This window comes from Triturus cristatus, chromosome 7, assembly GCF_964204655.1.
Source record: "Triturus cristatus chromosome 7, aTriCri1.1, whole genome shotgun sequence".
NCBI lineage: Eukaryota > Metazoa > Chordata > Amphibia > Caudata > Salamandridae > Triturus > Triturus cristatus.
Window position 1 is genome coordinate 779,567,142 of NC_140590.1, and position 288,358 is coordinate 779,855,499.

The following is a 288,358-nucleotide window of genomic DNA, read 5'->3' on the forward strand; positions in this document are numbered from 1 at the left end:
TTTTTGTTAATTCTGAAGTGTGTTGAAACAAATACTTTAATATGATCAAAACAAATCATTACACTAGGTGATGTCATTTCCACACATTATCGTTTGTGCGCTGTATAGTTTTATTAGTAAAACTTTATGTCTGTGCAAATGTAATGGTAATTTCAATTGAAAATGTGTTGTCCGTAATAGCAGTGTACTACCACACCATGCTTACTCCACTCTACTCTGCACCACGCCACTGCACTCCACCCCAATCTGCACAACTCCACTCTAGCCACTGCACTCTATACCACTTCACTATATATCTCTCTACTCTATACCACTGCACTCTTCGCCATTGCACTCAACCACTCCAGTTTAGGCCACTCCGCTCTCCTCTGCACAACTCCACTCTACCCCTCTCTGCAACACTGCACTCTATACCAATTCACTGTCCAGCACTCTAATCTACACCACTTTACGCCATTACTCTACGCCACTGCACTATACCTGCACCAATCCACTCTATGCCACTTCACTCTACTCTAAAACAATCTACTCTACGCCAGTCTACTCAAAACCATAGCACTCTATGCCATTGCACTCTACGTCACTGCACCCTACTCTGCTCTTCTATAGTCTACACCACTTCCCTCTAGGCCACTCCACTCGCCACTCCACTCTACTCTGCACAACTCGACTCTACGCCACTCCACTTTAATCCACTTGGCAACATTGCACTGTACACCGCTGCACTCCATGCCAATGTACCCTACCCTGAACCACTCCACTCTAAGCCCCTACACTCTATGCCAATCCACTGTACGCCACTCTGATCTACTTTGCACCACTGCATTCTATACCACTTTACTCCATTACTCTACACCACTCTTCTCTACGCCACTGCACATTAACCTGCCCTACTGCACTCTATGCCACTTCACTCTATCCTGCACAACTCCACTCTATGCCACTTCACTCTACTCTGAAACAATCTACTCTACGCCACTGCACTCTACATCACACTACTCCACTCTGCACCACTCTACTCTGAACGACTGCACTGTACGTCATTGCACTCTGCTCCACTGTAGTCTACACCACTACTCTACGCCACGGCATTCTACATCACTCCAGTCTATGCCAAAACACTCTATGCCAATGCACTCCACTATGTACCACTCCACTCTATGCCAATTCACTGCACGCCACTCTAAACTACTCTGTACCACTGCACTCTACATCACTTTACACCATTACTCTACACCATTCTGTTCTACGCCACTGCACTCTACCATACACCACTCCACTCTATGCCACTTCACTCGACTCTGAAACAATCTACTCCATGCCACTCTACTCCACTCTGTGCCACTCTACGCCAATGCACTCTATGCAACTTCCCTCTATGCCACTGCACTCTACTCTGCACCACTGTAGTCTACGCCACTGCCAAGTGAAGAGTAGGATTTCCTTTGGTAGCTACACAGTTCACATCACTTGTATTCAATCACTCAATACAATAAATGTCACAACCAATCTCACTCCAGGGAGTCTTGCTACAGGCCCAAACAGTGCACCAAAGATATGTCAATAGAAGAAAATGTACAACATTTTTATTAAAAAGAGATTTTCTTTAAAAAGAGCTCTTTTTGATAACACAAAAAGCTAAATTTAAAAACAATTTTTTTTCTTCAAAAAGTACATTTCTGTTATGACAATAAGCAGAACAGGAGTTTTTACTACCAAATACAAAATCAACACAGAGAATGAGAGAAAAGAAAGACAGTACACTGTCATAAAAGACACATTTGTGTGAAAATATATACAGACTGGAACTCGATATATTGACACTTGTTGGATATCTATGGTTCCAGCCCCCTACACGAATTGTGTGTCAGAGGCGTCTAGGCTTTTCGATGGTGTTATCCAAATTGATACCATCTTTATCAAGACATGAATCAAACTCTCATAGCTTAGACATATAGTTGATCTTAATCGTAATCACATACATTAAAACAAATATAAATATATGTCAGCCACTGCTCCCTATCGCACTCTACCCTACACCAGTGCATTCTACATCAATGTACTCTACGCCACTCTACTCTGCAACAGTGCATTCTCTGCCACTCTAATTTGCACTACTGCACACTGTCACTTCACTCTGCAGCACTCAATGCCACCCCACTCTACGCCACTGCACTCTGTCACTCTACTCTGCACCACTCTACGCCACTGCACTCTATGTCACTTTACTCTACTCCACTGTATTCTATGCCATTGTATTCTACGTCACTGCATGCCACTCTACTCTGCACCACTCCATTCTCTACCACTGCACAATACGCCACCGCACTCTACTATGCACCACTCTAATCTACGCCACTGCATTCTATGCTGCTGAATTCTATGCCACTGCACTCTACGCCACTATACTCTGCAGCACTCAACGTCAATGCATTCTACACCAGTCCACCCTACTCTAAGCCACTCCACTTGCCTCCACTGTACGCCACTCTACTCTTCGCCACTGTAGTCTATACCATTGCACTCTATGCTGCACCACTGTACTCAACAACACTGCACTCTATGCCACTCTATTTATGCCACTGCACTGCACGCAAATGCACTCTACACCACTGCAATCTGACACAATACTCTGCAACACTGCACTCTATACTACTCTATTAAGCACTACTGCATTCTATGCCAATGCACTCTTCTCCACATTATTTTGCATCACTCTACGCGACAGTACTATACTCTACTGTCCACCACTCTAAACCACTGCCTTCTGTGCCACTTTACTCTGCACCACTGCACTCAACATCACTGTCCTCTACATCACTCCACTCTACTTCACTGCACTCTACAATGCAACACTCTAATCTACGCCACTGTATTCTATGGCGCTGCATTGTACACCGCTGAATTGACACTATACTCTGCAACACTCTACGTCAATACACTCTACACCAGTCAACTCTACTCTACGCCACTCCACTGTACGTCACTCTTGCGATTCCACTGTACGCCATGACACGACATTCCATGCCACTCCACACTACTCCTTTCTTCGCCATTCCGATGCAAGACACTACACACCACTCTTCTCTACGTCACTAACTTATAGCCATGCTGGTGTACAACATGGTTAAAACACAATGGTAAAGCCAATAGCTCTTGCATAGGCCAAACCTCCTAGCTTTACCAATGCTTTTATTCACAAGCAGCAGTGAGGTAAACAATGTTTACTCTGTTTAGGGCACTATCCGAGCAAGGTCCGGCTCTGAAAGTGGGGTTCACTGCCACTGTAACATTCCTGTGCAATGTCTGACAGAACCTTTCGTTTATATGCACCCGTCATAGATCATAATATGACAAACTTAACCAAACACAGAGGAAAGCAAAGCCTAAGGGGTGTGCATGTGCAACAATTCATCACATCTCGTTGTCAGTTGGTAATTTAAAGATAAGCGCTGTGAGGTATGCATTTCAAGACGATCCATAGATTTTAGAGGTTTGTTGGGTGGGATGATCAGATTTTGAAAACCAAACACTAGGACATTGCACTGACACACAAATGGAAGTAAAATTCTGCAGGGACAATGATATACTTAACAGCTTACCTGACAGAGCTCACCAATCTAGAAAAGGGATGAAAGTGTGTGTTAAGTTTCCAAGTTTGGCAAACATGGGCACACATTATCAGTGTCAGTTAAACTCTCCCTCAGTGAGAGTTCTAACTCTGTAAAAGCTAGGACAGGTGTTATAGAAAGTTGTGGAGACACAAACTGAAAAATCGGATCTGAACCACTAAGTCCAGAGTGGCTGGTTCTATTGTTGGGGCAAACACGGCCCGTGCAGGTTGGGGAGGGGGGATTCGAAATACTACGATGACGAGGGAAACTTGAATAAAAGAAAAAAGAAAACCACATTGTTCTTTTTTTTTTTAAAGTTTCCTCCTCGTCGTATGTTGATCCCCCGCCACACTGCTCTTACCTGCATGGACCACGCCTGTGTTGGAGTTTCCCATCATGTTTCAGCGCATCCGAAAAGGAGTAGGACAACTCAAATAAACCTTTTGACTATGTAGTCAAAAAAGCAGGTTACCATTTGCATCGTTAGGATTGATAAATAAGTGTGTAGTAATTCCGTAACCAGGGGTGTAGCTTACTGAGTTAAGACTTAGGGGGTATGTGCTTCAAAATTTCTGACAATCATGTTGGCATAGCACGTTAATCATTATCTGAGAAGCAGGGCATGCAGGGGGTTTAAGGGCTAGTGGAAATGGAAACAAGTGTGGATTATGAAGGATATTTACAACGCAGTATTTTGTAAAATAACCATGTTGACCTTCAAAACAGAGACACAAGTGTATATGTGTGTGTTTTTGTCTGAGTGAGTATTTAAAAATCCCAAGTGAAATCCTACAGATGCCGTATCTTGCCCAACTGAAAGCTCCTGTGTACCAAACTAGTTATCAAATAATCAGGGCACAAGTCGGGTGTACACGCGGTTGGACGGCGTCCATCCACTATTTTCATTGAGTGAAACCCTGCCACGAAGTTGGGCCCCACTGAAAAAGTATGCTGAATTCGTCCCGGTGTAATTTCCAAACACCGGGACACATACAGCAGCGCCTGCAGATTGTTGTCTGTTTTCGATCCGCAACAACGTGCAGGAAGGGAGAGGAGGGGGCTTTCTTATGCAGACTCCTACTGGGCCCATAGCAAAGGACGGATCTGAGGGGTCATTAGCCCCCCTTTTGTTGAAGTCTCCAGGATGGGAGCAGTCAGGAGCCTCACACCTGATGCAAATGAGGCGGAGGGGAAACAAAGGCTCACACCTTGTAAGCACTTCACACATAAACGTTTCACTTTGTTCTCGCACTGCTTAGGAGATATGCATGCCTGTAAATGCCAGATGTTTTGGTCTTTCCCAGTATTTACACACAATAAATAGCATTTATATAGTGCTTACTACCCCGGAGGTGGCGTTGTAATAATTTAAATATCACTATTTTTTCTTGTAAAGCACTATGGGTAGAGAAAGTTTACGCTGACAAAAGGCAACATTGTTTTATGTGTAGCTTACAAAAGAGTGAATCTTCTGCTTAAATCAGGAGGGTTTCCCTGTATGCTCGAAATGTGCTCCAATGTTCTCTTGATAGACATGCTAAACATGTATGCGAGGGCTTAAGATTTGATGACACTTCTTATGATGCCACTTCCTGTGATTTCACGCGCCGTGATGCCACTTGCATACTGATTAACCAGGTTAGTTCTCCTCCCCCCACTTCTTTTTAAGGACTCATGCCCTGCAAATAATACATTTATTAGGGGGAGCTAACAGCCCAAGCACCTCCATTGCAGCCACGCCCATACCCGCTGCATTTAACTGTTCGTTGTTGCGATCTCTGTACATACGTCAAGGGAAATAAGAAGCTTCCAAAATGATTAGGCAAAGGGGAAGTAGTTGAGGAGAACGTCCTTGCTTCCGTTTATTGTAGAACAGGGGTTAGGGAACGCGGCGTGTGTATGCGCATGTGCGTAGGGAAAGATAACTCGACTGGATAGCGCGAAGGAGCTCAAGTGGAACCTAATATGACAAAAGCAACGCAGTCGTCACCCGATTGCATAAGATTCCAATAATGAGGAGCCGCGACTCCTTCGAGTTCCATTCCGCTCCTTTCTGAGCGTCACATGCACAGTTATTTTATGACTTATTCTACCAGGAATAGTTTATTGGTAAGTTTCCTTTACCATATATGATCTGCCCTGCTAAATTCAAATTAAGCTATCCATTCTGCTTAGTAAAACAAGATCAGAAACTGTAAAACAACCACCATTCTAAGAGGGCTGCCTTCTGACCACCACCTACAGCTAGAAGTGCTAGTCCTTCTTCAGTGTCTTGTCAAAAAACTCGCCCTGTACCTCTTCTCGCTCCACGCCTATTAGGTTGTGCTACAGGATGGATAGCAAAGCTCACCAACGGAAAGCGCTTTCGTTTGACGGATGTGTGAGAGCATCAATCATAAACGAAAACCTCAACCACAGCCAATCAGAGTGAGGGTTTTCTTGAGATTACCGTGGCTTCTAATGGTTGACGTTTCGTGATCCAATAAAAAGTTGGAGTCTCCCGGGAAGCCCTATGATGGACGTTTTTGCAGTCCATTCTTGAATTACAAATAAACGTATTAGTCCAATCACCAGCCAGTACCGTCCTTGGAGGCGGGTCAGAAGGCGGGCGGAGTGTGCAGGCCGAGCATCGATGGGCGCTGGAGCAGCGAGACAGAAAATGGCGGCTACGGCAGGAGAGGCCGAACCTGAGGCGGAGCCGAGGCTGGGGCCCCCGGGGGCGCTGGAGGAACAGGCTCCGTGCAGTCCGCAGAGCAGAGGGGAACTATTGATAGTGGCACCGCACCTCCCTTCAGCCGCTGCCGTATTTGAGGGGGCTCACAATGAACATACAGGGCTCTTAACCCAGGAGGATCCCCTCCACGCACCTTCAGGGACTCCAGCTGAAAAGTTGGCTCTCCATACAACGCTAGTAAGACACCAAACGCAAAAGGCTGCCCTCGGTACACCTCTGGAGGTGTTTTCTCCTAAGGAATTTATTTCAGAGTCACCTATTCAGGTGACCGCTCTTCACACTCACCCAGATAGTCCAGCTCAGGAGTGTTCCATGCGAGAGCCTTCTATTCTGGAATGTCGCTCCAAGCGTTTCTCAAAAGTTCAGTGTCAGGAGGGGCCCTTGCCTGAGTCTCCTGCTGAGGAGGGGCCCCTCCACACATCTGCAGAAAGGTTTCTGGCCCAAGAGGGTCGTGTTCTCACAGGGACTTCTGCCTGTCATGGGTCCTTCCACAACCCACAAGAAAGGTTTATAACCAAGGAGGAGGCTCTCCTTTCACTGCATGGGGTGTCATCAGATGAGGGAAACCACACACTCTCTGATTCCTCGGAAAAGGAGGAGGTAATTATAGACCCCCTGAATTCTCAGACACCAGATTGGCGACTCCCCATTCACCCACTTCCTTCTTTAGAGGGGAAAGAAAGGTTTCGGTCATTCCCTACTCACTCACACCCATCTAGAGATGGTAGAGAAATGTCTATGACCTCTGTACTCCAAGGAGCTGGGCTGCAGGGAGCACCACTTCATGGCCCTTTACCTTTTGCCGATGCTTTGCAGGTGCCAGTGCAAGATGGTGAGAACCTCTGTCATTCATCAAGCAATACCTTGTCACACAAGGATTGCACACCGGACGATCAAGAAAAGAAAGGCTCCTTAAGTGCACCCTCAGGTTCTTCTGCACTCTGTAGCCATACGACTGCAGAGTTGCTTCAAACATATAATTTTCAGGACCAACTGTTTCCTGTGGTTGGGACGCCAATCCTACAGGACAGCTCCGTGTGTGATGTTTCATCACCAGTTGAGGGACATCTAGCTAGCAACTTTACTCCCTGTTCTGAGGTGTTGAACAGAAGTTCCTCTCCTGTAGGTGGCCCTGCTGTTCCCTTCCTCGTAAGTGGGCCCACCGCTCCCTTGCCTTTGGCTGACATCGCCATCCTCCGATCTACTGGTGACCCTTTACTTCCCTTATCCCTTGATTCTTACTCTGCATTCTCCACCCTGGATTGTCGTTTGGCATCATCAAACACAGTTGAAACCCTGCCATTGAGAAATCAAAATGTTGATGACTTGTCCCCTAAACATAGTCCAAGGACCTTATCCACGGATGACACATTGGCTGAATCGTCCATCCAGGCTGGCCCTGTGGCTACAGATGTATCATTGTTTATAATCCCCACAGTTTTCTCTCCCATGCAGCATCATATGGCCCCATCCCTGGATGTCCCGCAGGTGGAGGCCTTCCCACCCATGGATATTCCTGTGCCCAAAACCTTGAGAACTGATGCTGGCTCAGAGAATGAGGCATTCATGTCTATGCATAGTCCAGAGGCCGTATCCACTTTGAATAGTCGCTTAGCGAAAGATCCTTCTGTTGATTCTCTGGCAACAGCCTCCACCTCTCCAATTTCTGCTTCCCTGGTAGAGGGCACCTGTGCTGGGGATGGTTCTGAAGATGAAGCCTCTCCTATGAATGTCGGGAATACCTGTACAGTGGACATTCAGACTGAAGGCACAGTTCCAATGGATGTTGATGGTGGTGACCCAGTTCATACAGACCGAGTAGATAGCCCCTCTCCTGTAACTCCATCAAAAGCCAAACCAGCATTGCTTGATTCAGTTGCTGAACCATCAGCTTCCTTGGAAGGTTCCAACATGTCCTTGCTGCTTAAGGTCCCCATAACAAATGTGCACAAGCCCCATTGGGTCCTCCCGAACAAAATTCCATCTACCTCTGAGATTGCCCTGACTGAGACTCCCACAGCTGACATTGCTTTAGCTGAGGCCTCCAAAGCTGAGATTGCCCGGGCTGAGACCCCTCTGGGTGAGGTTGCCTTTTCTGGAGATACCCATAATCTGTCTGATGTTCCGCATGGTGAGGTTGCCCTTGCTGAAGCTCCCATGTCAGACGTTGCCCTTGCTGAAACTCCCGTGTCAGACGTTGCCCTTGCTGAAGCTCCCGTGTCAGACGTTGCCCTTGCTGAAGCTCCCGTGTCAGACGTTGCCCCTGCTGAAACCCCCATGTCAGACATTGCCCCTGCTGAAACCCCCATGTCAGACATTGCCCCTGCTGAAACCCCCATGTCTGAAATCGCCCCTTCTGAAACACACATGTCAACTGTCCTAGCTGAAACCCCCATGTGTGAAATTGACTTTATTGAAACCCCCATATCTGAAATTGTTCTTGCCAAAACCCCTCTGTCTGAGGTTGTCCCGGCTGAAGCTCCCCTGTTTGCTGTGTCCGCAGCTGAAGCTCTCCTGCCTGCGATTGCCACAGCTGAAGTTCCCATGCTTGCAGTTGCTGAAGTTCCCTTGTCTGCTGTTGCCCTGGCTGTTGTTCCCCTGCCTGCTGTTCCCCCGGCTGTTGTTCCCCTGCCTGCTGTTCCCCCGGCTGTTGTTCCCCTGCCTGCTGTTCCCCCGGCTGAAGTTCCCCTGCCTGCTGTTCCCCCGGCTGAAGCTCCCCTGCCTGCGGTTGCCCCTGTTGAAGCTATCTTGGCTACAGTTCCCCCGGCTGAAGCTCCCCTGCCTGCTGTTCCCCCGGCTGAAGCTCCCCTGGCTGCGGTTGCCCCGGCTGAAGCTCCTCTGGCTGCGGTTGCCCCGGCTGAAGCTCCCCTGGCTGCGGTTGCCCCGGCTGAAGCTCCCCTGGCTGCGGTTGCCCCGGCTGAAGCTCCCCTGGCTGCGGTTGCCCCGGCTGAAGCTCCCCTGGCTGCGGTTGCCCCGGCTGAAGCTCCCCTGGCTGCGGTTGCCCCGGCTGAAGCTCCCCTGGCTGCGATTGCCCCGGCTGAAGCTCCCATGGCTGCGATTGCCCCGGCTGAAGCTCCCCTGGCCGCGGTTGCCCCGGCTGAAGCTTCCCTGGCTGGGGGTTCTCCGGCTGGTGGTTCCCCAGCGGAAGCTCCCCTGGCTGGTGGTTCCCCGGCGGAAGCTCCCCTGGCTGGTGGTTCCCCGGCGGAAGCTCCCCTGGCTGGTGGTTCCCCGGCGGAAGCTCCCCTGGCTGGTGGTTCCCCGGCGGAAGCTCCCCTGGCTGGTGGTTCCCCGGCGGAAGCTCCCCTGGCTGGTGGTTCCCCGGCGGAAGCTCCCCTGGCTGGTGGTTCCCCGGCGGAAGCTCTCCCAGCTGGTGCTTGCCCGGCTGAAGCTCTCCCGACTGGGGGTTACCCAGCTGAAGCTCCTGTGGCTGGGGGTTGCCCAGCTGAAGCTCCTGTGGCTGGGGGTTGTCCGGCTGAAGCTCCTGTGGCTGGGGGTTGCCCGGCTGAAGCTCCAGTGGCTGGGGGTTGCCTGGCTGAAGCTCCCCTGCCTGCGGTTGCCCCTGCTGAAGATCCCCTGCCTGCGTTAGCCCGGGCGGATCTTCAGTGCGCTGGCGGGTCTTCTCTGCCCTTACTGATTGCTCAGTTTGAGGCTCACTCAGAGGTTGATGTGGATGAAGAACCTTCAGAGGTTGACCTGGGTGAGCATAGTGCTGAGATTGCTCTCCTTCCGAATCCTTCTGGTGCAGCTCTGGGTCAGACGCCATCTGAGATTGCCTCTGTGCCTATGGATGATCTCCAGCCTTGGGTGCCCTTGGACAATGCCTCAGTCCAGATGTCTACAGAGGTTTCTCTAGGTAGGGTATCTTTAGAACGCACTCCGATGCAGGCATCGTTGACCTTTGATTTTTCCCCAGATCAGGCATCTGTGGATGGTTCCCTCTCCCAAACTCCTCTAAAAGTTGCCCCTGTTGGGATGTCCATGGGTGTTAATCAGGTCCTGGTACCCTCAGAGATTGTTCTAGCACAAGAAGAATTTAATGCTGCTCCAACCTCTGCTCCATTGGATATTGACCCTGACCAGTTGCCTATGGAACTTGTATCAGCCCAGGAGCTTGAGGTGGTCTCAACTCACAAAGCCATGGAGATTGCCTTGGCTGGATTGCCATTGCATCTTGCCCATGGGCCCTCAGCAGTACATCCGATCAGTATACCTCCCAAGGTTGTCCCTGCTCGAGTGCCCTTAAAGGTTGTTATGGCTACAGACCAGTCTGAGTTGTACCCTAGCCAGGAGTTTTCTAAAGTGGTAGAGCATTCTTCCAGGGACAGTCTGTTGTGTACTGCTGATGAACTGGCGGCTCAGTCCTCATTGTCTTGTAAAGAAACCTTGGTTAAACCTCTCACACAAAGCGATGGGCCTCTGCTAACTGTAGATGGTGCTCTCATTTATACTAATGCAGCATCTCTAATGGACGCTCCCCAAGTCTCTCAGGATGGACTTTTGAAGAAGGCTTCGTTACTCCATGAGGGATTCATTCGCCAGGATGAGCTTTTAACAGCTTCCCCATTAAATAATGAAGAGCCGTTGGTCATGGCCACACGGACCCAGGCTGAACCACTACTTTCCAAGGATGGCTCTTCAAAAGTGGTACCATTGTGTCAAGATGGGCCCCTGACTGGTTTGACCCCAGGCTCCGAAGTGCTGGTCACTTTGGATCACATTATTGAAGATGCCTTGGTGGTTTCTTTCAGGCTTGGTGAGAAGATCTTCTCTGGAGTCTTGATGGATGTTTCAAAGAGGTAAGAAAAGTGGGGAACTTGATGTAGTCGGTTAGAGATCATGATGTGAAACAAAGTGTGGATCCTAAGAACTGTTTGAGGACTGGTGCTTAAAGATGTCTAATTTCAGGTGTGAGGTGCTATATGGCGGTAAGATGACCCTTGAGTACAGTATATTTGCTTGGAAGGTTTATCTACCTGCACTTATGTATATAACGGTCTTGACTGCTTGGAGCGTTTTAAGCTTTATAGAATTGCATGAAAGTGTCAAAAGACAATTGCATAAGATTCTGATATGATCTCTAGTTACATAGCACAAAATGCAAGTTGGCTTTAAACAGGATTTAGAGGCCGTGGCAGCATATAAAATTGCCTGCAGAAAATACATCTGCTTGTCTCATCCACCAGCATTTCTTCAGTATTTGACTAGGGACCATACCATATCCTCCCTCCTGGCTTTCTTGAAAAACTGACAAATCCCCTCTCTGTCCTATCTCTGTATGTTCAATCACAGAATCCTCCTACCTTTCTACCAAGTGCTTTATCAATAGTTATTACCAAGATGGGTACAGGGGTTGTATTTTCCAGTTTTATAAAACAGAATGCTGGGTTACCCAGGCCATTATCAGACCCTGTGGTCATCAAATGTTGAGCAGTTTCAACAGCAGATACATTGACTAGGGAGGCCTTCTGAATCGTCTTTAGTATGGCAATTGCTTGAGGGATTTTTTTACACTCGCTGCATGAGCCCTTGAATCTTTGCTTTAGACTTTGATCTGTTTTGGATGCTGTTCTCTGGATTCTCTTCTTAGTTCACCTGGTTATATGGCCTCCACCTGTTCAGCAGAGTACCCCCTCCCACCCCCCATCACTGATGCATGTTCTCTTTTGTGTTGTTCTGTTCCCTTTGAAATAACCATCCTCCCTCTTGTTTCTGAGGTGTTGGTCATATGAGGTTACGTCTGTTTCCTACATTGATCCCTGATTTGCAACAATTGTAACCATCCTTTCTCTTTGTGCCAAATTTACTTTTGGTCTGGCTTGGAGAAATCTTCGTTTTTTTCGCAGCTTCATGGCTTTCAAAATAACAAAGCAAACACAAGGAGATGATGGACGGAGTGTTGAACATTGCAAGCACTCGCCCCCAGTCAACTGATCTGGGTTTAATCCATCATCATTCTTTAGCTCACTCCGCCACCCCAGTTCAGACATGGCCATATGCAAATCAGTCTGACCCTGTGCCTCATGGGAACAGTCCAGCCCGAACTGCCAAGCCATTTGTTCCCTGGACCGGAAACAAGCATCCTGGGACCGGTTTCTGGCCAATCAGCCAGGCTAGCTTGAATCCAGTGGCAAAGTGAGCAAGGGACCCACGTCTGGGCATACCCTGCTAACTTAGGGCGAACAAAGCAAACACAAGGAGATGATGGACAGAGTGTTGAACATTGCAAGCACTCACCCCCAGTCAACTGATCTGGGTTTAATCCATCATCATTCTTTAGCTCCTAGGATGCTTGTTTCCAGTCCAGGGAGGACCTGGCTTGGCAGTCATGAGGCACAGGGTCAAGACTGATTTGCATATGGCTGGGTTCAAACTGAAACGGCATGGCGAGCAAAAAAACGATGGATTTAGGCCCACATCTCTGTACTGGGGTGAATGTATGACATTGTTCTGCATTCTGTCCATCAACTGTTGTTTTTGCATTTGTCACCCCAAGTGGGAAGGGTATTCCCAGACGTGGGTCCCGTGCTCTCCATGCCACTGGAATCAAGCTATCCTGGCTGAAGAGGGGTGAAACCCCAAAACCGGTCCTAGGATGCTTGCTTCCAGTCCAGGGAGGACCTGGCTTGGCAGTTCGGGCTGGACTGTACCCATGAGGCACAGGGTCAAGACTGATTTGCATATGACTGGTTCAAACTGGAACGGCATGGTGAGCAGAAAAACAATGGATTTAGGCCCAGATCTCTGTACTGGGGTGTGGCTGTTAATGTGACATTCACATTTTGCTTCTCCCCACTACATCCTAAAACATTAGCATAGTGGGTCAGGCCATTTCAGTCACTTGTATTCACAGCGAATGACAACATTTTGATTGTGTTCATTCGTCTAAAAGGTTGTCCACTTCAGTGTCCGGGCTGGTAGTCTAATCTCTAACTTTATCTCTGCGTTAATGCTTTTCAATGTACTTTTTCAATGGGTCAATTTTTGAAAACCTATCACGGAAGCATTTTTGCTTTATTACTTTTTACATCTGTACACTTGTAATAATTATTGTATATGTTAGCAAAGTAAATAAGTAAAATAAAATTGTAGGCTTGACAAGGCCAGACCCATTGATTTTGCTTCTGCTTGGTGTTCTTGCTGTGGGTGGGAGACAATATTAATTATGAAACATATAACCTATTAAAGACATTGTAGTGTGAATAGTATATTTTATTTATTTAGAAAGTTTTATATAGCGTGAACATGACCACCAAGAGTATCGGAGCGCTTTACAGTTTATGCATCAAGAAGGGTACACGCAAACAAAACCATCAACAAAGCGAAAATTCACAATCATATAATGTCCGACATTCTAATGAGCCAGGCAGCTGGGCCCAAAATCAGTCTATTGCCCCAGTGACCAATGGTGAGGCCTGACTGAGGCAGTAGTTGTCAGATGCAGATCTCTTACTTTATGTATATCGCACAGACAATTCCATACATTATAAACCATCCCTGTAGTTAAGAACAATATTTTTTGGTTAGCTTAATGTGTGTTTTCGTGAAGATTTTGCAATGCATAGCACATTTTATTTTGGTTTTTAATCTGCTCTCTGCTCTTTCCTTTTATGTGAAGGCATAATATATGCACAAAATGTAGTCACAATGGACAGATCAAAATGTATTGAACTAAAGAGGTGGTGAAATTATATGATAAATGGGAATGTCTGATTAGTTGGCTTTGATATATTGATTATGAAAAAAATAGTTCCCCCACCTAACGATTTTTGCGCACAGAGCTTTATTTATAAGAGGGCTGAGAGTTTTGTAACTAAACACTTCACTCACTGTTCATTTTTTACGCTGTTCCACACAAAACCTAAGAGGATAAAACCGTGACTAGCTGTTATGTGTTTTTTATATATATTATCATCTATCTCTCCAACAAAGGTTACATGGAGGTTATGGTTAGGCTCAGATTTCCCTTGTACAAAACCTGTGAAATTCAGCAGTTATGGTTAATTAAGCTGACTGTGACATCATGTATTATATCACTGATGACATTGTCAGTGACTTCACTGATGACATGTCAAATGATATCAAGTGAATCTAAGTGTTTTTAAGAGTTTATGGGTGTTAAACATTTATAGCACCCTACTACAAACGTTAAATTGGTATACTAGATGCACTACTACTGAGTGATACTACTTCTAACATATATTATGTGAGTGGCTGTGTTACTGTGCTGTTGTGTGTATGGGTTTGTAAGTGTCTGAGTGGGTGTTTGGTCCAGGGAGTTGCTGTGTGAGTGGCTGTATGGGTGAGTGAGTGGATTTGTGTGTGTATGAATGTGTGGATGGGTATGTAAGTGGTTGTGTGGGTGTGAGTGAATTTATGGTGGAGTGGCTGTGTTGAAAGGCTGTATGGGTGAGTGACTGTAGGTAAATAAGTGGGTGTGCGAGTAGCAGTATGGGTGTGTGGCTCTGGGTGAGTGAATGGTTGAGTCGCTGTACGAGTGAGTGGGTGTGAGAGTACCTCTGGAGGAGTGAGTGGGTATGTGAGTACTGGTATGGGTCTGTGAATGGGGATGTGAGTGGTTGTATGGGTGTGTGAGTGGGCGTGGGAGAGGTTGTATCGGGGTATGAGTGGCTCTGGATGATGTCATCAGTGATGTCACTGACCCTGTCATGAGTGATGTGCGGTCATAAGCAGTTCATTGCATGGCCATAAGTTATAGTTAGCTCAGGTAACTATAACTGCTGAATTTCACAGGTTGTGTACAAGGGAAATCTAAGCCTAACTAGAACATCCCTGTAACCTTTTGTTTTTTTAAGTGAATTTCTATGGCTTTTTAGGTCTCACGGACCTAGCGCTGGAGCGCGCATGCGCTTCTCGCTCTGCGAGGCTTATTGTAATCGATAACATTTCTGTTATGGACTTGTAGTTGCGCCCATCTGTTTGATTGGCTGGCCTCATCGTTTATGCTAATCGCTGGCTCGTAATTGGAAATCATTCTTCTTGGTTACTGCCCTGTTGCCTTTTTCGCCAGCCCATCCTGACTGGACAGTGTACTGGCGGCGTTATATTGTCTCCTTTGTTTAGTAGCGTAAGCACATTTTTTTCCCATTAGGGGCTTTGGGAATGGGGGCGCGTGTTTATTTTTGAATCGCGCTTTCACTTAGTGAAAGCGCGTTGCAAATATAAACAAGCGGCTGCCTTTGCGCAATGGCTCCAGTTTATCGGGTTGTACTTGTTCTTCGTTTGTTGATACTTCAGTCCGCCATATGAAAACGCATAAATAAATAAATGGGTCTGTGCTTTACTCATCAGCTGTGTTGGTGGTGCGCAAAGAGGGTCAGGACAAATAGAGAGGGGGTGCAGACCCTTTCTCACCCAGAAACGTCCCTATCTGCCCATCTCCAGTCTGTTGTTCTGTTCTCGGTGTTTCTCTGTGGGCCGATGCACTCTCACTGTCTCTCTCACAGACCAGCGTACACACTCTCTCTCTGCTTCTTGTTCCCTTTGTTGTCCTTCTTTCTTCTACCTGCCCCGGTGTCTTTCTCTCCACATACCCCCCCCCCCTCCCCTTTCCTTCCCTCTTGTAATTGTGAGCCACTTATTACAAGGGGCTTCTTTCTCAGTCAGTCCCAAACCCCACCCTTCTTCATTTCGCTGAGTGGAGTCTGAGTAGACAATCGTCACCCCAATATCCAACCCCACACTTAACTTGAACCCTCCCCCCAACCCTTCTACAGAGACAGGGCCGGGGCTGACGTCACAAATGGGACATACATTACACAAAAAAACACACATGTTGGGCGATTCGAACACACACACCGTGGCACTGCTGCATTAAAGCAGAGACAAAACCCCTCCCCATTTAAAGGAACGGCGCTAGGCGTTGTTAGTACCAGAGGGGGAGTCCCGTCCTTGGAATGATATAGGGTGGAGCCAGCCATCCTTGGATCCAAACGCGTGACTTGTGCATTAAACGCACACATTTAAATAAAGGCAGGCAAGCTCTGGAGAATAAACCCCAATGGTGACACTGGGGTGACCAAGAAGCGCCGCCATGTTGTGTTATTGCCTCACTTCAATCGGACATTATAAAATGTGAACAGCAACGCATCTGAATCTGGAGGCCTCTTTTGACCAATCAACAGCTTCTCGGTCAACAAGGTGACTGTTTTTGCTCTACAGCATATTTTTCTTTGAATTTATTTTGACATCTGCTGTGCTTTCGCTTAAAACCCCAAGTGGGTTTTTTGGAAGCAGACACAGGAAACGCTGGCAGTTGGGGTTAACCATGGCGACGGCGCTGGACTTCCGCGTGAGACTGCGGCATGCAGACACCAAACAAACTGAAAAAAAGATACAATCCGGAGCCGGTATGTTTTAGATGCAATGGAATGATGGCTCTGGTGTTTAACCTCTTGCGTGCCCCGCCCTTTCCCCGCCCTGTGCCGGGCTTTCTATTAGCGGGCGGAGTTCATGACGAGATGGTCTCGTCATGGGCACAGCGCAACCGCGGCCCATGACGAGACCATCTCGTCATGGGCACTGAAGGGGTTAATGGGCCAGTGGAAAGTCTACATCCCCGAAGGTGGCAAGTGAGACCATTTAAATGTAGTTTATTTTTCTTTTTTTTGACAAAAAAATACGGTAAAAGATCCTGGCGTCATTGTTTATGCTAAATGCTGGCTCGTAATTGGAAATCATTCTTCTTTGTTACCGCCCATCCGGACTGGATCGGGTACTGGTGTCGTTGTACTGTCTCCTTTGTTTAGTTGTGTAAGAACTTTTTTTTTTTATTTTTTACATAAGGGGCTTTGGAAATGGCGGCGCGTGTTTATTTTTGCATCGCGCTTTCACTTAAAGTGAAAGTGCGATGCAAATATAAACAAGCGGCTGCCTTTGCGCAATGGCGACAGCTCGTCCGCTATATGAAAACACATAAAGAAGCATTTGCAATGCAATGGGTCTCGCATTTACGCAAGTTTGAGCTATTGGCTCTGTAAATGGCAATGCCTTTTATTTATGTTTTGGTTTTCAAAACCTAAATAAAATGCATTTTCATTTACAATGACAGTAGCTTGAACTTGCGTAAGTGCGAAACCTATTGCATTGCAAATGCTTTAACTGGTAGTTGTGTTTGCAGAATGGTGGAGAAAGGGGCAGGGCCTCCGACCAGCTCTCAGGAATACAGCTATAAGGGACTGTTAGTAATGGAGGTCTCTAGTTGGCAATGTTTTCCACCTGTGTCCAAATAGAGACCCTTTTTTTCTAGTTAGGATAAGGGAGATGCTCTTCTAAAATAACCCCTGCTCAACCCGCTAGTAGCTTGGTACGAGCAGTTGACCATATCTCCGAGGCAAAGTGTAAAGCATTTGCACATAACGCATAGAAATACAGTGAAAACACTACCAAAGGACACCACGCCAGTTTTAGAACAAGCATTGGCATAGCCAATAGGTCTCGGTTTCGGGACTTTATACGTTTTTAGTTACGTTTTATATTATTGTATGTGAAAGTTCTAATAAGTGTTAAAACTTTCACATACAATAATATAAAACATAACTAAAAAGTGAGAGCGGGGATTTGCAGAGAGTAGAGGCAGGGTGCTGTGGCAGAGCTAAGCAGACATAAGGTATTGGAAACATGGGGTGAGAGTGGGGGGGTGAGGGGCAGAGAATAGAGACGGGGAGCAGGGTGCTGTGGCATAGAGCGGGACAGGCAGAGGGCACCGGAAGCACGGGGTGGGAGCAGGAGAGGGCAGAGACCAGGATGGGCAGCTGTGAGGTTAGATCTGAGGGAGGTAACGGAGAGTGAGCATGGCACCAGAAGTACGGGGTGAGAGCAGGAGAGGGCAGAGGGCAGAGAGCAGACACAGGGACTGGCAGCGGTGGGGTTAGAGCTGAGGGAGGTAACGGAGTGACAGTAAAGGGTAAAATGTTATGAAGCTAAATAACAGGAATAAATGATCTCTCCTGATGTGCGGCTGGTACATTTTATTTTCTGAACTGCCTCGTTCCAATTTACAACAAGCAGGAAGTCCAGAGAGAGAAGAGCAACATTGCAGACGGATGAAAATAAGAGCTGTATCTATTTTTGAAGCATGGAAAGCGAGAAAAGGCCAGATTGTGCAGACAGTAGGATGCTGAAAACAAAAGCAAAGAAAGAAAGAAAACAGAATCGGCTGTCACTCTTAAGATTTTAGACAGGAAGGAATGTGGGCAAAAAGAGAATGGATGAAGGACGGGGGTTACAAAACCAGAAAGTGGGGGGAAAAAAAGATTTTAGTTTTAGAGAGATGGAGAGAGCGAGTTCACATCCTCGAAAGAGCTAAGGCTATCATGACAGAGAGGATGTACCGAGAGAATTAAATTAATGGTAGACTTAACAGTCATCTTCGCAGAAATTAAGGGTGGCCCGGGAGTGGTGCGTGCACGGTAGAAAATAAGAGCTGTATCTATTTTTGAAGCATGGAAAGCGAGAAAAGGCCAGATTGTGCAGACAGTAGGACGCTGAAAACAAAAGCAAAGGAAGAAAGAAAACAGAATCTGCTATCACTCTAAGATTTTGGACAGAAGCAAACAAAAGTCACTTCTGGAATGTAAAGCCTCAGCTCCATAGTCAAAGAAGTGCAGATTCAGCCCCCCAAGCAAGACCGTGAAAATGGGGGCGCACCGGATTGGTCGCCCCCCCAAACCAGCTGCTAATCACCCTATCCTGGAGGGAGATTTTAAGCGATCAGTCTGAAGCGGAATTACCTGGTGCCTGGGATCCATCGCTGCCGAGATGGACATGCGGAGGACGGAGCTGTGGTCGCCAGGAAGAAACCGCGAGGAGCAAAGGAACATGCTGAGGAATCGCCAGGAGGAACAGCGAGGTCAGCGGCTCCAAGCAGGGAGTCGTCATCGGGAGGCCTGCGCAGATCAAGAAGCGGCGGCTATAACTGGCTGGAACCGGTCATCGGCGGCCAATCTGCAAAGAGTGCGGCTGCCTCGGAGGTGTTTCCTAGTCCTGCATGGCATTGATGCCAAGCCTGCGGGGTGGGTTGCAGGCGTGAGAAGGAGCCAGCAACGTGAGCAGGAGCGAAGGAAAAGCTGGCTGCAGCAGGAGCGGAACAATGGTTCAGCCTCGCCGACCACCCGGGAAGGCTGCTGCTCACCAGGAAACCACGATTGCACCGGAAGAAGCGGAAGCGTTTAGTGCAAGGAAGTTCGGATGACTGGACAGTGCAACGCAGAGAAAAGGGTTGGCGCTGCATGCTTGGGGGGGGGGGGGGGGGGGAGAACGCATCAAAGAAAGATACTTTGGAGGGCGTGACCGGCAGCTGAACCAAGCGCAGCTGTTGGCGACTTGGCGTGAGGCATTCAGTTTGATGAAAAAAGTGCGTACAAACAGTAATAAAACTCCTCTACTCTGGGGAGTTGAGTAACACAATTCTAAAAGTAAATCATGGCTGCAAAGTGTCAAACATTACAGACAGAGCGCGCTCGCGGGAGGCATTCTATTGAACAGAAAGCGAATCACCGTGAGTGCGAACATATATATAAAGGGCAGAGGGTAAGAGGTGTAATATGGGGTTTGGGAAGCAAAAACTAAAGAAAGTGAGGTGGGAAAAATAAATATAAGAGAGATGGAGATGAGAATCGCAAGTGAAAATATACAGCGGAGACCGAAAAGAACAAGACGGCAAAGGTGAAAGCAGGGGTGCGTGCGCGACAGCAAACATACGAGGGGCAAAAGTGAAAGTAATCGGGGTCCAGATGGCGCCTCTGGCGCTGAAAGCTGGCGGCTGCACACGCACATGCACGCAAGCGTTAGGCCACCAAAAGCATGGGGTAGCACTTTGAAAACCCCACTTACTAAATGTCTCGCAGGGCAGCGCATGCGCTGGCTCAGGCGAGACCTAAAAAAACATATTTGTGCAAACAAAAACAAAACGATAAAATACCAACATATTGTAATCAAAAATATGCACTTTGCAACAATGACTTTAAAATGCAGTTCCTTTATGCTAGTAGCTCTGTCCGGGGCTACCGCAGTGCTGAAAACAGACTCCCAACAGTTCCGGCTGACTGCGTCGGTGCGGCCTGGCGTCTGTCAGCAGACTTGTAAATAGTACCTTTGGTTCCGGCCGACCGTGTCGGTGCGGGCCAGTTGTGGCAACCGACGCGATGTGAAATGTAGCTGTGTCCTCATGTCACAGTGCAGGCAGCTTGGTGTCCTTCGTCCAGCGGCGTCGGCGAGACCAGGGTTGTGGTGCGAAGCGGAGCGGTGTTCGTTGATGTGCTGATAGGTCACCGTGCAAGCGGCAGTGCCGTTTGAGGGGAGCTGGCTTCAGTGGGCCCAGGCTGCAGTGTGAGATGGGGCAGTGCGTTGTGTGACTTGGGAGCAGTGCCCCCAATCCATGATGCGGACACGGTTGTCGAGGCCGGCAGGTAGTGACATCGGCGGTGAGACCAGGGCAGCACAGTGAAGCGAGGCGGTGCGATGTGCGGTGCCCACATGTCGCGCGCGTGCAGCGGCTCAGTGTTGGCGGCTGTTGTCGGTGAGACCAGGGTTGCGGTTCGAAGTGCGGCGGTGCCTTCAGGACATGGAGTAATCAGCTGTGTGGGTGATGGTGTCGGCTGCTTTCCCCCTCTGTGGCAACTGAAACTCACGATTCCAGAGGCAGTACCCAGAGGTAAGTGAAGTCTTTGCTGTCCCTGAGACTTCATGAACAGGAGGCAAGCTGTATTTCAAGCCCTTGGAAATACTCTGCAACAAGTGAAGAAAGTTCATTCTAGTCCTTTCAAGGGAGAAGCAGCAACTGCAGGCCAACCCAGCAAATTAACAAAACAGCAGAGAAACAGTACTCCTCCTGGCAGTTCTTCCAGCAGTTCTCCTTGGCAGGTTCTTTGATCCCAGCGAGTTCTACATTTCTGGGGTCTGGGCTCCAAAATGTATACTCTGTTTCCATTGTTCTTTTGGGCGGCGATTGTCTGTGCTCAGCCCAAACCAGTTCTGTCCTCTCTGGTTCAGTATTTTGGCAGGCGGTGGAGACCGCATTGTCCAAGGCAGACCAGGCCCATTCTCGTGCAAAGGAAATCTCCCACCACTCTAAATGCAGACCAGGCCTATTCAGGTGCTAGGGAAATCTCCTCCCATCCCTCTAAATGCAGACCAGGCCTATTCAGGTGCTAGGGAAACTCCTCCCACTACTCTGAATGCAGCCTAGGTCTATTCAGTCCAGCCCTGACTCCTCCAGGAAATGCAGGACACACCTCGACCCCCACCTCCCAGTGGCTGTCTACAGTGAATGCACAGCCCCAGCCCCTGTCACTCCAAAGCCAGCCAGTCAGTCAATCCACAACCCAGCATAGGCACACATGATGACAAAGCAAGAAAATACCCACTTTCTAAAAGTATTTTCAAACACACAACATAAAAATCGTCTTTACTAAAAGATGCATTTTTACATTCTGAGTGCAGGCATACTAAACTCCATTTCTCAATCTCGTCCCAATGGGAAGTTATACTTGTAAAAGTTGCTAAGTACCTCCTATTCTATCCTATGGGACAGTTAGCCTTTCAATAGTGAAAAACAAACCTTTCAATAGTGAAAAACAAAATACACTTTTTCACTATCGGGACATATCACACACACCAGTACATGTCCTACCTTTCACATACACTGCACCCTGCCCACAGGGGTACCTTGGGCCTACCTCAGGGGTGACTCCTGTAATAAAAGGGGTTAGGGCCTGGCAAGTGGGTGCACTTGCCAGATCGACATGGCAGTAGAGACTGCACGCAGACACTGCAGTGGCAGGTCTGAGAACCCTTTGAAAGGCTGGTTGTGTGGATGGCACAATCAGTGCTGCAGGCCCACTAGCCACATTTGATTTACAGGCCCTGGGCGCACACAGTCCACTGTAGTAGGGATTTAGTAGTAAATCCAATAAGCCAACTGTGGAAACGCCAATCCATAATAACAATATACACAGAGAGCATATGCACTGAATAGCAGTGGTAAAGGGCCTAGAGTTCTGAAACCAACAAAAACAGGGTCAAAAACATGGGCCAATAAGCAAAAAGTCTTGGGTTAAACCCGCTGAAAAAGCTGAGTCTAACGGGAACTTACTGAAGGTAACAGAAGGGCTTCTTTGCCCCCAAGGTCCCTTTAGCATCCAAGAGGACTTCATCCACCCCGAACCAGTAGTGAGTCTGGTGCCATGTGAGTTGAGTGGTGGAGAAAGGGGGCGAGGCCTCCGAAGTCTTCCACATTTTGTAAAGCGGGAACAATCACCTGTAAGGGTCTCTGGGCGCCGCCGGGAAGATTAAGCAAGCTATTGCCCAGAGTCACATGGTGCTGGGCTAATCTGCCGTAGCCGCTGGGGCTCGAACCGTGATCCCCAGATTCCAGAGTCAGTTGCCCTGGCCGTGGCGCCACACCTCTTCACACTAATCGCGCTCTGTGGAACTAACTGGAGGTAACAGGAGGACTTGTTGGCTCCCAAGGACTATGAGCAGCCAAGTGGACTTCATCCACTCACCAGCAGTGCAGCAGGAGGTGCTTTTGCAGAGTGGTGGAGAAAGGGGGCATGGCCTCCAAAGACCTCTCAGCAACCCCACTGTGTGGGACTTACTGGAGGTAACAGTAGGGCTTGTTGGCCCCCAAGGACCCTCTGGACCTAAGGAGACTTCATCCCCCAACCAGTGGGGCCTCTGGCGACTTGCCGGTCTTTTATTTATATTTTTTTTAGATAATTTTAAATTTTTCGGGGAGGGGGGCTGCAAGGCCGCCCTTCATTAGGCCAATTTTTGCCTCCGGTCGCCTTCCCCCGGCGTCAGGCCTATTTTATAAAGGTGAGGGGGTCTGTGCAGCGCCCCTCCAAGAAAAGATTTCTGCCCCGGGGACCCCATCCACTGTGACCCTGCCTTAAAAAATATTTTTTTTCAATACATTAAAAGGGAGGTGGGCCGAGTGGCCCTCGGGGCTGATTTCAGCCCCCTGACCCCATCCTCTGGGGCCCGGCCTCTAGTGTGGGTGCCCTGGTCCCACCCAGGGAACTCACTTTGCAGTGTTAAGGACCACGGGAGCCGGCAGTACTTTGACAAGAGATGGAGCTGCTAACATGCAGCTCGATTCCTGTCAAAGCAATTATGCTCTGCTTTGAGCAAGCAAAAGAAACAAGCTCCCGCTTGCTCAAAGCGGAGCACAGTTTGCTATGCCTTGGCGGGAGCGGTAAAGCTCCCGCCAAGCCATATCAAACAGCTATGTGCTGGGTGTGGGCACCCCAGTACATAGCAGGAGCCGTCCCTGCGGTGGTGGCGGTCCCCAGGGCCATTTTTGGCTCCATGAGATGCCCTACAATCTCCGCTTTAGCCCCGGGGAGATTAGTGGTCCCTGGGGCCGGTAGTCCGCATTGGACCCCCTCCATTATATTATTTGAGCCTCGGGAGGTGGCGGTCTCCGGGCTGTGGGGCCCCCCCCCATCATTTCTATGGTAATTGCCCTGGGGATGTGGTGGTCCCCTGGGCTGGGGGGTCCTGTCACCCCCACATTATTTAAATTTAAAGCCCCAGGGAGGTGGCGGCTTCTGGGGCTGCAAGGGAGGTCCGCCCACCCTCTTGCTTTCTTTATACTTGAACCCCGTAGGAGGTGGCAGTCTCCCACACACTAATTTAATAAATAGGCCCGGGAGGTGGCGGTCCCCGGGGCAGTGGGGGAGTGGGTATGCGGGCCCCAGTATCAGTTTACTTAGGTTGTGGTGGCCCCCACATTATTATAAAAAAATGCCCCCAGGATTTAGCTCACCCTGTGGCTTCATGAAAATGATGCGGAGGAGCCCGCGTGTTTTAATATATATATATATTTTTTAAATTGCTTAACGGTTCCACCCTCGAATTCGCCGCGAAATTCAATTAAAAAAAAATAATTGCTTTTAACCCCCAGCGGGGTCCCTGTGGGACGACCCACCATAACTGGGGGTTCAGAGTATTCCTACCCTGCTCTTTATTTTTAACGGGACTCTGCTTCAAACAGAGTCCCAAGATGGCTGCCAACACTTCCTGGTTGAAGTCTTAGCAGCCAATCAAATTTCAGTAGAATCCGCGAGCCCACTGCAGATATCTATGTTTTTTTAACTTAAATATCTCAAACTACTAAATGGATTTACACCAAATCGCAACAAGCATTTTCAATGCAATAGGTCTCGCATTATTAAAGTTTGAGCTGTTGGCATTGCTAATAATAATGCAACACCAATAGCAGCTCAAAGATTCAGTAATGTGAGACTTATTGCATTGCAATTGTTGTTTTTTAAAAAATTTTTTTTATATAGCACGAACTTGAGTGAAAGGTGTGTATTTATGTTGCATTGAGTACAGTGTAATTATGTGTTGTGTTATTATGTGGCACAGAGTGGTATTGTGTGGAGTGTAAATATCTTGCATTAAGTAGAGAGTAATTATGTGACGTGCAGTTATGTAGTACTGAGTGGTATGTAGAGTGTATTTATGTTGTATTGAATACAGTGTAATTATGTGATGTGTAATCACACACCCACACCAAACCACGCGCCCACACACCAAACCACGCGCCCACACACCAAACCATACGCCCACACACCAAACCACGCCCCTGGAAAGTATGACTTCACCCCAATGAGTCCTTGTTTTGTAGCTAAGCAGATACAGTCAAATACTTCAGTAAGCCTGCCCCCACCCTTACCCGTGCACAGCCAATGTTAAAAGCACACAGCGTAATAAACTAGATAGAGTAGTAGAAAGAGTGTGTGAGAAAGAAAGAATGAAGAGGAGAGAAGGTTATAGATGCACAAAGAAGGTGAGGAGAGTGTGTGTTAATGTGGATTGGATTTAAAAAAAAGTTATGGTAAAGAAACTGTGCTGAAAGACTTGAAGTGAACCAATATGAGAAATGCTGGATTAGTGCGTGAGAGAGAGAGGAGAGAGAGGGATAGAGAAAGAGAGAGAGAAAGGGAGTATGGGGAGGGGCACTAAGGGGGGGTTAGAAGTGAACCTGTACTCAGTATGATGTGTATGAAGGGAGCATGTGTGAGCAGGCAGTTTAGACAGGACATAGGTAGTTTGAGGGAGGGATGTGAAGGGGCAGTGGAATTGTGAGATGAGGTGTTGGTGTGAGGGAATGAGAGGGGCAGTGTTCTTGTGTGGGAAAGATGATACGATTTTTTGAAGTGCAACGTAGAGATGGGTTGTATTTACATTTTTTGTTGTGGAGTTGTGAAGTGAAAATATGTTGCCTGGTGTAATGGGGCATTATTTGGATAGAAATTAAATGGTATGAACTGTAGTGGAATTATGTAGAATGAGATAGTGTGTTATGTATTTAAATACGTGGATTAGTTTCTGGAGTTAATTTGCGGTGTGTGGGACCAAATTGCATTGCCGTATGCCATAAGTGATCCTCAAATCACCAAAGTAATAAAACAGAGTTTTACTGGGAGAAAGGCACGGACGTTTATGTTCTGGGAGTTAAAAGTATGTTCATGATTCATCTTTTATGACCGTACATTTGTTTTAAATGTGCCAATTGAAATAATAATCGTTATCTGCTACCACACTTAAATAGTAAACAATGACATTGTAGGATGCTTTGCTGATACCAGTACGTGAAATACTCTCCCCAAAGAACAGCAGTTTGGCAGGGTTTAAGACCACTTTTTGGTAACTGCAACTCATTGCCTCCGAATAATCAACTTTTGCTAAACAGTGAACAAAAGAACACAGCACCATACCGTCAGTAGCGGTCCGTGGAGGGAGTTCGTTGGGGCAGTGAGGCGGGAGAGGGGCAGGGTGAGGAAATGTAAACACCGGAATATGGATGAAGGGAGGTAAGTACACATTTAAATAAATAAAACAAATTCCTTTGTGCGCGCTGCATCGCAAACTGCGATGCGCGCGCAACGAAATTCGTTTTATTTATTTTAATGTGTACTTACCTCCGTTCATCCATATTCTGGTGTTTACATTACCCCGCCACACTGCCCCACCGAACTCCCTCCACGGACCGCTACTGCATACCGTATGTGTTTATTATAGAGCGGTAATTTTTTATTTGCTAGACTTTTATTGCATACATTAAATAATGTAGACAGCACTCTGAGATCAATTGGCGTTGTCAATGTCTTTAGCCATGTTTTATTAAGTAGAGTGGATGTATGTGGGGTGGAGATGAAATATGTGCAGTGTAAATATGTGGCATGGTGTGGAGTGGAATTCGATGGAGCATAATTATATTGCATGATGTGGATTTACTTGGAGTGGCATTGTTTGGCGTGGAGTGGCATGTAGTGAAGTTGAATTATGTGGCATGATGAGTTATATTGTGTGGATTGCAATTATGTGGTGTGAAATGATGTGGATTGGAGTGGCATTGTTTGTTTTGGAATTGTGTGGCATTGAGTGGAGTTATTTGAGGTGGATTTATGTGGTATGGTGTGCAGTAGAATTATGTGGATATTAATTATGCAGTATTCGGTTTAGTGGGCTTATGTTTAGTGGTATTGTGTGTCGTAAAGTGGCATGTATTGAGTGGAATTATGTAGTATGTTGTAGAATTATGTGGCATGGTGTGGATTCTGTGGTGTGGATTGGATGTATGTGATATCTAGTTGAATTGTGTTGTGGAGTAGAATTTTGTGTCGTGGAATGGAATTGTGTGGAGTTAAATTGTGTTGTGTGGAATTGTGTGGCACTGAGTGAAATTATGTTGAGCAAAATCATGTGGCATGGTGTGGAGTGTATTTATGTGGAGTGTTGCTATGTGGCATGGAGTAGATTATGTGGAATGTAATTGTGTGGTATGGAGTAGTGTTATTATTCTGTGTGGTATGGAATTGTGCTGCATTAAATTGTGTGGCGTGGCATTGTGTGGAATTGTGGGGTATGGTGTGGAATTATGTGGAGTGTAAATACAGGGCATGCTAAAGATGAATTTTGTTGAGTGTAATGTGTTTTGGAGCTGAGTGGATATATATGGAGTGTAATTATGTGGTGTGAAGTGTAAGTATGTAGGTTGAAGTGTAATTATGTGGAGTGGAATTGTCTTGAGTTGAATTGTGTTGCGTGGAGTGGTATGTGAAGTGGAATTATGTGGCATGAAGCAGAGTGGAAATGTGTGGAGTTGAATTTGACGGATTGTATTTATGTGGCATGTCAAATGATGTGAAGTTGAATTGTGTTTTGTGTTGTGTGAAATTATACGATGGTCAATAGTTGAATTTTGTGGTGTGCTTTTGTGTGTTGTGAAATTGCGTGCCACTTAATTGTGTAGCGCTGTGTTGAATTATGTGGGGTTGAATGTTTGCTGTCTTCATAAGCCAGCTAAGAGCGAGGCATAGTCTGCATCCAGGGATCTTTGCAGCCTTTAAATTGCTGTTGACTTGGAATGCGCTAGGGCCAGAGTTGCCAACTTCGAAACTGGTGAACCATGTTTGAGTCTCAGCAGCATTAGCTTAACATTCTGTGATCCTGCGCAATTCAGTGTATAAAAGAGACTAACATGACCTTGTGTAATGTAGCCGGTGCTCATGTAAAGCCCTAGAACCCCTTTGGGTCGTGTTTGCATTATATAAAATTGCACACACAAAAATTATTTGACAGTGTGGGCACATTTAGCCCATGGACTATACGAGAAACTGGGATAATATTGGTTGACGAGATGAGGAAAAAATATACATTCTGTAGGGAGGGATAATTCAGTTTGGGACTTGCTTTTTGGGTTTGAAGACTCGTTTTGCTTTAAAGTGACATTTTACGTAGCACGACTTTGATAAGACCTGTACCGTGTGTGGACGGGGCTTGGGGGGAATGCAGGGGGGAGATGAAAGCGCTGCTTGTGGAAAATTGCAGCAGAGGCTAGCACTTTATCTCGTCATGGGCACAGAAGAGGTTAGTCTCGTCATGGGCACAGCGCAACCGTGCTCCATGACGAGACTATCTCGTCATGAACCCCACCCACTAATACAACGCCCGGCACAGGAGGGGGAAAGGGCGTGGCACTGAAGGGGTTAAACAGGATTGTTTGTTAAGGGCTGGGCTTCCATTGTTTACATTATGAACAGGGGGAAGGGGCTATACCGTACACTGCAGTCACTGGTTCACAGCACAGGGGTCTGATGTAGACTAAGAGGTGTCTATATTTTGTGAAACATTCGTCAATTATGATTAAAGCAGAAACACAATGAGTGTTTACGCTGTGTGTCACATAGGGAATTAATAGTTGTTCCGTATGCAGGATCTGTAAGAAAGATGGCCAGTTTGTCTCGGTGGTACGGAATGGGCACTCATCGACTTGCAGGAGTATGCCTCGGCTGAAGTGTCCATACCGGTGAATCCCTCGTGCATTATAATAACCTGCAGCTAAATTCCTCGGGTGGTAACCATGCTTAGTACACTTTTGGTAACTGTCCAAACAAAGATGCACACAACTTTATAAGGAGCATCAGTTGGCGACACTTTTTTAAAAGCGTTTGAAGTCATCACTTTATTCAGTTCGAAAACGAATCATCGGGGGACCAGATGAAAGTCATTTATGGGGCTGCACAAAACCTCACCGAACATCCCTGACAAAATGGTCAATTAAACTGGGCAAGTAAACACGTTTTAAAGGAAAATATAAGTGTACCTGGTAACAGCCTGCAGATTAAAAGACTATATTCCACAAAAATGCAACAACCCACTCGTGCCAGTAAATTAAATGTCTTTTCTCCTCTGAAAATTTATTTGATAAAAACATTTAATTTAATTCAGTGTTGCGATGTGTTGTTCTGCTGAGGCGACACCATTAGCCAAATTACAGCGCACTGCTCCACGCTGTCCAGTGGCGTACAAAAGCTCCTGTCTGCAGTGGGGGCTGTGAGCACAGATCATACTCCCCGACCACGGACATCCAGAGACCCGGAGCAGTGGGGGTCATGGATCACAGCATCATATACCAAGCTTCTGGGAGAGGGTTTGGGAATGGGAGGAAGACGGCCAGGGAGGACGTGACAGGCAGACTGTCTAAAAGCTGCAGGCAGAGAGTTCTGTGACTGCACCGAGCTCTTCACAAAAACAGTGGCCACCCTCAGAAAACATATAGAAACAAAGCCCTCAAATGTGCATAAGCTTCACAAAAACCGAGGCTAGCTTCCCAAAATGTATTAAAACAAAGCCGTACAAAACATTGTGCACAAGGGTCCCGAATCACAGAAAAATGTCTGGCGAGAGTTTATTTGCACAGAGTTGCTAGGTGCACATTTTAAACAAAACAAAGGTTTTTTTTGTTTTGTGTCCATTCGGCTCAATGGACCAATTAAATCCTGCTCTGACTGTGAATGCTTGCAAGCGCTAATAAATCAAGTGTGCGGTGGGAGCGTGTAAAGGCTCCTATCACTACAAAGAAGACGCCAGAGTGGAGACGCCATGAGCGTGCACCATCGCCTGTCGGTGCGCGCACATGGTTTGTCTCCCTTCGCGAAGGAAAGCGACAACAATAGAGTCTCGCCAAGCGAAGCAGCTGCACTGCGTTCGCTAAGCGAGACCTAAAGCACACGCACGAGCGTGTACGATTCCAGGGTCCATTTATGATCCCCCGGACAAAAGGACTCTTGCTGCGCGAGCACTGCTGCGCAGTGCAACGCTAGGTGCGAGACCTAAAAAGCACGCATTTCTGGACCAACATCTAGCTTTCTGCCATATTTGGTGTAATTCCGGTCAGCGGTTTGAGCTGTAGTGTTGAAAAATTAAGTCCCCATAGACATAACACAGGGAAAATGCGTTTTGGGGCCCCCCTTTTTTCTCTGCCCCTGATTGACAGATCACCCATAAACTTTCAACGCAGCAGCTAAATCAAAATGTAGGCGTGTTAAGAAAAAACAACAAAAAAAAAGTGAAGAATCGTCAAGCGGCGCTAGAGTTTTTGGCGAAACAAAAACACGAACTCCTAACTATAACTACCTGCTGGCTATTGCCAGTAGTTAAAAAAAAAAAATATATATATATACACACATCTGTTTCTCTTCACCAGAATACTTGACGTATACCATGAATTCTTGTGATGTTCATAAGCTGCAACTTGTGTCTAGCAGTGTGGTGAAAGTGATGGGCCAAAGTCCATTCTAAAGAAAATGTCAAGTTAACCATGCCTGTAGTGCTTTATATAATGTAGTCCAATAATAGATGTTGGCAGTATGCAGGGTAGAGATAATGTTAAGTATGTTTTTGTACAATGCATATAAAATGTGCTGGTAGCCCAACGTTTTATTTTTCGTTTACCTTGAATTTGATGTAGCATGCTCAAGTTACCCGTCTCAGACCTGTCCTTTTCTGAAAATATTCCTTCACCACATTCCATTTTGTTAGTGCTTCCATAATGTACAGTCATAGATTTAGTATTGTTTTTATCATGATGACATCCACCCTTTGGAGCTGGACGAAATGTATGGGCCCACACCACCAACAATGCTCTTTCATCATAACACTAGACCTTTTTTTAGGTCTCGCCTAGCGTTACAGCGCGCATGCGCTGCTAGCTCTGCGAGGCTTCTTGTAGTTGTAATTTTCTGGAAGTTCAGTTTAAGCCCCACCCCTCCTTTTCATTGGGTCACGTCAACGTTTATGCTAAATGCTGGCTTCCCATTGAAAAGGAGGCTTCTTGGTTACCGACCTCTGTCCTTTTTGGACGGCCCATCCGGACTTGATTGTATACTCGCGGAGATTACACAGTGGGCTTTATCTGGTGGGTGAGCACTATTTTCTTTTACTCGGCTTTGGCAATGTCAACCGCTTGTTATATACAGCTTCATTAATTTCTCAAAAAGCTATTCTGATGTATTCCTCATCTGGACGTGGCCACTTGAGCAACCACTTGTCAGTCTGTTGTTTTTAATAAATCCTTTGAAGGGACCAATGATCTTTGACACAGAGCGGTGTATCACTTCTTACCACTCCCCCAAACGCATGTGTTAGCAGTGAGAGTCTGCTGTGCCGTTGTCCATGGATGTGAGACTCATTCCTTTGGAAACACTATAAGGCCGGTTCACACAGCACCTGTTACTGGTTTATATCCCAGCAGATCAAATGATCCTTCCAACAAGCTACGGCAGAGCTCGAGCAATAACAGCTATTTTAATCTGCACAGCTATTATAGACGAGCCTTTCACAGAGATCATGTGCTCATTTCAGGCTCCCAGCAGGAGGAGCAGCAATCGGGGTGACTGAAGAACCTTCAGGAGCTGTGAAGGGCGAGCTGAGCTCGAGTGACGTCACTGTGGGGATGGAAGTCATACTGACAATCTGAGTAGAAAATAGCAAAAGGTAGAGCTAATGTTGGAAATGTATTGGGCACTCTATACCTCTATAGAGTCTCTCATTGTGATTCCTGCCACTCAACGCATTTAAAATAGACAGAGGGGTGACATCGATTGCTAGTGGTAGCAGATTCCATAAAGGAGTTGCCTGGAAAAGAAAATCTTCCCCCTGAAGGATGATTCTTAATCGTACGCATACACAGAAGACTTTAGTCGGCTGGAAGCATGACCTGTACTTACTAGGTGTACTTTTGTTGGTCTTTAAGTGCGGCCCACCCGGAATGTCTTGGCGGGAAGGCGAGCTGCTTGGTGTTGTCTTTTGCTTTTCAAATGCCGGTGATTGTGTTCTTTTGCCAATGTGTCAATGGAGTGCAGCGCATGTTCTTCTATTCTTTTCCCCTGTCAAGATTCACCATGTTGTTCATCAGGGTCTCGGTCTGGGAAAAAAATTAAGGATATCACGTAAAACCTATATTAACCAGTCAGCTTCTCTGACGCCGTTCTCAGCACAGTAGTCCTAGCAGTCTTTATTTCCCTGAAAACGGAACGGGCTATGGCTCCGCCATCGGGATAAAAGTGGTTTCTCCTCCATTACATAGCGGGGGAACCATGAGATGGGCATAGCAGGTACCCACTGATTCGAGGCGGAAGAGAAGCAGGTCTGGTCAAATGGCAGTATTCCAATGGCTAATGGAATAAAATTAATATGCTTATAGCCGCTAATTCTAGGCAAAGCCTGTGCGCTCTTTGCAGAACGGCCGTGTGGAGGGTTCTACTGGGATACAAACGAGCATTGGCATAGCCAATAGGTCTAGCCTTTGGGACCTTATAAGTGTTCAGCCATGCAACAGTTGATGTTGCACCAAGGATATTGTGCTGCATAACTAAATACTTATAAGGTCCCAAAGGCGAGACCTATTGGCTATGCCAATGCTTGTTCAGCGCAGTCTCAGTGGCTGGAAAAAAAACCCAACAAACTGCCATTTGTTGTCAAAAAGAAAGCCTCCATCTGCCGAAGCCGGAAATGTCTTCTAATAAATTCTCACTGCTGGAGAAAGCGGTTCGCGGGCCTCCAACCACCTGCCCTTGCAGCAAGAAGGCCGGCGAAGGAGTGGGCATATTTCTTAGCGGACAGGTTTAGCGTAGACTGCTTGCAATTGGTGTTTGTGAACTGGAAGATTAAAAAACAATTTCCTTGATTTTTGCGGCGATCCAGCATGGAATGAAAGCGCATTTGTGCCGCTCAGTGCAGCCTCATCAGCTGGAGGCATGCGCTTTCCAAAGCCCTTCCATAGCTCGCTTCAACCTTGAGAATACAATGTGAGCCTCACATCTGCACATAAAAGCAGCCCCAAGAAAAGTGCCTGCTTGACACAACGCTTTTAACCTTAAACTCCCACAAAAGGAGCTTCGAAAAACTACAATGCGTACAAACCGTGCAGGAGGGAATTTAAACGCCGTAGAGACCCCAGTGAAATGAAATGGGTTAGAAAGAGCTTTAGAAAAATTAGTCAACAGCATGAAATGTTCGAAACCAGGTTTCATTGGGGCTTCGATATATGATGGGCCCCTAGAGCCATTCAGCATAATTGCAACATAGAAGTCTTACCAAAATAAACATCTATTATTATGATTCGAAGCAAACCTCATTATAAGAATCGTGCGTAGGAAAGCTAGAAACTCAATAGTAGACCTTAGTAGACTCCGATTGTGTTTGACGTTGGCTCTGCATTGTAAGTATTGCTGTAGATGCGTGCTTTCTGATTGGCTGTAAAGGCAGATGGGACTCTCATTTCACTCACGCTCAAAGCTGATTGGATGCGTACCCTCCTCCTGTATTGCTATTTTATTCAGTGAAGCATACTGTTTACACGTTATTTACATGGACCATCTCTGTAATTTCGAAGGAGTTTCCGGTGCCTATAAATGGTCGTATCACAGACCGCGTTAGTCTGTAATTTGAAAGCTGCTGATATAAACTGAGAGCATCTTGCCAATGGCCAACACAGGAAATTAACGTTATCGCGGCTGCAGCCGCAACCTACAGTAGGTGAGGGCGGTTTCTTATATTCACTGCCTACTGGGCACAAAATAAAGTAACAAGACCAGCCCGGAAGTGGTACGTGCGCTTGTGCCCGCCGCGGCGAAAGTGAAAGTGCCGCGTTTGACCATATGTTTCCAATTAACCTGACCGCGAGATGCGGCGTGATAATTGGAAACATATGGCGCTCATGTTCGCTCCCGCAGACCCTAGGCCACAGAACAGAGAAGGCGGGACATGCACCCCCCCTTGGGCCAATTGCGTGCTGTCTTTCTTAGAAAGACCGCACGCAAAGACCAAAAGTGATAAATTCCACGCACGAGCGTGTGTTTGGTCTTTAAAAGCCCTTACAAAATTCCTCGCAGAGCAGCGCATATGCGCTGGCTCAGGCGAGACCTAAAAAGGTCTGGGCACCAAAACAACCATTAGTGAATTAGGAGTCAATAGATTCATCTCCCGTTCTGGAACTATTGGCTTTGCCAGTGGTGTTTAGCGATGCTGTGCATGGCTAAAGAAGAAACCAAAAATGAACAAACATTTGCAATGCAATAGGTCTCACATTTAAAGAAGTTTAAGCTATTGGCATTATAAATTAGTGCCTTTTATTTAAGTTTTAAAAACGGAAACAAAAATAAAAGGCATTATTTGCAATGTGAATAGCTCAAACTCGCGTAAATGCGATACCTATTGCATTGCAAATGCTTGTTTATTGCAGTAACGGGGACAAGGAGGAAAGAAAAAAAGTCCAAAGGTCCAATATTACAAATTCAACCAGTGGGTAACTTGGAGCATGACCAGGGTCGTGCAAACATTAACCAGGAAAACTTGAATTGGTTGTGACGTTGACGGACGAGGCCCTCATAAAGCATCACTTGAGTGTTATAATCAAAGGATTAGCTTCATTCCCAGTGCAAAGTGGATACATTTGGTGGTTGTGATTTAGCAGAATTATTCCGGAAAAAGAAACAAAGCTTACTTTGCAGGGTCTGAATTGAAGTAATTTGAGGTCACCAATACTTGGTTACATTAAAAAAAATCTTTCTTCGCTCCATTTAATAATATCCCACTACAAGCAATGACCTTTGAGCTGACTGTTATTAAGGAAGTTGAGTGTATTGAGTTACACAAGATGAGATTAATTTAAAATGTAATACAAGGTGAAAGTGCAGACACTGGAGAAATTATGTATTCTGAACTGATGATAAAACCTGCAGACAAAGGTGGTGCTATCATGAAAAGGAATATCCCTCTAGATAGACAGGAATGTCTCAATCTTTTAGGGAACACTCATAATTGTCTTACTGTGTACAACTGTACATGAATACCACTAAAGATATGTTGGCAGGAATCAAGATGATGGTGGAGGGGCTAAGCAGCCTAACTAGATCACTAAAAGTGAGGCAGAGTTTCTAGTAGTTGAAAATACCAAAATTCAGTATCTTTACACACCACCTACAATTCATAAACCTACTATTCCATCCTCTATGTGGCCAATTTATTTATTTTATTTGGTCAACCCTGAAACCATTTTCAACTTTTTCTGATTGATTCCATTGTCCTTTAGTGTTCCATATGCTGTCCTGCTTCAGGAATACTAAGGAAAAGTTTAAATTACTCTTGATATACCTTTTTAATCCAGACAAGGATTTTTTTTTTTAACTTGGTCTTAACATTAAGCCATTACATACTGGTATCCCACATGAAGAGATGTTGCATGTCATAGAAGAACTTTTCCGAAACTCACTGTGGGACTTCATTACACCCATTCACCTAGTCATTGAATATGCTTGTCGTACCTGTTTCGAAAGGCCTTTTGCTCCAACTTTGGCATTCCTCTTTGTACAACAAACTTTGCATGTGCTTTCAGCTGGTAATCCTCAAAAAAATCACTTGAGAATGTACCGGAGATGTTTTCATAATATGGAGTAGTGACAGAAATTAACTCTTCCAGTTTATGCAAAGGATATTTTAGAATTGCACACACTATCGAAAAAACTCAATTGGATATTTTACATATAATTCTTGTCCAATGAGAACTATCTTATCTTTTCAAATTATTTCACTCATGACATTTTAAGAGAGAATTTACCGTTTGGTCAATTCTTGAGGCTTTGGCGTAATTATTTATCTAGGGCTGACAAGAAAACACTGGTGTTCACTCTTTCACACAAATTGGCGAATACCACAATTCCCCCATTATCATTTAGGCAGCCAGAAATCAAGAAGGCAATAATAATTGAGGCTCTTTTAAAAACGTACTCACAGTTAGATGACAAATTGTTTTGTGTAACTAACTACAGTACTATATTCCTCAGAGTGAAGAAAGCCATTAATAACAAGCATTGGCAGTGTCAATAGATCTTGCCCACCCGAGAGGTAATGGCTTTGTCATTTTTTTTTAGCCATGTTGGACAGCAGTGGCTGAAAGCGAAAAGAAAAAAAATACATTACTCGGCCATAACTAGAGAACTGGCTGGGTCAATACCCTTTTTTTAGGTCTTGCCTGAGCCAGCGCATGCGCTGCTCTGGCGAGACATTTAGTGTGAGGGCTTTAAAAAGCTGACCACAGCTTTGTGGCTGGCATAGTGTGCGGTTACGCGCACAATGAGGAGCAGAGGCGCCATCTGGCTTTTCTCTCTCGTCATGGTGCGCGCACATCGCACACCACTAGGCAGCCTGCTTTCACTATTGCCGTCGCATGCACGCACCACTCGCGGCCCTTTTTTTTTTTTTTTTTTTTTTTTTATTGCGCGCACACTGGCTTGTTTTAACTTTCACTTTTTTGTGGTTTCACTGACCCGGTTTCATGACCTGCCTGACCCCGTTCCATGGATTTCCTCCATATTCTTGTATTTGTCCCCCTCAGGGGCATTTCAGTCCCACAGAGTGTGATTGTGTAATGTATCCACCGCTGACGTCAGACCTTGCTTTACCGCGGTCTGGTGGGTGGATCGGTTTTCTCTTCCTCTCTCATCTCCCTCCTAGCCCAACGGCCTCTCCTCCACTCCTTGCTTCACCTCACGCAGCATCTGCTTGTTTTAGTCTGCAAAGTTCGTTGTCTTTTTGATAAAGTCAGCATTAATGCAATGAAGATGAATAATGTATAAAAAGGAAACTAAAACAAAGCAAAGGCAGTGGGAATCAAACGTACGTAAATTGCATCTTTTTCTGCACTGGTAATGTGCATTTGAAAGCTATAGAACAGCATCAGGGCAGATGTGCTGTTGAACAGTCATGTATACAGGGACGTGGCAAGGCTGTCTGCTGTGTGTGTGTGTGTGTGTGTGTGTGTGTGTGTGTGTGTGTGTGTGTGTGTGTGTGTGTGTGTGTGTGTGTGTGTGTGTGTGTGTGTGTGTTTGGTGCTGATTGGCCTCCTTGTTAACCAGCCTCTCACGAGGGAGTGCAGGTCTGTGCTCGTTACATTCCAGGTCATTTTGGTGCCCTAAAGGGACTTTGAAGTAACTTCGCCAGCGCGGTGGGGTCACAGTAGGTCGAGCCGGCATAGCTCCTTAAAGATAATTGTCACCTCTTTGATCACTCTTTTCATGTTTGCGCATGTGTTAACCACTGCCAAACGTGTGTCTTTCTGAATTGATCGAACTCTGTCCACTTCCATGCTCTGATAATGTAAATATTATGCTCAGCCTGGGGGCTGGGCCCCCGCCTATAATAATCCACGTTACAGCTTTGATTTTCAACTGGGCTTTTCAAACTTCTATTTTTCAAGGGTTAATTAGAAAGGTAATTGGTTACTGACAAATAATTGGTCACAGGTTAGTCTATGGTGGGCTCTATGGTTGAGAATACCTTTCGAGTGCTGAGCACAATGTATGGTTTCCTGCCAGCCTGTAATGTTCGTGCCCTGTTGTTTTTTTCTAGGCGAGTTTCCCCACCTTGCTGATGCTATTCTTTCCTACAAAAGGGGACAGCATCTTCGAAAGCACCAAGATGCTAAGGGATTGACACACACTCTGAAGTACAAGCACTAGTTAGCACATCTGCAGCATGCGCTTGATCTCACTGAGATATCTTGCGTCTTCTCTTCTGACAATCTTGACTTCACAGTCCTCAATAATGTACAGTTACATATCTTGCCCACCAAAATCCATTAACGTAATTAATATAGCATGCCAGTCAGTGGAGGAAAGGATAAAAGAAGGCATAGCCAATAGGTCTCGCCTTTGGGACCTTGTAAGTGTTTAGTTATCCAGCACAATATCCTTGGTGCAACATTATTTGTTGCATGGCTAAACACTTATAAGGTCCCAAAGGCGAGACCTATTGACTATGCCAATGTTTGTTTTATGTTGCCGGTGTCGCGCATGGGAGGGAACACAGAGGGAGAATGTGTGTGGGGCAACACAGACAAGTGTGGGTGTAGGAAAAAATTGCTCTGATGTGAACAGCTCTGACTGGGTCATATCGCTTTTTATGTCGAGCCTAGCAGCATCGCGCATGCACTGGCCGCTCCGCAAAACTGCTGTAGTAGAGCATGGGAGAGAAGCAGCGCCCACTCTGCCCATATTTTTCATTGTCTTGTGTCATTGTCTTTCGTAAATGCTGCCTTCGGATTTGTTGATAGACTTGTTAGTCCCTCCTTAGTACGGCCTTGTCTTCATTTGTAACCTCCCATGGCTACTGCCCCTTTACTTCAGTTGTTACACAGGACTTGTTACTTAGTCTGTAAGCACTATTTACTTTATTGAGTTTCTTACTGCAGGCCAGATATGCGCTGCTTCAGCTGAAACTGCTTGTGTGTTTTTTTTTTTTTTTTTTAAGCAGCACGGCGGCTGCCCCCCTAACACGGGTGACCGCTTTCAATCACTTTAACCCAGCATTATCTTGTCGGTTTCAACCCCCAAGTAAAATGGATTTAGAAATGATTAGCGAATTAAGTCATGTGAATTCAAGGTAGCACATAATCGTGTGCTAATGGGCTGAAGCTTACAACAGCACATCTAAGTTACATGTCATCTGCACTAAGCCACCTGACGAGTTGTTTTAAAAAGTCTGTTTTATTAACACCACCACCAATAACCCAACCAATGCCGCCGCCACCACCGCCAATACCGCCACCACCAATACTGCCACCACCACCACCACCACCAATGACACCACCACCTCAGCGCCTCGCTCACTAGTAATAGCAGGGGAACTGTATAAGGCTGAAGCTGCAGCTGAGACCATCCCTCCCTCCATGCCTGCCATAAAGCACAGCCCGCCGTGCACCAGGAGGTGAAGCCAGGGCCCTACTACAGCTGGAGTGTTTTTTATTAGTCCAAAGATAGCAATGACATTATGCAATGCCACACTCAAATCACAGAGAGGGCAGGAAATAGCCACCTCCTCCCACTCTTCCACCTGAGCTGTGACAGCGTAATCACAGAGAGAAAGGTGTTGGAGAGCTTTGTTGGTGTTTATAGCTTGAATCATATGTAACTCTCACTTCACACTTTGTCTGTGTAACTAACAACACTTACACCTCTTCTTCACTGCACTATTTATCACTACTTTGAAAATGTCACAGGCCGGTCTCTTCCGCTGGTATCTACAATCTAACACACGGTCGAGAAGGCCCTTTATTGCAATGCAATAGGTCTCGCATTTGCGAGAGTTTAAGCTATCAGTATTGTAAATGGCAATGCCTTTTATTTGTTTTAAAACCCAAAACATAAATAAGTCATTGTCATTTACATGCTAATAGCTCACACTCACGTGAATGCGAGACCTATTGCATTGCAAATGCTTGTTTTTGTTTACTGCATGGCGGAGGGCACAAAGGTACATGGAGGTAGGTGTGCTGGAGGTAACATAGGAGGGGTATAGAAGGCGAGGCAGACTAGAGGGCAAGTCGGGGGCATCACGTACAACGTAGGGTGGGTGGTAGGGGCTGAGAGTCAACTCAGACAACAGAGATGGACTGGGGCAATATGACGGACGGTGGAGGGTCGGTGGGTGAGAGGAACACTGCAAAGTATATGAGGGAGACATCTCCTCAAAAGATGCACTCTTGTAGAATGCTTAAAGACAAAGAAAACAAGCATTTTCAATGCAATAGGCCTCGCATTTCTTGACGTTAGAGCTGTTGGTGTTGAAAATAACAATGTTTTTTTAACTTTTTTTGTTATTTGCAGTGGAATTATTATGGTTGCATAGCACTATTGCCAATGGTATAAAAAAGCTAAAGTAAAAAACATTGTCAATTTCAATGCCAGCAGCTCTAATTTTAACAAATGCAAGACCTATTGTATTGGACATGCAATCGGTCTTGAATTTGTTGGAGTTATTGGCATTATAAATGCCAATGTTTTTTACCTAGCCGTTTTGCATGGTGCAGTACCATATGGGACCCATGGGACCTCTTTCGGCCACATATGGTACTGCCCCCTGCAGAAGATATGTTAAATCCACCCTACCCATAATGCATTGCATGCCAGACAGTACCACGAGTACATTCAAATAGCTATGCCCATATATACAGTTTGTAGCGTTTAAATTTGACAAAATAATTATATTAATTTCGAATTAGGTTGTACTCTATGCGAAGCTGATGAAGGGCCGTTAAGAAATTAGTGCTCTGAGGCTGCAATTAAAACTCTGGGAGTAACAACACGTTACATGGGGTGTTCTCATGGGAAGTTACAATAAATGACAAGGTGGTAGTAAGGAGGGACTACTAAGCCTATTGACCAATGAAAAGCCACCATTTTCGAACAGGGACAGGAGCCAATTAAAGAGATGGGTGGAAAGTGGGTGGAGATTTATGCCCATATCCTGAAACGAAGAGACCGCACAAGAGCTGCCTAGTTGAGACCTATTAAGTGGCGTCTAAAAAAGCAAGCATTTGCAATGCAATTGGTCTCGCATTTGCGAGAGTTAAAGCTATTGTAACTAGAAAGTCTCTTACCTATGTGTTTTTGTTTGGAGTGGATGTATGTAGTGTGGAGTTGAATTATGTGAGTTTTATTGGAAATGTTGTGGAATTGTGTGGTGTAGTGCAATTATGTGGCATGGTGAATAGATATGGGTGATAGATGCATAGAATAGATGGAAAGGTAGATAGAGAGATCTAGGTAGTTTGTGAACAAATTGATTAATAAACTCCAGATAGAGGAGCAGAAAGTGGGAGCGCTTGTCTACGTAGAAGACAGCCTAAGAGGAGAAGAGCGTGTTTTTGAGGGACGGAAACCTTGAAAAGGCCTAGGTTAGAAACTATGCTGGAAGTCTTGAATTTTAGCATATGAGAGAGGCGGGAACAGTGGGTAAGAGAGTAAGAGGCGTGAGAGATTTAGAGAGAGAGAGGCTACTGGGAGGGACATCCTGAGGTGGGGGGTGGAGGGTAGAAGTGGACTAATGCAGAGTGCAAAGAGTTGCATGAAGGTAGCATGTGTGAGCAGATAGTATAGAGCGGAGATGGGTAGTATGAGAGAGGGATGAGGGGGCAGTGGTATTGCGAGATGAAGGTGTAGCAGTAGTAGTGTGAGAGAAAGAAGAGCTGGGTAGTGGGTGTGTGTGTTGGAGAGATAAGGTTGGTGGAAGTGAGATGAGTTCTATTTGAATTTTGTTGTGAAATTGAGTGGTGTGTAATTGTGTAGTTTAAATATGTGGCTTTTGCAGTGGGGAATTATGTGGATAGTAATTACATGGTATCATGTGTACTGGAATTATGTGCAGTAATATTGTGTTATGGAGTTAATTATGTGGAATGGTATTGTATGTTGTGTAGTATATTGTGTAGTTGAATTGTTTGGTGTGATTGATTTGGCATGAAGTGTAAATCAGTGGTGTGTATTGTAGGTATGTGGTGTTCTGTGGAGATGTTTTGAAATGTGTTTTGTTTCTGAAATGTGGTGTGCATTGGAAATGTGTGAAGTTGTATTGTGTGGTGAAGTGTGAAATTAGGCTTAGTATAATTGTTTTATGATGTGTAGTGCATTTGTGTTGGTGTTTGGCTTAAAGTGTATTTATGTGGGGTGTATTTTTGTTGTATTTAGAGTGTAATTAAGTGGCGTGTAATTATGTTGTGTTTAGTGGTATTATGTGCAGTGTAAATATGTTGTGGGGTAGTGAATTGTGTGACGTGTGAAATTATGTCTTGGAATGGTATGTGCCATGGTGGTAGTATTATATTGTGTAGAATTATGTGGCATGTTGTGAAGATTAATTTATTTTGTGGAGTGGAACTTTTTTGGAAATTGGTGGATATATGTGGTGGGAAATGTAGTTTTTAGTGGAATTATGTGTAGTGGAATTATCGATATTTGAATTGTGTTCTGCGGAGTGTAATTATATGGTTTAGATTATAGTGGAATTATGTAGCATTTATGCCAATAGGTCTCACATTTGTGAGAGTTAGCACTATTGGCATAAATGGCAATGCCTTTTACCCACGTGTTATGGGTGTGTGAAGTGGATTGGAATGGTTAGTCGTGTAATTATGTGGTGTGGATGTGTGTATTGATATTAGGTGCCATTGGTTGTAGTGAAATTATGTTGCATGGTGTGCAGTGTAATTGTATGTGATGTGGAACTGTTTTGAGTTGAATTATGTGGTGTTGCTGAGTTATATGGCGTGGAATCATAATGTGTGGAGGGAATTGTAGCGTGGAAGTTTGTAGCGCTGAGTGGAAATTGTTTATTGGAATTATGTGGCATGATGTGGATTGTTGCCAAGTGCTGTAAAATGGAAAATCACACGTTGCCTTTCAGACACTAGCAAAGCAGTTGTAAAAATGTGAAAACTTAAGACTGACAGCTGCCTTTCATTCCACTGAAATGCACATAATTTTTTTTAAATGCCCTTTTTGTGTGTATATCACACCTGGAGCACGTGAAGTACAATGTTGGAATTCATTTGCGAAGCGGATCAGGGAAACCTACAATAGGTTAGAGCAGATTATACATTGTACAACTGGACATGTCTGCGTACAAACCATGTGAGTAGAAAGAGCACTACCTGGAGCTTTTTCGAACGAAGGCTTAAATGTCTTGAGGTACTGATATAGGCCATTTAGTTAGTGCCCAGATTGGTACTGCAGGCGCTCAGCCCACTGATCTATATTACCAGTTTATAAAGTTACCTGAATTCATCCAAGCATGGTGTTTTGCCAGACTTGGCATTTTCTTGGCATAGTCTGGGTTACTGGTCCATTCTGCAGGCATTGCCTAGTAAGTTGCTGGGAGATGGGTTTAAGCTGCATGAGCCCCCGAGGTACTACCTAGACCTAGCCTGGCCCTCAAGCCTCTCTTCAGATGGGTGGGTTTGCAGACCAAGTGAAGGAGGCACCCGTTTGGTACAGTGGAACAATGTCTACATCTGCACATGTGAATTCACGCTGCTCATTGACCAGCACTCTGCTCATACCAGCATACTCACATGGGTAATGGCATGCTGGGGGGTACGTGCATGAGCAGAATTTCACCGTTAGGAAGGGAAACGTTAGCCTGAATGGGGTTTGAAGGGGGGGTTAAGGTAGGTTAATGCTCAAGCTACAGAGATCGTAAAAGGGTCGCACTGCGGGCATCTTTCTTAGCCTCTTGGTTAAAGGCTAAATGCTAGTCAGATCGCTCGGTGCATTAAGATGCCTGCTGTGTAGATCTGTGTACAACCTATAGGTCTCAAGATGCATTTCAATGAAAACGAAACCGTGGGTAAATTGCACCAAAGCATCGCGGGATGACAAAGATAACAAGACACTAGAAATTAACTATAACAAGACAAAATACAAGCAATTAACACCAGAAGGAAAACATTTTTTAAAAGTGAGCCTGGTATCTTAACCCCTTCGACGCGCTTGACGGAACGGTTCCGTCATGCACGTCGGTTGGGCTGTGCTTATGACGGAACCGTTCCGTCATGGCCCCGCCCGCGCACGGAATCTTCAGCGTGGCGCGGAAATCCGCGCCGCGCTGAAGGGGTTAAAACAAGATTAGTCACTGTTTACAAACTTGATCAGAGTGGGCTGTTGACACGGCTATGTGGAAGTGCATTCGCTGCCGTCCGGCCAGATCTACTGTGCGATCTGAGGGCGAGGGCACAGAGGTAGCTGCATTAAGTTTATTGATCCACACGGCCAGCACTCTCTGGTTCCCATCCAGAGCAGCAGTGGACAAGATGCCCCCACCCCTACCAGGACCGTGAGTTCACGGGGAGAGAGTCGGGATCCCAGCAAGCAGCCATTGTTTGTGTTTGGTCCTGCAGCCAACTCAAGCGGTTGGGCACTTGGTGGGCTACGAGGCCCTGGGAAAGCACTGGGAAAAGTGCAGGAGGAGCGGGGAATAGAGGTGGAAAAGACGAGTCAGGATGAGGAGCGGGTTGACATATTCAGAGGAAATACAAACGTAGCTATTGATTTCCATGCCAGATCTTCAGCCTGCGTTTTCTCATGTGGACTGAGGCACTCAAGCACTGTGAACTAAGGAGTCAGCTGCAGCCCGAGATGGAGTGAAGAGCAGCTGTTTAGAAATAAAACAAGCTGCGAGGGACTTTAGAAATAAAACAAGCTGCGAGGGACTTTAGAAATAAAACAAGCTGCGAGGGACGAGAGATGTTGTTGAGGGAAGGGCACAAGAGATTAAGTGATCTGGGAGCATGGGCCAGGAAAGAGCAGAAAGACCAAGGTAGTGCACTGAAGCAAAATATATGGCTTCTAGTGAATTGGTCCATGTAGCAGGGGCAGTCTGGATGGGGGAACAAAACAGCCCAAAGTTGGGAAAAATGTATGCTGTTGACTAACGGAAACAAAGGAATTAGTAAAGGTAGAGGAAAGAACCAATGGAAAGTGCTGGGCGTGTTTAAAAGCCCATAGACTGAATACCACATGTCTCGAAGATACAGCGCAAGTGCTGCCTAGGCGATGTTGAATGAGAATTGGAAGGACACGAGTAATGGATTTGTGCTTCAGGGAAAGGGCTAACATGAAGAGGAAGGCAGTCTATGGCAACTGACCACTAGGAAGCAAGGAAATGCGTGACAATGAACCCAACCAATATTAAGCTCTGAGCCCACTAACTGAAAACAAAAGGTCTTGAAGGGACATCACATGCTGTCTAGGTAAGACCTAAAAATTGGTGAATTGAAGTTTCAGGCAGTCTGGCAATGGAAAATCTATGTTCTTTAAACTGGTACCACTTTTTGAGGCATTTTGGTACATACAAGACCAAATGCCTCTAATTCTGAATGTAGATCTACAACGATATAGGGCTTACCCTTGGTGAGGGATCACTTGCTATGCAGCAGGTTGTAGTGTTTGTCCATTCACCAAGACTAGCGAGTCCATTGACATGGGCCTACAAACACCATAGCAACTTAATAAACACACCTTTGTAATTCAGAGAACTTGATCTAAATCTTATTTTTCTGTGGATTAAAGCACATCAGCATTATGATACATAAGGCATGGATTCAGATTGGGGAACATAGAATTGATATCCGGTGTAAAAGAGAAACAACACGTATAACTAACCACTTTATTTAATCTGGCCCTACTGAAAAGGACTTAGAATGGATGGTTACTGAAATATTTCAGTTGGTTGAATCCACATCAAACACTACCAAACAATTATTGGCTAGAGAACAAAGATGGGTATATAGACTTTGTACACACAAGAATGGTCTTCATGCCGAATTCCAGTAGTCAATAAATAGGGGATAACATTAATCTGATTGTCCGGCTACTACTAAATGCTCGATATACTTTGAATATAGGAGTGCTGCCAATAGTACTTTCTTTATCTATCAGCTCCCTCCTACGCTTGGTAATCATTTACCCTTTCGATATGACTTGCCCTTTGGGGTCTATGCTCTCCTATTGGCTAAACCCTATAACCAGGAGCACTGGGGTTATGCGTTCTGCAGCCACTGCAAATCCCGCATAATTATGGAGATGCCGTATTTGCCACATATACCATCATCTTCTGCATATTTTCACATTTTAACTAAAAAGAATTGTGTGCAGCAGAAGGCACTTCGCAAAGTTTGACTGTTCACCCTTCAGTTGAATATTGCTGTATCTGGGTGTTAAACTAATACTCACAAAATGAAACTTGTTCAGACGGTGTTAAGTGTAAGAATGACAATAATAAACTGACACCATAACAATGTGACGCATTATGCCACATAATTTGCCTTTCCTTGCTGCATAACTTGGTTAAACCTGGTGCATAATTTGCTTTTTAAAAAAGGCCTTCAGTTTTAGTTTTCTTTAAAAAAAAACAAAAAAACCTCCGCCAGTCGAGGGAGGCACAACAGGGGACCAGCACGCACACTGCATTGTGACCAACTCATCCTCATTTACAGACACTTGAGTGAGGGTCTTGAACAAAGGTTTGGGCTTTGTGCCCACGGCACATCTCAATAAATTCAGCCTCCATTGTGAAATGTCAGTTTTTTTTTTTTTTATACAAAACTATAACTTAAGGCCTTTTTTGAAAAAGCAGGCCCACTAGGTGATGCAGAACCCTCAGGGGACACAGGATTGATGTACAAATCCACCTTCTGCCCACACCCTTCAACTGTCCCCATTAAACTACTCCCCTTTGAGCAGGCAGTATTCAATGAGGTGGAACTGATACAAGAAAGGATATACAGCTTAACATGAGCAAGGAAGAAACCAAAGCACTCTGAGAATTAAAACCCAACAAGACAATCATAAAACAGGCTGACAAAGGGGGAAGGCATTGTGCTTATGAAAAAGGACGACTACAGAACAGAATGTAATAGTATTTTCAATTACAAGAAAAATTACAGGCTCCTTCTCCTTGTTCCTTCACAGGAACTGAGCAACGAGATCAAGCATCTTGTAGAGAAAGCAGAGTCTAATGGGGCAATCTCTCAGGAAGAAGCAGCTTTCTTTTGTGTAAAAAAAAAAAAAAAAAATATCTCAAAATACCATACTTTTACACACACCCATAGATTCATAAAAACTGATCCCCATCCCTCAGTTCACCCTATCGAGTCAGGAATAGGCTCTCTACTGGAGCCACTTGGCGCATTTCTGTGATTTAGTCCTTAAACCCATAGTGCAGGGTACCTCTACGTATCTGAAGGATACCAAAGACCTCTTGAATTTGCTCAGCAACTTAGCATAAGATTGTTCTCATGGTCATATTCTGAGTGATAGGCTTGTATACAAGCTTACCTCAGGAAGATACATTGACAGTCATCAGATTCTCTGGAGCAGGAGAACTGGGAACATAATGCACCCTGGAGCTTCATACCAGACTTTGCGCGTCTGGCCCTAACAAAAGAATGTGGTGAATTTGAGGGAATCCTGTACCTCCAAACGTTTGGGACTTTGATGGGGAGTAAATTTGCCCCTAGTGTGGCAGGGTTGTGTGTGTTTGTTGTCAATGAGGATGTTTTTCCTTTCAAAATCAATCACTATTGTAGACAGATAAAAATGTAGAAACGAGACAGACTACATTTTAATCATCTGGAATGGTAAGAAACCATTGTTTATACCCTTCATGGATTGGATCAATAGCTGCGACAGGAACCTGAATTTCATCCACACGGTGGACTCTACATCGATCATCTTCTTCGATGTGACAATATTTGCAGAAGATGGTGGACTACATTCAAGGGTTTACCACAGACCTATGAACAAGAACAAACTATTGAAATTCGATAGTTTCCACGCACGAGCACTGAGAGAAAATGTGGCCTATGGGCAATTTCTACGGTTGGGGTAGGAAAAGCAGCAAGACCATGGATTTCAACAGACAAGCGCATCCCTTAGTAACAATTTATGTTAGTGGGATGAAGATCATAAAGACAACCCGAAAACGGAAATGTAATCAGAACGGAGAAGCCTTGTTGGAGAACAAAACTTTAACAAATATCACCACACCCTTGACATGCGTCACCACTTTAAGCAGGATCTCAAATCAGTTGATGAAACTAATCAATAAGCATTGGCGCACTGTGCTGAACAATTGGGGCCTACGAGGTATAATACGTCACTATATATGCCTGTGGGATTTGTAGTGTTTGGTGTCTCACCACTATTGCAAAAACACTTAATATGGTACCTGAAAGGGTATGGACAATAAATAAACTGCAATTTATCTAATGCAGGTTTATGATCGCATGCCCTTGCCAACTTTGCTACATTGGCATGACCGGCAGAAAACTCAAGACTCTGATCTGTGAATATTGGAGCAATGTCCGGTGCAACGTAACACAACTAGGATGACGGACTACTTTCTCAAAGAAGATGTCACACTAAATTATGTGATGGGTGGACATCGAGCAACTGGAAGGAGGCCAGACCAACTCGCAGAACCGTTTGTTTGAAAAAGTACAATGATGGATTTATCACCTGGCCACACACAAAAAATGGGTTAAATAACAACACACCATGGAATACCATCCGCATTTAAAGGGACACTTATTTTGGTTACCCCATCATTTTTGCGGGGAATGCTTCTACTCAAGATGGGCTTTCCTGTAAAAATAAGAGTTAACCTCTTGCCTTATTTTCTATTTTTTAATTTATACTGCTTGCTTCTAATTTATAGTGCTTTATAACCTTTGTGACCAACAGGACTGAGGTGTTCGAGACCATTGCTCTGAAAGTTATTATGCCCGTCAGCTTGTGATAAGATCCCGTTCAGGAGGTCTCCCATACCCTTAACCATTGCACTTGACTGTCTAGTTTGAGGGGAATTTAATACTTTCAGACCATTAGTTATCGCAAGAAGGTAAATCAAATTCATCGTGCCCATTCTGTTCCCTACGGTAATGAGCCACTTATTCAGATTAATAAGTCCCGTCCTGTTACTATAAAAGACTACTAAAGAGTAAACAGATCTTTCATGGGCGTATTCGCAAGAGCCTGTCGTACTGATGTGCTGATCTTTTGCAAGCTGCTGCATCCTCGTCCAGATGCTGAAATCTCTCTGTAGAGAGACGCGCGCACAGCTCTTTAGTACTCAGCGTCTTAGAGACGAGTAACATTCGGGTCTTGATGCAGACAGTAACAGGTACTGTGATGGGTGGTCCTCCTTGAAGAAAAACATTTTTCCTGGTGGGGTGCGCACTTTTTGAAACTGCCCCGCCCGGCTACCTAGTTTTTAGGTCTCGCGCCTAGCGGGGCACTGCGTAACAGTGCTCGCACAGCGCGAGACATTTTGTAAGTGAAAAACGGGGAATCCGAGCTGACCTAGGAATCGCACACGCGTGTGCGTTACCTTTTCAGCTCCCCCATTGGCCTTTGCGTGCGTCTTATTCTAAAAGACTGCACGCAATTGGCCAGAGGCGGGCGCATTGCTCCGCCCATGGCCTATTGGTGTCTATTACGCGCTTGATGCGCGTAATTGACACCATTAGGCCATGGCTCGCAGTGGCGCGCGCGCGCACCACTCGCGGGCTCCTTTGTTTTTTTACAAGCAGAAGTGAAAGTTAACGCTTTCCCTGTCGCTTGTTTAATTTATTTTCAGCGCGTGCACCTCACTGGTTATGCTTCTAGTGCCTAGATGCCCTCGGGTGGACGTACTTGTTTATAAATAACTTACACGTTTATATGTTTGCGTTTCTTGCCTGTAAAGCGCCGCGCCCTAGTACGTCATGCCTTGTTTATTATAGATCGAAAGTCCCTGGCAGTGAGTACTGTCTCTTGTGCACTTCACTCCATAGCTATGTTTACCATTGTCGTATGTTTCTCTCACACACGGGTTCCAGAGTATTTTCAACAGACGGCTGGTGAAGGAGGAGGGGGGGGGGGGGGGGGAGTAATAGCCCTTCCCCTGATGAAACTGACGCTTCAGATATCCGGTGCTCCGGGCCCACCCTGTGCAGCGCTGACCCACCACTGCAGGGTGCACCCGCGCTTTAACAAACTACAGTAATAACATCATTTGTCGAGCGCCATGAAACTGGTCTTCACGGTGCCGTTTGTCGTGTATAAACGGAAGGAGAGCAGTTGTTAGTCTTTACTTTCCCTTGGGTATTTGACTGTATCCGGATCTGGTTGATGCCCTCCCCCCTCACTCTGTCAGTCTGAGGTATGTGGCTTTCCCAGACTTGTCCGCAGTGCCGCTACCGCACATGCTGTCCCCATCCGCGCGCCTCGAAGCGCTGTGCACTTATAGTGCTTCCACTTGCAAGGCTTTCAACCTCTGCCCGTTCCCCCTGGACTGCAGCCCCACACATGAACCTGCCTGCCTCACGCCTGTCTGTGGTTCCACCCCTGGGGCTCCGAGCTGACGTGGATGCACATCCCCTGCCCCCCCCCCCCTCCTCCCCCCCGCCCCCATCCCGGGACTGCACGTGGCAGATATTCATGGAGCCTAAAACTAGAGCACCGGGGATAGAGGCGGGAATTTGTGCCCAGTATATTTGATGAAAGAAAGTAGGACGGAGTGGGGGCAGGTGTGCTCATTATGTGTGCAAACAACTGGCGAGAATGTGTGCACAGTATGTATGGAAGTATGACTGCAGACAGGGGAGTTGAGAATGTGTGCACAGAATGTATGGAAGCAGGTCTGTAGAGAGAGGTGGTGGTAGCAATGTGTGAACAGTATGTATGGAAGTATGACTGCAGAGAGAGGAGGTGAGAATGTGTGCACAGAATGTATGGAAGCAGGTCTGTAGAGTGGGGGAGGTAGCAATGTGTGCACAGTATGTATGGAAGCAGGACTGCAGAGAGAGGAGGTGAGAATGTGTGCACAGAATGCATGGAAGCAGGTCTGTAGAGAGAGGGGGAGGTAGCAATGTGTGCACAGTATGTATGGAAGCAGGACTGCAGAGACCAGAGGGAGAGCTGAGAATGTGCACAGTATGTATGGAAGTAGGATTGAGGAGATAAATGTGAGGTGTGTGAATAGTATGCATGGAAGTAGGACTGGAGAGAGGAGGAGAGTTGAGAATGTGTGCACAGTATGTATGGTAGTAGGACTGGAGAGAGAGGAGGGGAGGTGACCAGTCCGCCCATGGGCGGCAACAACTATTGCTGTGTTTTTAGTAACTTTTGATCTGTTTGAAATAGAAACACATTTTTTGCTAAAATCTGCAGAATATGCAGCGGTTGCTGGATTATGCGGTAAATCTATAATTATGGGGAAAACACATCTGCTGTAGTATTACATAATTTAGTGATCCTGACCATATGGCAGTCGCTGGGGGGGTGTATAACTGTCAGCAGGACTTTCTACCAGCATACCTCACTTAACGTCCTGCAACTAAAGGCCCATACAAAAAAAATCGATATTGATTTCTCATTCTGAACACCTTTACTGGAGGCAGACTTACACACCCAACACCCCTTGCTGAACCTCCAAGCCATCACTGTGTAACTCTATGCCAGGCTCTCATCTCAGAATATCAGGCCAATAATATAAACGATTTGCATAACCCAGCTGCAAATGGATTGTCACACTACTAACCCTTGCAACCCTAAGAGTGAAACGTGCATAATTAACGCAATTTAATTTGCATTCTAAGGATTTCGACTGACAATTGTTTTGTTATTTTCATGTTCCATTAATAATTACAGATCCATTTCAGATCTTGTCTGGGTGTGTAGTTCTGGACGCCATTGTGACTGTGGTGTTGTAGTCACCTGAATGTATCAGGTTTAGAAATTTACAACTGTCGATGCTATATTATTGATGAATATCGAACGTAAATAAAAACACACACTGTTATTTACTTTATATCCAGCACCTCAGAATTTCCAATTTTATTTTCTTCCGACTCTGCATTGCTGCAGAATAGAGCCAGATATCTGTGATAACACTTTTATTTGACCAATTACAGTGTCATCCACCTGAAAACAGCTGCATAAGTGTGAAATGTAATATTGCAGACTATGGGTGCGGATCAAATGCACCGCATGCTTATAAGCAGACAGGTTCCATAGTAATTGATCCTATTGAAAGCTTAGCTTAGCCACTAGACCCACCCCACGACCCTTCCCTTCATAGGTTGTGCTTTGTAGGCAGGACGCCATTTTGTTCACTCTAACAAACCACACAGCCACCCACTGTATGTACACCACCTTAAAGGTGTGTTTATAAAGGTGCTTCTGCCCTCCATCTTCCACAGGGAAGCGTTTGAAATAGCAGTGGTTATTTTTTATACAATTTTTGATTCAGTTGTGCTCATAACCAATCAATCCATATAACAAGCATTTGCAATGCAATAGGTCTCGCATTATTCAAACTTTAATGCGAGACCTATTGCATTGCAAATGCTTGTTAAGAGTTGGGAGCTCAATCCATGAGAACCCTCGGGGGGCCTGAAATGATGATGATGATGTTTCATCTGCAGCGTGTGACTACAGGCATCCCCCACCACGGAAGTCTGCTGTCTCCTTAATCAAGTGCGATAAAAGTAGGTAACACTCTGGCCATATATGTGTATATTTAAATAGCGAATCACTTAATAAGCCTTGTATCGTGATGCCTGGATGTTGGTTCAATTCGTTTTCTGCTGGGTGAGTTGAAAGATAAGCAGTTACTAGATAATAATGGCAGAGTTGGCCTTGAGAATGACGTCGATCTGTCACGCATTTGATTAGAGGTGGTGAAGAGAACCACACAAATAGGTTTCACAGAGTATAACTTGCCACTCGTGACAAAGAAAGAATTAATGTTTTGGCAAAAGGAACACAGTTTGAGGTTTGATATGAATGCTGGCTCACCACACGCATGCTACATTGATGGAAAGATTTATGTTCACCTGTTATGAGCATACTGCATGGCACGCATGCGCTGTACAAGCTCTGCACAAGATTCCATCGACTAAATGAGTTACCATATGTTGTATACATGTCTTTTATTATATCTTCTCCAGAAAGAATAATGAATACAGGAGAAAATTGTAAGCTACGAACCACTACACAAAATTGATGCATGCCTTGCATCTACTTACAAGGACATTCCTAGTAGGTAACTTAGTCCTGAAGAAAGCTACTGTGACTCATAAAGCACCTATGATTGGCTGAAACCTGTCTACCTAACACGTTTTACACTTGGATGTGAGAGCCCATTATTCACTCTCTTCTCTCACTGCGCATCCACTATCACCGTTTTTAACCCTATCCAAGGGGGTCCACTAATGCATTTTCCTGAAGTGAAGGATCCCCTTGAGGCAGTTTTAAATTTATTTCCCACAAAATTCACAGCGCGCCGCAAAATAAAAGATCTGCTGTAAATGTAATGTAAATGCCTCGTATCACACCTTAGGTGCATTAGGCATCTAAGATGGTAACTCGATGATGAAGCATGCCACCAACTAGGTTGGTGGGTGAGGGTTCTTTAAAAAGACAAAAACTGATGGTTTGCCTGACACTGGAATGGGAGACACTTTTGACACATTAATATGGTAGCAAGTTTGTTTTTCTTTGTTATATTGAGAAGAGGAATGGTTTTACTTCTAGTTCACACTCTTTTCTATTTGTTTTTGGTTATTGTGAGCATAAACATGAAGAGTCCCGTTCAGTTATAAGCCACACCTAATGGCATTGGCCATGCTTTTTTTTCTGCACTATGCCATCATTTCTCAGTAACTGTGAATTTTGACTACGAAAAGGAGTATTTATTTTGCTCAGCAATACATATTTTACAAGAGGGTGACCTTGTCTTCTCAACTTTTGTGTGTTCTAGATCTTGTTCGGATAGCTGCATAGTTCATTTATATGAGATTAATTTATAGGTTTTCAACTTAAAATTAAATTGGGAAGTATACCGACCTGATTTAATGCCCAGTACTTGGCATTTGACGTTGGTGGGTTCAGTGGTCTTAGTAGTTTTCAGCTAATTAAATGTATGGCCTATATTCACAGGAGCTATACACTCAAATGTATTTATACTGTAGATATCCGGTAATATGCAAGCTTTGTTTTCAAATTGCATGGCTTTAAGCTTATTTATTCTTTTTGTCTGCTTCAGGGGTGTGGAATGGCTATAAACTGACACCCAGAATTTCTTGTTTGGGTCAAGGACAAAAAATGTTCATTGTGTCCTTGGGACAAGTAGGCCCAACCCCCTGCAGCACAAACCCTTTGGCTGCCATATTACAGTACCACATTATGGATCGGGGAAGGGCATTGTGTGAAGTTATAATATTTGTGTCCATAGGTTAATGCTGTTCGAACTTGTATTTATGGTTTATTAATACATTTGATCTGTATAGCGGAGTTCCAAGTATCCACAATGACCAACTTCTAAGTAGGTTGGTTTGCTCACTTTCGTGTTACGCCGATATTTGATTATTCAGACCAAATTTAGTTCTCTTGCCACTCCACAATATTTGTCTCATCTTTAAGTTCTTGTGCATTAGGTAAAATAGAACATAGTTGACGACCGGAATCATCAGTATTTGAAACTGTTCTCTTCTTAACCCCTTCCATGCTCATGACGGAACGGTTCCGTCATGAGCCACGGTTGAGCTGTGCTCATGACGGAACCGTTCCGTCATGGTCCCGCCCGCGCTCGAACCCTTCAGCACCGCGGCGGAATTCGCCCAGCGCTGAAGGGGTTAACTAGGATACGTGTATCTGCCAGCAGTCTCCTGTAATTTCTGCAGACCCCACGCTCACAGGGTAGCATATATGGTTTTGTTATGTCGTTGTGAAACAGTGTTCCCTTGTGTTAGAGAAACCAGTTTGTCCTTTCTGGCCAAATCATTCAGTTTGTTCCATGATACAGTTTGTGTGTAGGTTTCGCCTGCACAGTGCTTGCGCTGTTCTTGTGAAATCTATTGTATTCAATATAAATCTGAAAAGGGGCTTGCATCCCACCCCCTTGCTTATCATTGGTTCCTGTTCTTCTTACGTTTCTATTGGCTGTAGCATACTGCTTTCTGTTGTTTCTCTGTATGCTTCTCTCATCGGTGTCCCATGGCCCAAGTACTGTGTCCAACTGATTTTATGGAATGTTTCTTTCTTATGATCAAGCTGTCGCACTCCTGCTTGTTTCACTTTGCCTCCAACCCGGAATAACGTGAGCTTCAACAGTTGTTCAGTACAGCGCTACTCTAGATAACAGCCTCTGTTACTCCATTTTAATTCAAACACAGCTTTATCGAGTCTGCACTTTAAGTTTCTGCCTCCAACCGAGATTCAAACTGGTTGCACTGCTCCCCATATGGCGCCTTTGTATCTTCACCCAAACCTAAAATGGCTCTCTGCAACGCGTCTTGCACTTTTTTTGGTCGCTATATCAACATGGTACAAAATGCATAGCTCGAATGCGGCACGTCACGCCAATCAGCACATCATCTTCCAAGTGCAGTCCGCTTCCGTAGCACAGTTTGGAGAGCTCGCCCACCTTGAAAATGAAAAGATGCCACTTGCCAGTAAGTTGATTTGTTGCCCTTGCCCTTTAGCTGCCCACAGTGAAGAACAAGCATTGAAAATGCAATAGGTCTCGCCTTTCATTAAATTAAAGCCATTTGCTTTGCTAATGGTATTGTATAGCAAAGCAAATGGCTTTAACTTAATAAAAGGCGAGACCTATTGCATTTTTAATGCTTTGTTTTTTTAGGACTGCAGTGACTGCACTGCTCACTAGTGTAGAAGTTACGGCATGGCATCATGCCAGGTGAGTGTTGTAGGGGAAGGGAAATCCTTTAAAGCGAGTCATTTTCTCTCTGGATTTCCCTTCTCTTTTAAACTCTGGAGCAGCAACATTGTTGTGATGTCGCCAGGGCTGTACGTAGAAGCTTTTCAATAATATTCAAGCCATAGTTGCTGCTGCTTATTTATCTTATGCAATTAACAACCAATGACCAAGCCAATAATCCTGACTTCTTGTAGGTATGATACTAGTTGTATCAAATATCTAGATGCAACGACAGAAACAGCAAAGTACAAGTCGGGCGCACACTATGCTAAATGCAGTTTTTTAGCTAATGTGTTTTTAAGCCACGTCCGTAATTACATTGGCCACGCCCCTTTGAGAGACCCCCCAGTTTTTTCATCCCACTTAAAGCCCTGCGCTTCACACTTGACTCCCTAATGGTACCAGTAGCGAGTGGTCAAGGTGCTGCTTACTTTTAAATTGAACTAGTCAAATTTCTTATAGTTTACAGCCCAGGTTAATGGTGTTCTGTCAACTTTTTAATATCTGGTTGCAGTCTGATTTCGTTTTTTCTTTATTGAGCAAGACTTCATTTACGCTATTTATAATAGGCACATGTGCATTTTATTCTTTTGCTTCTAAATATGCAGATGTAAATTGACTGGTTTTTAAAAAAAATTATTTTTTATTATCAAATAAGTGTTTGATTTGATTGATTGGGATCATTGGGTTGGGGTATCTGCTCCGTATTCCATCACTTTGGTGCTTCTGAAATGCTAAATGCCCAACATAGTCTGGAAGTGACTCGGCTAGATGGTTTAACAACCTGGCAATCCTACCGGAGAGCACACAACTTTTTTTAAATTAATAAACACACATTCTTTAGATGTTTCATCTTCCGAATTGATGTAAACTACCCCCCAGGCCAGCACAGGAGGAGTTATCTGATACCGTTTCACCAGTAGGTGCCTTGCTTTGCCCTGCAAAGCCCCCCCCTTCCAATGGGTACCATGTTGTGGATTTTTTAAACACAAGCCTGGCTGAGTCCTGGTAAATCCAAGATGCAGGGGAAGCAAAATAAAAGGACTAGACTAGTCGTCTCTCACCCGGGGAGGGGCGGGCCAATCCTTCCTCTAGCTCCGCTGCTCGGCCTCAGCCCTGCATTCCCTCATCTCCGGATCCCTATCCGCCGAAGGAGCAGCTCGCATCTCCCACGCCAGGCTTCCTCCCCGCCAGACGACCGCAGCCTCCCCTGCCAGCGAGGAGGGTTGCGGCGGCTCCTTTTAACCAATATTCCTACACTAAATATCGAGCACATAAACGTGAACAGTGTGTCTCCAGAAAAAACATCACAGCGCGACGGAGCCAGAGTTGAAGGAAGGCGGCATGTTTAAAGTTAAAAAAACAAGCACATGAAAGAGAACATGCATGAGAAGGGAATGCGACGGAAGTGTGAGCAGGATTAAAAGGCAGCGTGGCCGCAAAAGCGACTCATTCTTGTGGAGGTGGGGTGGAGGGGAAGCGCCTTGAAATGAAAGCGGCAAGGTCGGAAACCTGAGCCAAAACACATGTCCATGCGCACCGCTGCTTGCTTGCAACAGTAAAACTGCTCTGAAATGCATACCCTCAAGACGTCAGAGGAACAAAGATGGCGTTGGCTGTCCACATGGGCCGTCCTAAAAGTGGGCAAGTCAGTTACCCATAAGCCCGATTTCCAATCATGCGCCATCGTTTAACATAAACGATGATGCGTGCCAATTGGAAACAAGGCCTGGGCTTAACCCGTTGCGTGCGTTCGTCGGCCAAAGGCCATCGCAAGCACTACCTCCGTAGTGCTGCGCACGTCCGTTGGCCGATGTGACCCCGCCCACTCAGCTAAACGGCCGCACCGCGGCGGCATTTCCGCTGTGGTTAACGAGTTAGTCCCCTCAGAAACTGTATTGATTACAAAAGGCCCTCGCATGACGAGTGCAGCGCATGCGCGCTGCCAACGCTAGGCGAGACCTAAAAACGTCCGTGCACCTCCTGTGATGCGTTTGCATACAGGCACTGTCTGGTCTCGAGCACTTTCACCACTGTGAATGTGTTTGCTTCTTTCCCACTGGATGCCAAGTTCAGGCATGTAGAATCAACGATGCCGCAAGAGAGAATTAGCATGATAAATGTGTGGCACAAACCATTATTTTATGAACTGATTTAAAAGGGGGTAATTCCAGCAGAGCACACTGGGATTTTTTTATACCCACTTTGTGGCAGCATCGCACCCCTGGCTCAACAAGCCTTTGGTGTGCTCTGAGCACAGTTCTCCAGTGTCAGTCCGAGCAGGCTGCGTAAAGTGCGCTGATTGGCAGACTGTCTCCCTTCAATTTACAAAGGGCCGAGATACAGCCTGGGCGTGTCTGCCTTATTAGCAGAAAAAACTTGTTTTCTGCTGCCTTACCCCGTGGGGTGTTCGAGCTCCAGGCAAGCCAGGGAAACTGACATGAGAACGCAGGTGGAGGCGCTTGGCTGCAAGCCGTAACAGACCCGTCCTCCGCCCGTATTCCTGAGGAAAAACAAGCAAGAGAAGTGTGCCCTCTAGCGGTCGGCGGACCGCCGCGCAATCTGGACCCGGGCGAAACTACTCCGCAGCTGTTAGAGCGAAGTGGATGCTTCGTCCATAGATAGATAGATAGATAGATAGATAGATAGATAGATAGATAGATAGATAGATAGATAGAGATATATATATATAATATTACATACATACTAAACACAATCCCAATAGTATTGCATAATACGTTTGTGGCAAACACTTAAACCAGCTATGAAACATAAAGGGGGAGCGAACTCCAGACTTATCTTTTACTGGCTGCAGCAGCGAAGAAAGAGGGATACCGAAGAGGGACAAGAGCAGTTAATAGGACTCATGGCTCCTGATTGGTGAATCCTGTTTCTGTTGTACTTCATTTTTTCCCCTGTGGTTCTTGGTAAATGAAGTCCTGTTTCAAATGTTATGGTTAAAAAAGGGCTGCTATTAAAAATAAAGGAGAAAACAAAGTCTAATCCTCACCTCCGTGTCCTGACTTAGAATTAAAGATTTTGGGCATGTACTAAGAGGAGTGAACGCCTGCAGTGTTAGCCCTCAGACATATAAATGCATTACAGCATCTTGGCATAAAATGTAATATTTGGCACCCCAGTTCTGCATCATTTTCAAAGACGAGCAAAAGGCATCTTGTGTTAGTCTGTTTCACTACAGCATCATATATCCTTACTGTATGTAAAACACAAAGCTGTACATTGCATCCCCAGCGTAGCTACCAGTGTGTGGAAAGGCTCCATAATGATCTAACTCAGTGCCGTTAACAATATACCGAAGACTGAGTGGGGAACCAGTGACCTTTACATTTCAGGATGATCTCTTAAGCAGGTACATGATCCACTGTGCTATCGAACTGACTATGGCCACCCACATTCTGACCCTGTAATAGCTGACTGATGTATGTTTTTCGCACAATGTGAAGCCAGCCTGTTTAAACATAGGACTCAGAGTGCACATGCCTTTTCACGTTCTAGGCAGCCGGTCTGCATCAATATTTGACTTGACATAACAAGTGGTACCCGGTCTAGGTGCGTGAGCAGCTCACAGTACTCCAATAATGGCTTTTATACTACTCTTCCTTGGGACAGTGGGATCATTTTCATTGCTTAATTAACAGCCAATGGCATCTCTTGCTACACCACTGCCCACTGTTTTTATTATTTCATGTTCTATTCGCTTGAAAGTATCACGAGTCGTGCGCAATTTTATTTTTGTGGAAACTTCAACAATATGTTTGCCATTGGCAAACTGGCAGAGTTAAAAAGCAGTAAATCTGCAGTCATCATTAATGTTGTGTTCTGGTGCTTTTTGGTAAGGCTGTTTGAACCGGTTTACAACTTCCAAAAATCGCCCATCTTATGGCACTGAAGATTTTATTAACGACCTCTGTTCAAAGGTTGAGGATAGAATTATTAATTTAGCTATGTTTCTTACCCAGCATTGTAGGCCACGTTGGTGAATCAGTAGGGTAAGTTTGAGGGAATGATTCTGACCTGGACAACAGGGCCAAGTGTTATCCATATTCTGCTTCTTGAAGTCTGTGGGTGAAAATCAATACATGCTCGGGAGGAACTATTCTGCAGATTTGTGTTTTCTGTTCTCTGGATGCACTCAACAGCAGACGATGAATGCATGGAAATTGTGCAATTTGTGTAAATTTGAGAATCTTTCAAATTGCACACCAAAAGTATCCTGTAGAATCATCTATGGTATTTAAATTTGTATTCAGAAATTCCGCAGACTATTCCTTTTTTAAATTTTATTTCACTTAGCCAGTTCGATAGGTATGGCCTATTCTCAGATCCTAGAGTCTGTGCATTGTCTTTACTGTTTAAAAATGGCGAATTTTGGTGCTAGCATACTTCTGTCAGCGATTCTCTTTTCTAGATTCACAGTCAAAGGGGCTAAAAGTGCTATGACTCCTTTTAACTCATCTTGTAGTTTGCACGACTCCCCTTTCCACCCCTTAAACCACAACCGTACTAAACCATGTCGCTCACATTTTTATTGGGAGAACTTTGTGGGCTGCATTTCATTTTAGTTAAATCCTTCGCCCTTCACCTTCTCTCCCCGTGTTGACCTTACTGAATACATATATTTACTGTATATTGTACATTAAAGCCATGGCCTTCGCAAAAGTTTATGGCTGTATATAATTTTTCTAATCTCCTGCTGTTTGTACACCTTCACTCTACTATATTAGTTAACTTCACGGGTGGTGTCGATATTTCATCAGGACTGCATATGATTTCTGTGCTTTTCGGTTGCATTTTTTTTTGTCCGACCCTTTTAATTTAATCTTTGTGTCAGCACCCATTTCAAGCGTGCTTGTCAGCTGCATTCTTTTTTTTTTTTTTGGTCGAGCCTGGGCAGTTGCGCTGCTTTGCGAGCCATGCTGTATTGGAGTACTCTCCGCCCATATTTGGCATTGGCTTGTGTCATTGTCCTACGTAAATGCTGGCTTCTGATTCGTCAATAGGCTTGTTAGTCCCTCCTAAGTACCGCCTTGTCTTCATCTGTAACCTTCCATGAGGCCTGGACCTTTTACTTCAGTTGTTACACGGTACCTCTTATTTACTCTGTAAGCACTATTTTCTTTAATGGTTTCTCCTACTACAGGCACCACATGCTTTCCTGAAACATTCAGCGTTCTTTCACGGGTGCTCTTACCTAAAAAAGCATTTAAGTTGACAATTTTTTTTTTTTTTTTTTTTTTTTTTTTTTTTTTTTAGTAAAAGCGCCCCATAGTTCTTTCACTTTAATAGTCGCGTGTACCTTTCTTTAGACACGGCTCCTCTATAGAAAGGGGTGTGGCCTCTTAATGTGAAAGCGCAGCAGTGGGCCTGGTAAACCAGCATTTTCAATGCAATAGGTCTTGCATTTTAGAAACTTTAACCTATTGGTATTGTAAATGACGATGCCTTTTATTATTGCAGGTTTTTTAAACACAAAAGGCATTGTCATTTATAATGCCAGTAGCTCAAAATCTCACAATTGCAAGACCTATTGCATTGCAAATGCTTGTTTTTCATTGTCCTCCGCCCTTTACCTAATCTCCCTACTTTATTGCCACCAGTTACGGCACAATATATTTCCTTTCTCAGTAAACCAGTCATAACACTTTTACGGAGTTTCAGTAACTTATATTGCACAACTGCTCACCAAGCTAAAACTTATAACAACCCAAAAAATATTAATCACATAGGCAAAACCTATTGCATTTACCAGTGCTTGTTCTGATTTGGATTTGTTACGAATATTTTCTGATATTTTAACATTCACTACCGAGCTTATAATTTTTCTTTGTCAATGCTGCTTCAGTTCTAAGAACAAATGGCTTTCTCCTTTTAAGGGGCCGATTACGATGTCGTTCAGAAACTCCTTTGACGGAATCTGGTTCTGCAAGTCCGACCGACCGTTTACGATGCTTCCCAACATCGTTCAGTCGGACTCTCATTGACTTCAATGGGAGCCTGTGTTCCGAATAGAGTTGTAGGTTTCGGCTCCAAACTGCTCGGGCTGTCCGAATGCCATTCGGAACCAATATAAAAACACAATATAAATACCCCACATGACAACATTTAAAAACATGTAAAAAGACATGACATATATACATATATATTGGATCATCACTCAAGAACATACATATTGCCAATAATCTGTATGTTCTTGAGTGTTTCTTGTGCCATGCTTGTATCCAGAGTAGTCTAAAAATTGATTATATACAATTAAAGATCCAATATATGTCATGTCTTTGTACGTGTTTTTAAATGTCATGTGTGGTATTTATGTTGTGTTTTTATGTGATTGTTTTCAGCCCTGATGAAGTTCTTAATGTGATAAGAACGAAACGCTTTGGCTGATGGCTGATCATTATTTACTTGCAAATAAAGAACAATATACGGACTGAACTTGCAATTTTGACCCTGTTTCTGGTGCACCTTCCTTACAAAGCAATCTCATCTTCTCTGGATTCCAGTGACAGTATATTATTTGTTTATATGACCTGTCCTATATCCTACTTGTCCATTGGTCTGTTATTGTGCCATGAACATTTTGTTTATGCCCAGTACACCATCCTACATGAGTCAACCTACTTCAGCCGGTGGCTAGCTTCACTGAGTGTTATGGCATTCTGTCATTTCACAAGGAGCACATTGACACAAAAAGTAGTTAAATTAAGTGCCAAGGCCAACTGTGGCAATAGGTACTTTTTGACACCAAAAAAGTATTTTTGCAGTAATAAAGCTTTTCACAGTCCATAACAAAACAAGCATTGATAAACCCAAACAGTTGGCAACCATATGCCAGACTTGCTGACTTTGCTAATGCTTGTTTTCTGCTTATTCAAATTATTCTTATGCACAATCCTGTAAGCGGTTTTCGCTGTTTCCCAATACCAAGCAACACTATTTAAAATCTGTTATTTGATTTAACCTCTTCAGCGCTGCGCGGATTCCCGCGCAGTGCTGAAGGATCTGAGCGCGGGCGGGGCCATGACGGAACGGTTCCGTCATAAGCACAGCCCAACCGGCGTGCATGACGGAACCGTTCCGTCATCGGCATCGAAGAGGTTAATGAGCTCCTCATATTTGATAACCTTCATTCTTCTTTTTTTTTTTTTTTCTTTTTTTTTTTTTACCATACTCTGCTGCTCAACCTTCTTTATCTGCCATCTACTTTTGCAGATTTAAGTGCTATTCTTCTTGGGTGCACGATTTGTTTGTCTTCTTATTTTACACTCTTAGTGAAGTTTATCATTGGCTGAAGGCATTGTAATAATGAAGCATTGAAAGTTGAATGAATTGCCAAGAAAAAGGCAAATTACTCCACTCTTGCTATTTTGACATTCTTGCACACATTTAATCTTAAAACTATGAAAGTGGGCTAGTTTCTTAAGAAACCATAGCTACGTTGCATATCTATTAAAGTTACTTAACAGTTGATGATTGTCTTGCATGAAAGCTAAGGAACGCAATTTTTTAACACTATTCTTTCAGAAAAATAGTTTTAGTTGTGTATACATAGTTTCATTATAATAAAAAAAAACCTGCATGAAAATGTGTGCCTTGCATTCAAAACACCCGTCTCGTTTCCATGATAAACTAATAGAAATGTTCATTCCAAGAAACAATAATTCTTTCCACTCGTCCGAATGACAATGTTTTAGTTCTTTCTGACCATAAAATCACTTACCTAGCCCATCGATTAACCTCTTCGGTGTTGGGGTCGTGCTACAGCACATCCTGGCACCCGAGGCAGGAAATCCCTCCGGTCGTCTTGGAATTTTTAGCCTCGCATACTGGGGAATAGCACCTGAGGTGTTTATTTTTTTAGGTCTAGCAATCGAGCACTCTTGTATATCCTTTAGTATATACATATGTGTATGTGCTCTGTAGGCTCTGGAGATCAGCCCTAGGACTTGTCTGCTTCCGCTTACTTACTTTTTTTTTCTGTTCAACTGACTCTATTGAACTGTCTTGATAGAAAACCACAACTAGAGGTCAGTCAAATACCAGAATTGCTTTCTGCTGAGGGACTTTCTTTTTTTTATTTTTCTGGCAACTGCCTCTATTTAACTTTCTTGATAGAAAACGACCAGCAGAGGTCAGTAAAATACCAGAATCACTTTAACATTCTCTAGATTCCAGTCCATAGAAATTGTCTTCCACGAGCACCCATAGACAATATTTTTTTTAAATCTTATATTTTCAGTGATATGACCACCGAAAGCCCTGATTTTATATTAAAAACGGAGCTTTGGACTATACCATTTCCCCCTGATAAGCAGTATTTCTCTCCATGTGTTCCCATACTGGCGTGCCACGCAGTTTGCTGCTTCCTTTCCCTCCATGTTGAAGAACAGCAGATGTTTCAGCACCCAAGCTAATGTGCTGCATAGCTAAATACATATATGGTCCCAAAGTCGAGACCGATTGTATTGCAAATGCTTGTTTTCTTTGTGCAATGGCGATCGGCACACATGGCGCACTGATGTCATTGCGCAGATAGTGAAAGTAAAATCGGCTCATTTACTTTCCCTTAAATCGGTGCTTGGAGCATTCCTCATTTCCTGAGCACTGTTGTGGACAAGGGAGGAGTCATTGAAAAGGGGAGAATCTCCCCATTCCAATGTTGCCTTTACCTAATTCCTCCTTTTGGCCAATAGACTAATGCTCCCACCCCGCCCCCCAATTCCCCAAGTCTTTCTGCCCGAGTAGATTGGAGTCAATTACCTTAGTTTTTTTTAAATTGAAATGGCCCAATCCCACATATCATCCCCACATAGCTGCCAAGGTTTTAGATTGCTTATGTGTGACATTTTCATATTTCAGTGTTCTTAAGAGTGACATTTAACAAGTAATGTGTGACACTTTCTCGCGAGTAAAATTAAGCAGTGAGGAACAGGGAAACATTTAAATATCAGACAACACTCATTTGGGGAACCAGAAACCCTTAGAAGATCTTACAACTGTTGCAAACCACCAGAAGTGGCAGGGCAGTGGTGGCACCGCTGTTGTGAGCTTGGGGCGCCTTTTAAAGATACTCCACACCACCTGCTCAGCTTTCCCGGACTCAGAGCACTTATCAAGAGGTCAGTCACCTGTTAAAGTTCTGTTATCAGGGTAGCAACAATTCGACACTTGGCTCAAATCCTTTACCCCAACGGCGGACCGTACAGCGTTCTTCTCGATTGAACGAGCCCACAGGGTGCCGGCCCGGAAGCCCATCCCTGGAGCGCCCCCTCGACCACTGCTCGCTAAATTCCTGCTTTTTCGCGATCGTGACGCTGTACTTCGAGCGGCACGACAGGCGGCGCCACTCCGAATAGAGGACAAGCAGGTAATGATTTTCCCGGACTATGCTCGAGCGGTGCAACAGCAGCGATCCACTTTTCTGGACGTAAAGCGGAGACTGCGGGATAACAACATGCAGTATGCTTTACTCTATCCAGCTCGCCTCAAGGTTCTCTACAAGGGCTCTTCAGTCTTTTTCACGACCGCCGAGGCGGCGCACGATTGGGCGGATCAGCACTGCACACGGACGCCCGATGCCCACCCCAGAAACGGCTCGCCCTATAACACGTTCCGAGCCAAAAAGCGCCCCATGAAGCCTCGTCACACGGAGAGGAAAGTAGTTTCTGGCGCCCACGACTCGCCGGACCTGGAGCAGATCATGAAGGAGAGGCGGGGGGCGCTACAGGCGGTTATTGATCTCCGATCCACCCAACATACCGACTCCATTGATCGCCCTCCACACATCTTCTCCTCAGAGGGTGAAAATGACAGTGATGACACCGCATCGGGGATGGGCTCCGTGATGCCCTCTGGGGTCACTCCACAAACGGCAGAAGGACTGTTGGATGGACAGGCGTGCCCCTCCCCACCATGAGGCACCCAAGAACGCTAGACTGTCTACTTTGTATCCTTATGAGTAATAGTCAATATTCATCCACCATCACAAATGTTGAGCTTGGCACATCCCTAGTGACGCGTAATGATCCTTCTCCCATGCCTACTAGACGCATCGGCGCGCAGCTTCAGGTCGCCACCCCCCAACATATAGAACAGGTTCATTCTCCCGGCGTTACAGGGAGACGTTTGGACACACCGTCTCTCGGACGATGAGTCCTTTGCATTGGGACTGTTTCCCGTTCCCCAGCATACCGTTTATTTCCCAGTTCTTACACATCCCACACGTCATGGCACCCTACACTTGCAAGACCAAGCGCCCCAGCAGCCGGGATCACTGGTCCGTTATTCAGCAGCAGCGCGGCGAACCCCTAGGCCCCCACACACCGACCACTCGGGTCGGCGTTTCCCTTGGCCTGCACACTAACCGTATTACCCATGGCACGGAGGACGAGTGTAGCAGATGTTAACATACTAACGTTAAATGCGCGCGGTCTTCACACTCCCCGCAAGCGTTATGCGACCTATGCCTATGCGAAGCGCCAGGCGGCCTCCATACTTCTAGTGCAAGAAACCCATTTGAATGCAACAGAGGTGGGCAGGGTACAGGCGAAATGGCGGGGCCTCGTCTGCGCCACAACCTATTCATCATTTGCCCGCGGCGCGATGATCTGGGTTCGACCGGGTACTCCCTTCCAGGAGCTCCAGCGGGTGGTAGACGGGGAGGGTAGGTTTGTCCTGTTGGAGGGCCTGCTCGACGGCCAGACCGTCCTACTGGGAAGCATATACGCTCCGAATGTTGACCAGGATAAGTTTTGGGACAGACTCACAAAAATCCTAGCCCAATTCACACATGTACCTTGGATACTCGGGGGAGATTACAATTGTATTCTGGATCCCGGATTAGATCGCTCCTTCCCTCCATTGCCACGTTCCCCTACTTACAGACAAATTGATAGATTTAAGGCATGGGTAGCGCACTGGTCACTCACAGATGCATGGCGATTGCACCACCCTCATACGCGCATGTACCCCTTCTACTCTGCTCCTCACAATCTCCGAGTCAGGCTGGACCGGTTCTTATGCACGGCAGCGGTGCTCCCTCAGGTCCGTCACACAGACTACCTGGGTAGAGTCATATCCGACCATGATGCGCATGTGCTGAGTCTTCAATGGAGACCCCCACACCCCCCTGTCCCAACATGGCGCCTCCCACGCGATTCTCTGGCGGACCCGGTCTTCACACACGAACAAGAGTGTAGTATCAGAGAATACTTTGCCCGAAACGCGGGGTCAGCATCCTCCACCCTGATCGAGTGGGACAGTTTTAAGGTGGTGGCCAGGGGAGACTGCATTCAACAGCGCGTCGGGGTGAAGCGTACCCTGGAACAGGCCCTCGATAAGGCTGAGAAACGGCTTGCTAACGCCACAAAACTCACTGATCAATCGGTGGCAGTGGTGACGCAGCTTGCCCATGCCAAGTCGGAATATCAGGGAGCGTGCGCGGATATGCGGCGATACAACTTTCGGGCATATGCGACTCGAGTGCACAAAGACCGTGACAAGACGGGCTCGCTGCTGGCGTGGCTGGCTAAACAAGACACGGAGATGCGACCCATCACGTCCATAACTACGCAGCACGGCGTCTTGGTACACTCCCAGGACGAGATTCTTCAAGAATTCCGTCAATATTACTCGGAGGTCTATGATAGCCCTCGAGAGTGGAGTCAAGGGACGATCGATCGCTTCCTTGACCCTCTCCCTCTCCCTCGGATATCTGCTGCAGAGAAAACTGACCTGGACACGGCAATACATACCTCAGAGATCACACATGCCATACGTACATTGGCTCGACACAAAGCCCCTGGCTTGGACGGGTTCCCGCTAGAATACTATGCCACCTTCGCTTCGCTGCTGACCCCCCGTCTTTCGATGGTACTGGACACAGCACTACGCGCGGGCGAATTGCCCAGATCCATGAGAGAATCGGTAATTGTCACTTTCCCGAAGCCCAACCGCGATCCACAGCTGTTGGCTTCTTATCGGCCTATAACGCTCCTCACAGCAGACTGTAAAATTTTGGGGAAAATATTGGCAGAAAGATACTCCCGGGTGATACGTCCATTAGTACACATTGACCAATGTGGATTTGTTCCGGGCAGGAACACCTCCCAGAACATACGACGTCTGTTCCATATCCAGGATCAGATTGGTGACCGCTACCCCAGAGCGGCGTGTCTGATCTTGGACCTCGAGAAGGCCTTCGACACCCTGACGTGGCAGTACCTGTTCTCGGTTCTCCAGCGTGCTGGCCTCGGCCCCAAGCTAGTAGCCTACACCCGCCTTCTGTACACTAAACTCACTTCCCGAATCCGCATTGGGCGTCGTATTTCTTCGGCATTCACAATACACAGGGGTACCAGACAGGGCTGCCCCCTCTCGCCCCTATTATTCGCGCTGGCTGTGGAGCCCCTGGCTGTCCGTCTCCGTGGGGAGGGGCAGGACTGGGGCATACCGCTCGTGGACACCACACACTGTGTCTCACTGTATGCCGACGATCTCCTCCTGTACATACGGGACATCACCGCGGATCTCACCTCACTCGGGCTCATCTTGACCGAGTTCGCAGAGGCTTCAGGCTTAAAGGTGAACTGGGAGAAATCTGTAGTGTACCCCCTACACCCCGACTCTGCCCCTCGGGAGGTATGGATTGGTGATCGGAGACTCAATTGGACGGCGGAAGCCCCTCGCTATCTAGGGATTCGCCTATATCACTCACCCACTGACATCTTCGAGGGTAACTATCGTAGGACACTTGCCTCCATACGTTCCACTATCGGATTCTGGCGGAACCTTCCGCTGGCCCCGATTGGCCGCGTAGCCCTAGCGAAAATGATTTTGGTCCCGCGCCTACTCTATTATTTCACTAATCTTCCAGTGATACCGCCTCGCTCTTTCTTCAAAGATTTGGACACTCTTCTTGGATCCCTAATATGGGGCAAGGGGCGACATAGAATCGCACTGGCAAAACTGAAATTACCCACAACACAAGGAGGCCTTGGAGCCCCCTCGTTCGAAGCCTATTTCCTAGCGGCGCAGCTCCAATGGCTCTCCTATTGGACAGCTGACAGGCACACGTCCGAAACATACACGACCACGGGTCGGATAACGACACCGGAATTGTGCCGTCTACTTGTGCCAGGTACCCGCCCAGCGGAGACCTACCCCCTCCAGGTGGAGGTGGCCCGGGGATGTATCCGACGCATACACCGACTCGCACCGGTCAGGCCCCCGTATTCACCATTGCTTCCACTAGTGGGCTGGCCCAAAAACACCCAGTTCTTTACCCCCGTCCTGCTACGGGAGTGGACATCTAGGGAGGTCACCGAGGCAGACATACTGTTCGCGGAGGGACACCTTCGGCCCTTCCAGCAACTCATTGATGACTATGATCTCCCCCCAGGGCAATTCTTGAGGCATCGTCAGCTCCTCAGCCATTTCCGACCATACTATGATCTCACACTAGGGGAGCCCCCCACACATCCAGTCCTCCACATGATACTGCGAATGGGACGGGGCCGTCATCTCACCACCTGGCTGTACAAGTCCATCCGGGAGTTAACACCCCCATCGCTGACCCCCTTACGGACCCTTTGGGAGGAGGAGGTGGGACGGGCGTTTCACGACACTGAGTGGGAAAGGGCACTCGAATTCCCCAAAAAGGTGTCTAGGAATGCCCGTTTCAAAAACATACAATATTACATTCTACATAGGGCCTACTTGACCCCAGCACGCCTGCAGCGTTTTTATCCCGCTACGGTCTTCCTCTGCCCCCGCTGTCAGGCGCAAGACGCAGATTTTCTCCATATGTTTTGGTCGTGCCCGGATATTCAGACTTACTGGTCGACTATCCACGAAACCCTCCGAGATCTCACGGGGTTGCCTCATCTAGATACATGGGAGTACTGCGCACTGGGAATAATGGGCCGGAAGACACGGCACAAAGTGCCCATACGATTTGTCTCCTTAGCACACCTCCTGGCTAAACGATGCATAGCGATGCATTGGCGTTCCCCCACGGGCCCCCCGCTGGCGGCATGGAGGGGGGCGGTGCTCAAGTGGTCCGCGGCTGAGGAGGATGCCCTGCGAGAGGAGGAAGCGAAGGGCATACGTAAAACCCCGATTTCCCTGGAGTGGGCGCTATTGATGCATCAGTTTAAACAGCCCCAGCCCCTAGCTGACCAGGGCGCGACCGCGACCATCCCTACTGCCACGCAGCCTTACGCGACACAACCCCACTCGGATAATGCTCCCCCTAATGCCCCACGCCCACCCTAGAGTGACCACGTTCCTATCCCCGCTACTCCGGGGCCTGCACCTATGTCGTATGTCCGCCTGCATAGTCGTACCCCGACCAGGGGTTCCCACTGCGTCGTCTCACCAGTTACCTAACGGACCACATGTGAGATGGTCCGGCTGCCCTATCCTTGATAGTCCATGACTGCCCCTAGTTTACTCTCCCCCTCCCTGGTTTGTTTATTCATATGGCAAATACCTGTTACATTGCATATAATTGCAGTAAAGTTATTTCTACATGTCAAGATGGGTATCACCTGACTGGAACAATGTACTTAATGACGCCACGCTCCAATACTGATATGTAACAACTGTACTAACAAATGCCAATAAAAACAAGTTTAAAAAAAAATCAGGGTAGCAACAATTCCTGGGGGCTTGGGCTGGGGCACAAGCAGGAAATTGAACATTCTGCCACAGCCTAGGTCGGACACCTGTAGCCGGGTGGCAGAAACAGTTATTGAGACCCTGACTTAGGCAGCCTGTGCCGACCGAGTATTCTGGCTGCTCCCTAGAAATATATCAAATTAATGCAGCATCATTAGCGTCTGAAGGCTCTCTCTCTACCCTACGTGTGGTCCGATCAAGGAACCTGCGAGGCCCTAGCACAGATTTAAGCAGCTATCATTTTTAATGTACTCAGTGTGTCACTCACTGTCAGTTGGCTCGAGGGGCGCTGCCCAGCCCTGCATCCTTAGCAGTCGGTTTAATTTATATGGTTACAGGAGCTTTTTTTTAGGAGCTAATCATGTGCTTTAAATTCAGCTTGCAACTTGTCTCCCATGACAGGAGCGGCCGTTGGTGCCGACTTTCCCTCTGAAATAACTATTTTATCTGCGCTTGGGTGGGTTTCAAACGTCCTGTTTTATACAGATTCGCTTTTGGCAGGCCAGATCCAGCTGCCACGGGTTCCTATCCCACTACCACCGCTTGCTGCTAAAATCCTGACAAGGCCTGATGATTCCCTTTCTGCCTCGAGTCCAGGCCCGGATTGTACTGGTGAGGCACCAGGCACCATGGCAGGGCCTAGTCAGGTGTGCTGTCTTCAATCACAACAGAGAATAGAAAGCAAAGCAGTGAGCGTTCTTACATGCTCTTCAAGGTGATGTTAAAAATTAATATAATATCATTTGAATTACCTGGTTGAGGCTTTGGAAAGTCTGGCTCTGGCAGGCGAGCTACGGGGTATTGACTGGGCCAGCGTTATGAGAGGCTGCAATCACAAAATTCTCCCTGGCAGCCGCGTCCAGTCCAGACTCGCGCAGCATAATCATAAAAGGCTGCAGGCACCAGACGCAGTCTGTCCGGCAGCCTTTGCGGCTGTACTCACTCAAGAAGCATTTTGGGAGAGAAGCGGCAGGCATGCACCAAATACTGCCAATGTTCTAAAACAGGCAGCGCGAGCAGTGGCGAGCTCACTCCAGCCTGAAACTTTAATGTAACAAGTGCCTCTCGCTCCTGCACCACTGGTGTCACGCCCTAGTTTTAAGTCGCGTCTCGGCTGGCATTGGGCTAATGAAACATGGACACATTGTTGCAGTGAGTCTCCCTGACACGTGAATGCCGAATGAAGCCAGCAAGCCCAGCTAAGTCAGTTCCTGCAGCATTCAGAGTGTGAGAGCAGCGTGAACCGTGCGCTGCATTGCTCAAATATAGCCTCTGGCTTGACAGTATCGAAGGTGCTATAAATGTGTGACTTTGCATTTTAGTGCGGTGATGCGGATCACCACACTAAAATGCGTTAGTCTAACACCTGATACGTGGTACTTGGCAGGGCTGCCCCAGCAGTCTTTCTGCTCCCTGGGCAGATAGGAGGTGGGTTCCTCCAACCTGCCCCCGGCGGGGGTGGCAGAGAGTCCATGAGACCTCAGGGAGAGCATTCGGAGGGCAAGAGCCTCTCCCTTTGGCAATTGGCTAATGCCCCACCCCACCGACCCTAAAATTCTTTCTGCACTTCCCAGGGGGACAGATTAGAGGCAATTACCTACGGAAAACCCACTGCACACCAGGGAGTATTTGTGGGTTTTTTTATAATGCAGAGGGGTGGGTCGGCCCACCCAGGCATCGGGCTAAACCCCCACACAGCAAATAAGGCAACAGTCTTTCTGCCACCCGGGGACATATAGGTCTTCACCTCCAATCTGCCCCTCTGAGGGCAGAAAGCACACTACAAACCAGGGAGATTTGTTTAGTACTGTCGGGGGTGAGCTGCCCAGAATTTGTGCTAATCCTCAATAGTCTTTCTGCCCCCACGGGGGGGGGGGGGGGGGGAGGAAACGAGGAAACGTCCACTGGACACCAGGGAGTCTTTTCTGTGCCTTTATGTAGAAAAGGGGTTGGAGGGTGTTTACCTGCAATCTGCCCATTCTGGACTAGGGGCAAGGCGCGATGTATGGATGAGCGGCCTCACCCCCTTTTTTTCTTTTATTTTTTTAGCCTATTTTTCCCCTGGTGTAAATGGTCTTTCTGTACCCTGGAGGCAAATGTTGGGTAAATGCCCTCCGACAACCCCCAGGGGAGCAGAAAGACTGCACCTATTCTGAGGTGGGAGCGTGGAGTGATACCTGTGTGAGCTGCCTCCACCTCTCTCTCTCTCTTTCCCCCCCCCCCCCCTTTTTTTTTTTTGGACCTCGTTTTCCCTTGTCGAGTGGCCTTTCTATCCCCTGAAAGCATATTTTGGGTAAACCTCTTCACTCAAAAAAAAAAAGGGGTGGTAGAGGCTCACCCAGGCATCACTCCATGTTCCCTCCCCAAAAAAGGTGCATAAGTTTTTAGGGGATGGGTGCTTTGAGGGTGCATATGCAAATCTGACCCCAGGGGACAGAAGGGCCACTAGACACCGGGGAATAATATGCTAAAGAATTAAACAAGCATTTACAATGCAACGGTCTCGGCATTGTTAAAGTTAGAGCTATTGGCATTGCTCATGACAATGCCGTTTCTTTAAATGTTTTAAAAACATAAACAAAAATAATGTCATGAGCAATGCCAATAGCTCTAACTTTACCAATGCCGAGACCATTGCATTGTTAATGCTTGTTTACCAACTGGTCGGTGTCCAAAGGTGCCGCTGGTCTTCCAAATCGTCGGGAGGACCCGGGGGGCTTCTGCGCACCCTGTGTTGAGTGGTGAACCGTGCATTTTTGACGACGAGTTGGCTTGTGTTTTGTGTTCATGCCATCTAGGCAGTTCCGATTTTGTTTGTGCCATACGATCTAGGCATTTCCAATAAAGCGCTGGCGCCGTGATTGTAAAAAAAAGTGAGTGCGTGGCAGCCATTTGTTTTCTGTTTCTTTACGTTTGTTACAATTGTAGCAACCGCGCATTAGCATAAAATGTTTAAAGCACGAGGGCCGCGATTTATTTACAATCATGGACTCTGATGACGCCTGCGCTTTCGTTTTGTTTGTTGCGATCACATGCCTTTTGTTTTTCCTATTTTATTTACTTTGGTTATAATGATGGCATCTGCCCTTTAGCTCTAAACATTTTAAGCTAAAGCACTGGCGCCCGCGATTTTAACAAAAGTAAACAAATATTTAAAAAAAGCGCCTGGCAGCCATTTGTTTTCTATTTCTTTACGTTTATTACAATTGTAGCAACTGCGCTTTCGCATAAAATGTTTAAAGCGCGAGGGCCCCGATTTATATACAATGATGGACTCGGTCGGCACTTCAGATCTGTATTCACTCCTGCGGTTTTACATCACGCGTCGCGCACTGGTTTTTAATCTGAAAAACTTTCCCAGAAGATTTCCCCCTGCCGTCTACATCACGCGCACCATCTTTCATCTCAAGAACTTTCCCAGAATATTTCCGTTCAAAGATTTAATTCTGCTAAAGGATGCAGTCCACAGGAAAGTGTGTCGCGTTCGCCAAACTCCTTAAAAGAAGTTGTTTGCAACAGAGAAAGCAGCCGAGCACTATAGTGGAACAAAACATGAGTCTGGCACCGCTGTCTCCAATCCGTTGAAATCAGCAAGAAGTCCAGCCCACCTACACACAAGACGGCGCCCCACGCCCAACAACTCAGTGACCAGATCAGCAAGACTCCAGAGCTATAACAAGGCTCGACGCGCGTTCATTCACACGGAAAGTGTCGAAATCCAGCTCTTGTTTACAGATGAGAATATTTTTTAAAAAGGGTCAGGCGTTTTACCTTGAAATGCTGCAAGTGTGTTTCCCATTTAAGGAAAGTGCGATATCCGTCCCCCTGGACCGCGCCGCTTGCCTCGTGCACTCTATTTACAGACTGTGTAAGACACGAGCCCAATGCAAAGTGAAATCCATCAAGCCAAACTGCTGCAGCAGCATTGCAAGTAGAACATCACCGAGGGAGCCCTCGTCCTGATTACAACACTGATAAGGAGAGAAACAAGAAGACCCTTGGAGAGGTGAGGAGACCAGAGCAGCAAAGGCAGCGTCCTTTTCGGATTCGGGGGCGTGTTTTGCTGTTGTCTCCTCCCTGAGACTTTTCGCAAAAAACACGCCCCCGATCCGAAAAAGACGGGGCTTCAACGGAGTGACTGACCTGTTCTCCAGTGGCTGGCCAGCATTCAAGAGGCCAGCCAATGGAGAACAGAGGAGAAGAGGGGCGGGTGCAAGCCCCTCTTCTCCAAGATATTAAATCTCCGGACTTCCGGTCTGCCGACCGGATGGTCCCGAGACCTAAAAAGGAACTGGAGTTTTTTGTTTTTTTTGCTACATATGAGTAGCAGAGTGGGGCTATGTCACGATATAGTGTTACTTCTATTGCGTGTTTCATGCTTGGGTTAGGTGCTACCAAGGGGAACCTACCACACCTAGGCAGTTCTGTAAGCTAGGGGCAGTCCAAGATGGTGTGCCTCGTGTAGTTCCCATGACATTTTCTTACTCCTAATGCCCTGCAAATCTCAAACTTGGACTAAAATGTTTCTTGCGTTTTTGTGTTGTAAAGGTTCGTAAACCACAGGGATCCACAAAATTACTACCTCCCAGCATTCCCCCACTTGTCCTGATAAAAAGCTACCTCACTTGTGTGGCTGGGCTAGTGCCTCCAACAGGCACACATCTAACGAAGTAATAATGAGTCGGCCCACAGGACTCCCATTGATCTTTGTTTGATGCACGCCTGTCCCGGGCACCTGGCCCAGCCACACAAGTGAGGTTGCATTATTATCGGAACAAGTGTTGGAACGCTTTGTAAGATTTTCTTGGATTCGGAAAGACTACATCACAGAAATGCAAGTAATATGCACAATTTTCAGTAAAGTGTGAGGTGTGTAGTGCATTGTGGGTGAGAGAACTTTGTGGGATCCATGCGAGGCACACCACCCTAGACTTCCCTAGTTTTCATAAATGTCTGGTTTTGGTAGGTTTTCCTGGATGGCTGCTGAGCCCTGGCCCAAAAAACTCCACCAGCACCCCCCTCCCACCCCCTGCAGCATCGGTTCATTTTTGTGACCGGAAAATGTGGATTTCTCCTCATTGTGTTTTTGGCCCTTTCCTGTCGTGTACCATTGGCTTACCCACACTAGTAAGGTAGTTTTTTCATTAGGAGACTTAAGGTAATGTTAAGTGGTAGGACATTTGTGCCTCTCCAAAGATTCCAGAACTTCCCAATACACAAATGTGACTAAAGTGTGTTTCTTTATTTTAATCAAAGTTTGAGGTTTGCAAGGGCAAAACCTGACCAGAGACAGTTAAGTCACCCACCCTGGATTCCCCCGGGTGTCTAGTTTTAAAAAATGGGAAGGTTTTCTAGGTTTCCCTAAGTGCCGACTGAGCTGGGGCACAAAATCCAGCTACCCTCATTGCAAAAAAAGGGTCAGTTTTCAGTGGACAAATGAGTGTCCAGGTTGCGTTTTTGGTCCTTTCTTATCGTTGGCACTAGGCGTACCCCCGCAAGTGATTCCATTTTTACCAGGAGACATGGGGGAACATATAACAGTTGAACATGTGTTAATACATTACCAATTGTAGTTCCTTCCAAATGTATGCCTGTGTGTAAGAAAGAAGACATTCTGAGAAATGCCCTCTAATGCACATGCTAGTATGGGTACCTACAAATTCAGAGATGTACAAATAACCACTGCTCCTAAAACTCCATATTTTGTGCCCATTTCAAAAATACATAAGTTTCCTTGAAATTCATTTTTCACTCTTGATATTTAACTATATGAATTGCTGTATACCCAGTACATAATGAAAAACCATTGTAAGGTGCAGCTCAGTTATTAGCTCTGGGTACCTTGGGTAACCTACAAACACCATATAGCCCTCCAGACGTAATGGTATATTGCATTTGTACATTGGCTGCCGTGACAAGTACTTACAAATTGACAACGTTGTGACAAATAGACTTTTTTTTCTACTCCTTTTCAATATTATTTTTATTCAATAGTTAGTTTCTTTGGAAAAACCTAGGGGGATGTACACAAAGGACCACTTGCTGAATTCAGACTCTTGCCTACTTTTCAGGGGTCTATAGCTTTCCTTGATCACACATGAGTTTCACAGAGGTTTCCACCATAAACTGGAAGTAGTTTCAAAGCACAAATGTTAGGAAAAAGGGGCTACCTCATTGAAATTGTTTTTTTATTATTCAGCTCTGCATGTTCCTGAAAGCTGGGAGAATGGTAATGCAATTGGTGAGAAGTTGAGACGATGTAACACAGCGTTGAGGACAAGCTACAATGGGAGAGGCCGCTAGAGAGCTAGAGGAGTCTCGCAGGAGGCAGTAACACAGCCGCTGCAAGGGAGAAGGGTGTCGGGGGGGGCTCAGTGGCAGTTCATACGGGGGCCTCACTCCCCCTGGTGCTGCCACCCACCAGCAGCCTATAAATAGAGGAAGATCCTGAGTGGTAAGAGGCATTCCCTGCTTGTCCGTATCCCGGCACTGTGCCACTTCTCAATACCAACCCCCTGCCTTGCGCACATTGCAGCAGTGAGCACTGTGTGCAGCTCATTAAACCCAGAAACAAAACTTAACAATACCTTAGCAGGTGCCAAGTTGGGATCCCCTGCGCCAGATCACGCAAGCTTTCCTCTGCTTCCCACTCATCTGAACACCCAAGCACAAACCCTAGCGACTACAGCCACAGAGTGCAGGAGACCCCTGGAGGAGGAAGAAAATAGGGGGCTAACAGGACAAATAAGGGGGAGTTGCACATAACCCAACAACCGAGCAACGTTGCCCCCCACCTCCCCCAACAGTCTGGTTAGGGCAAAATGCGCATTGGGACCTCTGCTGCAGTTGGAGTAGTGGAGGGGCAGAGAGGCAAATTGTGGTTTCATGGGGTGGTTACGTAGTAGCACCACGTTGGGTTGAGCCTGGACGCGTGGAAGCTGCCCCACTAGGCTGGGGTGCAGCTTGTGTGCAAGGCGTTTGCTTCCCCCCTACTCCTGCATGTCCCCCTCACACATCCGAATTTCTCCAACTCAGTTCAGGGCGCTTTAAACAATGTCTTGTCCATCACTAAGTGATATGTTCAAAGGCACTGATCTATTTGGTACACCTTCAGACAGGGACATCCCCTTGTTAAAAAAATTTCATGGTCCGGATGAGAAAAGTGGTAGAGTGGCAACCTGTAAGGAATAAGACCAGCACAATACAAAAGTCCCTACTTTCCATAACCCAGTCCAACATAGGGAGTCCACCATCGTGCAGTTCCACTATCAGGGTGGACATGAGGCAGGGGCGAGCAGGTCGCTCGGCAACATGTCTCAAATCGAAGGGCCAGCCCCGAGTGGCTCACCCCAAAATCTCGAATCCCGCACAGGTATCGTACCCGGAACAGGCTCCAACTCAAACAGAACCTTTGGAGCATTCGCAAAGGAGCCCCATTTACACTCTTTTGGACATCTCTTAATACGCAGGAGAGACTATTACGGTCCATTAGCACCTCGTTGACGGCAGCCACAAACGTCCTGACATGGCAGTCCTATAAACTTGAAGTTTGATGGAAACCCTTCAAGTAATGGTACTCACCATGGTGGAAATGGCCAAGAAGATTGAAAAAATTGATGCGATTGACAAAAAAGGTGGCCACAAAAGTCTCTTTGCCCAGACATAATGGAAAAATGACCTACTCTAACCACCATCCTCACCACATTGGTCGCTCGCCTGAAGAAAATAAACTACACCCGCCGAGGCACACAGTGCCCTGGGGAAGCGGAAGGTGGAACACACAAGACTGGCACACAGGTCACAATGACGGGAAAAACAACCAAATGGTTGCCAGACGGAGATGGAGGAGGTGGCAGCCCAAAATATCAATTTCATCATAAGCGAAAATATCAATGCACAGTCTAAGAAGCAAAAGGAAAATGGTGACTGTGTAGATGAAGGGGGAAGAGTAGCACATAACAGAGCTTTTACCACGGACAGCACAATAATTCTTACAATGCCGAAAATCAATGAAAACTGAGCAAATAAAAAAAGGTGCGCTAAAAGCCCACAATGAACTTGCAGCTGCAAAAACTCAATTCATAACAACAGTTGCCTCACTCAAACCCTTATATCCCACATTTCTAACAAACCGAATGCAAGATATGGGCCAACAGATGGGGGATAAAGTACACCCCACAACTACTAACAAGGTCGCATACGCCAAGGCTGCCCATCATCCGGCCTGGGAAAGCAAAAAAACAATAAGCATACCTTCTCCAGATACCTGCAAGTGGACCTGGCAGGAAACGACTCTGGCCCAAGAAAATCTGTCCAGTCAACAAAGGCACGGAGTCCGTCATCTTGGCAGGCAGCCCCAAGCAGCAGACCTAGAAGCCATACTTAGCAGCCAGCATGCAACATCACATTAGAGGCAATCAAATAATATATACTCAACTAAGCAGGGAAATATGAAACAAAAAGAACACATGATGGAGTGAATGCTGAACAATGCAAACGTTCACTCTCCGCCACAAAGATGTGGGTTTAATCTATCGTTTTACTTGCTCACCACGTCACTCCAGTTTGGACCCAGCCATATGCAAATCAGTCTTGACCCTGCTCCTCATGGGAACAGTCCAGTCTGAACTGCCTAGCCAGGTCCTCCCTGGACTGTAAACAAGCATCCTGGGACCAGTTTCGGGGTATCACCACTCACCAGCCAGGCTACTTGAATCCAGCGGTGCAGTGAAACCAGGACCCATGTCTCGGCATGCCCTTCCCACTTATGGCGACAGAAGCATAAGAAGATGGTGTGCCTCGTGTAGTTCCCATGACATTTTCTTACTCCTAATGCCCTGCAAATCTCAAACTTGGACTAAAATGTTTCTTGCGTTTTTGTGTTGTAAAGGTTCGTAAACCACAGGGATCCACAAAATTACTACCTCCCAGCATTCCCCCACTTGTCCTGATAAAAAGCTACCTCACTTGTGTGGCTGGGCTAGTGCCTCCAACAGGCACACATCTAACGAAGTAATAATGAGTCGGCCCACAGGACTCCCATTGATCTTTGTTTGATGCACGCCTGTCCCGGGCACCTGGCCCAGCCACACAAGTGAGGTTGCATTATTATCGGAACAAGTGTTGGAACGCTTTGTAAGATTTTCTTGGATTCGGAAAGACTACATCACAGAAATGCAAGTAATATGCACAATTTTCAGTAAAGTGTGAGGTGTGTAGTGCATTGTGGGTGAGAGAACTTTGTGGGATCCATGCGAGGCACACCACCCTAGACTTCCCTAGTTTTCATAAATGTCTGGTTTTGGTAGGTTTTCCTGGATGGCTGCTGAGCCCTGGCCCAAAAAACTCCACCAGCACCCCCCTCCCACCCCCTGCAGCATCGGTTCATTTTTGTGACCGGAAAATGTGGATTTCTCCTCATTGTGTTTTTGGCCCTTTCCTGTCGTGTACCATTGGCTTACCCACACTAGTAAGGTAGTTTTTTCATTAGGAGACTTAAGGTAATGTTAAGTGGTAGGACATTTGTGCCTCTCCAAAGATTCCAGAACTTCCCAATACACAAATGTGACTAAAGTGTGTTTCTTTATTTTAATCAAAGTTTGAGGTTTGCAAGGGCAAAACCTGACCAGAGACAGTTAAGTCACCCACCCTGGATTCCCCCGGGTGTCTAGTTTTAAAAAATGGGAAGGTTTTCTAGGTTTCCCTAAGTGCCGACTGAGCTGGGGCACAAAATCCAGCTACCCTCATTGCAAAAAAAGGGTCAGTTTTCAGTGGACAAATGAGTGTCCAGGTTGCGTTTTTGGTCCTTTCTTATCGTTGGCACTAGGCGTACCCCCGCAAGTGATTCCATTTTTACCAGGAGACATGGGGGAACATATAACAGTTGAACATGTGTTAATACATTACCAATTGTAGTTCCTTCCAAATGTATGCCTGTGTGTAAGAAAGAAGACATTCTGAGAAATGCCCTCTAATGCACATGCTAGTATGGGTACCTACAAATTCAGAGATGTACAAATAACCACTGCTCCTAAAACTCCATATTTTGTGCCCATTTCAAAAATACATAAGTTTCCTTGAAATTCATTTTTCACTCTTGATATTTAACTATATGAATTGCTGTATACCCAGTACATAATGAAAAACCATTGTAAGGTGCAGCTCAGTTATTAGCTCTGGGTACCTTGGGTAACCTACAAACACCATATAGCCCTCCAGACGTAATGGTATATTGCATTTGTACATTGGCTGCCGTGACAAGTACTTACAAATTGACAACGTTGTGACAAATAGACTTTTTTTTCTACTCCTTTTCAATATTATTTTTATTCAATAGTTAGTTTCTTTGGAAAAACCTAGGGGGATGTACACAAAGGACCACTTGCTGAATTCAGACTCTTGCCTACTTTTCAGGGGTCTATAGCTTTCCTTGATCACACATGAGTTTCACAGAGGTTTCCACCATAAACTGGAAGTAGTTTCAAAGCACAAATGTTAGGAAAAAGGGGCTACCTCATTGAAATTGTTTTTTTATTATTCAGCTCTGCATGTTCCTGAAAGCTGGGAGAATGGTAATGCAATTGGTGAGAAGTTGAGACGATGTAACACAGCGTTGAGGACAAGCTACAATGGGAGAGGCCGCTAGAGAGCTAGAGGAGTCTCGCAGGAGGCAGTAACACAGCCGCTGCAAGGGAGAAGGGTGTCGGGGGGGGCTCAGTGGCAGTTCATACGGGGGCCTCACTCCCCCTGGTGCTGCCACCCACCAGCAGCCTATAAATAGAGGAAGATCCTGAGTGGTAAGAGGCATTCCCTGCTTGTCCGTATCCCGGCACTGTGCCACTTCTCAATACCAACCCCCTGCCTTGCGCACATTGCAGCAGTGAGCACTGTGTGCAGCTCATTAAACCCAGAAACAAAACTTAACAATACCTTAGCAGGTGCCAAGTTGGGATCCCCTGCGCCAGATCACGCAAGCTTTCCTCTGCTTCCCACTCATCTGAACACCCAAGCACAAACCCTAGCGACTACAGCCACAGAGTGCAGGAGACCCCTGGAGGAGGAAGAAAATAGGGGGCTAACAGGACAAATAAGGGGGAGTTGCACATAACCCAACAACCGAGCAACGTTGCCCCCCACCTCCCCCAACAGTCTGGTTAGGGCAAAATGCGCATTGGGACCTCTGCTGCAGTTGGAGTAGTGGAGGGGCAGAGAGGCAAATTGTGGTTTCATGGGGTGGTTACGTAGTAGCACCACGTTGGGTTGAGCCTGGACGCGTGGAAGCTGCCCCACTAGGCTGGGGTGCAGCTTGTGTGCAAGGCGTTTGCTTCCCCCCTACTCCTGCATGTCCCCCTCACACATCCGAATTTCTCCAACTCAGTTCAGGGCGCTTTAAACAATGTCTTGTCCATCACTAAGTGATATGTTCAAAGGCACTGATCTATTTGGTACACCTTCAGACAGGGACATCCCCTTGTTAAAAAAATTTCATGGTCCGGATGAGAAAAGTGGTAGAGTGGCAACCTGTAAGGAATAAGACCAGCACAATACAAAAGTCCCTACTTTCCATAACCCAGTCCAACATAGGGAGTCCACCATCGTGCAGTTCCACTATCAGGGTGGACATGAGGCAGGGGCGAGCAGGTCGCTCGGCAACATGTCTCAAATCGAAGGGCCAGCCCCGAGTGGCTCACCCCAAAATCTCGAATCCCGCACAGGTATCGTACCCGGAACAGGCTCCAACTCAAACAGAACCTTTGGAGCATTCGCAAAGGAGCCCCATTTACACTCTTTTGGACATCTCTTAATACGCAGGAGAGACTATTACGGTCCATTAGCACCTCGTTGACGGCAGCCACAAACGTCCTGACATGGCAGTCCTATAAACTTGAAGTTTGATGGAAACCCTTCAAGTAATGGTACTCACCATGGTGGAAATGGCCAAGAAGATTGAAAAAATTGATGCGATTGACAAAAAAGGTGGCCACAAAAGTCTCTTTGCCCAGACATAATGGAAAAATGACCTACTCTAACCACCATCCTCACCACATTGGTCGCTCGCCTGAAGAAAATAAACTACACCCGCCGAGGCACACAGTGCCCTGGGGAAGCGGAAGGTGGAACACACAAGACTGGCACTCAGGTCACAATGACGGGAAAAACAACCAAATGGTTGCCAGACGGAGATGGAGGAGGTGGCAGCCCAAAATATCAATTTCATCATAAGCGAAAATATCAATGCACAGTCTAAGAAGCAAAAGGAAAATGGTGACTGTGTAGATGAAGGGGGAAGAGTAGCACATAACAGAGCTTTTACCACGGACAGCACAATAATTCTTACAATGCCGAAAATCAATGAAAACTGAGCAAATAAAAAAAGGTGCGCTAAAAGCCCACAATGAACTTGCAGCTGCAAAAACTCAATTCATAACAACAGTTGCCTCACTCAAACCCTTATATCCCACATTTCTAACAAACCGAATGCAAGATATGGGCCAACAGATGGGGGATAAAGTACACCCCACAACTACTAACAAGGTCGCATACGCCAAGGCTGCCCATCATCCGGCCTGGGAAAGCAAAAAAACAATAAGCATACCTTCTCCAGATACCTGCAAGTGGACCTGGCAGGAAACGACTCTGGCCCAAGAAAATCTGTCCAGTCAACAAAGGCACGGAGTCCGTCATCTTGGCAGGCAGCCCCAAGCAGCAGACCTAGAAGCCATACTTAGCAGCCAGCATGCAACATCACATTAGAGGCAATCAAATAATATATACTCAACTAAGCAGGGAAATATGAAACAAAAAGAACACATGATGGAGTGAATGCTGAACAATGCAAACGTTCACTCTCCGCCACAAAGATGTGGGTTTAATCTATCGTTTTACTTGCTCACCACGTCACTCCAGTTTGGACCCAGCCATATGCAAATCAGTCTTGACCCTGCTCCTCATGGGAACAGTCCAGTCTGAACTGCCTAGCCAGGTCCTCCCTGGACTGTAAACAAGCATCCTGGGACCAGTTTCGGGGTATCACCACTCACCAGCCAGGCTACTTGAATCCAGCGGTGCAGTGAAACCAGGACCCATGTCTCGGCATGCCCTTCCCACTTATGGCGACAGAAGCATAAGAAGATGGTGTGCCTCGTGTAGTTCCCATGACATTTTCTTACTCCTAATGCCCTGCAAATCTCAAACTTGGACTAAAATGTTTCTTGCGTTTTTGTGTTGTAAAGGTTCGTAAACCACAGGGATCCACAAAATTACTACCTCCCAGCATTCCCCCACTTGTCCTGATAAAAAGCTACCTCAATTGTGTGGCTGGGCTAGTGCCTCCAACAGGCACACATCTAACGAAGTAATAATGAGTCGGCCCACAGGACTCCCATTGATCTTTGTTTGATGCACGCCTGTCCCGGGCACCTGGCCCAGCCACACAAGTGAGGTTGCATTATTATCGGAACAAGTGTTGGAACGCTTTGTAAGATTTTCTTGGATTCGGAAAGACTACATCACAGAAATGCAAGTAATATGCACAATTTTCAGTAAAGTGTGAGGTGTGTAGTGCATTGTGGGTGAGAGAACTTTGTGGGATCCATGCGAGGCACACCACCCTAGACTTCCCTAGTTTTCATAAATGTCTGGTTTTGGTAGGTTTTCCTGGATGGCTGCTGAGCCCTGGCCCAAAAAACTCCACCAGCACCCCCCTCCCACCCCCTGCAGCATCGGTTCATTTTTGTGACCGGAAAATGTGGATTTCTCCTCATTGTGTTTTTGGCCCTTTCCTGTCGTGTACCATTGGCTTACCCACACTAGTAAGGTAGTTTTTTCATTAGGAGACTTAAGGTAATGTTAAGTGGTAGGACATTTGTGCCTCTCCAAAGATTCCAGAACTTCCCAATACACAAATGTGACTAAAGTGTGTTTCTTTATTTTAATCAAAGTTTGAGGTTTGCAAGGGCAAAACCTGACCAGAGACAGTTAAGTCACCCACCCTGGATTCCCCCGGGTGTCTAGTTTTAAAAAATGGGAAGGTTTTCTAGGTTTCCCTAAGTGCCGACTGAGCTGGGGCACAAAATCCAGCTACCCTCATTGCAAAAAAAGGGTCAGTTTTCAGTGGACAAATGAGTGTCCAGGTTGCGTTTTTGGTCGTTTCTTATCGTTGGCACTAGGCGTACCCCCGCAAGTGATTCCATTTTTACCAGGAGACATGGGGGAACATATAACAGTTGAACATGTGTTAATACATTACCAATTGTAGTTCCTTCCAAATGTATGCCTGTGTGTAAGAAAGAAGACATTCTGAGAAATGCCCTCTAATGCACATGCTAGTATGGGTACCTACAAATTCAGAGATGTACAAATAACCACTGCTCCTAAAACTCCATATTTTGTGCCCATTTCAAAAATACATAAGTTTCCTTGAAATTCATTTTTCACTCTTGATATTTAACTATATGAATTGCTGTATACCCAGTACATAATGAAAAACCATTGTAAGGTGCAGCTCAGTTATTAGCTCTGGGTACCTTGGGTAACCTACAAACACCATATAGCCCTCCAGACGTAATGGTATATTGCATTTGTACATTGGCTGCCGTGACAAGTACTTACAAATTGACAACGTTGTGACAAATAGACTTTTTTTTCTACTCCTTTTCAATATTATTTTTATTCAATAGTTAGTTTCTTTGGAAAAACCTAGGGGGATGTACACAAAGGACCACTTGCTGAATTCAGACTCTTGCCTACTTTTCAGGGGTCTATAGCTTTCCTTGATCACACATGAGTTTCACAGAGGTTTCCACCATAAACTGGAAGTAGTTTCAAAGCACAAATGTTAGGAAAAAGGGGCTACCTCATTGAAATTGTTTTTTTATTATTCAGCTCTGCATGTTCCTGAAAGCTGGGAGAATGGTAATGCAATTGGTGAGAAGTTGAGACGATGTAACACAGCGTTGAGGACAAGCTACAATGGGAGAGGCCGCTAGAGAGCTAGAGGAGTCTCGCAGGAGGCAGTAACACAGCCGCTGCAAGGGAGAAGGGTGTCGGGGGGGGCTCAGTGGCAGTTCATACGGGGGCCTCACTCCCCCTGGTGCTGCCACCCACCAGCAGCCTATAAATAGAGGAAGATCCTGAGTGGTAAGAGGCATTCCCTGCTTGTCCGTATCCCGGCACTGTGCCACTTCTCAATACCAACCCCCTGCCTTGCGCACATTGCAGCAGTGAGCACTGTGTGCAGCTCATTAAACCCAGAAACAAAACTTAACAATACCTTAGCAGGTGCCAAGTTGGGATCCCCTGCGCCAGATCACGCAAGCTTTCCTCTGCTTCCCACTCATCTGAACACCCAAGCACAAACCCTAGCGACTACAGCCACAGAGTGCAGGAGACCCCTGGAAGAGGAAGAAAATAGGGGGCTAACAGGACAAATAAGGGGGAGTTGCACATAACCCAACAACCGAGCAACGTTGCCCCCCACCTCCCCCAACAGTCTGGTTAGGGCAAAATGCGCATTGGGACCTCTGCTGCAGTTGGAGTAGTGGAGGGGCAGAGAGGCAAATTGTGGTTTCATGGGGTGGTTACGTAGTAGCACCACGTTGGGTTGAGCCTGGACGCGTGGAAGCTGCCCCACTAGGCTGGGGTGCAGCTTGTGTGCAAGGCGTTTGCTTCCCCCCTACTCCTGCATGTCCCCCTCACACATCCGAATTTCTCCAACTCAGTTCAGGGCGCTTTAAACAATGTCTTGTCCATCACTAAGTGATATGTTCAAAGGCACTGATCTATTTGGTACACCTTCAGACAGGGACATCCCCTTGTTAAAAAAATTTCATGGTCCGGATGAGAAAAGTGGTAGAGTGGCAACCTGTAAGGAATAAGACCAGCACAATACAAAAGTCCCTACTTTCCATAACCCAGTCCAACATAGGGAGTCCACCATCGTGCAGTTCCACTATCAGGGTGGACATGAGGCAGGGGCGAGCAGGTCGCTCGGCAACATGTCTCAAATCGAAGGGCCAGCCCCGAGTGGCTCACCCCAAAATCTCGAATCCCGCACAGGTATCGTACCCGGAACAGGCTCCAACTCAAACAGAACCTTTGGAGCATTCGCAAAGGAGCCCCATTTACACTCTTTTGGACATCTCTTAATACGCAGGAGAGACTATTACGGTCCATTAGCACCTCGTTGACGGCAGCCACAAACGTCCTGACATGGCAGTCCTATAAACTTGAAGTTTGATGGAAACCCTTCAAGTAATGGTACTCACCATGGTGGAAATGGCCAAGAAGATTGAAAAAATTGATGCGATTGACAAAAAAGGTGGCCACAAAAGTCTCTTTGCCCAGACATAATGGAAAAATGACCTACTCTAACCACCATCCTCACCACATTGGTCGCTCGCCTGAAGAAAATAAACTACACCCGCCGAGGCACACAGTGCCCTGGGGAAGCGGAAGGTGGAACACACAAGACTGGCACTCAGGTCACAATGACGGGAAAAACAACCAAATGGTTGCCAGACGGAGATGGAGGAGGTGGCAGCCCAAAATATCAATTTCATCATAAGCGAAAATATCAATGCACAGTCTAAGAAGCAAAAGGAAAATGGTGACTGTGTAGATGAAGGGGGAAGAGTAGCACATAACAGAGCTTTTACCACGGACAGCACAATAATTCTTACAATGCCGAAAATCAATGAAAACTGAGCAAATAAAAAAAGGTGCGCTAAAAGCCCACAATGAACTTGCAGCTGCAAAAACTCAATTCATAACAACAGTTGCCTCACTCAAACCCTTATATCCCACATTTCTAACAAACCGAATGCAAGATATGGGCCAACAGATGGGGGATAAAGTACACCCCACAACTACTAACAAGGTCGCATACGCCAAGGCTGCCCATCATCCGGCCTGGGAAAGCAAAAAAACAATAAGCATACCTTCTCCAGATACCTGCAAGTGGACCTGGCAGGAAACGACTCTGGCCCAAGAAAATCTGTCCAGTCAACAAAGGCACGGAGTCCGTCATCTTGGCAGGCAGCCCCAAGCAGCAGACCTAGAAGCCATACTTAGCAGCCAGCATGCAACATCACATTAGAGGCAATCAAATAATATATACTCAACTAAGCAGGGAAATATGAAACAAAAAGAACACATGATGGAGTGAATGCTGAACAATGCAAACGTTCACTCTCCGCCACAAAGATGTGGGTTTAATCTATCGTTTTACTTGCTCACCACGTCACTCCAGTTTGGACCCAGCCATATGCAAATCAGTCTTGACCCTGCTCCTCATGGGAACAGTCCAGTCTGAACTGCCTAGCCAGGTCCTCCCTGGACTGTAAACAAGCATCCTGGGACCAGTTTCGGGGTATCACCACTCACCAGCCAGGCTACTTGAATCCAGCGGTGCAGTGAAACCAGGACCCATGTCTCGGCATGCCCTTCCCACTTATGGCGACAGAAGCATAAGAAGATGGTGTGCCTCGTGTAGTTCCCATGACATTTTCTTACTCCTAATGCCCTGCAAATCTCAAACTTGGACTAAAATGTTTCTTGCGTTTTTGTGTTGTAAAGGTTCGTAAACCACAGGGATCCACAAAATTACTACCTCCCAGCATTCCCCCACTTGTCCTGATAAAAAGCTACCTCACTTGTGTGGCTGGGCTAGTGCCTCCAACAGGCACACATCTAACGAAGTAATAATGAGTCGGCCCACAGGACTCCCATTGATCTTTGTTTGATGCACGCCTGTCCCGGGCACCTGGCCCAGCCACACAAGTGAGGTTGCATTATTATCGGAACAAGTGTTGGAACGCTTTGTAAGATTTTCTTGGATTCGGAAAGACTACATCACAGAAATGCAAGTAATATGCACAATTTTCAGTAAAGTGTGAGGTGTGTAGTGCATTGTGGGTGAGAGAACTTTGTGGGATCCATGCGAGGCACACCACCCTAGACTTCCCTAGTTTTCATAAATGTCTGGTTTTGGTAGGTTTTCCTGGATGGCTGCTGAGCCCTGGCCCAAAAAACTCCACCAGCACCCCCCTCCCACCCCCTGCAGCATCGGTTCATTTTTGTGACCGGAAAATGTGGATTTCTCCTCATTGTGTTTTTGGCCCTTTCCTGTCGTGTACCATTGGCTTACCCACACTAGTAAGGTAGTTTTTTCATTAGGAGACTTAAGGTAATGTTAAGTGGTAGGACATTTGTGCCTCTCCAAAGATTCCAGAACTTCCCAATACACAAATGTGACTAAAGTGTGTTTCTTTATTTTAATCAAAGTTTGAGGTTTGCAAGGGCAAAACCTGACCAGAGACAGTTAAGTCACCCACCCTGGATTCCCCCGGGTGTCTAGTTTTAAAAAATGGGAAGGTTTTCTAGGTTTCCCTAAGTGCCGACTGAGCTGGGGCACAAAATCCAGCTACCCTCATTGCAAAAAAAGGGTCAGTTTTCAGTGGACAAATGAGTGTCCAGGTTGCGTTTTTGGTCCTTTCTTATCGTTGGCACTAGGCGTACCCCCGCAAGTGATTCCATTTTTACCAGGAGACATGGGGGAACATATAACAGTTGAACATGTGTTAATACATTACCAATTGTAGTTCCTTCCAAATGTATGCCTGTGTGTAAGAAAGAAGACATTCTGAGAAATGCCCTCTAATGCACATGCTAGTATGGGTACCTACAAATTCAGAGATGTACAAATAACCACTGCTCCTAAAACTCCATATTTTGTGCCCATTTCAAAAATACATAAGTTTCCTTGAAATTCATTTTTCACTCTTGATATTTAACTATATGAATTGCTGTATACCCAGTACATAATGAAAAACCATTGTAAGGTGCAGCTCAGTTATTAGCTCTGGGTACCTTGGGTAACCTACAAACACCATATAGCCCTCCAGACGTAATGGTATATTGCATTTGTACATTGGCTGCCGTGACAAGTACTTACAAATTGACAACGTTGTGACAAATAGACTTTTTTTTCTACTCCTTTTCAATATTATTTTTATTCAATAGTTAGTTTCTTTGGAAAAACCTAGGGGGATGTACACAAAGGACCACTTGCTGAATTCAGACTCTTGCCTACTTTTCAGGGGTCTATAGCTTTCCTTGATCACACATGAGTTTCACAGAGGTTTCCACCATAAACTGGAAGTAGTTTCAAAGCACAAATGTTAGGAAAAAGGGGCTACCTCATTGAAATTGTTTTTTTATTATTCAGCTCTGCATGTTCCTGAAAGCTGGGAGAATGGTAATGCAATTGGTGAGAAGTTGAGACGATGTAACACAGCGTTGAGGACAAGCTACAATGGGAGAGGCCGCTAGAGAGCTAGAGGAGTCTCGCAGGAGGCAGTAACACAGCCGCTGCAAGGGAGAAGGGTGTCGGGGGGGGCTCAGTGGCAGTTCATACGGGGGCCTCACTCCCCCTGGTGCTGCCACCCACCAGCAGCCTATAAATAGAGGAAGATCCTGAGTGGTAAGAGGCATTCCCTGCTTGTCCGTATCCCGGCACTGTGCCACTTCTCAATACCAACCCCCTGCCTTGCGCACATTGCAGCAGTGAGCACTGTGTGCAGCTCATTAAACCCAGAAACAAAACTTAACAATACCTTAGCAGGTGCCAAGTTGGGATCCCCTGCGCCAGATCACGCAAGCTTTCCTCTGCTTCCCACTCATCTGAACACCCAAGCACAAACCCTAGCGACTACAGCCACAGAGTGCAGGAGACCCCTGGAGGAGGAAGAAAATAGGGGGCTAACAGGACAAATAAGGGGGAGTTGCACATAACCCAACAACCGAGCAACGTTGCCCCCCACCTCCCCCAACAGTCTGGTTAGGGCAAAATGCGCATTGGGACCTCTGCTGCAGTTGGAGTAGTGGAGGGGCAGAGAGGCAAATTGTGGTTTCATGGGGTGGTTACGTAGTAGCACCACGTTGGGTTGAGCCTGGACGCGTGGAAGCTGCCCCACTAGGCTGGGGTGCAGCTTGTGTGCAAGGCGTTTGCTTCCCCCCTACTCCTGCATGTCCCCCTCACACATCCGAATTTCTCCAACTCAGTTCAGGGCGCTTTAAACAATGTCTTGTCCATCACTAAGTGATATGTTCAAAGGCACTGATCTATTTGGTACACCTTCAGACAGGGACATCCCCTTGTTAAAAAAATTTCATGGTCCGGATGAGAAAAGTGGTAGAGTGGCAACCTGTAAGGAATAAGACCAGCACAATACAAAAGTCCCTACTTTCCATAACCCAGTCCAACATAGGGAGTCCACCATCGTGCAGTTCCACTATCAGGGTGGACATGAGGCAGGGGCGAGCAGGTCGCTCGGCAACATGTCTCAAATCGAAGGGCCAGCCCCGAGTGGCTCACCCCAAAATCTCGAATCCCGCACAGGTATCGTACCCGGAACAGGCTCCAACTCAAACAGAACCTTTGGAGCATTCGCAAAGGAGCCCCATTTACACTCTTTTGGACATCTCTTAATACGCAGGAGAGACTATTACGGTCCATTAGCACCTCGTTGACGGCAGCCACAAACGTCCTGACATGGCAGTCCTATAAACTTGAAGTTTGATGGAAACCCTTCAAGTAATGGTACTCACCATGGTGGAAATGGCCAAGAAGATTGAAAAAATTGATGCGATTGACAAAAAAGGTGGCCACAAAAGTCTCTTTGCCCAGACATAATGGAAAAATGACCTACTCTAACCACCATCCTCACCACATTGGTCGCTCGCCTGAAGAAAATAAACTACACCCGCCGAGGCACACAGTGCCCTGGGGAAGCGGAAGGTGGAACACACAAGACTGGCACACAGGTCACAATGACGGGAAAAACAACCAAATGGTTGCCAGACGGAGATGGAGGAGGTGGCAGCCCAAAATATCAATTTCATCATAAGCGAAAATATCAATGCACAGTCTAAGAAGCAAAAGGAAAATGGTGACTGTGTAGATGAAGGGGGAAGAGTAGCACATAACAGAGCTTTTACCACGGACAGCACAATAATTCTTACAATGCCGAAAATCAATGAAAACTGAGCAAATAAAAAAAGGTGCGCTAAAAGCCCACAATGAACTTGCAGCTGCAAAAACTCAATTCATAACAACAGTTGCCTCACTCAAACCCTTATATCCCACATTTCTAACAAACCGAATGCAAGATATGGGCCAACAGATGGGGGATAAAGTACACCCCACAACTACTAACAAGGTCGCATACGCCAAGGCTGCCCATCATCCGGCCTGGGAAAGCAAAAAAACAATAAGCATACCTTCTCCAGATACCTGCAAGTGGACCTGGCAGGAAACGACTCTGGCCCAAGAAAATCTGTCCAGTCAACAAAGGCACGGAGTCCGTCATCTTGGCAGGCAGCCCCAAGCAGCAGACCTAGAAGCCATACTTAGCAGCCAGCATGCAACATCACATTAGAGGCAATCAAATAATATATACTCAACTAAGCAGGGAAATATGAAACAAAAAGAACACATGATGGAGTGAATGCTGAACAATGCAAACGTTCACTCTCCGCCACAAAGATGTGGGTTTAATCTATCGTTTTACTTGCTCACCACGTCACTCCAGTTTGGACCCAGCCATATGCAAATCAGTCTTGACCCTGCTCCTCATGGGAACAGTCCAGTCTGAACTGCCTAGCCAGGTCCTCCCTGGACTGTAAACAAGCATCCTGGGACCAGTTTCGGGGTATCACCACTCACCAGCCAGGCTACTTGAATCCAGCGGTGCAGTGAAACCAGGACCCATGTCTCGGCATGCCCTTCCCACTTATGGCGACAGAAGCATAAGAAGAATAAATGATGGACGGAATGCTGAACAATGCATACATTCACCCCAAGTACAGTGATCTGGGAATTTTATAAGCAGGGAAATACAACACAACAGAGGCAACTCATTTGGGACATGTAGGAAGACCAATGTTGGAGTACCCATGTAATCCCCTAAATGGATCATACCCAAAAGGCCAGAGAACCACAGGGGCATGTACCACCTCCAGGGGAGTAGACCAAGCCACCATAAAGACAACTTCACCCCACATAAAAGCTAGGTCAGAACAAGGGCACATACACCACATGGCCATAATTTTAGCCCCCCAATTTACCTGCCCAGTGGACCGCCCCCAGTCACACAAAATAACCAGTTCCAATGCAGACAATGGGTGGATTTCAAAAAATGATGCTCACCTCCCAGCATATACCTAAGGGCATCTCAGGCGTTGTTTTCAACCAATCCAATATTCTCAAATTCCTGACTTTACAAGTGTAAAGTTTGAATTAATAGGTCCAGATAAAGCAAAAGAATCGACAATTATAACATGGATAGATGCAAGCCTGTCAAAGGTGTTGCATGAAAAACAGCAATTCGAGGAATGTGGGAATACTAGTTCAAATCATGGAAAAGGAAGAAAACCCTTACGTCCTAAAAAATCAGCCAAATGACCATCGAAAAAGCTGCACATTGAAAGGGATTTTAATGGGAACAATGAGTGATAAAGTCAATTCAAGCTACCCAAACTTTAATATTCGGTACCAGGCAGAAGCACCGGCAGGTGATCGAAGGTCCGTCATCTTGCAGAGCACGTCCTGCAATCATTTAAATGACATGAATGACTGGCACTAGATCTCCACAAACTTAGCGTGCAAGAAATCGAGACATCCCTAGCAATAATAACACCGAGGTGAAGAGTATGAAACATCAGATAGAAAAACAAAAATTATGTCTTAGAACATGGGTGGAATCACCTAGATCCTACAGAGCAAGGCTGTGCTCTCATTCCTGAACGAAGCAGATGTCATCTGCCTCCGAGACCTGGTCACCAACACCCAATCTGCTACCTGGGTATGCGGAATACCATAAGCCTGTCAAAAAGATCCATCCATTCGAGAGGAGTATCAATATATATCAAGCGCTCAGTAAAATTGTCCATCTACGAAATAAACACCAACTCGGAAATGGTTCAAGCAGGAATAATAAATGGCTATAGAGGTACACAGTTGACCTTGACTATCAACCTCTACTTAAACTTCCATGGCAGAAGCACACTGGGGGAAAAACAGAAAAGCTGATCGCCGATTTGGAAAAACTAATTAATAGCCACACATCCTCTGAAATAATTATATTGGAAGAGTTCAACATGCATAACTTGAGAGAAGACAGTACAATGCATTAGGGGTCACAGTGAAATAACCCAGAAAGTCAACATCTTTCTACAGACATACAAGTTGGAGTCTGTACATACGACTGAAAAAAAGATCAAACCATTGACTTGCTATTCTCACACCTTTAACAATCGAACCACAATTGACTATGTATTTCTGAGCCAGGGTTTGAGTGAAGCGGTCTTTGATTTCAAAATCCACTAACGAACCGAGTGACCATGCCATCTTGACATCTTGATGGTGCAGTTGACCTTATTAGATGAGAACCGTGAACGATTTCCTGCACTGGGGGAAAAACAAAAGGGGAGAAACATTACAAAATGGTCGCCCTTTTCTGTAACTAAGATGGGGGGGTTGGAAAAGCCAATGGGAGGGTTCGCCAACAATGTTAAAAAAATTCAGATGGCATCAAAGGCTGGTCCTTCCTGGTTTCAGAGCTGTGATCTCTTCTGCAAGGAAATGGGCAACACAAAACCAAAAAGGCAACAAACCACACATTCGAATTTGTCCCAGAGCTACACTGAGGATTGGAGAAAATAAAATCTTCCTCATGCAATATGCGGATGACCTCTTCCTCGCAGATCACACGAATGTTGGCCTCCAGAGGGCACTTAATGCATTGAACATATATAATGTAGAAAAATGACCTGGTCACCAATGCGAGTAAAATCAAAGTTGTGATCTTCGGTGTTACCTGAAAAATAGGTGCAATAACTAGCAGCTGGGGTCACAAAGGCCAGAGTGCGTCCAGAGCAATAACTATTTCGGGCGTTGCTCTGTGAAACGGAATACCAACTTTACCCTTGCAAATAATCAAGAATAAAAGAAAGATAGTCATACATGCCCTCTAAACGAAATAACACCCTCAACAGCCCGATGACCAAGGCCATCAGGAAGGTGATCATGGAAAAATTAATGTCCTCCATTAACTATGCACAGCAAGCATTTCCCAGTATGCTGGCGGCTGAACTAGTCAAGCTCCAATACATGGGTTTCAAGCACCTTTTCCAATTGCCTTCCAACACACGGTATACACTGATTAGGCTTGAATTTGGTCTTGTTACCCAAAAACTCGAGCGCATAGCTACACTGGCGAAATATTTCTATCAGACAACAGTCACTCCTGAGAATACAATGCAGGCGGTCCTTAAACCAATTTTCACAACCAAGAGCAACACCTGGTGCCTGTAAAGATCACTGAGGAGAAGCTACAATTAGCTGTCGAAACCTGGACCCAAAACATCAATTATTCCGCCATAAAAAAGCAACTGAACCTCCGCTCACGCTCTGGAAAGGGGCACACAGCTCCCTAATAACCTCTTATACAAGCCAGGCAAGTCAACTACATTTGGCAAATGTGGCTTAAAGCTAATATAATTGGCAAGACGTATGCCCCTTCCAATATGAGAATTGAGTGCTTGCTAGATACCTTTTAAAAATATGGTACGGTGTAGACTGTGCAACCACAGCAAGGAATCGCTGGCTCACCTACTATGCTGCTGTCGGACATTATACAAAGCCCGTCGCATATTTCTGAGGCTATTCTTTTTACTCCATCGCACGCGATCTGTCGCAGAGACTCAAAACCTTCTATTTTCCTTGGAAACTGTGACTGACATGGCAAAATTTGGCATATTTATACATCTGTCACGGACACTGCTAAAGGACAAAGTGCCGGAAACCACACCCTAACTGCCGGACTCTGCCCAGCAGTGAGCAGTCCAGCACCCTATAAGCGGAGCACGTAGATTTTAGCACCCTTATTTAACTTGTTCTTGTCTAACCCGCTAATGAACTGAAATAGAACTATACACAAACTTTTATATTGTCTTTTACTCAACACATGAAGTATACCTTTCTATTCATGCTATTTTTGTAACGGTTTTAAGTAATCATACTATAAAGTTACAATAAACAATAGTTATAACATCCAGGAAATCTTATTTCCTCTTCACTGCCCGATTACAACAATTCAAATCTGAAAGTTGAACTTGTAACATTTGCAAAGTGGCTTATGCTTATTACGCCCTTTCTCCAATTGCTTTTTTAATGTTTGAGCTGGAACCTATTTTTGGTTTGAAACTGTAGTTATTCAGAAAACATAGCAATCACATATTTTCTGGGGGGCTGCTGCGGTCTTAAAAGTGGCATACCAGCCATTCCTTTCCATGTTCTTGCCAGTGAAAATGATGGCTGTAGTATAAACCTGATGGCATAATGTTCTGTCCTAGCACAATTGTCTGACAGTTCACTTTACAAAATGTTCTAAGGTTTCAGTCAGAGTAAGAAAAGTAATTGTAAGAAGACTTAAACTAACTTTTGACATCTCTCTCTGAATGCAGAGATTAAAACGAGATTTAAATGCAGCTTTATTGCTCATTTACTGTCTGAGTGTACAGAACACCTGTGCCTTGTCAGCTCATCAGAACTGGCCAGTAGGCCCTAAAAATAGCTCACCCTGATAAAACATGACTCGCCATAGAGAGTGGGAAAGTAGATTTCTCGAGACCAGAATATGTGAAGTATTTGTGCAGCACTTCAAACCGTAATAAAGTAAATACATAACACAAGAAAAATCCCAAAACAAATTCATAAAAATAGAGTGAAATCTCATAAATTATTCCCCCCCCCCCCCCCCCCCCCCCCCCCCGAACCCATCTCCCAGTGGCAACTCATTTCCTAGAATGCAGTCTATGGCCATCTGGGGAACTAACTGACCCAAGTCTGGGTCACCTCCTCACCCCATTCTAGAGACACTAGGGCCATGGTATGGAAAAAGTCCTGCCCTTGGGCCTGAGTTACCCTACACACCTGTCTGTGTACTGCTCTGGGGATTCTACTGCCATGGTTTGTCTGGCCCAGGTATACCTCAGAGCAGTGACAGGGATACTATTCATTTTCACCTGGTGGGAGTGACAATTCTACCTTCAGGGATCACAAGTCTACTTTGAGGCCACCTCCTAACTAAGGGAGACTAGCACATAATCTGTCACCTGCCCTTGGGACTACTTACCCATGAGGCCACATTGGCCACCCCTATAGAGGTCCCACCAGTGGGGGTTTGCTTAGGATATTCTCCCCGCTTGTGTCCTAACTCAGAACAATCAAAGCACCGGGGTTGGAAATGGAACGCCCTGAGCCACCACCCACTAGAACCTCCTCCCTGCTTCTCAGAATGGGCATAGGAGGACCCCCCTCCACCACTACATACTTTTGTCTGTCTTTCTTGTCTTCCCCCTCACTCTGCTAGGGGAACCTGAACTGCCCTACTTGGTTTCACTCCCAGGTACCTTCTTGGACACTCTGGTACTGATCCAGTGGTTTGCCTCCTATGCAAGCTCTCTGGGTTTAGTGAGCATGCTATCAACCAGGTGCTGGAGCAGCTCCACAGAACGTGTACTAAGCTTGTGCTCTCTTAGTATCAGATTAAATAACCCAGTAAAATCATCAACTTTGCTGTCCATATTCAACCCTTCCGTGCCTTGCTGACGTAAAACCAGAAAGTACCCCATTAGGTCCAGGAATAGCCAAAGATGTAGAACCAGTCTTGGGTGTGAGTCCAGACGTTGGGACAAGAATGGTTTTCATTGGGATGTACTTCATCTGGTCCCCACCTCCAGTATAAGCAAGGTATTCCTCCCAACTGTAGGCATGTGTTTCCAGAGTGATGCTCCCCAAAACTCTTCTGAGAACCTGTGTATCTTAAGGGCCACTTCGTAAGCATAACAACACTTGCCGGTCATTCCCTACCACATAGCAGGACACCATTTCTGTAGGAATCTGATCTTTCTTGTCCTCCTCAGACACTGTGGTTATGCTGCCAGCATTACTGATGGACTCCACTTGCTTGACTGTGATTTCAGCTCTCTGAGACTTACCTCATGGGCCATTCCCGTCTCCTCCCTGACTAGTCTCTCTTCCTCCAAGGTTCTTTCAGCCTTTTGCTTTGCCAAGAATCTCTCAGCCTCCGCTTTCTTCTCCTCCAACTTAAACTTTGCCAGCTGCAGTCTAAACTCACTTTCTGCCTTCCTGCCCGCCAGCTCCTCTGGATACAGGCCATACGAATATACACTGCTTCCTGCTCTGGCAAGGAGTTCCAACTCAGGAGATGAGTCCTCTCCTTCCTCTGCGTGCTGCATCTCAGGGGTGGTATCCAGGCCCTGGTTCTGCTCATCCAGATTATCTTCCTCATTCCCATCCTCTGTTGCTGTCAGCAACTTGTGGACTTCTGTCCAGACCCTCAGAGCTTTCTGGTGCTTTAACTTCTTGGTGCCTTTCCTGGCTTGCAGTCTCCTTTTCTTACAAAGCTGTTTGAGCTCAACCACAGGGTAACTTTCCAGGTTAGCATCTCAAATTACGTTACTACAGGTATGGCCCTAGGTAGTCAGATAGCAAAGAGTAGATTTGGAAAAAGCAAAAGAGCCAATCGGAGAATAAAAAAAAAAAAAAAAAATTGATTTGGAATCAAATGATTTATCTGGGATTGTAGTGTAACACTAAATCACAGTATGCTGCTGCACAATCACTTCAAAATCTCACTGCTGAACACCAATGTTAGCAGTTAGATTACTGGTTGTGGGGGGTTAGCCCCTACTCAAGCAGCAACCACCATTTATGCCAGGGTGAAAGACTAGCAGACCCCAAATTAACCTTTGCCTTAACCTCTGGTAATCTGGCATAAAAGCAGTCAGGCTTAACGCCGAGGCAACGTGTAAAGTATTTATGCAGCACTTAAACAGTAATAAAGTGAAAACACAAGAAAAGTCCCTCACCATTTTTTAAAAAAATAGAGTAAAATTCAACAACAAACTCCAGTCACTAGAACGAGACAGATGCAATTTCAAAGTTTTTTAGGTAAATAAAAGTGCCTTAAATCACAAAGTGCCTGTGGAAAGCGCACCACTGCACTCTGAATACTTCCACTCTTGTCCATTTAAATCCAAAGGAGTACAGGTAGTCTGAGGTAAAACTGAGCAGTTTATTCATGCTTAAGCGTGTGCAAAACCAACAAGGAAAATCCTGTTCCATGAAGGTAATGAACAACTGAAAGCAATTCTCCTTTCATATTTATACTATATTTCAAACCAGTCTGCGTGCAGACTCCTCTCCCCTCCACTAATCCATTGGAAATGTCCTTCCAGTAATACATACAAAAAGAATAGCTAACCACACTACATTTTCAAGGTAAGTAATGTAAGAAAGAATCACAGACCATGACTAATTGCAAATTGAATGGAAAAAGAAATGTGCCTTTACATGTCAGAGAAGCACAAATGATTAACAAGGTATAATTATTCCAGCAACCATTCGGTACTTTTCCAAGGGCATGGAGAGCAAAAGAATGCACAATGTCTGCACACACAAGGAAAATTCCTCAGACAATGTTGTACAAAGTCAGGTGGATTTAAAAAATGTCTGCACTCATGTTCATATTATATAACCTTTTCCTCAAATGAAAAGAGCATGGGAAGACATTTCACACATAGACAGCACCCTAAAATAATACCACCTATAACCAAGGCTATCACTAATAGTTTCCAACCCCATGTGAGCAGTACTTCTCTAAACCAACCTGACCAAGTCCAGTCTCCAGTATCCTGATGTATTTCAGCAGCAATTGTGTGAAGTTTTTGAATGCCAAATTCACATTAGGAGCGTTATCCGGGGCATACACACAGCATGAACTACCATTTAAGTGGCATGCCCCCCCCCCCTTCTCTGCTAAAAGAATGCCTAAAACAATACGATTTTAAAGGGAAACAAGACGGGTAGCTTGCATTTCTACAGTAATGTTACTTAGTGCACCAACCGTCTTATTGATTACAGCTTCCACTACTCTGATCAATCGTCGCACCTGTACACTATTGGCCATGGGACCCCAGAAAGGCACCAGACCCTTCATTTCATCAATAAATTGCGTGGTATCTGTCTGGTCAACCTGTACTTCCCGTTTATTTAGTCTGTGTCCTGTGATAATCTGAGGGTGCAAGGTAAGTGGGAGGAAGAATAAATGCAATATAGCATCTGCCTGACCATCCTTTAGGGAGCCAGACATAAGCCTGATTACCACAATCGTACTAGGTGTTTTGCGAGGCCACAAATTATGAACTAGTGCAATTTAATATCACCTTATGGGAGCAAATACTATTCCTAACAGCAAGGGGCCCTTCACCTTGAACACAAAATGGGGCCTTATGGGCATGCACAGGTATGGGTATCATAGCCACCTTGGACTGCTTTCTCTTATTAAAGGATAATCGCATAGAGGAGTTGTTATAGCCTGTGAATTCCTCTCTCATATCCATGGTGCCATAGATCCAAGCAGCATTTGGCCAGCATAGATAATAAAGGTGATCCCTAAACTGGCTCTGTAGATTTATTAGTAACTTTGATATAGGAAGCAAAATTCAATTCCCACCAGGCACTGCAAGACCCATTGTAGGATAAAGGTAGAAGAATAAGAGGTGCCTTCCTTTTGACTGAAGATGGCAGGGAGCCACATATCCAACAATCTGTAGTATTATAGCCAAGATGAGCGTTATGTAAAATCTGAATGAATATTATTCACATATTGTAAGCGTGTGCTTGCTTATGAGGTGCAAGGGTTATGTACTGATGCTCTGGTATTGGTATGTTGACTGATGTCACTGATTAAGAGACTGGGTGGTTTTCTTCTAACCACCAGAACAACCTTAGCATTCCTAATATTATCAGAAGACACAGAAGCACAACAATTTTCACTTTCTTGGTCCAAAATTGTTGTATACCAGACACTGGAATCTTCCCCTCCTGCCACAGATCAGAGGGTGATTTCCCAAATGGTCTCAGTTCAATACTCCTAGTCTTACACATATTGTATTACTTTTGTATGATGTACAAATACCTGTTTTTGATTAGTGAGGTTTCTCATTATATTTGTCTTTATGCTCAGACCATTCTTTCTCTCTTTTCTACCCTTGGATAGATAACCTTGTTTCTGCAAGCCTCTTTTTTTCTTTTAAAAAAGAGAAACAAATCAAAAACACCTAAAACAGCCAAAAGCAAAGTAATGTAGCTAAGACCTCCTAAAAATCCCTATATATTCTTACAAGCAACGAGTTCCCAGTGTCCTTTATTTCAAAGCCTCATTGGCAAGATTATGTACAGGTCCAGATGTTGGCAGTCTTGACCACCGGCATGGGTTGCTATCTCTCCAGAGATTGTTTTTTCAGTCAGTCTATCGTTTTTGACAGTCCTTTGTCTCAAATTATACCTAGGCGAATCACAATCCGGATGCTCAAATAGAGGTATTGGTATCAATTTGGGCTCCACAGGAGTGGAGTTGATCAGTGGATGCCCTACTTGTCCTTCAACCCGCGCACCATCATTAAATGATGCTTGCTGTGGAACTTGTTCACTTTCAAATCAGGAATTCCTTGCTTCACACATTTGATCCTAGAACAAAGGCAATGGATCTTTCTTAACGTGGCTGGCATGGAGCCAGTGTTTGTATCCCATGCACTTAACAGCAGTCTGATTGGCGAGTAGCACCTGCACCGGTCCTTTCCAGCATGGCTCAAGACTGGATCTTCTCTGGAATGTACTGGTGAAGACCCAGTCTCCAGGCTTTAGATTATGACCTGAACCTTAAAGACTAGGAGGAAGACTGGCCTTCACATGTGAATGAATCGAACACAATTCTTTAGTCCATTGGTCACAATAATCAACAAGTAAAGGATATTCAATTTCTGAGACTTGCTTTGGCCTAGGTCCACCCCATACATTTGCAGGCCTCCCCATGACTGCCTGAAATGGAGACAACCCCGTTTTCGAGTGTTCAGTATTGCGCATTGAAAACAAAGCAATGGGCACTGTATCAGGCCATTTTAATTTTATTTCAGCACATATCTTTCCCAGTTTCCCTTTCAAGATACCATTGCAGGCCTAGTGGAAAGATACAGTCTGTGGATGGTGGGCAACATGGAACTTTTGCCTTATCTGCAAGCCTTTGCAGACCAGGTCCATCACTTGGCCAATGAAGTGTGGCCCATTGTCGCACCAAAGAACTCTGGGCAAGCCAAATCTTGGGAAGTACTCCTTCAGGAGTACTTTTGCAGTACTTAGGGCTGTGTTATCTCGTAGAGGGTAAGCCTCCACCCACCTACTGAAGGTGCAAACTACCACTAAGACATACTTAAGCTTGCCCACTTGTTCCATTTCTATGAAATCCATTTGCAGGACTTCAAATGGCAAATCTGGGGGTGCAAAATGGCCTGTTGGAACTGGGATACCTTTCCCTGGGTTATAAGTAGCGCATATCTTGCATCTTTTGACATGGGACTCTGCCACCCTGGGAATCAGTTTGTTGAACCATGTACGTTCTAATGTTGCCACTATTCCTTTGCCGCCAATGTGAGCCGAGCTATGTGCCATAGTAACAATAGTGTTAACATAACAATTAGGAAGCCTCCCATCTTTGTTTCTCTAACAGAGGTACCCAACATCTGTGATCATGTAATCTATCATACATCTGACATGCCTCTTTCTTTTCCATGGTAGCTTCCTATTGTATCTCTCGAACACATTCTAAGGTATTGTTAAATATCTGAAAGATACTATTGATGTTGGTTACCGATCCGCACCTCGTGTTCCTTTGGTGCCTGGAGCGTGACCACGACCCGAAGTTGTGCTCAGACTGCCAAGCCCTGAACCTGAAGTTTTTGCGGAAGAGGTCCCGAAAGCTTTTGGAGGCCCAGTGGTCTGCTCCGCGCTGCTTGAGGTCCCGGTCGAGGAGAAGGTCGCGGGACCAGACGCGCAGCCATCACCCCATATCATCGAAGTCTTAGCACTCCTAAGGTAATTCGAAGCACTCCCCGTCCGTCAGCAGACGCGACCCGGGTCTGGGAGCATCGTCGCTCTCATGCTCCTTCCTCGGACGGCTCCACACTTCCCTCCTATTCCCGGAGCCGGAGTGTCCCCTGCCCAGCTTTGTCAATTTTACAAAGCACTGCACAGCATCTTTGGGCAACCAGACTCTGCTGACGCGCCTTTGGACTCCACAGACTCGCCTGGATCCTTGGGGACCCTGCGGCGCCGGAGCTGCCAGCATCTAAGGCCCCCAAGGATCCAGGCCTGGATCCGGATCGGTGCCGGTTGACCACGGTACCTTCCCCGGTGCCGATTCCAGTGGCGACACCCCTGATGCCAGTTGTGCCCCCAACCAGCATCGACCCCATTCTCACCCTGATGTGGACACAGTGCTGGACTGACGTTGACCGATGTCCGTACCGACACCGGAGGGTACTTTTGTACCGCTGTTCATCCCTGGCGTTTCCTACCGCCCTGAGTGGCAGTCAGAGGAGGATGAGGAGGACTGGGAGGGGTCTATTGACCCTCTAGCGGACCAACTTGAGGAGCCGGACTGATGAGAGGAGTTAAGTGATGCCAGTAGTCTGGATACCTCCTTGGACCTTGGTATGCTTTCTCCCCCTCCCATGGCTGTGTAGGAGGGAGCATCCTACGCTGTGGTGTTGCGTAGGGCGGCTGAGGCATTGGGCCTCGAGCCTCCTACAGTGGCTGTCAGGACTAACCTCCTGACTGAGGTGCTTCTGCCGGCAGCAGCCTCTTCGGAGTCTCTGACATCCTTCTGGGCACATGGTCCAAGCCCAGCACAGGGGCTCCTGTGGACGGGATGATTGCACGACACCACCGCCTGGCCCCGGGTTACCCACTTTACCTCTCCCACACCCTACCCCTGAGAACTTGGTGGTCCAAGCCTCATCCTCAAAGGGCGCATTCCCTACTGCTCCCCCAGATATGAAATCCAAGAAGCTGGACCATCTTGGGAAGATCTTTTCTTCCGCCAACATAGGACTGCGGTTGGTGAACACCGCATGTCTCTTGGGCCGTTACACAAACACGGTGTGGGATACGGTTGCACAAGTGCTGCTGTAATGCCCGGAGAAAGCCCAGTCCATGCTCACCTGCACTGTTGCTGAGGGTCAAGGCGCAGCAAAGTTTACCATCTGGTGTGCGCTGGATACCACCGACTCGCTGGGTAGAACGGTTTCCACGTCGGTAGCCCTGAGGCGCTATGCCTGGCTGAGAACGTCTGGGGATGTCCAATCTGCCCCTTTTTACATGCCCTTTGATGGCTGTCGCTAGTTTGGTGGACGACGCGCATGAGGGTTTCAAGGACTCTAGGGCTACGTCCAGATCCTTGGGCTTTGCGGCAGCTTCTCGTCTCATGCAGTCTGCCTTTCGACCCGTTCGTGGCTACCGAAGGGGTGCCCCACCACGTTCCACCCAGAGCCACGGGCCATGCACGCTACCCAGCCTCTCCATGGCCTGGGGCGTGGGAACCAGCGTCGTGGGTTTGGGGGCCAGCGGGTGGGCCAGTCCACCAAAGCCCCCCCTGCAGCAGCCTCCAAACCTTCCTTTCAGGGTCACTAGTTGCCAGTGTGTGGCAAGATCTGCCATCACCTCCCCCACTGGCACAACATCACATCTGACAGGTGTGTTTTGCAGATAGTCTGAAGGGGCTACTCCCACCCCTTCGAGACTACCCCTCCCTGCATGCCACAAACACTCCATCGCATGTCCGAGGATCATTCGGCCCTTCTGCGCCAGGAAGTTACGGCTCTCTTGGCCAAGGGAGCTATAGAACACGTTCCTGTGCCAGAAGTAGGTCATGGTTGCTACTCCCACTACTTCTTGGTAACCAAGAAGGACCAAGGCCTGCGTCCTATATTAGACCTTAGGGAAGTCCACCGCTTCCTCCGGAAGGAGATGTTCAGGATGTTAACCTTTGCTCAGGTCTTGTCTGCCCTTGATCGACCCTGGAGACTAGATGGTTGTGTTGACCTTGCAGGACGCTTACTTTCACATTCCCGTTGCCTGCCCACCGGCATTAACTTCAGTTCATGGTAGGCCATGAGCATTTTTTTTAGTTTGCCTGCTCCCAATACCAGCACCCCTCAGGTGTTCACAAAAGTGATAGCGGTGGTCGCAGCTCATCTGCTCCGATCAGGGGTTCCAGTCTTCCCCTATCACGACGATCAGCAGTTGAAGGTGGGCTCGCCCCAGGCTATTGTCTCCCACCTCCAGACTACAGCGGACCTCCTGCATTCGCTGGGGTTCAGTCAACATGCCGAAGTCGCACCCGATTCCCTCCCAGAAGCTCCTTTTCAGCGAAGCGGTTCTGAACGCAGTGCACTTTTGGGTCTGTCCTCCAGAGCAGCGAGTCTGGGATATTCGGGCAATGATACCGATGTTTCAGCCTCTATTCTGGATTTCGGTGTGTGTGACCCTTAGGCTGCTGGGCCTCATGCCTCCTGCATCCTGCTGATGTCATGCCAGGTGGCATATGCGGGCTCTGCAGTGGGACGTGAAGTTCCAGTGGGCGCAGCACCAGGGGAATCTTTCCGATGTCGTCCAGATCTCGGAGGGGACAGCAAGTCAGATGCAGTGGTGGCTTATGAACCAGAATTGGGTCAACGACCGATCCCTTGACTTTATCCAACCAGAAAATAAAAAAGTGGCGGATGCGTCACTCCTGGAATGGGGTGGCCATATGGGAGAGGCAGAGATCAGAGGCCTCTGGTCTCCGGTGGAGTCCGGGCTCCACATCAACCTTTTGGAGCTCCGATTGATTTGTCTTGCACTGAAGGCATTCCTTCCTTCTGTCAAAGGAAGAATAGTGCAGGTGTTCAGACAACACCCCCGCCATGTGGTACTGCAACAAGTGTGGTGGGGTCGTGGACCCTATGTCAGGAGGCCTTTCGACATGGCTTGAACGGACGAACTCAGCCACCGGTGCATGATCGATCACTAATGGCGTCTTTTACTCTGAGGTGGTGCAAGGTCTCTTTCAGCAGTGGGGAGATCCTTGGGTAAATCTATTCGCCACCGAAGAGAACGTGCAGTGTCAGCAGTTCTGCGCGTTGGTAGTTTCCAAAGCGGCTCTCGCACGGCGACACTTTTCGTCACAAGTGGAGTTGCGGCCTCCTGTACTCCTTTCTGCCTGTACCTCTTCTGCCCAGAGTCCTGAAGAAGATCAAGTGCGACCAGGACCAAGTCATTCTTGTGGCTCCGGAATGGGCACGAAGAGACTGGTACCCTGAGCTCTTGAGCTTGGCCATCGATCCTTTGATCAGAATGCCTCTTTGTGAGGATCTTCTGTTACAGCAGCAGGGGACAGTCCTTCACCCAAATCTATCCAGTCTCCACCTCCTTGCGTGGAGATTGAGCGGTGACAGTTGACCGCTTTCGACCTCCTCCCGAAGTCTGTAATGTCATCTTGGCAGCCAGGCGTCACTCCCCTAAAACGGTATACGCCTGTAGATGGAACAATGTTGTGGCATGGTGCATAGCAAAGGCTGTGAATCCCCTTACTGTTCCTCTTTCAGACGTTCTCCTCTTCATTCTTTTTTTGGCCCAGCAGGGCTCGGCTCCAGGTACTCTTAAAGGCTAACTTTCAGCCATTTCGGCCTTTCTTCGCCTGTCTGATCAGCCTTCTCTTTTCAAGTCCCCTATTAACAGGTGTCTGAAGGTCATTACTCATCCCTTTCGTAATGACCCAGTGGGACTTGAATCTTGTCCTCACTTATCTTGTGGGCTCCTTTTGAGCCACTACACTATTGTCCTTTTTGTCTCCTTACTTTGAAGACTGCATTCTTGCTTGCCATCACCTTTGCTCGCAGGGTGAGTGAGCTTCAGGCCTTATCTTCCAGACCTCCCTTTCTTGCTGTCCATCCGGACAAAGTAGTCCTCCGTACTAGTCCATCTTTTCTGTCCAAAGTGGTTACCTTTTTCCACACAGGTCAAACCATCCCATTGCCCACCTTCTTCCTGCCTCCACACCCTTTTACAGAGGAAGAGAGGCTCCACTGTCTGGACCCAAAACGTGCGCGGTCTTTCTACCTTCAACACACTAAAGACTTCTGGGTTGACTATCAATTTTTCGCGGGTTATGTGGGCGCCAAGAAATGTTGGGCAGTGCACAAACGTACTATCTCTTGATGGGTCGTTCTATGCATCAAGATCTGTTATTCATTGGCTAAAAAGGAACCTCCAGTAGGACTGTGCGTCCACTGTACCAGGGCGATGGCAGCTAGTACTGCTTTGGGACGTGGAGCTCTGCTGGTTGACATCTGCCAGGCAGCCACGTGGGCATCCCTGCACACGTTTACTAAGCATTACTGCCTGGACATCCAAGTCTGGGAAACTGCTTTTTCGGCCTTTCTGTTCTGTGTGAACTTAGTTCGCAGACCCACCTCCGGGGCTGGTATTGCTGGGGTATCTATTCTAAGATAAGGAATCTATAACTAATAGTGTCTTTCAGATGAACAAGTTACTTACCTTCGGTAACAATGTATCTGTAAGAGACATATATTAGTTGTAGATTCCTTACCACTCCACCCATCCTCCCCGTTCTGCCACCTGACTTCTAGGGATAGGGACTCCCTTGCCGGGCCCTTGTTTTGTGCACCAGTGGTTAGTGTCTTGCATGGCTATGCGCTTCTGGCGTGGAAAGTCGTGTTAGAACTGACATCAGCGCGCAAGGGCGGCATCTAAGTAGACACTGCGTCATCATCCCGGCGACCGCGATGCCAATGACGGATGCGGAGGCGACCGATGCCACCTACTGACTCGTAGGGGTACTGCTAAGAAAACATTTCTCTGATCCTGTCCGACGCCTGGAGGTAATTCTAAGATAAGGAATCTATAACTAATATAGGTCTCTTGCAGCTACATCGTTAGAGGATAACTTGTTCATTAGTACTTAAGAGACCCATCTAGCTGGTCCTATAACATACATTAAGTTATAGTCAGATCTGGTTGTTTGCTTGGCTGTTTCATCTGCAAAAGCATTTCCCTGACCTAACTCATCAATAACCTTTTTATGGGCACTGCATTTAAAAATTGCAACTTTTTTCGGTCACATCATAGCATCCAATACCTTTACTATTAATTCCCCATGCTGTATTTTAGTACCATGTGAGGTCAGGAAGCCTCTTTCTTTCCATAATCGCCCAAATGAGTGGGCAACACCGAAGGCGTACTGGCTGTCAGTATAAATATGTACAATCAGATCTTTACTTCATTCATATGCCCGTGTAAGGGCAATTACTTCTACTGTTTGTGCTGACATTTGCGGTATTTTACATGACTCTACCACTGCTTTCAAAGTATTGATGGCATATGCAGCAGTGTTTGTACCATCCGGTAATTTGAAACATGACCCATCCACAAACCACTCTCCCTGTGGGTCAGCTATGGGATTATCTGTTGGGTCTACCCGTCCCTTCTTCAGTGGTGAACACAAACATGGTATGGTGTTCTTTCCCTGAATCACTGGGGAGGGTAATAGTGTGGCTGGGTTCAAAACATTGCAATGTTTCAGAATTATATTTGGAGCAAAAAGTGTTAACTCATAACCTGTTAATTGAGCACTGGTCAGGTGCTGGAGTCTGAGTTTTGTTTAGTAGCACCTCTACAGCGTGCGATCCCATAACCTCAAATTGTGACCTAGAATATATATTTCTGACTGCAGCAGCTGCCACTGTGTGCATACAATTTTATGCACAAGGTTAATTCTCTCCCCCCCCCCACCCCCCCCCCCCCCCCCCCACCCCACCATGGGATTGTGTTAAAACCGAGCACAGCCATCTTTCTCAGCAGGTACATTGCATGAAGCATTCTTTAGTTGTTGAAAAGCATGCTCACACTCATCTGTCCAAGGTAGTGTGTTACAAATATTCTTAGGTGTTAGAGCAAGCAAAGGTTTTGCAATTAAAGGGAAATTAGGTATCCACTGCCTGCAAAAGGAAGTCATACCTATAAAGGCGCAAACATCAGATTGAATCTGGGAACGTTTCATTTTCTGTATCAAATCAATTCTTTGTGGGCGCAGTCTTCTTACCCCCCCCCCCCCCCTTTCTTGACAGGAATTGCCCTAAATAGGCAACCTCCTGTTGACAATATTGCATTTTAGATAAGGACACTTTGTCCTACGAGTGTAAATGATGTAACTAATTAACTGTTGTCTCCTTACAACCTTCCTCTGCATCTGAGGCAATTAATAGATCATCAATGTATTGGAGTAATCCAGAGCCTTTTGAGGGGTTAAAAAGTTCTAATTGTTTCTTCAAAGCTTGACTATATATATATATTAGGGCTTTCTGTATACCCTTGAGAAAATTGGGTAAATTGAAGGGAACACCCTTGTTATGAAAATGAAAAACGGTATTGACTTCCTTTTAGCAACGGGCACACCAAAAAATGCATTTTTAAAACTAAGCACAGTAAAATATTTGGCTGAAGATGGAATCGTGGTAAAAATGGAATTCATGTCAGTTGCAACAGGATATTGGGGTACTACAAATTTATTAATAACTCAAATATCAATCACTAATCTATTAGGGATTCTGTTTTTTTTTTTTTCAATAACAGGAAGTATAGGACAATTACATGGGCTGCCTTCTGTTTCTTTTATAACATCCTTAAATATTAAATCAGAGATAACCTCTTTGAGACCTTCCTCTCACTTCTGGGATATTTTGTATTGAGGAATGTGGGGTAAGGGGACACCTTGTTTAACCGTGAAGACTATGTGATCTATGTCCATTTTACTAACATCATTATCTCCTGATGATCAGACTGTTTTATCAATTGCCTGTAATTCAGATGTTAGGTGAGTAACATCTGTCATTGTAAAACATTTGCTAAAATTATCAGAAGCTATTGATATAAAGACACCACCAGGCAAACAATAAATGTTAACATTGTCTTTTCAATAGGTCTAGACCTAATAAGTTCTCAGCACAATTTTTAGTGAGCACAAATGGGGCAAAGGTGCTGAAAGGGACCTACAGTAACATCTAGGGGTTTGGAGGTCGGGCTCTGGATGGGGATACCTGAGAATCCCACTGATTTTCATTCTGCCGGAGAGGGGAGCTCCTGGAAATTGGTCATGACCCACAGAGGTGCTAGTGGCACCAGTATCAATTAGGAAGTTGCGTACTTCCCCTTCTATACCTATGGTGACTTATGGTCCTGCTTGATTAACTGGAATCATGACCCTATTTCCACCCTTTCCATTGCTGCCCCCTATTGTGAATACTCAAAGGTATTGTAATCAATGTCAGTAAAATCATCAGTATAGAAACTTCTGTCAACTTGTTGGTCATCAAAATAATTCTTAAGACTTTTGTCCTTCTGACGCTGGGTGAAATCTTTCCTATTTGTGCCCCCTTTTCCTGTCTCCCTTAGCACCAAACTACCTCTTCCTCTTGCCACAATTGCTTGGCCCTGTAGGCTAGGGCATTCATCCTACCAATGACCTTCCTGAAAACAATAGGCACACTGATTTTGGCCTAATCCTGCTCAGTGTTGCTGTGCAGGAGCTGATGAGGCTCTACCAGCCCCTCTTCCTCGTCCACCTCCCCTCACATTTCCCATACCCCTTTGTCTTCCTCTGTCTGGGAATGCTTGCTGTAGCAAAACCTTTGTTTTTAATTCTTTCATTTTCTTATTCTTTTCTTTATTTTGTGGTAATGCCCATAATATGTGGGCATTGCCAAATGATCTGCAGGTTCTTTAGTTGGCCAGGTACTGTCTGATACTTTAATCAACTCTCCTAATTCTTTCATCAAATTATTCAGAAATTTGTCAGCAAACTTTCTTTTCCCTGTGACAGTTGCCAAATCCTGACCACTGTGAGCCCTGAATATTTCTTCCATCCTAGTGGAATAGTCTGCGACTTCTTCTGTAGACTTTTTTTACAAGCTGTTATTTTATCCCAATGTACGTCTTCCCTTGGTATTATTCGTAGCAAGTAAGCAATAATTAGATCAGGTAAATCAAGTATTAGTTGATCTGGTCTGTCTCCTGGTCTTCTCTGTGTCTCAAGATTTTCAAAATGTACCCAAGCATGCCCAAAGTGTCTACGTATTCCATTCCATATTACTCTCGGGAGTAAGGCATCAAAAAATAGATCCAAGTCCTTGAATGTCATTACACATAATTTAGTGGCTGACTCTAGGGCTTCATAAAATCCCTTTGGGTTTTTCCTAATGTCTGGCAAAACTTCCCTTATTGCCATTAATTCATACCTACTCCACGGAGTATGGATACATTGGGGATTGGGGTTCTGACCAAGAACACCAGCTGCAGCAGTGGGTGCAGGAAGGGGTTGCGTTTCCCTCATGGGATGTTCATTCATTTTTTTGATATTTTCTTCTAACCTTAACACCCTAATGCAAACCATTTTCAACAGCCCGCAGGACCTCTGCGGAAGGAATCATGTGACCTTGTGCATCATGCCACAATTGTAACACCTCTTGTGGGGTATGTTTATTACAACATGTCCACCAGCCTTCTTTCCTTTCAGTCATATATTGAATGAGTAAGTTTTGCTGAAAAACATCAAACCTATTTACAGTTGGCATAACAGTATTCATGGTGACATTATTTGTCATCCATCCATCTATGGGCTATCCGTTTTACCTCTTCTGGATCAGCTCTCTGAACCATTTTTAGTATACGGTCTGTCCCTCCAATTCCTACTCCTATCTCTCAAATTACCATTATGCTTGTGAATCACTTGCAGGCGTGTTTCCAGCAGATTGGGATGCAGAGGGGGGTGTATCCAGTCATAAGCCGTGGTAAAAAAATTCCTGAGGGGTAGTCAGTACATTTGATGCAGGTATCGCTTGTCCTGCTTGTGACTGCTTTTGAACAGCAGACTGATTAACTATTGGTCTGGGTGGGACAGGCAGTTGCTGACCTGGTAATGGTGCAGGAAGAATGGGTACATTTGGAATGGGTACTAGAAGTGAATTTCCCTGCTGACCCATCTAATGGTACATTTTGTGCCTGTGCGGCAGGTATGGGAACGGGTGGGACATATGGTGGGGGATTTTCCATTAGTTTTGCTAAAGCTCATCCTTGTCCTCACGTTGTTTCTCTTGTCACATATGTCTTGTTAATGGTCATTCTATAATCTCTGCCCATACATTCAATACTTTCAGTTTGTTTTAATTGATCATATGCTTTGGCTTTGTGCAACACTCCCTTTTTCTTTTCTTGTTCCTTCTATTTTTGTTTAATTAACATTGTAGCATGTTTGTCCCATTTATTAACACTATCCCACATCGCTTGTCTGACCATTTTCTCAAACATTGCTGCAAATATTGAAATCATATTACCCATCCAGCGGCCATCTCAAATCCTCATTTCCCTTAGTCTATCGATGCCACAGTCTCTTCTACAAATTCACACCTGCCCCATATGTTGTCATCACTTCCATGCAGGACTACCCTCAACTGCGACTGGTTGGGACTCATTCAGGCATAGACTCGTGAAACGGCAACAGCGACACTGTGAAATATATTTCATTCGTTCGCTTTTTGTGCCTTAAAGTCAAAGACCATCTATACAATCAATACAAGCCTATTTATCAGGTCCAACCTAAAACCCATCCAATATAATGCAATAAAATCCTCAATACCAAAAAGAAATCAATAATTCAAAACGCCTGTTTCAAAATAACTCTGAACAATCTCACCAAGTATTTGCTGAAGACGTCCGACTCTCTACTCTGCAATTCAGCCACTTTTCGCTTGACCAGTTTGGAACCTCTGCCGGGGAGATCCTGGTGCCAAGGGACAGCAGTTTGGGACTTCAGATGGCAGCTGCAAGAAACTAGTCTCTTGTACAGGGGCTGCCGCTATCCCTTTGTCTTGGGTCGTGTCACCTCAGCCACTGACTCAAATGCTGTTGGATTTCCCACATAGAGGTTCCATCTGTGGAAAGCGCACCTCTGCGCTCTGGGTACTTCCGCTCTTGTCCACTTAAATCCAAAGAAGTACAGGTAGACCGAGGTAAAACAGAGCAGTTTATTCACGCTTAAGCGGGTGCAAAACCAACCAGGAAAAAGCTGTTCTGTGAAGGTAATGAACAACTGAAAACAATTCTATGTCCGGACCGGAGGCGAGGATTATGCTTCTACTTTCTCCACTTTAATCACAACAGCCATTTCAAAGTTAAACAAACCACTGTTCCCATGAACCATAGGGAACAACAATGCAAAACAATAGTGTAAATGGAAAGACAGTCCTCTTCCAATGCACCAATCACGAGGCTCCTAGGAGTGTGTAGTCCTCTGTCCCTCTTCATTCTCCCTCTTTCTTCGCTGCGGCAGCCAGATAAGTGTTGCCTTTTTTGCCTCTCCTCATAACGTGTGGTGTTATGCTCTCTCTACTGTAATGTGCGGTTTTATACTCTCTACAGGGTTTACATGTGTGAACTTGCCGTTTCAGGGCCTTCACGTTCAGTCTTTGCATGGTATTCCCTGTATTCGCATTGTGTTCATTGCTGCTGATGTTGCATTGTCCTGCCTTGTATTGGCCTTCCTTGCGTGTTTTCACCACTTTGGTTCGCGCTTGGGCGCGCTTCTTATATGTTAGGGCAGTTGGCTTTCGCTTTCAAGAGCTTTCACTCTTTCTGCGAGTTAACTGCTACTCTATTTTCCTCGCCCGGCCGTGGGAGATTTCAGTCTCCCTAACCGCCGTTACTTCAGTGGTGCGGCTCGTGGCGCCTTCCTCCCGCCGCCAGAGGGCGCTGAGACGCGTCCGCTCGTTCGCCGCGTCTCCGGCTTTCTGCGCATTGCTGGACGCGGTCGATCCCCAGAGCCTTGCCTGCCAGTACGCCGTGTGTGGTCCGTAAGACTGCCTTTAGGCAGTGTTTTATTTATATTTACGCCCCCTTGAACGCTTGCGTGTATAGCGAGTCTGTAGCTGCCGTGAGGCAGATTTGCTTGCAAGGCTATTTTTCGCCTTAGTGGGGGTCCGTTTATTTAGGCCTTTCCAACGCTCTTCTGGAGACAGTATTGGGATGTTTTTTACCTGGCAGGCTGCCCTCTACATTTACTGCACCAGGGCCGACAGTCCCAGGGTTTTGCCCAATAAAAACGTTAGCTCTACCCGCCTTGCATTAGGCTGTCACCCAGCCTCCCCTAAAGTTGAGGTTACCCTCGCCAGTTTACCCACTTACCTGTGTGGCGCTCCATCTTCCTGCTCCAATGGAAGAGTATCAGGATTCTATTTACAAGGCGGTGGAGCAGGCCATGACTCCCTTGGAGGAGCTCCTGTCTTGCCGTATTGAGTAGGCTTGTGCAAAGCTGGCCCAGGCTTACCATACCCTTCCTCCTCCTACGTCCGGCGGAGCCCCCGCCGACTCCCAGCCCCCACAGCCTAAGCGACCTAGAGAGTCTGGGGTTGATTTGGACGCTTCCACCCGCCTTAAGCAGGCGTTTTTGGCTAGCAAACCCACGCAGGTGCCCACAATGCCCCCAGGGGACTACGCTGCAGGGGATGAGGAGCCTGGCCCCTCCCGCCCGTGGCTCCCAGCCCGTCCAGACCAGACGCCTGACGCTCAGAACCTTTGTGCTGACATGCTTGACCCCGATGTCCTGCATCTCAGGTCCTTGGACTGGGCCCCCTCCGAGAAAGTAGCCCAGTATGTCGCCAGTAGGATCTGCCGGCCGTTAGAGGTCACAGCCAGGAGCTGTCTGAGGGTGGGGTGCCCCGACCTACGTTGGAGGGGAAGGTGGCGGCTACCCCGGAGATCAACTCTCGCATGACCACCTTTCTTCAAAAATGTGTAAAAGACCCAAAGAGGGGTATCGATAGGTCCTGGCGGGCTTGCCAGGACAAGCTCCTTGACGCCCTAGGCCCCATTACCAAGATATTAGATATGGCCGAGGAGGCTAAGCAGTCAGGGTCCCTTATTTCACCAGAGATCCTCTCCGCCTGGGCCCAACGCGTGGTGGCTTTCCTTGGGAACGCCAACTGCGCGCTTTCCACGGAAAGGCGTATGAACTCACTTATTAAGGTTGACCCCAAGCTCTGGGATTTAGCCCGTTCGGAAGCTGGCTCCGTGGCCCAAGGGGGTCTCTTTGGAGAGCCCTTTATCAGGGAATTGGGCAAGTTCGTGAATACTTTCACGTCTCTTGATAAAGCCCAGACCTTGATTCGCAAGGTTTTCCACCCTCGGGTTTTCCGGGGGGCCGGACGAGGTAGGGGCAGCTCATCCGTCCGTCCAGTCGTCGCAGTTTCAGACAGCGGTCATCATCCTTCAGAGCTTGGGCTTCGTGGTCAACGAGGCGAAGTCAAAGCTAGTGCCCGCTCAGAAGGTGGTGTTTTTGGGGTTTGTGATTGACTCTGTGGAGTCCACTCTCAGCCTCCCATCTCGAAAGATAACGAAGATTCGCCACGATATCCGGAGAGCCCTCACTCAATCCAGTCTGTCTCTCCGTCAACTTGCCCGGATCGTGGGGCTTCTCTCGGCCTCCATCCAGGCGATTTTCCCGGGTCCTATGCACTACAGAGCCCTCCAGCGCCTCAAGGCTCGCCACCTTCACAGGGGTCTTTCTTACTCGCAGAAGGTAACCCTCTCTGCCGCCAGGGGGGAGCTCCAGTGGTGGTTGACCAACATGGAAGCTTGGAACGGGCGGTCCATATTCGGTTCAGCGCCTGATATCGTTATAGAGTCTGACGCCAGCAGGTCCGGCTGGGGCGCGCCATGTGGAGAGTTCACTACCGGCGGTGTGTGGTCTACGCAGGAGCAACAACTTCATATCAATTGTCTGGAGCTCTTGGTGGGCTCTTTTGCAATCAAATGTTGGACCAAGGAGTCTGTCTGATCCTGTGTTCTCCTCAAGATGGACAACGTGTCGGCCGTCCGGTACATCAATCATCTTGGGAGCACACAGTTGTGTGCTCTGGCAGACTTGGCGGCGAATTTCTGGCAGTATTGCCTGGATCACCATGTCTCCGTCACGGTGGAGTACCTTCCGGGCCTGGACAACCAAGTGGCAGATTTCCACTCATGCCATTTCTACGACGTGAGCCAGTGGAAGCTTCATCCGGGAGTTTTCACGGACCTTCAGAGCATTTAGGGTCCATTCTCGACGGACCTCTTTGCCTCTCGTCTGGACTCGTCTGAACCTGAATTGATCACTCCTGCGCCAGCGCTCTAGGTGATAGCACCTTTGCTGTTCTGTTGAATGTGTTTTTTTAAAAAGAGAAAATCGTTTTTTTAAAAGGAGAAAATTGTTTTCTTAAAGAGAAAATCGTTTTTACATGCAAACTGCTGTTGCTAATGTGATTCGAATTGTGCACTGACTCCCCGGTCCACCGCAGCTACTCGGGCTGATTGTTGTGGAGGGAGAACAGAGCGCTCCTACTTCCTGGTAGTGCCATTTCTTGGCGGCCATTTTAGTGGGTTGACGCTCCAGTGTTCCCTGAGCCCAATCTATATTAACTTCCTTCGCCCCGCGCAGCGGCACGCGCAGCGGTAGCGCCTTAGACACGCCGAAGAGGCGCCAAAGAGAAGCCAGTCTGCGCCAGTCCGCGTCCAGACGCTTCCAGTCTCCGGACCCAGCTGTCATCATGGTAGGAAATCTCCTCACATACAGCACTTCCTCACTATATGCATTGCGTCCTTCGGTCAACCCACTATGTTTGCATTCAGTCCTTCCCTTACACCCGAAGGCCCACTGCAAAACTTGTGATTGGGGCATAACTACTCCAAATGTTGTGAAAAACCCCTCCAAGCAGAAATGGAGGATGTTCCTTCTTAACTGCCGTTCCCTGCCCAAACACCATACTGAACTGGCCATGCTGATAGAGGAGCTCAATCCAGACGCCCTCTTTCTAACAGAGACATGGCTTCAGCTAGAAACTGATCCTGCAATAGCATGGGCCACCCCCCAAGGCTATACTATTAAACATTTGGATCGCAAGACTGGCAGAGGTGGAGGGCTGGCTATTATCTATAGGGACAACTTTAGATGCCGCTTCACTCCCTCCCCCATGCCAGCCTGTGAGAACCTACATTTCACTCTTGAGTTCTCCCCATCCACTACTTTCTCCGGTATCCTAGTCTATCGACCACCTGGCACCCTCAACAACTTTATCACTAACATGACGGATTTAGCTGCCAACCTAGTGCTCACCTCGGCAAATTTCACCCTGCTGGGCGATCTTAATTTACACCTAGATGAGCCACTTAATTCAACAGCCAATAGTCTTCGAACAAACTTTCAGTCCATTGACCTGGCTCAGAAAGGCTTTCAATCAACGCATGTCAAGGGACATCTCCTAGATCACATCTACAGCAATCTAGATAGCTTAACCGTCGAGGCTCCAGTACCACTATCCTGGACCGATCATTTTTTTAGTACCTTTTACATGGTCCACTTGCTCCCCCCCCCATCTCACAAAATCACAATAAGCAGCGGGGAAGAAAATGGGCCTCCCTCCCACTTTCTAAGTGGAAACTGGCTCTTATAGAACACCTACCCCCAAATGTGATCAATCCCAATACAGCCATTGTCAATTTTGATAACTGGATCTCCAGTTCCCTTGACCTAGTCCTACCAGAGGAATCTTTGCACTTAATAAACAGAGCCAAAGTGGCCCCCTGGTACTCCCCGACTCTCAGGACTATGAAGCAATCTTGCCGCAAACTAGAGAGAGCCTGGAGACAAGATTACTCACAATCAAAGCAAGTTGAGTATAGAGCCGCAATAAAGCTCTATAAAAATCAAATAAAATCTGCGTAAGCCCATTTTTATGAAGCTAAAATCAATCTAGCTGCAAACTCCCCCAAAGAAATTTTTAAAATAGCCAAATCTTTAATTTCTCCCCCTCCCCCCGAGCGTCTGTCACCTGACGGCGCGCAAACCCGTTGCAATAATTTAGCCACTTTCTTCTCCCAGAAGATCCAGGCCATCTATTCTTCATTTTCTACTGGCAGTGGTGACATGGACCACACCACCACCACAGATTCTGACTTCTTAGCCCCCAGCTCACTGGATGAATTCCCCCTCCTAGATTCCGACACTTTAGACAGAATGCTTCTTAGTCATCTCGGGATCCCCCAATGACCCAGCACCCCCGCAAACTCTCAAGGTGATGGACATCATCCGCCCTGTCATTCTGGATGTCCTTAATGCTTCCATCTCCTCTAACTCCGTCCCAGCACCATGGAAATGTGCGATGGTTAGGGCCCTTTTGAAAAAACCCACCTTGGACCAGAACAACTTGGCCAATTTCCGCCCCATTTCCCTACTTCCCTGGATGAGCAAACTGCTTGAAAGGCACATCAATAATATCTTAGTGGACTACTTAGAATCAAATAATCTGCTATGCGCCTCTCAGACGGGTTTCCGCCCGCAGCATGGAACTGAAACTGCTCTCCTAGCAGTGACGGAAGAAACTAGATTGGTGCTGGACCGGGGAGGAAAAGCAGCCATCATACTACTCGACCTCAGTGCCGCGTTCGACACTGTCAACCATGCCACACTGCTACACCGTCTGAAAGGCATGGGCGTGTCGGGCGCGGCCCTGGAGTGGCTGACCTCCTTCCTGGACGAGCGCTTCTTCCAGGTGTTTGAGGGCAAAGCAGTCTCCCCTAAACAACCACTTAGATGTGGGGTCCCTCAGGGCTCCTCCCTGAGCCCCACACTTTTTAATGTCTATATGCGACCTCTAGCGGAGATAGTCCAGCCCTTTGGCGTGCGTATTGTCACCTACGCGGACGACACCCAGTTGGTGGTCTCTCTGGACCACACTGAGGAGCCGTCCAACACCCTGGGCCTCTGTCTAGAGGCCGTTGCTAAGTGGATGCAATCGTCCTGTCTCAAATTTAACGGGGAGAAGACAGAGATTATGCTATTGGGTAACCCTCCTCCGACCATTTTGACATCAATTTGGCCCACCTGCCTTGGTGCTCCCCCCCCCCCCTCCCAAACCGCAGATAAAGAGTCTGGGAATCTGGCTCGATAAAGTGCTGGACTTCTCGGTCCAGGCTACCAAAACTGCCTCCACGTGTGTCGGCCTAATGAAAATGCTCCGCGAAGTACTCCCTCTGCTTCCTTTCCAGGCGAGGAGAATCATGGTTCAGGCCCTGATACTCTCCCGCCTGGACTATGGAAACACGCTATATCTGGGTGCCCCGGCTTCAGTGACCAACAGGCTCCAAGTCACGCAAAACTGCGCCGCCCGATTATTATTCAACATCCCCCGCTGGCAGTCAGCCAAGAAAGCTCTAAAAGAATTGCACTGGCTCCCGATGGCTGCTAGAGCACAGTTTAAGGCTATGTGCATTGTGCACAAATCTTTCCATCGAACAGGCCCTGCCATCCTGTCCCCCTTAGTTGTGCCCTACGCTCCATCCAGAGCCCTTCGCTCGGGATCATTGCACCTAGTTACCACTTCTAAAATCAACAAAGCACGTTGGGGCGGCCGTTCCTTCTCCCATACTGCTGCGAGACTTTGGAACTCCCTCCCCTTAGCCCTCAGAGAAAATAATAACCGGCTGGCTTTTAGGAAAGCTTTGAAAACCCACCTGTTTGCAAAAACGTGCTAGTCTCACCCTGCGGCCCGCCACAGTGATCAATTAAAGCGCTGCGAGGCCTCCGGGTAGTCTATGCGCTATATAAATATAATTTTTCATTTCATTTCACTTTCAGCTTCCCCGGTTCTTCAGCTGGAGGCCGGATCAGATGGCATCGGCCACGGACGCATTCCTCCAGGACTGGAGGGAGGAGACTGGGTATGCCTTTCCCCCATTCACCATGTTAACGAGGGTCTCGGCCCAAGTTTGTCGCCAGGGGGTGGACATTGTGCTGATATCGCCCATCTGGAGGTCTCAAGTCTGGTATCCGGTTCTTCTGGAACTTTCTTGGTATTTTCCAATCCCACTCTCCCGCTTTCAGGCTCTTCTGCTCATTCCAGACAAAGTTCCCCATCCGCTCATCGCTCAGGGCTCCCTGACTCTGATGGCGTGGCGGATTACAGGGGACGCTGGGCGGTCCCGGGCCTTTCGGGAGCGGCTGAGATATTCATGTCCAAGGCCTGGACCGATAGTACGATCAAGCGGTATCGCTCCACGTGGAGATAATGGGTTCGCTGATGTCTGCGACGGAGTCTCAATCCCGTGGCAGCAGATGTGACGGCCATACTGAACTTTTTGGCAGCTTTGGCGGAGGAAGGTTTGGCGTACAGGACCATTAACACCTTTTGGTCTGCCATATCTGCTGGCCACAACATGGTGGATGGCTCTCCCGTGGGCGAACACCCCTTGGTTTGTCGACTTCTTCGAGGCATCCGCCTTTCTTTGCCTCCTGAGCCTCGTTACTCTCAGTTGTGGGACGTAAATCAGGTTCTCAACTTGTTCTTGTCATGGCAACCCAATCGCTTCTTGTCCAGAAAGGAGCCATCTGCCAAACTGGCCATGCTCCTTTGTCTCATATCTTGCTGGTGCGTTTCGGATGTGCTAGCTCTGGACGTCTTGGGCAGAATCCATTCTCCCTCCAGGGTGACCTTCACGATCAGGCAGCATACGAAATGTGGGACAACATCCATTTCGTACCCTGCGTTCCCAGACTCCCCCAAGGCTTACAAGGAGATCCGTCCTTCAGGTGTGCGGCAGTTGCTTATCACGCTCAAGAAGCCTCATAGGGCAGTCTCTTCCCCCACGATCACCCATGGGTCCGTTGGGTGATGCAAGAGGCCGGAATTGATCTGCGGCTTTTTGGTGCCCATTCGGCGAGAGGGGCCATGGCTTCTAAAGCGTTTGCCCTGGGAGCTCGTCTGGAAGACATTCTGAACGCAGCAGACTGGTCTTCCGACTCCACCTTCAAACGGTTTTATTTTAAGCCGGTGCTAGACATGGCACACTTGGTGGTGAGCAAGCTTTAAACGAGAATAATCCTCGCCTCCGGTCCTGACATAGAATGAAAAATTTCCTAGCGAACGTAACGGAAAGTTTCAATTCTATTAAGGGCTCGGAGGCGAGGATTATCCCACCCAGGGTACCTGTTTCAGGTCTATATCCCGCCCTCGTAGTGGGGTAAGTAACTGATTTTGTTCTTTGATGATTCTCTTATGTGGTCTGTGCTCATATGCTATGATCTTCCCTCCCTGGCAGGGTTAAACCTTAGCCATCACTGTCGCTTACGTTGTGCTTTGCTTCTGCAGGCGACGCTGGCAAACAGGACTCGTGAGGATTTTGGATTGGCTGGCTTAGAACGACGAAAGAGGGAGAATGAAGAGGGACAGAGGACTACATACTCCTAGGAGCCTTGTGATTGGTGCATTAGAAGAGGACTGTCTTTCCATGAACACTCTATTGTTTTGTATTGTTGTTCCCTATGGTTCATGGGAACAGTGGTTTTTATAACTTTGAAATGGCTGCTGTGATTAAAGTGGAGAAAGTCTAAGCATAATCCTCGCCTCCGAGTCCTTAATAGAATTGAAACTTTCCGGTACGTTAGCTAGGAAATTTTTCATTCTCTTTTCATATTTAAACTATATTTCAAACAAGTCTGCGTGCAGACTTCACTCCCCTGCCCTAATCCATTGGAAATTTCCTTCCAGTTATACATACAAAAAGAATAGCTAACCACACTACATTTTCAAGGTAAGTATGCAAGAAAGAATCACAGACCTTGACTAATTGCAAATTGAATGGAAAAAGTGTGGCTTAACATTTCTGAGAAGCACAAATGATTAGCAAGGTGTAATTATTCTAGCAATCATTCAGTACTTTTCCAAAGGCATAGAGAGCAAAAGAATGCACAATGTTGGCACGTACATGGACAATTCCTCAGGTAATTATGTACAAAGTCAGGTGAATAAAAAAAAAATGTCTGCACTCGTGTTCATATTATATAACCTTTTCCTCATGCCAACTGTGGTTATCTGGTCTCTTAAGTCTGGGACAAAGTCACAAGGTCAGGCCGACCACGATGGGGCACTGGCCGAATACAGGGACCAAGTTCGCCCGCTGAACAAAGTACCATAAATCCTGGTTGCAGAGCGTCACAAGATCCTGCATCGAGGATGCCATAGACTATGGGCTTGCGATGCAAAGGCTTGCGTTACACAGCGGCAGTTCCGAGAAGACTGCGGGCTGCGATGCAAGGACCTGCGTTGAGGGATGTTGTGCATCTGTCGTTCCAAAACCGAGATGATTTGTGCATTAAATAGGGTTTTAATTTCCAATTCCTTGGACACGAAACTCTACATTCCCACCTGCTGCCTATTGAAAGTTATCACTTACTGAATGTAATAAGTTAACCCAATGTTATCCTATGGAAGAGACAGTCCCTGCAGTAGTGAAATGATTTTTGTTGTGTTTTATTTCACTACAAGGACATGTAAAATAAGTGCAAGTCTAACTTTTTAAATACACTACACCCTGCTCTATTGACTTTTTAGGACATACCCTAGGGGTGACCTAAATGTATTAAAAAGGAATGCTTGGGCCAGGCAAAAGGTTTATTTTGCCAAGTCGAACTGGCAGTTTTAACTACACACACCGGCTGCAGTGGCAGGCCTGAGACATTTAAAAAGTCTACTTAAATGGGTGGCACAATAAGTGCTGCAGGTCCACTAGTAGCATTTAATTTACAGGCCCTGGGTATATTTAGTACCACTTTACTGGGCACTTACAAATAAACTGAATGTGCCAATTTGGTGCTAGCCAATTTCACCATGTTTAAAGGAGCACACAAGTGTTTTAGCACTGTTTGGCAGTGGTAGAGTGTGCAGAGTCTTAAAAGCCAACAAAAACTGGTTCAGAAAGCCTGAGGGTGAAGGCAAAATGTTTGTAGATGATCCTGCAGAAAGGGCCAGGTCCAACACTAGGGCAATTGGTATATACCTAGTATACCTTGTAGCTAGAAATATAGTTGTGCACAGAAGAGGCAAAGTTTTTTCCAGGTGTTGATAGAAATTGCAGCAAGCTCAGCTCACCTCTCGGGGTGAAAGACTGGGGAGAAGAGAAAGCAGGCAAGCAGAAAACACTGCATCCAGCTATTTGTTGCCTTAAAGTTGGCTCTGTCAACTGTACAGAATGCAATGCTGGTGAATGTTTTGTTGATCAATAAACAGAGATCCGCTTATTGATGTAGGCTGAATGCTAGGTGTATAGTGCCTTGAGGGTTGTGGACAGTTTAGAATGTTCTGTCTTATCTGTAGGCAGCCCATGGACGTTGTTCAAGGCTGGCATGCATTCTCTCACGAGAATGTTGGCTGGATATTAGCTTGACTGTTGTATTTTGAGTATGTTGAATTGTGATTATTTGAAAGCATTGGTGGTCAGCGAACCGGACACCAGCAAAATCAAGTTAAGAGAATTCTGGAGTGTGGCACTGAGGTGGGCTGGAAGAAAGCAAGATAGCTCTGTAACCATGTTAATGTGATAGTTACAGTTCTTGCCTTTTTTTTGTTATAGTCTGTTAATAAAGACGATTATGTATGTGCCCTCAATACCACTACTCGCTCTATTTCAAGCGTCCTCTGCTTTTAAAGTGTGAAATGGCTTCCTTCTAATTGTTTATTTTTATTCTTTGAAGGTTTGGACCGCATGGAATTCCAGTGACCGTGTTTCCTAAAAGGGAATACAAGAATACATCACCCTCCATTCAGCCCCAGGTGAAATCATGCCAAGAAGAGACTGTGGCCAAGTGTGAGGCAAAGGGCCCATCCGAAATACCTCCTTCCCCCGTTCAGCCTTTGGAGCCAAGTCCAATTCAAAGCGTATGGACGTCCAACCCCCCACCGCTCTTCCATGAAGGCGCTCCTTACCCCCCACCTTTGTTCATCAGGGACACGTATAACCAGTCTTTACCTCAACCTCCTCCCCGGAAAATTCGGCGTCCCAAGCGGAAAATGTATAGGGAAGAACCAACTTCAATAATGAATGCTATCAAATTGCGACCCAGGCAGGTCTTGTGTGATAAATGCAAAAACAGTATTGTGACAGACAAAAAGGAAATTAAGAGAGGGGGGACTGCAAGTGACGACAGCAGAAAACGCAGGCACGAGAGCGTAACTAATGTAAGTAAGAGATTAAAAACACATCATGTGGTGGATTGCAAAACCCAAACTGAAAGCCAGAAACGGAATCCTGTGGGTAAAGTGGCCAGTCTTTCACATGGTCGCAGCAGAATGGTGCGTGTTGTTTCCGCTCAGGCGAACACTTCAAAAACACAGTTACACACAGAAAAGGTGCTCCAGAACAAAAATATGGAGCATGCAAAAGCAAGAGAAGTGTTGAAAATGGCCAAAGAAAAGGCACAAAAGAAACACATAGACACACCCAGCTCCAAAAATGCACATACCAGGGTCCAGGTCACGCGGCGCTTTCAGAACCCCAGCTCAGGAACTCTCCCACCCAGACTGCGACTAAAGCCACAAAGGTACCGCAATGAAGAGAATGATTCCTCGCTGAAGACCAGGCTTGAAAGTGAGCGCAGCAGAAAAATGGTGGTCAAGCCCCAGCCTCGCTACATAGCTACTCGCTCAGCAGGTGAGGCCCTCTCAGAAATGCAAAGCCCTGCAAGGGTCCCTGAAGAGACCAGCAGGGAGGTTCAGGACATTGAAGTGTGTGCAGCACCTGGGGAGCCGGACGACCCACCGCCACTGGACAAGAGTGGCAGCAAAAGCAATATAACAGTTTACATGACCTTAAACCAGAAGCAGCCGGGCTCTTCCAGTGCTTCCGTCTGTAGTAGCGAGGGCACAGACGATCTGAAATCCTCCCACTCTGAATGTAGTTCCACTGAAAACTTTGATTTCCCTCCAGGCACGATGCACACACCTTCCTCTTCCTCCTCCTCTTTAAAAGAAGAGAAAAAGCGGAATAATTCCTTGAAAATAAAGGTGTTTTCCAAAAACGTTTCCAAATGTATTGGAGCAGATGGCAGGACCATATGTGCAGGGGACATTGTGTGGGCCAAAATTTATGGCTTCCCCTGGTGGCCTGCCCGCATTCTTAATATAACTGTGAGCCGGAAGGATAACGGCCTGTTAGTGCGGCAGGAGGCTCGCATTTCATGGTTTGGGTCCCCAACAACCTCTTTCGTTGCTGTGTCACAGCTCGCCCCTTTTTTAGACAACTTCCAGTTGCGCTTTAACAAGAAGAGAAAGGGCCTGTATCGCAAGGCAATCACAGAGGCAGCAAAAGCTGCCAAACAGCTCACTCCTGAAGTGCGGGCTCTGCTGACGCAGTTTGAAACGTGAACACAGCAAGTAAGGTAGGCCACACCAGCTTGGAGGTGCCAGCTTTTATAGCCTAGTCAGATTAAAGTACTAGGAAGTTAATTTGTCTGAAAGTGAAATATTGCTGTTTGGCTGCTCATGGAACGTTGCTGCGACGAATTGTGTGGGTGGGACGTGGGTTGCAACGGAAAAGGAGTGCACTTGATGTGGGTTGTGGGGGGGGGAGATTAAACACTAATTTATTTATTTCCTTATGTGTCTCCCTTAAGAGCTTCCCACTGTACATTTAAAGGATCCGGACGATGGGCAATTAATGTCACTAAAAGAATTGTTTCAATTTTCATAAACTGTTGACATTTGTTTTGTCTCTAGGAGCTAAGTGTCCAGGATGTCAAGTGCATACAGGCCAATCTGTCAAGTTGAGATAGCCCTACAAAGCTTCAGTTTGGGAGCATATTCTTTTTAGAAGGCATTTAAGTGTATTCTAGCGTCCGTTTTTTTTTCCCACAGAGTTCTTGTTTTCTTGTCTCTTAACTGGCTGCTATAAATCCTGAGAGAATTTACCTCGCCATTAAAATGATTGCCGTATTAGGTCTGTTGCTTCTTTCTGGCCATTGCTAAAATCCTAGGGTGTGTTCCAATACAGAACAATATGTGAATTATCAGATTTGCAATGATTTTTTTTCTGATGTTAATTGTTTTCTTCCCAATTCAGGGTTTTTGTTTCCAGGTCAAGATTGATGTAATATTTGAAATGGGCTCAAATGTACAAACATGTAAATAAACTTGAATAAATCTGTTTTTTTTGTGTGCCCCAGGACGTTCTGAAAGTCGAATTTGTGAAATTTAAAAGGATGCCTTCTATTCTATGCTTTCGAACACTGTATTTTGGCCTTCTGAACAGAAGCCCTCGATCCTTACGGATGTGGAAATTTCAGGTTTAAAATTTCTATGTGTGTTTCTGCAGTGTGTTGAAACCTAGATAGGACAGGTGCCACATTTTGGGTGTATTCGTTAGTTTGCTTGCTTTGCATTACATTAAGAGGTTGTTATAATGAATTTATATACAGTGAAAAAATCAAGTTACAGGGATATTATAGTTAGGCTCAGACTTCAGTCGTACAAAACCAGTGAAATTCAGCAGGTATAGTTACCTGAGCTAACTTATGTCCCCGCAAGGCACTGCTTATGAACTCGCATATTACATCACTCATGACCTGGTCAGTGACATCACTGATAACCTCACTGATTACATCATCCAGTGATTGTGTTTTTTAAAGGTTTCTTAGTCATAGATATATAGTATGATACTACGAAAGTTAAATTAGTATACTTTGTGTGATGATAATTGTAACACATATTGTGTGAGTGACTGTGTATCCATGTGAGTAGGTGTCTGGGTCTATGGATGTGTAAGCGATCAGTTAGTGCATAAGTGGTATATGTGTCAGTGAATGGGTGTGTGAGTGACTATGGGTGAGTGAGTAAATGTAAGAATGGCTGTATGGGTGCTTGTCAGTGACTGTAGAGGTGAGTACCTGTTGGCATACATGTGAGTGGGTGACTGGGTAAATGAGTAGGTGTGTGAGTAGCTGTATGGGTGACTAACTCAGTGTTTGAGTGGCTGTATGGGTGTATGAGTGGGTGTGTTGGTGTCTGTATGACTGGATGGTTGAGTGGTTGTATTGGTGAGTGGGTGCATGAGTGGCTGTATGGGTGAGTTAGCGGTTGTGTGAGGTTGTCTGAGGGATTGATTATTTGAGTGGCTCTATGGATGAGTGACTTGTGTGAGTACTTGTATGGGTCTGAATGGGTATGTGAGTGGTTGTGTGGGAGTTGGTGTGTATGGTTCTGTGTGGGTGGTTCTGTGGATGATATCAGTGATGTAATTTGAGATGTTATCAGTGATGTCACTTACAATGTCATCAGTGATGTAATATGTGAGGTCATAAGCAGTGCATTGCGGGGGCCAAAGTTAGGTAGCTCAGGTAACTAGAACTGCTGAACTTCAGTGGTTTGTATGAGTGAAATCTGAGCCTAACTATAACATCCCTGTAACCTTTGGTTCCCTCGCAGAGGATTTACATTTTATAATTAAACTTGCTGAATAGTCCTTCCCACACGCGGGGAACCCGAAGCAGATATATATATGCTCGTTTGCCACGCCCCAGGAATGAGCTGCACTCGAACGCTGAACAAGGTGGCAAGCCTTTAATCAAGAGTACAGGCAGAATGATGCTGGTAGTTCAAATCTGACAGCTACAACGCGATGAGCCTGACGCGTTTCGAAGTATTATCCTTCTTCCTCAGAGGCAATCGTGATTGTAAATGCGTGCTTGGGTCTGCATCTCTTAATGCCCAATTATACGCCCCCAGATGGGCGGGTCAAATTTCCCAAGGCATCATGGATGTCGTAGTCCCAATAATCAAACCGCTGATGGTGCACTAATTTCTGTCCTTTTCAAGCCCGCCAATGGGCCACCACCAACAGCGTCTGCCTTAATCCCAGATCAACGCCCCACATAACCGGCTCGCTATACATCCTGCCGCGTGGCCCCCTCTCTTCGCGGGGTGGTGCAACTCGACGGCGGGCCGCCGCCAAAAATGAATGCTCGTTTGCCACGCCCCAGGAATGAGCTGCACTCGAACGCTGAACAAGGTGGCAAGCCTTGAATCAAGAGTACAGGCAGAATGATGCTGGTAGTTCAAATCTGACAGCTACAACGCGATGAGCCTGACGCGTTTTGAAGTATTATCCTTCTTCCTCAGAGGCAATCGTGATTGTAAATGCGTGCTCGGGTCTGCATCTCTTAATGCCCAATTATACGCCCCCAGCACGCATTTACAATCACGATTGCATCTGAGGAAGAAGGATAATACTTCGAAACGCGTCAGGCTCATCGCGTTGTAGCTGTCCGATTTGAACTACCAGCATCATTCTGCCTGTACTCTTGATTAAAGGCTTGCCACCTTGTTCAGCGTTCGAGTGCAGCTCATTCCTGGGGCGTGGCAAACGAGCATTCATATATATATATTGATTTTCTTCAGGAGGGCCTGCAAAGACAGTTAAGATAAAAAAAACAGATTATGCAGCATATTTACCTCGGCTACAATGGCCAGGATCTTCATCTTGAAGAGAAAAAAGTAATTTTCAGATGATTATAGTGCCAAACAGTAAAAATATCCCTCACAAACCCTTTTTTATGATCGAGATAAAGAGAGCCTGACAGAGTAGCCTCATAGGCCTCCCTTATATGTCTAAAAAAAAAAAAAAAGTCACTATGCCTTTGAAAATCTAGACACCACCAGTAGCCCATCATGCACAATAGGTGGCAGCAACTTCAGTTCTTTTTTCTGGCTCCTGTTGACAGGACCCTGGAGCATTGAGCTAAGCCCAAATTGTTTTTTCTTCAAAATTCTTAACTGAATTTGACTAATTACTGTTTTGTGTATTTTCCTGACAGGAATTACAGGTGATTTGTCAGAAAAATGCCATCTCTTTTTGACAAGTGCCCAGTCTGAGGGAGAAAAAAGACCAAGACAGATCCACAAGTGTGTATAATCTGCCTTCCAGAAGACCATGTTCCTGAATCTTGCCAGCGCTGCAAGAACTTTTCCAGGCGCACCCCTTGAGACCTCAAGGAGATTCGCCTTCATGGAACAGAGGAAAAAGAATACAATCAGTCTGAAGGTGGGAACTCCGTTCATGGAAAGGGTCAGACCTCTACCAGATCACTGTTCCCACCCTCTGGTGGACGTGCCAGGAAGGAAACGGCGAAAAAACGTCATCGGTCCTGGTCAAGGCGTCCAGGAGAGGTATAGCACCGACCTGTTTACCGTCTATTCAAGGTACGATGGCGACGAAGATCAGCGTTTAGGCCAGGAACCATCACCATGGTCCATTGCTCCGTCGATCGACAGGCTCCGTTCGATGTCGGTCTCCATTGAGGTCTAGGTCGCGATCGAGGCACGGAAGATCGATATTGAGGCATACTCAGACGTCGCGGCACCTTTGGCATTCTGTCGCCAAGTAGGTTGAGGTATCGAGGTTCATCAACATCTTCCAGGCTAGGAAAAAGAGAAGGCGCATATACTCCTCACCAGACTGAGTATTTGAGAACGTATTCTCCATCTTCCTGTCGTCACCCAGCTCCTCCACCATCACCTCTGCCACCAGTCACACCACGGAGATCACGATCGTGCCATCATTCTAGGCACCATCATCACAGCTCACGGTATACTTCAGCTTCTTCTAGACTCTCCCATCATTGTAGTCCTAATCACTCTCACTCTCGGCCAAGATCCTCCACGTCTACTGACGTTATTTACCAACATTGTCTGACTCTCCACCTTCACGCATTTCACTGGTGGATGATGTCACCACATTTCAAGAAGTCCTTGTTGACACCAACGACATTGATCATTTACGAGACCCTGAAACAGAGATCAGTAACTAGACCCTTGCTAGTGCCAGATCTTCTTGAACTGGCTATGGAGCTTTTTCTAACACCAGCCTCTGTAAAGACAGCACCTTCCAGGCTCCACAAAAAAATCATCCTCCGGAGCAGGATCCAGCTTTCCTTCGCACAGATCCTACACCAGACTCTTATCGTTGTGGCGGCAAAAAAACATGCCACTACTTCTGCTACGGTTCCTCCTGACAAAGTCTGAGGTTGGACTCTGTTGGTCGGAAGATGTGCGGGTCGGCAGCAACCTCCATCAAAGCAGTTAGCACCGCTGCCTTACTAGGCAGGTACGACAGAGCTGTTTGGGAGTCCATGAACCAATTTGTTAAACGTCTGCCTAGGGAGAAAAGGTAACGCTTAATGGAGATCCTTAACAAGGGTTTAATGGTCTCGAATCAAGTGATCAGTACTGCAGCAGACTCCTCTTTATTAGCTGCTGATGAATACTGCCACGGAGTAGCTCTTAGATGACACTCATGGCTACGCCGAACATCCCTCAAGCCAGAGTCACAACAGAGAATTTTGAATCTGACTTTCTCTGGAACAGCTCTTTTCGGGGCTCATGCCGACGAGGAAATGGCAAGTATGAAGGCAGAAACAGAAACTCAAGGCAGTTGTCCTAGAGAGACCCAGGAAGAAGACGAAATATTTCCGGCCATACCAGCGCCACTTTTCTTCCCAAAGAGGCCTGTCCTCTCCATGGTATCTGAACTGCCAGCAAAGCAGTGTTCCCAACAACAGCACCAGCGTCCCTACCTGTCTTACCAACGACGGCAGTCTAGAGGGCGATCTACCCCAACAGTCTGGTCAAGGAGTCAAACAACCTTCTGGGTTGAAGCTCCGAATTACTTCACCCTGTTCTCTTCCCTACTTCCGGGGGGGGGGAGACATACAACATTGCCTGGCAGAGTGGCAACACACAACACAAGTCGCCTGGGTATTGAATGTTGTTGGCAATGGATATTGTCTGCGGTTGATCAGTCCTCCACTGACCATACTTCCGAAACCATCCACCTGCCAACTTCTGATGTTACGAGCAGAGGTCAACATCCTGTTATAGAAGTTGGTATTTATTCCAGATACTTTCTCTTCAAGAAAAAAGACAAACTAATTCAGACCCATTCTGAACCTCAAAACAGCCAGCAAGTGGACCCGGCAAGAAAAGTTGCAGATGCTGGCATTACACCAAATTAACCCCCAATTGCAACAGTGGGATTGGCTCTGCTCTATCGACCTAAAAGACGTGTACTTTCACATTCCAGTCACCAGAAAGCATCACAAGTTCTTGAAGTACATGGTGGGAGAGGACCCTTACCAATACCAAGTCCTCCTGTTTAGTCTGAAGTCAGCACCAAGAACATTCTCCAAGTGCATGACAGTAGTGGGTGGCCATTTCTGGAGACGCAAGATATTTGTCTACCCATATCTAGACGATTTGCTAATCTAGGCGTCCACGTCTCAAGAAGTTCAGCATCGTTACAACTGGACTTGCAGTCTCTTATGGAGGCTTAGCCTTCAAATCAATCACAGCAAGTCCATTTCTACCCCAGTACAAACCTTGCATTATCTGGGAGCCTCCATCGACACTGAAAGGGAAAGTGTGTGTCCTTCGGGAATCCCTTATCGATCTTTTAGAAATGCCAGGCTCTTATGAAAGCTTCCCTTCCAACGGTGAGAACAGTATACTCCCTTCTCAGATCGATGGCTTCCTGCATCTTTCTCACACCGAAAGCCCGTCTCCACATGAGGCTTCTTTAGGAGTGTCTCGAAGACCAGTGTGACCAACTAACAGGCAACTGGGAAGACAGGATATAACTGTCCCTTCATGCAAAGCTGTCCTTCAAATGGTAGTGTTCTCCAGCCAATCTCCTCCAAGGCACTCCTTTTCATCAGGAGATTCTGCATCAAACCATAGTCACGTATGCTTCACTGCTGGGTTGGGGAGTCCTCATGGATCACCTCCAGATCTAAGGAAAATGGTCAAAGAAGGAATCAACGTACAATGTCAATCTCCTAGAACTCCATGCAGTCCATCTGGCGTTGAAAGCTTTTTACTTGTCGTTCATCTCCCACTCTGTTTGTTCAGATGGACAACACCTCAACAAGCGGGGAGGGACAAGGTCCAGACCCTTGTCTCATGAGTCCCAGACTATCTGAAAAGGGCTTGATGATCGATCACAGCAACACACCTGCCAGGTGTTCAAAATGCACAAGCACATGCACACGAGTGGGTCCTAAACAACGACGTAGTACAAGACCTGTTTCAACGATGGGGAACTCCGGCCATCAACTTGTTGGCCAACCACTGAAAGCAGCAAATGCTAAACCTACGCATCGCGGTTCTTCCAAATGGGACTTTGGGGAATGGCCTGTGGATTGACTGGTCTGGTAGATTTCTATACGCTTTTCCACTGATTCCTCTGATCCCGGCAGTTCTCTTCAACTTTGGCTTAGTCCGCGACAAAAATTATCCTCATAGCTCCGGAGTGGCCACGTCAATGGTGGTTCACGGACCTCCTTCACCGGTCTATCCGTCCACATCTGAGGCTGCCATGCAGACCAGATCTGCTGACAATTCAGAAGCCAGATAGTTCAACCCAATCTCTCTCCTCTTTGAATTTGGCAGCATGGCTCCTGAGTTGGTACAATATAGACATCTAAATTTGCCGCAAAACTGCGTGGAGATTCTCAAAGAAGGTAAGCGGCCTTCTACATGTTCTGCATACGCTTTCATGGAGGAGAGGAGATTCTGCATATGGTGCTCATCCAAGAATAAGTACCCTACCACTTGCCTGGAAGATGTTATTCTTCCAAACTAACTCTTTGTCAAAATCTGGTTTACAATTTTTTTCACTAAAAGTTCATCTGGCAGCTTTGACTGCCTACAGTAAGTGTCCTTCACAAACTTTTTTTTTTTTTTTTTAATCCCTGTAATCAAATATTTCCTAGAGGGCTTGAAGGGTTTTCCTCCCATCAGACATCCTTCCCCTCCATGGGAGCTTAATGTAGTAATTTTGTGCCTTTTGCAGGATCCATTCGACCCCATACACAAGGCGTCTCTCCTACATTTGTCTTGGAAAACCGCTTTTCTTGTGGCAATAACATCGGCCCGCAGGGTTAGTGAGATCCAAGCTGTCTGTTCTCATGAACCGTTTACTATTTTACATTCAAGCAAAGTGGTAATTAGAACTCGCCCAAAGTTCCTCCCTAAAGTGGTATTGGATTTTTGTCAAAACAGACAATCTCTCTGCCTTCTTTCTTTCAGATGCACTCTACTCCAGTGGAAAGAACCCTTTGTTCCCTGGATGTTCGAAGAATTCTGAAATATTATTTAGATAAAACTAAGGCCATCGCAAATCAGACCAATTATTTTATCAACTATGGCCCAGTCCGTACAGGGCAAGCTACTTCCAAACAATCAATTTTGCGATTGATAGTGTCTTGCATTTTATTATGCTATCATAAAGCTAACGAGTCTTACAGCTAAACCTAAAGCACACTCTGCTAGAGGGAAGGCATCTACTGCAGCTTTATTGCGCAATATTCACATTCCAGAGATCTGCAAAGCAGCTACCTGGAAATCTTCACCAAACATTACTGCCTAGATTCTGATGCTGGAGCAGACCCTCAAGTAGGAAATGCTTCACTCAAATCTCTTTGCTTAACTTCTCTGCATTATCCTCCGACTACTCCACCGTGTTATCTGGGGATGAGCTTGCTGTTCTATTCAGTGCTTATGACTGTAAATGGAAATCCCCTGCGATAGAGAATTTTCTTACCTGTAACTCCTTTTCTCTCGCAGGGGTATTTCCATTATGGTCATAAGCGACCCTCCCCGGTGGATTGAACGGAGGAATTGCTTTATTGCATATCTTTTAACATAAGCCTTCAAAAAGAACTAAAGTAACTGCCATCTGCTGTGCATGATGGGATACTGGTGGTGTCTAGATTCTTTAAGGCACAGTGACTTTTTTAGCTATATAATGACAGCCCATCAGGCTACTCTGTCCTGCTCCTTCATCTCAATCATGAAAAAAGGGTTTGTGAGGGCTAGTTCTACTGTTTGGCACTATAATTAGCTAAAAAGTACTTTTCTCTGGCCCCTTTTTTCTCTTCAAGATGAAGAATATGACCATTGCAGCCTAGGTAAATAGGCTGCATAATCAGTGTTTTCTTTGCATGACTTCTGAAGAGAGGCGAAAATCTGCACTTAAGAAGAATATATATATATATATATATATATATATATATAATCTGCTCCGGGGTCCCCGCATGTGGGCAGGACTATTCAGCTCTTATTACTATAATGTAAATACCCCTACAAGAGAAAAGGATTTACAGGTAAGAAACAGTTCTTTTTTTTCTGTGAATTTATAAGGTTTTTAAATTATATTTCGTAACTAGAACGTCCTTGTAACCTTTTTGTTTTTCAAGTGAATTTCTACTTAAATTTTTTTTTCCTTACTGTAACCTGTATACTTTGAGAATGGGTTTGTGAGTAGCTGTATAGGTCGGCGAGTGGGCGTGGCAGTGGCTTTATAGGTCAGTGAGTGGGCGTGTGAATGGCTGTATGGGTCGGTGACTGGGTTTGCGAGTGACTCCATGAGTGAGTGAGTGCATAAGTGGGTCTGTGAGTTGGGTGTGTGTGACTGAGTGCCCTCTGTTTTGCCCTCTTCTGCTTAGATTGGCCTTTTTCTGCCCTCTATTTTGCCTTTTCCTGCTAGTTTTTCTGCCCTCTATTTTGCCTCATCTGCTTTTTTTCCTGCCCTCCGTTTTGCTTTCTACTCAGTTTATGCCCTCTGTTTTGCGTAATCTTCTCTGTTTGATTTTTCTGCTCAATTTTCTGCCTTCTTTTTTTCAGCGATCTGGAAAAAGGGGAGGGGGCCATGTAGTCCCCCTCTCTGAGCCAATTTTGGCCCTGGGGACTCCATCTACCTGGCCTTAAATCATTGGGGGTGGGGGGAACAGCTCCACCACACCTCCACCCAGGCTGATTTTGGCCATGTGTTCTTGGGGACCGGGGGGAGCCTCAAGGCACTCGCAGTCCCAGCCAGCTCGCTACTTGCTGCGGGACCCAACCCCAACATTTATCTCGCACACAGGGAGCTGCTGGAAATGCAGATCCCTGCGTGCAAGAGCAATTTCTCTGTCCGCATGTCTGCAGACTGGGAAAGAGATGAAATCACTGCTTCCAGAAAGCGGGAGCGGTTTAACAGGTCCCGCTTGCTGGAAGCGGAGTGTTTGCTTTTGCTTGGCAGGAGCTGTCAAAGCTCCTGTCAAGCAAAAGTAAACAGCTATGTTCGGGGGGGGGGGTATGCACCCCGGTACATAGCAGAAGCCGGCCCTGGGGAGTGGCGGTCCCCAGTGCAATATATGGCTCCTGGAGGGGGCCATATATGCCCCCTGGTAGCGGACCGTGTGTCCTTTTGTTGTGCACATGCCGGGCCCGGGGAGGTGGTGGTCCCTGGAGCCCCTCCCTCTTTTTTCTAAAGCAATTGGTCTGGGAGGTGTTGGTCACCGGAGCCGGAGGTCCCTGCGGACCCCTCCATTTTGATTTATTTAGCTCGGGGGAGGTAGTGGTCCCTGGGGCTTTCAAAAGCACTAGAAGGGGGTCCCCTTTTTAAAATACTGACCCAGGGAAGTGGTGGGGTCTGTAATATGTATATTTAGCCCCAGGACGTGGTGACCGCGGGGCATAAAAATTATCATGGAGGTGGGCCGCGGGCGCCCGCTCCAGTATTTTTAGTAAACTGTGCATGCCCCTGGCTCACCTGGGGGCTTTAGTATAAACAAGTGCGGGAGACCGCAGGTGTTATTTCTTTTCTTTCAATTTTGCCGCAGATTCGCTGATTTGCCCCGCCCCCCCCCCCCCCCCCCCCTGTGATTTGGCGGCAATATTGAAAAAATGTTTTTGACACCCAGCGAAGTAACTGTGGGACCCCACCACCCACATCTGGGGGGTCAGGTAATTCCTACCCTGCCTCCTTTTCTTTTAATGTCTCTTGTGTGCCTCGGCTGAAGCAGAGTCCAGTCCCTGGATGGCTCCTAAACCTTCCTTCCTTGTTGAAGTGTTGGCAGCCAATCAAATTTCAACACGGGTACCGTCCGATTCGCAGAGTATCCGCGCCTGATCTGCATGATTAATCACTAAAACTACTGAATTAATTTATACCAAATCACAAAAAGTGTGCTTTCTAGACCAAGAGCCAAATTTGGTCTAATTCCGTCCCGCAGTATGGGCTGCAATTTTTGTGTGCAGAATCCCTGTGGGAATTAACTTTGGGGAAAATGCTTTTTGGGACCCTCCCTTTTTCTCAGGACCTGCTTTGAGAAACATCCTGAAACTTGCCAGACAGCAGCTGAAGTGAGTGTAGATTTTTTTGGGAAATTTTTATAAATATTCTTTAAACAGTGTCAAAGGTATAAGCAAGTCATCATCAACTTTATTTCGCACTACTCAGGTGCATAAAAGTACACAGATCAAAACATTTCAATGCAGACGATAAATTATAAGTAAAAAAAAAAAATCTGAAAATTGCAATCACATAACTGGAATGCCACTATCACAAAAATAAACCAATAAAAACATTACAGTGCAGATAATGTTCGCAAGGTAAAACAATACAGGTACATAACATTTAACCAATAGCAGCAATCATGAGTTAAAATAAGTACCAACAGCTAAATCAGTGACTCTTGGGATACTATGGATAAATTGTTAAAGGTCTTACGAGATCTCACAGCGGCCAATAAGAAAGAAGCAAGTGCATAACAAACAAATGGAGTTTCTAGTTGATAAAATAGAAAGAGAGCTGAAGCTGGGTTGCGAATAGAAAATTTCTTTAAAAGAGGAATAATAAAAATCTTCCTTTCTTGACTGTACAGATGGCAAAAGAACAATACATGTGCAGTTGATAGTGTCGCTCTATTATTACAAGGGCAAGGTGGTAAAAGATTAATCTAATATAAATCGTGTGGGTGTCCCAACATTAATGGAAGCAAGTCAATAAACAATTCTCCTATGGAAACTAGGTCCTAACTCTACCTACCTTGTAGTAACTGCCAGGAGAAATGTAGGACTCTTAGCCTGAACAGATCCCAACGCAGCAGTGCCATTCTTTGTAAACCGCATTACACATAACAAAATATGTCTTTGGGTACTTTACCAGAATTATGATGTTTAATTGTTCAATTTTGTGATGTGGGGCTTTCTACACAACAGTTCCCTACATCACTGTGACCTCAGCTTTGTAGATGACGGCAAGTGAAACTATGTTCCTTCAAATTTCAGTTTTTAATGGTGAGGGGCGGGACCATTGAGTCCCTGTTAATACACTCGTTACAGCACACTGACTCCAACGAAGGCCGTTGCCCGAAACATTCTGTTGTCCCATGATTGCGCTTGCACTTTGCTGAAATCTAAACATACGTTAAAAAAGAATAAAATCGTTTACCAAAGAGAATACGGATCCTACTGCCTTTCTGGCCTACTTGGTGCTGCCTTTCTGCGCTCTCGAACAGTGTGTGATGGGAAGTAGGGGAACGTGGGTTATCGGTATCATATGTGTATGTTTTTTTGATGCTCAAAATCAAAACGTAACATGTAAACATCTGTGTACCATGTTGGAAGATTAGTAGTTTTGTTCAATATGACATATGTAATGCCCTTCACATTTCTCAGACAGACAACAATTATCCTACCACACGTTGCCCATCTGTGGGATGCAGACCATTGTAATAGTCTGTTCAAGGCCACCATCTTTTCTGGTGTTTCTGTGGACATCCCCTACTACTGCCTCTTCAGCTGGGGCACAGATGCATATCTCCCACAACCACTCGAGTAAGGCTGGGGGAACTGGATTTCCAGCATCGAGCAATTGTCCTTTTAGCCAAGAACACATCCATACACACCGGTGTTGTGTTGATGCTTGCACCCCAACATTCCCCCATTAGTCCCAGTAAGGTAAGCTTAAAACTCAAATTCACAGGTATCATAACCAACATACTTGGCGCTTAATGAATATGGTAACAGTAGTCCCGTATGATTGGGCAGTCCCAAATCGTATGCATCCTTGTTCCTGTCACTCTTACATCTGGGAGTCTCTGCTCCCCCGCCACCCTTCATGCATCTTAACCTCTCTGCAGTGGAATATACTCTTAAGTACCGGCACTACACCAGTCTCAAATAGGTCAAAGTTGACTACACACTTGCTGCTATTCTTGTCAGAATTCTTTAACATCCTCCAACTGTCCAACATTTCTGTCCCTGTGCTCCCTCAAGGACCTGCAAGGGAACCTTGGTATTTATCACCAGGGATCTGTAAATCCAGGAGATACTCTTACTCCTCGTAGGCTGTCTGCTTTGTTTCTAATGGGCTGAATTCAGGCAGATGTTTTTAGTCAGACTTGTAAGCATTTAGGATGTATCTCACTTGTAACTATCAGTAGAAGCAGTAAGTATTTTGGGTAATAACTTCAGTTTGTGGCATGTGTAGCAGTAGATGCATATGCTGTGCATACTTCTGCCATCTAGTGTTGGGCTTGGACACGTGCAAGTTATTTTTCTTTGGAGAAGTCTCAAGTCGCAAGGTGTAGTGACTCCACCTGTTATTGTTATTGCACATGTGCATTGGCTCCATTGTCAAAATGCTTTTTTCTCTGCCATCTGATTTGGACGTGTCCCTTCGAGCTTCAGTTTGCCACTGTATGTTCTTGCCTGGCCAGCTCGGATCCTCCTTACTTGTTGGATGAAGTAACAGTCGGTTTTCCTTGTCCGTTCCAGTGTTGCATACCCTTTCTCTTCGGATCTGCTGTTGAACAATTTTGACACGCTGTACGGGGCCTAGCTCGTCCAGTGCTCCATCACTTCCTTCACATCTTAGAATGTATCTGTGATGGGAAGAACTCTTAGAATGTATCTGTGATGGAAAGAACTCCATTCCACTACTGTCTGAAGTGTCAAGCGAAATACCAGAGGGGAGACCTCCATCAGGCATGTAACGTCGGTCAATCTATCTGTCCGTCCCAGGACCACTAGGAGGCCTCCTGCTCGGGGAGTCTAGCAGTTCCGGAACAAAAAGACATCATATACCGTAAGGATTGTGGCATCACCTCTGCTTCGAAGGGTGCAACATAGAGTGGATGATACTGTAGACCTGTTTCGCGAACAGGACATTAAGGGCGAATTGCATTCAGAGGTTTCAGGCGCAGAGGCTCAAGTGTTGGAGACAGAGGAAAGCTTCGATAGTGAAGCGGACAAGCCATGCACAGGGTCCACCTACATCTTCCTACCCGTTGACACCACTCAGAAGCTGAGAATTGCTCTCGATGGGGCAGAGCAGCAAGCTCACAGGCCCCCCATGAGGCCTTCGGTCTGCGACTGCCAAATGCCATGGTCGGCACTCAAATTCCTGCCTGCCCATCTCATGGGTGCTGAAACCTGCCTGCGAGCCTCGCCCTTCGACCAGCTCTTCAGCTCTGGACTCGAAGAAACAATCAAAGCTATCTTTGGAGTTCAGAGCTGAAGTTGGGCTTGGTGCTGGCAGGCCAACAGACTTCTTTGGCTCCGAAACAAACAGCATTTAGGGCAGCTACCTCTACTACTAGGCTCAAGACTTACCCATCCTCCTAAGAAGCCTTGGTGCCATGATGTCAGGCACCTCTCCACAACCTTTTTTACCTTGCTTGCCTCCTCCTCACCCTTCTCCTCTACTTCCTCCTTTGCCTTCCTCCCCACCACCTCCGCCCTCGCCACCACTACCAGTGGATCTTTGCCAGAATCACAAGAGGATTCCCCTCCTTCCGAGTTTGGAGGTGATCATCTAAGGCAGAGGTCTTCAAACTTTTGGATGCCGAGACCCCCCTGTCAAAAAATTTCAGGCATGCGGACCCCCTCCTTACAAAAATTTCTAGGACTTGGTACTCCTCATAATTGGTGCTCTCTGTGTTCTGTTTTTACAGATTTTCACAGATAACGATAGACAGAAAACATTGTATATCCTGTCTGTATCTACTTTTAAAAGTGGAAAAATACAGATAATTGGCTTCTTTTCGGTGACTCTATGCTGAGTTTATTGACTTTCAGGCCAGTAGCTGTACATATTGCCAGCGTAGGGAGTTATAAACGTCACTGAGATTTGCTTAAATTAATTGTTGCATTTCTCAACCGGTATTTGTTCTGTTATGCCAATTGTTTGATGTGTGTATTATATTATTTTGGCAGTGTAATTTGCTAAAACGTGACAGGCATCAAAGTATGAGTGCACGTCTATCTGTTAAGTAAATGTGGAAATATACGAGTTATCACATCTGTTCACAAAATAAATATGGATAAATACAGACAGCAAGAGACGGGTTTGAGTAGAAAATGTTTCTCAGCAATTTTAATGATGGCCCACTCTCCTACTACCCTCCTTTAGCCTCACTGCTGCAGGTGAAACCTGCCTCCTAGTCCTTACTTTCTCTGTATCATGGTTGCTACCCTTAGAGATCAGGACCTGGGCCACAGCCCTCAAGGCAACCACAGACAATGCAGTATCTAGGATAGACTTGCCTACCCATCTCTGTTTCTCAGGGTCCATGCCAACCGCCACTGCTTCTTGCCCTCCCCCAGGTTTAATTCTGCCCCATCAATAAAAATTGGGATGCAAACCCCACCACCTGCTTACTCCTCATGGACAACGTCCATACTACCTGGAGGTGCTATGGAGCAGACCACCCAGTTCTGCCTTTTCATGGTCACACCTTACTTCCCTTCGCCATGGAACCACATTGCATCCCTCTTTACTGAGAGGCCCGGCTCTGAAGCCAGCCTTAGAGCGCCGCAAAGAACTCTAGTTTGCATAGGGACACTAAATTACACTATTCTACCAGGTCACTATGGATCTAGATCTCAGAATGAAGGCCAAACACCATGGCATTAATTTACTAAAGTATGCATTGGCGGGTGCATAACACAACACAATTAAGCATACAGGCCTTTAAAAAGTAAGTAGATTGACCCTAACTTTTGTGTAGCCTTTCAGCGTGCAAGTGCCTTACAAAACCTTGTTAAGAGGGTCTATGCATCCACTCTCAGGCTTTCATTTTTACAAATTATCAGGTGCAGCAATCCAACTAAGCTTAAACACTGGAGGACTACAATTCCCAGAAAGCAATACTTTGTTCAAATAAACAGGCAGAATAGGCAACACAGTGTTCCTCTCTACAGAGAGACCAGGTTCCACATGAAGTTTGAGGCAAATTAAAAAATTGTTCTCCAGAAAACCATTAATGTCTAAACATTGTTTCCCTGGTTAATATGTTGGATAATAATGGAAAGGAGACCTTGTAGAACAGAGCCAGGGCATGGGGTGAGAGGGCAGCACTCACCCAAGAGGGCCCCAGTGTGGGAGAGACTCTCCTTACTCATAACAGAAGGATAGACCTTGTCTAAGACAGAACTAGGTCTTGACCACTGGCGAGGTGAGGGGACAGGACCCACATGATCCTGATGGTGGGAAATGCACTTATATAGCGAAACAGAGAGCCATGCCTGCCCTGGACATGATGGCAGTGGGAGGACGGGTGTAGAGAAAACAAAACCGGACGTGACGAAGCCACTGAAGGAATTTAAGGGAGAGGAGATAGGAACAGACGGGAAGTTTGACAAGGAGGTGAGGGCGTAATACAACCCCACCCCTCTGCCATGGACAATCTTCCAAACAGAAATACAGCGAAGGGACCACCTGGGCTTTCTATGGTGAAAGCTGCACATTTGACAACACTATATGGGTGACTTCAGCAGCAGGACAAAAGTGAAAGAAAAGAAATGAGAATAAAAGACAACGATGTGTGGAAGGAGATACAAGGTTTCGAGCAGAGGATGGAAGAGAATGGGAATGTGTGAAAATTGTCCTTTAACACAGAAACACAGTATCAGCTCATGTACTAATAACATATTTAGAGAATGTTTAAATAGTCCTAAAACACAGTGCAGAGTTTTTGGTGATATCAAGCAAAGTATAAAAGGTCTGAAAGCTGAGCCAAGGCATGTCAGCAGGTGCCTGGCTGAACCTATGAGAAATGCTCTCCAGCCTGCGTTCACTATTCCAACCTTGTGCTATTGTTGTGTGACTTACTTAAGCAGAGAATCCCAAAGACAGCAGTGGGGAAAGGGTGGGCGTGAATTTTTGGAGATGTGTGTGCGCGTGCATGTATGCTTGTGTGTGGGTCTGAGGGGTTAAAAGCCAGGGAATGGTGGAGGAGGTGGGGCACAGGCAGCCTACTTACAAGTTCCACAAAGTTCCGGTTGCCGTGGAAACCAGGAAACCGCCACAGATCGTATTTCAAAGGCAGCCACAAAGAAGCACGAAAAGGACACCAGCTGGAAAAACACAGCAGCAGCAAGGACAACGAGGAAGTCTAGGAAATGCAGCAGGGAGTGCAAGGCAGCAGCAACAACAAAAACATTGAAGCACTCCCGACCCTTCGCCAGAGCATATTTATGGCCCCAGTTCCCGGCACTTCCTGATGTTAAATCTGCAATGGCTCTGATTGGAGGACAATCACGGATGACGCTGTATGCTTTCACGATGTCCTCCAATCGGAGAGCGCCTGAAGATGCCACTATTCGGAATCCAAAACGAAGAGCAAACGTTTTCGATTCCAGATTCAGGCAGTTCCAGGCAAAAGTGCGAAGGGAATGCGTGACCCCCTTCCTAGGACTCGACGCCCCCCCTGGGGGTCGCGCCCCACAGATTGAAGTCCCCTGATCTAAGGTCTCCCTATAACCCATATGATACATTATACAACCCACAACTCAACTGCGACTGATGGGATGATTATCACTCGGAGGATACTGACCCTGACCTCTGTATGCAGAGCTTCTCCTTCCTACCCTCCCTACATCATGGTTGAACTTTCGTCTGACTCCCTAGTTGTGTACACTGTTCATAAACGTGCATATTCTCAGGGCAGAGAATTCGCCCCCCCGACCAGGAGAGTAAAAAGATAGACGCGGCAGAAAAACATTGATTATTGACATATTACCAGTTCTGTAGGTTTTCTCCCCCAGTATGATAAGGCCCACTGGGAGGAGTTCCAGCACCTTCCAGATAAATATGAGAAGAGGGGTCAGGAATTGGTAGCTGAGGGGAAGATAGTCTAACAGAAATATTCTGTGTACCCTAGACGCAGTCCAGTCACAACTGGTCAACTTGCCCTTCAATGGCGAGCATCTGTTCTACAGGGGAGGGTATAAAAATAACACCAGTAGGGGTAAGGGCAAAGGCAGAGCCCCCAAAGGGGCTTCTCCTCACAAACAAACAAACGCATCTCCCAACCATTTAACACCTGTCAAGGGAAGACTGCAAGGATTTTGGTCCCGCTGGACAGGGGTCACCGCAGACCAGTGGGTTCTTGACATGGCAGAGGGGTTCTACCTAGAATTCTCGCAAATTCCACTAAACTTCCATCCCCTCCCCCTCATCTTCAGCCGTGCAGAATACACAAAATGACCCCCTCCTTTCGCCTCCGGGTTCTAACAGCCCATGGACAATGCACTATGGACGAACTGGTAAGAGATATTTGCTTGCGCTTTCCCACCTCTCCCACTTCTTCCGTTCATGCTTTGGCAAGCACCCCTTGCTCTCCTTATAGTAGCTCCAAACTGGGCCAGGCAGCTATAGTTCCCCATCTCCTACACCTGTCGCTAGTGCCTCACGAGAAGCTGGGTCTTCTCTCTCAAAATCAGGGCGTGGTCAGACATCCTGACTCCAAACAGCTAAATCTTGCACTTTGATTCCTGACGTCCTAGAGTTTGGTGTAAAATCCAAACTTCATGAAACGAGGTAGGTATAAATAACGTTTCTTTATGTAAGAAGATCGAGACACAGCACATCAAGTTACAGGGAAACACCAACTGTCGACACCTGGAATATGGAACACAAACCATACCACGCAGACACCGTGTTCCATATTCCAGTGAGCCCAGATCACAGAGCAGAACAAATAGCTTACATAATACAGAATGCAACACATTTCCCCCCTTAACAAAAGACAATGTTAATCTAAGAATCTTACAGGTAACCTTCTTTCGCGAAGATTATCCTTAACTCTACGTGCCACAGAAGATGAGGAAGGAGGAACACCATTTGATTTACATGCCACAGAAGATGAGGAAGGAGGAGCATTTTTTGACTTTGAAAAGTCAGACAAATTATGTGATACACAAGATTCAACCACCACAGGCATTTTGTACCTTGCCACCCTTCTAACATTCCAAACCCTTCCATCCTGAGTGATTACACTGTTCTTACAAACTTTCACCACCTTAATGGGATGGTAAAATTTAGAACAACCCTTAACCAAAAACCCAGGCTTCCTGATCCTAACCCAATCTCCAACAACAAAGTCAGGAACCTTGACATTCATTTTATCATCAAACCTATTTTTCATCACCTCCTGTTTACTTTTAACTTGTCTAGCAACAGCATCAATATCAGTAGTATCATCAGTTTTACTGTACTTCTTAATCCACCAAGGACAAATTTCAGACGAAGGCTCCCTCCCTTTCAACAACCTGAAAGGACTAATGCCTGTCACCGAATGCGGAGTGATCCGATAAACCCACAGCTTCTTCCTGACTACATCCAACCAAGGTTCACTTGACCTTTGTGCCACCTGAACACTGTCCTTGAGAACCCTGTTAAATCGCTCCACTTGACCATTCTCCCTTGGTTCATACAGAGACGTAGTAACATGTTTGATGTTAAACATACCTAAAAACTCCTGCATCTCATGAGATGTAAGCTGTACCCCATTATCCGTGACAATTATCTCAGGATAGCCTTCACGAGCAAAAACGTCCCTAAAGAAAGTCACAATAGACTGAGTAGAAATACTAGCCACAAACTTAACCTCAGGCCACTTAGAATGATAATCGATCAAAACCAAAGCAAAGCGAGCACTGTGAGGCAGACTGCTAAACGGACCAGAAATGTCAAAAGCCACCTTTTGCCAAGGGAACACTGGCCATTCCACCGGTTTAAGCGGAGCAGAAGAAGTGTGAAGCATCTTATCGCTACTAATGCATTCAGAACATTCCCTAACAGTTCTATCCACCATTTTGTCAAGGCCCGGCCACCAAAAGTTAGCCCTAATCAAACGCTTCATTGAAGACATACCCAAATGAGTTTGATGTGAAATACATAAAATTTTCTTCTGCATGGCATTCGGAGGAACAATCTTACCCCCTTTGAAAATTAAACCATCACTTTCCTCAATGTCGGCAGATACCCGACAAAAAGGAGCAAGATCAGCAGAAACCTCCTTTTCCTTAGGCCACCCATTTTTCACACAACCCAAAATTTCCTGGTACAACAGGTCATTACCCATTTCAAACGCCCATTCACTTTCTGACAATTTTACAAAATCCTGAGATACAAAGTCTTTCAACGTTGCAACAACATCCAAATCCTGTTCAATCGAAGAAACACAACTATCGTCACATGGTAACCTAGACAAAAAATCTGCAGTTACATTGTTTCTGCCCGGAACAAAAGCAACTTCAAAATCATACTCCTGTAAACGGGATGTAAGACGAGCTATGCGAGCAGTAGAATTCCAACCACCCCCAGGAGACAAAATTCCAACCAACGGTTTATGATCCGTTCTCAGTGTGAATCTGCTACCCCAAATATAGTTGCGAAAATGCTCAATCGCCCAGACACAGGCCAACAATTCCCTCTCAATAACAGCATATCTTCTTTCCGTTTCAGACAAGGTCTTTGAAGCAAAAGCTACACACCATTCATCCTTACCAGCACATTGGCTAAGAACCCCACCCAGTCCATAAAGACTAGCATCAACAGTGATAATGCATCTTTTGTTGACACAAAACGACCTCAAGGTTGGGGCATTAACAATCTCCTCTTTGATACACTTGAAGGCTGCATCCTGTTTATCAGTCCATACAAACTCAGAAGACTTCCTCATCAACTCTCTGAGAGGTTCCATTTTGGTTGCAAAATTACGTATAAACTTGCTATAGTATTCACATAGCCCAGCAAATGATAACAATTTATCCTTATTATCAGGAGCTGGAGAATTGATGATAGCATCAACCAAAACCTTTTTAGGTACCACCCCATCCCCGGACAGTGTGTGTCCCAGATATTCCACAGATTTACAAAAGAATTTGCACTTAGTAGCTTTGAGCGTAAGCCCATATTCACTTAACCTGGAACAGACTTCTTTTACATGTAGATAATGCTCATCATCATTTTTCGAAAAAATCAAAATATCATCCTGAAAACATTTTACAAAAACAGACAAGTCTCTGAAAATGTGATACATAGCTCTCTGGAAAACAGAAGCGGCCGAAACCAGGCCAAAAGGCATTCTTTTGAACTGGAAAAGACCATGTGGAGTTATAAACGCTGTGTAATGTCTAGAATCCTCCGTGAGTTCAATTTGATGATAAGCTGACCGAAGGTCAAGAGTGGAAAATACACATGCTCCATCCAACATACATATCATCTCATTGATATTCGGAAGGGGATGACAATCCACAACAAGGTTAGAATTAAGGGCTCTTAAATCAACACACAACCTAATGCTTTTATCCGGTTTAAGGGCCAAAACAATGGGAGACACCCACTCCGAGGACTCCACTTCCTCAATAATACCATCTTTAACCATGGTATCCAACATGTTTCTTAAGTCTTCTCTGATATTGATTGGAACACCTCTAAGTTTTTGTTTAACAGGGATAGCACTCAACTTGACCTTAATCTTGTGTGTGAAACCTTTAAGTTTCCCTAACTTATCTGAAAAAACCAGAGGAAACATCTGTGAAAAATCAATTGTAGACACAGTTAGAGCTAGAACAGAAACTGGTTCCTTGTCTCTGGGATTTAACATAACGCCAAGCCTGGCTTGGTCACGCCATCCCAGTACATTAACCCCTTTAGGAGTAATATATAACTTGATGATAGTAGAATTACCTTTAAACCGAATAGGTACTTCTTTGTAACCAATGAAATCAATCTTAGAGCCATCAAAATTGAAAGCCAAAATATCCGGCTCCCATAGGGATTCAAAATCCACAAGATCACCCAAACACTTCGAACAATACTCTTTGGTAATAATTGTCCAAGGAGAACCAGAGTCTGCCATGAGTTCCACGTTCCTCCCCAAAATATCAACAACGCACTTAGGCGAACCAATCTTATCAACTTCTGACAAATCAAAGGAACCCTGAATAGAAACCACTACACCAGACTCTACTCCTCCAAAGGAACAATCATTTGGCATGTTCTCACATGAAACATAAGAAATTTTCCCTCTTCCAGCCTTGGAAGAATCTGAATTGAACTTCCTGTAATCAACTTTAGGTTTGGAAAGATTTTTGCACAATTTCGAGAAGTGCCCAGGACGTCCACATTTATTACATTCCTTACCTATAGCAGGACAATGCGGAAATGAAGCTATGTGATCCGGATTGCCACACCTATAGCAATAAAATTGTTTAGACTTATTATCAGTCTTGTAAGAAGGACCACCTTTTGAACTAACTACGCTAACCTCATTCGAAGCAACAGACTTAGAATCTTTATCAAGAGCTTTGATCCATCTATCTGATTGTTCAAGAGCTTTGGCTGTACTAATCGATGTTTCCAGGCTAGGGTCACCTAAAATCCACAATTGTTCCTGAACCTTTTTACTCTTAACATGCACAATTATCTGATCTCTGATCATCTCATCCGTCATGAGACCAAAGTTACAATGCAATGATAACGCACGCAGAGCAGTAAGGAACTCATCAAAACTTTCATTGTCTGCCTGAGCTCTTGTATAAAATTTAAACCTATTAAGTGCAACACTAGTAGTAGGTTTAAATCTACCCTCAATACGTAAAATGGCTTCATCATAAACATTGTGATCACCACCAGATCTAACAGGCGGAAGCGTTCTAAAAAACAATTGTCCTTCAGAACCCAAGGAATGAAGAAAAATGTTTTTTTTCCTTTCAGCCGACATGCGTTCTCCATCGATGGCCTTTAAAAAAGTAAAAAATTCCTCTTTCCATCTTGTCCAAGGAATCGGTGGTTCACCCTTGTCCTGTAGAAACTTAGACGGCGGATCGAATTGCATGTTTACCAAACCAAAATAACAAATTAACTATATAAATGAGATTTCAACATGTATCCTTGCAAAAACACAAAAAAAAAAAAAAAAAAAAATTATGTCACTTTGAATACCACACCTAAGTTACTACTTGTCTTATCACAAAGTAAAATAAGTTATTGGAGCTGTTTTATCCTATCACAGAAGCAAAATGAAAGAAAAGAAAAAAATAAAGCTCCTTCATCATACTAATCCAGTATAGTATGTGTATAGTCAGTCACAAAGTACCTCAGAAAAGTGGAAGTTCTTTTCCCAAAACGAAGACACGAAACCCGAGAAAATAAACTGCTCCGACTACTAATTTCTCCTTTACTCCTTCGTGTTACACCAAAATGGCCGCCAGCGTGATTACGTCACGCGCAACCAATAGCAGGCTTTGACACTTGAAACCTTCAGCCAATCAGAAAAGCTCACAATAAACTTGAATGCTTCTATTAGTGGAGCGTCTCTCACTGTTTCCTGGATACCAAATCGAATGTAGTCACTCCTCTCGTGCAGGCGTGACGTATCCTTGTAAAATTTCCAGTACTCGTATTCCTGGCAAAATAATCAAAATTCCGCCGCTCGAAGATTCAAGAAGCTACGAACTCCGGATTTTCGGGAACAGCCAGAAGAGACTACGGCAATGACAGGAGAACGCCTCTCACGTCTCTACCACCATAAACAGCGTGGATCCAAGTGAAAGCTGCAGCGCACCTGTGTCTCGTCAATGGAGTGGCAGCAACACCTTCCACAACTCGTCGCCAATTGTAAAATCCAAACTTCATGAAACGAGGTAGGTATAAATAACGTTTCTTTATGTAAGAAGATCGAGACACAGCACATCAAGTTACAGGGAAACACCAACTGTCGACACCTGGAATATGGAACACAAACCATACCACGCAGACACCGTGTTCCATATTCCAGTGAGCCCAGATCACAGAGCAGAACAAATAGCTTACATAATACAGAATGCAACATTTGGGTATCTCATTCTGCCTTCAGAATGCATAACCAACCTTAAGGAGGCACTTCTGCACAACCAGAGCCAGCTACGTCGCTAAGTGAAAAAGGTTTGTACACTACTGTCTTCCTAGACTTAATGACCCTCTGCAGGCAGCAGTCTAAGACATTGTCTGTTATCCGCTCCACTTTCAAAAGTCAGGCCTTGTTTACACTTCCATCAGGCTTCATCTGGTGGCTGGCATTGCTTACCTTAAAAACAGTGAACACACTTCCCTTTTTAGGTCTCGCCTAGCTATCGCGTAAGCGATCGCTATGCGAGACTATAGTAAGGGGCTCCCAAAAGGGCTCCCAAAAGCGGATTGCATGGCGAGCACGCGCACAATCACATGCATCGTGCCGCCATGCAATCCGTTTGGCATCCTACTTCAAAGGGTCCGCTCCCCCGCCTGGAATGCGCTCCTCCGCCCCCGCAAACTCCTCCGCCCCCGCAAAGCGCGCGCGCCACGCTCCGCCGGACTTTTTTTAAATTGTTGCTTTCTGCCTATGGCTGCTTGTTATTCTTTCCTCATGCCGAGCCACAGAGAGCTGAGCTTGGTTCAGCTCCCCATACCACCAGTGACGTCCCCAAACCTTCCCGGTCCCTTCCTTGCAGTCTGCCTGCTGAAGTTCCTCGGCCCCCATGCCCTCTGCAGAGCACTTTGTTTGCCAAGCTCTGTTGTGGTTTCCGAGCTTGGTTGCAGTTCCTGTGATGGCTGTGGCTCGTGTACTGCCAGCTTAGAAGCTCTGCTGCAGTTGATGTCCTCTTAAACATCCACTGTGTGTGTAGGCTGCATGTTTTAAAGCTGTCTTTGTGTGCTTAGTTTTACTAAGACTCACTACTTGCTTTATAACCCCGCGGCACTGACCCATTTTCAGCCTTCGAAGGATGAAAAAGGCAGACAGCATGTTAGAGGATCTGCAAAACAAAATCTAGTAATGACCAAGAGACAAGTCTCTCTGTGCACTGAAACCTGTGTGTGCGGCTTCAGACGCTCGTGTGGCCGCACTTTCCCAAATACCTGTGCATCTCGTTGGACATGTGAGGTCATTTATTACAGATCCAAGTTTTTCCGGAGTACTGAGGCCCGCGCTTCCAGATTTTTTAGTTCTATGGGACTTGTGTTTCATCCACTAACGTGTGTCATTTAAGTCTGTGGCTGAAAAATGCATGCAGAGTTTTAAGCTAAATGTGCCTTACGGCGCCATAGGGCAAAGGCGATTTATACTGTCAACATGAAAGGAAACTTTCAAATACGAACATCATTGATGCGTCCCCGTGGTAGAGGCCCTCCAGTGTATCATCTAGCGTTACCTTCAAATGCAGCAGCATTGCTTCTGTGTGTGTCTGCATCTCTGTAACAGGAACAAACGGTGTGCGCTGTGGTGCAATGATTGGTCAACGCAAGAAACGGGTTTTTGAGTGTTAAAAAATGTGCCACATGCTGCATGCATAAAGACAGCTCCACAACAACCTCACATTATGTTTTTTGTCAATTTTTTGGGTTACCGATCTAGGGGTCGCTGTCCCAGACACTCCATGTCTTAGCTGAAAAGTGCAGCATTTTCACAATGTTAAATATCTGAGCTCTGACGCTGTCGAAACATCCAAAAAAGCACTTGAATGTTGAATGCGCACTGATAAAAAGAAGAATAAAACTGGGGGAAACTTAAGTTCCTTTGAAATAATGCTCTCGGCCAATAGTAATTTTAAAAGAGGCTCTTCAGAATCTCAGTTCATTATAATGCGATTTAAAAATATACTTTTCCCTAAGATGTCGCGAGCAGCTTTAATTCTAGCCATACGTTCTAATAAACTATATGACCATCTTTCTTAGTTGAAGGTATGAATGTATGAATGATGGATGGTTAGGCAGGCAGGTAAGCAGCGGACAGCAGTTCCTTTTAGCAATGCTCTTGACGCCTCCGTTTTTTTTACACCTGGCAATGTAGTGTTGTTTATATCCAGGAGCTCAACCATTTCTTTTATTCTTTTTTTAAAAATAACAATGGTTATTGTTACACAATATTTAAACTGTCTGCTCTCCGAGCCACTTCAGAAACGATCCCACTACCGCCAATTAAACAGTTGTCTCTCTTATCGACACTGGAAGGATGAAATGCTGAAGGGACTATGTCAGCGGTTGGATACAGAGAGACTTGTGCAGTGGGCGCTTTACCGATCATTCTACCTCACTGTTCTGTTGCGAGCTCGCTGTTGCTCTGCCAGTGCTCGCCGCATTATACTCTGTCACACCCAATGTTTCTTCACTGATAATTCAGGAAAAAGCTCGGAATAATGCCATACATAATATTTATAACTTTCTCACCCATCACAGACACGTCCCAAAGACATTTAGTAATCACACATCTATCTGATGTTTCTAGTCAGTGAAATGTCCTTGACATGCATTAAGACTTAAGAGTAATGGTGCGAAAGGTTGGATCAGTAGAACGATTCAACGCAAATGGCAAATAAACAAAACAAAAACAAGGAGCCAAGGTATGTGGTGCAAAACGCAGTAGAGTAAAACAATCCAAACATTAATCGAAAATAACACATCCGCACAGCTAGTAAAATTCATCGGGGGCTGTTGAATATCACAGACAGATGCCTGGCTTTGGGTGGGGGAGCTTATAAGGTTATAACTATCATTATTTTGTAGTAAAAATACTGATTCGGTTTAGAACCTTGCAGCGATAACAGCAACACCAACTTTAATCAATACATTGTTTGCATTAATATTAATAATACATTTGCTGTACTTTACACTTCAAACAGTGTGCTTTCGCTTCAAGACTGATTCCAATGGAGTATTCCACTCTTGTTGGTGACTGCGTTGGAATCACTATTGCGCTCGGACTGAGGCCAGCTGTGGTCATAGCCACTAGTGGTCGTTTGGAGAACGCCTGCGCCAACGGTTGACGCCATAATTGATTTACCTTGATGATAAATAGAATGTCCGGCTTCTCTGCGTTTACAAAGAACAGCGGTGCTGAAAATGTATGCGACAGTGGCGTAACGAAAGTTGAAGGGGTCCGCTGCAAGGTACACGGAGGGGCCACTGCTCCGGATTTAATCGGGAGCTCTCAGGCTTGAGTGCTGTGCTGAGGGAACCCCCTGCAGCTCGGGGCCCCCCGCACTGCGCGGGCTTGTGTTACACCCCTGGTAGGCCACTGGAGGGCAAGAGAAGAGTGAACGTCACAATTTAAAGTTTCTCTCTAATAAGCAGCTGTGAGGGGACGTCTGCATTACTGCCAAGGGTCCTCCATGTTCGAAACATTGAGTTTCCAGGTCCTCAGAGTGAAAGGCAAAGCCAGTCCCATTTTTCCATCATCTTTCTGGAACTTGTCCTTATATCCATTATATAAATTCAATGCTACAAATGACTTGAGTTAAAACCTGGCTTTAATTATTTAATCATGTCCGAAATAGGGAGCTTTTAGCGTCCTGTGGGCAGTGGCGTAGCCAGTGCGTCATGGACCCTAGTGCAGGGAAGTACACGCCCATCACCCCAACATATACTGTTTTCTTTGTCAAACACAGCGATAACCAGGGTACAATTGGCTCCCCCAGGGTTATAGGCCCTGGTGCCACTGCAACTGCTGCACTAATAGAATATAAACTGCTGCCTGTGTGAGAGATTATTTTTATTTTAAACAGTGTTCCATTTCTTTCCTTCTCATCCTTGTTTACTCAATTTGCAGACAAAACTTCAAAAAACTGCTGGTGTGTTTCAATTACGCTCATACATAATGCTAGATATTTGTTTCATCTTACGTTGGCAAATGCAGTATTTATCAAATTTGTGACAAATATACTGTATAGATTAGTTCTGTGTCGGCCTTCCTAGGCGTCGTATACCTCACTTTCATACTCCAATTCAAATAAAACGGTGACTTTGAATACATACTTTGCGTCACTCTACTCTATGGCAGTGCACTCTACCCCACTCTACTATGCGCACATGCACTCTTTGCCACTGCACTGTACACAACTCCAGGATAGGCCACACCACTATAGTTTGCACCACTCCACTTTATGCCACTCCAAACAACTCTACTCTGCAAAACTGTACTCCGCCACTCCATTCTATACCACTTTACTCTACTCTAAAGCAGCCTACTATATGCCACTACAATCTATGCTACACCACTAAAAGCCCCTCTTTTACAATCTGTGCCACTCCACTCTACTGCACTATATGCTGCGCCACTCTATGCCACTATACTATACACCACTGAGCTCTACATCACATAATTCCTATACACACAATTCCACTGCATACCATCCCACATATATACTCAACACAAATCTACTCCACAATAAGCAATTCCATGCCACACAATTACAGAACTAATAATTTCAATCCAACACACACAATTCCAATTAAACCAAATACGTCGACTCTATAACACAAAGGTAAAACACATTGCCATTTACAACGCCAAGAGCTTTAACTAAAAAAAACTGCGAGACCTATTGCATTTCCAATGCTTGTTAATGTTCCTGTTGTCAGTTTTTGAGTGACTCAAAAGAATTATCCCACTAAGGGTCCCACTTACCCCTGTGTGTAACCTCAATATTGTGCTAACAAGACTTATGGGTCCACCCTTTGAGCCACTCCACATGTGTACCTTACAGTTCCTTTCCTGGAAGTTAGCTTTCTTGGTATCTATCACTTCTCTGAGGGGTGCTTAAGGCTTTTACTCTGGAGGAGCCAGTTTTCCATGTTCACCATGATGGAAAGTTCTTAACTAAAATAATCACTAGTTTCCACCTCAGTTACACTATAGAACTTCCAGTGCTCTTCCTAAACCGAGTGAGTAGCACAATGAGATCTTCATGCATTACTGTCAAAAGAGCACTTATGTATTGCATTGACAGGACTCAGCCCTTTTGAAAGACGCAACAGCTCTGTCTCTTTCTCCAGACCACACAAAGGCTGTGTTCTTTCCAAAGCAGGTATAGCACGCAGGTTGGTCAAATGTATATGTGTTAGGCCAAAGCCAAAAGACCTTTGCCTGTCCTTCCTCCGACGTCACTCAACCTGTGAAAAAAGGAGGTCCTATGTTTTTTGGGGTAATTCTCCTGTAGCTGAAATCTGAGAGGGAGCTACTTTGGCTACTCCCCACACTTTTACTAAACATTATGGTCTGGATGTTTTAGTCTGCCAACAAGCTAGAGTTGGCCAAGACTGTCTTACGCACACATTTTCAAGGCTTCTGCAACATCCTCGGCCTAGCAACACTTTAATGGAGTACTGCTTTACAGTTCATGCACAGCATATGTTTCTGCAGCTAACCATGCCACGAACGAAAAATGTTACTTACTATGTAAGTATCCGTTCGTGGCATGTACTGCTGTAGATCCACATGCGCCCTCCCTCTTCTCCAAAAGTCTTTCTATGTTGCAAACATTTCTTTTTATATTTACTATTCCATCGCATGGTCATCTTTCCTGTATCTCTATGATGCATCTGCATCCTCACCCTTCGGATGGAGAAGCAATCTTAACAATGGAGCCAATGCCCATGCGCATACCAGTAATAGGTGTACACACTATACCTTGTGACGCGAAAGACTTATTTGAAGAAAAACAACGTGCACACATTCAAGCAGCAGCCAGCACAGAATATAAATTTACAGCACAGCATGCCTTGAACCGATCCTTTCAGGGTAATTAACATTTTCTGTCAGGGATTCACATTTTCCCCTCCCAACCATAATTTGGAGATACCAATCATTTCCCAAGAAGAAACCTCTCGAAATTGGCTACCTGTGCCAACTAGCACCCCTGCCTGTCTCTTGTGTGAGTTTACTGGGCCATGTGGTCCAGTGTAGGGCTTTTTGCCAGCTAACAATCGCTAGTCGGCTTGATGAGCGGAGAAGACTGGAGATATTATACCCCATCTCCTCCAAATGGACTCCATCCATCATGTCAAGTTTAATCACGTAGCCAGGGTCCTATCTATCACAGAAGACCCACTGTTTTATGGAGAGCATGTGAGATACCCGGTATTATAGGTAATCATCTACCAGTAGCATCCCATCGAAAGCCAACTGTAACATTTATTAGAGGAGACCCTAAGGGTCTTACCTGCACACAGAAAACCGCTGTGAAAATTGTGGGAGCGGATGTGGATACCTTTCAAATATGTTTAGATTTACTTTGAAAGAACAATAATTTTGAAGTGGGCTGCTCTACCAGAGATCGTGAGTGGTAGATTATTCTAGGAGCCATGGGCCTGCCTACACTTAGGCGAGCAGGGGGCAATGTTACGGCTTCAGCATCTAACCCATTTATTTGGCTGCATCTGCTGGAGAGCATGTAGTAACTCTCCATTCTGCAAACCCTGTGACTGCATTCAAGGGTATGTATAGTGATTTATGCCCTTTAACCTTCAGCTCCGATGCCTCCCCCTGCATCTTAAACATATGCATAAGGGGGTGGGGGGGCCCTTAGGCCGCTGCCCTCTGAATAATAAAAGCATGTCGTCAATGCATAATTACAGTCCATCTTCCTCAGAGTTTACCGAACTAATGTCCCAAACCAGGGTGTCCAGCCCTACCCACTGAGCAAGTAGTTCAGTGACTAAAGCAAATAATGTTGGATATGAGCCATCCTTGCCTTGTGCCCTTGACATGCAGAGAGAGCAACATAAATTCAAACTTGGTCCCCATTAATCATATAACGCCTCAATTTATTTGTGGAATAGAGGGCAAAAAGTCATCTTCTGTAGAAAGGACCAGTGAACAAAGGCCTTCTCATAATCCACCATTATAGGAGCACTCAGGCTTTCAAGTTCTCCCATCCTAGCCTTGTAAATGCAGGTGTCTCAGGCAGTGGTGGGAACACTGCCTTGGTACAGACCCATTTTTGTCCCTGTGAACTAGTGTATGCACTACTCCGGGCAATAATGAGACTAGAAGCTTAGCTAGTATGTTCGCCTCAATACATATTAATGAAATAAGGTGGTAGGAGGAACAGTCCTCCAGTGACCCTGCCTAGCTTCGTGTTCACCGATATAAGCAGCTTTCTAATGTCTTCATGAAAGAATCCCTCTGGAGTGACTTTTTGGAACATCACTATTATGTGTGGGTCTAGACAAATTAGTATGCGGGGTAACCCATATGGCCCAGTCAGTAAACCCCAGATAGTTTCAATTACCATCTCCTATGTCATTAGTTGATCTAGGGCATCCCTGTCTAAGGTATCAAGAATAAGTTCTAGCAGGTTGTCCATAATATAGTGTTCTCCAGTTTATTATCAGGGCCTAAAAATACTCTACAGATCTCCCTCTTGTGTCCAGCTAGTATAGAATGTCTTTCTTATCTCTGGCCTTGTAAATCCTATGCTAAGATGCCTCCCTTGCCCTCCCCACAGCGTCTATGGAAACCTGCAGGAATTTAAGTCTTGATGTTGTGAGATGCCAAAACACGTTGGTGTTACGAGGTCTGACATTTTGTTGTTCCAAGGTGGCTAGATCACTTTTTTATTTCTTGATCACTGCCTTAAGCTCCTTGTTCCTGCCATGTATCCATGCACTGGCTTAACCCTGTATGTTATCTTTCTGTGCTTGACAGAGGACGGCAGCCGATTAGAAAAACCTATATTTAGTTGAAAATAAATCTGTCTCCCTCCTATGTGATCCATAAGTCTTTCATCCTGGAGCCAGTAGGCATAGTGGTACCACATTTGTTTGCACTTACCTTTAATGTGACCTTCAGCTCTTCCAAAGAGTGGTCAAATACACCTTGGGAGAAATGTTTTAAGCCAAATGTGTCACCCAATTCAGCTGCTTTTTTTTTTTTTTTTAAAGGTCAATTTCTTAAATGCCTACTTGTGTGAATAAGGCAATATGTAGATGGCCTTGTGTCTTTGTGCCAAAGATTCCATACATCAGTGAGGCCCAATGAAGTGTCGCCTCAGACAGGTCCCCCGGCCTTTGACCCTACTTGCCTGTCAGTAGAGCCGGTGATCATAATATATAGCCCTATTGTATCCATATGTGTTCTAGTAACGTGCAGCAGAAGGGATCTGAGCAGTGAAATTGCCATGCCACTGTAGCAGTTAGAAAAGCCAAAGTGAAAATGTGGGGTGCATCACTTTCTCCCAATTAACCTACAGTTAGTCCCAAGCTTTCTAATGTGAGCCTTTCTTGTTGTACAATACTTGCATCATCTTTTCGAAGATTTAAAGGATGAAGAAATTATGGTTGAAATTGTGTGTATATATATTTGTTTTCAGTGTATGAAAGCAATTGTCTAGGACTTTAAATGTGGTTTCTTGGTCAGTGGTGCTAATTCCTTCTGCAGCTTCCCTCAGAATATGCATGTTCTTTTATAACGGCATGTTTGAATGTGGATATAAACCATTTATTTTTCACGGGATGTGGACAGAGAAGAAAAACCTTCAAATCTCTGCCCTCACTAATCTTAGACAGGTGTTCCTTCACAGCATTGTTGGCTCAAATTACCAACATTATATGTGGTGACTGTCCTGGTGGAGTTTATGTTGTATCAAGGTTCTGGTTTGTTTGCTAGTGAAACAGCAGCTTTGGAAAGAAACCTGTTCAAGCATGTATCAGTATCTATAGACCACAGGGCAAATCCATTTGAATGAAATGCAGTTAAATGTTCCTTTTGTACAATGGTATGGAGTTCAGCATTGGTTATATTTTCTTTCCGTTGCCATTCTCAAAACTGTGTCAAATTAACTTTTTCAGTAGATGGTTTAAGTCTCTAGTAGACTCAAACCTCCATGCTGGTGTTTTGCTGGATCGTTTTGTTCAAAATATCACTTCTCTGGGGAAAATGCATGCTCTAAATAAAGTCTCTGTACCTTTAATTTGCCAAACCTGTTTATTCAAATACGTTTTTCATTTATATTTTCTTCCAGTATTCATAACCTTGAACAGCAAGTGATTCCATGAACAGTGCAGAATAAATGAACCTGTGATTGGTTATCAGATCGTTTTCAAGTCTTTCTTGTTCTTGGGATTAATAAAAGGCCGGTGGGTCTGAACTTTTATTACTTTTAAAATAAGGGACCTCTTACTGGGACACTTTTTGGGCGGGCCATACAATGCTTAGACTGTGTATAACTATTTGTCTGATAGAGATGTCTACCTGCAGATTCCTTGCCTTGGAATTATCCCCAGGCGCCAGACTGGATCCGGAAATGTTTCTACAGCTGTACCTCTGTGTGTCGGTAGAGGGCGTCCAGCATGCCTGGTTGTGCACCTCTGGCTTCCATGAGGCTGTTCAGTCTGCCTTGGTGGACATGCCTGTTGATGGTCAATGTCTGTTTGGTTCTCAAGCTGACTCTGCTTTACACTGTTTTTGGGATAGTCGGAGTGGAGCGAAATCTTAATCCGCTGCTTGCTATATCGTCCTTTTCTCCCCCGCCCCCATACTCAGTATTGCAAGGGATGGTCTCCTTGATTTCTTTTCTGTGTGAGCCGTTATAGGGTCGTGCCTGTTGGTGGCTTCCTTTCACTCGTCGCTTCTAAGGGGCCTCCAGTGTGGTGCTCCTATCCGGGTAGGTATTTTTCTTTCTTACAAATAGTGGTTGTGCTACCTGGTTGTTTTTGAGAAGAATCTTATTTCTTGGCCCTGTTAGGTTTCTACGCCGTTGGCTACACGGTGGTGTTTTGCTTTTTTCCTCAAGTTGTCATTGGTGTAATTTTGTGATTTTATGCTGATGTACTGTTGCCTTGCTCCCTGTCATACAGGGTATGTCATCTGTATGCCTTGCAGCTATTCCTCTTATCTGTTCCTGACATGATGGTACCCCCTTATGGGGAACTTCTCATGCAATGCTTTGGTGCAACGGTGCAAGTCAGAAAATGGTGCACGGGGTCCTATTCCTCCTGCCCCTTTGCTGTTGAGTGTTTCTCCTCACTGGGTAAGGGGGGTTCTTCCTTCCTCTATCTGGCACCTTCTTCCCTAACAAACGCAAGGGAAGGGGCATGGTTCTTGGCTTCAGGTGCGTTCTCTGGTCCTGACCTTGATGCTGTTCCTTCTTTTCCCTTTTCAAATGCTAGTCCTTGCTAGTGCTGGCTCTCGCTATGCACCATCAAAACGGGCCTCTGCCCCTTCGCTCCTCTTCTCTCTCTTAGGTCCTTTACGGACATGCTGTATCCATACCCTGGCATGAGTGGTCTACTTTGCTGATCCTTCATCTCCTATGACTCTGCATGGCCTGCTTTACTCTGCTTCTGCCCTGCACAAAGCTACTGTTACCTTTTGCCTTGGTCGAAGTTGTGTTTTTGGAGACGTTTCCATTCCACTTCCGATTCCAGCCCCAATGTTGGTACTGGCCTGTTTGTTCTTCAGAAGTGCCTTCTGCCCCTTTTGGAGTTTATATCCATTTTTTTAAATCTTTTTTGTCTCTTCTTGAACATGGATTCCTTTCCCTCCTACTCTGGGTTGGTTTGTATGGAGGTTGGTGATCCTGGGGGATTCTATACTGGGCTTTTGTCCCTTGCTTATCACAAGAGCAGATACTGTTCCAACCCCTTGGGTGGTTCGCTCTCCCTCTCCTAAGGGGCATACCAATTATGATTTTGGTTAACGTTAGGACCCTTACTCATGAAGTCACATGGTTTGTTTTCAGGCCACAGATTCTCCCGTGCAACCGGAACTTTCCTTTTCCTTCTAGACCACATCCTTGTTAGGCTGTAGGCACTACCTCATCCTCCTGGACCTCTCCGCAGCATTCTACACCATCTCACATCGCACGCTAGCAGCCAGACTTCACGACGTGGGAATACGAGGAGCTGCCCTTGACTGGATCCAATCCTTCCTCTCTGGCAGAACACAGAAGATTCAACTCCCTCCCTTCCTCTCCAAGCCCACGGAAATCAACTAAGGAGTACCCCAGGGATCATCACTCAGCCCCACGCTTTTCAACATCTACATGGCCCCCCCTCGCCGCCATCGTCCGGCAACACTGGCTCTGCACCGTATGCTACGCCGACGACACCCAGCTCATCCTCTCGCTCACTAAGAATCCAGAGGACACCAGACTAAGTTTCCAGGAAGGTATGAAGGACTTGGCAGGATGGATGAAGGACAGCTGCCTGAAGCTAAACTCAGAGTAGACAGAGCTCCTCATCCTCTGACCCTGCACCTCCGCCTGGAACACCTGGTGGCCCTCCGCCCTCTGGAGCCCGCCCACCCCTACAGACCACGCCCGTAACCTCGGCATCATCCTTGACTCCTCCCTCTCCATGAACCGCCAGATCAACGCAGTCGCCTCCACTAGCTTCAACTGCCTTCCATCCTCCGTAAGACCTTCAAGTGGATCCCCCCCAGATTGCAGAAAGACAGTCACCCACGCACTCATCACCAGCAGACTGGACTACGTTAACGCCCTCTACGCCGGAATCAACAAGACTCTTCTGCACAGACTCCAGACCATCCAGAACGATGCAGCCAGGCCCGCCCTCGGGACACCGCGCCATGAGCACATAACCCAACACCTACGAGACCTCCACTGGTTCCCCGTCAAGAAGAGGGTCACCTTCAAACTCCTCACCCCCGCCTACAAATCCCTCCACAACATCGGACCCAAATACCTCAACGAGAGGGTATCCTTCCACGTACCCAAGAGGATCCTCTGCTCCACCGACCTCGCCCTGGCAGAGGTCCCCCGCATCCGCAGAAACAGAACCGGCGGGAGAGCTTTCTTCTACATCGCGGCCAAAACCTGGAACGAGCTCCCTGTGAACATCAGACGCTCCCCAACCATGCACACGTTCAGGTAGGACCTCAAGACCTGGCTCTTCGTCTGATCTGGATGCGCTCTTTCTCTTCCCCCCCCCCCCCCCCCCCCGCCCCTATCATCTCCAGCGCTTTGAGACCCTCATGGGTGATTAGCGCGCTTTACAAACCCTTGAGTGATTGTTACTTCTGTTCTTTACTCTGGTTCTGTGGTTTGGTCCTTAATTTGTTGGGTTGGTCTTGCCATACTATTTCCTCCGTCTTCTTGCCCACCGCATTAGCCAGGTGTCTTCCCAGTCTGTTCTCTCACACAGGGACTAGTTATCTATGTAGTTGGCCTTGTTCACTTGACCCTTTTATAGTTCTCCATAGTGGTCTTATTTTTCTAATGTAGCAAGATTTTTCCTTTTTACTGGTCTCCTGGCTGCCTGTTTATCACCACTCAGTTGGTGGTCGTGTTTTCTCTTCCTTTTGATGTCCATGTGGTTGTTTGCCAATTCGCTGTTGTTCCGTCTTGGCCTATGCCGTTGTGATTGCCGTTTATATGTGCCCCTCTTGGACACCTCTTGTACAGTTTTTCAATCCATCCATTCACGACCAACTTCGGCACACATAATCTCTCAGCCTGACACCGCAGTTCCAGTCTTCAGGTAAGTTTGTTTTATTTGGGGCTGTAACGCGTTTCGGCAGGATCCCCCTGCCTTGTTCACACTAAGTCACATTACTGCATTTCCTTTTAAGTCAGTAGATACGATCACATGGTAACATAAACAACATACTTGAAGATTAACCTTGTCATTTTAAATGACTATGGTTTGACAATTATTCTACCTTAATGTTTTTATCCATGTTTTGCCTACAATACTCATTATTTCTATTTTTCTTTTATATTTTATTCAATTAACATATTCTGTGCATATCTTTGAGATTTATTAATTACTGTGCTTCCCTAAGGTCAAACCCACAAGTGTTTTAATATTTGGTTGACGTATATACTGTATTGAGGTCTATTTTGAGCTGCGAAATAATGCTCTATAATCTGCTCTAATCTATTAGGGAAATATTTTCCAAAAGATGAAAACAAGATGTCTAGTAATTAAATAGACCTAGTAAACTGTCACAATAAAGTGCAAGTGCAGATGCCGTGCACTTGCCGTTCAAAGTGCATGTGCCTTAAATACCATCACTGTTAAAATGTCAATGCTAGATGCCCCAGCCTGCATGATAAACCATTTGGTTACTGTATATTGACAGCTACGTAGACTCAAACACTCTATACCCACTCTAACACTCCTATAAGAGTGTGACTGTGCCAGAATGTATGGGCTCTCAGTCCACATCGTGGCCCAAATACGTGTAATTACGCAAAAAAGTGCTAATGCTGGTCGATGTAATTTTATAGACTCTCATGATTCCTTGAATAAAATAACCATTTTGGTCCTGGTGTGCTTTTCTTCTAGTCTCAGAATTATCAAAGTGCAAGTGCATCAGTGCATGCTACCTATATAAAATGCAAATGCATAACTCAGAAACACTGTTGGGGTATTGACACATGGTTCCTTGAATACAATACCTGTTTTGATTATGTGCTTTCTTCTAGTCTCAGATTTGTGAAAGTGCATGCTATTTATATAAAGTGCAAATGTATTACTAGGATACACTGTTAGTGTTTGCATTAAGTACAAGTGCATGTGTATGGTATGAATTAAAAATATCAGGGCAGTCTGATCCACATGGAACATTTAACTATCACCATAATATGTGAATACATATTTATCAAGTAACCTCTTTGCCTATTTACGTTGCTTACTCAATATGGAAAAATGTTGGGGCATGATCTTAAAAACTAAGTTGTTCACATGAAAATACATATCCATAACATAAAAAGTGTTAAAACATTAAAGCATTGTCGCCAATTGCCTGCGGTCCCACATCACTACCTTAGTGCACCCAGATCAGGAGGGGTTTATGCCCCAGAGGGCGACTCGACATAATATTCAACGAGCACATGTTGCTGTTGCGACCATTCGGGGGCTGGGTGAACGGGCGGCGCTATTACTGGCAGATATGGACAGGGCATTTGATTCCCTTAGTTGGGTGTACTTATTTGCGTTGTTACACAGGCTGAATTTTGGACCGCGCTTCAGGTCCTACCTGACCTTGCTCTATACTGATCTCACTGCGTCAGTGCATGTCCCCGGCTCTACCTCCTCCACCTTTTCTATTGGACGGGGTACCCGGCAGGGCGGCCCTCTGTCTCTATACGTGTTTGCATTGGCTATGGAACCCCTGACCGCCTGGGTGCGTGTTGATGCGCAGGTGACTGGCTTTGAATGTGCGCACGGATTATCAGATCGTATTGCATTATATGCCGACGACGTTTAATTTTTTCTTACAGATGTGGATAGGACGGGGCTGAGACTGCTCGGCATCACGCAGATCTTCAGGGAATCGTCTGGTCTCTACCTGAACCCCCGCAAGTCCACCTTGTGGGTTCTTGGAGACGTGTCGGGTCGAGGCTCCTGGGCTTCGTCGGTTCGAGTGGTTACAGGGGGGCTGAAGTATTTGGGAGTATTTCTATCGGACTCGCCTACCGTGTCTTGGGAAAGGAATTTGGTTCCAGTTTGGGAACGTGTGCGGGCGGATCTCAGGACAGTATCCCATATGCCACTGTCCATCTATGGTAGATCGGTCCTCTTCAAGATGGTTTCGCTCCCCCCGTTTACTACACCAACTGCAGAATCACCCCTACCCGATTTTTCCCCCAGATGGTTCTGGCAGGTTAATGCTGCCTTGGGTCCGTTTTTATGGGTTGAGGGAGCGGTGTGAGTTGTCTTACGGACGTGCCTTCTCTCTACGTACTGTGGGGGGCTGGCGGCCTCCGACATTTTATTATACTATATGACCTCAAACTTGCTCGTTTTGAATGAATGGTGGTATGGGGATAGAGATGACCCTGCCTATGCTGTTGAGCGGTGATGTATGGGGGATTTCTCCCTACACACGATACTGTACTCTGCACTGCTACGCAATTCATTGCTGTCAGCGATGAAGGTCGTTTTCCAAATTTGGTGGTAGGCCCCATGGAGGATGGGGTGGTGGAATAAACTGACACGGGAGACCCCTCTATGGAACAATGGGCGTCTCCCACAATTAGCTACTCTGTCGGGGTCTCGTGGATGAGATAGCATTGGTATCTCTACCCTGGGGGATGTAATGCAGGGACCGGTCCTGAAGTCATTTCAGGACCTATAAAAGGAATTTCACATGCTGAGAACCCAATTCTATAAATATCTTCAGTTTCGGCACGCCCTCTCGACTAGCCTGGAGGGCTTGGAGACACTGGCGGAGTTCAGCCTGATATAAGCGAAGGTGTTTGAGAGATCTTCAGGATCTCTAAGATTTACCAATCCCTGGTTACTCACTGTTCTCCCACACTGCAGAAGCTTAGAGTGGCCTGGGAGGGAGACGTTGGCCCACTTGATGAGGAAGACTGAACGGAGGCCCTGGCCTTCCCGCGGGGGCAGCTATAGCAGTACGTCTGGGCCTGGTCCAGTTTAAGTATCTTCATCGGGTCTACTTCACACGGGCTTGACTGTGGAGGGAGGGATTGGTGGCCTCCCCTTTGTCTCAGGTGCGAACGGGAGGAGGGTACCTTGATGCATACAGTTTGGCACTGTCTTTCCTTGGCACGATTTTGAAGGGGAGTTGTGGCCTGCCTCTCCAAGGTGTTGGGTTGGGACCTTCCCCGCTTGCCGAAGCTAGTGCTCCTACTGGTTATGGTTGGGATATTTACGGCAACATATATAAACGCCATCTCATGTTGCTTGGGTTCATTCTGGCGAAGAGAGACATTGCTAGGGCATGGAATGCACCGGCACCACCCTCGATGTCCGCATGGAAAAATGGTCTGGACTTTGGCATGGGTTTGGAGCTTCCCAGTTTTGCTGCAAGAGGGTGCCCGCATAAACATTTTAAAATTTGGAAGCGATGGGTGGACTATTGAGGCTTGCAGCTGGAGCCGGTCTCTACAGCAGGGCCCTTCAATCCAGTTTAAGTTTTACTCTGTTGATGCAAACTGTGGTTTACTGTGTATTTGTATGCTGCAATCATTTATTGTGGTGCATTTTCTATTGCTGTGCTTCTCTTTGGAGGTTGTTAGTGCGGTGGGGGGGGGGGTTGTTGGGTTAGGGTTTCCATATAGTCAAAGTCATAATGCTATACGTTTTATTATGCAGAAGTCTCTGGGTTACAGAGCTCTGCTACATATGTGCTATTTGATGAATAAAATCTGTTTAAAAAAAAAAAAAGCATTGTGCAGACAGTCGGCATGTTTAATCTATCATTTTCTAGAGATGGATTAATCAGTTGCGTATTTCCCTTACTCGAGATGGACATGCATATCTTCATCAGAGTTTAGGCCTCCAGGTGTCTTAGAATCAAACATTAATATGTATCGGGTTTTAGTTGCCTTAACTTGCCTTCGCGATTTCCACCTCGTCTACTCCTAGGGACAGAGTCAACTACATCATACATCGGCTCCGCTACCTTGCCTGCATGGACATCATTAATATGACGGGCTAAAGGATATTACTTATCTCGGTTTCTCGCTGCCCTGAGGTGCTGGAGAATCCTAACATTAACCACATGAATTGTACTGCCGACATAGCTCTTCGGGCAAGTACATTGGAGGACGTACTCTACTTGGTTGCTCTTATAGTTAAAGAAGCGCAGAATTTTCCATGGTTTATTCATTAATGGTACTTGGATCTCCCTTTTATTTATTCCATGCTTGCAAGCCTTGCACTTCAAATACTTATTAAAGCCTGGATTTGCCCTCAACCAACTGTCTGTTTCAACTACCTCAGGGCTATTCTTTACCAACTGCTGCCTCATGGATTTAGCTCTTCTGTAGGAAATGAGAGGTTTACATGTGACTAAAGTACTCCGTGTCCCTTTTAACCAGATGCCAATGCCTATTCATGCAGCCTCTCACCCTTGCATGATGGGCAGTGTATCTGGTTATCATCCGATTTTCCTGTGTTGTGTCTCCGGTTTGTTTCTTTTCAACTCTTTTCTTTAAATAAATGTAATCTCTGGGTAGTCCATCCACTTTCCCTAATGCTTGGTTCAAAACTTGCAGGCTATAGCCTCTCTTTAAATCTTTCTGTTAAATCAGTTTGTGCTTTCGTTAGAGAGCTTGCTTCGCTGCAATTTCTTTTCATACGGAGATGTTCCGCATAGGGAATACTTTGTTTCTGCTTTTGTGGATAGACACTACTCGAGTGAAGGATGGTATTTCCTGCAGTTGGTTTTCCAAAACTGCTTGTGTGCAACCTGCCCTCTTTAATAAAAACTTCCAAATCTAGAAAGCGCACGTGATTCACTGATGGTGCTTGTAAAGGTTAGGTTTAGCGTGTTGTTATTCAGAGCGGCTAGGAAAGTTTTGGCCCTCTCTACAGACCCACCTCCATACAATGAACAGGTCATCTATAAACCGATATCAGACCTTAATCTTTTCATTACTCTCTCTCATGTTTGACCCTGAGCACCTGCTCCTCCCACCAGCCCATGTGGAGATTCGCATAGCTGGGGGCGAAGCAGGTGCCCATGGCCGTGCCCCTCAGTTGTCTATGGGTTTCATTCCCAAAAAGGAAGAAGTTATTTTCCAGGCACAGTTCAGCTATTTTAATCAGCATCTCTGAGTGGTGGTATAGATATATAGGTCTGGTGCCCAAAAAGTGCCTCAGAGCCCTTAGGCCGTCCTTGTGTGCAATGCTTGTGTAGAACTAGGCTACGTCTAATGTTATAAGTAGATCTGATTCTTCCCAATGGACATTATGCAGCTTTCTTAAAAAATCCCTGGTGTTCTGAATGTAGGATGGCAGGGTTTTTACAATGTCTTGCAGGAAGTGATTTATCTATCTTGATGAGGTTCCGAATAAACTACCAATGGCCAATGTTATTGGTCTTCCAGGAGGGGATAGCATATCTTTATGAACTTTAGGTATGAGGTACAATATTGTAGTTACCGGATTGACTTTTAGATATTGATATTCTCCCTCCGTCCCATTCCCCTCCATCTAGCTAGTTCCTTGTGGTATTTATTCTTAGCCTCTAAGAGGTTACTTTGTGGTACTCGCTTGTAACATTCAGTGTCCCTTTCCGTCAGTGGTCACCACTCTCCACACAGCGGGGTGCTCGCAGCTCGTGAGGACGGACTTGCGGAAACACTTTTTTCCTCTAGAAAGACACTGGGCACTCGAGGCTTATGATTTCTTAATGATTTATTTTCAATTCAACATTGACAAAGGCCAGGGAGCCGAAATGCGTTTGTCAGCTTTAGGTTGCACGTTGAATTGAAAATAAATCATTAAATCATAAGCCTTGAGTGCCCAGCGTCTTTCTAGAGGGAAAATTATGTGTGTATATGTGTGTGGGTGTGTGGGGGTGTGTGGGTGTGTGTATATATATATATTTATGTTTTTTTCATGCACATATGCTTCCATATCTTTTATACCTTCCCTTGTTGGGTATCTCTATAGTGAGGGATCTCCTCCGGCCTCTTACGGATGAGTGTTTCTTCTTACGTTGTTGCACTCTTCCCCACCACTAATCCTTTCTAGGTTTCAAAGTAGTGTGCTACTCCCCAAAAAAGCGCTTCAACACCACATCAAGGGTAGCAAGCGCTATATAAATGCAAACCTTTTTCCCTCTTCTATCCCTCCACTATCCTGCTCAATCCAAAAAACTAACATATCCACCACTCAAATTACTTTCATATTTTCACTATACTAATCCTTTGTGGGTTCCGGAGTAGTGTGCTACTCGCCGAAAAAGCACTTTGATGGCAGGGATATGGAATTCCTATAGCCAGACTCCAAGGACTTGCTGTTTGGGGTCAAGGGCAACAAGTTTTCATGTGTATTTTGTCCTTGCGACAAGTAAGCCCAACCCCCTGCAGCACAAACCCTTTGGCTGCCAGTTTGCAGTACCACATTATGGATCAGGGAAGGGCACACTGTGCAGTTAAGGTAATATTTTTTGCCCATATTTTAATGCTGTTCAAACTTGTATTTATGGTTCATTAATTGTAAGCCTTGATTATTAGGGTGAGCACTGTATGTAAATGTTGTAAACTCCGACAACACTACTGACCATGGTTCCAGTATAACAATGTGTGTACACGTTTTCAAAGTTCAGCAATATAAGGCTATGTATAATGCTCCCAGAAAGCTCTCTGATTTGATGCAAATATTTGCAGAAGCTTGAAAGCAAGACTGATTCGTTGCTTTCAAAATAAAATGTTATTTAAAACAATGAAAGCAGGGGAAAAAGCATTTTCCTAAACTACTGTAAAATTACAAGTGCCATGTCTTTGCAGCATCATTTAGTTACATGTGTTGATGCATGCTAGTATTTCCCAAAAATATTCATAATGGAAAAATCAGTGTAACCAGTTTCAATAAGATTATTGGAAACAAAAATAAGCAAGCATTGGCAAAAGCCAGTAGGTCTGAAATTGGTGGTCAGCTCTTTAGTTTTGTTTGTGACTTGTTTTGGCATGGTTTTTGTAAAACCTTATTGGTGTGGGAGCTGCCGGGCCCTCACCATTATAACAAACATTGGCGAAAGCAAAAAAAAAAGTTTCTCAAAAAGCTCACACTGCCACAGTAGTTACTTGCACTGAACAAAACCTTTTGAAAAAGCAGAATGCTGTCACTCACAGTGAAAAGGAAAAAAGTGGTTCTGTTGGGAGTGAACTTGATTTAAGGAACACTGAATGTGTATAAGAGATTGTTACAAAAAAGTGTACCTAATCACAAGAGAACACACACACATAACAAATATTACTCTAACCAACGTAAAGTGATTTTCGTTCTCAATATATTTTTAAATGTACATGATTATTATTGCAATATAAGACTGACCCAACGGACAATACATAAATACATTTAGTGAACAATAGTGTACAATCACATTAACAATCAACATGGACTTGACATCATGAACATATATTTGGACAAAAACATTAACATTAAAAGAATGATGATCCGTAGTTCGTAGCATATAACACCACAATATATATTATTCAATATTCCAATGGTGGAATTGCATGGATCAATCAAATAGATAACGTCGACGTTTCGACCCTAGGAATACGTGTAGATTTATACGCATCAAAGACGGGTCTTCATCAGGACAACGACAACCAGTCAGTCTGTAATTACAGAACATATAATCAAAACCTCAAAGTTATGTGTGTGTTTAAGTAATTATTCTACAGCGATTATGTGGCTGCTGCTCACCTGAGGACTAAGAATCGATTTGTATATATATCCCCTTGTGTCGCATACGGTGAAAGTAATCAAAAATATCCCTGCGACATGGCAAAATTCCTGCAACAAATAACGTAAAGTAACTCTCGTAGGGTAAAATATATAATCATAGTCCGTATGGTGACTTATCGCCGGCACATACCTTACGAAGCTCCTGCGCAGGGCAGACAAATTACCATCAAGGCGATCAACAATGTCTACAAATAAACGCATATTGGATCTCGTTAGTGACGTAGTGAACGACGGAATTAATTTAAAGAAAATCACCTATTTATAAGCTTAAATGTACTAGCAAGGTCTGCGCCTGAATCTACGATACCGTCCTTGGACTGGTATCCACACTGAATGGTAACTCCCAGAGCGATGTCAAAGTCCTGTGCGGGCTAAAGCATACATCTACAATGACCCATGAGCGTAAATTAAATAGATTTATTAACGTCATGATAAAGGGCATACTCAAAATACCAATACGCAACAGACGTATTCAAGCTTGCGTGGCCTCTATATTCTGAAGCTATGAAACTGAATAAACCGAAACAATTCGGTTGAGGAACTTGCATTGACTCCCCCTCCGCAAACCGTGAAATTGACTAAAACAGGGGCACAGAGTGAATAATGCCCGCCGCTGAAAAACATGCGCCTCTGATCTAAATGTAAATGCTCCCAGACTTACTTAGAGCCGAATTAATCCGCTTCCAGTCTCTTACAGTCCGGACAAACAAAGAGCCGAACCTGGAGATGCAGTCAGCTGCTTAAGTAAACGCGCGCGAAAAATTGTGTGTCAGCCAAATCGAAAACACGACATGGATCGGGGGCCAAGGCTGAAGCAGGTATTATTCAAAAGACGTGAAATGGATGCGGAATCTTGAAGGTCCTGGAGTGGGGGTCCTATCGAAAGGTTTAGAACGTTGTTCACAAGTATGTTTGTGAATCGCTTCCGCAAAAAGAATATATTTCGGCGCCCCATTAATTGTGAACTGATTTCCAAACGATACTTCTTAAGGAATGTATTCAATAAAGACATAGATGTATATACTGCATGAGGAATTCACACAGTTACCCGTAGAATCTCGGCGTACGGGAGCAATAAACCTTCCGTGAACGGGGAACCGACGGCGTTATCAATCCAGATCCATCCAATTTCACATATTTGCATTAGTGTAGTTTGTCTGGACAACAACACAGAATTGGAAACAAATAGGATACAGCTTTGATCACATACTAAACTCAACGTTAAAGGACAGTTGAATTTATGTAAAAGAATAGAACCACCTAGACACCCTGACACCAGATCATTACTCAGTTTACCACCCGTAACTGGTCATCATAGATGCAGTAAATGTAAAGTATGTCAATACACTGTGCCTGGAAATAACTTTACACATCGGGGTAAAACATACAGCCTTGATCAATTCACTAATTGTAATACCCAAAATGTAATCTATGCAATCAGATGCCCATGTTCCCTGATTTATGTAGGACAAACGACCCAGAAAGTGAAGAATAGAATCCAACAACACACAAGTAGAATAAAATGCAAGACACAAGGTGCTCCCCTTGTGGAACACTTTTCCACTATGGGTCACACTCATGAACAAATTGAATGGTGGGTTATTGAAAAAATTATTATCGACCAGAGGGGTGGTAATGTGGCTAGTTCCCTCAACTACAAGGAATGTCGTTGGATACATACCCTTGAGGCTGTTGACCATGGGCTCAATGAGCATGAGGAGACCTACATCCAAATGAGTAGATTATAGGCTGTGTCTGTATACTGTGAACTTATCCCCACATTTTTGTTTTACATAAATTCAACTGTCCTTTAACGTTGAGTTTAGTATGTGATCAAAGCTGTATCCTATTTGTTTCCAATTCTGTGTTGTTGTCCAGACAAACTACACTAATGCAAATATGTGAAATTGGATGGATCTGGATTGATAACGCCGTCGGTTCCCCGTTCACGGAAGGTTTATTGCTCCCGTACGCCGAGATTCTACGGGTAACTGTGTGAATTCCTCATGCAGTATATACATCTATGTCTTTATTGAATACATTCCTTAAGAAGTATCGTTTGGAAATCAGTTCACAATTAATGGGGCGCCGAAATATATTCTTTTTGCGGAAGCGATTCACAAACATACTTGTGAACAACGTTCTAAACCTTTCGATAGGACCCCCACTCCAGGACCTTCAAGATTCCGCATCCATTGCACGTCTTTTGAATAATACCTGCTTCAGCCTTGGCCCCCGATCCATGTCGTGTTTTCGATTTGGCTGACACACAATTTTTCGCGCGCGTTTACTTAAGCAGCTGACTGCATCTCCAGGTTCGGCTCTTTGTTTGTCCGGACTGTAAGAGACTGGAAGCGGATTCATTCGGCTCTAAGTAAGTCTGGGAGCATTTACATTTAGATCAGAGGCGCATGTTTTTCAGCGGCGGGCATTATTCACTCTGTGCCCCTGTTTTAGTCAATTTCACGGTTTGCGGAGGGGGAGTCAATGCAAGTTCCTCAACCGAATTGTTTCGGTTTATTCAGTTTCATAGCTTCAGAATATAGAGGCCACGCAAGCTTGAATACGTCTGTTGCGTATTGGTATTTTGAGTATGCCCTTTATCATGACGTTAATAAATCTATTTAATTTACGCTCATGGGTCATTGTAGACGTATGCTTTAGCCCGCACAGGACTTTGACATCGCTCTGGGAGTTACCATTCAGTGTGGATACCAGTCCAAGGACGGTATCGTAGATTCAGGCGCAGACCTTGCTAGTACATTTAAGCTTATAAATAGGTGATTTTCTTTAAATTAATTCCGTCGTTCACTACGTCACTAACGAGATCCAATATGCGTTTATTTGTAGACATTGTTGCTCGCCTTGATGGTAATTTGTCTGCCCTGCGCAGGAGCTTCGTAAGGTATGTGCCGGCGATAAGTCACCATACGGACTATGATTATATATTTTACCCTACATGAGAGTTACTTTACGTTATTTGTTGCAGGAATTTTGCCATGTCGCAGGGATATTTTTGATTACTTTCACCGTATGCGACACAAGGGGATATATATACAAATCGATTCTTAGTCCTCAGGTGAGCAGCAGCCACATAATCGCTGTAGAATAATTACTTAAACACACACATAACTTTGAGGTTTTGATTATATGTTCTGTAATTACAGACTGACTGGTTGTCGTTGTCCTGATGAAGACCCGTCTTTGATGCGTATAAATCTACACGTATTCCTAGGGTCGAAACGTCGACGTTATCTATTTGATTGATCCATGCAATTCCACCATTGGAATATTGAATAATATATATTGTGGTGTTATATGCTACGAACTACGGATCATCATTCTTTTAATGTTAATGTTTTTGTCCAAATATATGTTCATGATGTCAAGTCCATGTTGATTGTTAATGTGATTGTACACTATTGTTCACTAAATGTATTTATGTATTGTCCGTTGGGTCAGTCTTATATTGCAATAATAATCATGTACATTTAAAAATATATTGAGAACGAAAATCACTTTACGTTGGTTAGAGTAATATTTGTTATGTGTGTGTGTTCTCTTGTGATTAGGTACACTTTTTTGTAACAATCTCTTATACACATTCAGTGTTCCTTAAATCAAGTTCACTCCCAACAGAACCACTTTTTTCCTTTTCATATACGTACCCAGGTTCTGAGGGTTACTGGGTTACCCCATTAAATCTAATGGTCACTCACAGTGAAGCCAGACGATATAGAGAGACAGAATTGTCATAAACACTGAAGGTCACGGTCAACGGCAGACCAAATTAGGGGCCCAATTATTAAAGAAAGTCTCGAAAGTGCACCCATGGTATATGTCCTTGCATTAAGTGTAACTATACCACTTTTGTGAATTCCCAAGAATTTACAGAAGTAGGACAAGAAATAGTAGAAAATATTTGTGAACTGCATTTTAGCGTGAGCAAATATGCATTTGTAGATTTGCTCATGCGCAAATGAGTGTTTGCAAGTTCACTTTCCCTCATTCACTTTTTTCCCAACTCTGGAAGAAGGTTTACGTCTGCCATTGTCAGGAGTAAATTTCCAACGTTTCTCAGTATGGGAAAAGATCAGAGAAGAGTTGTTGAAAACCCTTAAAACATGCAAGTTAGGTTTGCACAGACTCAAAAGGTCATTCTAACCATCAAACTATTGCTTACCACTACCCTCAGCCCCAGTATGTAGATCGGCGGAACATAAGGGGATTGCAAGTATTTAAACACTACTATAGTATGAACCCTGGCATAAACAGAAAGGCTATATCAGAGCTCTTATATAATGAGATTGCTGCTATAATTTGTCACTGCACTACATGGCACCAAAGGGACAAGTGGATTTTGTTACAGGACAAGTAGATTTATGAAGCAACTTGCCCCATGGACCAGTAGATATTTTATTAAATTCCACATTCCTCTTATACTATGAGTTGGAGCTCTCTGCGTTCCTTTCTTCTATGGCTAGGAGTCCTTGGTCTTCCTTTGCTTTTTTTTTGGGCCCGGTTGACTTTCAGGGTACGATATAGTAGAATGTTTTTTTTGGACTGTCCTTTCAGACTCCTTTTTTTTTTCTTCTTATTCCCTTGTTTTGGCCAAAGTCATGGATTCAGTTCCATACATGCCACTCCTCCATGTTTCTGGTGAGGTGTCTATCGCCTCACTTTCTGGCAGCCTGTCTCTTCCTTATTTCAGACCAGTTAGCCTGGCCGGGGATATTCCTGCAATCCGACCCACAGACCCTTCTCCAAGGATGGCTATGCTGGGGTACCTCATTCTAAGGTACCTCATTCTAAGGTAAGGAATCTGCAGCTAGAGGTCTCTATCGGATGAATACGTTACTTACCTTCAGCAACGCCTTATCTGGTAGAGGCAAAATCTAGATGCAGATTCCTTACCGACCTGCCCATCCTCCCTGCTCTGTGACCTTATTCTCGCTTTCTCAAAACAGGGAACTGCAAAAGACCTGCAGTGGTGGCTAACGAACCACGATTGGGTTAGAGGCAAAACCCTCTCCCTTGCCCAAACAGATTGGGACAGATGTGTCACTTCTGGGATGGGGAGCCCATCTGTGATAGGTGGAGATCAGAGGACTCTGGCCTCTGGCGGAATCTGAACTCCACATAAACATGCTGGACCTCCGACAATCCTGGTATTGAAAGTTTTCTACCATCCATCAAGAGAAGGCTGGTACCGGTGTTCACAGACAACACTACCGCTACGCGGTACTGCAACAAACAGGGCAAGTGGGGTTGTGGGCCCTTTGTCAAGAGGCCCCTTGTTTCTTGAAATGGCTGGAACAGCAGGGCATATTCCTGGTGGTTTAACACCTGGCAGGTTCTCTGAATGCCAGTGGGGACAAACTTAAGCGTTGATGCCTAGTGGATCATGAATGGCATCTCCATTCGGACGTAGTGCAAGGTGTCTTTCAGCAGTGGGTAGATCCTTGGTTAGATCCGTTTCTCCTCTACCAAGAATGAGCAATGTCAGCAATTTTGCACGCTGAAGTTTCCAAAGCACTCTCTCTTGGAGTGGATTTTCGTCTTGAGTTGAGTTCAGGCCTCGTTTACACCATTCTGCCCATACCACTCCTGTCCAGAGTTCTCAAGGAGATCCGAAATGACCGGGCCTAAGTCATCCTCGTGGCTCCAGACTGGGCACGGAGAGTCTGGTATCGCGAACTTCTCGGCATGAGCATCGATCCTTCGATCAGGCTTCCCCTTCAAGAGGATCTTCTGTCGCAACAGCAGGGAAGGGTTTGCTACCCAAACATGTCAACTCTATGCCTTCTTGATTGGAGATTGAGCTGCAACAGTTGACAACTTTCAACCTTCCTCCGGAAGTCTGCAATGTTACTCTGGTAGCCAGGCGTCCCTCCACCAAAATGGTATACGCCTGGAAGAAATTTGTATTCTATTGTACAGAAAGGTATTTTGACCCTCTTCCTGCTTCCCTTTCTGATGTCATTTTTATTCTTACCCTTGCCCAGCAGGACTCTGCACACTCTTAAAGGTTACCTTTCTGCTCCGTCTGCCTTTTTGTGGCAGCCTGACCAGCCCTCTTTATTTAAAGTCCCCTATTTTAAATGTATGTATTAAAGGTCTTATATGTTCCCCCTTCTCCTTTTACTATGTCTCAGTGGAATCTTAATTTGGTTCTCCCTTACTTAGTGTGTGCTTTTTTTTTTTAGCCTCTTCATAATTGTCCCCTGCGACTGCTCACCATCAAATCCGCCTCTTGTGGCAATTACACCTGCCCGGAGGTTGAGTGAGCTGCAGGCTGAATAATCCAAGTACCCATTCCTGTCTGTTTTGCTAGACAAACTGGTGCTTTGTACAAAGGCCTCTTTCTTGCTGAAAGTGGTAACACCATTCCATGTGGGCCAGTCCATCACTTTGCTCAACGTGGGGTATGTTGGAGCGACGAAGGCTCGGGCGGTGCAGAAATAAAAGATTCGCTAAGCATTGGCCAAGAAACAGCCCCTGGAGAGCTCAAGGGCTCATTCCACCAGAGCTGAAGCTGCAACCACTGCATTAGCACGTGGAGGCCCAGTCCTGGACATCTGCCAGGCAGCAACGTGGGTGTCCCTGCTCATGTTCACCAAACATTACTGCCTTGACAAGGCCACAGGGATGGGCTTTTTGCCCGTTCAGGCCTCCAGTACTTTCTAGTTTAGAATGTGTCTTTAGCCCACCACCGGGGACGGTATTACCTGGATATCTATTCAAAGGTAAGGAATCTGTGGCTAGATGTCTTTGCAGATGAACAAGTTACTTACCTTCGGTAACCCATCTGGTAGAAATAGTATTTAGCCGCAGATTCCTTACCTACCCACCCATCCTCCTCGCTCTGCTGACAGATTTCTAGTGTTAGGGATAATCCCTTTCAGGGCCCTAGTTTGGACTCTCCTTTGTGAGTGCACTTCATGCTTCTGGTGTGGAAAGTTGTGAAAAGTAACTGACATAAGCACGCCAAGGTGGCACCTGTATAGGAGATGTGAATGTCACTTATGGCGCAGTTCCTGCCGCGCGTAACTGTTTGCCACCCACTGGCGCACAGCGATAGTGCTTGCGCAAAAAACTCCTGGATCCAAACTGACATCTGGGAAATTAAAAGGTAAGGAATATGCTGCTAGATACAGTCTCTACCAGAGAGCAGGGTTTCTGTGAAGGACACCCCTGACATGTTCTAGAATGCTTTGAGATTGCAAATGCCTGCAAGCAGATGGCCAGGTGCCTGCAATTCCCGAAAACCTGGAGTATTCTTTTGAGATAGGTGTGGAATACAAACAACTGAGATGGAAGTAGAGGGGGCTGCCCACATGCAATTCTGTCAGAAGCATCTTATCTCCATTCTTTCAAACCTACAAAATTATTGCGTACGTTTACTGCTAGTGAATGCAACGCATTCCCAGTGTTTATGATCTAGGTTGAAAATATTGGCACACAATGTTCTTGAACATTTTAAGCAATACAAATAAAAAAATCACAAATTACCTCCATTTGCCCCACTGCAGGATAGGAAGATCAATGAGGATTCCTCAGAGTACATCAAAAGATGTCCTTGGTGAGCAGTAACTTGCTATTTGAATAGTCTTTCTTGATCACAGACAGACTGTTGTCAGACAGACAAAAAAATAGCTGAACAATCACGTAGAAATCAATACAAGCATCAGCAATGCCAATAGGTCTAGCTTCTCTTTACATACATGCAAAACTGAAATGCATTTCTAATGCTTCTTTTTAGTAGTATGTCAAGCTCAATATTCTCTTCCACATTACTGCTGCCATTTTTCTAGTGACCAGGTGGCTCTGAAAGGTAGCATATTGGTGGCATTTAAATGTGGTTCTTTTTGCAATGCTGCGTTCAGAGCAGGAAGAGTGGAAGATCTACTGATGGCTAAACCAAAAAACCCTGTGAGCGAGTCAAATACAAACAAGCATTGGCATAGGCAATAGGTCTCGCTTTTGGGACCTTCTAAGTATTTAGTTTTGCAGCACAATATCCTTGGTGCAACAACATCAGCTGTTGCATGGCTAAACCTTGTACCTTATAAGTGTTTAGCCATGCAACAGTTGATGTTGTTGCACCAAGGATATGGTGCTGCATAACTAAATACTTATAAGGTCCCAAAAGCGAGACCTATTGGCAGTGCCACTGCTTGTTTTAAATGGATTGTCTCTCTGCCGGTTTGTTATGTAGGCCTGTATAATGCTCTCTTGTAGCCTTAACTGATGGAATGAGCTTTGCATGTGTTGGTTAAACTGTTGCGCTTTCAAACATTTTGATACGTGTGGGATAATGGGCTGCAGATCGCTCAATTAATTTTAAGATATTTTAATTTATATACCATTTTATATTTGTTTTAGGTTGGTGTTCTGTGTTTCCTGTATTGATTTAATTAATTGCTATTTATTGTAGATTTTTATGATATTTTTAAATGCTTATATCAATGAATTGAATTCTGTAATAATGCATTTCTTGGAAATAAAGAGTCTGATCTGATTATACATGTGTGCATTCATATATAGCAAACATATATTCCTGTTCAGCTGAGGCCACCCTCTTCACTGACTATAAAGATGGTTCTATATTTTGAATGAGGCCATACAAATTGCACAGAAAGGTATACTTTGCAAGTGTCTATGAAATTTGTTGCAGCTTCACAAAAGTTTGCAATCTTTGTCACGTCACTATGAAAATCATGAAATGTGCGGAAATAGGTCATCAGCAAGTCCCGTAGTGGTTGCAGGCAGCAAAGAAGACACGGGCACAGACCAGGCTACGTCCAAGTAGCACCTTTATAGGCAGGTAACTGAGTTGCATTACGTCACGAGGTGCGTGTGTTTTACGGTGAACGTGAAATATGACATTGCAACCTGATTAACTTTAATTTTGCTGCAGAGCATGACCTGCACAATCACGACAATGCCCCAAATCGTGGATATCCGATGCCGAAACGGGAGAGGTTCCGAGGACAGTGAAAGAAGTAAAGAATTGAGTGGCGGTGCAGTGGTGGAATAAAAATGTGAAGGAGACGCGTGAACTAGCCTATGTTCGCATTAAAGTCTGACGAGCGTGGGAGCTAAACGCCATAAAGACGGCGAGATGCGAGTGCGATCTCAATGAAAGATAGGGCTTATGGCCTAATCAGAGCACAGTGCTGGTTAAGGCAAGTAGTGCGAAAACAGCTAAGCAGGGGTGGAGAAAGTTAATACAAATGGACGCTAATTGTAACAAATTAAAGAATTATATAATTAAATCAAAAACTGGCACTGTGCAACAAGTTCCCGTATAGTGAAAAAGATCTAAGAGTGCTTAATGGTGTAACGTTCTATACAGTGATTATATGCCAAATGCGACGAAAAGAAACACACAACAAGCACCAGAAAATGTCTACTGTCTGAGGCGGCATTGGCTTAGTCGAAAGTGACTTGCTCCTTCAAGAATTCACATCAGATGCTTCCGAAGTTAAGAATAACAAGCTAACGAGGAGGGAAGGGGAGAAGGGAGAAGGGAGGGGGGTAGTGAGAGCAGACAGCAGGAGGAGGCTTAATGAGCCATGACAGAAAGGCAGATGGCGGCTGCGGGCGTGCACGCTCGCGTGCACTCAAGCTTTAGGCCTCCAAAAGCCTCTGGTGGCACTTTTGAAAGCCACTTACTGAATTTCTCGAAAAGACAGCATGCGCTGTCTCAGGCGAGACCTAAAAACCGTAGGAAAAAACAAATGGGAACAAGGCAGCTGAAGTTGAAACGAAAATCATCCAATCTTGAGCAAAGACTCGGTCTGTGGAGTATGATATATAAGCTGTCTCTTGACAGACAGCTGGAACGGTCTGTAGCAAGACCACAAAAATACTCTGGATGGCCCAGGATGTCTGGGACTTTTGTTCACACGTGGTGGCATTTGGGTGCTGCACTGAAGAGAAATGTAGGTGTGTTTTTTCCCTTGATCGAAGTGAGGAAAGTGGCAAGGAGATGAATCTGGAGATCGTATTTATTTTTAAGTTCTCTCCATGCTTCGTCTGTCGAATCAGATATTTGGCAGTCAAACATTACTGTTTTTTTTCGTGCAACATTTTTTGACATGCTACCTTTCGAGTGAATGAGCAAACAAAACAAAAAAAGCGTGCTGAGCTGAAAAGGTGGCTTCGAATGGCCTATTCGTTTCTACAAAACGGTGCTTCAAATGGAAATGCAAGTAGAATGTATGAAACTGAAAAAGTTTGCCACACGTGCTGAGGTGATCTCCAGTCATTTTGGAATTTAGCACTTGTCGCTTGGTGCAGTAGGACCTTGGCTAGATTCATTGTGAAAAGTATTTAATTTATTAACTTCGGAGAGAGGAAGTAACTTGAATACTTTTCCGACTTTTTGATTGTATAATTGGTAATATTCGGTGCAAAATATGAACATGATTGATTGTTTGATTTAAAAAAGAAATTAAGATCATTGCTTGGGCCTGTAGGATGCTTGTTTCCGTCCAGGGAAGTCCTGGCTTGGCAGTTCGGGCTGGACTGTTCCCACGAGGAACAGGGTCAAGACTGATTTGCACATGGATGGGTCCGAAGTGGTGTGTCGAAGTGAACTAAAGAATGATGATGGATTCAGCCCAGATCGGTGACTGGGGGCGAGTGTCTGACAAGTGTCAGTGCTCCATCATCTCATTGTGTTTGCTCTTTTCAGTATATCACAGACGAAAGTTATCAAATTCTGTGGAAATATTGCTAGCAAATATAATGTTTAGAGCATATTTCACAATCTTATATTTTGCTAAAGTAGTATTCCTGCATGAATCCTGTTAGTTGCGCAACTAGATTACAGACTTAGTGAAAAATAAAATCAACTTCCTTAGCGCCTGAAATCAGCTTTGGTTTCATTTTTTATTTAACAGTCTACAATCACAAAACTGGTACTTTGTTTATATCTGTATAACGTATGAAAAATTATCAGGCAAAACAGAACTTTGCTTATTTTGGAGGAGTGATGTCTTGGCACATAAGGTCTGACACATTCCGAATGGGCTGTGGCGTTTGGGTGAAATTTCTGTAGCTCGCACATGTGCACAAATTTGATAAAGGTTTTAGTGAGTGAAGGGCTAGTATGTGTGTGCTAATCTTAAGTGTGGGAAACACTTTCCTTTTGATCTTGTAGTTTCCCCCAAAAACTGGCTTTTAGAATTTTCAAATATTTATTTTTCAACAAGTACTTTGACTTTTTGATCCTAAATTAACGTATTTGAAGAACAATGTAAAATTTCTGATATTCTATATGTTTGAATAAAGTGAATGGGTGAAAAGACCTATTTTACATTTTAGTCCTAACCAGATGTTATACATGGCAATATGTATGTCATTAAAATAAGCATTGGCATAGACAATAGGTCTGCCTTGGCAAGCCTTTCATTTAAGCTATAAGCATTAAAGGTTTCAAAGTAATTAACAGTAAAATCGCTGCAATTATAGGTGCTGTGCATCTTTTTGAAAAAAAGTAAAAAATGCAAATTGTACGAATAAATGCTTTTTAAAAACTCTATGAACTGGAAGACGATTGGGACACCAGCTCTGGCATTGGGGTAGAATGTTTTTAGGCGAATGTGCACATTTGCATAAACAGGCTATCATTGAAGGTGAAGAGAGACAATGGAGAGATATATATGCACAATGTTTCCACAAATTGCACTTGTTCACTCATCTCACGAAGCACAGGATCTGCTCTCCAGGTAATGTTAAACCTAATTTCAAATAAAAAAAAAAATAGTGTACTGTAATTTTTGATTCACTGATTTAACAATTTATTGTCCTACTTTTACAGACCAGGACAACATATTCCTCGAAACCACTGAGTTTTAAGTACTGGAACATCTGGTATCCAAGTGGTCAAGTCAATCATCCTTTTTTGCCAGGCAATACCTAATCTAAAACCCTATGGTAATTCACATTCCCCTCCACAATTTCAGTCAGAATTTCAATTGAAATCAAGAGTGGTTGGGTTTGTTTTATGTCAATAGTCTTTAACTTGAAGATATTTGAAAAATCTTATTGTGAGGGAGTCTATACTTTGATTGGAGGTCACTGAATGAATGCAAAGTGTCCTTGTTATACTATTTGCTGATTATATTAAAATTTTCTGGCTTAATCACTGGTAAACGAGTGATGTTAATCATCGACTGACAAGGCACTATCACTCCCATCAAACTACTATAACTAGTTGGATTGCTTTCTAAGCCTGCTTTTGCCTCTGACTTCAATAGATATTGAACCAGCTTCTGTAATTCACTTCGAAAGGGAGTTACATGTGGCATACAATCTATATCCCTTCCTGTTTGATTTCTTAAAATGTTGGAGCTCGGTTGTAAAAATCACTCACATGAATCTGTTCTTAGAATCTGTAAGCACGAAGGAGCAAAATGCTTCAAGTGTTACCTTCCCTCCACAAAGTGTACATCCCCTATTAAGGGTGGAGGCCAATCATCCTCAACTAGGGTGATATCTCCGGCATCTGACAAATGTGACCATAAAACTGCTTTTATTGTGGTGAATATATATCGCACTCAATCTGGATTTCTGTGTTATAAACTCCGTCAGGAACGTTTACTTGTTCTTCCGGTGTTTGAATGTATTCATCAGTAGGAATCCTGGCCATATACTGCTTGAGAGTCTGGCGAACTATAGTTAGTCATGATGTGCTCTCCAGAAACACTACTGCCCATGTCTTGTTCTGCAGAAGTACTTGCAATTTCTGAGACATACTTCTCATTTGTCAAACCAGCCACTTTCTTCTTATAATATTCTTTTGAATTTAAACCTATCTCTACTTTACACTATGTTCAACTGAGTTGCGGTTTGTCTACTGTCCTGAACACTGACTAAGGTGTCAAGTACGGGGGCCTGGCCTGATATGAAAAGGATCTAGGGTGTTTAATCTAACGGGACCCCGCACATATATGGCTTATTTTTATATGGTGAGCTACAGTATCACGATACGCATATCATGGTATATTGGCTGTACAAAATAAGAGCGACCTGAAGAAGTTCACAGTGGTGAACGAAACATGTTGCCTGTGTTTTACTGGAACACTTGGCTCTGTATGTCTACTGTACAAGCACAATAAAGTTATGGAACATTCTACAATTTGATTTCGACTCTTTCACATTACTTACGGGTGGTACCACTATATGTATTTTTCAGCATTATTATAACCATAATGTTGGGGTTCCAGTGATTTGAAAGGGAGACTATTTTTTTAACACTTAGTTAGCACTAGTTTAACCTTTTTCCTCCAGAAGATTGTGTCAGCTTTTTAGGTGTGGCTTGACAGCACAGCTGTCTGCATGACCTGTTATTATCAATGTTTTAAAATACACATCTTTTAGTTAGGACTCAAAATACAAGGCTAGACTTTTGGCTTGGTCTATGCTTGCTCATTTGGTGACTAGACATATTGAAGTTTACCTCACGTATCTAAAATTCTCTCATGTTTAGAAGGCAAATGATTTTATACATCATTCCATGTCAGTTGTACTTTTTGTTTTCTCTCACCCCTTCATAATTTTTCCTTAGCGATCTTTGGAGTACAGTTCAAGAAACGTTGTAATACTGCCCTCTTCAGTATTGTTTGCAAACTTCTTGGGTTATGGCATCCTGCTTTCCCTTCGGATTGCTGTTGTATTGCATTAAAGCAGATCTCTACAGATCTAGTTGCGCATATGGAAAAGAGGAGGTTTAGCTGTCCTTTCAAGAGGCCCTCAAGAGTTATGATTGGCAGGTAGGTGCTGTGACTTGGCGAGCTGCAGATAGGAGAAAAGGTACTATTTGAGAAGTTTCACATGCATGCAAGAACTAAAACGTCATCACATTTTAGTTACATAATAGCATTTTTTATATATGTAGTAATCTGAAAAATGTAAAGCCTCGTAAGGTTCTATTGCTTTCCACATTAAGACACATCTGGCCTTTATGTAGTCCTAGCAATAAATAAATCTAAGCTTGTTTGGTAAATAACACACTTGCATTTCACTTTGTCTTCATTTATGAAAGAAAAGGAGATCGGCCAACGTTCAGAAGCCTTCTGTTAAAACAAAAGGCACTATTGCTGCTTTCATAGTAGTGAAGATGGCTATTAGAAACAGTTGCTGCAAAAAAAAGTGCACAGTGTTGCTTGATCATAAGAGTGGTACCCACTGCATAAAAAAACCTTGTTCGAGCATTCACATTTGTGGAAAGGTTTTGTTGTGTATGCATAGGCTAAAGATCATCAGTTCGAGAAGGGCTATGAAGAACGTTCCAAATAATATCAAGTCTATCATTCCATGGTTTAAAAGATTTATAAATTGGGAAGTTGATGGTGGTTGTCAGTCTACTGTGGGCATCCCAGCAAATTCTTCTCCGAGTCAGACTGTATGATGCTCTTGGAGATCGAAGAGAACTCATCATGAATTCTTGTCTCTACCCAGTGCATTGTAGAGAAAATGTTAGGCCATCTGTTCAACATCAAATGCTAAGTCAAATCGAATCTTACACCAGGACGATGATCCAAACCACATCAATAATAATCCGTAACAATCAACTGAATGGCTGAAGAAAGGAATCCGGATTTTGGAATGGCAAAATCAATGACTGACCTCTACCCCAATTAGATGCCACAGTGAGGCCAAAAGAACTGTGCACGTGAGAATGCCCAGAACCATCAATAAGCTTAAGCAGTTTTTTTTATTGTGGAGTGGGCCCCAGTTCCAGCCAGGAAATGAGACTGATAGTCTTTAATGAACATTTATTTCAACGTATTGCTGCTAAAGGGGAGCTGGAGTCCAACATCTAACTGAATCCTAGGTGCATTTTTTCACTCAAGCCTAGTTAATGTTGATTATTTTTTTTTGCTCACAAATGACAGCTACATTTGAACGTTATTTGTTACATGAGGTTAGTAGACAGATCTATTGTAAATACTTGATGATTAGATTTAGGTAAAATATATTTTTTAATATATAAAACTAGAGTAGTAAGAGTTTTAGGTTCTTTTTCACATCATGGTATGTTCATGTTTGGTTAAATCATGTGTAAACTGTTTAATTTTAAAATTGATTTTATGAATAAAATGTATATTAAGCACTAGCTTCCTCAATATAGCAGGAAAGTGAAGCAGATGCCTTGTTACTAAATGTACAGCTTGATCCTTAGAAATTTGTGTCCACGCTTTGAGGATTGCATCCTGGATGAAAGGCAAAACAGCAGATCAATGTTCTCTTTGTATTTTCAGATGGGAAGCAGGGCAATGGGTTGAGTCGGTATAACTCTTGATGTAGACCTAAAGTCTACAGTGCTCCACAACATATCCCCTATTTTCTGAATCACTGCTTTCAGAAGCACACATACTGTTGGAATCAAAGGTTTCCTGAATTACTCGTTTTGTTCAAGTTGCCTTGCTTCATATCTGAAAAGGATACTGTGGTCATCTTCTAAAGTAGCGCTTTGGGACCATAAACTTTCAACCCTAATGTGCTTCAGTTGTTGGTGATACAGGTGATGCAGAGTGATTTGTACTCTCCAGTCTGGTGTGTGCTTTCTTTTTGTTTCTGGTTTTTTAAAAACATTTTATTGAGGCATCATAAACAGTGTTACACCTGAAAAATATAATGATCTTGAAGAAACCCCACTCCATCACATTGCCATACATCTTAATATTTCGATAAAAAACAGCCCCCCTCTCTTTCCCCCTCCCCTCCCCCCCCATTACACATAAGGAGCAATCGATTAGCCTCCACCCTCCTTGTCTTCATTTGGCTCAGGGCCTGGTATACTCATGTTCTTCCCCTCTTCCGAGGTCTCATTGTGATTCCTCTGTAGCAGCTCTTGTCTTCCCATATATTGTAGTACTTTTATGGGCAACTCCTCACCAGGTACACCTGCATCTCCAAACTCATGCATTGATCCAGCCCTCTTTTCTCACACACGAGTGCTGGAGACTGGGGGTCTTTCCAACTACGAGCTGTGTCCCTCCTGGCAACCACAAGCCTCGTCCTTAACAGTGCAAGTTTGCACCTGTTGACTGAGATGTGCAGAATGACTAGTTTGGGATTAGCGGCTATATACCAGCCTATGACAAGTCCAGGTGTATCCAAGACCACTTTCCCCAAGGGAGTGCGTTTTGTGCAGCTCGGATTGTGTGTTAAAGGTCCCCAACTTGTGCATCACAGAGCAAACAAAGTGGGTAAGAAGTTAATGCACTCTCCAAAGCCTATTTCTAGTTAAATCCACCCTATAGAGATATCTTAGTTGTGTCAGTAACCTGAGGAAATAGTCGACTTCCCCAGGGGATGCCAGCGTCTTCGTTCTTTCCTGATTGGCAAGTGAGTCCAAGTCTTCCTCCCAAACTCGTCGTAGCTGTCTGAAGGTGTCTGGGGTATTAATGACCAGTGCAATATATCTCTGTGCTTTGGTGAGTAGATATTTTTGCCATTAGCAATTTCGATTTAATATGGTTAAAGTCGGAGTGCGTGTGTGTAGTTCTACCACATAAAGGGCAAGTGATTGTCAGAACTGAGCATAGCGGACAAATCGAATTTTGTGGAGTGGAAGTGATTCCTGTAATTGTGTAATTGATTTAAAAACCACTCCCGTCAGTACGTCTCCTAAGCAGCGGATATGTAAGACCTTGCTGATTTCAAGGAACAGAGTCATCCGGAGCACACCTTTTGCACCACTTTAGAATTTTACTGACTGCTCTGCTGGATTTCTTTTTATTGACTGATTCTCTTTCATACTTACCATGAACATAAATTTCGTGGACATGGTCGTTGAGGAGTGAGTGGAGTGGTCTTGTGATTCTTCTGTACAAGACATATTGGGTGTTGACATGCAATCGCAATGTTAAGCTAAGATCCTATGTATCAAATCAGCTCTGGGATTAACACCCTTCTTAAATCCCTCAGTACCAGCCAACTCCAGAAACGATTTGAGCTTTTGATTGCCTTTGATTTGGATGCAATATAGAAGAAGTATGAGAAACACACTTTGTATATCTCGATCTTCCTTGCTTTCCTTATATTTGCCTCCCGTGATTTTGCTTTAGCTAGGATTTCCATTTTTTTCTTTTTTTTTTTTTGTTCAGTCTCCTTGTACCGGAGTCCTCAGCATTTCAGTCAAAAGTCAGTGTCAACATTTGGCAGGCTTATGTGCGCCAATAATTAAGGGAGCAAATCCACTACCATAGTTAATTACGTGGATTCTTTGTCTCAGTTCTTAGTTCTGTAATTATCTCTTTTGCCTTGGATGGTCTATCTTGCTGAGGGCCGGGTGCATTGAAGAATACATCTATTGTGCAATTGGCAATATCAGAGCAATTAACCGAGCTTTGTTCCGAAGCATTTGTGAAGTTTAAAGGCTCACTCTGTTGCAGAAAATCCAAGGTGGTTTTACAGCAGACAAATTGATCAAATTAGCACAGGGAGCACTTTGAGATCAGGGCTCAAAGAGCTAGAAGGGCAAAGTATGTCTTTAACATGTTGAGGAGGCGGCAGAAAGATCCAATGTATTGGAATATGTCCAGGTTATCCATTCCAATCCCTACAGTCTAATGAAGAGATTTTGCTAAATGAGAAAACACCAAGGGGGGTCAAAGAAGTCTGCTTCATGACCAGATTCATTGCAACATTTTGCAGGGCCTTAATGCTGTCTGGTGACAAGCCATGCGAGAACTACAAGCCTCCGCAGGAAAGAGGAAAATCTAAGAGCAGTGGGATGGGCTGGAATATCAAACACTAAGGTAGATGATGATAAAAGGGGAACAAAATGTGGGTAGGAGTGGAGCAGATGCAAAGTTCCTTATCAGACTTATCAGGGAAGACTCATAGTTTTATTGGTCTACACTTAAACGAAATGTGGGATTGACCTTGAGAATGGAAGTGTTGATACTGAATATTTAGCAGAATGGAGAGGCAAAGGGGCAGTGGTACCTAGTGGGGAAGTGTAGCTGCAGAGGAGACTGCAGATGTGTTTTTTCTGAAAGGGAAGAATGGTAGGTTTTGCATACTACGGTTTTGAGTGGGATGTGAATGATATTTGGTAGATGTTGGCGAGTATTTAATTTCCTACCTTTTTTCGACCTATCTGCCCTTACTTGAAATTTTTTGATTATCTTTCTTTCTGTAGTTCGTTTTCCTCTCAAGCTGTTTGGTATCCATCTTTAATTTCCCCTCATACTTTCTGTCCATCTTTCTACTTTCTTTCATCCTGTTTCTTGCTTTCTCGTTGCGGGTTTCTGTCTAACGTTTTTCTTCCTTTCATGTACTTTCCATTTTTTTTTGTTCTATCCATTTGCCTTTCTTTTGTTGTTCTTCCTTTGCTTCTTACTCTTCTCTGTTCAATGCGTCTTATAATCCTTCCTTATTTGCTTCTTTTCATTTGCTCTCTGCTTCTGTTGTTCCTTCTCTTCCTCATTTTCTCTTGAGCCTTCTCTTCGTTTTCCACTTCTTCCTTTCTTTCCAATTTTCATTATTTCGGAACTCTCACTTGATGTTTGTGTTCTTTGTAATTGATAAGCCCCCCCCTCACACCATCTCTGGCATATTATTCCTTTTCAGGTTATTTATTAGCTTCTTTAATGAAGTCTTTGAATCCTTGATCATACTCAAGGAGGCCATAAAATAATTAAATACTTTAATATGACATAATGGGAATGGCCCAGAAGTCATCTGCTGCACCTGCTAAAGTGGGTGGTTCACCAAGCGCTTGATGGTAAATTCAGGGATAGGAGATGGAGGTGATCAAGGAAAATCGGGAGACAGCTGCTGCTCTCTAGTTGTTTCCAGACCCATCTGGTGGGATGTGATAAAAGCCGCGATTTGTAACAGGATGATTCCTGAGTGGCAGCCGAAGAATATATATGTTATGGCAGATTAGCCTGGACGGGGAAATTGAAAGCAGCTAAGGATAAATAAAAACTCTACAGGATCAAGAGAGGCTGTATGTAGATGGTAAAGTTAAAAGGCCAAATGAACATGCTGTTTGTTAACAAGCAGAAGAGTATGTTGTCTATGGAACAAAAGTTGCATAAAAAGGCAATAAGCCACACGGACGGTTGGCTTGAAGGTTGATGACTTAGGTGAGTAGGGACAATGTACAGTTATTGATAGATGGTCTAGAGAGAAAGTGGTAAATGAAGTTGGACCGAAAACATAATAGGGTAATTCTATTACTTCATGTTACCTGAGGTTAATGAATGCGATTGCAGGTAGGATTACTGTCTAAACAAGTTGTTTCTGATCATCTTGTTTACACAAAGCGCGTTACTGAGAGCCCCCATATACATTTAAGAAGTGGTTTGAGGTGTCGAAGGCTTTAATGAAGTAAGCTCCTGAACCCAGATGGGTTGTCATGTGAATTCTAAGTGACTTACACCATTCCTGGCTTCAACATTAGTTGAAGTGTATTGTTAAGTTAAAGAGCCAGGCATGGTGAATGATGGCCGACACAGATATTGTGTTAGCTTACCCCAGAGTGAAGAGCTACTTGGCCCCTTATACAAACTAAGTTCACTGCTGAATATTGATGCAAGAGGTTTATAGACCTGAACCTTAAAGGCAATTACTTTGCATAGCCCCACCAACAAAGTTGTATTGAAATAATTTTGAAAGCCACTAACAAGAAAAATATGTGCATCATAGGAATCTGAAGGTTTAGGTCAGTGATCGAGAGATTGATATTGTTCCGACTGCCCAATCGTAATGACTCCCCCAGGGAAGAATGACCCAAGAAATTAAGAAGAAAATATATGGAAGGACTAACTTGCAGATACTGGCAAGGGTGACTCGTGCACTACACCCATTGCCATAGTAATATGGAGCATGCATGCCAACATTTCTGAACTGGAAAGCGGGAGATTTTGAAACGAAATTGCAAGGATGAATTTCCCCCATTGACGTCTATTAAAGTAGAAGCAATTTCAGGCGTGAATTAGCTAAAATAGAGGTAGTTTTAGATTCCTAAATCACGAGTCCCCTGCCTAAATCGGGTCCCTATGTATGTATGGAGGGACATGCGTTGTGCAAAGGACAATGCATTAGTAGAAGGTACTGCTGGAGTAAATGCTTCTTCGTAGAATGGTTGAATCAATATCTGTCTAGGGTCCTAAGTGTGTTTCGAACACTTCAAGATATGTTTTCAAAACTCTAGCTACATCTAAGGAAGTTTCCCCCAGAGAAGAGTGCAGATTTCGTCATACCCATTGAATTTATTTCCATGTGTTTCCAGATCTCTTATTATTGAAACTGCTTGTCAGCATCTGCTTAGTCTCACAACTTGATTGTTAACTGTTAGACATGGGTAAAAAGACCGAAATTGCAGCAACAACTCAAGGGAGTATCGCCAAACCTACAGCCCTGCCCAGTAGGTAGAGGCATCAGTAATGGAAGGACACTGAAGACATTCTTCAATACTTGCCTGAGGAGGACCTGAAAGGTGGGCGGTAATTAACTTCCAGGACAATTCTTAATGTTTCTCTACATATGACCAATACTGCAAGAAAACGTCTCACTTCAGACTTTGTTTTGTATTCTTACTCGTGGTTTAACATATCATGGTTCAGCCTAGAATTATCAAGCTACGTAATCAAAATATGCTTTAATGAAAAGCACCTTTGACCTAACTGGATGATGCAATAGAGATCATTAAAGAAGATATCAATGTAGCGGAAAGACAATTTTTCACCAGTAGTCATGTTTTTGCAGTGCAGCACTAATACCACAATGCATACCACAAAGGAGACCGCTATATGCTACTCAAGGAGATCGAAATACTGTTCCAACAGAGTTTGTCAAGCAGACATTGACTTCATGCCACCAACAACCAGTGGGTTGTCGCCATATTTTTGGTGGCAAAGGCTGAGAAAGCAGTCCAAGTTCCAGAGACACCGGCCCTGCAATAACTAAAGGTACATTTACTCACTCACCCTAGTGCGGGAGCCATCCGCTATTGTTTGTATGCCAGTTGCAAGACTGCTTTTTATCAGTGTGTTTTGCAGGTGGTTCTATAAGGACATTTCATCAAATTCATCGCTAAGCTATGCATGCAGAAGCCAAAACAGATCGCAGTTAATCTAGATCAAATTCCTCTCCTACAAGATGGGATTCCTGCATAAAGAGGCGCTGACGGAACAGTGCTTAAGTTGTAAAAAAAAAAAAAGTGCAAGAGTCCTCGTTAGGAAGCCACTGCAGCCTGCACCACCCATAGCCCCTGCGAGTGCTACCAATGACAGTACCAACACAACTACTAACCAGTACACCTCTGCAAATGTGACAGTTCAGATTATTTCAGTCCCCCAAAGCTATAAGAATGGCTTTGGCGGCAGGTATTAGTAATTTTTAATATATATTGAATTAATAACTGTTTTTGTCTTTATCTCTGAACTATCCACCATGTTTAGTGCTGGTGTTGAAAATTAAGTGCTGGTGCTAAGCACCGGAAACCAGCGACTCAAATTAACCATTGCGAAGGAAGTGGCATTACATGAACGCGGGCAACTAATGTACTAGTCTTTTGTTGAATAACGATGGCATGTTGAGACAAATTCTGTATGCAACACTTCTGAATCAATGCAAATTCAAGTTGACTTTATTCCAAGACAACATCAACACCTGTCCTGGAAGAAGGTTCATTCTTGGGGACAATTCACTTGAAGTACGCATCCTTTTAAATCCTGTTGCTTTTAAAAGAGCAGTAGATATCTGAGATTTATTGTAGGAGGAAAACCATTTGCAGCCGTAATCTGACTTAGCCTGTGCTTCATAAGCAGTTACAACCAGTCTCCTAAACTAAAATAGCCATAGGCAAAATTTCCCTGGTTCTCGAATGGGTATAACATGGACTCAAACAGTGGGTCTGTATTTCATGTTCTAGTTTAGTGTTGGTAGGTGTCATCATAGGGTATAACATTATTTTTTGACTTTGAATTAAGCTGTCTCCTAATGTGTCTTAATGATTATACAAGTTGCTTGCTGTCTTCACACTAAATATCCCCCACTATTATAAGTCAGACCCTAATTGTTACATTAATGAAACTCGAACACTATCAAAGTAGAGGTGCACAGTAACAATGAAAATATGTTTTCAAAAGATGTCTTTAACCCCTGAATACAAATATTTTCTTGTTGCAAATTTTGGTATTGTGACGGTAGTGACAAATCAAACATTGAAAAGGTTTCTGACATTGTAGAACACAATTTTCTAGACTTGTCAGCGTTCGAAATAGTCGCCTGTATTGAAATTGGTGGGAATTAGGGCATTCTGCATTCACCTGGTACCGAATGTTATTCTATATGATGTTTACAAGTCAGTGGATCGCAGTTCTGCAGGACTCCAATGATCTTCTGTCTGTGTCGCAGATGGTAGCAAGGTAGCCTACTTTAGTGGACACCACAACATGTGTGTTCACAGGTACTTTGTAGGTCTAGTTGACAATACAACTTATACCTTGCAAATAGGTTGGCGAACACACAGAGGGACATTCACAGTCAAGAGAAGTTGGTTTCAGATGGAGGCACATCCATATGCTACTGACAGAAAGTAATTGATTTAATTCTTGCTAAAATTGCCGAATCTACACTGTGTTCACATGAGATACTTATTTGGCTCAAGAAGTCACAATTTGGCAGCAGCGTTTCTGAATTGTAATGTTTGTATATTTAAATCCTCCCCAAATGTGTATTGGTATAGGTCATAAAACATGTTGATCGGCAACATGTACTGGCTGTGTAGCCAAATGTCGTATCAAGGAGAGCACTTGACACCTTTTCCACTGTCAATACACTTAGGTACTTATTACATTTGCTAGATAGCCACTTGTGCTTAGCCTTCAGGAGAGCATGCTTCTTCGTTCTATCATCATACCTGAAAAGCAGGGCTACCTCTTAATTGTTTGGCTTACTAGTTTTTCATGTATACAAAGATTGGGAAAACTGGCCCACCCACCACGTCACTCTGTGTCAGTGATATGGAACTTTAATAATGTGTTTGCTCATTTGATGGCACCTCCTTTTGAGCCTATGTGTACATTGTTCATTAAACGTATTACACTCAAGACTTCTTTCACAGTGGCCATTGCTACACAGTGAAGGGCGTGTGAAGTGCGGGTAGTTGTATGCAAAGAGATCCTTTAGGTACACAGAGACAGTGTGGTTGTAGGCACTCATCCATAGTTTTTCCTATTAATCAATTGAATGACCATTGTTTTTCCTAACCCTCAATCAGCATTGCATACTGGATGAATGATGGTCTATTTATTACTAAATACACATAAATAAACCCACAAGACAGACCGGTTTCTTGTGCTCCGTAAGCACTTGTGAAACCTCTCACAAAGGCAACAATCTATTAATAGATTGTTCACTGTATTCATTAGTTATTGCTTGGTTGACACAACTGTACACTCCTAAGCCCAGAGGGCATTCTACAACGAACATTATTAGCTTTTATTCGAAATAAAGAAATAATTAAAAGGAGCATAGAATCAAATATAGTACATTTATAGATAATAAACCATATCGAATTCATGCGATTTGAAACAAAATTAAGGTGCAGGGAGTTTTGAAATTTCCTTTCTTCATATAATCTTTATTTTCATTACCACTCAGAAGCATAAAACCCAGTCAACGCGTTTTGTCCAATAGATGGACTTCATCGGGTTTGTGAATCAGATTACGAAGATCAGCAAAGCAATCTACGAATGTGAAATCTTGAAAGCCAAGAATCTCGTGACGTCTTGTTAATTATATATATCCAAGTTGGAAACCGCTCATGTAAATCACCAAACAAGTTTATGACCACGGTCAGACGGACAATACTTTGGGCACGACTTCATATTATAACTGCTTGGATAGAAGGCAATAATACTTAGAAAATCCAGAAGACATTGGTGCGATTGGAATATTGATTAGAATATTGATGCAGAAACTTGTTTGGTGTTTTACATGAGCTGTTCCCGACTTGGATATATATTATTAACAAGGCGTCACAAGCTTCTTGGCTTTAAAGATTCCACATTCGTAGATTGCTTTGCTGATCTTCGTGATCTGATTCACAACCCTGATGAAGTCCATCTATTGGATGAAACGCGTTGGCTGGGCTTTATGCTTCTGATTGGAAATGAAAATAAAGATTATATGAAGAATAGAAATTTCAGGACTCCCCACACGTTAATTTTGTTTCAAAACTCATGAATTTGTTATTGTTTATAATCTATTAATGTACTATATTTGATTATATGCTGCTTTTCATTATTTCTTTATTCTTAGAGAAGTTTTCCTCTCATATAGTGTGACTTCTATGCAGTGGGGTTACGAAAAGTGGAGCATTAAGAATTAAACACTCGTGGGAACTAATTTACTGGTGCAGCCATTTAAGCCCACACTGTAGTTTCTCTAAAAAATGGCTTTTATTAGAAATGTTTCCTTGTCATATATGTTACTTGTGACGTGGAACAGCGTCTCAGTCTGGTTTAGGTTTATACCACAAAGAAAAAGTTTATTTGCATATAACAAGGGTTTCACTGTTTGGAACTATTTGAGATTCATAGGACACTCTTTTGTCTCCTCGAAGAAGAGGAGTGTTGTTGCACTTTTTCCTGATGCTTATGTTAGACTTGACCTGCACTACACTGAGTGAGAAAGTAGAATCTGAAGACGGCATATATGTTGTGGGATATTGTGGGTCTTGGGTTTAATATAACACCTATTGACGACGCCTACAGTACACATTCGAGACTTATTCTTATCAGAAAGGTGCTTCTCAGAGCCCTCCTACTAACTGCATGAAAATCTAGACTAGTCTCTATCTTTAAAGTCATTGCTACATGTAAGAAACTGTTCCCTTTTGTGGCATCTGATGGCTGTAATTGGCACATAATAGGAATGTATATGGGTGTGTCCAGTGGATGTTTCAGAAATCTACCTGTCCAGTACAAAATCACTTGTGCCATTTGGTGCATGCAGTGAGGTGACACATTATGGCAGCATTCTCCTTAAGTCAAAACGTAAATAATACCCTCTGGTTATGCCAGGGGGCATATTATGTCAGGTTTGGTATTTCAGCAGTGTTCCGTTCAGGCCACATTTACAACTAGAATAGAATTTGAAAATACATGCATTTGATTTTTGTGAATGTTTGAATATTCACAGACTGCTTTGTTAGGTCAGCTTTGTGATCACAGTAGGCCTATGAATAAACCAGCACTTTCATTAAGCCAGAGTTCTGATTATAGCAGGATATATCAGTATTTTAATTGAACCATTGTTCTCTTTCTTACCTTAGTTTCTGATGAAATGTCTTGTAATTGCTCTGGCAAATATACTTGTAAACATTCCTTAAATTTTGCAGTGTTGCTGTAAATAAACCTAGACTATATGTGTGGTCCAACTGAAGATCAAGACCACTCGCAGTCTAACCTCCTCCACTTACGTTGTGTGATTCTTGGGCACATCACTTCATCTCACTTCCTTTGTTTGCCACAATTGTGAGCAAATACCAAGTGCTTGATAGGTGACTGGTTTGAATTTTACTATATGAGCTCTACAAGGCCTTATCAGAGTCAAAATGTTAAGGACCCAATTCTAAAAAGCTGTTTACACATGCAAGATGCAAAATATACAAAAATTGGTTTTACACTCGTAAAAGGATTTACTTACAGGAAGATTTTGTTGTGAGCAGATCGGTTCACAATGGCTCTCCAGCATTACCAGGTGGTATCAACTGGCTCCAGCTGGGACCCTGCTTCCAGATGTATTATCACCAGAATATATTAGGTGGCAACCCGCAAACTGGCATCCGGTCCTGTTTTCCACACCTTATAGACATCGTCCGGAGTCTTTCTTGATGTGTCCCAGACAGACTCCTCAGCTGATAGGATTACTATATCACAGTAATCACCAATTACTTGATAGGATTACTATATCACAGTAATCACCAATTACTTGACCTCTTGGTGCATTACGCTGTAATAGGCATTGTGAGCTATGTCAATTTTGTGGTCTAATTTGAGGGAGCGGTGCAAAGGATGAAAGTAGAATAGTCCCATAGAATGATAGACCTTCAGACTGGTGGGTATCTTTTTAGGGCCACAGAAGCATAGCAAAAGCATTGCTACGATGTCTTTAACAAATGGGGAATAGCTGTTCTCGATGTATCATGTGAGTGGTGTCTGCTGTCCATCGAAAGGAAGTGATGGGTATAATCATGCAGTCTGTGGAGCAACAAATTAGTCACCTGAGCAAGTTGAGGGCTAGCTCTGCTGGCTGGGGTAAGTGAGGAATATTCTTTCTCTTGCCCCTGTGTCTTGATAAGTCACAATGTATTCCCCTTCCTGGTTCTGGTCTGTTTTTAGAAGTTTGTAGCAAACTGCAGGGACAGCTCTGTTGCTTCCTGCCACTAAGTAATACATTTACCTGCCGGCAAAGGCGACCTTTCTTACTCTCTGTAATCGGTACATTGTAGAGGAAACTCTAATATTGGAGGAGAGTCAGTCACTAATTTTCCCAGAGAGCGTAGGCATTTGAGAGTATACATGTGCCGTCTGCTTAATAGATTGGTCCTGGCATTCTGATCCCAATACACGGTTTAGGCTGCCAGTGCTCTCTAGCCCAGCTTACGTTGTAGTGATTACACAGGGTGTGACGGATGAAAGATCAAAGCAGTAGCCGAAAAAAGGTTCACTTTATGCCTGTCCAGCAGCAATACAATTCTACCAGGGGGGTAAAAATAAGCAATCAAGTATCGGAAGGTTAAACCAACAACTCGCGCACTAAGTTACACCAGCAGGCATATATATATTCTTCCTACCTCTAGGGGAAATGAGTCCATGGTAGAGATAATAACCCTTAAAGGACATTGTGTGAAATTACACCAGCCTAGCGGTTTTCGGTCTCATAAATGTGTGTCACATAGACATAATAGGAGCGGGTCACTGAGCATTTCACGATCTTCCACCTGGGATACATATTTGTTAAAAGGTTTAAAAGAAAGGTTTTACAAGCAAAGACTGAAAGCTCAGGAATCAACTCTCCAGTGGCGTCTTCCTCTGTGATTTTCCCCCGCAAAATTTCGGATAATTTTTAAGAAATCCAGAAAGAGAGATAGATTTGATGGGAAAAAAAACTTGCCTATGCCGTGTAGTCTGAAACAGGTCCTCCAATAGCAGCAGACCATTCATTGAATTCCAAAGCAGGATGGAAACCCATCATGACTCATTACATATCAAATAGATTGCTATCCTCGATGCCGGTTTGGGATGGCATCTTCTGTGAAGAATGTTACACTCTTCCAAACTCATACAGCCATTCAAGGAATCATTCGGTAGTGCAGAGCAGGGAATGCCATAATTCACAGCTGCAAGGTGACAGGCCTTTCTGGAGACATGCTGCCTACTTCATATGAATGAATATCTGCCACACCATATTTTAGTTCTGATTTGACAGTGTCAGTTCTTTGACTTGTACACAAAGTGGGCTTTGGCATACTGGAGGGGAGTATTTCCCTCGCACCTTACGCTATTAGCTGATGAATCAGTTCGCCTCCAATTAAGTACTTGCATTCCAGTGTATGAGGGGCTGTTTTACATCTCAAAACTACACATTCATCATTTAATTATTTATCTCATGCAGACATTGAATATCAAAACAATCCTTTCTTGTGTTTTTTTCTGATTAAGAGTTCTAACTGCAGAATCCTCCACTTTCGATTGTTCTCGGGTATCAGACTGGATCCTGAGATTTTTGTAGGAGTGCACCTGCATAACACTAGGTGTTGTCATGTGGCTATGTGTTGGCTTTGTACTGTCCCAGAATGTATCTGTATATAAGCACCACCACTGCACACTGATGTCAATTGATTTCTTTCTACGCCCTTCGATGTGGGTCCCGAGCACCACTCCCAACTTTATTAGTTTTTTGACGACTTTTATATTTCTATGACAGTGTACTAGGGAACTATTTTCCCACCTAAAATTACACTATTCTAGCTGTGCCAAAAATGCAGGAACCAGATGTTGGTCACAGATCTGCACAAGGTGTGCGCTCCAGCCATGACTGTTAAGTGGTGTAACAACTGCGCCTTAGTGCAAACAAAGGCAATTTAGCAGCGGGAGGTGAGGCTGAACATAAAAAGAGCTAACCGTTTAAGGACAGATCCCACTCCCAAAAGAAAACCTCCTGGTCGAAGTCTTCTGGTAATTCAAAGTCTAAACATAGGCACAAAAAGACCAAGCGGAACTCCATCCCATCCCGCCACTCCAAATCTCGCGAGAAGGCACAAGGGCGTCAAGATAGAAATTGTACTTCTTCGGTGTCGCCCAAATCCAACCCTGTCTTGGCATGCCCAAATTTCCTGGGCCTTCTCAACCACCAGCAAATAGCAGCCTTGGAAAAGATCTTCAGTGTGATTCCGGCTCCCTCGCGAGCATCTGCGGGTCACACCAAGCCTCTAGGGTCTCCTTTATGCCATTGAGGGGGTGCTGGACCTGGAGAGGGGGGGTCAAGCTATGCTACTCGCACTACTTCCTTATTCCAAAGAAAGACCACATGTCTTGGATCTCTTCCCATTAAACGCCTTTTTGAGGAAGAACCAGTTCAAAGTAATGCCTCAGGTCCTTTCAGGAAACTGGATTGTGTCCCTGGACTTGCAAAACACGTATTTCCATATACCCATCCTTCAGGCTTTATACACGGTTGGCCAGGAACACTTTTAATTTGCTGTGTACTCTATCAGCCTTACCTCAGCCCCTCCTGTGTTCACAAAAGTGATGGCAGTGGATGCATCCTATTTTCGAAGATAGAGGATGCTCTCTACCTCGACCAGTGGCTGCTACAGGCAGGCTCCTGCTGGCAGTTACAAACTGTCTCTGGATAGTGGCCAAACTGCTGACATCCTAGGGTTTTCACATCAGCCAATCTAAGTCCCACTTGTGATCCACGCAGAGAATTGTCTTAATTGGGGCTATTCTGGACCTGGTGGCGCTCAAGGCCTTTCCACTGTGACATTCAGGATATGATCCTGATGATTCAGGCGTAATCCTGGCTCTCCGTGTGGGTGGAGGCCACGCTTCCTTCCTTTCCCAGATGTGACAGATGCATCTGGGGACGCCAGCTTGGGTAGGTCGAGATCAGAGGCCTCTGCTGTCTCCAGCAGAGAGCCAACTCCATATCAGTCTTCTGGAGCTGTGTGGTTTGTCTGGCCGTAAAAGCCTTCTTGGCTCCCATTAAAGGAAGGCTGGTGCAGGTTCTCATGGTCAAAACGTCTACTATGTTGTACAGGAGCAAGAAGGGCAGAATGGGGTCCTGGATCCTTTGCAAGGAGTCTATGCATCTACAGAGGTGGCTTGACTAACAGGATATATTTCTTGTAGCCAGTCAGTTAGAGCATACAAACTGTGCCGACATTGTCTGGTGAACCATAAATGGTGTTTCCATCCCCAAGTGGCGCAAGTCATTTTCAAAGAGTGGGGATACCGTTGCTAGATCTATTTGCCATCGTCGAGAATGTGCAGTGTCAGTAATTTTGCTTGTTGGAGTTTCCTTCACAGCATTTGCTCGCAGACTCATTCCTGCTGGAAATCAGCAAATGACTGTTCAAGTTTCTACCCATACCTCTCCTGCCTCGAGCTCTGAGTTGGATCACGACATATCGGGCTTACGTCATCTTAAATGCTGCAGATTGGGCCAAGAGGGTGTGTACACAGAGCTCCTGAGCATTTGCCCTCTGGTTAGGCTACCACTTCTGGAGGACCTTCGGTCTCACAGCAGGGCATGGTCCTGCATCCGAGTTGCAACAACCGTGTGTGGTAATTGAGCAGTGGCAATTGTATTTTTTTGACTTGCTGACTTAGGTGGTTAATGTCATCCTTGGGTACAAGTCTATTTATACTCGGTGCTAGGACTAATATCTTGCGTGATGCTGGTAATGTATAAGCCAGACTTTCAGGTGATCATTTGTTTTTTCTTTCATGAGCATAGCAAGGACTTGTGTTGACTATGTTGAAAGGTTACTGGCTTGCCCTTTATTTGTTTTTAGGACACATATTCCCTCCAAGCTATTTTAAATACCACAATGGGACCTGAACTTGTTCTTTATGTTCTTCATTCGCAAGCCCTTCAAGCCAGTGCTCAGCTGTTCTTTTCAACTCTTGATTCTCAAGACTGTCTTCCTCTTCACAATTATGTCAGCATGTTCGCTTTTTCTTTCCAGACCTATTGGTACCGGACACTAGGGCAGATTTCCTAATGAAGGTTGTAACTTCCTCCCATGTTGGCCATTCGATTACTCTGCAATCATTTTTTTGGGTGCACCTCACCCCTTGAAAAAGAAGCGGCTCTATTGACTTGATCCTAAGAAGGTTCTGATTCTTTAGAACAACTGCACAAAAGCCTATTGCGTGTATGATCAGCTTTTTGTTGTTTTTTTGGGTGGTGGCAAAATGGGAAACAACCTTTACATGGCGGATTTTACTCCGCAAACAATCACAACGCGGATTTACAACGACCGCGTTGTTACCACGCAGTGCCATTACTACGCAAGTCATTACATCGGCTTGCAGTAGATGGCGCTCTAACAGAAGGAATAGTATAGTTTACTATTCCAACACCTTCCCTACTGTTACGTAGGCTGCGAGTTGGAATAGTAAATTATACATTTCTAATGTTACGGCGCCATCTACTGCAAGTCGATGTAATGACTTGCATAGTAATGGTATTGCATGGGAACAGCGCGGTCGTTGTAACAACCGCATTGTGATTGTATTGCGGATAAAAATCTGCATTGTCAACGTATATATTCGGGCAAAATAGGACCATGTCATGGTGGATAGTCCTCTGATTCAAAATCTGCTCTGCAGAAGCCAAGGAGGACATACAAGGGCCTGCAAGACCACAACACTAGGGCCAAGACTACCACAACTGCATAGGCACATTTAGACAAGTGCCTGGCTGCAACATGGGTACTGGTGCATGTGTTTACTAAGCACCACTGCCTTGGCAGACGGGTCTAAAGGGAGGAGCACTTTGTTTACAATGTCTTGCAGAACTTTTGGGTCCACTCCCCTCACCCACCACCCTGGGAGATACTGCTAAGGTCCTAAAGTTGAGAAATCTACGGTTATCAGTATGTATCAGAAGAACAAGTTCTGTTGGTAACTCTTTCCGTGAATACTCTGCAGAATCCTCACTGCCCATCAGCCTTCCTATTCTGTGGAGTGGCTTCTTGTACATGTAAAAAGGTTTCAAGTTGGAATGCGGCACTTCCTCGCTGCATATCTTAGGGTGCGGGAGGAGAAAGTTGATGAAACTAACATACAGGGTACGAAGGTAATGTGGAGCTGCCTGACGCCGCCTGTTGCAGTGTAGGAGCACTGCTACATAAATATATTCAGTCTGGTGCGTTGAGACATTTTAAAGGGTGAGGAATTTGCAGTTAAATAGAGTAGGCACCAGAACGAGCTTTCTTGATGGTAAGTAACTTATTTTTTGACTACAGGTTTTATTTGTATTTGTGTATTTAGGCAAGACTTGTATGTGTTTTGGTGGTTTTTGTACGGTTGTTTCCTCCTGTTTCGTTGCTATTGAAGTACCATCTATGTTTATTTTTCCTGTTTGTTTTCCCTGTATGGTGTTTTAATTTGTTTTCTCTGTCTTATTTCCCAATGTTCTTTCTCCTTTGTTTCAACAAAAAAAGCTTTGCCAAAGTCACTATGACTGGCTTTATTGATCCTAGCACATGAAAATACAGGTGTACACTAATGCTATTTCCATATTTAATCACCTTAAAGCCAGACCTGTTTGCACTCCCATTCTTTGTTTTGTTGTAGCAAGGTATCCCGCTCATTGAAAGCCAATAAGCAAATAGCTTTCATTGTTGTGCTCTCAGGGTCAGTGGTTGCAAATGGTAACAAGCATTTACAATGCAACGGTCTCGGCATTGTTAAAGTTAGAGCTATTGGCAGTGCTCATGACAATGCCGTTTCTTTAAATGTTTTAAAAACAAAAACATAAAAATAAGGTCATGAGCAATGCCAATAGCTCTAACTTTACCAATGCCGAGACCATTGCATTGTAAATGCTTGTTTCTTACCTTTGCGGTTATTTATCGTTTCGGGGCCTTGGGAGCTCTTCGCTCCACTCGCGGCCCCGCCTGAGGTGGGAGCGCGGGGCGGTGCACAACTGCTAGATAGGGGGCGCATGTCTGTCTCGTTGGTTCATGTCGCGCTCCTCAGCTGCAGAACCATCGAGACACATAACCGTCCCCACCGCCTCCGCGCATCTCTCGGAAGCCCTGACGCCCCCTCGGGTCTGTACTGTGTGTGCCGGTCTCCTCTTACGCCCGGCACCAGCGGGTCAGAATTAAACGCCGTAAGGCGAGTTTACCCTCATTTACATCATTTGGGATTGCGGCGGGGAGTACTATCCAGGGGCGGGCCCAGAGCAATTTTGACACCCGTTTTGACTGCAGGGTGAGTCGCCCCTTCAGGCCCTATCGGGCACAAAAGTCGCTCACTTCAGGGGTGCCCAAAACTTAGTGACTCAGCGTACGCCAAAACATACCCCCAGAGAGTGTACCAACACGAGCGCTTAGAGCGCTTGTTTACCTTACTAGCCTTACATATATTTACATACAAACTAACGTCATGGAGGAGGAGTATACTGAAAAGGAAAACATTCAGGTTCTCCCCGTCGACGATGAATTCTGCGACGCGGTGGACGCATCCATCCACCAGGCAGTCTCAGCTGCCATGGAACCTTTCGAGCATCGCATCATGCAATTTGCCTATGCATGTCAACCTCAGCGCCCCCAGAAGCGTAAGAGCTCGTCAAGCATGGACCATGGCTGTTAAGTTGAAGTTGCTGTAGTATGGATAATACCACCGCCTTTCTCCGAGGCAGAGCAGTGCCTCGGAGAAACGCAGCGTCCTTTTCGGATCGGGGGGTGTGTTTTGCTGTTGTCTCCTCCCTGAGACTTTTCGCAAAAAACACGCCCCCCGATCCGAAAAGGACGGGGCATGATTGGAGTGACGGGACCTCTTCTCCAATGGCTGGCCAGCATTTACGAGGCCAGCCAATGGAGAACAGGGCAGAAGAGGGGCGGGTTCAAGCCCCTCTTCCCCCAAGTCATTAAATCTCCGGACTTCCGGTCTGCCGACCGGATGGTCCCGAGACCTAAAAAGGGCAAAGTAAAAATGAGTAGTTCAGGGATAAAGCATGGGCCATTTGTGTATTTTAATGGCTAGATTCTTCAAATGGTAATCATTAGTACAGCATCCCATGCTAGTAGTACATTGGCTCAGAATAGAGCTGTCCAGAAAGGTAGCCAAGATGACTACGAAAGGTACTCTGAACCGAGATGTAACGGGCCACTGATAATGTTGCATTCCTGGATGTAGGAGGCAGGGCAGATTAATTCAAGTCCTGCCCCACTGCCGGAAATTGGAGCTGGAGCTCGAACGTAATTAGGCACTTGCTACTTGGCAGGCCAACCCTCCCAAATGGACCACGACTTTGATTTCATACTTAAAACATATGACTTTCATCATGAGGAATATCTTGCAACTGGAGTGGAACCAAAAATCAAAAGGCCTTTTCCACCTGAAACCACATGGTCGAAGTAACGCAGATTCCTATACATATGGGAAGTGCCGTGTCTTAAAGGCACTTCTAAAGTAATGTAGTTGAGCCTCCTGCCAGAGGATAGACTTAAGAAGGAATTTGTGTCTAAATCTCTTTAACTGATTTGGGTTATGATGAGTAAAACAATGATAAAGTGCCAAATATTGGTGCTAAAAATCGCTGTGTGCCCCATGGAAAGAAATTTGAGCGTAATTTGTTCATTTACCAGAAGCCAATGTAAAGAGGCCAAGCTGAGGAAATATGGTCCCTTCACTTTAGGTACAATGCATGCCTGGCGGATTTTGGATACAATAGTCAGGAAGATTTAAATAAATTGAGTTGCAATAGTCCAAGTATGCAGAAAGTAAAGCATATATAATTTATGTAAAAAGGAAATGGAGTGCAAAATTATTTCAATATTTGCAGCTGAAAGAGACCAGCTTTTACCACAGCTGTGATTTGATCTGCCATAGTCAAAGTTGAATCAAGTTTAATGCCTAGATTCCTAACACAAGTCAGTGGGGCAGGCTTTGGACCAAACGATGAAGGCCAGAAAGGTAAGTCCCAAAACTGTGATTGGTTGCTTAGGCATTGAATCTCAGTCGTTTGTTTGCCCATAGATTTTAAGATGATTAAAGCTCATCCAGCCTTCCACCTGAGAGAGACACTCAAACAACTAGAAGGCTATGCTCTGGGCATAGCTGGGGAGCTTTAAGATAATTTGAGGGTTATTAACATATAAAAATTAAAGAGCAATTTAAGGCGCTAAAGAAATCCTATAGAGATTAAACAATAAAGGAGGCATTATAGATTTCTGAGAAATTCTACATGATGATATTCTGACTTGTGAAGTAAAAGTTGGCAGCTGTACTTGTGTGTCTCGGTGTCCAAATATCTGAAAGCCATGTTAAGGCTAGATGCTTTACAGTAAAATTTCTAGCCTATCCAGCAGAATTTGGTGATTAACTATGTTGAACGCCACAAAAAGGTCTAACAAAATGAGATCTTCTGACCTGTCACTGTCATCAAGAGCAGCCTCAAGGCCCAGCTTGATACTGTGACCGTAACAGAATCCCCCAAAAATAATTTTCTAGTAGTTTTGGCTAAAAGTGAGTTATTAGATAGGCCAGTAATTGGCCAAAGTTGTCCACATCAAGTGGAGACTTGTTCAGTAAAGAATTAAAACAAGCTAACTTCAGTTTTTCTGGAGGGGACCCTGTGCACAGTAATCATTAATGTAGCTCTACGCAAAGAGAGTTCTTGTAAAACTAAATTCAGTTAAGTTTCCGAAAAGCAAATCTGCTGTAAAGTCTGAGGGTTTACTTTGTGGACTAAGGAAATAATTTCTACTCATTAAGAGGAGTAAATCTCATCCGCTTTTTAACATCAACCATGGAGCTGAACAGGTAGAGCAGAGGAAGGAGAAGATAGACTGGCCTGCAAGGACCCTTAGTAGAAATAATTGTGATTACACTTTGCCTCTAATAAGGAAGAGTTGTATTGCATGGGTGACTCTCTAAGTTCTCTAATGGCGAGAATTCTTTTTTGTCTTATTGGGAGCACTGAATTTATTTGAATGGAAATCTATATTCGTTTTTCTGATTGCCTGCTCCAAATCCAAAAAGACTTTATTCGGATAACAACTTATCCATAAAAGTAAAACATATGCAAGCATTAAAATCACAATAAATAATTCGATAACGTATCAAATTCATAGTATAGCAGGCAATAGACAGATTAGCACTATAAAAATAATTACAAGGACAAAATCAAAAATACGTATTGTTAGAAGCAAAGTGCAAGTGTACTTCACGTATCAAGCATAGATTTGCGGGCCCCTGCGGCTATTCGCAGGAAAGTACCAACACTTGGGATCAATTCATCATTTTCCAATTGTAATATACAGTTAAAGAGCATCAGTTAATTTAATAGGGGACAATTTTTAAAAAAATGAAATTACCAACCATTTTGCATATCGCGTGTATTTACAGAAAAATAAAAAGTGACAGAGTTTGTCCACTATGACCATCACATGGGCATAGCAGGGAATCCAGTTTTGACGTCTACCCAAGGGGAAATCAGAGCAGATGTCTTATAGTCCCAGCTCTTAAACGACAGAGAAGTCCTCTCTCCCAATGTGACATCGCTAAAGTGATGTAGCTAGGAAAACAATTTTTAGTTTGCTCAATGGATATAAATTTAGCAACAGTTTGTTTCTTTGATTCCCTCTCTAATCAGAGCTATAAAGTGCACATAGTGCTGACCTAAGAACATTTTTGTCAACGGTCTCAGCTGTGTTTGGGTTAAAAAACAATCCATCAAAGTTCACACTTTTCAAACTCTTAATAACTCTGGCAAGCCATGGAATATCCATCCCTTTCTCGCAGCTGATACTATCATCTCCCTTGTAAGGATTGCTGCAGGCTTTTTCATTATGGCTAGCCAGAACAATGCAGGGCGAGCCCTTCTAAAATCTTCAATTTATCCTAGTTTTAACTCACTATGACATATGTATGGGGGGGGGGGGGGGTGGAGATTGGTACACCCAATGACTTTTCTGCAGAATCTATTTTCCACCAATTGGATGCTAGAGCTTTTAGCAATTCCCCAAACTTCAGCACCATAGGCGGCTATTAGTATGCACTGTGACATAAAAATCTTTGAAATTGCAGGGATTGCTCCTGATATTTTTAAGCGATGGAGGCTGAGGATTGAATTAAAGGCCTTTGAGAACTTGTTCTTACAGTACACCATGTGTTCAGACCAGGTGCCGTTCGCAGCAAAGACCATCCCCAGATAAGGAAAAGTGCCGGTGCAAGTACATTTTTGATCTCCCACGATAACAGAGCTTAGGGGATATTTTCTTGGCCCACAGGACATTATAAAGGATTTCTTAAAATTAGTACATAAATCTAAATCAGTCATAAAGTCCATGAATCCTCGTACTAAAGTGTGTAGTGCATTTGATGTGCGTCCAATTAAAACTGCATCATCTGCGTATAAAAGCACCGGGAGAGTTCTGCCTTTAATTCTAGGGACGTCAACAGTGAGATTAATCAGTGATTTATGCAAATTATTTATATAAATGATAAAAAGCAGGGGTGCTACGACGCACCTTTGCCTAACCGCTCTACCAACACTGATATCGTTAGACACCTCGCCCCCGCCACCAATCCTGACCCGCGCCTTCAAGTCTCTATGCAGGTAGGCCAGAAAGTGAACAAGGGCCTCAGCAAGGCCATAGGCTAAGAGGATGGACCATAGGCGAGACCTATTGATAAAGGCGGAGGTCAGGTCCATAAAAGCTAGATTGAGTGGCAAGTGCTGTGCTATAGTATACTTTCCAACAATCAAATTAAGATTTAAATACTGCTAGTTAGTGCCAACCTTGCTCCTAAAACCTAGTTGGCATTTTTCTAAAATGTAATTGTCCTCAGCCCAAAATAAAATTGTATTGTATAAAACTCTTCCTAAAATTTTAAGGGTGTTATCTATTGAAGAAATCGGCTTATAACAACTGGGTTGTGAGCAATCACTCTTTTTAATAATTGGGGCGATTATGCTAGTGGTCCACGACTTTGGCAATGGGGCGTTGACTAAGTTATTAAAAACATTTAGCAATAGTGGGGCCCAAAAATCGGGTTTGTATTTAATGATGGCAAAAGGTAGCCCATCTGGGCCAGGGGCTTTATTGCCCGCACTCTGGCGTATGGCCTCCTCGACCTCTGTTAGCGATATTGAGACCCCAGATGGAACCGTTTGGTAAAAAGGGTCAATTTCCAACACTGGCACTGAGTAAATTGTTGAAAAGTGATTTTCCCAGGTTGTATTAGTTATGTTGCAACTTATAGAAGTTAATTGCTGCCCCATTGTTCTTGGTTCTTAAACTGCGGTCCAAAACATGTTCCCATTTTTTAAGCTTTTAGCATTAACAAGCGCATCCCAGTGTTCTCTTAGTAATTCTTCCTTCCTTTTGGCAATGGTCCACTTATACATCAGCCTTAGGGACTTTACCAATAGGTTGCGCCTTGGGCTGTGTGACAGGGCCTTGCGTAGCTGCCTGTTGGCCTCTGAGCACTCATGGTTAAACCATCTCTGTTCCCGTTGTGTTCAAGTGATGGGTTTGGACAGCAAAGATTTAGTGGCTCCACAAAGTTTATTGAAAGCAGTAATTGCCTCAGGGTGTGGGTCCTGAGCCTCCAAACAAAGATTAATGAGGCTCAAGTTTTCCCTAACCATTGTTCCAAATAGCTCGGTATTATCAACACCCTGCCATACCAATCTAAGGTTATCCGTGGACAGTGTTAAGTTCCTAGCACCACATTCTATATTAAGTATTGGGGTGGGGGATAACCTTAATACTATTTGAATTGGGTTATGGTCCCCATAAGTGGTGGCTATGGTTTCCACTTTCAGCAGGCTGGCCTCTAAGACAGGTGTGATAAAAACATAATCGATTGTGGATGAGCCCCTCCCTCTAAATGTCTGTTCTAGGGGAGCATTGTCTTTTGTGATGGCAGCAATCTCCATGGCATTAGTTAGATTATGATTATTCAGGTGGTCTACTAACTCCATACCGCTGTTGCATTTTTGGCCGCTGCTATTTGGCTGTGTACTTGGCCACAGTTGAGGCAACTTGGCATTACAATCGTCACCTAGGCAGATCCCAGTTCATTTAAAACAGTCTTTGGATTTTTGGATAGATGCAATAAAATTAAATACATTTATAAAATTCCCATTTGGTATAGAATGGAAATCATTATTATAAAAGTTAATTAAGAAAAAAGAAACCCCCCTATTAAACATTATAGCTTGGTAATTATTATTGTTTTTACATATGGTTTTAATGGTGCCTGCTCATATAGGTTTTTATAGCCACTCCGTTTCATTGATAGGATCATTGTCCTGCTGCCATTGACGTTCAGTCGATTAAAATTGTTTTAGCGAACCAGTTTTTTTATCAGCTGCAGGAAAGGTAAACCAACGTGCCAGCTTTCTGTAACAGTGGAGCAATTTAATCCATGGTTGAACTCACAAGGGCTAAATAATCTCTAGAATGTTTTTAGGCGTTGCATCAGAAAGCCCAGTCTCCAAAGGTAAAGGGCCAGCCCAGTTCTCTGCAGAAACACTATTCCATGTCCTAAACTCTACTGCAAGCTGAGAACAAGCATTGGCATAGCCAATAGGTCTCGCTTTTGGGACCTTATAAGTATTTACTATGCAGCACAATATCCTTGGTGCAACAACATCAACTAATTGCATGGCTAAACACTTATAAGATCCCAAAGGCGAGACCTATTGGCTATGCCAATGCTTGTTTGCTTTGCTGCCAAGCCAGAAGGCGCGCTCGGCTCTTGCAGAACAAGCAGCATGCTGTGCGCCTCAGAAAGCGTGAAACAGAGTATACATCTGAGAACAAGGCCCACCAAACACTCTCGTGCGAACTGAAAACCCAGTAAGTACTCCTGGGAGACAGGGGGACTGGTTGAACAGCATGAAACCGTGCGCAGGGCCCGACGCCCGCTGTGTCACGCTGGGAGTTGTCCGCCCGGGGCTCGCTGCCCTGTACTGGCAGAGGGAGGATCTCTTACAGCAAGTGACTGAGCTTGTTACGCGCACATGCTCCCTGCCGTGACACATGACCTGCCACCGGGGCACGGACGAGGTCACAGACGGCTGACTTCAGGGCAATGACAAGACAGGTTTCTAGGCCAAGACGAGGTGTATGCGGGTCAAGTGAGGTGTGAAGTGAACGTCAGCGGGAGAACATCCTAAACACTAGAGTAAGCTATAAAAACGAGGAATAAACCACATTTCTTAAGCTTTGATGCTCAAATGTATAGCACTCACACCTGTATGCAAGGATGGCGATGCGAAGGAAGCAGCAGTTTAGGATCCGTCTCCTTCAGTCCAGGGGTTCGCCACCGCTGTGAAGGCGCTGCCTAACATGAGATTCGTTCCCTCAATGTCACTGTGTGACAGGATGTTTCTCTCATGCGGGCTTTACTTCAAAGTAATATATGGGAAAGTATACATCCAGCACACATAAAACCCTTAACCATTCACAGTGGAATGCAAATGTCATCATGGCACATTTAGGGGAGCTTTAGGGGAGGAGTCAAGAGCTTCGTATTGGGTCAATACGAGTTAATACTTTTTCTTGTACACCCGAAAGGACAAAACTAATTGCCTCTAAACACTTCAACATTTTGTGAGACGAATGATGACGGTCTCGTGATGACGAATGGTAAATATAACAAGCAGGAAGTGGGATAAGGGAGGGGGTGGCAAATGGTGATCACTTTCGCGGCCGCTTTGATGTTCTCAGTGGCCACACGGCTCACTGGGGACATTAAAGCGGCCGCGAAAGTTATCAGGCAGGCTGCCAAATGGTGCGCGCGCCCGGCGCACATGCACTGTATTTGGAGGCCTGAAAAGCACTAGTTTGCACGGTTAAATCCCCCATTTACTAAAGCTCTCACCAGTGCAGCGCTAAAGCGCTGGCTCAGGCGAGACCTAAAAAGCAGTATCCTTGGGCCTCTTTCTAAAGGCATAAGAAAAAAGGAAACCATAATGGCTCGACAAAGGAAATGGAAAAGGGATGTAGCGTTGATAAAGTGCAACATTAGACCAATTAATATCAAATGCATCGCTTTGATTTGTGTGTGTGGGGGGAGGGGGTTGGAAAGCGAAACATTCATAGCCAGCTCAAGTGAAAATAAACCAATACATTTAGAAGACAAGCTGAATTTTGTACATCAAAATGAACATTAAAATCCAATAAAACAATTGTCTGCGTAGTATCAGTAAACACATTTGAAAGAGCTGAGGCCAATAAATCTCATGCCTCGACACCACTGTGAGGACGTCTATAAACCAATAGAATGTGTCATTGAGAACCAGAGGGGTCAATTAGTTTAATGGAAAGTTTCCAGTGCAGGAGCTAAACAAGCATCTACCTTTGTACATTTTCAACTATATCTAATGAAAATAGCATTCACCTCTTTTAGAAGAACAATCTTCTGTTCATGTTTAATTGTGGTGGGGGTGGATTAGGGAAAAATATTTTTGGGAGTGCCTGGCTTGAGTCATAAGCATAATATCTAGATTGAATTGGGTAATCTGAAGGAGAGCAGAAGCACACTACTTCACATTCCAGCATTCAGTATGCACAAGGGCATCATGGTAAATGCAGTGCTTGATAACACTTACTTCAGTGAAGCATTGGGAGGCATTGATTGCTAGGATGTGAGGCAGTGTGTGCCCACCCCCATTTTGTTTGCAAAGGCTCCCTTGAGCTAATAAGTTGACAAGCTCTGGCTGATGCACCTGCACCCAATGAGTGGTACAGAGACCTGAGAAGACTTTGGCCAGCATTTCCAGCACCCCAAAAAATGTATTGCTCTCTAATAAAGGACAACTATCCTGAAACACATGTCTAGAGATAGACGGTATGGGCTACACCAACAAGGGTGAAAAACTATAGACTGCCACTGAAGTAAGTGTTATCTTGCTATGCGTTTACCATGATGCGAACTTAGTGCTGGGATGTGAGGCATTGTGCTCCCACCCTCTTTTTGTAGGTAATGAAATCTCTAATGGCCTGGCTTTTTTTTATTTTATACAGCAGAACGGTCATTAATAAAAAAAAATATTTTTTTTAAAACTGATTGAGGGCGAGAAAGAAAAACGGACAAACGCTGGCAGTTCGTCATCTAAAAGATAACGCATTTTTCTAACCTTCGGGTGACCGCATCTAGCTGCTGCATTGGATAAAAAAAGGTTCAAAAGAAAATGTGCAACTGTCAATAAGACAACCAATTGACTTACCTGTTGAGTTAGTGAACTGGCATCATGCCTGGGTGCTGGAGCAGTCCATAAGTAAAATGTCCACACTCAAAAAAGGATTCCCAGCTCAGAAAAGTCCAGGCCAGACCCACCGGCAGCCTGATCCTGGAGATCTACACAGAAATGGGAGGGAATGCTTAATTTTTAATTAATATATATATGTAGTCCTATTTTTATGTCTGTGCTCGTCCCGGTTTTTCATTCTGAAAATCTATTCACCCTACTGAAAGTAGCCCAGAGGGTTTCTCCGCTTTGGAAAGACCAAAAAATACTCATCAGCACAACCTGGTAAATATTGTTCTCTTCGCCCCATGGAGAAGTGGCGTGAGTAATGCTGTTGGGCTTGGCAAGTGATTTGGAAATAATTTGATAGCCACATCTTCAGTGCTTAATTTGAGCCTTGGTTTCCCGGTACTCGGCACCGGCACTTAATTGTCAACACCGCAGTTATGACTTTCTGCTACATGGTGGCACTATTGTCAAATACAGAGACAAGTACGATAACTGCCACCCAAGCCACTCTTATAGCTTTGGGGGACGTGGAATAGTCTTAATTGTCACTTTTGTAAGAATGTGATGCTAAGTTGTGTTGGTACTGTCATTCAGTAATGACTGCTGGGGCATTAAAATGGTGGGGCAACGCGAAGGAGTCAGCGCTGGTGGGGCAGCATGGACAAAATAATTTAAAAAATGCTTACCTGCCATCTGCAACATCTGTGCTCTTCTGGCTTCTGCTCCTCGTCTCCCGGCATGCCACAGGCTCCCCTGCATCAATCCAGAAGTTGGGCTCATGCTGGTATTACCCAGCCTGAGAGCAGAGCTGTGATTGATGTGAGCACCCTAGTTAGGCGCCCGCTAAGGGACTACGACCCTGTGCTTGCTCTCCACCCTGTACAGCACCGCTCGGGTGGAGAGATCGAAGTGCCCATAACGGTTTTGCCGGCCTTAGACAGCCGGTCAAACTGTCATGCGCACTTGAAGCAGTGCCATCACTCCTCCTTTCATCATGTCGAAAAAGACGGCCCGCCCTGCTCTTAACTACAGGAAGTGAGCAAGGGAAACAAAATAATAATAGCCTTTATTATTATAATTTTATTTTTCACTGAAAAGCAGTGGGGCGATGAGCCTCTGTCTTAGCAGAGGAGCTGCCGCTGCAGTGGCAACTGGCAGGACCATCTGGTGGTGCAAGCTACCGTGGTTTCGTGACGAGGGCCCTGGCACTTATGTGATTTTTTTTTTTTTTAATTAAGCACCGCACATGTACCTCCCATGCAGTTCAAATCGGGAGGAGGGCTGTGACAGTGGGCAGGGCGCCTTGTTGCAGGAATGTTGAGTGGAGATAGGAATTTTTGTTTAAATATGCTTCTTACAGATTTTTATACATGCTACTTTCTAAATAGGGTACAGGCTGACTCTTAAATGATAGATCACCTTGTTTGGAATTAAAAGCGCTTTTATGAACTCGATCTGGTTTAGTTCGTGTTATAGATATTGGGATATGTAATTATTTTGTTAATGTTGGCAATCACACATGCAAGTAGAAAAATATAAAAAAGGTACGTGAGAGTTCGCAACTTGAACATAGTGTGTTATCTGTGCTTATTCTTTGACTCGCTTTGAGAGCATTGTAAACGAATCAGTCATTGGTGTGTTTTAATGATTTATGGCTATAATTCATTTTAACCCATTGGAAGCTTTTTAGGTCGAGCCTGGGCGGCGCATGTGCTGCTCTGCGAGGCATGCTGTATCGAGGTAGGGACGTGAAGCTCTGCCCTCTCTCTGCCTACATTTTTCATTGGTTTGTGTAATTGTCCACTGTGAACTGTGGCTGATCATTGGTCAAAAGGCTTAGTAGCTCTACCTTAGTACCGCCTTGTCTCATTTTGTAACCTTCCATGGCGACACCCCCTGTTGTGTGTTGTTGCTCAGTAGGCTTTAATCAGCCTCCGAGCACTATTTTCTCAAATAGCGTTGTCCTGCAAGCTGTTGCAGACAGGACAAGCTCTCTCCTAATGATTTGTTATTATTTTTATATTACGCATTTGCAATGCAATAGGTCTCACATTTGCGAGAGTTTAAGCTATTGGCATTGTAAATGACAATGCCTTTTATTTATCTGTTTTAAAAACAACACTCCAATAAAAGGCATTGTCATTTACAAGGCCAATAGCTCAAACTCTCATAAATGCAAGACTTATTGCATTGCATATGCTTGTTAACAGTTCTTGTGAGTGAAACAAGAGTATGTGTTGTTAAGCAGTGCTGGACATCTCTACATTGCCCTCCTTTCTCCCAGCCCAAACTTGGATTAGATTAGTGGCTCTTCCTCCCAGTCCTATGGCTTTTAGACAGATGGTCAGTTGGACAGACATCAATCTGTCAGGCCAGTATGTGTGCAATGATGTTCAAGAGTTCTAGTACAGTGAGAGGCACTGGGGAGGTAGTCTAATGAAGATGGGAATTCCAAAACCACTTTTGATCCGGCCCCAGGTAAAAATAGCCTGGTTTTCGCGTCATTGCTTTCCATCAGCACTTTCTTTGCATAAACAATGTAAAATGAAATGGCTTCCTTGCCCAGTGTTTGATATGATTTCTTCTTCTTTTCTAGCTCAATGACATGGTTGGTTTGTGCGCTGTGAATGTTACCACACTGCCAAGCAGAGGTGCTGTGACTCGCTGGAAAGAAAGAAGTCAGTAAATTGCAACTTCATGAAGAAGTAAACCCTAATCTGTGAAAAAAACGAAAAACATTGAGACTCGTGGATCCGTTGTGAATTATTTTGCTCTTTGAAACAGTGTCCAAGAGACTTTTTTTTTAAAATAAAATATTTTGCAATAACTAACGCATGAACTTGGAGCAGCATTTCTTGAACGTTTTGGGGACCGACTTGAATTCTTTGGACCAGCTCTCGCTGATGAAGACTTAGCTTCATGAATGTGTCAATACATCGCGTGATGATTTCCCATCTCCTGGTGCGGCTGGGTTCAAGGTGAGGAGGAACCTGGTGCTGCCTTTGTGTTCTCTGTCTAATTCCATGGTGTCTACTTGCATCTTCAGGGGCTTTTGCAGGAAGACATAGATCATAAAGTACCCCTCTGGTATCCAGGCTGGCCCTTCCAACTCACCTCTTGTCTCTCAAAAGAAGTGTAACTTTGCTGTACTGTGCTGCCAACCATCTCATCACTCCAAAACTTTAATTTATTTACTGTTTATCTCTGGAAGACCAAACCTCGATGTTTCCCTATTTAAACACATTTGCGTGTGTATGCAACAGCTCCTCTCACGGTGTGTATGAACATTAAGAAATCTGCCTTGCCATTGGATAATTGTAGGATTAGTTTGACTTCAGAAGAAGGGGCCCAGATGCCTCTCAACAGTGTGACATGCATGTCAAGGTACATTACTTATGTAATAGAAGACCACATGACAGCGAAGTTTTTGACTGAAGATTTTATATGTTGGATTGATACAGAACGAGGACGTGATAGTGTTAATAATTGTATAGAAACTGTATGTGAAGCGCGGTAGATTGACACACTGTTTAGGTTCTTAAATTATAATGAAAAGTTACTATTACTTTCTCTTTGCATTTCAGGGGTTTCATTTAAACCTTCCATCTCCACCCCCTCACTGACACACCCCTCCAAAAGCACCATCAGTGACATTAAAACATTGAAAGTTAATAAAAAGGTTTTCATTTTTATCACCATCCTTTATTCAACCACCATGATCAAATTTCCATAGTGCAACCAAAATTACACTGAGTTCGACCAGTAGAAAAACATTACGTGTCTGTGTGTATGCTCCAGATAAGAAAGCTGACAGTTGAAAGTAGATTTTCAAGCCTTAAACCAAACCATATTTTTGCTCATTGGATTGCTTTAAAATTCTAGTTACTTGTACAAACGGTTATGTGCTTGCACTTGTTCACCAGAAGGATGGAGTGACTGACCATGTGCTGTCCTGATAGCACCCATGTTCTTGAGGGGCATTTGCTATCGGCAGCTCTTCTATGAAATTCCTTGCATATGATTACAACTTGGTCATATCCAGTCTTACAGTAAGGTTGTGCAAGGAATTTAAATCATCTGTATCACTCCATTCATTGTCTTTGATTTTACCAAGCATTCCGAGGCTATTGTGACTGACCGTGCCTTTTGTTATCCGGAGTCCAGCGCATGTCATCGCATGGTAAGTTATGACAGTAAATCTTCAGCCAAATTGAGGAATATAATTCGAGCAGGTATAGCTAGTCAGGATTAACCTGTGACTATTGTGTCCCGACATTCTGTAAACATACAATTTTTATGTTTTTTCACAAAAATATCAGTTTTACATTTAATTGATTTATATTTTTCTTGGTAAAATAATGTATGTATAGAAGTGTGAGAAGCTATTTCCATACTGTGATGCTGTTGATGGTCTTCGTGGTCAAAACTAGACAGCCAAACCCATGGACAGTTTTGCATACTGAGAGTACCGCCACTTGGAAGACGCCAACTTTATGGAGCATATGCTGCCTTTTGCACCAATAAGTTTAACAACCTAGTTTTATGTTTAAAACGTTTTTATTGAGACAAAACAAACCATGGGGGAGGGGGACAGGAGGCAGGATACGTGGAATACAATCAAAGAAGAAGGGATGCATCTCCAGAGGGTTGGCAATAGGTGAAGCGTTGGCTCAGAGGGAAGAACACAGTAAATGAACGCTAGAATTACAAGCTGTGGAATCCCACGCGCGTATCCGACACCCAAAAGCAGAGCAATAAAACCCCCCCCAATCAACCCCTCAACAGAACACAGTCCCCCCCCTCCCATCCCCCATCCTCCCAGTACAAAAACAACAACCCTCCCCCCTCCCCCCGTCCTATGGTCCCGCAGCAGAGTAGCCCTAACCAGGAAGCCCCGCACAGCCCCCCCCCCCCCCGGCCGGGGGTCCCCATCTCACATGTAAGCTAGTCCGCCGGGGTCACCGGCGGCCGCAGCCTGAGAAGCCTAAGATACCTCGGGCAGGTGAGCTCCCGGAATTCAGTGGACAGCAGCGCTAGAAAGGGTTGCCATAGCTCCTCAAATTGGTCTATCTCCCCCGCAACCGTAAGCGACAGCTTCTCCATCCCCAGCACATGCCAGAGTCTGTGCAACCAACCGGTGATGGAGGGGGCGGTGGATGTGCGCCAGTGGATCAGAATGTTCTGAACCGCAGACCCCAGCGCTATCGCAATCTGCCTACCCCTGCGGGACTTCAGTGGGTACATTAGGTCATTGGGGAGGCCCAGCAGGACATACGCCGGGAGGCGCGGCAGCTCTATGCCAAAGTGCTCATCCACCTCGTCCAGAACTTCCTTCCAGTAGGCGGTCAGCACTGGGCAATCCCATAGGATATGTGTAAGGGTACCTTCCTGCCCGCAGCTCCGCCAGCACCCCTTGTCAGTGTGTCTATGCATTTCATACAGTCTCTCCGGGGTGTAGTACCAGTATGTGGACACTTTAGTGAAGGTTTCCGTAAGGCCCGTGTGGTATGCAGAGTGCCGCGCCCGATACGCTATTTTGTCCCATTCCTTGTGGCTGAGTGTCCTACCCAGTTCCCTGTGCCAACGCTCCCTCCCCGGATTGTAGTAGTGAAACGGCGGGGGTTGTAGGTGTTTGTACAGATCAGTGATCAGTTTAGCGTCGGAGGTCCGAGTAGCCAACCACCGCTCATACGGTGTAATTGGACGGGCAGCGGCGGCACGCACCTGAGGCTGGAGGGCCCAATGCCGAACTTGCATGTAGCGCAATCTGTCCAGCTCCGTCAGGCCGAACTCCTGGCGGAGTTGCTGAAAAGGAACCACTCCTTCCGGGCCATAGATCTGGAAGAGTGCCCTGCAGCCCGCCTGCACCCAGTGGGAGAAAACCCCCGGCTCCATCCCAGGGGAGAAGTCCGGGTTGCCCGCAATGGGCGTGAGCGGCGAAGGGAAGGTGGTAAGGCCCCGGGCCTCACAGACCGCGTCCCACACACGCAGGGGGACCCGCGTAACAAAGGAAGCGTAAAGATTAGCGGGGCGGTGCGCGCGGCGCAGGAATGGAACCTCTTGTAAGGTGCGGCCCGCCACTGCCTGGTCTTGGAAGAGCCAATGTTTGTCGGACTCCCACCTGCTCCACTCCACCAGATAGCGGAGCTGTGCCGCCTGAAAGTACTTACGGAGGTCCGGAATGCCGAGACCCCCCGCTTCCGGAGCAAGCGTGGAGAGGACCCTCTTCATACGTGGCCTGCGGCCCTGCCAGACAAAGCGGGAGATGTCAGCCTGCATTTGTCGTATCCAGCCCACCGGGGGTTGGAGTGGAAGGGCCCGGAAAAGATATAGTATCTGGGGCAGCACCGTCATTTTGACCGCCGCGATTCGCCCCAGCCAGGACAGCAGGCCCTTGTTCCAGCGGCCAAGCTCGTCCTTGATCTTCCTGCTGAGGGAGGCATAATTGGCCGTAACCATCTCCGACAGTGTAGGCGCCAGCAGAATCCCCAGATACGGCACCGTGGACGAGGACCACTGCATGGGGAAGAGCCGTTGAAGATCCCTCCTGGTTTCCGCAGCCAGGGACACGTCCAGTGCCATCGACTTGCTCATATTCATTTTGAAGCCGGCCACCCCCGCGAAGGCGTCCAACTCTCGGAGGCAAGTAGGCAGCGACCTCCTAGGGTCGTCCAAAGTCAGCAGGACATCGTCCGCATAGAGACTGACGGTGTGGACGTACTGGCCCATCCGGACCCCGACCGCATCCGGATTGTCACGAATCCTCTGAGCAAACGGCTCCATGTAGAGGGCAAACAGGAGCGGCGAGAGAGGGCAGCCCTGCCGCGTGCCGCGCTCGATGGCAAAGCTACCAGAGCTACACCCGTTTACCCGCACCGACGCTGAAGGATGCTTATAGCAATTAAATACCATGGTGCGGAACTTATCGCCGATTCCCAGTTTCTTAAGGACCCGCTCAAGATACGGCCAGTGAACTCTGTCGAAGGCCTTCTCTGCATCAACGGACAACAACATCCGCTCCCCCGAGATCCTTGAGGCCTTCTCCAGAACATGTGTCACCCTCTTGGTGTTGTCAACCGTCTGTCTACCGGGCACAAAACCAGCCTGGTCCGCCTCCACCAGGTCGGGGAGGTGTGGACCCAGCCTGGCTGCGAGAATCCCCGTGTACAACTTGAGGTCGACATTTAGGAGAGAGATGGGCCGGTATGAGCCGCAAAGGGCCCGGTCCTTCCCAGGCTTCGGGATTACCGCGACCGTCGCCCTCAGGAGATCCGGAGGGATGGCTCCCGGTGCGGAGAAAGAGTTAAACAGCCGCGTAAGGACAGGGGCCACGGCCGTGCAAAAAGTCTTGTAGAATAGCGACGTGAACCCGTCCGGGCCCGGGGCCTTGCCATGTTTCAGCCGCGCAATAGCTGAAATCACTTCCTCCACATGGATGTCCCGCTCCAGGTGGTCAGCCTGAGCCGGGTCCAGTACCGGGAGGGTCACCGACTCCAAATAGCTATCGGTCTCCCGTGGCGGGGAGGGCTCCTCAGCATACAGCGCCTCGTAGAAGCCGCGGAAAGACTCCGCTACTTCCGCGTCCCCGGAGACAACCCCCCCGTCCGCGCCCACCAATTCTTTCACGACGCTGCGCTGTTGCGCGACCCGGAGCCGGTGTGCTAGGAGCTTGCCACATCTGTCCCCCCCAGTGTAGTAGGCATGTTTCAAACGTAAGGCGGCGTACTCCGCCCTATCAAGATCCAGAGCCGAGAGGAGCTTCCTCGCTGCCTTCAACTGCCTCCAGACCCTCGGCGCTCCCGTACGGCGGTGGACCTGCTCAAGCTCCCGAACTTGAGCCGTCAACTCATCCCTCTTCAGTTGTCGCTCCTTATTCTCGGCTGCAGAGATAGAGATGAATTCCCCCCGTAGGACGGCCTTCAATGCCGCCCACTGTGTCGCCTGCGAGGTGTCAGTGTTGCTATTGTGAGTGAGATAGTCCTGTATGACCTCCCCGATGCGTTGCACCACCGATTTTTTGTGTAGAAGTGTGTCCCGGAGGCGCCACACCCCCCGAGAGGGGGAGGCCGCCGGCCACTGGAAAACGCCGATAACTGGAGAGTGGTCAGACAGGGTCAGGACCCCGATGTCCGCCGCCGTGGCAGCGGCACGCATCGGTCCACTCACCAGGAGGTAGTCCAGCCGTGAGTAAGTGCGGTGTGCGTGCGAGAAGAAAGAGTAGTCCCTATCCGTGGGGTGCAGGGAGCGCCAGAGATCATGCAAGTCCATGTCCGCAATTCGGGCCTTCCCAGCCTGGGACAGTTCCCCCGTCTGCGGGAAGCGCTGCGCCGATCTGTCCATCCCAGAGTCAAAGACAATGTTGAGGTCTCCGCCCAAGATAACGTGTCGGTCCGGGGAAGCAGTGACATCCACCAGCGCGGAGTCTAGGAAGCGCTCCTGGTGCTCGTTTGGGCTATAAACGGAGCCAACCGTAAATGCTATGCCTCCCAGGCTCATGCGATACGCAAGGAGCCTCCCCTTCTGTTCAGCACACTTATGCAACACCTCCCCCCGAAAGGAGCTCGCTAGGAGAATGGCTACCCCTGCCGTCTTGTTCGCTGCCGAGGAAAAGAACTGGGTGGGGAACTTAGCAGAGCGCATCCTGTGGCAGTCTCGGGGCAATAAGTGTGTCTCCTGCAAAAGGCAAATGTCCGCCTGCGTCCCCTCCAGCAACGACAGGATCGCCCTGCGCTTCACCGGGTTATTCAGACCCTGAACATTAAGGGTCACTACCTTTAGGCCCGGCATTCCTCGCAGGGATCGGGAGCGCCATGCAATGGGTAGGGAATCAGCGGGTGGGGCGCGCGGGGCCGCAGCGCGGGACAAGCCAAGACAAAGCGGGCAAAGACAACATCGGACGGGACCTTCCCAACCCCAAAACAACCCCCTCCCCCACCCAAAACACAACCTTGGCAACTAGCCATCCCCAAACTCAAACACCCCATAGTCTCAGTCAAGCCCCAAAACGGGCAAGTCCGTAGAAAATAGCAAAGTGGACGTCCAGCCACTCACCTCCGCCCGCTCCCCCCCAACCCCCCCGCCCCGTGCCAAGCATGTTAAGAAGCTAAAGACATCTCCCCCCGGAGTGTATGTTAGGCCGTCAAGGCCACGCTAGAGGAGCCGATCGAGTCCCCGGCCGCCGCCCTCAGGGCGTCTGCCATGTCCGCCCTAATGGTAGGGGAGTCCGGGCGCCCTGCACTGGTCGCTGAGCGCCGCCTCGATGACCTCCGCCGATTCCGTCCCTCCGAGGACCTCCACGACGGCGTAGCTCCCTCTTCCTCCGCTGCCGTGAGCCCCAGGACACCACAAATGTCTTGCAAGGAGCGTAGCTGATGCAATACCCCGTTCCACCGAAAAATCAAGCGGAAGGGGTGACCCCAAGAGTACGGCGTCTCATGCTCGCGCAAAAAGTCAGTGGCAATCCTAAAGGACCTGCGTTTCTGTAGAGTGATGGCAGAGAGGTCCTGGTACAGCGCCACCGGCCGATCCCGAAAGGTCAGGGGCTGTTTCCTGCGGGCTTCAGCCATGATACGCTCCTTTAGTGGAAAGTCGGGCAGGAAGGCCAGAATGTCCGGTGGGGGTGCCGATGGCTGGCGCTGGCGGCCAACCCTATGCGCCCTGTCGATGCTGATGGGAAAGTCCGCGGCCTCCCCCAGGATTTCTCGGAACAGGGCCCGCAGATAGCCCCCCAGATCGGACCCCTCATCCGCAGTCGGCACGCCACGCACTCGGATGTTGTTCCTCCGAGATCTGTTCTCGAGGTCCTCAGAGTGGGCCTGGAGCTCCACACACTGTTCCCGGAGGCGAAGAACGTCCTGCTGGAGGTGGACTATCTCCTCCGCTCGCTGTTGGCCCTCCGTCTCCACCGCCTCCACACGCTCACCTAGGCCCTCCACCTCTCTGCGCACTTCTCGGACCTCGCTGGCCACCTCCCGCTTCAGTGTCTGGAAGTCCTCCCTGAGGGAGCTAAACAGTTCCTCCATGAAGGCCCTCGTGACGGGTGGCTCCCCTCCAGTCACATCCGCCGGAGCCCGGGAGGGCCCCGGCGAGGGCTGTGTCCTGTCCCGCAAGTGCTGGGCCCTGCCAAGCATGTCCGGCAGAGTACGGTCCCCTTTCTTCGGGCCTCCTTTCCCAGCCATCGTCAGCTCCGCAGTCGGGCCCCGATCCAGGCGCCCCAGAGGTGCTCAGCCGCCGGCAAGCACTCGGGCCGGGGGATCCCCCGCAAGTGAGGTCGCTGCGTCACAGGTGACAAAATGGCGGCCGAGCCCGGTCACCGTCAGCCGCAAGAGCTAGCGTGAGACAACCAAGGGGGCCGCAGCGAGGGGGTCCCAACAGCTCATCCCTCCGGTAGTCAAGACAGCAATATCGGGAGGTCGTGTGCAGCCAGCATCCAGGGCTCAGCGGAGGTCGCCACCACTGCTTCTTCGGGGACAAAATGGCGGCCGGGCGGAGCAGGCCACACCGGCTAGGCCCGGCGACACCCCCGGGGCCTCCGAGGTGCCCCGCCGTGAAATAAGTTCCACCACCGGCCCCCGTTAGTCACGCACAGGGGGCCAGATAATCCGGCCCCAACAAGGAGTCCGCTGTACCTCGGCTAGGGGTCAGGGCCTCCGCAGTGCCAGGTGTCGCCGTCACCAGTCCGAGTGCCGGGGCACCCGTCCCAAGCCCTCCACACCGTCGGGCCCCTTCCCGCCAGGCTCCTTCAGTCACCGTCGAGCGGCGGGCCAGATCCCCTCCAGACCGCAGCTTTCAGCACCAGGCCCAACCGAGGCGCCCGGACAGCTCTCCAATACGCTCCGCCCCTCGGGCTCACCGCCGTCGTCCCCTGATCTCAGACGAACTTTTGGGGGGGTTCCCCCGGGGCGATCCGGACCAAAACAGCACCAATGTGTGCCCCTGATGTTCCGCCACGCTCCTCTCCCGCGCCGAGCCTCAGCGGGGGGAGAAAAGCATAACAAAAAGGCTTTAGCTTGGCCGGGCCGGAGGAGCTACGGGAGGAAGCGTCCGCTCACCCCGCCATCTTGGCCACGCCCCCAACAACCTAGTTTTAAACAGTTATGTTAATTCTTTTTTGCCAATTGCCCTTCTGCCATTGGCAGGGTCTTGTAGTGCTGAGAGCTATAGATGTTTTCGTGTCGTATGGCTCGTGGAATGCCCGTAATGTAGTTGAGTTGGGAAACGAAGATGCAAATAGTCTACTATACCGGAGAAAAAGGCAAAGTAAATTGTCTTTGTGCTCTAGCATTCCATTGAAAAACATTTGAACAATCGATATTTTATAGCCCTGCCTTTTTTTGCCCCACAGTCTCTCAACAACACTTTGACACATTTTGTTTTGCAAATTAGATACAAGCATTCAATATTAAGTCGGCCATTAAATCCAAGTTTTGTAATTTCTGAAACAGTGAACAGACTGTGATTTTCTAAAACTCTGTGTTGCTAGCAGTGCACTGAAAGCAGAGTTGTCACTCCTAAATCTTCACAACGGAGATTGTTTTGCATAGGGAGCAGAGATGAACAAGTGCAAATCTGTCTTTGTAATTTTGGCAATAATGTATATGATATATTGTTTTGTCGTCTGACTCTTAAAGTGCTGTTCAATACCAAGCATAATGATACTATGTTCTTAAACCTCTCCAGAGTGAGTGCCTGGTATTCAAATGAATGACCGTCTGGTCCCATACAGACATGTTCAGCAGGTGCATTATTTATTTGTTGTGGAAGTTTTTTAGAATGCATGCCACATTCAAGCTTCGATGCACAAATTCTGTAAGAAATAATGCAGGGACCATAACCAGCACAAAATTCCATCAGGTAAGAGCAAAGAACTTTTATTTGAAATTGTATAGGGGGTTGGGGTATTGGCCAGGGGTGTATATGCAATATCTGAACTCCAGCAAGCTTTTGCTCCTGGCGTGGTTTTGTGACAATTCAACAATTATTAGTGAGACCATGAGATGAAATACCTGACTCACAAGTGCCATGTGAAGTTCTTCTCTTGCCACATGGCTCAGGGACTATTGAGGCTATGGGGACAGCAGAGGAGGAGAGTGTAAGATATAGAAATGAGGCGGTGGTAGTGCCTGTGAGAGCCAATAGGCCTGATAGGGCAAGACATTGTTACCTTGTTGATGATCTGTCTTATGGTTCTGGGGGGACTGCACGACTAATGAGGGGATCAGAACCTGTTGGGTGGGAGGGTTTTTAAAAACCATTATAGCTCGTGGAACAGTGATCTGCAAACTGTGGATTGCATCCCCCGGGGGCAGGGGACACCCACGCTACAAAGGCCTCGCTGTGTCTCTCAGCTGCTGTGTTAAAGAGTCTGGTTAAAGCTTCAAAACAGACCTCTGACTGGTAAAAGAAAAGAAGCCCAGCAGTTATCGCTCCCAAATTCATCTCTATGAATGGCATTTACAAGGTAGGTCTCAGAAGTGATCACTTAAAACTTGTTTAATTTACAAGACGGTCCAGGGATGAATTGCGATGTGAAAGTGTTTGGAAACAAAAGACAAATGATATACAAATTAAAAAGTGAAGATTATAGGCATGACGTTTACAGGCATGGACCCTTCAGGAAAATATAGTATATAAAATGTTTGCTAGTGTGTAATTTTCCCAGTAATAATCATTTACAGCGCATAATACAAACACTTGTTTTAGGCACATGAAAATCTTACTACCAAACTAAATGTCATTCGCTTCATCAATGAAAACGTGACTTTACCCTACAATGATTTAAACCCTTGCCATGCAGGTCACACTGATTTTTGCAGCAGGAGCATAAGCCACTGAAATATTTCATAGGATTGGAATTTGTTACCCTCCAGGTTACACATGGATCTCTACAACAACTACATAGCCTCACTGGACTAGCTTACTGGGATTTGAACCTGTGACCTGCTGGTTACACAGAGCACTGCAGAGATATTACATTAACATTGGTAAGAAGATGCACTTTTGCTGTGGATGGACACCCGAAGATCTGCAGAGTAATGAAATACTGACTGCATAGTGAATGTAGATGCCTAGGGACCTTGTTGTCTGGGAAGATAGAAGCTTGCGAGTAGTGAGTCTTCCGTGGGCTGTGAAGGCCAGAAAAGAGGTTATTGGGGCTACAGAAGGATCTCTAAAGTGCTCTGAAGAGGGTCTTAGCACCGTTTCAGGTGCTCTTTGTGGCTGGCTGATATACGATTCCGTAGAAGACCCAGATGATCTAGGTGTTGTCAGGGTACGAGTGCGGCCCTCAAAGTTGCTGGAGAGAGTTTGACCCAGCTAAAGGCTTCCTAGGTTTCAGGTGTCAGCCTGAGCAAGTGTCTATTGGCTTGTCCACAAGTCAGCAGAGAGTGACATGGTAGGCTGAAGTTGAACAGCTGGTGAGATTGAGAGCCAGTAGCACCGGTTATTGGGAGCCAGTGGAGTCGGTGAGTACCAGAAAAGCATTGAGTGCCTCTAAAGGTCACAGAAGTCTAGCTTGGGATATTCTTGGGTTGGTGGCTGACATCTGTAAGTGCTGACTGAATGTCTGCGATGGACAGATGATTGATAGCCTGTGACGGCTAGTTGAGGGGATGGAAGAGTCAGCAATAGGAATCTGATAGAGTGCACTCTATGTATCTCCCATTGGCCAGATAAGGAGCTTTTAGGACCAATAAGGGCGATGGGTGTCACGTACATAGGATCCGAAGGATGTAAACCGCTCTGAAGGATACCAAAGGATCGTGCCGCTGCCCCCACGTCCAGAGAGGCCCTGTTGCAGGACCCTTTCTCTTGCATGACTGGATGCACTTTGTATCGGCCCCCACAGCAGACTTCGACCCCAAGGCTATCTTTGGCTGCCTCCACTATACCATATCTGTCTGTGAGGGAAGTGTGCATTAATGCTGTCTTTTTTAAAGAAAACCTACAATGATGCTTCCCACACCGTACATGTTCTTTATAGTGACATGAAAAAGAAGGTGCATCCTTTTAAGTTTTTTTTACATTTTTTTTTATGTCCTTCATCTAGTCACCACCAAATTGTAACTAGAAAAGTATAACCTCGTGCATCAAACACACAAATGACACTTTGTATTGTAATTGCATTTATAAAGCGTTTAAACAACACACAAATGACCCTTTGTATTGTAATTGCATTTATAAAGTGTTTACTTCCCCATCCTCATCCCCCACCCCGACGAAGTAGATTAAATTAATAGGAGTGAAGTGTGATAATTAGTGGGAGGAGGTGATTGTGAGTTTACGCAGATGGTTGGCGAGGGGAATAGCTGAGACTGAGGAGATTAGATATTGTTGAATTGCCTGGTATGACTTTTGAAGTAGGAGAGGTTGCAATATTTAAAATGATCTGTAGGCAATTTGCAGCAGTTACATCTATTAGGCCAAACCTTCTTGTGACTTTGAGTAAGTTACACTCAGAGAGAGGAGGCGTCCTAAAGGAGGAAGCCATTTGAAGCAAAAAAGGAGAGGCAACAATCGGAACCTTTAAGAAAAGGTCAGTGTCTAGTGCAGGAGTTTAGGAATATAGAGGATGCTTTTGAGGCTAGAATGCAATTTGATTATGAAAAAAACATGTGCACTAGTGCTATATTTGGTACGTTTTACTTGGATTTAACTCCTTTATCATTTCAGAATAAACAGCAAACAGTGTTGAGTCATCTACAACTGACCAATGAGATTGTATAATATCACTGTGTATACAGTATCATGATCAGATACATAGGCGGCTTATGCCTTATTCCAGCACTCAATCCCAACTCTTGCGAGTGCTCAGAGTCCATGTTCATGGCATTTAATCCAGTTCTACCACACCCCCTGAGTCTGAACCCAGCTGTCTGTCACAGTTCATTAATGTTCGGAAAAGATGCTAAATCCATTCGATGATGTCCACTCGGTCGTAGACTACTGAAGTCAGTTTTTCCAGCGCTTAAATGTTCAATGCTTTCCCCCACCACCCTGGTAGAGGAGTGATGACTGGCTGCTTCCTGAACTGTGCCAGTGCCAGCCTGCCTCCCTCCAAGATGTGGGTGATGAGTTGACCTCTCAGAGTGGTCAGGAGATAAGCGTTGTCATCAACCTCGCCTAGGAGGTTGAATAATGGTTGGAGCGTGAGGAGAGACACCCAGCATCTCTCTGATGTGAGTCACAATTTCGGACCAGTATTCTTGGACGCCGGCGTAAGTGTGCGGAGGAAGATGCCGTGCCTACCACAATTTTTCCAACATATCTGAGCCCCCTATCAATTCACCAAAATGCCAGGGGTAGCGGAAGTGACATCATGTACCCTTTGACCTTAATGTTGTCACTAGAAGTGCATCATAAGACCTTTGACTCTGCATCTTCCCAAGAAGTCATGTCACATAGCATTAATCCGGATGACATCACAATAATTAACATTGCTGAAGTTACATAATTGCATAATTAATATATATTCTTCTAGGTGAGAACAAAGGGTGCCAGTGCCGGGAGGCTGGCCCGCCTTCTTCAACAGAGATAACGCTGAGGGACCGAGTCCCACCCCAGCAAAGCTGCAACCCGCACCAGACAACAAGCGAGAGAACAGAAAGTTGCTGAGAGCCTCGGATGGCCCAGTAAGTAACTCCCCTGTATGTTGCAGGATCTGCATACCCGTCTCTCCCCGTCTACCAGTTGAATGACCTTACATTGGTGCATGAGGAAACATTGGCTCAGTCATCAAAGGAATGGCTTGGTTCAGGTGCTGATCTTCAAGCCAGTCCATCCAGATTTGCGCTCATGGATGGATCCTTAATCCCTTCAGCGTAATGTAAGTGCATGCTACTGTGGTCAGAGATGAGTCTTCACTGGACTGGTTGTGCAGCTGGGTGATATGACTGCACCATGACTTTGGTCTGTGTAGAACCAGCTTCTGCACATAAACATGCTGGAACTGCAGGCAGTCCGATTTGCTGTGAAGGCATTCCTCCCTTCCATCTCAGGGAGAACCATTACATTTCTGTCAGACAGCACTGTTACTATCTTTTTATATTAACAGACAAGATGGCTTGAGATTGTGGATCCTGTGTTGTGAGGTGATTTGCTTTGTAGTGGTGGATGCAAGAATAGGGAATTTTCCCAGTAGCGGTAAACCTTGCAAGTTCCCTCTTTGTGGGAACAGATGCTGTCAGTGTCTAACTAGAGGACCACAAGTGGGAGGTTCACCTCGAAGTGATTGAGGTGTCCTGGAGTGGATCTGTTTGCCACTGCCCAGAACAGAAAGTGTACTTCAGTTTTGTGCCATACGCTTCCTTCTGAAAGATTTCTTGGGGGATACCTTCAGGGTAATTTGGTCTTCGGGCCTGCTGTACATATTTCCTCCCTTTCCGCTTCTGTCAAGTGTTTTCCAGAAGGACCAAGCAACGGTCAGTCTGATTTCCACAGATTGGGTATGCTGGTCTGTACACACCGCATTTGACCACCTCTTCTTCTACTGAACAGTGTGGACCTGCTCTCACAACAGGATGGTCAGGCCCTCCAACCCAAACCGTGTGCTCTGTGACTATGAGCATGGAGATTGAGCTGTACTAGCTAGAGTCTGTTTGTCTTTCTCCTGACGTGTCGAATGCCACCCTGACTGCCACGAAAATTCATATGAAATCCATGTATATGCGATGCAGGAACAGATTTATTTAATGGTACGAGTCAGAAGACCTGAATTCTTTTCAGTCTCACCTTTCTGTTGTTTTGAGATTCACACTGTCTCTCTTGCCTAGCAGGGTTTGGCAGTGGCAACTATTAAAGGCTTATTGACTGCCCTGTCCACCTGCATGTGTGGTTTTCTAAGTTTAGATCACCAAAAGTGGAATGTTTTCTAAAACATTTACTTTGTTTCCTCCCACTCTGTTCATTTTTCCCCGAGTAGGATTTGAATCTTGTGTTGGCTTTATTAATTGCATCACCATTCGAGCTGATGCATATTTGCTCTGTTGAATTCTGACTGTGAAGACAACACTTGATGGCAACAATTTGAGCATGTAGGGCCATAGAATGTCATACCCTTTCGTTTTGTCTGTCCTTTATAGTTCTCTAGCTTGATAACCTGGTCCTCCCTACTTGCCTATCATTCCTGCCCAGGGTGGTATCTGCCTTTCATAACAGGCCAAATTATTACTCTTCCATCTTTCTCTCTTCCTTATAAAACCAAGGAGGAAGAGTGGTTGCACAGTCTAGACCCCAGGCGTGTGATATCCTTCTACACTGATCACACTCAACAGAACAGGTGCAGCTCTTTGTGGGTTTTGCTGGAGTCAAGAAGGGAAAGGGAGTGACGGGAATATTATGTACCTCCCAGAAGTATTGTTACTGAATGTGAGTAACTTCTCCTAACAAACATATGCATGTATGGTTGGATACATTTACAGCACTTGTGTATTGCAGATTCAAATTCATAGAGCATTCCTATTTTATATTTTTTGGTTTGGAATATTTGTTCGAGGCATATGAGCTGCAGATCACACACTGTGCAAAGATCGCCATCTGGTGTTGGGCCCGGATGTTTGCACTTTGTTGTTGTATTGGAATAAGTCTTTGGAAGTCACGAGTTAGGTGGCTCCTCCTTTGGACAATAGTGCGCATGGGCATCAACTCCATCTTCAGATTGTTTTTTGCCGCCATCGGGCTCGGATGTGTTCGTCGCACTCCAGTTCGATGTCGTTACCATTCTACCTTTCGACGCGCAATCCTTCACCCATTCTTCAGTATTGTTTCGATCGCGTTTCCCATTCGACGCGCATCTCTAAAAACTTGAATTCTTCAATTCCGGTCGTCGACGCAGGCCTTCGGGCCTAGCTGCGCCATTAATCCTTTGGCTCATAGAAAGGACTCCTTTCAAAATTTGTCCTCAATGTGGATCCAAGTTTCCACATGCCGATCTTCATGAGGTGTGTAACCTCTGCCTTTCGCTCGAGCACAAGGCCAACGACTGTCCAGCTTGTGCCTCTTTCCGCTCCAAGAAAACAATACGGGATTGTCGAGCTTGAAGAAGCATGGCTCGACATCCATACCAGATGATATCTTCTAAGAAGGCATCAATGTCCCGGAGCAGGAGCAGATTGAAGAGGGCAACATTAGCGCCTCTGAAGCCGACGACTCCGATGTCAAAAACATCACTCCAGGGCAGCGGGTCGTAAGTACTGACGTAGATCCCTCCCCCCCCCCCCCACCCATTCACCAAAAGGCTTCGGTAACACCTTCACCTTCGGGCCTAGGTGCACACTCGGACAAAACTACCCACGCCCCGCCTTCGGACTTGGCAAAGAACTCAATACATAAACCTTCAGGCCACTCGGGATCAAGCCAGCCTACTGTCGGTGTCAAAACCCCATCCCCGGCACCAAAGAAGAAACCACAGTCTTCGTCCGCACCGACGACTGGTTCCACATCGGCGCATTCAGCACCGAAATTCACTGGTACTGACTTTTTGGCTCTGAAAAAATTATTGGAACCAAGCAAACCGGTTCAAAAGACCACTGGCGCTCGCTCTTCTAATCCCAAAAAATCATCGGAACCAAACAAACGACCGGTTCCGAAGACCACTAGTGCTCAACCTTCGGATCCAAAAAAATCATCGGAACCAAAGAAACAACCGGTTCCAAAGACCCAAACGGAACCCAGGAAAACTCTGATTCCAAACATAAGAAGCATAAAACGACTCAAACAATCGGACCCAAAAAAATCAGCACCAAAACACACTCCAGAGGAGGAGCTTTTTTGGCCTGATCCAACCCAAAAAAACTCTCGAAATAGACCCAAAGACAGGCCAACTTATACTTGGTCCTTCCAGGAAAAGGAAAATGGACAAACCTGTACCAGCTCCACGCCCTTTAAAGAAGAGCGACATTGCCACTTCTCCTTTAAGAATTCCTTCTCCACCTCCTCCTCCACACCACATCTCTCCTATCCCAGCTCCAGTACCCTCACAATCTCCTCCACCTCAGGATGACGACACCTCTGGGGAGGAAGGGGATGATGAACCCTTAGGGGAACCTAGTCATCCTAATACCCCAGATTACCCATGGGACGATTATAGCACACCAGATGTTCCTAATACACTAGAAGATGATATCTACCTGTCTAGACCATCCCCTCTAGAGGACACTATAGGATTCACTTAGCTCATACACAGAGCGGCAGAATACCACGGTGTGAATTTGCACACAGACCCTGTAGAAGAAGATTTCCTCATGGACACTTTTGCACCATCTCAAAGGTCCACTTCCATTCTCCCAATGTTAAAAGGGGTAATCAAACACGCTCCTGAAGTTTTTAAGCACCCTGTAAGGGCTAGAGTCATTAACCCCAGGGTGGAAAAAAATACAAGTCTGCCCCAGCTGACCCTGTTTGAATTAAAGGGCAGCTTCCCTTAGAAGTCCAACGCCAGTAAAAAAGGGCTAACTCCCAAACCTCAGGCGATGCTCCTCCGCCTCCTCCTGATAAGGAGTCAAAACTGTTGGACGCATCTGGTAAAAAAAGTGTCCCAAACAGCCAACATATGGAGAATTGCCAACACACAGGCTTTGCTGGCTAGGTATGCTAGGGCACACTATGACCAGCTAGAGACCCTACTACAACACCTTCCAGATCAATATAAAACAAGGGGCAATGATCTCATCCAGACACAGGCTCCCGAGCTATTATTACCAGTGTCCTTTTGCGCAGACATGCATGGCTACGCATTTCGGGGTTCAAACCCGAGGTTCAAACTACCATACTAAACCAACCGTTTGACCAGGAATACTTAATTGGGCCTAGTGTATATTCATCTTTGGAGAAGATGAAACAAGATACTGATACTTCCAAATCAATGGGAGCTTTGCAATCGCAAGCTCCCAGAAGTTCCTTTTGTCGCTCCTCTTATAGGGGTGCCTCTAGAGGTTTTACCACTGATAACTCCTCCACTTCCTACAAAAGTCCCACTCAGACCTCATCTACCAGAGGCTATTACAGAGGAGACTACAGGGGCAATAACAAGGGTAGAGGCAAAACTACCAATACTTGCACCGCCTCCACCCCCAAACAATGACTTCCCTCCACTCCCCCGGACCACTCTACTCCGGTCGGGGGAAGATTGTTGCAGTTCCTACCTGTCTGGAACACCATTACCACGGACAGGTGGGCGAGACAGATCATCTATTCCGGTTACTGCCTAGAACTGACTTCAACTCCCCCAAACATACCACCCAAACAGCGTCCAATGTCAAGAGAGCATTTAACGCTCCTAAAACAAGAGGTGCTTTCCCTCCTACAAAAGCATGCAATAGAACCAGTTCCCCTGCAGCACCAAAACAGGGGGTTACTCCCTGTACTTTCTCATTCCAAAGAAGGACGGAACCCTGAGACCCATCTTGGACCTCAGACCATTAAACCTCTACATACAATCAGACCATTTTCATATGATCACTCTTCAACAGGTCCTTCCTCTACTCAAACAAGGCGATTTCCTTGCCACCTTAGATCTCAAGGATGCCTACTTCCACATTTCCATTCACAGGAAATATCTTCGATTTGTAGTGGACGGTCAGCATTACCAGTTCAAGGTTCTCTCATTCGGAGTCACCACAGCACCCAGAATCTTCACAAAATGTCTGGCAGTGGTAGCAGCCCACTTAAGAAGGCAACAAATTCACATCTTCCCATATTTGGATGACTGGCTCATAAAAGCCAAGTCGCATGCCCAGTGTGTAAATCACTCACACACACACACCACAATCCAACTACTTCACGACTTAGGGTTTACCATAAACCTCACAAAGTCTCACCTCCAACCGTCCCACATCCAACAATATCTAGGTGCCACAATAAACACCTCAAAAGGCCTTGCATATCCCAGTCCAGCCAGGATAGCAAGCATGCAAGCCCTCATAGCAAAATTCCAGCCGCAACACTCACTTCCAGCTCGAGTGTTCATGCAACTAATAGGGATGATGGCCTCTTGTATATTCATAGTACCTCATGCAAGACTCCAGATGCGCCCCTTACAGGAATGCGGAACCAAGCTCAAGGTCAGCTAACAGATCTGGTGTTGGTCGACGGCTGCACACATCGCTCTCTGCAGTGGTGGAACACCCAAAAACTTTCCAAAGGGCGACCGTTCCTAGAGCCGGTTCCACAGATTGTGCTAACAACAGACGCATCGCTCACCGGCTGGGGAGCTCATCTACTACATCACACCATACAGGGCACATGGACCCCTCAGCAAAAGCTACTCCACATCAGTCATTTGGAGTTACTAGCAATCTTTCTGTCATTAAAATCATTCCAGAAACAGATATCAGGCAAAGCTGTCTTAGTCTGCACGGACAATATGACAGCAATGTACTATTTACAAAAACAGGGGGGATGCACTCTCTGCAGCTCTCTCAACTAGCATAGAGCATATGGAGGTGGGCTGTTCCTTAAAACATATTCCTTTTAGCCCAACATCTTCCAGGAATTCTGAATCACATGGCAGATCTGTTAAGTCGTCAGACACAACAGATTCACGAGTGGGAACTTCATCCACAAGTTGTTCAACCGTCTTTCCAAATGTGGGGGCAGCCAGAGATAGATCTCTTCGCCACACATTACAACACAAAATGCACAAGCTTCGCCGCCAGATATTCACACCCATTGTCCAAAGGCAATGCGATATGGGTGACTTGGTCACATTTGCGTACGCTTTTCAGTGTCTCCCACTCATTCCGTTAGTGGTGCGCAAGCTGCAACAACAGTCACTAACACTGATCATAGTTGCTCCAACATGGACCAGACAACCATGGTACACAACATTGCTGGAACTATCAGTAGTCCCGCACCAAAAACTACACCTCTCCCCACAGCTCTTAACACAGAACCATGGAGAGATCAAACATCCAGCACAGCTCAACCTAGCGATCTGGCTTCTGCAGTCCTAGAATTTGGGTACCACAATCTTCCACCTGATTGAATGAACATTATCAAAGAGGCTAGGCGCCCCACTACTAGAGCCTGCTATGCAGCCAAGTGGAAAAGATTTGTTATATACTGTAACAACACCATCAATCCTCTAGATGCGTCCATTCAACACATCATATGTTATCTGCTGCATCTTCAAAGATGTAATCTGGCATACACATCAATTAGATTACATCTCGCTGCCATAGCAGCTTACCTACAAAATAGATAACATTTGTCATTGTTTAAGGTCCCTGCCATTAAAGCATTTATGGAAGGCCTCGAAAGAATAATTCCTCCCAGGGTACCACCCTCACCAGTGTGGAATCTGAAAAATCAGCCTCACTAGGTTAATGGGTCCTCCATTCGAACCTCTACATAAATGCGAACTACAATTTCTTACATGGAAAGTCGCTTTCCTTGTGGCCATTACATCTCTCAGAAGAGTCAGTGAGATTCAGGCACTAACTTAACTATTCAAGAACCATTTTTACAACTCCATCATAACAAATTTTACAACTCCATCATAACAAAGTGGTTCTCAGGACAAATCCCAAATTCCTTCCTAAGGTTATTTCTCCCTTCCATCTCAACCAATCTGTTGAGTTGCCAGTGTTCTTCTCGCAACCACAAACCGTAGCAGAAAGAGCTCTTCATACACTAGACGTAAAAAGAGCACTCCTTTACTATATTGACAGAACAAAACCTTTTTGCAAAACAAAAAATCCTTTTGTATCCTTCTCACCACCATCTAAACGCAATCCCATATCAAAGTCTGGGATTGCAAGGTGGATTGTCAAATGTATACAAATTTGCTATCACAAAGCAAAACGTACGCTGTCTATTCCCCCTAAAGCCCACTACCCGCAAAATAGGGGCTTCAATGGCATTTATAGGGAACATTCCCTTAGATGATATCTGCTAAGCAGCTACATGGTCTACACTGCACACATTCATAAAACACTATTGTGTAGGTGTGCAGGCAAAGCAACAAACTAGTGGGCCAGGCTGTACTCAAAACACTATTTCAAACTACTGCAACAGATACTGGTGGTCGCCGCTAAAGAGCAGTACTGCTATGCAATCTATGCACAGTGTGTGATCTGCAGCTCATATGCCTCGAATGGGAAATGCTACTTACCAGTATGCATCTGTTCTTGGCATGTAGAGCTGCAGATTCATACATGCCCACCCACCTCCCCGGCTACCTTTATCTGTTCCAGTATTATCTTAATTAGATACAACATACATGGACATCTATTTCTGTTTCTCACAAAACTCCATCAATTCCCTTCTTGGCGAAAAAACAATCTGAAGATGGAGTCGATGTCCATGCGCACTATTGTCCAAAGGAGGAGTCACCTATCTCGTGACTTCCAAAGACTTATTCCAATACAACAACAAAGTGCAAACATCAGGGCCCAACACCAGATGGCGATCTGTGCACAGTGTGTAAATCTGCAGCTCTACATGCCAAGATCAGATGCATACTGGTAAGTAGCATTTTCGTTTTATTGAAGTTGTTTGATTCAGGCATCGTTCGAATGACTTGTCATGCTTTGTCCACAATGCACTGGGACAGACTTCACGTTATTTTTTTTTTGTTCTTCGAGGATTTGGTAGAGGATTTTTGTTGCCTTCGTACAAATGTAGGTGTTGAGCAGATGCAGAAACATCTTTAAACTTTTTTTAAACTAAAGCCAGCGTGTAATTAGACTGTATGGCATCAGATAGGTCAAGGGTTATTGGGAATGGAGAATACTGCTCTTAAATTAAAATTGGGACCCCACTGCAACACTCGTTATGGCCAGAAACACTTTAATTTAGTCGGCCAAAGATCATAATGATACCCCGTGTTGGGTGTGGTAAGCATTTTGATGCAAGAAAAAAACTAAACTAATAAAAGAACTGTGCTGGGGTCATTATGATTTGAAGATAAGGATTTTAATCATTCACCAAAAAGGAGTCTTTGAAAACAATGGCCATGCTTATTGATCTAGAATCTAGATAATGAGGAGAGAGTGATTTATTATATGTTTTTAGCCCGTTCCTACGATGGAATAATCAGAGGGATACTCAGAAGCCTCGAAGTGGATAAAATATCCCACCTCAGAGGAGACTCAAAGAATAGCAAACATTCGGCCTTTAGGCAACTAAATATTTTGGCACCGTTGACCATGAAGAATATACTAACACTGAGCTGAAGATTAGCCTTGTTTTAGGGGAGTGTTTCCACTCCACTCAAAAATCGAGCATGAGAGGTGGAGAAAGTGGCCTTGGACTCTGGTACGATCATGAAAAGAGGATCGACCTCAAGAACAACATTTGTCAAGATCATACCGTAGAGTCTAACCCAAGTCATGCCCAAAGTGAAGAATGTCCACGCCTTCAAACAGAAGTAGGCTAAAGAAACATTCCTATTGATTGCAAAATTTGCTATATTAAGGCAAACCCCATTAAGGTGAGAGTTTAAACTGTAATTTTTTTTCTTAAAAAGGCCCCAATTGTTGAAAACTATTACAGGGTGCAATTTCTCCAACATTATGCACTTTTTCCATTCCTAAGAATGGCTTTCAACTCTAGATAAAGCATAGCATGCGGTAATTTCACTTCTGATGTATCATAAGGAGTACCCGTATAGTTAGAGCAAGAGCAGGATAGCTTTGTAATTGAAGCTCTTGCTAAAACAGAGAGAACAAACTAACATCTACCGAAGTAGAGGACTGGCAATTGTATTACAGGGGGACTGTTACACTAATGCTTGTAAGTATTCCCTCACCCTTGTGACAGCAGATAGGGATACCCCTAAGAAGAGCAAATGCAGAGATACAGAGTGCAGGGCCACCGACGATACAGTCATAATCTGGCGAATAGCCAACTCAACAAGCTTTGCTCTGTTGGTACAACAGATTACAGTGGCAGCATATGACACCTAATCCAGTACCTTCCAGATGTTCATGTGTAAAGGTAGAGGAAATCTGCAAAAAGGCAAAGCTGTCTCCAACACCAGCACTTGTACGGCAGTAAATGCAGCACACCCTTCTAGTCCTCAGCTGACTAGCCGTTTGGTGCACCGCCGTATATGGGTCCGTGTGTCAGGCTTTCACCCAGATGTACAAATGTATCGATTGAGTCTGCCAAAGGTCACTGTAAGGTGCTCGGCAACAATGTTCACATATTTTTACTGACCCCAAAGAAGAATTCTTGCCTCAGTAAAGAGACCATCTTATCCGATGCACCAAATATCCCACAAACAGGTGACAAATACCAAAGCAGCATCTAACAGGCATCATTCGAGGCTGTACTTGGTTACAAACTGAGGCCCTCAAGGGCGAGGCTCCTCGATTACCAAACACGGACACCGGTGTCAAGAGTTGGGGAAATCTGAGTTTTTTTCCTGAAGGACGGTAGTAATAAACCTCAGTGGGTGTTAGATAACAACACAGATGGCTGTCGCACAGAATTCAAGCGAATTCCACGCTACTGACCGCAATATAAATACTAGTGCAAACTAATTGCACCTTCTGGATCAATTTATCTTATTGTTAGAGCATTCTCAAGAATAAATAAATCGGTGTACTCAATTTTTTTGTGGCATTAACCTATTTTGCATCCACATGCTGTATGTTTTTCTGCCACCTAGTGATTAGGCCTAAAATGTTCTTGTAGTTTTGAGCATTTACCATAGCAGTGTTATTATGGCTCACAACTACTTTGACCTTAAGCCCAGGATGCCCCAGTATGCCGTGACCATATATATATTCAGATTCTTTTTTCCAGCTGCTGGGTCCGAAGGGGGAAACAGGAGTTCCACGCCGACATTTTAGTTTTTTGGGTCTAGGACTTCTCAGAAGTCATCAGTTACTGAAGCAGAAATATGCTCTTTAAATGACATTGTCAGTTATCGAAAGGCACCAAGTTGACAAATGAAAATCGAAGGAGAAAGGGTTTATTGAGCTTAGACCACAGTAAGGTATTCAGCAAAAAGCGGTAGAAAGGCATGGAAGCCTAAATGGCACCATTCAAAAAGAAGGAATTTGACAGGGATATAGGCACTTTCATAATTAACTCCATGAAGGGCCTAGAAATGTGGTGGACATATTAGTGGAGTAATATATATTCCACCCCTTACTCTAGATGCTGAGGAGTATCAAGAACAACCCCACCAAGACTTGGAGGAAGAGGAGTCACAGCAACCATAGGATTTAGGAGATGAAGATGGTACTAATCATGATGGAATTATTGGATGATACGAAGAAAAAGATTTGACTCGGGAGTACATAAACCCATAACCATGTAGACACATCCCTCTGTATCATCTCTTTGTGGGAGATTCAGTATTTAAGACAGCATCTGATACTTATGTGGTACAAATAGAGGAGAAGCATGAAGAATTATGTTTTCTAATAGACACATTATATTCGTTTTAAAGGAAAAACTATGTTTCTTCCAAAGCTACAGAGTGTACCACAACAGAACCCAGCTTCTTTAAAGGGGGGAGAATTGTGTAAAGTCTCTTGTCAAGACCATGCAAATATAAAGTGGCATTTACCAGCAGAGACACTCGTGACGCGTAGAAAATGCGATTACGCAAATCCTTTTGTCGGAGTAAGCCTCAGCAAGGCCTACCAGTGCAAGTGGTTCGCCCTTCTCTGCACAGAGTCCTCAGACCAATAGGAAGAAGTTGGCACAGAAACTGAATAGAAAATACAAAGTTTAATAAACCTCATGAGGTGGAACTACATTCACACAGCACCCTTCCGTAATGCATGAAGTAGCACACCGAACAGAAGGAGCATGATCCTTTTATACCCACACAGGGGCTCAAAAGAAGGCGGTACAAGTACAGAAGAAGGTTTTATGTACATATAAGGTCATATAGAAATGCACAGTCGACAAGTAGGAGGAGTTAACAGTTTGCCAATGCTAGTAAACACATCCTGACAGTTACATACTACTAACAGCTGCAAGGACAGCTGCAAACTCAACTGGACATGTGCGAAGGTGGAAGATGCTAAATATAGTTTGTTTCTAGGCAGATTACAAGAGCAGTCAACACTGAGGAAGGACAGAGCACATGGTGAGCGCGTGGCAGCACATGGCAAACAAAATGGCTGCCAGAAATACAAAATGGATTCCACAAAATGGACAAGATAGCCTCTAAATACAAGATGGATTCCGCTAATGCTAATCCAATCGCTGCCAATTTACAACAGACGACCTTTTTAGCATTAGCTGAAGACATTCGTTCCTCTGGTGTAATCTAAATATGCATCCCGTACATCTATTAGCATTATTTCGGCCACCTCTTTATTCAACATTTGTTGGTCCTTTGTTTCTGCAACATTCCTTTTGACAGGTATACAGACAGAGATGGAAATGGAGCAAAGCATTGGACCACATTGGATACATACACAGCATGTAAAAAGTATCGTAATCATTACACACAGGATAGTCAGGAGCTTCCAGCCCTAAGCAGAAACAAGAGTCCAAAACCATCCAGCAAAAGTCCAAGTACCAGTCTCTGGATGAATTTCTGCAGCAATTTTATGCAGTTTTGATATTGCTTCATATACTGAAGGTGAGTGATCCGGTATAAATACGCAACAGCTGCTACCGATGATGCGACATGCACCACCTCGATCAGCCAGAACCACATCTAGAACCATTCGGTTCTGGAGAGCTACAATCCTTGCAATTTGCAGCTCCTCCGTAATGTTCCCAAGTGCCATAGCTGTCTGATTGGTAACAGCTTCCACAACTCTAGTCAATCGGCTTATTTTCCTACTGTTTAATGCAGGATCCACAAAGAAGAACAAACCTAAATTAAAATCGATATTTTGTTGCAGAGTAGTGTCAGTTTGGTCTACTTCGTCAGCACTTATTGTACTTTTGTATCTATTTCTAGAGATATCGTCGAATAATTTAAGGTCCCGGTGGTATGATGCAGGTGCCAGAAACACAGGGGGCAATAGAAAGGACACATAGCACACACCTGACCACCCAGCAGATAGTTGATAATATCCGTGGCTACCACAGATAAAGTAAGTATTATGTGAGGCTATAAAACTACTGTTATTTACACCTCCAATAGTCAGAAATACAGTACATTCGCTTTTGCCCACTGGAATTCTCCCAATACTGCTTATACATAGATCTGCTTTAGCTCTAGTAACAGAAATCACAAATTGTTCATTACTGGTAAAAGTTCTCATATTTGTGAAGACATATGGTGTTGAAATATTGTCCGGTTGGTACTCTTCCCATTCCCTTTTGGTCCCTTTGGCTTGAGGATAACCATCTTTATCTTGGTAGCATACTTTATTAAGGCGAAAAAGAAGCCCGCCTACTGTACGTCTTCCAGATGCAAACAAAAGCGCATACCAAGCTTGACAAGAATCATTATGAGAAAAGGGACGAGGAATAAAAGGTGTTCCTCCTTTCTTTTGATGTGCAGGTATAATCCCACACACCTAACAGTTGGTAGTATTTGTGGCATTATGAGTGTGATGCAACATCTGGATAAAGGTGTTATTGAAGTAGGATTGTCGATGCTTCTGCTCATGGTAGGGAAGCGTAAAGTAGTGGTGTTCAACTGATACTGGAGTAGTGGTGATCAAAAGCTTTCGAGCAGGAGCCACTTTCTCAACAAACCAGGTTAATACTGCTACAGCCACCATAGCAACAACAAACCCTATAGCACAAATGATCTTTCTCTTAGCAACAGTTGATCTCGTTGTGGACATGATCAGCTCGTCGTTGGAAACAATCGTTGGAGCTTTTATCCCTGGACAGCCGTTGGTTTCTTCACCGAGGGTCAAGACGGGTGTCGCTACACTATACAGGACTGATCCCTCCACCTTGCCACATCAGAATTCCGTTTCACTAACCCAGGGCGGTTGCTCAACCAGTCTATTTCGACGATGCAGGCTCTTTCCGTGGTCTCAGTTGGTATCGGGATACTCCAGGAATCGTGTGGTCCGGGAAGACCTCCTCAGATTCGTCAGGTGATATGGGGTGGCCTTTCTCCGCATTCAGGATCTCTCGATGGTCGGTCAGCACAGCAGGTTCCACCAAGGTAGGTAGCACCTTCTTGCAGTGGGTGCTATGGACCCAGTTCTTCCGATTCGTCCCTCGAACTGCTGTCCTCGTGGCCAAGAGCACCTGCTCTGGTCCTTGCCACCTCGGCTCCAAGCTGTTCGACCTTTCAAAGACTTAGACCATTACATGGTCTCCAGGCCGTAGTTCATGGGCCTCACCTGTGAATCTGTCAGGAAGTGCTTCTCGAACCTGTTGATGAATAGAAACCAAACTCTCGGTTAACTGTGCCAAATAATCACTCATTAGAACACATGATACATCATGTATGGAGCGTGGCTTAGGAACTCCCCAAATGTTCATCGGTCTCCCAAACACTACTTCATAAGGGGTAAGGCCAGTTTGAGAATGTGGCTCCGATCTAATACTATGTCAAATAAGCAAGACCCCCTTGGGTATCTTATGTTGCATACATCCGTTCATTCACATTCACTCACAAGAGTCAGGTATTAGCACCAATAGGAGTCCGGAAAGGTAGTGTATATAGAATAATCAGTGTATTTATTATGTATCATAAAAACTTTAAAAAAACATTAAAAACATTTTATCACAAAATCCACGAGGGAGACAAAAAGACTTTGAGGGAAGTACACAAGCAGCGATGTCTTATAATATAAATCTCACAGGCACTCGAAGATGCATAACTCAAAAACTGACAAGTTCATAAGTACATATTTCATAAATGTGTCAAGTTTCTTTTTCAATTATATCCCAAGATATTGCCTGTGCCTTTGTGGACCTAATGCTTTCTCGGTGTCCAGAATCGTTGTGTAAGTCCTTCCCATAAAATCTGTACAAAAAAGCGACGCGTTTCGGTGGTATCTTGTGATTCCCCACCTTCTTCAGGCTAGCACAAATGCTTGTAACACAACTCCCACAAAAGATAATATCTAGAAAATCAAAAAATAAAATACATATTTTATATATATACACACACATCTCAAAATACTTGTATATCATGGTGATAACATTTCTTAATTAAAAATGCATGTTTATGCGATGTTTAGGTCCAGTGAAGGGGTAACAAACACCCTAACTCCAATAAGCAGACACCATCATTAAAAACGATAATTCTAAATACCCCACTCTCGTCCTCCACATTGATGCCATACCCATCCACTCTACAACACTCCCACAGCTCCATGGATACACTAGTATTATACATACAAGTCTCATACATCTGATATTAGAGAGAGTTACCCACCTAGTTGGGGGTGTGCTCGTGACTTCAGATTGTCACTTCTTCATCAGTGACATCTTTCAACCACAGAATTTGTCATAATATTCAGCTTTCAATAATAGGGGGTAATCTCCTCCCTAGGAAAATATATAAAAATACATTTGTATTGTTTCATAATATAAAATTGTATGTAGGGACCAATCCTGCCCTCTTTGAACTAAATACCTTGTATGTTCCTTCAAGGTGGCACCAGTGTTACACTCGGTATGAAGTTGTAAAAACGTGCCTTCCGCAATAATTCCTCTAAAAAAAATATAAAAATAGAAATAGAGAGGGAACCCTAGTTAATTGTCTAAATAACATGAGCTAGGGTGGGATTAGAGAAAACACCCCCTCTGAGTTTAAAACAGAAAGTACCTGACTGCTAGGGTCCAGGTTATATGCCCCACAGAGGCTATGGGACTCCTTTTTTCACAGGCTCGCGTCCAAAGAAACGCCGTATTTGCTTAATGTTCCACTTGGAATGCTGGTTGTCTAAGGGGAAAATAAAATGTACTCTATTGATTGCCATGAGATATGAGCTAGATATGTTAATCGAAAAACGCTCTAAGTAGTTTTATATCTCAAAACCCAGTCTTATGAGTGGTAGGCCAACTCCCCGTAGTCTGGTGAAATGTATATAATCCCAGACGTCCACCGTTAGATGTCCAAACGAAATATTGTTTGTATAAGGTAACACTATCCCGTTCTACGTTAATCAATGAACCAAATGGTTAAAGGTTCAACCGGGACTGACAAAGCCTTCCCCACTGCCTCTACTGTTCATCTGATGCTGCGATGGCAGGAGCCTAAAGCGCTCTAACAGTATTGTTAAACGCCGATATTATAGAAACCAAGTCCGTTCCCAGTTCCAAAGAAAAATGTGTCTAATCCACACGAAGTATAAAATCATATTTCAACTCCCTAGACACGCCGACCGGCTAAAGTTTACCTATGTTATCAGTGCCCTACGCCTACGTGGACCAGCGAGCCGAGTGGTAAAGCAAACTTACCGGGACTAAAAAGCCTCACGACTTGCCTCTGATCACCGTCCGATGCTTCGGTAGCTCAAGCCTCATCCTGGAACCGTTTATAAGGCCGTGATTGGTTCCACTTGTGAATTGGGTCATGGAAATTGAAATAGGGCTAATCCCTTTCAAACTGGCCGCCATCTTGGAGTGGGTCCGAGTTAAATGAACGTAATATTAAAAAAACGCGAACTCGTAATGGCGAAGGGCGACGCCATTGAGGAGCGGTAATGGATACGTGGCGAAAATCATAATAAAAACAAATAAGATTAACATCCCAAAAGATATATAAATTTAATTAAAAAAATATATGTAATAACCAACTTTAGGTCCCCATAGTGTTATGTTTAGGACGCCGTCATTTATATTGCTGAGAGAACACTACATAACGTCGGGACATAAACTGATTTATCTTATCTTTGATCGCCTCAGAGGGCTCAAAATCCCTGCCATCAGTCTTATTTTCAAAGGCAGACCAACTCATACATGAGTATGCTGCATTACTGGTAGTCCAGAGTAGGTGGCATGAAAAATAACAAAATAAATTATCCTAGTGTGTGGTTGTCCTAAGTGAAGCCTGATGCATTTAATTGGTGCCTGAGACACACCTGGTGTGAACTGTAAAGTTCAAAAGCTAATATCTAATGTATCAATACAACCTCCCAACCTATACTTATTACGTGTAGGAGCCCATAGTATCATACGTTCAAGAGAAATAGTAACGGGGCGAATTCAGGATATCTAGAGATGGTTGTAAGATAGCAGATCCACAAAGATAAACCAGGCGAGAGACACAAGATATGAATGGGCCATATTTCTCTTATAAGATATTTATCTTAAAAGTTTTTCCCATTCCTCACGTGAATTCAGGCCCTGTCTAATCGTGTTGAATATGCAAATGTACCATTGTTCTCTTGCCTTTCTCTTCTCATCCATATTGCCCCCTCTTCTGTTTAGTGTAATTTTTTCTAAGATGAACCATGAAAGGTCATTTTCATGGTGTCCCTGTTCCAAAAAATGTGTAACAAGGGGGGCATTCGTCTTTTTAGTCTTAATAGCTGATCTATGCTCTAGGAGGCGAATTCGTAGTTCTCGGCTTGTTTCACCAATATAGGCGTGTCCGCACGGACATTTCAGGAAATAGATGATGTTCTTGCTACGGCAATTGTTGAGAGTGTGTGTCACAATCGTTCTGCCGTTGTGTTGTATCTCTTTGGCCACGATGCACTGGGCACACACTGAACAGTTGCCACATCTTACATTGCCCGTTGGTTTGGAGTTGTCGATCGTTTTCTGTTTTTTTTTTTTTTTTTTTTTTGAAAAACCTTTATTGACATTTCAACCAATAACAAGTATGGGCCTACAACCCCCGGGGCCGGCCGCTAAGCAGTCAGAGTAACAGAAATCAATATTTATCACAGGCAGCACCTCGGGGAGCGGAATCTCCATGCTATTAAACTGTCGGCCACTGAACAGCCCAAGTAGGTGACCAGGATACAAAAGGTTTTCATTTTATAATAAGGGAGGATGGAAGGATCAGGTGCCAAACAGTTTCCCAGCAGCAAGAAATGGCAGGCAGAATAATAAACGTCAACAATAAAGCAATTTATCTAGTCAATGGCGCTGAAACAGGAAAGTCAGGATGTGGAGGAATATCACGGCCATTTGCGCCTGCAGTCCCCTGCCCTAAAACCCAGAAAACACCACGGAAATTGTGGCACACATGAAAACGCAGCGATTAACAACGAAGGAGTTTTACCATGCTGATCCCAGAAAAGAAGGACAAAGAAGAATAAGAGAAGAAAAAGGAGGCCATGGAAAAAAAGGGGGTTAAAGACTAAAGGATCCCCTCCCCCAACCCCCCACCCTGCACCTCTGCAGATGAGTACGGCCCCCCCCCCCCCAGCAGTGTGCCTGTCGCCCCGGAACCAGACCCGAAATATAGAAGAAACAGAGAAAGAGGAGTAAGAAAAGAAACCCCACCAGACGGGGGGTAGAGAGAATATTAATAAACTGGAGGAGGGCCTTCAAAACATGCCCCCGGCTTCTCCCTCCCGCACAGTATGTTTTCCCCCAAAGCAAACAATAAGCAACACAGAATCGACCATGTCAAAGAAGAATGGGGAGCATTATGCGCCTATTACACTACCAGTTATGCCGTGAGAGCACGCAACCCCTGAGCCCGCCCGCCTATTAGATGACCACCTCTGAAGGATCAACCTTATCCTTGGCCACTCTTTGCGAATCTACCCATGCATACCCATCGACCCAGTACCATGTCCAATGTTACAAAGAAGAGGAGCGTCCAAAAAAGAGCAGGAAGCGACACACACAGGCAGGGTGGAAGTCTCTGAATACCAACACAGTCAGCAGTATGGAGAGTCGTCTTTCCCAGTGCTGCCCCAGGATCTGCACTGCACACAAAGTCCAAGAAGGCGAGATCAGCCAGAACAGGCGACCGTTGCTTGAATATTGCCTGGGTCGCCGGAGGCCGCGCACGGGACAAGGCCACCACCCCCCACTCAGGTCCAAGACCTCCGGAACAGACCAGACCCACAGCCTGCCGATCACACGTTAATATACTGTCCGGAGTTTCCAGCTGGTCACTATCCACAGGGCCGGCCACGATACTGTCCTCCTGTGTGCAGTGTAGGAAGTCCCCGTGTACCTGGGGACAGGCAGGCAGCAACTGTTCCGATGCTGATGCCACCCCATCAAGCTTACTCCCCAATAACCAGGCGCCGTGAACCAAGGCGGAATGAAGGGCACCGAGAGCCACGAGAAGATCACCATACCCCAGCACAGCTCTCGGCGCTCGCTCCGCTACGCTCCTCATAGTCGCACACTTCCAATCGTGCTGCGACCCAGTGTACAGGATGGTAGACTTCGTCCTGTCAAGATGGCCGCCGGGTAAGTCCAACCCAGATTGGGACCAGGACTCAGGGACAAGCGCCGCAGGTTCCATGTCACTGGAATCAGGGTTTCGGGGGCAGGCAAAAAATATATCCGGTATGTGGTCACAGGCAACAGTCATCCCCACCACGGACCTGCGCCCGCGAAAATCCGGGAGCAGGCCGCAAGAATCAAGGCGAGTTACGGGCGGCGGCCGGGCAGCTCACCGGCGAAGGCTGAGGCAATCACCGGGGAATCTTGGATTAGCCACCTCGGGCCTGCACTCGTTCCGCTACGCTTAGTGGTAGGAACGGTCACGGCGAAATGTAGGCCGATATTCGCACCGCTTCGGTTAGTCCGACTCCACCCAGTCACCAAAGGCCGCTGTTGTTTAACTGCTGCCCGGCCATGTTATCCACTCGAGGTCCCGGTTCCAGGGATGCACAGGCCGCAATCTTCAAACGGACATTTCTCCGGCGATACCGCCGCCAGAAACTTCAGAGTCACACGATCGGTTGCCGCTCTCATTCACCAACACGGGCATATAGCGCAGGCGAAGGATCTCATACAGGATATCTGTGCGGGATGCGGAGGTTCACGGAGCCGGGAGCCTACGCTGCCGTCCCGGTCGCCATCTTGGCTCCTCCCCCCTCGTTTTCTGTTTTTGATTGCTAACCTCTCTATACGTGTGGACCAATTGATTGCGTAAGTTGGTATTACGTTTGTACGCAAAAATCGGTCTCTCTAGTGTCACGGTCTCTTCATTGTTCAATATAGTCCAATGTCTGTTAATGACATTTTTGATCTTATTGCTGATTCCATAAAACTGACTCACAAAGACTATCTTGGTCATCTTATCCTCTTTCTTTTTAGATTGCTCAAACATGGCCTCTCTGTTGTAGAAGCGCGCTCTTTTGAAAGAATGGGATATCAGCTTTTTGGGATAGCCTCTGTCACCTAGTTTCTTCTTGAGGACCTGTGAGTGTTTGTAGAAATCATCTAGCTCTGTACAGTTTCTCCTTAGCCTGAGAAACTGGCTGAAGGGAATGTTATCCTTCTGGGATCTAGGGTGGTAGCTGGAGTAGTGAAGAAGAGTGTTTTTATCCATAGGTTTGGTATATAGTTCTACTTCCAATCTACCACCCCTTGCTCCAATCGTGATATCTAGATAGTCCACACTAACCTTACTGTAATGTCCTGTGAATTTTAAGTTGGTATCCCCTAGGTTCAACCAACTTAGGAACTCTTCTAGCTGTTCAGTGGGACCAGTCCAAATAAAGAATACATCATCGATAAAACGATGCCATTCGCTGATGTTTTCATAAAATGGCGCCAATTGGTTGTAAATATGCCGATTTTCAAAATGTCCCACATATAGACATGCTAGACTGGGCGCACAGGTTGCGCCCATGCTGGTCCCCTTCTTCTGGCGAAAGAGTTGGTCTCTGAATAGAAAAATATTATTTTTCAATACTAAGTTGGTGCATTCAATAATGAACTCCTTGTTAACTCCCTCAAGTGTTGTGTTGTTAAGAATCTCTTCAATGACCTGGACAGTGGATTGTTGAGGTATGTTCGTGTAAAGAGCCTCAATGTCAAGAGTGACAAGACATTGAGTCTCCTCACAGAACATTTTATTCTCAACCAAACCTATAATATGGGTGGTGTCTTTTACATAGGATTTAAGCTGACTAACCATGGGCTTGAGAAAGAAGTCAATATATTTGCTAAAGGGTTCTAGAATAGAACCCAAACAGCTGACAATGGGTCTCATGGGGGGATTTTGGGGGTCCTTGTGGATCTTCGGAAGACCGTATATGGCCGGGATTTTAGGGTTGGTGTTGTGTAGGAACCCGCTACTTTTAAGAGATCACTACATTTCTTGGAGAGAGCACTAATCTCCTTTTCATGAATTCTTTCATAATGTTCCGCAACAGTAAGTAAGCTTAACATTCTATTGTCATAATCATGTGTATCAAACACCACGACCCCACCCCCTTTATCAGCGGGTTTGATCGTGATAGAATGATCTTCCTTAAGAGTACTAATCGCTATTCGCTGAGCTCTGTCTAGATTATGTGTTTGAGTGAATTCATTTTTTAGGATGTTTTGAACCTCAATCTCAACAACTCTCTCAAAAGTTTCTATATTGTGCCCCACTGAGCCTAAGGTGGGCGTAAATGTAGATTTAGGTTTGAATCCTGTAATGTTGTTAGACTCACTAATAGGTTTGTCTTCAAAGAACCTCCTTAGCCTAATTTTCCTGAAGAATGATCGTAAGTCCCTTTCCAATTGAAATCTATTAGTTGTTGGTGTGGGGACAAAACTAAACCCCCTACTCAATATGTCTATTTCATTCTTATTAAGTGCCCTATTGGATAGGTTGATTATGGGCATTTTGTCTACCGCCAATATCTCTGGCGCCTGGTTTGCATATACTCCTGTTGAGGTTGGTTCCGAACTTGTTGACCCCCTGCTTGGTTCCCATTGTACCTGCCTCTTCTGTTTCGTTGTTCTAAAAAAGTGCCCTGTTGTTCAATGGGTCCTCGTACGCTATCTTCCCTATGTGTATATTCCTCTTCACTGCTTGATCCAGTGGTATCTGAGAATGTTATTTGTTTTCTATTATTTCGTGTATATCTGGGTCTTCTAGAGTAATTTCTATCCCATCCTGGTTCAATTTTCTGATCATAATAATTTTCTTTGAGGAATGGGTATGCAAGTTCCTGACTAAATCTGTTTATATCTTTTTTCAGTTTGTTGGTCTTTTTGTTGGTAAGATAGTCTCTATACCCATCTACATCCTTGTTGATCTCCTCCAATTTGGATTTAGCATCACCAAGCGCTGTTTTTTCAGACAATTCCTGTTCTAATTTGTCAATCGCTTCTCTTTCTATTATGATTATTTCTTGGGCAGTTTCTATAATGAGAAGCATCCAATCGCGACTACAGCGATTGGATATTTGAGTCCAAGTTTCTAAAAATTTTTTGTTCTCAATGAATAAACCCGGTTCATTGCGTATCTGGAGGTCAATCGGTATGACACCAGATTTGACATATTCAATTAAAAATTCCGCGTGGGCTTCTGTTCTCACCATCTTCTTTTTTAAATTGAGTAAGGTGCCCCATTTTTCACCATTACCAGTAACCACTGTGATTTTGTTGCTCTTATTGCTATTTATGATTCTATTGTATTGGTCCTCACTAAACCCAAAGGTTTTAAATGGATCCATTTATCAAGGCTAATTAAGAGCCGAGGAACACAACAGTGTATTGAAATATACTGTACAAGGGACAAAGTCCCTGACTCTCCAGTCACGCGGACTGTGCTTAAATGTCAAAAAACAAAGGAGAGGGGTCCCACTACACCAAGGGAAACAGGACACCAAATCAAGACACTATGTCAAATAAGCAAGACCCCCTTGGGTATTTTATGTAGCATACATCCGTTCATTCACATTCACTCACAAGAGTCAGGTATTAGCACCAATAGGAGTCCGGAAAGGTAGTGTATATAGAATAATCAGTGTATTTATTATGTATCATAAAAACTTTAAAAAAACATTAAAAACATTTTATCACAAAATCCATGAGGGAGACAAAAAGACTTTGAGGGAAGTACACAAGCAGCGATGTCTTATAATATAAATCTCACAGGCACTCGAAGATGCATAACTCAAAAACTGACAAGTTCATAAGTACATATTTCATAAATGTGTCACGTTTCTTTTTCAATTATATCCCAAGATATTGCCTGTGCCTTTGTGGACCTAATGCTTTCTCGGTGTCCAGAATCGTTGTGTAAGTCCTTCCCATAAAATCTGTACAAAAAAGCGACGCGTTTCGGTGGTATCTTGTGATTCCCCACCTTCTTCAGGCTAGCACAAATGCTTGTAACACAACTCCCACAAAAGATAATATCTAGAAAATCAAAAAATAAAATACATATTTTATATATATACACACACATCTCAAAATACTTGTATATCATGGTGATAACATTTCTTAATTAAAAATGCATGTTTATGCGATGTTTAGGTCCAGTGAAGGGGTAACAAACACCCTAACTCCAATAAGCAGACACCATCATTAAAAACGATAATTCTAAATACCCCACTCTCGTCCTCCACATTGATGCCATACCCATCCACTCTACAACACTCCCACAGCTCCATGGATACACTAGTATTATACATACAAGTCTCATACATCTGATATTAGAGAGAGTTACCCACCTAGTTGGGGGTGTGCTCGTGACTTCAGATTGTCACTTCTTCATCAGTGACATCTTTCAACCACAGAATTTGTCATAATATTCAGCTTTCAATAATAGGGGGTAATCTCCTCCCTAGGAAAATATATAAAAATACATTTGTATTGTTTCATAATATAAAATTGTATGTAGGGACCAATCCTGCCCTCTTTGAACTAAATACCTTGTATGTTCCTTCAAGGTGGCACCAGTGTTACACTTGGTATGAAGTTGTAAAAACGTGCCTTCCGCAATAATTCCTCTAAAAAAAATATAAAAATAGAAATAGAGAGGGAACCCTAGTTAATTGTCTAAATAACATGAGCTAGGGTGGGATTAGAGAAAACACCCCCTCTGAGTTTAAAACGGAAAGTACCTGACTGCTAGGGTCCAGGTTATATGCCCCACAGAGGCTATGAGACTCCTTTTTTCACAGGCTTGCGTCCAAAGAAACGCCGTATTTGCTTAATGTTCCACTTGGAATGCTGGTTGTCTAAGGGGAAAATAGAATGTACTCTATTGATTGCCATGAGATACGAGCTAGATATGTTAATCGAAAAACGCTCTAAGTAGTTTTATATCTCAAAACCCAGTCTTATGAGTGGTAGGCCAACTCCCCGTAGTCTGGTGAAATGTATATAATCCCAGACGTCCACCGTTAGATGTCCAAACGAAATATTGTTTGTATAAGGTAACACTATCCCGTTCTATGTTAATCAATGAACCAAATGGTTAAAGGTTCAACCGGGACTGACAAAGCCTTCCCCACTGCCTCTACTGTTCATCTGATGCTGCGATGGCAGGAGCCTAAAGCGCTCTAACAGTATTGTTAAACCCCGATATTATAGAAACCAAGTCTGTTCCCAGTTCCAAAGAAAAATGTGTCTAATCCACACGAAGTATAAAATCATATTTCAACTCCCTAGACACGCCGACCGGCTAAAGTTTACCTATGTTATCAGTGCCCTACGCCTACGTGGACCAGCGAGCCGAGTGGTAAAGCAAACTTACCGGGACTAAAAAGCCTCACGACTTGCCTCTGATCACCGTCCGATGCTTCGGTAGCTCAAGCCTCATCCTGGAACCGTTTATAAGGCCGTGATTGGTTCCACTTGTGAATTGGGTCATGGAAATTGAAATAGGGCTAATCCCTTTCAAACTGGCCGCCATCTTGGAGTGGGTCCGAGTTAAATGAACGTAATATTAAAAAAACGCGAACTCGTAATGGCGAAGGGCGACGCCATTGAGGAGCGGTAATGGATACGTGGCGAAAATCATAATAAAAACAAATAAGATTAACATCCCAAAAGATATATAAATTTAATTAAAAAAATATATGTAATAACACTATGGGGACCTAAAGTTGGTTATGTTTAGGACGCCGTCATTTATATTGCTGAGAGAACACTACATAACGTCGGGACATAAACTGATTTATCTTATCTTTGATCGCCTCAGAGGGCTCAAAATCCCTGCCATCAGTCTTATTTTCAAAGGCAGACCAACTCATACATGAGTATGCTGCATTACTGGTAGTCCAGAGTAGGTGGCATGAAAAATAACAAAATAAATTATCCTAGTGTGTGGTTGTCCTAAGTGAAGCCTGATGCATTTAATTGGTGCCTGAGACACACCTGGTGTGAACTGTAAAGTTCAAAAGCTAATATCTAATGTATCAATACAACCTCCCAACCTATACTTATTACGTGTAGGAGCCCATAGTATCATACGTTCAAGAGAAATAGTAACGGGGCGAATTCAGGATATCTAGAGATGGTTGTAAGATAGCAGATCCACAAAGATAAACCAGGCGAGAGACACAAGATATGAATGGGCCATATTTCTCTTATAAGATATTTATCTTAAAAGTTTTTCCCATTCCTCACGTGAATTCAGGCCCTGTCTAATCGTGTTGAATATGCAAATGTACCATTGTTCTCTTGCCTTTCTCTTCTCATCCATATTGCCCCCTCTTCTGTTTAGTGTAATTTTTTCTAAGATGAACCATGAAAGGTCATTTTCATGGTGTCCCTGTTCCAAAAAATGTGTAACAAGGGGGGCATTCGTCTTTTTAGTCTTAATAGCTGATCTATGCTCTAGGAGGCGAATTCGTAGTTCTCGGCTTGTTTCACCAATATAGGCGTGTCCGCACGGACATTTCAGGAAATAGATGATGTTCTTGCTACGGCAATTGATTACGAGTTGACCATCAACATTTACAACTCTTTCATGTTTTGTCTTTTGTTTGTGTGTCTTCCTAACTCCAGAATAAACTCGTTTCTCTCCACCACGATAATATTTGGCGGACTTTTTCACTGTATATATTTTTCACACAGTAGTCCACGGTAGGGTGAACCTTAGCGCGCTCACACCACCGGGACTCTGCACCCCCACTCTGGTCCTGACGAAAGCCTGTTGAACATTCATTTAGGCAGAAACATGTTGACTGCCATTGAGTGAAACAGGTCTTCTATTTTTTGACCTTCACTCATTTTTAATATTTTCGATTAGCAAAACTAATAAATTAACTTTTTTGACTCAATTGGAAGTTTTTAAATTCACTGTCACCTCACATGAACCCCGCTCCGCAGTAACCTGGCGTTGCAGCACACTGGGATGGCATTCGGCCATACCCAGTGGAGCCCGATGATGAAGCATGTCACCAACCAGGTTGGCGAGTGAGGGCTTTATACATAACTTGTATTATCTTTGTAGGTCTGTGTTCCTCTTAACAACATACATGTTTGTTCTGAGCCTGTAGACCCATGCTCTTTTGATGCAAAGTGCCTTGTTTACATCACACTGACTTTGTTGTTACGAGCAGTAAATTTATCAACATGGAATGCAAGTGGTTGTGACAGTGGGCTAAGGGAAGGTGTTCCATCGTAACCTATTGATGTAATGGTTAAGCCAGGCAGGGGAGCCCTTGGAACCAATTGTTTAGACAAGGCGCTACGAGTAGCTCCTGTATCAACCAGAAACTGATCAGTAGAACCCAAAACATGTGCTGTAACATAGGGACTCCTCTGATCTACTGGAACTTCAACTGATTCCTTACCCAATCCTATACATAAGCAGAATCTTAAGGTACCTTTAGTACGATGTGCCGTTCAAATCAATTCAGATAGAGAAAATTCTCCTCATTGCCTGCCTATATAAATTGCAATTTATATATGAATCCCATAGAAATCCAAGTTGGCCAACACAAGTTCCAAAATACAAAAGCCGCAGTAAGTGTTACTAAACTACCTTACCAATCCTAGGCATAAAAACCAACAGCAAGCGCTGCAGAACGACTCTTACCAATCACTTGGTGTCCAGGTTCCAACTGCCAAGTTCTAAAATCGACCAAATGGTCACTGCACGGCGAATCAACAGAAGAGATCTAAGTCGAGGACCAGCACCACCTGGATGGTCAGATCAGAAAGAAAGGAAAAACGCCGTGGTTGCCAAGACTCGGGTCTCATTGGGCAGCGATCGCGTCCAGAGCGAGATTCTAATCCTTCGTCGCGACCAATCCTTCAGGCATCCGAGTCGAAGCTGAGCCCCACGTGTCGGGCGTCAATTTGTCGGAGTAAGCCTCAGCAAGGCCTACCAGTGCAAGGGGTTCGCCCTTCTCTGCACAGAGTCATCAGACCAATAGGAAGAAGTTGGCACAGAAACTGGAATAGAAAATACAAAGTTTAATAAACCTCATGAGGTGGAACTACATTCACACAGCACCCTTCGGTAATGCATGAAGTAGCACACCGAACAGAAGGATCATGGTCCTTTTATACCCACACAGGGGCTCAAAAGAAGGCGGTACAAGTACAGAAGAAGGTTTTATGTACATATAAGGTCATATAGAAATGCACAGTCGACAAGTAGGAGGAGTTAACAGTTTGCCAATGCTAGTAAACACATCCTGACAGTTACATACTACTAACAGCTGCAAACTCAACTGGGCATGTGCGAAGGTGGATGATGCTAAATATAGTTCGTTTCTAGGCAGATTACAAGAGCAGTCAACACTGAGGAAGGACAGAGCACGTGGCAGCACATGGCAAACAAAATGGCTGCCAGAAATACAAAATGGATTCCACAAAATGGACAAGATAGCCTCTAAATACAAGATGGCTTCCGCTAATGCTAAGCCAATCGCTGCCAATTTACAACACTTTACCCACCAACATCTGGAGACACCCTCTGGTAAGGACAGCAAAATGCTGGATGCTGGTGCAAAAAAGGTTGGAGAGTAGCAGCAGCCCATTGAAGTATAGGTAGTTCAAGTCCCTTTCTCATGCAGTTTATATTGCCTGCAGAGACAGCAGTGTACAGATACCGTCCTATGCAAATCTAAGAATACCAGAAGTACAGGCAGACATTATTAATACCCATTTTTCTGGTGAAAACTTGTTTGAGGGTTGTTAATGAATCACTGGAACAGATTAAAAAAGCCAATGAGAGAGCAAATTCTATACGGCTCTACAGAGCAAGCATTGGCAAACCCAAAAGATCTCGCCTATGAAAGAGCCATTGGCTTGTGCCAATGTCTATTAGCCATGTTGTACACCAGTATGGCCACTGGTCAGCATGGTTAAAAGTTAATGGCGTAAAGGTGTGAAGAGTGGAAGGGCGTAGAGTGGAGAGGTATAAAGCGAAGTGGAGTGGCATAGAGTGGAGTAAAGTAATGTAAAGTGGCCTAGAAGGAGTTGAGTAAAGTAACGTAGAGCGAAGTAGAGTAGAGTGCAATAGCGTATTAGAGTGGAATTCCATAGAGTAGAGTGCAGTGGAGTAGTGTATCATAGAATAGAGTGGAGTAAAGTGGCATAGAGAAAGTTGCTTAGAGTGTCATAGAGTGGAGTATCATGGAGTGCAAAGTTGTAGAGTGGCCTAGACGGAAGTGGCGTCAAGAACAGTGGTACAGAGTAGATTGGCGTAGAGCGCATTGGTTATGAGTAAAGATGTGTAGAGTGCATTGGCATACAGTGAAGTGACATAGAGTACAGTTGATTACAGTAGAGTGCAGTGGAGTGGCACAGAGTGGAGTGGCGAAGAGTAGAGTGCAGTGGTGGAGGGCAGAGTGGAGTAATGCAGAGTAGAGTGGCATACAGTACACTGGTGCAGAGTGGCGTTGAGTAGTGCAGAGTAGACTTGGTGCAGAGTTCAGTGACAGAGTGCAGTGTTGCAGAGTAGAGTATGATTGAGTTCAGTGGGGTAGAGTGGTGGAAGTGCTTTGGCATAGAGTGGTGCAAAGTAGAATGGCATAGAATAGAGTGGAGCAGAGTGCAGTGGTTTAGAGTAGACTGGCATACCATGCAGTGGCACTGAGTGGTGCAGAGTAGAGTGGTGCAGTGTGGTGTAGATTGCAGTGCGTGGTGTGGAGTGGTGCAGGGTAGAGCGGAGTGGCATAGGGTTTTGCAGAGTAGAGTGCAGTGGCATAGATTGGAGTGGCGCAAGTTAGAGTAGAGTGGATTGGTGCAGGGTAGAGTACAGTGGCATAGAGTGCAGTGGTGCAGAGTAGAGAGCAGTGACATAGAGTAGAGTGGCGTAAATTTCAGTGTCAATGTGCAGTGGTGCAGAGTAGTGTGCAGTGGTGTAGAGTTCAGTGGCAGAGAGTGCAGTTTTGCAGAGTAGAGTGTCATAAAGTGCAGTGCTGTGCAGTGGCGGAGTAGAGTGGCATCCAGAGTAGTGGCTAACAGTGGTGAAAGTAGAATACAGTGGTGTAGAGTGCAGTGGTGCAGAGTAAATTGGCATAGTGTGCAGTGGCATAGTGCATTGGTGTTGAGTGCAGTGGGTAGAGTTGCATTGAGTGCAGAATAGAGTGGTGCATTGATTTTGACTAAAGTAATGTTGAGTGCATTGCGTAGAGTGCAGTGGTTAGAGTGGCGTAGAGTGCAGTGTAGAGTTGTGTATAATAAAGTAGAGTGGCGTAGGGTGGAGTGGTGCAGTGTAGATTGCAGTGGCGTAGAGTGCAGGGGTGTAGAGTAGATTGCTTCAGAGTAGGGTGAAGTGGCTTGGAGTGGTGCAGAGTCGAGTGCAGAGGCATAGAGTAGAGTTGCACAGAGTGCAGTGGTGCAGAGTAGATAAAATTGGCGTGGAGTGGTACACAGTAGAGTGCATTGGCATTGAGTGCAGAGTGGAGTATGCATGGTGTGGTAGCACACTGACATTACAGACAACACATCTTCAATTGAGTGCACAAATAATGTGTGGAAATGTTATCACCTAGTGTATTGAATTGTTTTGATGATATTAAAATATTTGTTTCGACCACACTTCGGAATTACCAAAAAACGTGATTCAGTTGTGTTTTCCTAATTCTGATATATTCTAAAATATCTGCACAGTTCATTTCCAAATATTTCCATTTTGTTGTGTGCTAGAAAAAAAAACCATTCAACAGCCTTCCTCTAGCACACCCCTAGTGCCCAGTATGATTGTCACATAAATTCTCTCCCTTTGAAGTACAGAAAAAAAGGTAAACACCAAGCTTCCCCTCGGAAGACAGAGCCTGACATTTGACCCCTTTCTTTGAAAGCACAGCAAATGTGACACTTTAAGAACAAGATTTAAAGGCCGGTTTACAGAAATCAAACACTGTTGGAAGGATACAGGACACAAGAGATGCTCTTAGGGAGGGACTAACTCAAGCTGGGCAGCCAAAAACAAATAAAGCCAGCAAATAGAAACCTAGAATATGTGAGTTACAAACCACAAAGCCAATGGTAAGCAGTGTGTGGAATGTATTTCCAGGGAAGCTTTCCGAATGTCCTCAAGATGTCTTTGGAAAACCAGACAACTGTGCTGCCTGGTAGGCTTTGACCTAAAAAAGGAACCATTAGGAAAGCTTTACTGAATCTGAAGTAGGTCAGGGTTATTCTCCGTATACTGCATCCCAATATTAGGCAGGGCAGAAGAAGATGCAGTCAAGACCATTAATATGTTGAAATGCAAGACCATCTACTTGGCACAGAAATCTCTTCAGACTCAAGATATAGGAATGAAAATGCAGATATGGATAGACCACGCCCTTCACTGTTTTATGTAAACAAGGGGAAACAAAGTCTTATGCGCACTCAAAGCTAGCACAAGAAATTTGAAAGTGGTGTATTCAGAAACAGATGTTGCTGGTGGCAATTCACTTACCAGGCGATTAAAACACAGGGAACCTGAACAAGCAAACAGCTATAACTCATGAGTGAGAAGAGGATTACCACATAGTGGAACCCATTTTGAAAACGAGTGGAATTCCACTCATAGGATTTTTCACAACCCGCAGTAAGGCAAAATCCCAAAGTTGCCCTTCCAGGTACCCACAATCCCTGTCCCGGAGTAACATTCCCTCTTTTAATATAACATTTACTTATGGTTTTACACTAATAGTACTGAAAACCTTCGCCATCAATAAATTTAGCGCAGCAGAGGATGCATCAATAACCTACCAAGCCAACTCTATTAATGCAGAAGAGGTATGTTTAGCAACCAGAACCTAGAAGCTTAAACCTGCATCATGTCTCATAAATACTTGCAATTCACCTACCCTAGCCTCATAAATACATGGAAGTAATAAGAGACCAGAAACTCAACCACATGCAAATGCTAAGCAGAAAAATGGCTTTGCCAGTTGGTTGAAACACGGGTATAGAAAGAGACACAACACATGAGGCAAAGATTCTTCTGTATAAATCAACAAAAAATAGTGGGTGGAGCACTCCCAATTTTTGCTGTTTTTAACTGCGTAGTTTCATGTAATCACTGAATGTGTGCACTACCGGTAAAGGGAAATGCCTATGCCCCTGCACTAGTCTAGTCCAAATTGAATTTCAGACAGTGATTGTCGGAATGGCCTGTGTACACTGCTATAGGTATATGACCTCCTATATAAAGCATTCAATGCAACATTGTGTATTCTAAATGTTGCATTGAATTGTTTACATATGAGGTCATATACCTATAGAAGTGCACACAGGCCATTCCGACAATCACTGTCTGGAATGTAAAGATTCTTCTGTACCTAATGTCCATTTTGGACTGCAAACTATGTTATGCATTATTAGGGGTACATTTGTCAGATCTGTTGGACTGCACAAGGCAATAAAAAGGTAATAAAAACATGTTCTCCATTCTAGTTATTAAAAAGGTTTTGTGTAGGGGGCAAAGAGAATTCAACAACCTTCGTCTGCTCCTACACCAGTATGGAACGCAAACCTTTTATAGTCACATCTGATGAGGCCTCCGTTTGAACCAATACACAAGATAGGTCTAAAATATTAAATATTAAAAACAGCATTACAACGTGCAGTGAAATTATTATACAGAGAGATGGGTTGTATGTTCTTGCTATTCAGGAACAACATTTTCATCACCATGAAAATTAGGTGGTTATGAGGATTAACCTAAAAATTATTTCAAAGGTTGCACCACATTTTCATACCCACCAGTCAGTGTATTAACTACCATTTTTCTCAACAGTACACAATGCCAGTGGATAGGGACTTGCATGTTCTAGATGTATGAAGAGCTGCTATATGTTACTTCAGTCACCAAAACTAGTCAGCAAAACTGAATTGTGTTTTTTGGAGCTCCTACCTGCCTATGTTTTTAAAGAATTTATTCAAGCTCTCATGTCGTTAAGTGAAGTTAAATACATTAGGTATATGTAACAGTTGAATACCTACACACTGGCTAGTTACTATGGATACCGGCTCCCGTGTATTAATAATATCTAAGCAACTATATGAATACCCATTGTTGCCCATTACTGGTTTTAATTATATTACATCTATTATTATCACACCAAACATAGGCAACTCAGCACTAAAAATAGACAAAATAAATTACCTGATAGCATCCTTGTACTTTTCAGTGTTAGTTATGCTAGAAAAGCGTAACCTTTATGCTTTAAACCAGATAAATCAACTAATCACTATAGATTTTACGTATTTCTAAAGGGACCAGACCTAATTGAAATCCATTCTGCTGTGTTATTCCTTAGTAACAAATTCAGCAGGTTTTAAACCTCCAGCATATTCCACAAAACAGAAAGGAGCAACTCTGGCATTTATTGGCAATTTCTCATTAAGTGATATGATCCTCAGTAGGCACATTCACTTAACACTATTGTTTCGAGGTGTACTCTGGAAAGGACGCACAAGTGTGCTAAGTATTTTTTTTAAAATGCATTTGCTAGTATTCACACGTCGCTCCCTCCTCCACAGGATGCCAACTGTACTCCATAATTTTTACACAACAGGTGAATCTAGAAAAGATTCATGCTGCAAAAGAAACTATTTACTGATCTGTAACAGTAGGTTTGGAGCTTACAATTGTACTAGATTCACGTGACCCTCCAACCGCCTCAGTGAAGGTGGAAGTTATTGCAAATAAGCTGTAAATAGTAAAATGACTGTAAGGTCAAGAATGTTACTGAGGCCTTGTGGGCTTGTGCTTAATGTCTTAGTGAGTCATGACTGTCTATGTTTGACAGCCAAAACTCAAACCTTGGTTAGTACAAGAACATTTCCAGATTTGACCACTGGCTACAGAATAATATGAATCTGGAACACTTTTAAACTTCAAAACTATTACTATTGGTACAGTAGGTTAAGTAACGAGTTTCTGACTGCTGTCTTTTCAAGAGAGACAGTATACTGAGACCAGTTTTAAATCTCAATTCAACAGATGTGTACGGAATCCATTGCTACAATGAGACTTCATAGTGCCCTTCGAGCTCGATGCATATTTCCACCTCCTACACAGATCCAGCACAACAATGTGAGCTTTTTTTAATGAATAGGAAACATTAGAGTCCAGGTTGGAGTCTTAATGGGATTTAGTCAGCTCCTGTGGTCTTTGCCAAAAGTTTTTGGGAGTCGGTGGCATGCTTGTGCGTGCCACCAACTCATAGATGTGAATCCATTGCTGGATTACTGGCTGGTCAACAGAAAGTCATTTCATCAACCTCAGACCCAAACAAAGCAAAGCATACACTTGTTTCACAGTTTAGGGTTCAATATCAAATTGCCAAGTTACCATCTTCTTTTATAGAAGATACAAAAATGTTCAGGGGCAACCCTAAAGGTGTTAAAGGCCTATCCCACACAGTAATGGATGCAGGCATTTCTGAACATGGTTCCTCTAACCAGTCTCTGACAGTGATGGAGATTGTTAAATCTTTTAGGTGTGATGGCCTAGTGCAGTGCACAAGTTACCTATGTGAGACTTTGTGTGTGACTGACTGCAAATACTGTGGTAACAATCAACCAGGTCTTTGAAGGATCTACTGTTGGTAATGTCCAAAATTCAACACTTGGGTGCCGATCACAATCCGGTAAAAACCGGGTACGAACCGTCGGACGGAGCATATTCTCCGTCCGACGCGTACCCGGTCGTCAAAATATACAAACATGGAATTACGATTCGCACGGGTACACCATTACCGTACGAATCGTAAAAAAGACCGACCGAACAAAAAACACCTACCAATGCGATCCGGGAAAGCGCCGACCTGACGTCGGGACGCACGCAGCCAGCCATTCACGACCCAGGAATCACGATTCGCACCGACGTCACCCCGCACGGTGAATATTTTGCGGCAGCCAAAAACTGCCGGGAAATCAGGACGACGCGAACAAGGACCACCAGTACGCGACGGACAGACGACGACGCGAACAAGGAGGACCAGTACGTGACGGACAGACATGGACCCGAACCTACGAGTCATCCCTGCCCTCATAGCAGTCCACCTCCTCTACAGGTTACGACGCAGACGCCGCAGAAGGTCAGAATAACTAAGGGAGGGGGGAAAGTGGGGTGGGGTGGGGGTGGCACTACCAGGGCAGGCCACAAAACAACCACATGAGTGACACACTACACATGGCCTGGACATACCTGACTCCCATGCCCTGGTCACCACGAGGGGGTGGGGGCGTGTCCTGATAATCCAGCGACCGCCACAACGGAAGTCCGTCACCACGCGAACCGGCAACACAACCAGACAGGTACGTCCCGTACCCACGCCTGAAGAGCGTGGGTACGAGTCGGACCACGCCCACACACGTCACCCCAACAATGGCGGGACGGATCGCACCCACGTGGCAAAGGCCTGGGTACGGGCCGCACAAACATCACATAGCGTGGGGACGGATATGTACGGACCCTACCCCCACCCCGTATGCAAGGAGCGTACCCCCCACCCCAACAGTGAAAGTACGACCCGTACCCCCACCCGCGTATGCAAGGAGCGTACCCCCCTGCCCAACAGTGTAAGTACGACCCGTACCCCCACCCACGAATGCATGGAGCGTACCCCCCATGCCAACAGTGTAAGTACGACTCGAACCCCCACCCACGAATGCAAGGAGCGTACCCCCCAGCCCAACAGTGTAAGTACGACCCGTACCCCCACCCACGAATGCAAGGAGCGTACCCCCCTGCCCAACAGTGTAAGTACGACCCGTACCCCCACCCACGAATGCATGGAGCGTACCCCCCATGCCAACAGTGTAAGTACGACTCGAACCCCCACCCACGAATGCAAGGAGCGTACCCCCCAGCCCAACAGTGTAAGTACGACCCGTACCCCCACCCACGAATGCAAGGAGCGTACCCCCCACCCCAACAGTGTAAGTACGACCCGTACCCCCACCCGCGAATGCAAGGAGCGTACCCCCCTGCCCAACAGTGTAAGTACGACCCGTACCCACACCCGCGGACGTACGGAGCGTACCCCCAGCCCAACAGTGTAAGTACGACCCGTACCCCCACCCGCGGACGTACGGAGCGTACCCCCAGCCCAACAGTGTAAGTACGACCCGTACCCCCACCCGCGGACGTACGGAGCGTACCCCCAGCCCAACAGTGTAAGTACGACCCGTACCCCCACCCGCGAATGTAAGGAGCGTACCCCCCTGCCCAACAGTGTAAGTACGACCCGTACCCCCACCGACGAATGCAAGGAGCGTACCCCCCACCCCAACAGTGTAAGTACGACCCGTACCCCCACCCGCGAATGCAAGGAGCGTACCCCCCTGCCCAACAGTGTAAGTACGACCCGTACCCACACCCGCGGACGTACGGAGCGTACCCCCAGCCCAACAGTGTAAGTACGACCCGTACCCCCACCCGCGGACGTACGGAGCGTACCCCCAGCCCAACAGTGTAAGTACGACCCGTACCCCCACCCGCGGACGTACGGAGCGTACCCCCAGCCCAACAGTGTAAGTACGACCCGTACCCCCACCCGCGAATGCAAGGAGCGTACCCCCCTGCCCAACAGTGTAAGTACGACCCGTACCCCCACCGGCGAATGCAAGGAGCGTACCCCCCTGCCCAACAGTGTAAGTACGACCCGTACCCACACCCGCGGACGTACGGAGCGTACCCCCACCACACCAGTGTCAGTAGACTCGTACCCTCACCTCTAATGCAGTGTGCGTAACCCCACCGTGTATGTGCCAAGCGCACATATCCAGAAATCGGAGGTGTGTGTGCAGAGTCCACCCAGCAGTGCCCTGAGACAGGAGTGGTGGGTGTGGAGTCCTCCCAGCAGTGCCCTGAGACAGGAGGGGTGGGTGCCCATCACTCCCAGCAGTGCCCAGAGACAGGAGGGGTGTGTGCAGAGTCCTCCCAGCAGTGCCCTGAGACAGGAGGGGTGGGTGCAGAGTCCTCCCAGCAGTGCCCTGAGACAGGAGGGGTGGGTGCCCATCACTCCCAGCAGTGCCCAGAGACAGGAGGGGTGTGTGCAGAGTCCTCCCAGCAGTGCCCTGAGACAGGAGGGGTGGGTGCCCATCACTCCCAGCAGTGCCCAGACACAGGAGGGGTGGGTGTGGAGTCCTCCCAGCAGTGCCCTGAGACAGGAGGGGTGGGTGTGGAGTCCTCCCAGCAGTGCCCTGACACAGGAGGGGTGGGTGCAGAGTCCTCCCAGCAGTGCCCTGACACAGGAGGGGTGGGTGCAGAGTCCTCCCAGCAGTGCCCTGACACAGGAGGGGTGGGTGTGGAGTCCTCCCAGCAGTGCCCTGAGACAGGAGGGGTGGGTGTGGAGTCCTCCCAGCAGTGCCCTGACACAGGAGGGGTGGGTGCAGAGTCCTCCCAGCAGTGCCCTGACACAGGAGGGGTGGGTGCAGAGTCCTCCCAGCAGTGCCCTGACACAGGAGGGGTGGGTGCAGAGTCCTCCCAGCAGTGCCCTGACACAGGAGGGGTGGGTGCAGAGTCCTCCCAGCAGTGCCCTGACACAGGAGGGGTGGGTGTGGAGTCCTCCCAGCAGTGCCCTGAGACAGGAGGGGTGGGTGCAGAGTCCTCCCAGCAGTGCCCTGAGACTGGAGGGGTGTAACACATGTGTGTGAGGCCAGAATTATCCACATGCATACTGGCTACAAGGGAACATGTCCCCATGAACTCATGTCAACAGACTCCACACACAAGTACAGTGATCACCAAGGATGCCACGATTGTCGCAGGTGGAGACATGGCCCTGCATGCATGGCCAAAGTAGAAGGGCTCCGTCACTCACACAGCTCATGTAGACACAGCTCTGCGCTAAACATTGGGAACACCCTGCAGGGAAGAAAGCTGGGTACACAGAGGAAGGAATACACCCTTGGACAAGTGCACCATGCAGTAACTGCCTACATGAACAAAGAAAGTTAGCCAACACCTTGTGATGGCACACAGATCACAGGGTCCCACCAATGAGCAGTACACTACTACATATCCCACACACCCAAACCCTTACACACCACCCAAAACCATGTAGCAGCCCCACCAACACCAATACCAGCATAGCAGTAGTGTGATAATGAAAACAAAATTAAGCTTTATTCTGCAGGAGCACAATGTCCGTGGATCGCAGGCAGTTCAATCTTCACAAAGCCCATAGGGCAGTCAATGATTCTCAGCTGGATGGGGGACACAGTGGGATGCGTGTCCCCTACCTTGCCTGCACAGTCAAATGGCATCGTCTTCCACACTGGTGAGGGCATCAGGGGGGGGGGGGAGCAACAGGCACCGCAGGGACATCAGGGCAAAGGGGCGGCGTTGTGGGTGCAGGGATGGAGGAGTCCACCACAGGGGGTGGGTCAGTGCCAAAGGCGGAGGCCAGGATGGCACTACACACCTTTGCAAGGTCATCCAGGGAGTCCCCTGCACCCGAAGGGACCTCAGGCCCCAAGGAGGGGGGGGGGTCAGAGGGATGGGTCGCAGCGCCACCGGGGGAGGGTGGAGACAGGGGGGGAGACTCAACCACCCTGACCGGGGACCTCCGTGACCGCTTGCGTGGTGGTGTAACTGTGGGGCTCAGGGACAGAGCGGCCATGAAGGAGTCCTTGGGGGAGATGTGGCCAGGAGAGCTGAGGGGAGGGGATTTGGAGGGAGTGGACTGGGTGGAATGCGGACTCCCACTATGGCTGCGTGTCACACGTTTGCCCCCCGACCCAGTGGGTGTGCCTACCTCACCCTGTGTGTGCGTGTCAGGAGGAGTGCGGTGGACCTTCCCTGCTGGTGTGGTGCCCGTGTCCGTTGATGTGGGTGCATGCCGACGTCTGGGTGTACGTGTGACAGGCATGGGAGTGGGAAGTGTGGATGGGGCAGGGGTAGGTGGGGGGAGGTCGCGCTGCAGGAGACCCACTGCTGCAGTCAGTGTGGAGTCGATGGACCTCAGCAAGTTGCGTTGGTCAGCCTGCGATGAATGAATGCCCTCCAAGAAAGCCTCGATGTTGGTGAGGGTTTTGCCGTGGGCATGGAGGACATTAAGGATCGCAGCCTGACCAACCTGCAGTTGCCGCTGGATGTCCACAGACTCTGCATTGGCGGCAGCAGTGGAGACAGGGGCAGGGGGCGCGGTGCCTGGCAGGAAGGAGACATGCTGTGACCGGGCACGCTGGGAAGGGACACGAGCAAGTGGGAGGCGGCTGGTGGAAACTGAGGGGGCGGTGCGAGGTGTTGTTCCGCTGTCAGCTGCTGGTGCAGCCTCCGCCCACTCGGAGACATCGTCCCCGGACCTGTCAGCTTCGTAGTCTGATGTGCCAGTCGACAGGTCCTCGGCCACACTCTCCTCCGCCTCTGTCCCACTCGATGTGCCAGCCCCGATGTCACGGCTGGCACTGGTGCTCGGTCCCTCCGCCTGGTCTGTGTCCATGTCTCCCTCTGTGTCCCCCGACGATGCTGTGGGCAGGGTGGAGAGACAGAAATTATTCAGACACCTGTACACATCTGTCACATGAGTCCAATCTACATAGGTAACATTGCATGGCCTGAAAAGGAAGATCCCTAACATCTACTGAACAGGGTACCGATGTAGGGCATGCAACACACAGTTGGTTGAGCCACCATGCCACTGAAATACCATGGAGAGCATGAGACAATAGCGAAACACAGGAAAAGGAGTCTGACATAGCACCCAGGTCCTGGGGACAATCCAGCACTGCATCTGCACCACACAGCGTTTGCGAAAATACCGATGACCAGGGACCATATCCATGAACTTGAGACACATGCTGCATAGGTAATGCTGAAAACATGCACAACATGACTCGGTCACTGCACATTGCGTGTGTGTCCAGGCACATCACACACTGCCCAGACCCAGCAAGTGGTAATCAGGATTTAACACATAGGCATTGCCCGCCCCAACAAGACCCTACACGAGGCAAATTGTGGAGACACAGGTGGCACCAACATCTCATGGTCTGGGTGATACACACAGGGGCAGGCAAAAAGCAAGATTGGACGCCAAACAGCCAAGGTGCGCCTGTACAAATAATGAGGTACCAGTGCCCATCCTCAGATGAGTATAACAAGACACACAGGCACTGGCAACTGTGAGTATGAAGAAGGACAATCAGGTCAGGCTGCACAGTGGACACCTGTACAAATTAGCACGTCTATATACATGGTGACAGGGGACAATGGCACAGAGCACAACTTACGCTGTAGACACTGACAGTGGCCACGTTCATGATGACACATACACCACTGAGGAAAAGGTGCCCCAGGGGACAGTAGTGGGCACGCAACTACATGCTACTGAATGGTAATGACAGCAACACACGTCACCATCCCTGCACTATGTGTATCGCACAGTCATGCACATCATGTCACAGGCCACTACATAGGACATGCGCGCTGTAAGGCATGACACATGAGAGACCAACTCCCATGTCTGGAGTCAGCATCAGTGCCAACTGACATGGAACCCACATGCAGTGAACTTGACAGTGCACAGGCAAGGTCCCACAACCTGTTACACACCACCCCCACACATGATGCTACAGACATTGTTCCCGTGGACAAAGCGCCAGCCTACATTACCCTGGGAAGGAGTGACTACACACAGACCAGGGAACACATTGCAAGGAGGGGAAGGGTGGCAGGGGCACAGCGCTATACTGGGCCAAACAGGATCTGCACAGCACCTTTAAACCCTGCCAGTGGATTCATGCTACTGTGCCCTTACAAATGCCGGTGACACACAACAAACACACATGTACCTACCCCCTTCCGGCTGCTGCATCGCCTGTAAGCGCCTCTCCAGGTCTGGAAAGACCACCGGCAGCACACGCCTGTGGAGGTGGCTCAGACGGCGGCGGCCGCGGTTCTTGTGGCTCTCAGGTGAGTCCCCCAGCAGGAGCCGTGCAATCCTCCGCGTCCAGCACCGGATATCCTGCCAGCGTTTCCTCACCTGGGCCAGGCGCCGCCTCCGACCATCCACACCCCTCACGGCACTGACGGCGGTCAGCCAGATCTGCTCCTTGGCAGTGGCGCCTACCTGTGAGGAGGAACAAGTGACACCACATCAATACACCAGCCACATGTCACAGAGAGACATATGGGTACAAATTAGCTGGTAACAACAAGGCATGTCATGCAGCCAACGCATTGCACCTTTGTCATAGGGACATCATCCCCTGGTGAGGGAAAAAGCAGTACGTGCCACAGTGGGTACACAGGTGGAATGATGGCAATGTCACAATCAATGATCTAGGCTCACACTGTGCATCACACCCACCCCTCCTGGCTCAGGGCACTGCTGTGAGGACTCCACACCCACCCCTCCTGTCTCAGGGCACTGCTGGGAGGACTCTGCACCCACCCCTCCTGTCTCAGGGCACTGCTGGGAGGACTCTGCACACACCCCTCCTGTCTCAGGGCACTGCTGTGAGTGATAGGCCCCCACCCCTCCTGTCTCAGGGCACTGCTGTGAGGACTCCACACCCACCCCTCCTGTCTCAGGGCACTGCTGTGAGGACTCCACACCCACCCCTCCTGTCTCAGGGCACTGCTGGGAGGACTCTGCACCCACCCCTCCTGTCTCAGGGCACTGCTGGGAGGACTCTGCACACACCCCTCCTGTCTCAGGGCACTGCTGTGAGTGATAGGCCCCCACCCCTCCTGTCTCAGGGCACTGCTGGGAGACATCAGGCACCCCCCCTGACAGTACATGGCATGTGTGTTACACCTGGACGCAATGGCAGAAGTCACAGTCACCACATAGGGACAGTCTGTGGCAGTGGCCTATGCACTCACGTGATAACCTGGTCGCCCATACAGCATGGAGTACTGTGGGAGGATCACATCCAGCAGAGCCATGTTCTCCTCCAGGGTGAATGGCTGTGTCCTCTCCACAGCCCTTGACATGGTTCCAGGGAATCAGTAGCAGCAGCTGGGTCGACGAATGCAAAGATGTGCAGGCAAGTGCTCCCTCATGGGACCTGGCTGCCTTATATGTGCCCTTCTGCCCAGTCTCATGCACAGGAGTACAGAGAGATTGGTCACTCACATTTGCATCCTATGTTTCCACCAATCCCTTCAAACCTAGCAGTCTGTGGGTTCTCTATCGGTTTCATTCTCCTGCATGATGTCAGCCCCACAAACACATTGCAACAAAGTAGACAAATCCCAACTGACTTCTGCTGTGCACCTTCCAGAACAATTTCCAATTTTGAACTTGGTCTCCATGACAACCAGCATGCATGTAGGCCTTAATACTTGTCCCCCATGTAATTTGGAGCATCACACACAGGTACGGTGCGTGTGGGGGCCCTAGGGCACCCCAAATGCATGGCAACGGCCCGTACATGCATGCCTACGCTCTCCATCACTTTTGGTCTGCACGCGTATGCGTACTCGTAGTGGTACGGACCGAACACTCGCATCTACGCTCACTATCACTACGGGTACGCATACGCGTGCAGACCCATAGTGATAGTGAGCGTAGATGCGAGTGTACGGTCCGTACCACTACGGGTACGCATACGCGTGCAGACCCATAGTGATAGTGAGCGTAGATGCGAGTGTACGGTCCGTACCACTACGGGTACGCATACGCGTGCAGACCCATAGTGATAGTGAGCGTAGATGCGAGTGTACGGTCCGTACCACTACGGGTACGCATACGCGTGCAGACCCATAGTGATAGTGAGCGTAGATGCGAGTGTACGGTCCGTACCACTACGGGTACGCATACGCGTGCAGACCCATAGTGGTACGGACCGTACACTCGCATCTACGCTCACTATCACTATGGGTCTGCACGCGTATGCGTACCCGTAGTAGTACGGACCGTACACTCGCATCTACGCTCACTATCACTATGGGTCTGCACGCGTATGCGTACCCGTAGTGGTACGGACCGTACACTCGCATCTACGCTCGCCATCACGATGGGTACACATACGGCAGCACTCCCACAGTGATTTGGGAACATGCACAGGCCCTCTCAGCAGCAGTACGGCGGATTTTACACATCACTGTGGTGATAGGCGACACACATGTCGGAATAGGGCGGACATACTTGTCCATGGATGGACATACTTGTCCAGGAATGGACACCAAGGCATCGTCTGTGCATTACCACATGTGTTGGGCACAGGTGTCACAGGCTGTGATGTGGAACATGCCTCCTGAGTGGAGAAGGCACCAGATGTATGATGAGATGTGTACATGTGTACTGTGTGAGGGTGCAATGTGTGCCAGGCATGCCCTTGACTCCTTTGACATGTGTGCATGTGGGACTGCGCACTTGGGGTGAGCGTCACTGGCATAGCACGGACACCAACACACGGAAGTGTCCCATGATGCCCGGTACAGGGGTCATGACACATGACTCATCACTACCCACAGTGCACAATGTGACTATGCCATATATGTGTCCGGGATTTACATCGGGTTGATGTTGTTGCACCCTCAAAAGCTGCAGCCGTTGCAGCAACCAACATGTGGCTGTGTGTAGATTGTCATTGCACACTGTTCCCAACACCATGCCACATGTGTTACCGGATGTGAGGTGCACATGTATGCAAGGGACACGGAGTAGCGTGACAAGGCCATGTCAGCAAACTCACAAGGAATGTGTGGGGAGTCATGACATGTGCACCTTCATGGCAAGGTGTGTGGGCTGGACTAGTGTAATGTCATGTGACCTGTGGCTCAAGTGTTCCGCTGCCAGTCTCTGCAATCAGCATCACACTTCTGCTGATGTGTGGGTGTATGTCACTCCTGTCTTGCGTCGGGCAGTGCACTTGCACTGGGACACAGCTATTCCCATGGCGTGGCATGGGGAGGTTCTCAATCACCGTGTGTAGCTGGGTCTTGGAAGGAGTGTCACCTTGCATCCATACGTGTCCTGGGCATGTAGCACATGCCTGACTCCCTATGTGGCATGTGTGTATTGGCAGATTTACATGTGCTCAGTAGACATGAGTTGTTCTCGTAGTGCACTCACTCTTCCTTGTCACTTCCAAATTACTGCAGAGCGCCTCCTGTTGCCCGAAGAATTCCAGACTTGGCCACCATGCAGGAGAATGACAGGATCCGGCTCTACCGCTTCACCCAACCGTTGATTCTGGAGCTGACGGCGAGACTGGCACCACACCTGCAACCGCAGCACAGGTATCCTACGGCACTGACACCCCAGCTGAAGGTAATGGCTGCCCTACATTTCCTTGCCACGGGTACCTTCCAATATACCATAGCTCATGTTGGTGGCATGTCCCAGAGCATGTTCAGCGGTGTGCTGCATGATTTCTTGGAGGCCATGTTGATTCACCTGGATGACTTCATCAAGTTCCCAACCCCTGAACAGATGACTGAGGTCAAGCGTGGTTTCTATGCCCTGGGAGGGATGCCCCATGTCATTGGGTCCATAGATGGGACACATGTAGGTTTGGTACCACCACACGCACGGGAGGTGGCGTACCGCAATCGGAAGCACTACCACTCCATCAATGCCCTTGTGGTGTGTCTGTCCAACATGGTGATTTCACATGTCTGTGCTCGTTTTCCAGGATCAGCACACGATGCCTACATCATGAGGCGTAGCGGGATGCCTGATATGATGATGCAGCTGCGCAACGAACGTGCATGTGTTGTTGGTGGGTACAGTCTGTCTGTCCTGTATTCTGTTTGGCCGAGCAGCACTACCGCTTCGCCAGTTCTAACGATATCCATGTGCTTTCCATTTAGGGGACGCTGGCTATCCCAACATGCCTTGGCTGCTGACACCTCTCCGCAACCCCATCACGCCGGCCCAGCTCCGCTACAACACCGCCCATGGCTGGACAAGGCGAGTGATAGAGAGGACGTTTGGCATGCTGAAGAGCCGATTCCGGTGCCTCCACAAGACCGGCGGCGCACTCCCATATGCCCCGGCGAAGGTCTGCAAGATCTTCATGGTCTGCTGCATGCTGCACAACATGGCAGTTGAAAGAGCTGTGCCCCTCATCCTGGATCAAGATGACGAGGACCATCCACCCGTGGAGGACGAAGGGCTTGGCAATGGGGCTAGTGATGTGGAGGATGTGGAGCCGCAAGAGGACATCCGGACTCGGCTCATACGCGACTTCTTTGCTTAGTGGTGAGTACCAGGGTCTGAGTGTGCACGCATTGGTCCCCGTGTGGCATGCGTTGTGATGTGTGTCTCCACCTGCATGTATGGCACGTGGGTCAGAGGTGTGTGTGGGTGTGTCACTGGAGTGATGGTGGCAGTGATGGTAGTATTTCCCCAGGCATAATTGTGACCTAGCATGTTGTCATACATACATGTGTCGAGTAAATGCACATGCAAGTGGCTGTGCTTCTTGTGGCTGACTTCTTGTGTGTCTCTCTTCCCCAGGTACCTGCGCATGCCGTTTGCTGGTTGCATTGTTGTGGCACTGCTATTCCTCATGGACATGGCATCGTGGGCTGACTCAGCGTTACAGGCACGGACACGTTTGGAAGTCTCCATGGGGTAAGGGATGCATCTGGGGTGTATTGGGTGTGGCAGTTGTTCACGATGTGTGCACACTGCCCCGGTCGGGGTTTGGGTCCTCTGCAGACATGTGGCATCCCCATGGGACACGACATGCAGCTGGGTACACCTGAATAGATGGGCTGCCTGGTTGTCAGTCATCAGTGATGGGATGGTGGATTGTGATGAAGGCATCAATGTGTGTGACACTGCCCTCGGACACATACGGTTAACATTGTCTTGACATGGCGTGGGACTTCCACATCAGCGGATGTATGGTGTATGGCAGGCTCTCCGTGAGCAGCTGTGGGTATTTAGCTATTATCCGACACTTGTGTGCCAGTTCCATGGCTATCACGCATTTGTGCTGCAGAAGGGGGGTGCCAGTGTTGGAGCCACATGTTACTCCACATGATGTGTTCATGTGTACTTCAAGTTGCCTCTGCAATCCCAAACACATGACTATTAAAGGTGTCCCTATGCCTCCAAGGTGCCTCTTCTCAGTCAATGCTGGTGTGTTGGCACGGTGCATCCTGCATGTCTGGCATGGTATTCCCTGATTGTGGCTATGTGTCAATGTGTCGAGTGGCAAGATGCAAGCTGTGTGTGTGTGCTGAGACTGTGTAATGGGCATGATGTCCATGACTGTGTGGGTATTGTGACATGTGCCATCCCCATGCATCCAACGTTGTCCATGACCCCATTCTCTGCATCCACCGGACTCAAGCTTGCAGGACATGGTTCTGCCACCTGTCTACACGTACCTGGGTGCCCCCCAGGACACGGGCCAGGATCCCTGACCTCTGCGCATGAGTGTTGCTGTACTCAATGTGTCTGTCAGCACGGTTGTTCGGCCACCCCCTCAGCTGGTTCTGACCATCACGGGTGTGTATGGTGCTCCATGTCTGTCTTGCCTAGAAAACTGTGACCCATGTGTCCTGTGCCAGACTCAGGCCCCAGGGTGTGGATGGTTGAAGTGAACAGATGACTCAGGCATGTTTAGACTGTACAAGACACATGTTAGGTAATAATGCTACCAGCAGGCATCTACTCTTAATAGTGTGATTTATTATTGGGGGGGGGGGCCAAGTGAGGGCCTTTCCGGGATTAGGGAATCCAAAGTTCAGTAGGGGAGTTGGTGTCCTTGCCATTGGAAATCCTCAGAGTCCATGCCACAGTCTTTGTCAACATTGGTCAGCCAGTGACCAGCAGGGCCATGTGGCAGAGAATGTCTCTTGATGCTGTGATGCTGTTGCTCCAGTGGGCCAGGTGCCAGGCCAGGTGTCCTGGGAGATGGTGATGTAGCAGCCACCCTCACGGTCCTTTCCGTGGACGACCCGGCTTCCTGCGGGGAACCTCAGCAGCAGGCCGTGACGACGTCTGGGATGCTCCGTCGGATGTTTCCTCCTCCTCCTCATGATCCCTCCCTGTGGGTGGTGATGTTCTCCGCCTTCTGGCACAGGGAGGGTCGGCCATGGTGTCGGCCATCCGACGGAGTTCAGCGTGAATCCCCTGGGACGCCGTCACTTGCTGAGCCTGTCTGTCCTCCATCCTCCGTTGGTGTAGCTGTAGACAGGCTATTAGCTCCGCATGTTGCTGGGCCTGCTGGACCTTGATCCCCTCGAGGACGGACACAACCTGGGCCATGCCCGTGGTGTCCTGCCGGTATGAGTCCAGGATGTTACGGACATGGGAAAATACCGGATCCCCAGCCAACTGGTCAGGCTCGCGCCTCCGCCGCTCTCCACTCCCACCACCCCTGCCCACTTGCGTCTGGCCTGCACTTGTGGGCACATGGGGTCTCCGGGACCCCTGAGGGGTGGCATTGGCGTTGTCGCCTGCCTCCTCCTGGGTGCCCGGGACACCGTGTCCCTCCTGGCGAGCCTGGCTGCATTGTGGTGTTGGGGCAGGGATCCTGGGTGTCTCCTGGGATGTGGCAGGAGTGGGGGTGGTGGTTGGCACGGTTGTACCTGACGCAGGTGCTGCAGGTGGTTGGACACCAGAGGGGCCAGGTCGGTCGGGGTCGTCCGCAGAGTGGTGAGAGTGGTCGCTGCCGGTGGGATCGGTCTCCTGCAGATCCGGGTCCTGTGAGTGTTCCCCCCCAGTGTTGGGGGGTGCAGCACGACGTTGACCTGTGTGTGAGAGAGACAATGTTAATTTTGATCCATGCAACATCCATGTTTCATCCGTTACAAAGTTGGCACATTTCCTCTTGGAATTAGGATCTGTCTTGCATTCCACTCACAGTGCACTTGTGCATGTGTGTGTCCCTTGGGCACCAATTTGGCCCCTTTAACTATGTGTGGCACAGTCTTACTTGCTGCGTCAAGTGTGACTGCAGTCAGCAGTGGAGTGTGCATGTGTGCCGAGCTATGCGTTTGCGCCTTCCTTGTAGCACTGTACATGTGCACATGGAGTGGATCCACACACTCATATGATGCAGGTGGCTGTCCTTGTGCTCGTGTACAGGTTGTAACATGGCCCTGCGTTTTGCCATGATGAAGAGGGGGGGTTCTGGCACTGGGCACCCTTGTCTACATGCACGCAGTCCACCTGCTGACGAGCAGACATTCCCACACACCAAAGGACTGATTTGCTCTCCCTGTGTCTCCCTCCTTCTCTGTCCCCCTCTCCCTCCCTCTCTGTCCCCCTCTCCCTCCCTCCGTGTGTCAGCCTCCTCCCTCTGTCCGTCTCCCTCCCTCTCTGTCCCCCTCTCCCTCCCTCTCTGTCCCCCTCTCCCTCCCTCTCTGTCCCCCTCTCCCTCCCTCTGTGTCCCCCTCTCCCTCCCTCCGTGTGTCAGCCTCCTCCCTCTGTCCGTCTCCCTCCCTCTCAGTCCCCCTCTCCCTCCCTCTCTGTCCCCCTCTCCCTCCCTCTGTGTCCCCCTCTCCCTCCCTCCGTGTGTCAGCCTCCTCCCTCTGTCCCCCTCTCCCTCCCTCTCAGTCCCCCTCTCCCACCCTCTGTGTCCCCCTCTCCCTCCCTCCGTGTGTCAGCCTCCTCCCTCTGTCCGTCTCCCTCCCTCTCAGTCCCCCTCTCCCTCCCTCTCTGTCCCCCTCTCCCTCCCTCTGTGTCCCCCTCTCCCTCCCTCCGTGTGTCACCCTCTGTCACCTTGGCCCAGCTTCCTGGGCACACACTGTTAGCAGATCTTTGAGTGGCCCTTGGCCTGTTGATGTGAGTTTGTTTCTGATCTCCAGGCACCCATTTTGTCTGCTGTGTGTCTGTGCGCTGCTGCTGTGGTGGTGTGTGCTGCCACTCTTTCACACTGTTGGCTGTTCATTAGCTGCTGGCATGTGCAAAACAGTGCCTTCACCCCCATGTGTTGATGCAAGGCGTCCGCCATTTGCTGGCAAGTCATTCCTGTGTTGGGACACAGTGTTTGTCTGGCTGTGACCTAGGCCATATGGGCAGAGGGCATTGTTGTCTGCTTTGGAGTCGCACTATGTGATTCTTGGTGCCCAGCCTCCCGCCATCCGGGTTACCGTGTCATGTGTTGTTGTCTTCTGTGGCCTGTGACTTGACATTGTCCAGCTGGGTGCATGGGGCATGGTGGCAGCAGTGGCATGTGCCTGCTCATGGAGTGTGGTTGAGTAATGCGATGGCTTGTGGTGGTTGCGTGCCTGTTATTGATTTTGGTTGTGGTTGCAGTTCCCCCCATGTGAGGTGCGTTGTTTGTGTACTCACCCGGGTCTCGGAGTCCTTCTACTCCTTCAACTGCCTCCACCGGCAGTATGGCCATCACCCTCTCCTCCCAGGGATGGTACTGTACGGCTCTGCGGGAGGGCCCTCCTCCGGTGGCGTTGGCCTGGTCGTGTTCCTCCTGCCTCTTGGCTCTGACCCTCCTCCGCAGATCGTACCACCTGTTCTGGCAATCCTGCTTGGTCCTCCTGGTGTCCGCAACAGCATTCACAGCATCGACGATGGTCTGCCACATGGCTGTTTTGGCTGCCTGGCTGGTGCTTCTGACCAATGTTCCAAAGATCTGTGGCTCGACTCTGAGGATTTGATCAACAAGGACCTCCAACTCTCGGTGACTGAACTTTGGATTCTTGGTAGTGGGCATGGTGAGGGGTGTGGGTGGGGATGGTGTGGGTGTGGGGGGGGGTGTGGATGTTGGGGGGGGGGTGTGGATGGTTGTGTGTGTGTGTGAATGTGATGAGAGGGTGTTTGTGAGGGTGGTCGTTTGAAGGTGTGCAAGTGTAAGGTGTGGTGTAGCTTGTAGTCTGGTTCTGTGGTGTCTGGCAGCAGTGAGTCTGTTGGAAAGGCTCATGGTTTGTGTGTGTGGGCCCTTTTTATTGGTCCATGGGTGGGTGTGGCAGTTTTTGAATTTTGGGTGGGTGTGTTATAAGGAGTGGTGGTGTATTGGGCCTCTGTTTGTTTTTGGCAGTTGCAGGTCAGTGATTGTGTTATTTAAGTGGTTGTTGGCCATGTTTAGTGGCTGTGTGCCTTTCGACTGGTGTATTCTTGTGTTGTTTTATTTTGTCCTGGTTGTGTACGTGCGTTTTGAGCGTGTGTACGGTGTGTACATGGGCCATTTGGTTGTACGATTTTGTCCTTGTGTGTGGCTTTGTAAGACTCGTACATGCGGTTGTGATGTTGGGGCATGGGGTGCGCTCCGTACTTAGGAGGTTGTGTTGGGGGTGCGCCAGGAACGTACTGGGGTGGGGGTACGACTGGAACGTACTTGGGTGTAGGTACACGGGGGGTACGACACGTACAGGGGTGGGGGGTGTACATTGACGGTGGTACGACACGTACTGGGGTGGGGGTACGACTGGAACGTACTGGGGTGTAGGTACACGGGGGGTACGACACGTGCAGGGGTGGGGGGTGTACATTGACGGTGGTACGACACGTACTGGGGTGGGGGTACGACTGGAACGTACTGGGGTGTAGGTACACGGGGGGTACGACACGTCCTGGGGTGGGGGTACGACTCGAACGTACTTGGGTGTAGGTACACGGGGGGTACGACACGTCCAGGGGTGGGGGTACGACTGGAACGTACTTGGGTGTAGGTACACGGGGGGGTACGACACGTCCTGGGGTGGGGGTACGACTGGAACGTACTGGGGTGTAGGTACACGGGGGGTATGACACGTCCTGGGGTGGGGGTACGACTCGAACGTACTTGGGTGTAGGTACACGGGGGGTACGACACGTCCAGGGGTGGGGGTACGACTGGAACGTACTCGGGTGTAGGTACACGGGGGGTACGACACGTACTGGGGTGGGGGGGTGTACATTGACGGTGGTACGACACGTACTGGGGTGGGGGTACGACTGGAACGTACTGGGGTGTAGGTACACGGGGGGTACGACACGTACTGGGGTGGGGGTACGACTGGAACGTACTGGGGTGTAGGTACACGGGGGGTATGACACGTCCTGGGGTGGGGGTACGACTCGAACGTACTTGGGTGTAGGTACACGGGGGGTACGACACGTCCAGGGGTGGGGGTACGACTGGAACGTACTTGGGTGTAGGTACACGGGGGGGTACGACACGTCCTGGGGTGGGGGTACGACTCGAACGTACTTGGGTGTAGGTACACGGGGGGTACGACACGTACTGGGGTGGGGGGGTGTACATTGACGGTGGTACGACACGTACTGGGGTGGGGGTACGACTGGAACGTACTGGGGTGTAGGTACACGGGGGGTACGACACGTACTGGGGTGGGGGTACGACTGGAACGTACTGGGGTGTAGATACACGGGGGGTATGACACGTACTGGGGTGGGGGTACGACTGGAACGTACTGGGGTGTAGGTACACGGGGGGTACGACACGTACTGGGGTGGGGGTACGACTGGAACGTACTGGGGTGTAGGTACACGGGGGGTACGACACGTCCTGGGGTGGGGGTACGACTCGAACGTACTTGGGTGTAGGTACACGGGGGGTACGACACGTCCAGGGGTGGGGGTACGACTGGAACGTACTTGGGTGTAGGTACACGGGGGGGTACGACACGTCCTGGGGTGGGGGTACGACTCGAACGTACTTGGGTGTAGGTACACGGGGGGTACGACACGTACTGGGGTGGGGGGTGTACATTGACGGTGGTACGACACGTCCTGGGGTGGGGGTACGACTGGAACGTACTTGGGTGTAGGTACACGGGGGGTACGACACGTCCAGGGGTGGGGGTACGACTGGAACGTACTTGGGTGTAGGTACACGGGGGGTACGACACGTCCAGGGGTGGGGGTACGACTGGAACGTACTGGGGTGGGGGTACACGGGGGGTACGACACGTACTGGGGTGGGGGGGTGTACATTGACGGTGGTACGACACGTACTGGGGTGGGGGTACGACTGGAACGTACTGGGGTGTAGGTACACGGGGGGTACGACACGTACTGGGGTGGGGGTACGACTGGAACGTACTGGGGTGTAGGTACACGGGGGTATGACACGTACTGGGGTGGGGGTACGACTGGAACGTACTGGGGTGTAGGTACACGGGGGGTACGACACGTACTGGGGTGGGGGTACGACTGGAACGTACTGGGGTGTAGGTACACGGGGGGTACGACACGTCCTGGGGTGGGGGTACGACTCGAACGTACTTGGGTGTAGGTACACGGGGGGTACGACACGTCCAGGGGTGGGGGTACGACTGGAACGTACTTGGGTGTAGGTACACGGGGGGGTACGACACGTCCTGGGGTGGGGGTACGACTCGAACGTACTTGGGTGTAGGTACACGGGGGGTACGACACGTACTGGGGTGGGGGGTGTACATTGACGGTGGTACGACACGTCCTGGGGTGGGGGTACGACTGGAACGTACTTGGGTGTAGGTACACGGGGGGTACGACACGTCCAGGGGTGGGGGTACGACTGGAACGTACTGGGGTGGGGGTACACGGGGGTACGACACGTACAGGGGTGGGGGGTGTACATTGACGGGGGTATGACACGTACTGGGGTGGGGGTTCGACTGGAACGTACTGGGGTGTACCTAGACGGGTGGGGGTATACATACACGGGGGGTACGTGTCGGACGTACGGGGGCTGGGGGGAGTGTTGGGCGCGTATGCGGGCACATGTCTCCATGGTTGCTATGGGTGTTCGGTGCGGACGGTGTTTTTTCCATACGGTTGTACGCTCGGACGCACGGGATGGATCGTGATTCCTCGGTCGGACTTGGCTTTTCACGTTTGTAAGGTAAATCGTCCGAGGACGTGTCGGACACATTTTCCGACCCGAGGACGTGTGGGGAATGATTCCCAGTGCGGTTCGTATGGACTTTTTACCATGCGAATCGTGATTGCCAGTTCGTACGGCACTTGTACGATTCGTACGGTAAAAAGACCCGATACGAGTCGCACGGGGGAATTTTTTACCGGATTGTGATCGGCACCAAAGTGTAGAGGTGAAACAAACAGTGTATGGGCATATTCTTTGCAACAACTTGACCACAGATAAACATTACAACATATGCATTACACATGAATACACTCTTGATACATGCCAGGAAATCCCAGAATTTGTGTTACTACACATCAGTGTCTTGGAACACCTCGCAGATGCCTTGGATCTGACAGCTTTTCAAACTTTACTTTCTGACAAACTTGGGGGCATATTTGCAAGCCCCTTTTGCCACCAGAGCGTCACTTTTTTTTTTTACGCTCTGGTGGCGTAGAGCCATTCTTTTTTAAGTTAAGTAATTTCTTATTTAATATTAAGAGTAGTAAACAATACAATAGTCAAACGAGTATAATGGTTAGTTAAGTACGAAGTCCACAGATTATATTTAGCCACGGAATCCCTTAAGAGGTTATGTAATACAAAACAAACAAGAGACAATAAAATGAACCAATTGTATTATCTATATTTTAAATATTTTGTATAGAGAGAGAGAGAGAAAAGGATAGAAAAAGAGGAGAAAAGGAAGAGAGTAGATAGAAAGGTATTTACAAAGCTTAGGAAGACGATGATTGTGAAGATAAAGTAGTTAAAGGGAGGCAAAGTAAATCAGATTTAATTTTTTTTCGATATTGAATAAGATGCAACATTAGATATTCTATGTTCATCACAGATAAGATTCCACCAAGATAACATACATATTTTAGAGTTGTCTTTCCAACAAGTTAATATAACTTTAAAAGCAAGTGCAATAAAGAGATCAAAAAGGACAGTTTTTGAAGAAAGGTCGGTAAAATCAGCAGATAGGGTTCCAAGAAAAACATTTTAAATAGATAATGGAACATTGCGTGAAAATATTAAACACTTCGACCAAATGTATTTCCAAAATTCATTCACTTTGAGACAATAATATATTAGATGGGTCAAAATACCATCAGATGAAAGGCAAGACCAGCATAAGGGTGAGTCCGGGGAATCAATTTTATGAAGAAGGGAAGAAGTGATAACAGCTCTATTGTATACAAAAAATAGAAACTGAGTAATATTGGCAGCTTTAGAGGTACTGAGGATTTTACTCCACAATTGATCCCATTGGTGTGCCAATAGTGATAGAGAGAGGTCTGTTTCCCATAATAGTTCAGTATGGGATTTATTTCTAATAGAGGTAGGGGAGGATAGAAATTTGTATATGAGAGATGCTTTGGAGATGGAATCATAAACAGTATTGTATAATGGTGTTAAAGGAGTAAATGGGGTAGAATCCGGAAATAAATTATTGGTTGTTAAAAAAGATTGGAGCACAAATGACAATTGATTATATTGTTGTAAGCAGAAAGCGGGTAGTGACTATTGTTCTTGTAATTGAGCAAAAGAAAGAATGGAATTTTGAGAAACCAAGTGATAAACATAAAAAAATACCCTTTTCCTTATAATGTTTGGAATAAAATGATTTATGATGAAATGTAACACATTTATTGTACCAAATAGAGGATGCAAGGAAGGATTGAAAAAATCAGATTCCTTGGTTAATATTGTATGTAACAAGTGTTGGAAGTACTTAAAAATTGGATTTTTAGATATGAATGTGAAATTAGACATGAAGACAACATTATAAAATGAAAAGTCATGTAATAAAGAGTGATCGAAATTAATCCATTGTGGTATAGGAGAATCACAGTAATCATTGGTCAAAGCATAAAATTGTCGAACTGAAAAGGCAGTGTAATATAACTTAAAGTTAGGGAATCGGACACTGCCTTCAGTCTTTGGTCGAATTAATTTGGATAATGCAATACGGGCATGTTTGTTTTTCCAAAGGAACCGAGTACAAATAGAATTAATTCTGGAAAAATAGTAATTAGGAATTTTGAATGGTAACAGAGGGCATAAATAGAACGTGAGGGACAATCTCCATTTTAATGGCGTCTAATCTACCCCACCAGGATAAGTTAAGAGGGGGCCAGGTAAACAGTAATTTCTGAAGTTTAAGTTTTAGGGTATTAAAATTATGAGCAAGTGTATTAGAAATAGTGGGAGAGAACCAGACACCCAAGTAATTAATTTTAGAATGACTCCATGCAAAATTAGTATTATCAAACATGTAACAATAGCAGGAGGCGTTTAAAGGTAAAATCTCAGTTTTGGAAAAGTTTAGTTTATAACCAGAAACACTAGAGTATAAATTAATCTCTTGCTAAAAGGGTCCTAGGGAAGTAAGGGGGTTAGACATATACACCAAAATATCATCTGCATAGGCTAAAAGTTTTATTTCTAAAGAGTTGTGTTTAAATCAGAGATGAGGGTATTCCCTCCTATACGTTTAATGAAGGGTTCCAAACAAAGAGGAAAAAGCAAAGGTGAAAGAGGACAACCCAGTCTAGTACCTCTATGCAAATTAAAGTAAGGGAAAAAATTACCATTGACAAAAACTAAGGCACGTGGTTCAGTGTAAAGTAATTTGAGAAGGGATATAAACTTTGGACCAAAGCCAAACCAGTGGAGAGTAGTAAACATAAATTGGCAATTTGTACGATCAAAAGCTTTTTCAGCATCAAATGAGAGAGCAGCGAGAGGAGCTGGATATTTTTTACCAAGGGTAGGAACAGTAGAAAACCTTCTAGCATTATCTGAGGCAAATCTGCCCTTAACAAACCCAACCTGGTCGGGCTTAACAAGAAGGGGTATAACAATTTCCAAACAGGAGGCCAGAATTTTAGCAAAACATTTACAATCGTAAGAGATAAGCTCAACAGAAAAGCCATCCGGACCAGGAGCTTTAGTCTTTTATAAAGACTTAGTTGCAGTTAAAATTTCCTAGAGAGTAATATCCTTCTCTAGAGTTAAGAGGGTATCAGGAATAGAGGGAAGGTTAGGGAGGTATTTAAAAAAAAATAACATTGCATTCAGAAGGGTTAGTATCCTCTGAATATAATAGTTCATAATAGGATCGGAAAGCATCAATAATATCAGAGGATAGTATATTGTTGCTGCATTCATAACGAATAGAACCAATATTTTTCCATTCCAATTTGATTTTTACCAGCTTTGTTTTGGCTTCCGTAATATTTTGATTTAATTTTAAGGAGGGCGTTGCAAGCATCAACCGTAGTGAGTTTATTAAGGGCTGACCTAGCTTTAATCAGTTCTTGTGAATTAAGGGAGGATTTAGAGGTGAAGTAAGTATGCTCAGGAACTTTAATATGACGGAGCCGACAGAGTTTAATATTTCTTTCTTTTTAGCAGAGTAGGCAATAGATAAGGCCCTAAAAGAAGCTTTAAAAGCGTCCCAATTATTATGAACTGATGGTTCTTTAGGTTGATTAAATTAAAAAAAACTCATTAATAAAAGAAGTTGCTTCCAAAATAAAGGTTTGGTCTGGAATTATTAAATTGCCAACATCCCTGCTTAGAAATATTAGAAGATAGGTCAAAAGAAGATAAAACAGGGGCATGATCAAAAATAAAAATAGAACCAATTTCTGATGATTGAATAGAAGGGAGTAATGATTTAGAAACTAAGATATAATCAATTCGCGACATAGTGTGATGTACATTTGAAAACCGAATTCATATATATCTGGATTACAAGTTTTGCATACATCAAAGAATGGACGAGAGGCAATGGCAGATTTAAAAGCTTTATGAGATTTATCAAGTTTAAATGTGAACTTAGGGAGATTTTCTATTGGTAAACAGGTTTAACCAATCATTATAATCATCAGCAACAATAATATTGGGGTTAGAAATAGAAGATAGCTTCAATTGAACATTCTGCAAATTCAGGGTTAGATTTAACAGGGCCATTAATGTTAAAGGAAGTAAATTGTTTTTGAAATATAATAGCATCAACCAAAACCCATTGTCCATTCGTAACACATTCAGTTGGTAAGAACTGAATACTCAAAAGACTTGTGGCATAAAATGGCTACACCACCTTTACGACTAATAGCAGGAGAAATATAACCTGACCAACCCATTGACGTTTTAATTTAAGTGATTCAATATCATTACAATGCGTCTCCTGCAATAAAGCAACATGTGCGTTAAGCTTTGAAAGATGAGAAAAGTACCTTTTGACATTTGATGGGATGACCCAGAATATGAACATTTCACGCGACAACCTTAAACATGTGGTGGGATGAAGGTAGGGATACTAGAACAAGTACAATGGGCTGCAAAATAAAGAAGATAAACAAACAGACACCATTTGTTAGTAATTAAGTAACATAAGGAAACATTCATTGGAAGGAGAGAAATAAAGTAAACACTCCTACAAATATAAGAGGAGTAGAAATAAGCATGAAGAGAGAAAAAGAAAATTGATTAAGAGAAAGACAGAACAGAAGAAAAGAGAATAATAGAAAAATACAAGACAGATCAAGGACAGGAATCCAGATCTGAAATGAAGAGAATAAAGGGTAAACATAGGGAATATTAGGGCAAAGAGCAAGAGTGACAGCAGAGAAGGAGAACATGAAAATATACAAAAAAACAAAAAGAGTAGCAATATACATAAAGAAATATATATTTGGAGCATAAGGCAAGAAAACTCATGCATAGAGTTAATATTTAGAAATATCAAGCATTAGTCTCCATAGTGTGACTTGTAATATTTTGTAAAAATGTTTTCAGTTTAGCCGGATCTTGGAAAGAGCGTGAGATGCCTTCATGGGTGATCTTACGGAGGCAGGGACGTAGAATGCCATACTTAATGTTCACTTGTCTGATCTGGAGTCGAAGAGCTAAGAATTCTTTTTGACGAGCATTGGTTGGGCCGGAAATGTCTTGTGAGATGAAAATGTTATGGCCTGACCATATAAGGCAACGTTTTACTTAAGCAGCTTTCAGGATATGCACCAAGTCAGTGAATTCCACCAAGAGCATTATGATGCCACGTGGTTTGGTTGAATGAGGTTGGAGATGGCCCAAACAATGTGTTCGTGGAATGTTCCTGATGAGCAAATTTCTCCCTTAACGCCTTAGCAATCTTCACATACCTGGGCTCTATAAACTGCAACAGATAACTTTTCGACTTGCCCCTCTCTGGGAGTGACTCTCCCCACTCTGGCGATCTCAAGATCCGACTCCGAAGGAAGCCCTACTTTCGATATCACTCCTGCTTGCAATGAACCAATCTACTACTCTAAACTCGTATCTATGATGCACGTGATGACAGCCTCGCTAATATGATTTGTTTGTACTTGAACTTGTTCCTACTGACCGAACTGAACAACCTATTTTTACTTATTATGTTCATTATCGATTTGTACTCTTCCGAACCTCATATATGCCACATATCTATATGTAGTACTCTACTAAAATGTTCTTGAATTTGTTGCTCTGTACTGTGAAGCGCTGTAATTCCCTACTCAGGGTCTTGTTCGCGCTATAATAAACACAAACAATAAAATAAATTAAAAATGTTAAGAGGCGGTGTTGATTGAAGGTCAAGGAGGTTAGGAAGAAACTTCTTCAGGAAGGTCAAAAGGTCAGCACCCTCAAGGTTCTCAGAAAGACCCTAAAGACGAAGATTGTTCCGTCTATTTAGGTTTTCAAGGTCTTCGGTGTGCAGTTTGAGCTTCTGAATTTCTTGTTCCAACATAAGTCTCTTGGTAGTTATGTTTTGAAGATCCCCAACGCGCTGTTCCAGCTCCGACACCTTACCCTTCATAATGATCCATCGATCTTCAATTTGTTGCAATTGTTCGTTAGTTGCACGCATAAATAGTTGGAGGCCATGTACCTCATCCAAAATAGTGTCTAAGACAGGATTCTGGGATGACAACATTAGAGAAGGAGGGTCATTCTTCGCTCTTTTTGGTTTTGTACCTGAAGAAGACGGTTTGGAAGGTGCATGTAAATTGCTGGCCATCTTACTGTAATTAATTGAACGCCGCGTAAGATTTTGAAAAGAAGAGTATGAATTGAACAAGTATAGAAGCGCAAACAATTCAATGAAGAAAGATATATGAAGAATTATTTGGAAAATGGTGTCCTTATATCATGTTTTCCTTGTAGTTGCTGTACTTAATAGGAATTGATAGGCATCATAGAGTAGGACTACAGTGCCCTTCCAGCAAAAAGTTCAGTAAAAAGAAGATTCTGACCAGATATGAGCAAAATCATTTAAGAGCAGACCTATTTGAGGAGACAGTCATTCACGTATTGTAAAAGCAACAACCACGATTCTCCCATATCATGTAAATGTCAGTGCATTGAACAGAAAACTTCCTTACTTCGTTATGTTCCCAACCACACTCAAAAAGGGAAGTGTTACACCCAACTCTTACTAGCTCAATTTAGTGATATGGCAGTTTTACTTAGACTTTGAACTTAAATTACCTACATGGTGTATGGAACTCCTAAAAAAGTATGTTGTCCTAAAAAAAAGTGATATGTAATGTGGCTAACTGGAAACACTTCTGCTTAGCTTTCACATTATTCTGGGTTAATTTGGTAACAGTGGCAGCATAATAAAGCCTTTGTGACAGGTCGTGTATGACTTGTGGATGCTGGAAGGCCATGATGAAGCTTTATTTGGGATTTTCCTATTTCAAAGGGACTGTAACTAGCAGTTGTGGTACTCCTATTGGAGTTGTCTACTTTTTGTGACCTCCACAATGAGTGAGGGGTTGATGTGTCAACCCTGTCTACATTATTGTAATGTTTCAGTTCCCTCCTGTTTCTTTGGGATAGCTTTTTTGGTACTCCTGTAATAAGTCTACTGTTTACAACCAAATCATTCGGAAGGATTGGAATCTGACTGCCTCCAATGATAACTTTCAGGCTTGTCTTGCTGCCAGTGATGCCTGTGTTGTTTAAGGTTAATTAGGATCAAGGCTTTTATTCTGCATCGATTCCACTGAATCATTCCTTAGTCAAACAATTTCTGTCTTTCCCAATATGGTCCCTCACCTTCATCAGTCCCTGTGGTGACGAATCTTGGCGTAAAAAATTATTTGGGGTTTAATTTGATTCATAATTGCTTTGCACAACTCTGCACATGCAGTTTTTCGATTTGTTTTTACTTTCACATTGCAATAATATGACCAAGAGAAACAGACTGTTTAGAGACTGGATTTGGTTTATCTGTATATTAACATGTTGGAAGGGATCCAGGGGCAGCTCCTCCATTAGGGCGGAGGAGCATCACCCCACTGCTTTCTCGTAGTGTGAGAAGCAGAAACATAAAATGGTATTTTAAATACCATTTTATGTTTCTGCTTCTCGCGCTGCGAGAAGGTAGAAGGGGATGCCTGATTGTGGGCAGGCGGGTGGGTGGGTCGGGGAGGAGTGGCTTGCCCAATGCTGTGGGCCCTGACTGTTTGGTCGGCCCTCTGGGGCCTACCAAACCAGCCATGCGCACACTGCATTTTCTCTATGTAGGCTGCATGCAGCCTACATAGAGAAAATGACCACCCCATAGGCGCCTGACTGGGTGCTGTCCCCACCAATCGCAATGCTGCCATTGCAGCGTTGTGATTGGCTTAGGGGAGGGGAGGGATGCTGCCTGCCTCCTGCCAGAGGCAGGAGAGCAGGAAAGCAGCAGGAAAATGCAGGAGCGGATGCAGCGCCGGACCAGGTAAGGTAAGTTTTGTTTTTATTTTTTATTTAATTAGCCAGTATCTATCACTGCCTTGGCCCTAACCATATAACAGTTGTAGGATCTGACTATGTGGAAAAACATTGAGGCTCCTATTAAGCTTTCTCCAATCTTTAATACCCATCAGCAGCAAAGATATAAACTAACATTTCTGTAAATAAACACTACAATTTCCATGAGCACTAGAGTAAAAACAAAATGTTAATAGAAACCTTCTCTTGAGCCATGCGTTTTTTTCATGACTTGGCTAGCTGCAGATTTTGGGCCGTAGCTCAGCCGCCACCCAGGAAAACCTACCATACTGAAAATTGGACATACTAGACACCTGGGGTTGGGGGTTGGGGGGTCCAGGGTGATGTGACTGGTCATTCTATCAAGGTTTTTTTTCACCCAGAAGCCCTTGTAAACTGTGCCTAAAAACACACATTTTCCTCACTTTTCTGTGAGGGCGAGTTCTAGTATCTACGGGTAGCCACAAATTTCCTACTACCCAGCATTCCCCCGAGTTTCCTGAAAATAATGGTACCTCACTGGTGTGGGTGGGCCTAGTAGCCGCGACAGGAAATGGCTCAAAATGCAATATGAACACATCAACTTTTTCCACTGAAAATCTACCTTTTTTCAAATTAGATAGCTGTGGATTTTAGGCCCTATCTCAGCCAGCACCTAGGGAAATCTACCAATTCTGCACATTTATGAAAACTAGACTCCTAGGGAAGTCCAAAGTGGGACTTGTGTGGCTCTCATTAGGCCTTTTTACCCAAAAGCCCTTGCAAACCTCAAACAATGGCTGAAAGTAGATATTTTCTTCACATTTCTGTGAGGGAGACTTCTGGAATCTGAGGAACCACAGATTTTCTACCATCCAGTGCTCCCTCACATTTCCTGATAAAAATGGTACCTCACTTGTGTGGATGGGCCTAGTGGGACGACAGGAGAGTGCCCTAAAGGCAATTTGGAGACATCAACATTTCCTGTGAAAAAAAGGACCTGATTTGGGAATATAGCTAGCTCTGGTATTTGGGGCTGGACTCACCAGCCACCCAGAGAAACCTACCAAACTGAAACATTTCTGAAAACTGGACACCCGGGGAAGTCCAATGGGCCTTGCATAAATACCATTTCATTTATTATCCACAATGCCCTGCAAACCTCTGACTTTGTTTAAAATCACGCATTTTCTTTGTATTTCTGTGACATGAACTCCTGAAACCGGCAGGGCTCAACAGAATTTTCTGCCACCCAGTGTTCCCCCACTTGTGCAGATAAAAAGGCGACCCCCACTTGTGTGGCTGGGCCTAGTGTCCATGACAGGAACAAATTAAACCAGGGTAACTATGAGCCCTCGTGAGAGTTTATTTTTTATTATTTTATTTATTCTGGCAGCAAACAAGAACAGAGATATGATCACACAGCATAACGTCCTTTGACATATACAGTTTCATATCATAGAGGTCTTACACATATACTCTCACATAGATTATACAATGTAATATTCGTACATCCTCCATTTTTCCCTTAGTGACTGTCTGTCGCCTTTACATTATTCCTAACATCTCATCCTCAGCTCTGAACTGTCTCTGTGTTGTCCAGCTACTTCTAAGCATTATTGCCCTATTTTAGTCCGTTTCTTGAGTGGACCTAAGGAATTGTACAAAAGGTTCCCAGAAATCCCTAGGCCTAGATGCTTGCGGTATCTCTTCGGTATATGACTCCAGTGTCTCCTTACAGTAGGTCATGTCATTTATCCAGTCTTTAAAACGTGGTGGGCGTTTGCTGCCCCATCGCATTGCGATTCTTCGCTTTGCTAGTAATAATGCCACAGCTAGAAGCTTTCGTCGTCTAGCCAGCCGGATCTTGTAGAGTCCCAGCAAACATACTAGCGGAGCATTAGGTATCTGCACAGGCAACATAGCCGTTAGGGTGCTAGTTACTTCCTGCCAGTATAGTTTGATGGGGACATGCCCATGCCATATGTAGGAAGTCTCCGTTCGGAATGCCGCATCTGTGGCATCTGTCGTCTGGTCTAAGTCCGTATTTATGTAATTTCGCTGGGGTGTGGTAAATCTGATGTAGGATTTTAAAATGGATAATTCTCAAATTGCACTATGACGTTAGCAGCTGCATTTGTGTGCAGCTATACTCCCAGTCTTTTATGTCTATAGGGTTCCCGACTGCCTCCTCCCACCTCTAGTCTACTCGTGAGAGGTTAAATGCATATTGTTTTATAATGCTAGACTTTTTTTCTGTTTCCAACCAAATCTGATGATGGGGGTTTCTTAGGAGAGATGCAGAAGATGGAATGAACTGACTGGCTGATAAGGTCAGATACAAGAGTGGGAAGGTGAAGGGGAGTTCTATGATATGGCAGATAGAGTCACACCTTTAGGGAAGTATGCCGCAGCCTGGACGTATAGTGCAGGAGAGCATCTAGTAGGAGATTGATGCATCTTTTAACACCTAAATGTTCAGTGGCGTACATTAGTTCCATTAAATCTTCAGACAGCCAGTAGATATATGATTCCATGGAGATAGTGTACAGGTTCAAGCAATATTATACATTTATATTCATTGCCAATTAGGAGCTCCTTTTAAGGTACCAGTAAATATTTGAGGAACTGGCCATGGCCTGGCTGGAAGACACACAAAGAGGTATTATTGGTGCTGTTAACTTTAGAGGAACGTAAGATTGTTTTTAAAAGCATGCCCTGTGGTCATTCTCGAGGTACTGATGGTCTTACTATAAGCTTCTGTAAAGAAAAACTGGTTCCCCGCATTTTGAGATTATTTGATGAAGTGCCCGAGAGAGGCTATTTTCCACCCAAAATGAGGGAGGCCATAGACACCACGCTCTTAAAGCCATATATGTCTGCAGACCTCTGCTCTTCCAATAGGCCACTTTCACTCTTCAACACCAACACCTCCTGCTTTGCATAACAGATCGTGCAAATAACCTCCCTCCCATAATATTAAAGATCCTCTCCGTTGGGAGTCAATCAAGGTTGAAAATTAACTGGAACAAACCCATTGTTTTTTCCCTCACGGAGGCCACAAAGCGATGTTTGTTAGACTTCCCACTGGAGTGGACATCAGACCACATGTATTACTTGGGTTTGGGTATCAAGCTGCATAGGAACCCTGAGGAAGTGTTTTCACGGCAACTATGGTGTGGCTATAAATATGTTATCCGACAGCATAGAGAGTAGGATTAGAATCACGCTATCTTTTGCCTGGAAAACAGCCATCATGAAGATGCTAATTTAACCAAGAATGTTGTACGTGTTCCATAATATTCTCATAGTGTCTTCCTGCACATCTTTTAGCAAATTACAAAGTTTGCTGATCAGGTATACCTGGCTGGCAAGCAGCCTGGAATCAAATGGACTACATTAACTCTGCCGTATGAGCGAGGTTATCTAGCCGCTCCACACCTGGAGCTCTATTATCATGTTAAGCAGGCTCATTTTACGAACTATTGGATACATGTGCTTCAGCACTTGCTACATCTAATGTCGTTCACTCACATACCTAATACAAACTTGTGAGATGAAGCGGGGTATCTCTGAATTAAGTTGACCTTGAGCTGCATGACCACGGGTGATGATTGAGCATGGGAGGGGTGAGGGCCTGGCGGCATCTAGGTATACAAATGTACTTGCAAAAATGTTTTTTTAGGAAACTAGTCAAAATGATGTGTTACAGACCTATGAGATCTCCCACGTGTGCATCCCTGGGACACGCCTATGGCCATCAGAATGTATATAGCTCTTGCAGTGTTGCTCGCTAAGCGTTACCGTTGATGAGGTGGGGTTGGTGTTCTCTTCTGTCCACGCATGGCTTGACCCAAGATCCTATTTATTGTAGCAATGTAGCAGACAATTACATATTACTACGGTCAAATCTAAGCCAAGAGATATTTGTTCACCTCTGCAACAATATCTGTTACTGATATCAGCAGAATCTGATACCCAGTCTGACTCGAACAATGAATAATAAACTGAGCACAAAACGCATTCCCTTTTTAGCCTTTCTTTTCTATGAATGGTTGTACTCAGACTAGTGCTGTACCTGGAGTTTTTACTCTACTGTTGCTGGTATCTTATAGGACTTGGATACACATCGGAAATGTAGGCAGTGGTAATGCACATTGTATGATGTAAACTGTGAATGCCGATGCTTCTTTCTGTTACATTGTTTTTGGAAAACATATGTGAAAAAAGAATGGGAAGATAAAGTGGCCTGGAGTAGTAACAAGTTAGGTTAGGAGAAGAATTTGAGATTCTTCCCATCGAAGAAAAGAGGAAGAGGTCAAGATG

The 288,358-nt window shown here is 45.7% G+C and overlaps 1 protein-coding gene across 2 annotated transcripts; it reads left to right on the forward strand.

The window, feature by feature from the left end:
* Window positions 1–6,215: 6,215 nt before the first annotated feature.
* On the forward strand, window positions 6,216–213,096 carry LOC146810542 (uncharacterized). Of its 2 annotated transcripts, XR_014966610.1 has the most exons (4): window positions 6,216–11,144; window positions 122,550–124,232; window positions 156,718–156,832; window positions 212,001–213,096. XR_014966610.1 is itself a non-coding variant. In XM_085617581.1 (3 exons), the coding sequence occupies exons 1-2, from the start codon at window positions 6,247–6,249 to the stop codon at window positions 124,216–124,218; spliced, it is 6,567 nt and encodes a 2,188-aa protein (XP_085473707.1). In that variant the 5' UTR covers window positions 6,216–6,246; the 3' UTR covers window positions 124,219–124,232; window positions 212,001–213,096. The 2 variants fall into 2 exon arrangements, 1 of the variants encoding a protein (XP_085473707.1); XM_085617581.1 differs by lacking the exon at window positions 156,718–156,832.
* The last annotated feature ends 75,262 nt before the right edge of the window (window positions 213,097–288,358 follow it).

What these genes read in the sequence shown, in the direction of transcription:
- LOC146810542 (XM_085617581.1), top strand. Translation starts at nt 6,247, where the DNA reads ATGGGCGCTGGAGCAGCGAGACAGAAAATGGCGGCTACGGCAGGAGAG. An exon ending in TTGATGGATGTTTCAAAGAG is followed by an intron (nt 11,145 to 122,549) that starts GTAAGAAAAGTG and finishes TATTCTTTGAAG; the next exon opens with GTTTGGACCGCATGGAATTC.